At 48.3% G+C, this 264,894-nt stretch overlaps 5 protein-coding genes and 2 long non-coding RNA genes across 10 annotated transcripts; 3 read left to right on the top strand and 4 right to left on the bottom strand.

Annotated features, from left to right (window-relative positions):
• Window positions 1–6,369: 6,369 nt before the first annotated feature.
• On the bottom strand, window positions 6,370–20,108 carry TSR2 (TSR2 ribosome maturation factor). 2 transcript variants are annotated; one of them, XM_055003898.1, is made up of 5 exons: window positions 19,946–20,108; window positions 14,242–14,332; window positions 11,996–12,087; window positions 7,347–7,520; window positions 6,370–6,958 (listed from the first exon to the last, which is right to left on the bottom strand). In XM_055003898.1, the coding sequence occupies exons 1-5, from the start codon at window positions 20,030–20,032 to the stop codon at window positions 6,857–6,859; spliced, it is 546 nt and encodes a 181-aa protein (XP_054859873.1). In that variant the 5' UTR covers window positions 20,033–20,108; the 3' UTR covers window positions 6,370–6,856. The 2 variants fall into 2 exon arrangements, with proteins under 2 accessions (XP_054859873.1, XP_054859874.1); XM_055003899.1 differs by having other exon boundaries at window positions 7,347–7,487.
• Window positions 20,109–21,798: 1,690 nt separating this feature from the next.
• Window positions 21,799–136,649, top strand: WNK3 (WNK lysine deficient protein kinase 3). Its single transcript, XM_055003282.1, has 25 exons — window positions 21,799–21,873; window positions 40,177–40,829; window positions 69,304–69,476; window positions 70,568–70,788; window positions 74,724–74,881; window positions 79,696–79,784; window positions 81,484–81,703; window positions 82,269–82,557; window positions 83,982–84,175; window positions 85,371–85,523; window positions 88,380–90,617; window positions 94,864–94,922; window positions 96,870–97,017; window positions 98,085–98,201; window positions 99,303–99,458; window positions 99,558–99,609; window positions 102,904–103,038; window positions 106,752–107,608; window positions 110,134–110,224; window positions 110,725–110,858; window positions 123,569–124,008; window positions 130,137–130,348; window positions 130,971–131,072; window positions 132,303–132,505; window positions 133,530–136,649. The coding sequence occupies exons 2-25, from the start codon at window positions 40,308–40,310 to the stop codon at window positions 133,857–133,859; spliced, it is 7,293 nt and encodes a 2,430-aa protein (XP_054859257.1). The 5' UTR covers window positions 21,799–21,873; window positions 40,177–40,307; the 3' UTR covers window positions 133,860–136,649.
• Window positions 136,650–150,083: 13,434 nt separating this feature from the next.
• Window positions 150,084–187,667, top strand: FAM120C (family with sequence similarity 120C). Its single transcript, XM_055003120.1, has 16 exons — window positions 150,084–150,703; window positions 161,206–161,452; window positions 163,137–163,219; window positions 164,153–164,281; window positions 166,792–166,894; window positions 167,685–167,770; window positions 168,720–169,036; window positions 169,296–169,581; window positions 174,540–174,711; window positions 175,175–175,424; window positions 178,354–178,468; window positions 179,685–179,894; window positions 181,734–181,935; window positions 183,504–183,642; window positions 185,679–185,736; window positions 187,333–187,667. Exons 1-16 carry the CDS (start codon window positions 150,164–150,166, stop codon window positions 187,618–187,620), a joined length of 3,225 nt encoding a protein of 1,074 aa, XP_054859095.1. The 5' UTR covers window positions 150,084–150,163; the 3' UTR covers window positions 187,621–187,667.
• An 8,025-nt stretch (window positions 187,668–195,692) lies between these two features.
• On the bottom strand, window positions 195,693–200,636 carry LOC129345953 (uncharacterized). The gene is made up of 3 exons (XR_008598658.1): window positions 200,598–200,636; window positions 200,462–200,508; window positions 195,693–196,587 (listed from the first exon to the last, which is right to left on the bottom strand). It is a non-coding gene; the product is annotated as an uncharacterized LOC129345953 (long non-coding RNA).
• Window position 200,637: 1 nt separating this feature from the next.
• Window positions 200,638–202,347, bottom strand: LOC129345956 (uncharacterized). Its single transcript, XR_008598659.1, has 3 exons — window positions 202,273–202,347; window positions 201,870–202,056; window positions 200,638–200,744 (listed from the first exon to the last, which is right to left on the bottom strand). It is a non-coding gene; the product is annotated as an uncharacterized LOC129345956 (long non-coding RNA).
• Window positions 202,348–202,628: 281 nt separating this feature from the next.
• Window positions 202,629–228,432, top strand: PHF8 (PHD finger protein 8). Of its 3 annotated transcripts, none has more exons than XM_055003943.1 (21): window positions 202,629–202,949; window positions 203,422–203,507; window positions 204,652–204,772; window positions 211,243–211,403; window positions 211,693–211,834; window positions 212,686–212,872; window positions 214,034–214,196; window positions 215,018–215,105; window positions 216,220–216,326; window positions 216,414–216,505; window positions 217,000–217,089; window positions 218,367–218,573; window positions 218,777–218,874; window positions 220,129–220,292; window positions 221,666–221,751; window positions 222,183–222,346; window positions 222,772–223,046; window positions 223,705–223,800; window positions 224,874–224,983; window positions 225,556–225,901; window positions 226,821–228,432. In XM_055003943.1, the coding sequence occupies exons 1-21, from the start codon at window positions 202,852–202,854 to the stop codon at window positions 226,907–226,909; spliced, it is 2,970 nt and encodes a 989-aa protein (XP_054859918.1). In that variant the 5' UTR covers window positions 202,629–202,851; the 3' UTR covers window positions 226,910–228,432. The 3 variants fall into 3 exon arrangements, with proteins under 3 accessions (XP_054859918.1, XP_054859917.1, XP_054859916.1); XM_055003942.1 differs by having other exon boundaries at window positions 218,364–218,573; XM_055003941.1 differs by having other exon boundaries at window positions 218,352–218,573.
• A 3,114-nt stretch (window positions 228,433–231,546) lies between these two features.
• On the bottom strand, window positions 231,547–263,585 carry ITIH6 (inter-alpha-trypsin inhibitor heavy chain family member 6). The gene is made up of 14 exons (XM_055003940.1): window positions 263,503–263,585; window positions 259,413–259,523; window positions 256,750–256,997; window positions 252,022–252,191; window positions 250,824–250,940; window positions 248,777–248,948; window positions 246,505–248,286; window positions 246,024–246,050; window positions 243,478–243,515; window positions 243,056–243,058; window positions 242,677–242,713; window positions 242,465–242,578; window positions 241,458–241,838; window positions 231,547–231,782 (listed from the first exon to the last, which is right to left on the bottom strand). Exons 1-14 carry the CDS (start codon window positions 263,583–263,585, stop codon window positions 231,547–231,549), a joined length of 3,519 nt encoding a protein of 1,172 aa, XP_054859915.1.
• Window positions 263,586–264,894: the final 1,309 nt, after the last annotated feature.

Here is a 264,894-nt window from a genome sequence, read left to right as displayed (position 1 = left end):
AAATGGCGCTGATACAGCGCTAAACTACATGAGACAAATTACATGAGGATGCTCAAGTGAAGGGAGATGCAGTGTTAGCTGGGAAGCGTAGTTTGAATTTCACCTCTCCACAGAGCTGGCAAAGATCACTCCTCGGAGGCTGTTAATAATTGACAGAGCCTTCCAGGAGGCAAAAAAGAAATTAACAAACCCTCTGAGGAGTCTCTGTAGGGAGAGGTGAAATTCAAATTAAGCTTCCCAGCTAACACGGCATCTCCCTTCACTTGAGTGTCCTCGTGTAATTCGTCTCGTGGGGTTTAGCTCATAGACGGGGCCTTCGGAGGACAGGACAACGCACAGCATTCCTTCCAGACAGTGTGCTAAGACACTCGGGCTGCATTCTTAAGAACCCAAAAAGATCAGAAGCAGCAAAAAGTGCATTGTGGGTTGGGAAAACCTGGAACCAAATGAATTGCAGCATGACATCGTCTAGAAGCTTCCCCAAAAAGTACTCCAGTTTTGAAAGTCAACGTGGAGGAAAACCTCCATGTGGAAGCAGTCTCCCCCCCCCCCACTGGAAAAACAGATAGGAGGGTGCAGTTTTCTTTCCTCTTCTGCTTCTGTGTTCCTCCTCCCTTGGACCAAGAGCTGTTCTTCCATTCAGTATTGCTTACTTAGCACTTACTGATTATCTGTTTGCCATATTATTTTGGGAGGAGGAAAGGAGATGAAAGATCAACGTGGAAATCATTTTTCCAGTGGACTTGGAAGATGCTGGGGGGGCCCACTCCTGACTATGGGATTTGTCTGACGTGATCCTTCTGGCCCCTAAAGGCTCACCTCATTTTGCATCAGACTTAACGGATGGGCTGTCCTTTGTTTTGGCCTGAAACCTTTCTGTCACCAGAACCAGCTTTAAGTCCCGGCTGGCTGGGAGAGAACGGCGAGTTTGAAACGAAGCGCTCTTGCTACGTCTTCCTCTTGCTACGCCAAGCCTGGCCCCCCTGGGAGAGGCACTCTCCCTTCCCACCCTGAGTATGGGCCACCTCACTGAGTCGCCACGTTCCATCATTCCTGGCCACCTTCATAGCATCGTTTCTGGGCCGTAGCTCCAGAGGCACAATCCAGCCAGAACTTGCCTTGTGCAAGCAAGAATTGGGCTGCACAATTCCACAGGTAGTGTTGGTGCAATGTCCGTTCTGCTGGCTGGTGACTGAGATGCTAAAATATGCAAGAGATGCTCCAATATGCTTCCCTAGCACGCAAAAACGGAAGTTTCCTACAACTTCAGTTAGAACAGGTGTTAAAAGGGGGAGTGTTAGCTATGTGGGTGCCACCTGAGTGAGCTGACGCATACACAGCTGGGTGGTCATTGGCTGCTGGTGACTTGGGGGAAGTATGCACAGCTGGGTACCAGCATGAGGCTAGGAGCTTATTTTTAAATATAGTCAGGACCTTATGTAGCTGCCTGAACGATGGGAGGGCAGTCATGTCAGAGGAATCATCTTCCTAGGTCAGGACCAGCATGCCAACCACCACCGTTCAAACGCACATGGCATCTCACGGGCAAGAGACGAAGGCAGTGGGACGCCCCTGCTCTTTGATCTCAGTAGCTGCCAACATGAGGCTCTGCCCAAGTATGGAATTTAGTGTTACCTGCCTTGATGACAGAAGCCTCCCCCACCAGGAACCTCATCTGGCTTAAAGCAGGTGAACCACATAGCGACAGAGTGCGTGTGCCAGAGAAGCGCCCACGGGATTGTTCCAAGAAGGGAGACGGTTATTCCCAAGGCAGCTAAAACCCGACACCCTTTTCTCAACTGCGATTGCCTTCCCGCCTTGATGCACTTTTGAAAGAGCGGATGATCTCTGAACCCCCTCTGCGTCGTGAGCTGTGTGGTCAAGCGGCTTCCTGTGCCACCTCAGACCCCACTCTTCCCCCCCCCCCGGACTGCTTCAGGGTCCCAGTGGGGTGGGGGCACTTCCCCCTTTCGGCCTGTTGGGGGGAGGTTCCCTGGTGGTGCCTGGAGGGCCACCCCTATGCTTGGTCTCCCCCCCCCCCCCTCCTCCCATGATGTAGAGCTGGTGCATGTTGCTTTTATATTAAAAAGGCCTCCGTATTGAGGGATACACAAAATCTTTCTTACCGAAAATAATATTTTATTGTTCATGTATAGTGGCTGGCCACTACAGAGGTTAGGGCAAGGGTGCTTCTCCTTAAAGAAGCACCCTCTCCCACAACCAAGATTTGTGTATTGTCCATTTTACTTTTTACTTTCATTGTTGTATTTTATTTTCCAATGTCCATTTTTTTAAATACAGGATTTTGTGGGGTTTTTGGGGTTATATTTGTCTCTTTGTTTCAAAAAAGGCAGGAGCACAACTGTCCCTTTCTAGAGATTGGAGCAGGGTGGGGGTGTAGAGGACGGCACACCTTGAAACGGGGCAGGACCACCGGCTACAGCAGCGCTTCGCCTCCAAAGGGCACCTTCAAGCCCCGGAAGGGTAGTGGAGATAGAAAAGGAGGCTTCTGTTTCAGGGGAAATGGGGTCCGGAGGGAGGGAGGGAGGGAGGCCCTCACTCCCCCTTGGCCTGCATCCCAGGAGAGCCTCTGCCGAAGCAGAGAGGAAGAACAAGCAGCGAGGCGCCTGCAGTGTGCTTGCGGAGCCTAAAACGTCCCAGTGGGTCCCCCTTGCTGTTTGGTAAAAGAAACGCCTGCGCTGTGGGGGAAAGATCCAGGCCCCTGTGCACACAACCCCTGCTGCTGCTGCTGCTGTCAGGGCATCCCTTTCTCACTTGTCTTCTTTACCCAAGTCCAGTCACCTTTGTTATCAGGGCGTGACAGAGGAGGGACGCTAGGAGATGGCGCTGCCCTCCACGGCCTGTGGCAAAGCCAGGAATGTTGCCCTCACTGGCCCCGTCTTCCCCTGGGTCAGTCTTGAAGGACGGGCTGAGCAGGCGCCTCCTCCTGAAGGAGGCTGAAGGACTGCTACCCCCCCCCCCCCATGCCTTTCCATCTTTTGCTGCAGTCGTTTTCAAGAAGGTTTGCAAGGCCACCATTTGACGGAGAGGCCTGCAGAGCTCATTTCCGATGCAGGGTCAGCATTTCTTTGGTGCTGAATAGTCCTTTTCCTGATCACCCCCCTCCTCCCCCCAATTCCGAGGCAGTGCTGCTGAGTTCCTGAAGGCCCCCCTCCTATTGCAGTAAAAGAGCGGGTGCCAGAAGCGACTCCCTCCGTGTCCTTGCTGATCGTGTGCAGAGAGCAGCTGGGCCCCCCTGTTCGGCCATGCTGGGCACATCCTGGTGGGAGGCTGGTGGGTCTTAGTGTGTGGGTGTGTGTGTGTGGGTGCCGGTTCTGACCTATGATGTGCCGTTCGGATGGAAGGGCCTGCAGCCTCACGTGTCTGTAAGAGGCTGTGGTGACTGGTTCTCTCTCTAGACAATCCCATTTGGACAGCAGACCACATTTCAACAGAGTTCACTTTGCTTTTAAGGTGGGGTGGGGGAGGTCCTAGCTCATACCTGAACTTCATGGAGAATGAAAGTAACTTGCGAATGAAAGGAACCCAGAACCAAAGTGACCAACTCTGCCTTTTTTTTTTTTTTTTGCAAAATATTCCTCCCCAATGAAACACGGCATGACCAGAAGGGGGGGGTGAAGAAGCCCTCCTTCAGGGATGGGGTTTTTTTTGGGGGGGGGGGGGACTACTAAAACAGCTTTCAAGACAAAGCTGCCTTTAGCCACTCAAAGCCCAAAGGCATGGGGGAGAAATTCCAGATTTCAGAGCTGCAGCCATTTCTGTTCTCCAGAGTCCTGGAGAGAGTTCCTTAAAAGCTCTTCTTGACACAAGGCTGTTTGCATCAGGGGCAATGATGGCTGAAAACCAATGATGGTTTAAAAACCAAGGGTTACAAAAGACAGCATGATTTTAATTGTTCTTGGAAGCACTTCAGGCAATCTTCTCCTCCTCCGGGCTCTTTAAGGCATCTGCTTTAAGACGTCCTGTCTCAACTCTTTTTGGAACTCTTCCCTCTGTGTTACAAATCACACAGAAGCCTTTGGCACCCTGGATCTGAAACACACTTTGATCTGACACTGTTACAGAATCTCAACACTTCCTTCCTTCACGCCAGTGGTGTGCTTTTAGTACTTCAAAAGAATACGGCATGACGATGGTCCACCACTACCAGGTCATCCCCAAGAAACCCCACAATGGGCCAGAGTGTGTGGAACAGGAGAGGAGGAAGGGGGAAGCAGTCACAGGGAGTAGATAAGTTCTCTGGTCGTTGGGTTCTGCAGGACCAGAGGGACCACATGCCTCATTCTGAGGAGCGGCTCCCCAGACAAACGTGGTGACAAAACTTGAGCACAAAAAGATGTTTCACCGACAGAGCTAAATTAATGTCAGTTCTTTCAAAATAAATCTTCTCTCCGCAGAGATGTCTTCCCCTCCTTGGGGCAAGGAGGGGGGCAAACACTATTGGATCCAGTCTGCAAAATTCCTAGGGGTGGAGGAAATGCCACGACTGAACGCAGAAGCTCTTTAAAAGAAATCTTGCAGAATGAGGTCAGTTCCATATAACAGCAGAGTATATATAACCAAACCGTAACAGAAACAACATTGCGGGGAGGTGGGGGGGGAGTGGTAGTTAGAATCTTATGGAATATTACAGGCAAACACACAAATCAGCCCAGAAAAGAAAACGAGGCTGGTCCTTCTCCATCTCGTCCATTGGAATTCTAGACACACACACAGTCTGCCTGTGCCCTCCACACGCGCTAAATAAGAGATCAGTATAAAATGCTAGCTCGAGCGTCTCTCCTTCCCGCATCCCTCCGGAGCACACGACTCGCCCGACAAAGAAAGTCCATCCCCCACCGCCACCCCCACCCCGCCAGGCACACACCTGTCTTTCCCATTCCAAACTCCACTCGCACAGGGAATCCCAGGGCTTTATTAAGCCCCCTCCTCCCCCCCAAACACACCGGCACGCCTGCGCTGATCCCCCAAGGCGACACCTTTTTCGGGGAACCGAGTCCTGTTGATTTCAAAGAAATTCCTTCCCAAGTCCTGGTCCTCTGCATCTTCACATCCATCTTTGATCCAGCCAGACGTACTGGAGTCACATGCACAAAAAGCCGCCCAGACCCCCTTCCTCTTCCTCTCTCTCTCTCACTAATTCCCCCCCACCCACCTCACTCTGGGAGGGGGGAATCCTTCTTGCCTCACCCCCCCTCCTTACCCAAGAGTAGAAGGGGTGGCTGAGTGCCAAGGGGGATGCAGCTCTCCAGCCCTGTGGACTCTTCTCCATCAGCCCCCATGGCAGCGGCCGAGAGGAGGGGGGATGCTCACTGCATCAAGGGAGAAAGGACCCCCCCCTCCTTCCCAAGAAGAACTTCCGGGTAACGGGCAACCTTGTCTGCTAAGCAGGTGAAGAGCAACCCTGGCCCGTCTCCCTTCTGGCTGCGCTGTAGGATTCCCAGGAGGAGCGGCAGGAGGAGCTGCGGCGGCGGCGGCGGCAGAGGCTTGACAGCCAACAAAATCTCAATGAAGGGAACTTCAGCGGGCTCACGCGATGACCCTACAGGGGAGGGGCAGGGATGGAGCACACAGGGACTGGTGGGGCACAAAGGCGCATCACCCGGATGTCGATGGAACACAGATTCGTTCGCATCCTCACCGGTGGAGATTTCCACTCCTCTGGAGTGAAGAGGAGGCGGTCAGCACCATCTGGCATCCCACTTGTGCAGACGCCTGCCATTTCCTTTAGGCGGCACAAAGACCGGACAGGCTTCCCGAGCCCAGACAACTGTGCCTGCTTTCACTTACGCACGCACCCACTTAAGAGATTTACAACAAGCATTTTTAGGACTACAGTACTCACCAAATGAAGTGAGGAAACAAATCAACAGGGCCAGACTAGTACCCAGAAACAGCCTGCTCCAGGACAAACCTAAAGGCACTAACAACAGAACACCACTGGTTGTCACCTATAGCTCCCGGCTCAAACCCATCCAACGTATCATCAGTGAGCTACAACCCATCCTGGAAAATGATACCTCTCTCTCAGAAGCCCTGGGTGGAAGACCTTTCCTTGCCTACAGACAGCCCCTCAACCTGAAACAACTTCTCACTTACAATCATGAATCAGCTAGCAGAGTCACCAGCACAGGTACCAGGCCCTGCAACTGACCCAGATGCCAGCTCTGCCCTTATATTTACCCAGGGAATACAATTACAGGACCCAATGGCATCAACTACACTGTTATACATCTACGTAGCCCCACAGGTACGGCAGTGCCCTGCCTCCTCACATCTTAACTTTGAGGTAAGGCATGTGGACTGGAGGAAAGTAGAGGTGTATGAAACAATAAGTAAAGCTCAGAGTGTAAACACGGGGAAACCTTTATTCTCTTTCCTAATGGGACTTGGAGTGAGCGAGTGAAATGAGTAAATAGCAGGTTTAAGACAGTGAGAATGAATTTGTGATCCAAGCTTGTGGAACTCATTGCCACCAGGCGGTGAAGTGTCAGTCAGGCAACAATTCAGCTAAGCATTAGAGGAGTAGTTGGAGATGCTATGCTGTTGGCCCTTCTCTCTGCTGAGAACTGCGGGCAACAAGGAGCATTAGTGAAAAAGATGCACTGAACAGAGAGAGAGAGCCCCCCCTCCCCACACTCTGTGGCTGAGAGCTTGCTCCTGATGCCTGCAGGGCGGAGCAGCAGAGGGCAGCCATGCGGCACAGCCAACCCAAGGGCCCAATTCCATCCTGCCCCTCCATCGCTCATCTTCTCCGTGACTTCGACACGAGGGACAGGACTCCGCTTGCAGTAGTCCAGGCAAGAACCCTGCCATTGTTGCATTTTCCTCTGGCTCATTTCCTTTTCTTCCTTACCAAAGTCCAACCATCTTCATCATCTGGGCCTGAGACAGGAGGGGGGCTGGGTTGCGGCCCGTTCATGCTGCACTCCATGGCCTGAGGAAAAGCCAAGAACGTCGCACTCACTGGCCGTGTCTTCCCCAGGATCAGCCCTGAAGGATGGGCTGAGCTGGAACCTGCTCATGAGCTCGCCTGAAGAACTGCTGCCGCCGCCCCCGCCCCCCCCCCCCCCGCACGTCTTTCCCTCTCCTCCTGCCCAGCACGGCTGCAGATTCACAAACAGGGACGCCCGGCAGTACTCGATTTCCATGCTCCCACCTGACAAGCATACAGCGTGTACAGGGAAGGCCCTTCACTCCGGGGGTCTGCTGCCCCGAGTGTCCCCCTGGTGCTGCCCCTCCCTCCCACAGAACGCGAGGACTCTTGGCGGTGCTGGGCTTCCCGACGTCCGGCAGCCCCGCCCGGTCTTCCCCGAGAACTTTACCTCTTCCTCCGTCTCCTGCTCCTCCTCACTGCTGCTTCCCTCGGCTGCCAGGGCTTTTGTGGCAGCTGCCCTGGCCTCCTGCTGCTTCTGGGCCAGCCGGGCAATGGCCTCATGCACCGCTGCCGCGTTTCCCTGCCGGCACTGGCGGAAGAACAAGCACAGTTGCTGGCTTACCTACAGAATGAGAAGAGGGATGCGCACAAGGTCACGGGCTGCAGCTCTGCCCCCTTCGGAGCTGGTTAGGAAGCCCCTCTGTCTGTCCCATTAGACTACACCCCAGTCCACAGGCAGGAATTCTTGCTCCTAATGCACCTGTTCTTAGATTCATCGTCATCATCAATAGCAACAAAAGCAAGCTAAGCAAGCAAATCCCGTTTACAGCTGGGACAACAGGTGGCCCCATCGTCCCTACACGAGCACTGCTGAGGGGGGGCCCTGCAGGCTGCTCGGGGGGGGGGGCTCCGTGCTGCTGCGCCATCAGCAACTCCTGGATTCAAATTCACAATTCTTTTCAAATTTCTGCCATCCATACCCTACTGTGTTATTTATTGAATGTCCCAGTTTACATTATGTAATCTGCCTTGAGTCTCCATGAGGAAGGCGGGCTATAAATAACACTAATAAAGAAAGAAAGGAGCCTCCTGAGTTCCCCAGGGAACCAAAACAACAGAAAGACCCCCTTGGTGCAGGGTCCTCTCGCTCTGTTCCGGGAGGGTCTCCTGCCAGCCAGCTGAGCTGCTGAATGCTGAGACTGCCTCTCTCAGGGCTGGGGCTTTGTCCCCTGAGCAGCCTGGGGGGCGTGGCCATCCAGCCCCCCTCCCCTGGACAACCATCTGGTCACTGACACCGGGGGGGGGGGGGAGAGAGAGAGAGAGCACTGCCCTTATTTTAAGGGGGGGATCCCGGAAAGCAACAGCAAACCAAAGAATATGCTGTGAATAACTCACAAGGACGGCAAAATTAAACCATGTATTACAATCAAGAGTTGATACAATTAATTTGAGAGTGCGTGTTTATAATCGATCATTTCCAAAAACACACACAACCATAACACACTGAGAACAAATAGTCCTTCAGGCATCAAAGGAGCATTTGAGAGCATTTATCAATCTTATATCAGAACCAAAGCAGCAATGCAAAGAGGATACAAACAAGAATTTCTGAAGTGCAAAGTGCTAGTGTGGTTAAATTTCTCAAACACAAGCTTCGTATACAACTGCAATATAAAGTCACTAAGTTTGCCCAGAGTTGATATAGTAAGCAATATTCAAATGCAGCAATGTTTTGTTTTTTTTTTTTTACAAAAAAGGTACAATTTAATGATTTTTTTTTTGCAAATACAGTTGCAATTCAATGCAAAGATAGGATGTGTCTTCTGGATTCCTCTGCTTGTGAACTACTATGGGGTAGCCAGCAGAAGTCAGTCCTGTTTCACAAATCTTCCTCATGGTAGTCACAAGCTGAGAACATCGTATTCAATAGATATCATTAAAATTCCGTTATAAAATGCAGTCTCAAGTCAATTCATAATGCTCTCAAATACTCCTTTGATGCCTGAAGGACTATTTGCTCCCTGTGTGTTATGGCTGTGTGTGTTTTTGGAAATGATTGATTATAAACACATACTCTCAAATTAATTGTATCAACTCTTATCGTTATACATGGTTTAGTTTTGCTGTCCTAGTAAGTTATTCGTGGCATATTCTTTGGTTTGCTCATTTTAAGGGGAGGCACCCTTAACACTTGATTCTTCCTAATCAACAGATCTAATTCTCAACATTCTTCTCCATCTGTAGACACTTAAATCCAGAGAGTGGTGCCACGGATAGGCAAGATCTTTTTATACACCTGAGAAAAGCCCCAGGTTGGCTTGAAAATCTGAGACCTTAAAAAATAGGTTTTTTCAAAACTCCAGAAGGATAAAAGGAGCGCCTCTGGATTCATGCAGCAGAAGCCCTCGGTGGTCACTGCTGTACATGGTGTAATGGTGGGTGGAAATAAATAAAACATATTTTTTATATTTAGGTTCTTTTTAGGCTGCTTTTCTCACTGAGAGGTGGATTACACAGTGTGAATCCACCAATCAATATCAAAGACTTTCACTATTCAGGTTTAATTTTGTTTTGTGCCAATAAAGGTATTAACTAACTTTAATGGGTATATAATGCAATTTTGCAAGATTTAAAAAGGAAGATTTAACAGTGCTAAGCCAAGCATAAATAAATTCCATGACTGACATATTAAACAACATAGGAACTACCCAATAGCATACTTACAGCAATGTTAGTGGAGTCTATGGTCCATTAATATTTACAGCGATGGTCGTAAAGTCTGTGGTCCCTCCCTATCCCTTTAGTGATTGATCTCTTTAGAGTACAGCCCTCCCATCACAGCAAAACGCCCTCTTGAACAATTCAGTTTTGCATGGTTTATGGAAAGGCAGGAGAGCGGGAGCTTTCCTAACCTCCTCAGGTTGACTATTCCACAGGGCAGGGGCCACCACAGAGAATGCCCATTCACGGGCAGCTGTTGCGTTTTCCCCATGTGCAGAGTGGCACCTGCAGAAGGCCCTGTTCAGGTGAGAGAACCAGCCGTGGTAGAATACAGGCAGGGGCAGTCCTGTAGATATTCTTCATTCTCTTTGGATGTTTACAACAGTAATACGGAGCCAGAGTGCCTCACAACTGCTCACAGCTGCAATTACTGTGCAATTTCCAAAATTTGGTTTCCTTTAAAAATAATTCTATTCCTTGTGGATGCAAAAAGAACAAGTCTCTGGTGCATAAATTCTGCTTTGTGACTTTCATCTTTCTGGCTGTATAATTTTGGTTTTGCCTACTTCAAGAGCCCCTCCCCAGATCTCTTTTTTTTGGGGGGGGGGAGTCAGCAAATGAATTTTGGGTCACACCGAGGTGTAGCCAGATGGTAAATGGAAAAGGAATGGCCTCAACTCAAACTGGTTAAGCCACTCCCTCACTGAGACCTGCAGCTTATTCCTCAGCAGGGCAGCTGATGGGAACTGGAAGTATCTTGTGGGGTTGCACAGGGCACAGTCTTAACCCCCATGTTATTCAACCTCTATGTAAAGCCTGTAGGAGAACTCATTTGTACCTTTGGATTTGGATGCCATCAATTCGCAGCTGGGACCCAGCTCTATATCCCACTATCATCATCATCATCATCATCATCAATGTCATTTATGGTCTGCCTTTCACACTGAGACTCAAGGTGGATTACAGTGTGAGATCAGTACAGTCAGTATCAAGGACAATTTCATAAACAATGCCATGGGGTAAATAAATGCAAATTTACAAAGACGTAACTGCAAGAATCCAATACAGAGTTGAAGAAATGCTGAAACGGAACATAAGTGATGGTCCCTGCGAGATGCAGTTGAGATCTTGGGTCACTGCTTGACGGCTGTGGTCTCATTACTGAAAGTAAACAAACTGAAACTGAAGCCAGACAAGACAGAAGGGAGGCTGGCTGGGAAGGCAGAGATCCTGAAGGACACTGTGTTCCCCACGTCCGATGGAGTTCATCAGACTCAGTCAAGAGCTTAAGGGTTATATTGGATCCAGTGCTGCTTCTAGAAAAGCAAGTTAAGGCAGCCACAAAAACGCTTTCCACAAACTCAGCCTGACCTTGAGTTGGCCTCCTACCTCGACACGGCCAGTCTGGCCTCCTGGATCCATGCCACGGTAACACTGAGATCTGAATACTGTAATGCAGTGTACACAGGTCTCCATTCTAAGTAAACGCAAAGACTCCACTTGGTGCAGAATGCTGCAGTTGCTTATGCTCGGTTTCAGCATTTCTTCAGCTCTGTATTGGATTTCTGCTCATTTTTAAAGCTTCGCAAATGTTCATGTATACGTTTATTGAAGTGTCTTTGATATGGACTGTACCGACTCACACTGTGTAATCTGCCTTGAGTCTCAGTGAGAAAAGTGGACTATAAGTAACAGAAATAAATGAATTGTAGGTGTGTGCTGGTTTTGTTACAATTTGCTTACAATACAGGAGAGACTGCCAGTTCAGGGTGGGTGGGTTGCTATTTTTCTAGTCTCTTCCAGCAATGTAGTTTTAAGATGTCCAGAGGTCATTAAGAAAGACAAAGCCCATGTGCCCTCTTGCAACGGATGAGGGTTTTTGTCATACATCAGCTCACTCCAGAGTGACTGTATTCACAGATTTGGCAATATGAGCATTCGTTCTGGACCAGCGTGGAACGGAGAAAGGAATAGCTAATGGTGACAACTCATACCCGGATCAAAAGAAAAGTAACAGCAGGGCAGGGGGGAGGAAGGAAAACAACATGCCAGGAAGAAGACTTCTAGCTCAGTGTCTCAAGTCTTCTAGGTGCAGAGAACGTTGTTTAAAAATAGAAGAGCATTCGGTCACGTTAGCTACATCTGCAGGCCAAAGCAATACCAGTGTAACAGAATTGCCTTCTCCTTAGTGGTCTGTGAGAAATAAACTCTAAGAGCGTCACCTTTTTCAAAGAGTATGGCCCAGGAAACATCCCACGACAATGACCTGCAAAGCGGGAAGCACCTCCACGTCCCTCCCTCCAGACAGTCATATACGGGGGAGAGGAAAGGGGCCGTGCAATCCATCCTCACTGCATGGGCCTGTGAAGAAGGTACCTGTCTCAAGCTGCCATCTTCTATCATGGTATCAAATTCATTGTTCATCACCTCGGCAAGGAAACTGTCCACCTCCTCTGGCTCCAGTTCAGCTGCAGAGAGGTTGGATCAAGGGTCAAATACTACAAACCAAGATTTCAATTCTATCAGCATTTCCCTTCCCAGAAAGGAAGGGAAACGGGCTTACAGCTCATGCCCTAACCAGCCAAATTCCAAATACCCTCCTTGTGTGAATGACACAAGCCACATCTGGCTTCCAATTTCCCTGCTGCAATCAGTTAGCATTACTCCCCTGCACACCTGGAAACATAAAACACGAGTCCTCTATCTGGTTTCTGCAAGGATCCATGGATTTAATACTCAGCTTATTAGATGAGAGTTTATGTACTTTAAATTTTCAAAAGTATAATAAAATTACATTCCATTTTCCATTTTACCTCTTATGCTTCAGAATAATTAGAAAAAGTTTCTTTTTCTAGGGAGGTTTACCATGCAACAAGATCCTGATGCAGAAGTATAATGGTCCCCAGTTGCACCAATTAGAACGTGACACAAAATGAAATTAAAGGTCCCTCACGCCACACCACGCAGGGCAGATTCCAGCCAAGGCTGGGGTTCTGACCAGAGACGTGGAATTTCCAGCCGTAGGTAAGTGGGTGGGGGACTTGCTTTCTTCTCAAAAACCTGGTATTTGGGAGAAACACTAGTAAATATATAATATTTACTTATCAAGTCTAAACTATTTTACTGCTTTGACAACATCAAATATCTAATTTCCAACTTAGCTACAAAAGGATCTAGGCAAAGGAGATATTTGGAATTAGAAAAATCTAAAACATATACTAAAAAATTCAGAAAGTTAAAATCCCTGGCAAGCTACAGAAGCATGCGGCTCACTCAAAAGTGAAATGCTGACAGTGATCTCAGAACCGGAAGCCCCGTGGAGAGGAAATGCAGGCGGTCCGCTCCCACACAAGCACCTCAGAGACCCACAGCTTCTGGAATACTAATCATGGACAGGCTCAGTCACATCTCCATAATAAATGCCTTGAAAAAACTGTGTATGTCATAGTGTTAACACAGGAAATATATTTTGCTAAGGCTGTAGAATGCTTCACATAAAAATCTTCAAACTACACTTTCTGAGAGAATAAAACTTTTCATTCCTTTCTGAAGAGAAAATATTTCATAGAAGGATGATTTTTCAGTGTTTTCCAACAAGTCCCCCAAAGAAGCCTTGTTTCTCCTAAATTTTTCTTGACCACCACATTTCTCGCTCAGATCAACAGACCCTATACAATATCCTTTGGTCTGTACAGCCTTCCCATCTCTGACCACCAGCATCGTTCGTTCTCCCATCTGCTGTCTGGGAGGGGAGATACGCTCATATCCCATATGCAAATCGCCTCTGCCCCTGTCAGTCTGGACAGGTAGAGACAATAGAGCATGTTCTTTTATACTGTCAGGATTATCAGGAGATTCGCACAAAGTACATTTCACCAGTTATCGCGGCCCACCCAGGCAGACCAGATCAGTTTTGCTCTGCCCTCCTCTTCACTGATTGCTGCAAAGAAATTGCTGCTAAGGTTGCAAGGTTCTGTGCTCTGGCTAGTGTGATCAGACAGAACACTATTATTTCTTCTAGAAATTTTAATTCAGATTTTAATTATTTAATCCATTTTAGCACACTGCTGTACTTAATTCTTGGAGATGTGTAAATTTTAAAATTAATGCACTTATTACTTGTTGTATCTTACAGTTTATCTAGATACAAATATTTATCTTGGATTGTTCTAATAAGAGCAGTAGCATATTGAACAGTATCAACAGTAGTAGTAAGCCATTACTGAAGGAAGACAGAAACAAGATGGCACAATTTTATGGGCTAAGGCTGCTATAACTATTACAACGTCTATTAGGATATATATATATATATATATATCTCCTTTGTTGGTAAATTATATCCCGAACGATGCTGGACTATAGTTAGTTTTTATTGTAACAGTCAAAGACCAGCACAACATAGAAACAGGAAAGCGCACCACCCCAAATATATGTTTTTGGGCGGGGAGGGGGGGGTGCGCTTTCCTGTTTCTATGTTGTGCTGGTCCTTGACTGTCACAATAAAAACTAACTATAGTCCAGCATCGTTCGGGATATAATTTACCAACAAAGGAGAAACAGTACAAATCCCAACGAGTCTGCAAACTGACTCAGTAGGAGGTTGTTTCATTTAGGTACCTCACCGTTGCTTTGGAAGAACTGCTCCACAGCTCCCACCATCCATTCAGCTTTTTCTTGGCTGCATGCCCCGCCAAAACCATTTTCAACTGCAATCTGCATCAGAAGAAGATAAAACTGAATTCATTAGCAGGAACTGTTCCCAGGGGAAAGCCATCTTGCTGCAGTTTGGATGCACGTCCTGTGGCTTGAAATTAAAACAGAAGTAGTATTTTAAAAGGGGAACAGGCAATCTGGTCAGTCCTCCGTTGCCCTTAAGCGCACAGTCTGGGGTTTGGGTTCTGAGGGGGGGGAATAATTCTTTTACAAACTTAGAACAAATAAATAAAAGATAACTATATACAAGAACTAGAGCAGATTATACACAATGGGGCAATGTTGAACTATCCTGCTGACCAGAACTAAGTATTATACAATGTATGTAACAAAATATAACCTATATATAACTCTATTACACATTATTGTAGGACATTTATAAAATAAAAGGATCAAATGGGTAAGATTTTTCAGGTGGCATGCCTAAAATAGCCACGTAGTCATGCTACATGGAAAATGTCAGAGGTTTACAGTGCAATCCTACAGCGAGTTACTCCAGCCTAAGTTACTCCAACTTCTGAAGTCAATGAACTTAGACTGGAGTAACTTTCCATGGGACTGCACTGTTAAGAGTAGCTACGTGTGGTAGTGTTTGCCACCATCAGAGGAGTGGCTATTAGCTTTTTTGTTCTTTTTGCTATCTCAATATCCAACCATAAATTAAGTAAATCCAGTTTCGGTGTAGCAGGGAAAGAAAATCCTGTGATCTGCTTAATGTGGAAAAGAATATACTACCAAAAATTTTTAATACAATACCAGCAGCAGTGTATATACATTCCTATGTTCCCACATGATTTCTAACAGTAAGGAGAAACTGAGATGCTGACATGGTGTAATCTTTAAATACCATCTAGTAAGTGGTCTTAAAAATTGGGTTCTGATATTTATTGGGTTGACGGTAAAGATATGGGATTTCCAGATTTTTAAAGTCTGAAATAGTAATAGATCCAGAGGAGTTAGCCGTGTTAGTCTGTAGTAGCAAAATCAAAAAGAGTCCAGCAGCACCTTTAAGACGAACCAACTTTATTGTAGCACAAGCTTTCGAGAAACACAGTTCTCTTCGTCAGATGCATCTGATGAAGAGAGCTGTGGTTCTCGAAAGCTTAGGCTACAATAAAGTTGGTTCGTCTTAAAGGTGCTACTGGACTCTTTTTGACTGAAATAGTAATGTAACAATCTGAATTCTACACTTTCACATAAGAAGGAAGCAAGACCTGAGTCTCTACATCCCCATTACTAGGGAATCTCAGACTGCAACTGTTGATCACGTTACCAAGGCATTGCAAAAAAGGAAGAAAACATGCCTTTTAAATGCATTTCCTGATTCTATACTCCCCCCCCCAAAAACCCCTTTTCTCTCAACTGCTTCAAAGGTCAATTAGAAGCCTTTGTTTCTTAAAATACCCTTCCTTCCAGTTGAACAGCAGAATTGGAGTCCAGTGGTACCTTTTCCAACTCACTCAGACTGTGGTAACCAGGTAGGGGCCGTAGTGGCAATTTCATGGAATAGGGAATACAGGAGAATAGGAGTCTGGATAAGGAAACAGCTTTCTTTAACACACACCTTTTCTTCCTGCACCCAGCTCCAGTGTTGAAAAGATGCCTAGAACAGGCCTTACCTAGGAGAAGGGTGTCAGGGCTTGCAGCGGCAGCCGCTGGGCGGGGTACTGGGCAGTCTGCTCCTCATGTCAAAGGGGGGCCAGGGATTCTGCGGGACCCTGCTCTGTGGAAGGAGGGAAGGTATACATCACCCAGACCCCCTTCTCAATCCACTCGCTGGCCCGCTCACCCTCTTTGGTCTCTGCCATCTCCTCCTCGCCTTCACACTTGCTCTGCTCCATTCCAACTCCACTCCATCACTCCTACTCACACCCACCACCTCAGAGCTCTTCCTAGCCACCCTTTATAGGGTTTCCTTTCCCCGCCCCGCCCTTCTTCCAGGCTTGTTCCCTCGCCTGCCTTGACCCAGCTGTGCCTCCCCTCAGGTGTCTCCCTCCCATCACTAATCCCTTCTAGGCTTCCTTGCCTTTCTGGCAGGGTGGGGCTAAATGCGAACCATCCCCAGCTGAGGTTTCCTTGGCCTTGCTCATGAGGAGCTGCCCCAGTAGGCCTCTGAGTTTTCCTGGCCTTGCTCGCGAGGAGCTGCCCCAGTAAGCCTCTGCGCTGCTGAGCTTCCCTGGCCTTGCTCGCAAGGAATTGCCCTGGCCAGCTTCTAGGCCGCCTGCCCATTGATGCTGGACGGGGCTGCCCATCTCCTCCCCCAGAATGCCTGTGGCAGCTCCACCTGGAGGGGCTTGGCTCCTAGCCACTCCTGAGCCAGGCTGCTGTCCTCTAGCCGGGGTGTGGCTCTGGGCTGTAGTGGCTGCTTCTCCTCCTTGGCTGGTAAGGGCTCTGTTTGGGCTGCTGCTGGGCCCCTATTCCCCCTGCCTTGGCCCTTTCCCTCTGGTCTGCTTAGCCCTCTCTCCTCCCCCTGGGGGGTGGGACTAGCTGGTCTCTCCCTGCTCCCTCCAGCCCTCTGAGGCTTTGGCCTTTTGCCCCTTCCCCCTGGAGTAGGCAGGTTCTGGACCTGGTTGCTGGCTGGGGTGGCAGGGCTGTTCCCTCCTGGCAAGTCTGGGGGCCAGGGCTCAGACCCCGGACAAAGGGAAACTTAGAATAAGAAGTAGTTTTAGGTAGGTAGACATGTTAAGTCTACTGTAGAACAGTAGGATTTGAGACTAGTAGCACCTTGGAGACCAACAAGGTTTTCAGGTTATGACCTTTCAATAGTCAGAGCCCTTTTCGTCAGATACAAATAGGAATGGAGATCGCTGAGCCTTTTGTATCCTAGCCAAAAGATGGGTGGAGTATTACAAGAAAAAACATCAGGATGCAAAGGTACAATACAGCTTGTTTAGAAACAGAAATTACCATCTGTAGTGAGCAAAGAATCCTAAGTCTCTATTCAGTCCAGGGAGGTCCATTTTTCTGAATTTGCGAATGAACTCAATTTCAGCAATCTCACAATGTAATCTCCCCTTGAAGGCTCAGAGATTTCCATTCTTATTCATAGATGAAGAAGGGAGCTCTGACTCTTGAAAGCTCATACCCAGAAGATCTTCTGGATTTCTAAGGTACCACTGGACTCCAGTTCTGCTGTTCAACTGGAAGGAAGGGTATTTTAAGAAACACTTGCTTTTGCGGAAGCATTATTGGAGATGAAGGGGAAATGAGGAGTGAATTATTAGAGAGGAACAAATAATCCTGTGGGGTTGCACAGGGCACAGTCTTATCCCCCATGTTATTCAACCTCTATGTAAAGGCTTTTGAAGAACTTATCTGTAGCTACAGAATTGGGGGCCATCAATATGTAGATGACATCCAGCTCTATATCTCACTATCCAAATCATGGCAGGATGCAGTAGAGATCTGGGGCGCCCACCTGACAGCTGTGGTCAAATGGCTGAAAAAAACAAACTGAAAATGAACCCACACAAGATGGAAGTGATGCTAGTTGGGAAAGCAGAGGTCTTGAAGGACACTGCACTCCCCACTTTCGATGGAGTTCATCTGACCCTCGCAGACTCAGTCAAGAGTCCAGGAGTTATACTGGATCCAGCGCTACTACTAGAAAAGCAAGTTAAGACAGCTGCAAAAAATGCTTTCTACAACTTCAGTCTAGCCTGGAAGATGCCCCCCCCTCAACGCACATGGGCAAAATCAACAGCCGCTTGTACACATGCATTCTCTGAGGTGTCCCCTACATTATGGAATGACCTACTTGAAGAGGTCAGGAAATCTTCCTCTCTCCTGGTTTTCTACAAGCTATGCAAAACTGAATTATACAAGAAGGCTTTACTCAGGTAGGTAGGAAGGCTACATTGTAAGGAAGTGGTCACTATGACATCTTGTATGTATGCAAGTGCCCTCCATGTGGGATCACTGTTTATTTGAAACTTGAAAGCACTTGGAATTGTAACTAAAGTGCTTGGAACTGCAAGATGGAACTCTGATGAAGATGGCTTTAAAATGGGAGCAGAGGGCTTCTCTGAGGGACTGAACTGGATTTACTTCTGTGAAATGAGAGTTGTGCATTGGACTTGTTACTGCCTTTGAACTGGATTTACTTCTGTTGTGACTTGTTACTTTTACTGGACTTGTTCAGTATGTGGTATTTCCACAACTGATATGTTACTTTTGAGGAGGGGAACCTTGTGTGTACTGTATTTGTTATTGCTGTTTCACAACTACTGATTTATACAGATTATTAAATTATTGTAACAGCTTGGGATTTGTATGTTGTGCTTTATTTACAGGTCAGGTTGTGGCTGGGCTGCTGTTCTTATCATTAGTTGTTTAATGTGTCAGTCTTAGAATTGCTTGTGCTGTGTTCGGGATTTCTTCAACTCTGTATTGGATTTCTGCTGATTTTTAATCTTTGCAAAATTGCATTTATAAACCCTATTACATTGTTTATTGAAATGTCTTTGAAATTCACTGTACTGACTCATGCTGGGTATTCTGCCTTGAGTCTCAGAAAGAAATGCAGACTATAAATGACAGAAATTTTTAAAAAACAGAGATATGTCCTCTGGTTTTAGTTTAGCAGTGGTGTCACTGTTTAATGTATTGTTATTTCTCCTTAAAAACTGGACGTGCGTCCACGGGACCGTCTCTCTCCATATATTCCCCAGAGGACACTCCGATCAGGGGACAAACAGCTGTTGGTGGTCCCTGGCCCCATGGAGGCCCGCCTAGCCTCGACTACAGCCAGGGCCTTTTCGCTCCTGGCTCCCACCTGGTGGAACGCTCTGTCTGCTGAGATCAGCGCCCGGCAGGACTTGCTATCTTTTCGCCGGGCCTGCAAGACAGAGTTGTTCCACCAGGCATATGGCTGAGGCCGGGCCTCCGCCGGCCGGGAAAAAAGGGGCGTATAACCCCCCCCCCCCCGAAGGCTGTCCACCAACCTGTTTTACATGTGTTGTTTTTAATTAATATGAATTTTTATTGTATTTTAATTGTATTTTTCATATGTTGGTATCTGCCCTGAGCCTGCTTAGGAGGAGGACGGAATACAAATTTGAAATAAATAAAAAAACTGATGCTGGCCTCTGTTTTCGGCACCTGAGAAATGGAGCAATTCGCCCCCCCCCTCCTTCTACGTGCATCATGTGAGCGACCAGGCGCCCAGGCAGGCCGCAGGAGAGGCCGCGGGGAGTCCCGCGAGGAACGGGAACGGCAGCCCCCCCCCCCGCGCCCCCGCCCCCCCCCGGGCGACGAGCGAAGCGCTCCGTGCCCCAACCCGCGGAGGCCCCGGAAGCGCCACGGGCCGGGCCGGGGGCTCCAGCCAGGGCCCGGAAGGCCGCGCGGCCTTAGAAGCCTGCCGGGCGCCTCGGCCTGCGGCTCTCCGAGAGGGCCGAGCGGCGACGGCGGGGGAGACGCGGGCCCTGAGCCCGCCGAACGGGCAGAGCCGCCTCTCGCCCGCCCGCCCGCGCCTCAGGCTTCCCGCCTCCCTCGGCCTGAAAAGGCCCCTCGGCGGCGGTGGGCAGGCCGCCGCCTGGGCCACGGAGGCCGCCCCGGGCGACTGGAGCCCCGGAAGACCTCACGCGGCGGCCGCCCGGCCCCCGCCTCCCGTACCTGCAGGGCCGGCCAGCAGCCCAGCGCGGCCCTCACGCCCCGGCCGAACAGGCCCCGCGCCGCGCCCTCCTCGCTCCGCGTCGCCATCGCGGCCGCCGGCAGCCCAGCGCGGCCCCGTCCAGGCAGGAGGCCGCGGCTCCAGTCCCGCCCGCCCGCGCGCCCCACTCGGCGCCGCCGCACATCGCTCCGGCCTCGCCGCCGCCGCCCCCTCCCGGCCGGGGTCGGAGCCGCAGCCGCAGCCCGCGGAGCTCCTGCGCGCTCCCGCCCTCACTCCCGCCCAGGGCCGCAGGGGGCCCGGCCTGACCCCACAGGTGGGAACGGGGCGCCGGCCCGCCCGCCTGCCTGGCGGGAAGGGGCGGCCGGGCCCGAGCCCCACCGCCGCCCTCAGCCGACCCGCGTCGCGCCTGAGGGGAGCCGGGCAGGGGCCTCCGGCAGGACCGCCTCGGAAGGGCCGGCCGGGCTGAGGAGCGAGGCCGTCGCCCGCCTGCAGGCGGAGCCCCTGGGCCGGGCGGCCTACACGCCGGGGCCGTTGTGGCCTCCGAAGCACGCGCCCCGATCCCGCCCTCCGAGGCCAGCGGTGGGAAAGCCTCGCCCGGGGACCGGGGTGGGGGGTCCCGCTCTGCCGGCCTCGCCCCCTTCTTCGCCGGAAAGAACCGGGCAGCCCCCCGCAAGGCGTCCCCGGGCCGGCCCGCTGCGGAGATGCCCGCCGCCTGGCCGCTCAGAGAGGGCCCTTCTTGGCGCCCCTTCCTTGCCCGGCCTCTGTTTGGGCCCCTCGGGATTCCCCCCCTGCCGCTTGCTCGGCCGGCCCCCAAGTAAGTGCCTTCTCAACGAGGGCTGCCCCCGGTTCCTTTTGGGGCCACCAAAGCGGCGGGAGGGCCGGGCCACCGAATCGCGCCATCTTCTTCGCGGGCTTGTAATGGTTGCCTTGCGCGGAGGGACCCCCCAGGACCCCCCTCAGATGTCTTCACAGCCTTCCCGTTGGCGGGAGGGGGCAAGCGAGGCGTCACCGCCCGTTCCTTCGGCATCACCTGCTGGAGGCGCCTCTTCCACGCTATAGTGGCCGAGGGACCCGCCGTGGGTTTTCAGGGGGTGAAGCTCGTTTCTCTCTTCCCCAGAGTAAGAGGGGTGCCTCTCGGGGATTCGTATGCACAGGAAGCAGATGGGATCTCTGTGTTGTAGTGTTGGAAGCGTAATGGTTGCGGAAACGGGGTGGTGCCTGTATGGCTGTGCTAAAGAAGAGGAGTGGAGAACTGAGGCAGATGTGCTTTGTTTCTGATGAGACTTGGTGCATTTTGAATGCCCCTGCTTGCCTCTAGAGCTACTCAATGTATGTGTGTGCGTGCGCAAGTGAAAGCAGGCACAGTTGTCTGGGCTCGGGAAGCCTGTCCGGTCTTTGTGCCGCCTAAAGGAAATGGCAGGCGTCTGCACAAGTGGGATGCCAGATGGTGCTGACCGCCTCCTCTGCACTCCAGAGGAGTGGAAATCTCCACCGGTGAGGATGCGAACGAATCTCTGTTCCATCGACATCCGGGTGATGCGCCTTTGTGCCCCACCAGTCCCTGTGTGCTCCATCCCTGCCCCTCCCCTGTAGGGTCATCGCGTGAGCCCGCTGAGGTTCCCTTCATTGAGATTTTGTTGGCTGTCAAGCCTCTGCCGCCGCCGCCGCAGCTCCTCCTGCCGCTCCTCCTGGGAATCCTACAGCGCAGCCAGAAGGGAGACGGGCCAGGGTTGCTCTTCACCTGCTTAGCAGACAAGGTTGCCCGTTACCCGGAAGTTCTTCTTGGGAAGGAGGAGGGGGGTCCTTTCTCCCTTGATGCAGTGAGCATCCCCCCTCCTCTCGGCCGCTGCCATGGGGGCTGATGGAGAAGAGTCCACAGGGCAGGAGAGCTGCATCCCCCTTGGCACTCAGCCACCCCTTCTACTCTTGGGTAAGGAGGGGGGGTGAGGCAAGAAGGATTCCCCCCCCCAGAGTGAGGTGGGTGGGGGGGAATTAGTGAGAGAGAGGAAGAGGAAGGGGGTCTGGGCGGCTTTTTGTGCATGTGACTCCAGTACGTCTGGCTGGATCAAAGATGGATGTGAAGATGCAGAGGACCAGGACTTGGGAAGGAATTTCTTTGAAATCAACAGGACTCGGTTCCCCGAAAAAGGTGTCGCCTTGGGGGATCAGCGCAGGCGTGCCGGTGTGTTTGGGGGGAGGAGGGGGCTTAATAAAGCCCTGGGATTCCCTGTGCGAGTGGAGTTTGGAATGGGAAAGACAGGTGTGTGCCTGGCGGGGTGGGGGTGGGGGATGGACTTTCTTTGTCGGGCGAGTCTTGTGCTCCGGAGGGATGCGGGAAGGAGAGACGCTCGAGCTAGCATTTTATACTGATCTCTTATTTAGCGCGTGTGGAGGGCACAGGCAGACTGTGTGTGTGTGTCTAGAATTCCAATGGGCGAGATGGAGAAGGACCAGCCTCGTTTTCTTTTCTGGGCTGATTTGTGTGTTTGCCTGTAATATTCCATAAGATTCTAACTACCACTCCCCCCCCACCTCCCCGCAATGTTGTTTCTGTTACGGTTTGGTTATATATACTCTGCTGTTATATGGAACTGACCTCATTCTGCAAGATTTCTTTTAAAGAGCTTCTGCGTTCAGTCGTGGCATTTCCTCCACCCCTAGGAATTTTGCAGACTGGATCCAACAGTGTTTGCCCCCCTCCTTGCCCCAAGGAGGGGAAGACATCTCTGCGGAGAGAAGATTTATTTTGAAAGAACTGACATTAATTTAGCTCTGTCGGTGAAACATCTTTTTGTGCTCAAGTTTTATCACCACGTTTGTCTGGGGAGCCGCTCCTCAGAATGAGGCATGTGGTCCCTCTGGTCCTGCAGAACCCAACGACCAGAGAACTTATCTACTCCCTGTGACTGCTTCCCCCTTCCTCCTCTCCTGTTCCACACACTCTGGCCCATTGTGGGGTTTCTTGGGGATGACCTGGTAGTGGTGGACCATCGTCATGCCGTGTTCTTTTGAAGTACTAAAAGCACACCACTGGCGTGAAGGAAGGAAGTGTTGAGATTCTGTAACAGTGTCAGATCAAAGTGTGTTTCAGATCCAGGGTGCCAAAGGCTTCTGTGTGATTTGTAACACAGAGGGAAGAGTTCCAAAAAGAGTTGAGACAGGACGTCTTAAAGCAGATGCCTTAAAGAGCCCGGAGGAGGAGAAGATTGCCTGAAGTGCTTCCAAGAACAATTAAAATCATGCTGTCTTTTGTAACCCTTGGTTTTTAAACCATCATTGGTTTTCAGCCATCATTGCCCCTGATGCAAACAGCCTTGTGTCAAGAAGAGCTTTTAAGGAACTCTCTCCAGGACACTGGAGAACAGAAATGGCTGCAGCTCTGAAATCTGGAATTTCTCCCCCATGCCTTTGGGCTTTGAGTGGCTAAAGGCAGCTTTGTCTTGAAAGCTGTTTTAGTAGTCCCCCCCCCCAAAAAAACCCCCATCCCTGAAGGAGGGCTTCTTCACCCCCCTTCTGGTCATGCCGTGTTTCATTGGGGAAGAATATTTTGCAAAAAAAAAAAAAAGGCAGAGTTGGTCACTTTGGTTCTGGGTTCCTTTCATTCGCAAGTTACTTTCATTCTCCATGAAGTTCAGGTAGGAGCTAGGACCTCCCCCACCCCACCTTAAAAGCAAAGTGAACTCTGTTGAAATGTGGTCTGCTGTCCAAATGGGATTGTCTAGAGAGAGAACCAATCTGAAGCTGGTTTCTGGATTATGTATGTGGAAGTGAAGTCCCTGCAATTTGGCATTTTGGATGGCCTCAAGGAGATACAGCATAGGGTGAGATTCCAAGGACCTATCGTGCCATCAGCTATGTGGAAGGACCTCTGGTGGATTTCATCTTCACAAGGAGGGGAAGGAGCACTGGTGTTCCATAAAAGAGAAAAAACAACTTGCTTTTTCATAGCCGTATTCAGTTAGAATAGGAAGAATCTGATGCTGAATCACTGTTGTCAGTGTTTGTGTTGCCTTACATTCTCTGTTTTGTCTTTCTTTGTCCAAAATGGTGTGAGGATGCCAGTTAGAAGAAGAATTTGAATTATTGTTAGGTTGCTATAGGAATGCTCACTTTAAATAAGAATCATGGTGAACATATTAGGCTGTTTTTAGAGATGGGTATGAACCGAAATATGAACCAAAGTTCATCATGAACCAGGCCTGTTCGTGGTTCGTGAACCAGCGGTTCATCAGAGCCCATTTCTGACGAACTGCCATGAATTTTAGGGCGGTTCGTTTGGTTCATTTTTGGTTCGTCACTGCAGACAGCCTGGTGCCAATCAATCAGTTTCCTAGGAAACAGGGGTTGGGCTTTCTTTAGACTTTATGCTGACCCAGAAGTGGTGAAGTGGCCCAGAAGTGACATTTTTACTAACCCAAACGAACTAGTTCGTGAACCGGTGCAGGTTCATGAAAGTTCATGGTTCGTGAAATGTGACGAACCATGAACTGCATGGTTCGTTTTTTTTTCCTGGTTCATGCCCATCTGTAGCTGTTTTGATTTGTACTCTGAACCCAAATACTGCTTTTGACCAAAAGCCAAATTCTTTACAAGAGGTTGGGTGGGTCCGTTACAGATAGCCTGAAGCAATATAGACAATATATTTTGGTAAAGTTAACAGTAATAATTATATCTAATCTAGTATATTATACATTTTAAAAAATTGTTTACAGATGTCTTTCTGTGTCACGGCCAATGAAAACTCTCACAGAAATCTAAGACAGTGAACACAAGTGGATCAGTGTACCATTATGATACCTGGTTGGCTATATACATCTTTGAGAAGCATTGTGTTCTTTAAACCAATAATAAATTTTAGCCTAATAGTTTCCATACCTCTCTTGACATGAGAGGTGGGTATCCTTTGGCAGGATCCGGCAGTTTTGGTCTTCTCTGAGTTCAGGACAGAAGATACTGCGCTTTACTCTTTCAGGCCATTGGAATGACCCATTTAAATTTCACTGTTTGGTTCCCTGGAGCCCCTTCTCTTTGGGGATAGCATGGCCTTCATATACCCTTTTCTTTTGATATTCCTGAACAATATCAAAACAATATGTGAACAGTACTAACTGTTGTTGTTTTGTGTGTCAGTTACAGTTTTGGCTGGGGAATTCATGATTTACGGAGTTAAGGAGATTGTGAACCTCTGGTTTGAGGCAGTTGAATTATAACTTATGTGAATGTAATGGAATGTGAGTCTGTGAATGGGTGAGTGGAAAACAGAATGGTGATATAAGTGGACCCCAAAATATTCTTCCATATCCAGGACATATCTTGTCTTTTGTTGTCTCTACCATGAGTGAAAATAGACAGTAACTTCTGCCACATTCCTTAGTTCCTGGATGCCCAATTGCGATTAATGAACATTCTGTTCCCATCCAGTTTAGTATAAACTCCCCTGTCTCAAACACTATATAACTTCTTGAAATTTATAGGCAAACTTGTTTCCAGTCTTGGGAGTCGCCAGTTACAGTACTTGGTAATGCACTCTTCCCAAAGTAGTAAACCACAAAGTCACAGCTGTTTCATTCTCCTAGAGCGGCACATGTCCATGAGGGCAAGGCACTCCCTTGGTATTTCTGACGAGGGTGTTGCATTGAGGAGGCGCTGACGTTCTGGCAGACAGCGGACGATCCGATTTTCCTGCTAAACTCCTGACTTGTCCAGCTACCTACATGGTTAACACAAGGAAAGACTGGCTTTTTAAATTTGAATGAAAATACTGACATGACATGTTGTACTCTTTATTTATTTATTTATTTATTTATTTATTACATTTACTTTAAAATTGGAATTCAGTTTTGCAATGGGCCTCCTTCAGAAGTGGAATAAAAAAAATTGGTGGGTTCTTTTTATTTTAAGTACATAGCATATATTTATAAAACACTTTATGAAGGTTAAAACTGATCAAATGCATAACTGCAGTAATTCTTACCCTTATAAGTTAGATATTAATATCCCTCAAGAGTAGATGAAAGGCTGTGGTTGAGTGAGTGGGGCTATAAATGAATTCATGGCTGGGACATTTGAACTAGGAAACAAGCTTGCTGATGACGTCTTTGGTTATTGCTACACAACTGCAGCTTTCATTCATGTTGAAATAGTTATTTAAGATGTAGGAAGGTGGTTTGTTCTCCGGTTACCTTCTTGACTTAGCCAGCAATTAGATGTTCAGTAGCTGTTAGCCAAACCTCCATCATGCTTCTCTGTTCATTTGTGTGTGATTGTTTAGTTGTGGAAAGCATCCCACGCTTGTGTGCCAGCTCCTTTTAACTTCATAGACGTGCCGATTGTTAATTAAAATCTATACAGTGCTAGGAGAGTTGAAGCATCTTGGACAGTTGATGATGAGCTTGGTTTCAAATGGAGAGTGCAGAAGGAATCTTTAGAGGCCAACAATAGTTTAATTTGGTTCCTCATTAAGGGCTAGTCTGTGAATGGGACAGTGGCAGGTTTGTTTCCTTATTTCTTTCATGCTTCCGTGAATAGTTCATTGTCCTAAAAAAAAAATTAATAATTCTGAGATTGACTGTTATTATACCTTGTCTGCACCGGCTGGGGTTGTGAGCTAGATATTTAGGAAAATGGACAAGATTTCACCTAAAATGGGCTGATGTATAGACCTGCATTATTTAAAAAATCCATCAGGCTGTTCTGGATCTGAAAATTAAATCCATTGTCCTTCCACAACACATGTAAATCCACTTATGCCTCTTTATACTTAACCTCCAGTACTGATTAACCCTATAATGCATTATTATACAAGGCTGCTGGATAAGATGCTCCACTCCAAATCTAAATGCACAACTGAAGGGACAGTTTGGTTATGCAGTGTTAGGTCAACTAACATAACGTTGAGGTTACGGTGACTTCAGTTATTGCAGTTGTTAGCCCAGCTGACTGGAGTATGTGGGGTGGGGATTCCCTTGCAATCTAGAATATGGTTATCAATTGTATTTTGATTGTTCAGCTAACCTGCTTTTTCTCTCTGAAGATAGTTTCAGGGTGGCGGCGGCTGTGTTGGTCTGCAGTAAAAGAGGAAGATTCAGGTCCAGTAGCGCCTTAAAGCCCAGCCAGATTTTCAGGGTAGAAGCTTTCAAGAATCAGTTACCTGATGGAAAGAGCTTTGACTCTCAAAAGCTTGTACCTTGGAAATTTTGTTGGTCTTTAAGATGTTATTGAACTCAGATCTTGCTCTCCTTTTTTCTTGACTGTCTAGCAAAATTTTATTCTGTATTCAGTCATAACTGTCTTTGTGAATCAGATCTATTCACTATTGTAGTGTTATGTGCTAAGGATAGCTAGCTACTATGCTCTGAAAAAGTTTGTACATTATTTAAACTATTGTGGTAGAAAGTGCTCTCAAGTCATAGCTGATTTACGGTGACCCCTGTTGGCGTTTTCATGGCAAGAGACTATCAGAGGTGGTTTGCCATTGCCTGCCTCTGCAAATCTGGTCTTCCTTGGAGGACTCCCATCCAATTACTAACCGAGGCCAACCCTGCGTAGCTTCTGAGATCTGACCAGATCAGGCCCGCCTGGGCTGTTCAAACTATTAGCTTTATGTAATCTCATCAGTTGTTCCATTCTGTTAAATAGTTGAGATTTTGAGAATGTAACTGGAAGAGGCATCGTGAAGGAAAGCCTGTTTCTGGCCATCAGAAATCTTGCCTGGTGGGAAAAAGTCTTCATCTGAGCCAGGGCCGGAAGCAGTTGGCTGCGCTTAAGGGAGATATCCTGGGTTGGATAGTCTTGTGTGGAGATAGCGTTCGTTTGTTTCTCGTTGAACTTCCTGCAAGAGTGGACTTGCATTGAATGCTCCACAGAGCTTTATCCAGTGCTTGTCTTCTACGAAGATCAGGAGAGATAAGGCACAGCTTCCCTAGGTGACTTACTGTGTTTCTCAATCATTCCTCCAGCTAGGAAGCTTTCTGCTTTTGGTTGATTTTGCTTCAACTCGGGTCTACTATCTTCGGAAGCAGCAATAAACAGCCATGTTTCCTCTTCATAGATAAACAGGATAACGTAGATACTGGAAATTGCCACTATATTCTCTTGCCCTCACCCCCACCCTGGTCTTTGATTTTTCTAAAAGTAGCCATGTCTTTAAGTCTGCCCCCATATGTCATGCATCATTTATTTATAGTTTCCTCTCTGATATATTGATATGTCATGATGGCCAATGCTGGCTAAAATTATTCTAGTTGAGACACAAGTGCTGAGTAAGGTCGGTACCGTGGTCTGTCCTAGCCTGCTCAGAGCAGATCAACCCAGAATTGCCGTGCAGATGTGCCTTTTTTCTGCAGCATGTAGGTTGCAAATTATTACAGACTCTGAGATCTTAGGAGTACACCTGTTTTCTCTCATTTTGCGTACTTACTCAGCTTGTCTTCTCAGTGGGTAATTGCTGAATTGTAAATTTATTTCTTAAAGCCAGATAAAGAGTAAGTGCTTTCCCTTAGTATTTTAAAATCTGTTTTGCTCATTTTAATCTGGTTACATTACGCATGTTCAGTGCTTTACCTGGGGCCTAGGGTCAGGCTGACTAAGACAACCACTACTAAATAAGTAAAAAAAATAATTAGCCCCTTTATTTTCTTAGCCACATAATAGTCATTGTCTTTTGAAGCAATATTATAATGAAGAAATTGAGTTCTTTTTTTTAATCACTGACTTTTTAAACAATGGGGTGTTTGTATTAACAGTGGCTCCTTTGCAGTTAAGCGTCGTCATGTGAATGTCCCAGGCTCAGCTGGCCTCTGGCCCGGAGAGCGAGCTGCGGATGGTATGCCATGTGGCTGCACCTGTTCGCATCTGCTTTTTGTACCATTTCTGCCAATGACCTTGGCAGGAGAGCTGCACCTGTGGATTCCCATTTTTTTCCTCTCTCTTTTTGGTGATGCCAGAGTATTTATTAATAACATAACTTGTTATAGTGTGAGCAAGTCATTAAGATTAATTCTCTTAACATATTTCAATGGAGAATTTGTTTTAGCTGTTTGATCCCATAAAGTGTGCCATGGGCTATTGAAAGAACTTCATAGGCTCGCTTACGGTGTAAGCCTAAGCAGAGTGACTCCAGTTTAAGCCCATTGATTTCAGTGAGTATGGCTAAAAAAGATTTCTTGAGGTATTCTCTAAAACGATGGTGGCCAGAGCTACGCAGGGTTGGCCTTCGTTAGTGATTGGATGGGAGTCCTCCAATGAAGACCAGGGTCGCAGAGGCAGGCAGTGGCAAACCACCTCTGATAGTCTCTTGCCATGAAAGCCCCACCAGGGGTCGTCATGAGTCAGTTATGACTGGGGGGCACCATGCACACACATAGTATGCATGCAGTGTATATGCTGCAGTCCCGAGAACAGGCATACACTCCCTTTCTTTAAAGTCTTGGAGTAATTCTGACTCTAGGCTGTTAAGCTGAGAAGTAGGCAACAGTGCAGTGTTGTGGAAGCAGGTGGAACTGTATGCCTGACTGTATGCCCACAGCAGGACCTCCTGCGATTGTGCCGTAACTCTTGTATTGCTGGTTGTTTGCCTGCCATCTAAAATTTCTTCTTCAAGACTTATTTTAAATGTTTAGATGTCGACTTAAATAAAAAGGCTCCTGTGGCTTATAAAAGTCTTATATTCTAAGTCCCTTTGTTCCACCGCAACAGCTTTGCTCATCTGAACGGGTCTTCTGCAGATATCAGCCTGCAAATGGGCAAAATCAGCTGCTGTCCATACATGGGCATTCTCTGTGGTCCCCCCCCCCCCAGTGGAATAGCCTGCCTGAAGAGGTTAGGAGAGCTCTTGCTCTCTTGGCTTTCTGCAAATTATGCAAAACTAAATTATTCAGGAGGAGTTTTTCACTCAGATAATAGGGCTGCGCTGTAAGAAATGGTTCAGACAGATGCTTTAGGAAAGGGAGAGGGTCTCTAGACTATACTCATGGGTACTGTCTGTTGATAGTTTCCACATCATTTAATATGTCAAATTATGTTTTGTTTCAACAATACTTCATCTCTGTATTTGGAATTATGATTGTTTTCAAATTTCTTCATTCCATAGCCTATTGTATTGTTTACTGAATGTCCCATCAGTTGATCACAGAAATGTAGAAGCATATTGCTGGAAGGGACCACAAGGGTCATCTAGTCCAACTTCTTGCACAGTGCAGGAAATTCACAGCTATCTCCCCCCTTCGCCTTCCTCAATGGCCCCTGCTCTATGCCCAGAGGAAGGCAAAAAACCTCCAGGATAGCTGGTCATTCTAGCCTGGAGGAAAATTCCTTCCTGACCCCAAAGTGGCAATCAGCATTACCCTGGGCATGTAAGAGAGGGCCGTGGGAGGCCTGGCACCGGCTCATCCTTTCATGCTCTTCATACCGCCTAAAATCACATTTGTGTTTTAGCTACAGCATCATCCTGCTGACTCACGTTCAGTGTATGAACTACAAAGACTCCGAGATCCTTTTCACATGCACTGCTGCCAAGACAAGTCTCCCCCATCCTATAATTATGCCTTTGATTTTTCCTACCTAAAGGCAGTACGTTACATTTTTCTCTGTTGAAGTCCATTTTGTTTTCCAACATGTCAAGGTCGCCTCAAGTCTTGATTCTGTCTTCTACTGTATTTGCAACCCCTTCCAATTTAGTATCATCTATCAATTTAATGAGCATCCCATCTGTTCCTTCATCCAAGTCATTTAAAAAGATAATAACAACAACAACATTAGATTTATGTACCGCCCTTCAGGATGACTTAACACCCACTCAGAACAGTTTACAAAGTATGTCATTATTATCCCCACAACAAAACACCCTGTGAGGTGGGTGGGGCTGAGAGAGCTAGAAGCTGTGACTGACCCAAGGTCACCCAGCTAGCTTCAAGTGGAGGAGTGAGGAATCAAACCTGGTCCTCCAGATTAGAGTCCCATACTCTTCACCACTACACCAAACTGGATCTCAGTTTGGTGAACTGGACGTTGAACAATAAAAGTCCAGGGACAGATCCCTGAGGCACTCCACTTCTCGCTTTTCTCCAAGAGGACAATGAGCCATTTACAAGCACTCTTTGGGTGTGATAGATCCAGAGGAGGTAGCCGTGTTAGTCTGTAGTTGCAAAATAGTAAAGAGCCCAGTAGCACCTTTAACCAACTTTATTGTAGCACAAGCTTTTGAGAGCCACAGCTCTCTTTGTCAGATGCATTGTCAGCTGTGATTCTCGAAAGCTGATGATGCATCTGACAAAGAGAGCTGTGGCTCTCGAAAGCTTATACTACAATAAAGTTGGTTAGTCTTAAAGGTGCTACTGGACTCTTTACTATTTTGGGTGTGATCTGTCAACCAGTCACAAATCCACCCAACAGTGGTAGGAGCCAAACTACATTTTACCAACTCGTTGACAAAAATATCATGTGGAACCTTATCAAAAGCCTTACTGAAATCAAGATGAACTATGTCCACAACATTCCCTTGATCCAACAAACTAGTAGCTCTCTCAGAAGAAGGAGGTAAGATTAGTCTGATGTGACTTGTTCTTGAGGAACCCATGCTGTCTCTAAGTAATCACGGCTGTCTTTTCTAAATGCTCAAGGATGGACGGACTGATGATTTGTTCCAAAACCTTTCCACGTAGGGACGTCAAGATGACAGGTTGGTAGTTACCTAACTCCTCCTTTTCCCCCTTCTTGAAAAGGGGGACAACATTTGCCTGCCTCCAGTCTTCTGGCACCTCACCTGTTCTCCAAGAATTCTCAAAGATGATAGGGGCTCTGCAATTATAACAGCAAGTTCCTTTGGTACCCCAGGATGCAAATCATCTGGCCCTGAGGACTTAACTGCATTTAAAGAACTAGGTGTTTATGTACCATCCCATGTACATCCCATCCCTAGGCTGCAGTTTCTTTCTTTTATCATGTGTTCTCTTTTTGCCATGTTGAGCACAGTTCCCCTTGCAAGAGGAAGGCAAAGTAGGAATGGAGCAGTTCTGTCCTTCTGTCCAAGTAGGAAGGCAAAGTAGGAATGGAGCAGTTCTGTCCTTCTGTCCAAGTAGGAAGGCAAAAGTAGGAATGGAGCAGTTCTGTCCAAGCAGGAAGGCGAAGTAGGAATGGAGCAGTTCTGTCCTTCTGTCCAAGCAGGAAGGCGAAGTAGGAATGGAGCAGTTCTGTCCTTCTGTCCAAGCAGGAAGGCGAAGTAGGAATGGAGCAGTTCTGTCCTTCTGTCCAAGCAGGAAGGCGAAGTAGGAATGGAGCAGTTCTGTCCTTCTGTCCAAGCAGGAAGGCGAAGTAGGAATGGAGCAGTTCTGTCCTTCTGTCCAAGCAGGAAGGCGAAGTAGGAATGGAGCAGTTCTGTCCTTCTGTTCAAGCAGGAAGGCGAAGTAGGAATGGAGCAGTTCTGTCCTTCTGTCCAAGCAGGAAGGCGAAGTAGGAATGGAGCAGTTCTGTCCTTCTGTCCAAGCAGGAAGGCGAAGTAGGAATGGAGCAGTTCTGTCCTTCTGTCCAAGCAGGAAGGCGAAGTAGGAATGGAGCAGTTCTGTCCTTCTGTCCAAGCAGGAAGGCGAAGTAGGAATGGAGCAGTTCTGTCCTTCTGTCCAAGCAGGAAGGCGAAGTAGGAATGGAGCAGTTCTGTCCTTCTGTCCAAGCAGGAAGGCAAAATAGGAATGGAGCAGTTCTGTCCTCCCTTTGTCATCTGTTAAAATCTCACTTTCCTCTCCCTGGTCCAAACATACTGAACCCTTTTTTCTTGTATTTAGCATCTCTTGCTAGCCTAAGCTCATATTGAGCTTTAGCCTTTCTAAACTCTACAAGTAGTGATGGGCATGAACCGAAATACGAACCAAAGTTCGTGATGAACCCGGCAGGTTTGTGGTTCGTGAACTGGTGGTTCATCAGAGTCCATTTCTGACAAACCGCCACAAACTTTAGGCTGGTTTGTTTGGCTCGTTTTTTGGTTCATCGCTGCAGAAAACCTGGCGCCGATCAATCAGTTTCCTAGGCAATGGGATGGACTTCCTGCAGACCTTCTGCTGACCCAGAAGTGGCCTTCTGTTGACCCAGAAGTGACGATTTGCTAACCTGGATGTGATGTTTTCATGAACCAAATGAACCGGTTCGTGAACGGGGGCAGGCTCATGGAAATTTGTGGTCTGTGGTTCGTGAAATGTGACGAACCACATGGTGGTTCGTTTTTTCTCCGGTTCATGCCCATCTCTGTCTACAAACACTGGCAATTTGTTCATATTTATCCTTGTTTGTACTGCCCTCCTTCCATTTCTTAATTCTGTTCAGCCACCTCTCCGTGTGTTCCACCATGGCAGCTTCTCTCAACTGAACAGGGCCTTCTGCAGGGCCACCCCACAGACGGGCAAAATCAGCAACTGCCCACACACATGTTTTCTCTGTGGTAACCCCCACCTTATGGAGTGGCCTGCCAGAGGTCAGGAAAACTTCCACTCTCTTGGCTTTCCACACACTATGCAAAACTGAATTATTCAGGAGGGCTTTCTACCCAGATTATAGGGCTGTATCATAAGAAGTAGCTCAGAGAGATGCCTTGGTAGGGGTAGGGACTCTGTTGGGGACTGTCTGCTGATATAGACGTGCCTTCTAGGGAGATTTCTGTGTTGCTAAACTTGCCATGCAAATTAATTGTGCTTTGTTTCAGAAAGATATCAGCGTAAATGGAATCTCCTATGATCACTTGTGTCCTCCTGCCTCTTAGAAAATGTTGTAATCATCTGTTCTTGGAATGCTCCATCCAAGTCCTCTGCCTGTCTTAGTGGTCTGTAGCAGACTCCCATCATAATACCGCTCATTTCTTTCTCCTTTTATTTTTACCCATAGCTCTCAACTGGCCTTCCATATTTAGATTCAAGTATTTCCTCTCAAGTATATATATATCCTTGGCCTATAATGCTGTTCGCTCTCCCTTCCTTGTTGCTCTGTTCCTTTTAAGCAAGTTACACCCTTCAATCCTAATGTTCTAGTTGTATGTCACATCCCGTTAAGTTACATTAATGCCTATTTGGTCATAGTTGCCTTCCTGTGTTAAGACTTCAAGTTCCTCTTGTTTGTTTCCCATACTCTGCATGTTATTATAGAGACATCGGAATCCGTGACTGATGTGCCGCGAGTGCTTCATAATTGTCCTTACCTGCAAATCGGTGGGTCTCAGCACGTAGGCCCCTCCCTGCTCATCGTTCGTGCTCTTATCACCAGTAACTGCTATCGTGCTAGTTTTCGGGTTTTTGTTTCTCTCCCCCACAGGATTTAGTTTAAAGCCCTCCTTACCAGATTTGCGAGGCTCCTGCCAAACACATTTTTCCTACCCTCGTCAGGTGCAAACCCTCTCCCAACAGAATTGCTTCATCCGTGATTTAGTCCATGGTCTAGGAAACCAAACTTTTCCTGATGACGTCATCTGCATAGCCAGTTATTTGTTTCCAGTATTCTGTTTTCTCTCTTCCTAAGCAACAACCCTCAATAGGAAGAAGTGACTAAATCACAGCCTGCGCTCCCAGGTCCTTCCACTTTTACCTAGAGCCTCACAGCCCTTTTTTCAATATGTTCTGGACTGTTCTGGGCAGTATCATTTGCTCCCATGTGGATATGCAAAAAGGGGGGATAACCTGTTGGCTTGATGAGTCTTTGCATGCCTTTCTGTCACATCCTGGATGCATGCAACTGGTGGACAGCATACCTCTCGAGATGACAGGTCTGGTCAGGCACACTTTAGTCTCTGTCCCGCTCAGTACAATCATCACCAGACGTCTCCTGTTTTGGGGCAGAAGCACAAGTCTTGTCATCCACAGGGGCCTGAGAAGCTTCTTTTTTACTCCGAGGAGCTAGTAGTCCAGAGTCAATATCTATGGGAAAGTCCTGGAACTGATTGCTCCAGGACCTGATTTTCGTGCTCCTGTGGGTCACATATTTCCTGTCTTTGATGCTCTTTGTTTTGCTAAGATACCTTCTCCCTCCTGTTGCCCTTTCAAGAGTGCTTCATGAGTTCTTTCTAAGAACTGTTCGCCTTTTCTGATAAGCCAGAGTGTGGATAAATGCGCCTTAAGCCCCTTAGACTTTGCATGTCCCTGTTTCAGCTCCTTCACTAGCCATGTTGCTTCAATCCACGTAGGAAGTGGGCCAGACTTCCCTGCACTCCCCTCCAGCTCTCCTTCCAGACTCCCAGATAAAACTTCCTGCTTGCTCCTCCTGTTTGATCGCTCTAGGTCACGAGCTTCTAGGTGTGTGAGGCTATGTGTACAGTAGTGAAATGCAGACACACACACACCCCGTCCCAACTCGTACGGACTTGGAGTGTGTAATCTGCTTTGTGTCTCAGTGAGAAAGGCAGACTATACATAACAAATTAAAATAAATCCATGGTTTAAACAACATTTTCTTCAGTTTATGAAATTCCTGGCGATTTGGGGGTGGTGCCTGGGGAGGAATGGGTATAATGCCATAGAGTTCACCCTCCAAAGTAGTCATTTTCTCCAGGGGAACGGCTCTTGGTAGTCTGGAGATCAATTGTCATTCTGGGGGGGAATCTCCAGGTTTCATCTGCAGAATGGCACAGTTTCCCTTTTTCTTAGAGGCGTTCCCTAATTGTTCCTAATAGTATCATGGCAGTTCACAATCCTACAAGAGAATTGCACTGCAATCCTGAACAGTATAGAAGTTAATATAATGTAAATGGAGAGAAATTAATACAGGCAAAACTTGAAGGTCACTTATTACAATGCCAGTCATGGAACAACTTAAACCCTATTCATGCATTCTCACATGGAGTTATACTCTTGGCCTTGGTTCGGAATGTGCCATCTTTCTGCCCAGTTTCTCTCCCAGTTTCCTTCTCCTCTGACATGAGTACATGTAAGTTTCCTAAATGGCACATATAGTAGCTCCCCAGGAAAAATGGCACAGGTGCAAAGGTTGAAACCCGCCACCCCCACTCCCAGAATCTGAAAGAGGCCACCAAGTGATAGTCCCGTGTTGCTGGAATTCTCGGCATACCGTCTTCGTAAAGTCCAGTCCCTCTATTTTCAGCTTCTTTTTATAGCCAAAATGTTTGGATCCATTTTTTTTGTGTGTGGAACTTGGAAGGTAAAATGATACAAATAAAAGACCTAACAAGAGCCTTCAAAAAGATATAGCAGTGGCAGCGTGTGGAGAGTAAATGCCCCGATCACAGAGACGTCTGTACAGGTGGTAAAAAGTGATGGACGAGTAAAACATATTAGAAAAGAGCATAATTGTGCTAGAAATGTGGGAGCATGATCTTTACGTGCCTATATAGGGTTGGGGTGTTGTATATATTCAAACTTTTGCCAGGGGGTCGATAATTCGGATGCAGATACTGATAAGTCACAAATTGCTAGTAGATCCCCAATTAATTTTTCTAAATTAAGGTTGGGAAGAGGTGTCATTCATTCTTACCAGGAGTTAATTGCTTCTTTTTAAAAACTAGTTTCTGATCAATGGACACTTGCCATATATGTTTTCTGACAAGTCTACAATGAAGGAGTTTGCCAAATGCCTTTTGAAAATCAAGCAGCGCAGCATCTACTATATCAGTTCTGTTCACATACTCTTATTTCAAAAGTTGATGAGGCAAAACGTTCCTTTGCAAAAGTCATGTTTCTTCCTCCTAGGCAAGGCTTGTTCTGTTTGTTTAATTCCCTTTGTTTTTATGATGCTTTTCACCAGTGTATCTGGACCAGAAGTTAGTTTGATGGATCTGTGACTTCTCGATCCCTTTTTCAAAACTGATGTACTGTTAGCTACTTACCAATGATCCAACGGGCAGGCTGATCAGTTTCAGATTTTTGTTATAAAGGTCGACTGTAACACCTGAGGTTTTTATGATCTCGCAGGTGAATGCCATTCAGCTTCAGTGAGGTGTCAATTTTGAATGTTTCAGTTGCCTCTAAAAAATCATTCTTGAACTTCTTTAGGTCTTTCTGTCCACACTCCCAAGAAAATTGTTAACATGGAGTTCTCTCTCCAGCTCCTCCTTGAAAAGGATGCAAACAATTAATTTAGTTTCTCTGTAATTTCCTGTCTGTTTCCAGCACTCTTATCTATTTGTTGACATCTGATAGGTCTGTGGTGTTTCTTGCTTCTGGTGCATTGAAATATATGCTTTTAGGCCTTTAACAAATTATCAGGTATTTTTTGCTTATGTTATTGCCAATTTATATTTATTTTGCCAAAGTTTGTATTCTTTTAATTTTTTTCTTTATTAGGGCAGGATTTCTATTTTTAAAGGAAGCCCTTTGCTGATATAGTGTCCTTGATATCTCTGTTTAACCACATTGGCATCTTCTTGGATGTGTTTGTGCTCATTCTAGCTATGGCATACATTTTGTTTGCATTTAACGTAACTTACAAGTTCTCTGAAAGTTCTCTCTCTGAAAGGAGCGCCTTCTAACTCTCCCTGCATTTCCTGTTATCTGTCCTCCAGCATTGATATCAAATGACTGGGCCGTTCCTTCATCCTGTTGGTTTTGATCCTTTTCTGGCCACAGTGTCTAATCGTGCTGACATCTTGCGCCAGGTCCTGAGTGCCAGTTAGGCATAAATCAAGGGTCAGCTCCTTTTGTTTCAGTTCCCTGGCTCTGTTCCCAGCATGGTCGTTTATCATACCTAGAAATTCTGTCTTTGTGAAGACCCAAATTTACCTTTTATCTAGTCAGATTTGATGACATTTGTTCCATGATCCTTAACAGGTATACTTAGAGTCAAGCCCCTCCACTGGCCTGGATAGAGGAGGAGAAGGGAAGACCGGCTCCCTCCCTATTAGAACCGTCCACCATCCAGTTTTAAAGTAGCAGATTGACTCCCTCCCAGTTAGCTGATTGCTGCAGTATATCTTAAACTACATACTGTATTTTTGTGCTGTTTGTTGATTTTAACTGTTTTTAAGATGTAAATTACTATAAATTTTTATTTGATGTAATCTGCCCTGGACCTGCTTGTGTGGGGAGGGCAGAATAAAAATCGGAAGTAAGTAAGTAAATAAGTAAATAAATAGTGAGTATATTTAAGACAGCGGCCTAGTGACCTGTTATTTCTAATTTGGTTGCTTTCTTGATTTTGTTCTGCATTTCAAGATTACCACAGGAGCTTTTGTCAAAGTGGAAAAATTATGCCCTCATTACATTTTAAGATCAGTTTTCTCTATCCATAATAAATTTATCTCTTATAAGACTTCTAATTTACTGGCTTTGTGCCTTTTTGGACACATATGGCTGTTCTGATGCACTGCCAAACAATAGTTTGATGCTACATAAACTGACTTTGTGTTTGCATAGTTGCATGCAGGGAGGGCTGAAGGCCCTTCTTTATTCAGGCTGCAGTTACAATCCCAGTAAAGCACTGCACATAAAGGAACTGAAGGTAATATGCAACTTATGTATTATGGTTGCACAGCACATGGGGTGGAGACCCCAGACCCAACCTTTGTATTTCATAATGTGTTGCATCAAAGAGAAACAGGACAGGGGCAGACCATGAATTAATGTTATGCTGTGGGCTTCGTGGTCCCTCCAATGCCACCTACTTTGTTGTTTCTAGAAATAATGTATGGATGTCATTGTGCACAAGATTTTTTATATACAGAGCTGTGGTTCTTGAAAGCTTATGCTACAATATAGGTGGTTAGTCTTAAAAGTGCTACTGGACTCTTTTCTATTATGTGACTCTTAGTTACATGATTCCAGAACAAGTGGGTGATTCTGTATCCACCCCCAAACACCTTGCCTTCACAATTTTGCAGTTCTTCAAGGAAGCATCATCCAGCGGGGGCCGGGACTTTGAACTGTGGCTGGAGGGATGTTCAGAAGTCATACGGGCCAGCTCCCCGTGGGTGTGCTGTGAAAATGGCCTTCCTAGGATCCTTCCCCTTTGCTGCTGCACAGAAGGCTTCCTCAGGGTCGTCTCAGGTTGCTGGTGTGCTCTCTGAAATGGCTCCAGCTTCTTTCCCCACCCTCCACCCTAAAAGTTTTGTTGTAAGATTAAGCAACCTGTGCTAGTTTGGATTGTTTCAGAAACCAATTACAGACACAAAAGTCTTTGATTACTTAGCTAGAAAGAGAAGTGGAGGATGTTGGCTGAGTAGATGTGCCTGCGTGGCAACAACGTGCCTACCAGATTTGTAAATAAACCCGATACATAACTGTTAGTGTCTTTGGGGATTTGAACAGAGTCCATTAACTCAGCCATTCACTTGAAGTTTTGTTGTTGCGGCGTGCTGGCAAGTAAATGCATTTCCATTGGGCACTGAACTTTTCTTTTTTACGGTTGAAAGCTCTCTTTGGAAAAAAAAGCCGTCCTTTAACCACATACAAAATCCCAAGCACTAGGCTCCATAATATAATGTTCTAGCCGGAAATACCAGTTTATCTGGACTTAATAATTAAGCATCCACAATACACATTGAGAATATAAAAATAAATTGCTTCTTTCATTGAATTTATAAGGAATAATTGTAGCCAAGGAAGGCTAAAGCAGAGTGGAGTCTAGGGACAAGCTGTTAATTTGCTTCTGGTTTTGCCTGCAGTATTCGGATTTTGGGTAAAGAAGGTTGGGGGTTAGGGTTGAAAGGGTTTTCTGTTCAGTAAGCAGCGTGACCTCGGTTTGTAGATCATCTTGTCCTGTTTTTACTTTGTGGTTTTGAATGGAGGAAATCTTTTAAAAATATTTTTATACAGTTCTGGGCATGATGAATTTATAATCTCAGCTGAGGTTTGTAAATATGTCAGCAAAATGGGAATCTTGCTTTTACTTAGATGTAGGCAATGCTGTAATACGAATCATACATTGAGAGATGCAAAGGCTGTGTGAAAACTTTAGCATTCAGCTTTGGCAGTGCCTGAATTAACTTGCAATTGTTGCGTGTAAAGGGTCGGGAGGGGGAGAGAAATATCTAGGTCAGCAAGTTCTGTTCATTTGTCAAGCTGTCAAAGGCATTGTATAAAGTGCTATAACATGATGAGATACCAAAATATTGGAGCCAATATTATACAACATATAATTTATATTGAATGTAACTCTTACAAAGTTTAGCAATGAGGTTTAAACAAAAAAGCTACATTTGAGTTACCGGGATTAAGTAAAGCTAGACTAGTTAATGGAAGCTGAATTTTTGTGTGGCTGCTTTGCATTTTACCTTCTAATATAATCCTGTTTTCCTCCTTTCCTCTTGTTACAGGTTGCTATGGGAAACTTATGATAATCTGAGAGGAAGTAAGCCCCAGTAACATTGCAGCTACTCATGATGTGCCTGAAGTGAAGAGTATGGGGAACACTTAACATATCCGAGTGCCAAGGTTCTGCTGTGTCATGGCTACGGACTCTGGTGAATCAGCCAGCACAGAGGAACCGGAGAAACCCAATGGAGTTCCTTTGGAATGTAGGGACCTCTCTGTTGACGGCACTTTGACCATGGAGGCTAGGACCAAAGAAGGGGTCGACACGTCTGCCTCTGTGGCAGCCACAGAGAGGAAGAGGTTTTTCCGAAAGAGTGTGGAGATCATGGAGGATGAAAAGGTCTTCGAGCCTGCTCCAGCGGATGCACCGGAGCGGTTTACGGTAGGCGGACGGAGAGTCAGCGATCTGGCCGCCAGCACCCTAGTGGCGGGGCAGGAGATCAGAAATGAACATGGCTTGAAGGTGACTTTGGAAGCATCCAAGGAAAGGACCAAGAAGGAAATAGAAGAGGAAGCAGAGATGAAGGCTGTGGCTACCTCACCGGGTGGAAGATTTCTAAAATTTGACATTGAACTGGGGAGAGGAGCTTTCAAAACCGTATTCAAGGGTCTGGACACAGAAACCTGGGTGGAAGTTGCGTGGTGCGAACTGCAGGTCAGTGCAGATGCTTTCCATCAGTCACCTGTACGCGTTCATTTTGTGCGTGCAACTGTATGGTACTTAGAATGTGTGATTTGGTCCAGCATTTGGGAGGCTTACATTAGGAGACGTCTAGGAATCTGGTGGCTGGCGTGACCATGCTGTGGAGCGTAGGCCGTTGCCTCTCAGGTGAGATCAAGCAGCCAATATGAAATATTGAGAAACCTAAAATGCTCTTAAAAGGGCAAGTTAGTAATCCTTGCAGCTGTAGTTTTGAACTTGTGGCATTTCCAGTTATCTGCACAGAAGATAGATGGAGCCTGTCGGGACACAGATACAAGTCTCTCAACCAGTTCTTATACGACTTCTGAAATTGTAGCAGTTTAGATAATTTTTGCCCAGTTCATGGCAAAAAAATGGGAAAACATTTTTAAAAAATAAAATAATCTCAAATCAACACATAATTCAACAAAAATACAGCTTGCACGTTAACTCATGTAGATTGTCATCAGTTTATTCCAGTTGCATATGATAGAATCTCACCCGAGGCATTTGGCATTATTTTATGTAAACTTTTATGATGTAACTCTCTATTGATGGTGTTGGGTAACTACCTTCTCATTCAACAGATATGTGTTGTCTTTGGAAAGGAGTGTAAGAAGTATCAGTTTTCCAAACAGATACTTCTCAGGGCCAGCTTCTTTTTATTTTTATTTATTTATTAAAACACTTCTGCCCCACCTTTCCTCATAGTTCAAGGTGGCTTACAGTAACAGACCAAAAACATTTATAGTTAAAACCAAAATAGAATAACTAACCCTAAATCTCTCCCTCCCCGTCTAAAACATGCCCGCCATTCAACCCCCACCCCCAAGCCCTGGCAAGCAGACAGGCCTGGCAATGTGTCCTGAATATCTCCAAGGAGGGGCTCCCCTCACCTCCTCAGGGAGCCCATTCCACAGAGCAGGCGTCGCAATGGAAAAGGTTTGGGTTCTGGTCGATTCCAGAAAGGCCACCCTAAGAGGTGAGATCACCAACCGCTGGCTGCCTTAAGGCCGTAGTTAGCTCAAAGGGATGTGTGGAAGGGGAAAGTCCTTCAGGTACGTGGGTCCCAGCACCTTGAACTGAGCAAACTGGCAGCCAGTGTAGCTTTTCAGAATGGGCAGCGTGTGTCCCCAGTGTCTGGCCCCTTGACTCGTTTCTGGGCTGGTGATTCCTGGTTTGTTTTCAAGGACAGTCTAACGTAGAGCACGTTGCAGTAATCCAGTTGTGAAGTTGCAGAAGCCTGGATCAGCGTGGCCAGATCGGTTGAGTCTAAGTAATGAGAGAGCAGGTGAACCAGGTGCAGCGGATAGAAAGCGCTCCTGGGCCACCGTGACGATCCGCTTTTTTCAAAAAGCAAGGCAGGGTCCCTGAGCTTTTAACTCCATCCGTCCATCCATCCATTTATGCTATTTATAGTCTGCCTTTCTCACTGAGACTCATGGTGGATTACACAGTGTGATTTAGTACACTCAATTTCAAGGATATTTCAATAAACAACGTAATAGGTAAAACAGGGTCTATAAATGCAAATTTGCAAAGATTTAAAATGAGCAGAAATCCAGTACAGAGTGGAAGAAATGCTGAAACCGACCATAAGCAATTCTAAGACTGACACATTAAACAACACAGAACTACCTGGTGGGATCATACTCAAAGCAACAGACAGCACACAGTAGCACATAGCGGTAAAGCCTGTGGTGCCTATGCCTCTACTGATACATCCCTCTGAGACCACTTCCTTACAGTGCAGTCCTCGTGTCTGAGTAAAAAGCCCTCGATTGTGGAAAGCCAGGAGGGTTTTGGAGAGTCTGTGGAGACAGGGGGTTAGATCCAGTCTAAATTTTCCATCAGTAGAATGAAACTGCCTCCCCTCTTCCTCTGCAGTCCACTGATCTCCGTGAAATCCCGCTCTTAGGGGGGAGGCAGTGTTTCCCAAACTTTTTTTCCATGGAGGAACCCCTAACTTAATATTTCAGATCCTGAGGAGCCTTACCTCTGTTTATAGGACCGAAGAAGCTGGTGTCAGGAACACAATTCAGTTACCGCTAAATTATTCAAAATCAAAAAGAGTCCAGTAGCACCTTTAAGACTAACCAATTTTATTATAGCATAAGCTTTCGAGAATCAAGTTCTCTTCATCAGATGCCTGATCAAAACTGGTTTTGATCAGGCATCTGATGAAGAGAACTTGATTCTCGAAAGCTTATGCTATAATAAAATTGGTTAGTCTTAAAGGTGCTACTGGACTCTTTTTGATTTTGCTACTACAGACTAACACAGCTAACTCCTCTGGATCGCTAAATTATTGTTATTTGTATTGCACTGCTCTGTAACCATAAAACAAATGCAGACACCCCCTATCCAGGCTGACAAAATGCCGTGGAGACAGACAGACAGGCCAGTGCGAGGTGGCTCCAGAACCACACTCAGAGTCAACGCTGCGACTTCAGGGAGAGTGCTTGCTTACTGGGGAACCAGCCGGCGGGCAAACCCGCGAATCTGTCCTTAGTTCCCCATGTGAGGAGCAGACCGTCTGGGCCAGGTGTGTACGGTGCAGTGGGAGTCTGTGGAAGCGAAAGGCTTCTCTGGCTGCCCCGGGCTTCTCTCAGTGCTCCCCCTCATGCAAGAGGCCGTACTTTGGACCGAACCTTTGAGGGGAGGCCCCCTTTCAGGTCTGGAGAGTCTGACCTAAGTTTTAACTTTTACAGTCTCAGGAACAGACAATTCTCCGAGACATTTTTGCAAAGTTTTTGCTGACATAACAGCACGAGTATGCTCTGACATGATGGCCCCTCCCTTGAGACGGCTGGTCTGGCCACCTGGATCCACGCCACGATAGCAATAAGACTAGATTACAGTCATGCCCTCTACGTAGATCTTCCTTTGAAATCAACAGAAGGACTCCAGTTGGTGCAGAACACTGCAGCTTGATTATCGTCAAGAACTTGGTGCTGCATTCCCTTTTTCTCCCATTCTGCAGACGCTCCACCGGCTTCCCATCAGTCACTAGGCCCGATTCAAGGTATTGGTTGTCACATACATGTGTACAGGACCACCACTCTCCCCGTGCCCCATCGTGGCAGCTTCGCTCATCTGAACAGAGTGGCAGCTCATCTGCAGCCACTCTGCAGACGGACAAAATTGGCTGCTGCCCCATACATTCACGTTTTCTGTGCTGCCCCCCACCTTATGGAATGGCTTGCCTGAAGAGGTCAGGGAAGCTCCCACAGTCCTGGCTTTTTGCGCACTATGCAGAACTGAATTAGGTAGTTGTGAATTCCCTGCGGACTAGAAGTGCCTTCCAACCCTATGATTCCTATGGTTCTGTTCAGGAGGGCTTTCTTATACAGGTGATAGGACTACTATTAGGAAATGGTTCAGAGAGATGCATTGGAAAGGAGTAAGGATTGCCGACTATACTGCTGTGTACTGTCTGTTGCTGTAGGTGTGCTTCTGCTGAATAGCTGCTCTCTGTCACGTAATATGCATTTTTTTTTTTTGTTTTCAGCATTGTTTTCAGCTCTGTATGAAATTTCTGCTTCTTTTCAAAGTTCTGCTATCCATACCCCATTGTACTGTTTATTGAATGTCTCAGCTGCTGATCATGTTGACCTACAGAATGTAATCCGCCTTGAGTCTCAGTGGGAAAGGTAGACTATAAATAGCATAAACAATTAAGATTATTTGGTATCTTCTGTTGCTCCATAGTAGAGTCTTATTGGCCCTTTAACACTATTTAAACGAATACTAGTTCCCTTAAGTTAGATTTAAGCCCCATTTTCCTAACTTTCTCTAGGGGGATTTCTCCCCTCCCCCCCATGCATAGTCCTGCTTTAAGAACAGATCAGCAGTAATAGTGAATAGCAAGGAGGTAAATGCAATGGAAAGACACATTCAGGGAGAGAGAGTACCATTTTTCAGAGCAAGCTCGGTCATTACTTATGTTTTCTTTGTCACGGAAAATTGAATTGAGCAGCTATGATTTAAAAAAACAGTGTGTAGTTGTTTCTTCCCTCTATACTCATCAGTGGGTGGCGGAATAACTACTGTAGACTTAATAATTGGTTTAATCTCCTCCACAGCTAGTTCAGCCTAAGCTTGTCAGAGTTTTCTGTGCCGTGCATCTGAACAGCTCCTCTGCATTGATGGCTGAGTTGAAAGCCAATCTGTACCATTGCCTTGTCAATTACAATGGCTGTGGATCTCACCGCAATCTATATCTTTTCCCGCAGCACTGTACCGAAAACATTAGAAGTGTTGCTTATCAAGATTGTTGGGTTGGCGGTCTTAGAATCTGATGATACTGGGGTGAGCAGTTGAATGTGTGGCTGAGACCTGTTTGGGGTCTGTTTGGAAGTTGGCTGCGTAGGAAGCATAGCAATGTTGTTTAGGGCTGCATGCTTAGAGTACACGAAAAGCCTCCCCCGCCGTATCTGCTGTTTAATTACTGCAGCAAAGGAATTTCTGAGAAGCTGCAAGTGTCATACTTGAAATATCAGTGCTAGCATTGAACATGAAACTCATGCTGGGGGCAGCAGATCCCATGAAGGGCCCGCCCTCTGTGAAGAATGCTCCCCGCCCCGCCCCCCGCATCCCTTACCCAGATTGCTTCAGGGTGGGGCATCATCTGGTTCCATTCCTGCTTCGTGGTCATTACTATGCAGAATGAACTGGGAATATATCCTCTGTGTTCTCCTAAGTAACAATGGATGGCAGTGCTACCTGGTCTTTGCAAATGCATAGGAGATGATCAAAAGTGCAGTCTGAGAGATGCCACATACGCTCCAGTCAAATCTTTATTACACGTAGCCATTCTAGAGCTAGGTGTATAGTAGTGCTGGAGACAATGTATAATCAGGATTTGCATTAATAGCTCATTGCATTTTATTTTCAGCATCTATTTTAAGTCTGTATGACAGTTTATCCCAGAAATGCTCCATGCTAGTTCTTCTTTCCCTGCAGATAAGGAAGTAATTAAGTCAAATATGCATCAGAGCCCCGACAGAATTAAACAATGGACTGTATATGATTGCCAGACCAGGCTCCTGTCAGGTCAGAGGAAGAGAAGGGGAGGCAGGATCCTGGTAGTGAGACACGGTTTGCTGAGGGAAGGGCATGAAACGAGTCCCTTGAATGTTCAGACTAAAGATCAAGGCAGAATTTGAAGCTATTGGAGGAGCTTAAGGCTGCAGTCCTAAGCACACTTTCGTCTGGAGTAAACACCATTAAATAACCACAAGTTTCTATAAAAGCCAGCAAAGAAGGCTCTTCGGCTGCATTCCTAAGGACACTTTCTTGGGAGCAAGCCCCGTTGAATAACATGGGACTTGTTTCTGAGTAGGTTGCCTGCTTAGGATTGCTCCCTTCAACACCAATAGGCCAGAGCAAGTTGTGAGATCTTGGGAGCAACCCTACATACCTCTACTCAGAAGTAACTCAGAGGTTTTGCTCCGTGGGTAGAGGACAGTATATGATGCACAAACCCAGTCCCAGCCTGATGTCCCTCAACCTCAGGGTGGATGAAAATCAATTATTTTTAAAATGTCGAATCTTCAAATTTTATCCGGAAGAGCCTTTACAAAAATTGTTTTAAAATGATATCTGACTTTAATGCAAACATATAATTTAAAATAATTTATGCCTCTTTTTACAAACTTTTGAAAAGCTACATTTCTGTTAAAAAAAGAATTGTGGGGGAAACATACAAAGCACAAGGGAACAGTGGAAAGGAGTAGCGTGTTCCAGTGTTGCTTTCAACCAGCACCTGTAGGCAAAAACTAGTCAGGGTTGCAAGTTTGGGGTCATGATATTTTAGCTAAATATAGTGAAAATACAGTATGCGGTGACTGGATATCATTTTCTCAAGTAGTAAAACTATTAAGTTAAATATTTAAGAAATTTCTGCTGTATCTTCAGAGGCTGAATCAAAGCTGTATTCAGCTTTAAATCAGTATTTTTTCATAGCTGGTTTATCAAGTATTTGAATAATAATACATAGAAAGGGTTGATTTAAGTCACTAATATAAATTGACCTCCATATTTAAATCAGATCATCCTGCTGAGACTCCATGGTCAGGAGGACTTGTTCTGTGGACTCGTCCTGGTAATGACTCAGTTTGAAAAAGATTCTTTGACAGGTAGTGATTTCCTGAGTTGCTCCCTCCTAGAAAGCAGTTTCATACTGTCTGCAAGAGAAAAGCCGGTGAGGACCCACCCTTACACTCCACATCAGTCTATCAAGTGGGAGGGCAGGCAGTTGCCCTTCAGTGGGTAGAATGAGATGGGGGGGGGGGTAACATTCCATCAAAGACATATGAAGAGGAAATCTGCTGCAAGTCATAAAAGAATTGTTACCTTCCTTAACAACAGGCAATGATGCTTCCTTAATTGATCCAAAATTTGGGTAAAGTTGACCCAGTGGAGTAAGGAAAAATTTGGTAAAACTTGATTTTAGTCTTTCACAAAGCCATATGTCTTCCTCAATGATAATCTCAATTGACCTGTGATGTTTCCTGCCTCCCCTTGTAATCTTTTTTTTTTTTTTTTTGGTAAATTGCAGAGTATACGCAAGGGTGTTAGAGTCATTTTTATATCCAATTACTCTGAAATGGAAATTGAAATTAGCATTTAGAGTGAAACTGACAAATTTATGGCCGTTTCCACACGGCTCCCCGCTGCTCGTAACAACCCGGAAGATAGCGAAAAAACCATGGAAGATCGCGTTTTCTTGTGCGAGATTTGTGCGACATCACATGACGTCGCGCAAATCTCGCACGAGAAAACGCGATCTTCTGCATTTTTTGCGCAATCTTCCGGGTTGTTACGAGCAGCAGGGAGCCATGTGGAAATGGCTTATATTTTCTTCCAGATTTATTTGCTGCTCTTCCATTCATTTATTGCCAAAGGGAAATACCCGGTCTGCTTTTTTCCATCTTCTGCAGTTCAGGAGGCTGCCGACCTGCTGACTCAGGGCAGTGACCAGGCAAAAAGTATTGTTAAACAAAGGGTGAGGGACATAGAGTGCCAACGAGATTTAGCTCAATCTCATTTTATAGCCCCTAGGGAATCTAGATATGTTATGGGTATGGCCAGATATCTCACTCATTTGGATGTCCCATCTTATAGAAGAGCTTTCACCCTGGCCCGATGTGAAGTTATTCCTTCAATGGTCATTGAAATATAGAAAGATCCCATTGCTCCATTGGTGAAGTGGAATCACTTATTCATATGTTCTTTTGCTGTCTTTTCCATCAGGTCTATAGGGACAAGTTTATTTCCCCACTCTTAGACACACCAATTGCAGAGGCAAATAAGGCCTGCCTGGAGAAACTCCTAATTGATGAAAATCCAACTGTCTCCACGCAAATAGTGAAATTCTGTCTCTAATTGGTTAAAGTCCATAATAAAAAGAATAGTCATCCATAGTCTCCTGCTTTTTTTACGATTTTAACTACTTTAATGTCAGTGTTTTAAATATTAGCATTCCTGCGGTTCCCAGAGAACTATATACATTTTAAGATAAGATGCTAAATGCTAAATATATTCTTTATGTCCTTTACATTTTTACGCTGGATTTAATTATTTTATTGATTGATAAGGATAAGAATGTATTGTCATTGTTATGGTCTCTGGCCGCAAATAAATTCATAAATTCAAGGTCAGGCGGCTTGCTCCCTATCTCTTGACCCATGACCTGGAAACAGTGATCCATGCAACAATCATCTCCAGATTGGATTACTGTAACTCGCTCTACGCAGGGCTTCCCTTGAGTCTGACCCGGAAATTACAGCGGGTCCAGAACGCTGCTGCCCGTGTCCTGATGGGTGTGCCTTTCAGGACACATGTAATTCCAGTGCTGTAGCAGCTACACTGGCTTCCCATGGAGTTCCGGATCAGGTTCAAGGTTTTGGTATTAACCTATAAAGCCCTAAATGGACTGGGACCAGCATACCCGAGGGACCGTCTCTTTCCATATACTCCCCGGAGGGTGCTGAGATCAGCTGGTAAGCACCTACTGGTGGTCCCTGGCCCCAGGGAGGCTCAATTGGCCTCAACCAGGGCCAGGGCCTTTTCAGTCCTGGCCCCAACCTGGTGGAACTCTCTGTCTGAGGACACCCAGGCCCACCAAGATCTTGTCTCCTTCAGGCGAGCCTGTAAGATGGAGATGTTCCACCAGGCGTATGGTTGAGGCCATCAGGGTTTCCACCAAATGAGCCTCTCTCCCGGTCTCCTCTATGTCTGTAGGGGGTATTGACCATCTTACCCCCCCCCCCCCATGTATGAGCAACCATGCATGGTTAAGCCGTACCTCCACCTTCGTCAGATGTTATATGGTTTTTATACGGCGAGCAGGTGTTTTATTAGAAGGTGTGTTAATTGATTGTAATTTTATCTTGTATATTTTCTGTTGTGACCCGCCCCGAGCCCGCTTGCGGGGAGGGCAGGATATAAATATTATAATAATAGTAATAGTAATAGTAATAGTAATAGTAATAATTTACAGTGGGTTTCATGTTTAAAGCAACCCCCAAGGTGTTTAAAAATGGCTATGACTTCAAGTTCTAAGTGGATTAGTAGTTCTTTTTTTGCACTATCGTAATGTACCAAGAGGGTGAATTGCAACTTTAATAACTTGTTTACTACTAATATGCCATATGTTCTAAAGATTAAATACACAGCTCAAACAAAATTTAGAACATAGTGGATGAGTATAGGGGTTAATTCTGATTTGAATGGGAACAAGACATTTTTGTTGATCACAGATGTGTCCCATATTGTCCATAAGTGCTGTCCGTAAGGGTATCATGCGTTATTCATCGTCATGTCTTCTGTGCAGTCTCACATGGGAACAGCACATGTGCAGGCCAGCCACAGATGTATCAAAGCTCCAAAAGGCGCAAGACGCTCACCTGGCCTTTTCACACGCTTTTGGAGTGCGGGCAGCTATAAAAGGCGGGGCAAGTGGATCCTTCCTTCAGTTCTTCTTTAGCTTATGATGAAGAAGGACATGCTTCGAGCTCCTCTTCAATCCGAGCAAGAAGATAAAAAATGAGAAGAAAATGACTTCAAAAGGCACTTTCCAAGATGGCCCAATTAGATGGACACAATAAATGTATAATGTGCAAACAGTTCATGTGAACGCCAGGCATGAAAGGGCATCACGCCTAAAAGCGGCACTGTGGGATTCAGCCATCCATGGCGTATCCAGCTCTGAGGTCTCAAAGGCCACTAATAAAGGACTGCAGTGCCCAGAACAGGGCCTCCTCTGTACCTCCATTTTGGCTAAAAGTACTGACAATAAGAACTAGTCAGTTCCTTCTTCTTTGGCTCCAAGCGCCAACAATATGAACAAATCAGTTCATAAAGATTCCAGCCCATCTTGATCTTCATCTGAACCACCGTCGAAAAAGGCCAAGCTGAAGTTGAGGCATACTGAAAAGCACCCGACTCCGAAGCTGCAGAAGAAGAAGTGGTCTTCAGCTTTGGCACCTTCTGCCTCTGCAGCATGCAGCCCGCCTGTGGTTCTGAGAACCCCCTCACTGACCCCAAGATGTCGGTTGGCCTCGATTCCTGCTGTTCTTGAAGGCGAGATTCTAGATCTTTCAGATCTTAGAGTCCCGTTATCTCCGTTACCACGTTCCCCAATGTGACCTGCACAGAAGGAGGCTGCTTCCTCGGCTCTAACTTACACCGAGAGTTGTCTAGAGATCATCAGAAGTCATAGACGTCCCTGGGTTCCATATCCTTATGAGTCTCCTTACCATTATTACGCCTATGGCATGGAAGGGTCTCTGAGTCTTTACCCGCTGCCTCACTACATCACTGCATGATGATTACTACCAGGGCTCATTTTGAGGGGGAACGCGCAGGAACGCAGTTCTGGTAGTTCTCCAAAAAGGTCACATGTCAGGTGGCCCCGCTCACCTGATTTTTGGCCATTTTGGGCCTGTTCCGGCCTGTATTGGGGCCAAAACGGCCCAATTCAGGCCCCAAATGGCCAGGATCAGGCCCAAAACAGCCAGGATTGGTCCTGAAATGGCCAGGATTGGGCCTCTGATGGGTGGTGGATCACTCTCCCACTCAGCAGCAGCCCAATCCTAACCATTTTGGGCCCCTTTTCGACCATTTTCAGCCCCTTTTTGCCATTCTGGGCCCAATTTTGGCCCGGAATGGCCAGGATTGGGTCCAAAACAGCCAGGATAGGTGATGTCAGGGGGGTGGGGCATATGCAGATCAGTTATGCCAATGACACACTTCCGGTGATGGCAAGGAGTGTGGCATATGCAAATGAGTTGTGCTAATGAGTTATGCTAATGAGTTCCTGCAGCTCTTTTTCTACAAAATGACCCCTGATTACTACTATCCAGAACCTGACTCGTCAGTCGCAAAGACGAGACCACCCTTGGTTCCTCCAACAGTTCCTGAAGACACCGAGTCTACAGAGCTGATGCTTGATCCACCTGACGGCGGTTCTGACTTGGTATCTGAGCCATCATCTCTTGAGTGTATCACAGAGGATTCTACTGTCTTTCCCACTAAGGACTTTGCCTTTACTCTGAACAACTAGTCAGAATGGCAAGGACGTTGGAGATCATGGAGACTTGTTCAGCTCTGACTTCGTTGGATCCAGTCTTTAAAGATCTCCACTCTGAGGCAACGGGCCTGATGGCTTTCCCAATTATGCAGGAAATGATAAATGTCATGAAAGACGTTTGGTCAACCCTGCATCCGCCCCGATGACTTCAAAGAAGTTAGATAATCTATATAGAACCAAGCAAAATGGGGCTGATTTTCTGTTCAATCACCCTCCTGCTACTTCCATTGTTACAGAGACTCTACAAAGCAAGGACCTTCCATGAGGTGCGGGTCATTCTGCCCCCCACAGTTAAAGAAAACAGAAAGCTTGATATTCTAGAGAGAAAGGTTTATGCCTCTTCGGCCCTAAATTTCTGTATTGGCAATTATGAAGCTATTATGGCCAGGTACCAACTGTTCCTGTGGGACAAGATCGGCCCTTACTTAAGTCTCATCCCTGATGAGAAGCAACGCCTCACAAAAATACTCCAAGATGAGGCCCTTCGGCTCTCAAAACAACAAATTCTCACTGTGAGACACATTGGGGCTTGCTCCGCACGAGCTGTGACATGAGCCATTGTGATTCAGAGGCATGCGAGGCTTAGAACCACCGCTTTAGCTCCACACCATTGGTTAAGGGTCGAAGTTCTACCCTTCGAGGGAAATGATCTTTCTCATCTACCACTGACAATGCACTTAAGAAAATAAAGGATGATAAGATGACTGCTAAGTCCCTGAGCATTACCCCAGTTGTTCATACAGGCACTGGTTCCCTCCTAGACCCTATCTTTATTACAACCCCTGATACAATCGGTTTCCGTCTCAACCCAACCAACATCTACCACGGCACCAGCAGCATGCTGCGTCCATGTTTCCTTCCAATTAGCCCAGATGGAGGTTAATCCCTAGATTTCGAATCTATTCCTCTGAACGTTCCTCCCCAGTCGACCCCCCCCCCCCCCACACACACCTCAAACACTTTGGTGAAGGAAGTGCAGAGCCTACTACTGAAACAGGCCATAGAGACGGTTCCATCCTCTGGTTCCGATGAGATTTATTCCCACTATTTTATGGTAGACAAAAAGTCAGGGGGCTCTTGCCCCATCTTAGATCTATGTTTTGTAAATATGTTTCTGGTTCTGAAAAAGTTTAGGATTGTTACAACTCTTTTTCTTTTTCAGCTAGATTTTTCCTTTACCTCTGGGTAGTTCGCTGCCACCAGGAATTATATTCCAAAATAGTTAATTTAAATTTCCCCTTTAATAACGTGCCCAAGGATCAGGATCCTTCATGGGACTATGTGGCCCTGATGTTAGGAATGGGATTATAGGAATAACATATACGCTGGGACGGAAAGAAACCAAAATAAACATTTATTTTTACAAAAAGCGTATCCGTTTCATACTAGTACTTAAGCTTGATGGTTTCAAAGATAGTTCTCAGTTCTTAAAGTTTTTTTTACATAGGCTCAGTGACCCAGATATACATTAACTTTCTCTCAGGCGCACACACAGTTTGCCTGCTTTAGACAGAATGAATATTCTCTCACATCCACACACAGTTCAGGCTTCCACACAGGTTTGCCTGATGAACTAGAATACAGATCCTCTCAGGCTTCCACACAGGTTGCCTGCTTTGCCCAGACTGAATATTCTCTCTCTGCTTAGTAACTAAAAACAGCAGTTGACTCCACCCACACACTCGATCATCAACCAGTCATCTCACTCACTCATCCCTCTCTTTGACCCTCACTCTTAATCTGTAGCACACCAAACATTTAAAGACAGACACACACACACACTTAAAATCATCACAAGGATGTTATCATTAAAAGATGTTTTACATCTTGGAAAAACACTGTTGGTTACTTACTTTGGATCTGAAGCACGTATATTGCCACGTCCCAATACATGTTTCTTACAGAAAATACATTCGGTTCCAATTGTAAGGATGCCAGGCAACTCTCAAGAGACTTCACTTCATGCGTAAAAGTTCTTTATTGATAAGGTGCCAATATCATACATACACTTACACCATCCTTGCTAGGACTGGTGGCTACAGACAAGTATCACGCAGAAACAGGTTCCCCAAGGCTGCTCCTAATTCCTCCCCTCCTTCTCCTAACAGTCCTCTAGCTCTGCATTCAGGAAAACGGGCTGAGTGATTCATGGACTGCTCAAGGCCAAGCAGGCTCCCAGGCTTGGGAGAAATTACAACAGGAACAAACACCTCCCGTTCCCAGTTTCCCACCCCGGGTTCAAATAACAGCTGGCAGCGGGCAAGAAATGCTGGGAATTCCTCCACATCGCCCTCAAAACTGTCAGGAAGCTTCACTGGGCATTTAGCAGGCGGCAGTGCAGCAGGGGCAGCAAGTAGGGTGGCAATCTGCTGCTGCAAAGTCACCAGTGCTTGAGTCAATTGCAGTACCTGATCCTGCAGCAGAGCCAGGCTCCCCAGGGTGGGCATCGCCGTGTCCATGCTGGGAAGTTTTGTGGTGGAAGCAATCTGTCATGGGCTGGGCCCGCCCAAGCTGGGAGTCCAGGTACTAGCACAAAGCCAAGGGGTGTTCAAAAGTCACAAGCCAGGTCCAGTCCGTAGTCAGGGCACAAGGTTAATGCCAGGGTTGCCTCCAGGATCCAAAAAGCCAAGCCAAGTCCAGTCCGTAAGTCAGAGCACGAGGGTATCAAGTCAAGGTGCAGGCAAGAGCAAGACACAAGGTACCAGGGAGTGGTTGCAGGTAGTTGACACGTTGCTTCCACGCCTGGCAGTTGCTCCTGACTGGCTTTTATAGCCAGGCGTGATTTTCAGCCAGCTGCTGGGGCTCCATCCTGATGCTACTCATCATCACTCTCCAGCAGCTGGCGTTGGCTCAGGAGACGAGCACTGCGCCGTCTCTCCTGCAGTTCCAGTCTCTGGTGCTGCCTGCGGCTCTCTCTAGGTGTGGGTGAGCCTGGGGGGGTGGAAGCCCCTGGCTGGGCTTCCCCTGTGGTGCTGGCAGTCCCTGACTGAGCCTCCCCTGTGGAAGTTCCTGGCTGAGCTTCCCCTGTGGTATTGGGGCTAGAGGGTGCTGGTGTCTCAGCTGCTAGCTGTGAGCCTTGATCAGCCAGCAGCTGCTGCTCATGATTGCTGGCTTCTGCTGAGTCAGGGCTAGGGCTGGCTACACAGAACTCTTCTTCTCCTGAGGAGTCCTGGCTGGCTACACGAGGCTCCTCTCCTCCAGAGGAGACCTCACTCTCAGACTGGGCTATGACAGTTAGACTCCATACAAGCTCAGATTTTTCCCACCAAGGAATGTATAACTCAGTTCCGAGTTACTCTGAACAAGGTGCACTCTTTCAGACACAAAAGCGCAAGGAAATCCAAAAGCTATTAGGTTTTATGGCCTCTCTGACACTGATAGTGACCGGCTCCAGCTGTTGCAGAATTGGTTTGTCAGGGTATTTCGTCCACACTATTAGAGCCCATACAAGTGGTTCTTGGTTCTGCGGATTATTCATAAAACCATGTCATGGTGGAACGATGAACGGAACCTAATGGTAGGGGACCCTGTTTGGTTCCAGCCCTGTTCCCCTCTCCATCTACACAGACACTTCCCTGTCTGGGTGGGGGGCTTACTCTGGAGACAATCATGCCAATGGCCTTTGGTCTCAACATGAGTCAAAGTTTCACATCAACCTTCTAGAACGAGGGGTTATCTGATTTGCCCTAAAAGCCTTCCTCCACCTGGTCAGGGGCAAGAATGTTCAGATAGGCATGGACAACACAAGTGCCATGTCTTATCTGAACAAACAGGGCGGCACGGTTTCTCTGTCCCTCTCTTGGGTATCCGCCCTGCTTTGGGAATGGCCCATCCAACATCAGGTTTCCCTCACAGCCATCCACATCGCTGGGGAGGACAACACTTAGGCAGATGCTTTGAGTCGCCCCAAGGATCTCAGTTACGAATGGTCCATCCATATGGATTTCCTTCAACCCTTGTTCTGAAACCGGGTGTTTCCAACAATAGACCTCTTTGCTACCGCACTCAACAAGAGGTGTCCCCAATACTGCTCTTGCGCAGGCAAAGGGAAATCCTCCCTAGGAGACGCTTTCCAAATATCCTGGTCAGGCAGTCTGCTGTACGCCTTCCCTCCTCTCCCTCTCATGATTTTTAACACTCAGCAAAATAACGAGAGAGAAGATATTGGCGATTGTAATTGCCCCTTATTGGCCAAGACAGGCTTGCTTCTCCACCCTGTCCAGAATGTCACAGTGAAGGACAAATGGGTTTCCACTGTCACCAACCCTTCTTCAGGACAGCGTGATTCTTTATCATGACATAGACACTCTTAAGCTGACAGCTTGGCTAGTGTCCCCTCTAGACTGCAGTTCTCTTCCCTAGTCAGAAACATAATTTTACAGAGTAGAAAGCCTTCTACCTGAAGGTCATACTCTGGGAAGTGGAAACGGTTCTCCCTTTGGGCCGTTGAACAGTGCCTAGCCCCATCTTCGACTCCCTTGCCATCTGTCTTAGATCCTTAATGGATTGGGACCTGCATATCTTCAGGATCCCCCTCTCCCTCTGTGTTCCCCGGAGGGCATTACACTCTGCAGATCAACATCTGTTGGTGGCCCCTGGCCCCAAGGATGTTGCCGTGCTGCCGGGCTTGTAAAACAGAGATGTTCCGTCAGGCCTAGGAGCGTGGTTGAGGAACTGGCGAACCACCCTGCCGGCCCCTGGCCTGTTTTGCTTTGTTCTGCTCCACTTTTTAATGAAATCTGTTGATTTTATTTCTATGATTTTAATTGTTATTTATTGTATTTTAAATTGTGGTTTTTATGATTTTACCTGCCCTGAGCCCGCTTGTGGGGAGGGTGGGATATAAATCCAACAAAATAAATAAATAAATAAACAAATCAGACTAAATTGTGTGATCATGCGTCTAGCATTCCTGTCTGAATGAACACTAGCGGAATGAAATAAGGTGCAGATGGTTTTGTGCCTAAAAATTAACTGCCTGAAGTAGTTCAACTTCTTGTCACTTAAGAGTAGTTGTGTTGGTTTTATAAAAAGAGAATTAAAAATGGGAACCGTTATTCCTTTAATTAAATTAATTAAATTAATTAAAGGAATAATTGGAACAGGATGCATGCCTTTAAGTTACCCAGAAATCTTCTTCAAAAGGAATTTAAATTCATTAAAGATACGGCTAGTTGCAGCTTAGTTATCAGGCTAGTTATCTTGCTTAGTTCCTTCTCTCAGCGCCCCCCCCCCCCCCTGTGATTCAAATGGATTCAAAGCTTGGATTTAGTTAGGAGCAGTTCCAATAAAACCATGAAAGGCCAATTCATTCTGTTACTACATCTAAATATTTCATCACAGGGAATGAGACAATTTATTCTAAAAAAGGGGATGACTCCGGACTATCCCAATAAGCTTCTTCTGCTTTTCAGCAGCTGTATTTATGATCCCTTCTTCATTGTTTCTGGTGCTCTTGGCTGGGGGTGGGGGATAAGCTAGGAACTGTTTATCCTTCAGCCCTCCAGTAATAACCCAGCTATCAGTTCATCTAAATGCCACTCAGGTTATTGTTTATTTTGGCTTATTAAAGGGTAAGAGATTATGTGAGGAGATCATCTTTTTAAAAGGTGGTCTGCAGAAAGGAAACAGAGAAACTGAACTAGTCATGGAAACTGGCTTCAAGAGGTAATTGATTAGCACTTACGCAAACAAAGAATTGTTGTCAGTGTTCAAGAGTTGGAAAGTTTTGGATTTGCTACTGTGGTTTGCAAACAGTTGATTGACTTTGGAACAACCTGTACAGCACCTGAAACCTCTGCAAAAGGAAAGATTATCTGCTCTTAAGTGTTACATCAGCTGGTTAAAGCAATAGCTGCATTTCAAACACAGTATTACCAGACAAAAGAATTAATGTGTAGCTGCCTCTTTAAAGACTGTTGAGGGTAGAGATGCTTTGATTTACGGGGGATCCTGTTAGCCTATCGGGGGCTGAAAATAACCTTTTAAAAATTTTGCTGTGTTTGCTCATTATAAACCACCAAAATGTTTGATGAAGTCAGTTTGCTCTTCAGTGTAGTAGAGAGGGTGGGCTTGTTGACATAACAAAACAGAAGTCCAGTGGCAACTTAAAAACTAACATTTATTGCAGCTTGAGATTTTGTGAGTCCGAACTCGCTTCTTCAAAAATAATTTTGGCAGTATTTATAAGAAAAGTCATGGGATGGGGGGCAGAGTTGGAGCAGAGAGGGGCTTGGTGTGATTCCCTGTGCAAGGGATTAGAACAGATTGGATTATTGCATGTAATGGATTATGAAAGAGGTGTCAGGCTCTAGCCTATCATGGGGTAGAAATAAAGTGTAGTATCGACATATTTTATCAAAGCAGCAGTCTGAAGCATAAGAAAAATTAACTAATGTAAAAGGGTTACAGTATGATACAATATGTTAACAAGAGCCAATTAAAATATCTTAAAAAGTGCGTCCTATTGAGCTAAGTAAGGAAATTCAAGTCTGTTTAGGCCTGGCTAAAAGATTGTGTTTTTATTTTTTGAGGAGGGTCTAATTCAGCCCTTCCATGTTGTATATTCTCTGCGAAGGGATTGCAAGAGACGGGGAGAACCTTTGACTTTAACATCTGTCCAGAAAGATTAAAATGTTCCTCCCCTGGTTTCTAAATGCTGTAATATCTAGTGTCAGATCTGTGTTCTCTCGCATAGGGACCATCCCATTTGTCCAAATGGGTACAGTAGAAAGGCATGTGATGGCAGCAGTTAAATTGGATGATGTGCCAGTGGATGAACCCAGGAAGGTGTAGCTGATGTTATTAGGTAGGTCCTGCGATAGTATTGCCTGAGTTTATACTCAAATGCGAGTCTAGGGCCGTTTCCACACTACTCGCCTTCAATCGGAACACCACGGAATGCTGCGAAAAAAATGCGGAAGATAGCGTTTTCTCGTGCGAGTTTCGGAGATATGTCTTCAAAATGGGTCATGGGGTCATCTTACATTCTCATACAAGTTATTAGTGTGTCCAATAATAATTTGTGTGTGTGCGTAACATTTTTAAGGTGGTTGTTTTGCATTCAGCGTTGTCTTCCTTCCAAGTAACTATGGTATATGGGGACAAAGTTGGTATCTATGTCTCTTACAGGGTTTGGTTCCTGGGTTTGTGTCCCTGTTTTGTGGTCCATAGTTTTTGATTGGAAATTGTTTAAAGTTGGGGAGCAGTCTGTAAGTGAGGGAAGGCCACCCAAGGCCAGTAGAAGAGAAAGATCCTTATCCAGAAGAGGCTGTGGGTCATTGATATGTTGAAGTGGTTCGAGCTGTAGGGCTGTAGTTGACAACCTGTGGTGCTCTGTTACCTTTTTCGGGGTTGTCTTATAGCAGGCTGGCTCTGGGTAGTACTCTCTTCCTTTACTTTACTGAGAATGTGCTGTAATCCTAAAAATGCTTTTTTGTAAACCTTGCCAGTGAGAGTCCCTGTCTGAGAGATCAGAACAAATGAAGTGCTTGGTTATAGACTATGGATTCCTTTAATATGTTCCTAGACCAGATTACAAAACTTTCAAAGAGATGGGACATAGGGCCATGGAAGATTTCAGTTTCCTTGATACCTGTTGGAAGTCAGACTCTTCTAAAAATGAAAGGTCTAATAAACAGCATCAACAGCAAATAACTGGTAGTGGAGACCCTAGGTAATAGCTTTGGAATTTAAAAGGTTGACATATTGGAATTTAAGATCTTGGGGAAGGGGAAGCAGAAGATAATCAGACATATGCACTGAATTTTAGAAAAATTAATTTCAACAAGCTCAAAGATATCTTTAAGAAATGGGAAAAGGAGACTGCCAGTAACTACCACCCAGTCAGCTTTACATCTATACTTGGAAAGGTTTTGGAATAAATTAGCCAGTCTAGCCTTGAGCATTTAGAAAAGAAGGCTGTGATTACCAGAAACCAGCATGGATTCCTCAAAAGTAAGTCCTGTAAGATTAATCTTAGCTCTTTTTTTGACAGAGTTACTACTTCTTTGGATCAGGGGAGTACACTGGACACAGTTTATCTTGATTTCAGTAAGGATTTTGATAGGGTTCCACATATTCTTGTTGACAAGTTGGTAAAACGTGGTATGCATTCTACTACTGTTAGGTGGATTTGTGACTGGTCGACATGTCACACTGTTAGTGGTCAGACTTGCCCTCGCAATATTAAGGCTTATGAATATGTCTATACCATAAGCCCCTTCTCTGCATTGTGTTTCAGGCACAAAATACTGCCCAAGCAGGCAGAAATATGGAAGCCAGATCCTGGTCGGGAGATGCAACGTGCTAGCATGTGAGGTGTCAGGCGAGGCCAGCTCTCAGGCCCCATGCCCCAGAGATGTGCAGAGATCCTAACACGATAGGGTCTTTCTGGAGTTCCTGAATTAATCACCACCGCAGTACACCCTACCAATCTTCCCTTATCCGCCCTCCTATTATCTGGCTACTCAGGGCTCTGATAGCCTTATCCATAATTGTGGGTTGTCAATCATCATCAATAACTTTGTTCCACCTGGGAAGACTTTATCAAACCTTCCCAGTTCATTGTCTCACCCTGGAGACCTCTTCTCAGTCCTTTGTCCCACCTGGGGACAACCATTAAGTCGTTGTTTTGGGGCAGAATATGCTATCTTGCCCCAAGGCATGTTCCACAGTGTAACTGGACTACCCCTCCGCCATAGTTGTGTGCATGCGCTCGGATCCAGCATCCAACCCCGGACCTCCATCCTAGCTCTTCCACCTTGACTTGCTGGTCACTCATCGCTCTCCCTCCCGGACACCCTCTTCTAGGTAACTATCACCCAATCCCTCCAACTCTGTCCAGTTTTCACCACTGCTTTCTAGTTAGCTCTGAGTGTGTATTGTGTGTGTTGTGTGTCGTTGATCTTTATTATTTTCAATACCCTCCCCCTTTTTGATTGAAACATCCGTCTGTTCATTGAAAGAGTTCTCTAGTCAGGACAATCCTCATATACACAGGTGGAGATCCCAAAGTTACTCGCCTCTTGCTGTCTCTCCTTGCATGCTGTTTCCCCCAACTTGCAAGGAGACCTCCTCATTGGGTAACAACATCAAAGGAGTGCTTGTAAATTGCTCTTCATCCTCTTGGAGAGGAGCGACAAGTGGAGGGCCTCGGGAATCTGTCAGGCCTTGGTTGTTCAACATCTTTTTAAATCACTTGGATGAAGAAATAGAGCAGATGCTCATTAAATTTGCAGACGATACTAAATTCAGAGGGGTAACTAATACAATAGGAGATAGAATCAAGATGCAGGATGATCTTGACATGCTGGAAAACTGGGCTAAACCTGACAAGATGAATTTTAACCGAGGTAAATGCAGAGTTCTGCATTTAGGTAGGAAAAATCAAAGGCATAATTATAGGATGGGGGGGACTTGTTTTGTCCATACTACATGTGAAAAGCTGGGGGGGGGGTCTTAGTAGACCATACAGTGAACACATGTCAGCAACGTGATGCATCAGCCAAAAAGGAAAATGCAAATTTGGGCTGCACCAACAGAACTATAGTGTCTAGATCACGCAAAGCGATTGTATCACTTTGCTCTGTTCTTGAGTACTGTGTACAGTTTTGTCCACTGCAATTTAAGAAGGAAGTTGAGAAGCTGGAATGTATCCAAAGGAGAACTACAAAGTTGGTGAGGGGTCTGGAGACCAATGAGGAAAGGTTGAGGGGGTTGGGTATGTTTAGCATGGAGACAACTGAGAGGTGATATGATCGCCAACTTCACATATTTGAAGGCCTGTCACATAGAGAGGATGGAGCGGAATTATTTTCTGTTGCCTTAGAGGGCCAGACCAGAATCATCGGGTTAAAATTAAACCCAAAGTGTTTTTGGCTAAACAGGTAGAAGAATTTCCTGACAATTAGAACTTCCTTGGAAGGTAGTGGTCCCTCCTCCTTTGAAGGTTTTTGAGCAGAAACTAGGTGGCCATCTGTCAGCAGTGCTGACTCTGTGACGACAGGAAGAGGGAGATTGGACAGAGCAAACCAAGAGTAATGCCGATAGCCATTTTGGTGTCAGGAAGGAAACTTCCTCCGGTCCAGATTGGCCATGGATCTTGCAGGGGTTTCGCCTTCCTCTGGGCATAGAGCAGTAGTCACTGGGGAGCGGGGAGGGTAGCTGTGAGTTTCCTGCATTTTGCGGGGGGGGGGGGTGGACTAAATGACCCCTGGGGTCCGTTCCTACTCTTTGTTTCAATAGAAGTTGGAAGCAGGCAAGTATCTCTGGTGATGGAGGGTTTTCAGTATAAGGTGGTGGTGCTTGTGTGTTTGTTGCCTAGTTTCATAGTGGTGTGTCCAAGAAACGTTCCTGTAGCATGGTGATGTTAACATAAGCCAAAATCTAACCGGCGGAGGGGGGGCGGGATGTCATCTGGTAAGACAAGTTCACATCTGAAAGGACACTGGATTGAGTTCCAGTTTCTATAGAAATCCCACGTTGGCGTGTATAGTGTGCTTTAATTATTCACGTACCTCAGAGAGCAATTGCAATCCTACTCAGAATCCTACTCAAGTCTAATCAATGGGAGCAACTCACAGTAAAGTGTTCTTCGGATAGCAGAGTCAGTTTTTCCCATCTATAAGAGATGGAGAAAAATATTCCGCAATACTTTCATGAAGTTAATATTAATATAACGGAGTTTTGGAAGAGTGTGCCATTATTTATCCAGCATTATTATTTTCGTGATACCTAGATGCCTCTGCTGGGTTGGCACACTTTTGTTTCAGCTGCTACTTTAATACAAATGGCAGCCCTTATTCCCAAGAGCTCATGTTCTTACATAAATGGAAGGTCGACTGGTTTTCTTGAATAACCTTGACAATATGAAGACAGTTGCCGGCATCTAAACTTGAGAAACTAGCTGAGGGTTGAAAACCCTTAATGTGAGAATGGCGGCTGCCAGTCTCAGAAAGGTTTTATATGAACTATACTGAAATAGTTTGTTGTTGCAGTTGTAACTTGCTAAGTTGCTATCTGTTTCTTTAATTTTAAACAACACAGTATAGAACGGTCTTAAAATCTATTATGTCTTTTAGGAAGCACATGAATTAGTATATTATGTTGTTCAGTGAAGCAGAAGAATTTCCTGTTCTAGTACCAGTTTAGTTCATAGTTTGCTTTCTTGTTGAAATAGTTAACCATGCAGGATGGGGTGGGGTAGGAATAAACCTATTTGATCATCATCAGTCTTTATTGTGTTAGCAAAAAGCTATAGCAAAAATACAAGAAAAATTAAATGTCCATCAAGATAAAATTTAAAATACAATGCAGAAGGATTAAAATACAGAATCAACATATAAATATCTAATAATAAAACATCATACAATCCAAAGACTAATGACCCAGAGTAGAGCAATTACTGGTCAACCCGTTCAAACTTAACAGCTTGCTGGTTATACATTGAGAGCAATGCTTGGTTAACGGGGTTGTGTTTGTCACATGATACTCTCCAACACAGGCAGGCCTTTCTGCAACTAAGAATGTTATAATTTCACCAAGAAGCTGTTCAGCGTTAAAAAAAATCAACTACAATACTGAATTTATCTTGTTTGCTATGTGGGTGCTTCTGGAGCAGCTACAAAAATAACCTGTGGGTGAGCTCCAAGGGAAATATACTCTCTCAGGGTCTGGGATAACCAGCAGGTGCTGCTGTGCTGAGCGGAATTGCTGCATGGGCTCGATACTCGGAGCAGGGCTGCATGTTACACATTTTTACTAATATTCTCTCTGTTTTCTCTTGGTGTTGAAGCCAGTAGATGACCACCACAAAGGTTGCAGAATACATGTGATATGCTCCCTGTAGCCCTACCCTGACAACAATTCGAAACTGCACCAACTGCAGTTCCGAATCACCTTTGAGGGTGATCCTACATAGAATCTACGACAGCAGTCTCCCAACAGAGGGAACACGTGTATGCCAAATGTAGTTCTAAAAAGCACTTTTGACCACCGTGGACGCCTCTTTCACCAATAAGTGCTACATCTAATAAGACTACCAAAAACACTTCATGGCGTCTGTCGAAGAAAGCTGGGCGACTGGTGAGCTGCCATAGTGTTGTAGCTTGCATGAAAAGCAAAGCTCGGTTAAAGCAAATTAATCTGTTTGAACTAGGCATTTGTACGGTTTGGAAGCAGAACTCAAGGGGAGTGTAGGATTCAGCATTTGGTAACATGATGTCAGGGTAGATTGCATGCCCCAGTTGTTAGGGTGCTCAGTGTTCCGCTCCTGAACGCTGCCCAACACTCATTAACACCAGTGGAAAATAAATCAGCTTCAGACTAAATTGCTCATTTCATAAACCTGGGCAAATATAAATGCCTTTTTGCTGCAACCAAAACCTCCTCTGTGTGTAAGAAAGAGAGAGAGAAATTAAAAGCTTTTTTTTCTGGCACTGCATGTTTCTTGGGGTCAGTTTTTTGTATGTCCAATTTGGTTGTTTTAAATAAACCAATAACAAAAAACAGTTATTCCACCATCTATTGTATTTTATCCATTCAGAAGAAACAATAAAATGGTTGCAGCTTGCTACAGCACTCATCATCATTAGTTTTGCTAATTGCCTCTTGCTGATCACTTAGATATATCTGATAGATTTTGTATACACATGCAGAATTGAGTTGTTCAGAAATCCTTGATTTGTCTTTTCAGTTAAAATGCTTGAGTTCAGTGATTGTTCAAAGCCTCATAAATGGGAATAGGGGCAGGCTTTACTTTTCTTTGGACTGTCCAAGGATCTATACTTTGATTATTACTGTTTCCCTTCCCCTCTTCTTTTCTTGGCTTTGTTGCATGTCTGTGCTGCCAAAATTGCGCTAGCTGAGCATCAATGCCAAAGAATTAAAGGGGGGTGCCAATTTAAACTCACTTAGCTGCCATCATACAAAGAACATGGACACAGTAAAGATGAGCCATTTTGTGGTGCACTGTGTTTAAACAATCAATAGATTGCGTGTCTTTCATGTGCCTGCCCCATGCTTAAGCATCTGGCTTAGTTTTAAGGTAAGTGTGATGTTTTGGTGACGGGAAGAAGGAAATAACTTGCCCATGTGTAACTGTTATCTTAATATTCATGACTTTTTTGATTCAATACTTTCAGTAAACTATAGAGGCAGAAGTAGGTCAAGATTTAGCCTAGGGCATATCTTACACTTTTACGCTCATGAACACAGAATCCTCTGTTGGGCTAGTGTTTGTTTGTAATTGCAAAGTTTGTCCTTGGAGATTATAGATCACTGGAAGCTTGCTTGTACTGGTTTAAAGTGTTTTTACTCTGAATGCTCTTAGGGCTGTGGGCCCTCAGGTTGCCAGAGCCACTTTCCACCCCTTCGTTGTCCTGCTAGCCCTTCCCCATGAGCTCCTCAGAAATGGAGCTGTAGAGTTGCATCACCCAGGCCACTGCATACTCCTAGGAGGGCTCCTGGTTTGCTCTGTCTCTCTCTCTCTTCGCTGTCTGTCACAGCTCCTTCCTTCTTCTCTTCGGTCCATCTCTGGAGACTCCCTTATATGCCTCTCCCTCAGCTCCAGCCCCACCCCCCATTCCCACTCCCAGCAAGGGATCCCGGTGCCACTACTGGCGGGCAATCTCCAGGCTGGAGACTTTGAGCTACCTGGTGGTCACCTGCCACGTGCAGGCACCCTGGGAGCACATGTGGTGCACACGCTTCCTGCAGATGCAACAACATTACTTCCAGAAGTGATGTCATTGCACCAGCTGTCAGAGTGCTCCCACGCTTTGGAGGGGCCGGTTTTGGCCCCCCAAAAATCAACCCTGCGCAAAGCATGGGAGCATTCCATGGGGTCAGCGCGGTGATGTCACTTCCAGGAGTGCGCATTTGAGGAAGATTGTCCTGGTAAGTACCGGGTCTCCCCTCCCTCCTGCTAGGAAGGTATAGAGACCTGGCAACCCTACCCCCAGGGTGTGGGCGAATCCCAGGGCTAGGGGCTGGAGCAACACAAGGAGGGGGCTCCAGCTTTGCTAGGAACGGCTCCTGGCTCTACCCTCCGCCCTGTCGGCCAGGGCTTCTGATTGGGCTGGTGAGGAGGCCTGGCCCTGGTCAGAGGCTGACTCGGGGATGGTCCCAGAGCAGCCTCCCGGGTGCAACTCCCAACCTGAGCTGAAGAGAATGATGTTGTCTGTCTGTGCCAACACTTTATCAGCTAGCTGCTGGAAGATTGCTGCCACCCCATATAGGCTCAAGAAAGAGCCCTTGTGGGTGGCGACGGCTGTCTTCTCCCAATCCTCAGAGAGCATAGGCACCTGCCAATAGATCTTGATTAGATTTCATGCCTACAAGTAATGGGCCATTCTGCACCTCTGCTCAAGCACCTCTGCCTGAGGCATGGGATCAAACTATGTGAGTTTATTAACCGTTTGATAATCTACAGAGAATCTAATGTCCCATATGGTTTAGGCACCATAACAATAGATATATGCTACGCACTATAGGATGGCTCAGTTATGTCAAGGTGAAGCGTGTCCTCCACAGGCCACAGCCTCCCACCTCTTCTGAGGGAAGGGTCTCCAGGCAGCTAATGCCACCTGCCCTGTGGGGAAGGTGTGGCATGGGCCAAGATTGAGGTTCCTCCAGGGCATCAGGAGAACATTCCCGGTACCTCCTGGGACAAGTCTCTTAGCTGTTCTGCCTGAGCAGGGGACCAGTCCTTGCCCGGCTCCAGACTGGCCGTCACCTTCTCTACTGGCCCCCATAGCAGTTCTCCTTCGCTCATCTTCAGCGGTTCATCTCACTTGCATTGTGGGGTGGCCTGTTTTTACCACTTTTTCAGGTTGTTTATATGGAGGTGCTTCTGGTGCTGATGGTCTGGTCCACACTGTACCTCATAGGACATCTGTCCTAAGACCTGAGAGATGTTAAAATGACCTTGCCCGGGGGGTGTGTGTGTCTCCCTTCCCATGCCCATAACCTTGCAGCTGACAAGGACCCAACCTCCTTTGTGCAGCTGCCAGACCCCTCGTTTGTACTGTGCCTTTTGTTAGCCTTGGGCTGCCTGGAGGTTTCGCCTTCCCCTTCCCAGGCTTGTTCTTGCAGCACACACATACATCAGGTGGGAAAAAGATAAAAGACTCTATGTGGCTCTGGGTAAAAATGTTAAGGGCTGGGAGCGCAGGGAAGTCATGATTTAGGAAGGGAAAGAAGGATACTGCAAATAAACGGCTGGCTATGTCGATGGTGTCCTCAGGAAAGGTTTGGGTTTTTTGGACCATGGTTTACGCTTTTGAGTTGAAGCTCTTCTGTTGAGAGAGAGTTTGCACCTCACGAGGGTAGGAAAAATATGTTTGCTGAGAGACTTGCAAACCTGATAAGGAGGGCTTTAAACTAAATTCTACGCACGCGAGAGAGAGAAATTCAAAGCCTATAACTGGAGACAAGAACACTAAGCTTTGCGGGGAGTGGCGCATATGCTATGAAACATTAACTCGCAGGTAAGTACAGAAACAAAAATCTCAGGGCATATAACTCAAGGATCCCGATCTCTCTACACTAATGCGCAGAGTATGGGAAACAAAGAAGGCAACGATGACATAATAGGCATTACTGAAACTTAGTGGAATGACACTCACTATTAGAATACTAGGATTGAGGGATACAACTTGTTTAGAAGAGCTAGACAAATAAGGAAGGGGGAAGAGTAGCATTATATGTAAAGGAGGTATATACTTGTGAGGAAATACATGTATCTGAGCATGGAAGTCCAGTTGAGAGTCTCCGGGTAAAAATAAAACGAGTAAGAAATAATAATGTTATTATGGTGGAGGACTTGGATGTGACACTTCTAGTACAAATTACAAAGTTCTCAAAAAGATGGGACACAGTGGTCCTGGGAGATTTCAGTTACCCAGATACCTGTTGGAAGTCTAACTCTCCTAAAAATGAAAGGTCAAATAATTTCCTGATTTGTTGTGCTTATAACTTCATTTTTCAGAAAGGGGAAATAAAGGGCTCTGCTATCTTGGACTTGATTCTCAGCAATAGGGAACAACTGGTTAAAGAAGTGGAAGTACTGGGCACCCTGCGTAGCAGTGACCATGTAATTTCAGAATTTGTGGTCTTGGGGGAGTCAGACATATAGGTTGGACTTCAGGAAAGCAAACTTTAACAAATTGAAAATTATGCTAGGTAGAATCCCATGGTCAGAAATACTTAAGGCGAAGGGAGTTCAAGAGGGGTGGGAGTTTCTTAAAGGCGAAATATTGAAGGCACAATCATAAATCAGAAGGAAAAACGGGAGGAGCCTAAAGAAGTCAAGGTGGCTCCATAAACAGCTTTCTAATGAATTGAGAAATAAAAAAGTCTCATTCAGGAAATGGAAGGCCTTATAACCAAGGATGAATATCAACAAATAACCAATGCTTGTAGGGACAGTGTTAGAAAAGCACTGGTTAGCAAGAGAGGCTAAAAACAAACAAACAAAAGGTTCTTTGCTTATGTTCAGAGTAAGAAAAAGAGCTAGGACATGGTAGGCCCATTGCAGGGACAGGGAAGTGAAATTGTAACAGGCGATGAAGAGAGGGCAGAAGTGCTCAATTCCTACTTTTCCTCAGTCTTCTCCTGAGAGGGAGATGGTGCTCAACATGACAATAACAGAACACACGATGCAGAAAGGGAGTTACAACCTAGGATCGGCATAGGGGTGGTACCTAAACACCTAGTTTCTTTAAATGAAACTAAGTCCTCGGGGTCAGATAAATTACATCCAAGGATACTATAAGAACTCACGGATGTAATGTCTGAGCCTCTGTCCATTATTTTTGAGCATTTTTGGAGAGCTGGCGAGGTGCCAGAAGATTGGAGGCAGGCAAATGTTGTCCCCGTCTTCAAGAAGGGGGAAAAGGAGGATCCAGGTAACTTCCGACCCATGAGTTTGATGTCAATACCTGGAAAAGTTTTAGAACACATCACCAGTCAGTTCGTGAGCATTTAGAAAGGATGGCTGTGATTACTAAGAGCCAGCATGGGTTTCTCAGGAACAAATCATGTCGGACTAACCTTATCTCTTTTTTTGAGAATGTCACTACATTGCTGGATCAGGGGAATGCTGTCGACATAGTTTATCTCGATTTTGATAAGGTTCCACATAATGTCCTTATTGACAAGTTCGGATCCTGTTACTGTTAGGTGGATCTGTAATTGGATGATAGATCGCATCAAGATCATTCTGTATCCCCTGATTAACAAGCACACTTTGGGTGCATCCTCTTGGAGAAGAGTGACACGTGGAGTGCCTCAGGGATTGGTCCTGGGACCTTAGTTCTTGTGGCCCCTTTTTACTTGCCCAGGGAAATGCTGATCGCTACTTTGGGGTCAGGAAGCAGTTTTCCCGAGGCCAGTTTGGCGAGGGATCCTGCAGGGGTTTTGTCATCTTCGGGGCATTAAGCAGAAGTTACTGGGTGTGTGTGTGGGGGGGGGAGTAGTTGTGAATTTTTTGCATTGTCCAGGGGGTTGGACTAGATCCCTTCCAATCCTATGATTCTGTGAACTCAAGAGTGGGAAGCTGCCGTTAAAAGACAATTACATTTTTCTCCAGGCCTTTTGGCAACCCTACATGGGGCTTAAGATCCAACTTAACATGACACTCCTCCTGACTTTTCAGACAGTGGCTTTGTAAACCCTTTTTGTTTTTTTTGCGGATCATACCTCTGTCCATTATTTACACCACTGATCTGTGGTTACAGATCAAGCAACGTCCCAACTTGCTCAGCCTTCTAGGTGCAGTTAGCATCATCATAGCTAAACGGCTGTTTGTCCTAGGCAGTGTAATAAATGCATTTTTTCCTATCATTTCAGGACAGGAAGCTGACAAAAGCAGAACAGCAGAGATTTAAAGAAGAAGCTGAGATGCTTAAGGGGCTGCAGCACCCTAACATTGTCCGATTTTATGATTCCTGGGAATCCACAGTTAAAGGAAAGAAGTGCATCGTATTGGTAACTGAGCTGATGACATCTGGCACTCTGAAAACGTGTGTGTCCCTGACCTTTTCGGTGCAAGCTTGGGTCCTGTGCCCACTTTCTGTTACAATTAGATTACAAACAAGCTGCAGTTAGTCTACTTCAAGGATTCCAAGCAGGCCAGACTTCCTAAGAAGGGCTGGCTGGGGGTGGGGGGAATGTGCTTGTTTTTCTGTCTTGGGGCTAAGAGAGCACAGCTAAGTCAGTAGAAATTGTGTGAAAGTACACGATGAAGGTGTAGCATGCATGGAATATAAACAGGGGAGATGGAAAGCCTGCTGTGTAATTTTGGCCTGATTTCCTCTAGCCCCACCTTAGGTTCTGAACTGCTAGGGGAACGGCTCTTTAGCCTTTCCTGAAAACCCTTAAACATCTTGGTTGCCATCTTCTACATTTTTGGATGCTTATTCAGTTTGCTCGTATGTTAGATGCCTTAGTATATAATGTCTACCAGATCGCCCTTATCCATACGCTTGTTAATCCTCTCAAAGAACTCCATAAGGCTGGACTTCCCTTTGCAGAAGCCAATCAGATCCTCCCTTCGCGGGCTTCGTTCCTCTCTATCCGTGATCGCCCACATGGTGCCAGCGGACGCCTGGCTGCCCACCGTTGTGCTTCCTGGCACTTCCTTCCTTCCTCCTCAAAACAGAGAGCTAAGCCTAAGATCAGGGGGAACTTCAGAAGAGTTCAGGAGACATCACGTTTATATCTGTAGGGGACGCTCATTCAGACGCAGCTGCCTCAGTCATAAAACGACCCTTGACTTGGGACCTCCCAACATTTTGTGACTGAGCCAGGCCCTAAGGCAGCCATTTTGTGGTGCTGCCCATTACCAGTACATTTATTACGTTACATCAGTTTGCCTCTGTTTTGTTTAAACATTGTTTCAGTTTTGTATCAGACTTCTATTTGTTCTTCAAAATTCTGCTATCTATGCCTTATTTGTATTGTCTGTTGAATGTCCCAACTGTTGGTCATATTGAATAACACTGTGTTATCCACCTTGAGTCTCAGTGAGAAAGGCAGGCTATAAATAACGTAAATAAATGAAAAGTAAAATAAAGATGCCTCCTGACCATCTGCAGTTCTCTTGTCCTCGTAGGTACTTAAAGCGTTTCAAAGTCATGAAGCCCAAAGTCTTAAGGAGCTGGTGCCGCCAGATCTTAAAAGGGCTGCAGTTCCTGCACACCAGGACCCCTCCCATCATCCACCGGGATCTGAAATGTGACAACATTTTCATCACAGGCCCCACTGGCTCAGTGAAGATTGGGGACCTAGGACTGGCCACCTTAATGCGCACGTCCTTCGCTAAGAGTGTCATTGGTGAATATTGTGTGTTTGCTTAGTCCATTGGAGAATCTCTTGGGGCAAGTGTGTAACCCGATTCTGCAGTTGCTTTCACAAAAACTGTTCAAGCGAAGTCCTCTGAAGGTAGATTACCTGGAGAGAAAATGTCCTGCCGCCTTGATAGAGTCTTGCCAGGTGATAGAATTTACCTCCATGTCATGAAAAGCTTCACTTGCCCATTTCCAGACCTTAAGCCTCTATTAAAGAGGCGGGACATGAGAGAAAATTACATTTATAAAACTGACTGCATATTTCCTTTATGGCGACCACATATGGGACATGTTTAGAGTATTGTGGAATGTGCTGCAGTATCCCTTGCATTCACCACTTCTTGTATGCTTTAAAGAATTTCTTTGCTTAGGAGGTCTGCTGCCGCTTAGGAGTTTGAGTTGCCAAGTTCAGACCTATCAGTAGGCCTGTTCCCGTTTTGTTTATATAAATAGGCAAGCGGATGAACAGTTTCTTCAACCACATTATTTCTTTTCTAAGAGGCCCACGTGTGAGCTCTGAACTTAAGTCTTCGTTCTGCACTTGGGTTATGTTTCTCCATGTGTGAATAGTAGAAGCAGCCTCAAATCTGAGCTGTCAGAAGTGGGTCCTAAGCTGCCATGATGTGGCTATTTCTCTGGGTAGAGTCACAGCTAGTTTTGCGGGGTTGCAGCAGCCCTTTGCTTTGATTTCATAAATTGTCCTGGTTGAATGGTGAATACAGGTCCAGTTTAATTTGATCCAATAGCACAGGTACTACTATTACTATTAATTATTTCCAAAAGAGTCCCAACAGCTTCTTATTCTTCTGGAGGAAAAATATTTAATTATAGCTAAAATCTCTGAATAGAAATTATTGAAACAAGTATTTGTTTGGTAGGAGTGGCTTCCACAGCTCCAAACTGCCAAGTGCTTACAGTTGGTTTTCAAATGTAATCTTTCAGTTTTGGTTACTAAGAAGCTCTAAAAACGTGCAACTTTTCATTACAGCTTTCTAGAATTATCTTTGTTTTTATGAACTTAAATAGCATTGTTTCTATTTAGATGTCATATTTATTCATCTATTATATGCTGTCAAGCTGCTTCCAATTTATGGCAACCCTATGAATGAGTGAGCCAAGGAAAAGAAAACCTTCAACCATTTCTTCATTGTCAACCTCTTAAAAGTTATGTAATTCCTTGGCAGTCATTACTTTTGTCTTCTTGATATTCAGCTGTAATCCTGACTTCTACTTGTACTCCTACTGACTTCATCAGGAGTCATTTCAGATCTTCACTATTTTCTGCCAGTAATGTAGTGACATCTGCATATCTCAAATTGTTGAAGTTCCTTCCCCCAGTTTTCACTCCACCTTTATCTAAATCTGATCCAGCTTTCCTGATGATATTCTGCATATAGATTGATCAGATTGGAATTTATTACATAGACGTGTGGCGTTTTAGAGGGACCTCTTTAAAGTTTCTTCACCCCATTCCTCTGTACTGAAAAATTAACTTTGACTAGAAAAGTTGTATAATACGTACCTAAAAACTTTCCAGTGATGACAACTCCAAAGTCTCTCTAGTATTCTCCTCTAGTATCCAAATGACCTGACCACCAAGTGTCCTTCTTGTTCATTTGAATTCATTTCTGCCATCCTTTCTCTTCTCCTCAAGGTGTAACTTGTTATAGTCCTGATATGTTTTCCTCTGTGAGGTAAAAAGTAGCTGGGGTGGGGGACAAGGGGAAAGCAGCACCTGGAAATAGTTAACCTCTCCCTTCCAGTGTCACAACAAACCCAGTCTGATGCACATGCTGTGGCTGGCATTTGCTATTTTTTAAAAAAATCAGAGGGGTCCCACCATGGGTCTCCAGCTATCACGTTCAGTGTGGCTCTTTTTGGCCACATGCAACAACTGAGGGATTCAAACTGGATTCCGAAAAGGAAGAGGCACTGGAGATCACATCGCAAACCTAAATGGTAAACGGAGAAAATCAACCTGTGTTGTATAGACTACAGCAAAGCTTCTGACTGTGTGGATCATAAAAAGCTAAGGATGGTGTTCAGAGAAATGGGAGTGCCACGACATCTGACTGTGTTGATGCGCAACTGTACTCTGGACAAGAGGCTACTGTCAGGACAGAATATGGGGGAACAGAATGGTTTCCAGTTGGCAAGGGTGTCAGACAAGGATGCATATTATCTCCCTACCTGTTCAAACTGTATGTAGGACGTATCATAAGGAAATTTGGATTAGATTTAGAAGACGGTGGAGTGAAAATCGGTGGAAGGAACATTAACAATTCGATATATGCAGGTGGTACCACTTTACTGGCAGAAATCAATAAAGACTTCAAACGACTATGGTTAAAGAAGAAAGTGCCAAAGCAAGATTACAGCTGAACATCAAGAAGATAAAAGTAATGACTACAGAGGAATTAGAAAATTTTAAGGTTGGCAGTGAAGAAATTGAAATTGTTCCAAGATTTTCCCTTCCTTGGCTCAATCATCAACCAAAAGGGAGTCTGCGCCCAGAAGGAGATTGAGTCTTGGTAGAGCAGCTGTGAGGGAACTCGAAAAGATCCTTAAAGATAAGAATGTCTCTCTGGGGACCAAGAACAAGATAACCCTCACTATTGTATTCCCCATTACTATGTATGGGTATGAAAGATGAACACTAAAGGAAGCCGACAGGAAGAAAATTGATTCATCTGAAATGTGGTGCTGGAGGAGAGTTTTTTGGATACCACGAATAGCCTAAAAGACCAATAAGTGTATCTGTTGCAAGAATTTAGTTACATGGGATGAATCAGCCGTGAACCTAGTCTCACAATATCCCACCCCCATTTCCCAAGTGGTTCTTGAAACACAACATGTTTTTTTTCCCCCTACTGATTCAACGTGACATATGTCTGTATCCTAGGACTGGTGACTTCAAGTAATTACAACTGCACACAAGCAAGTTGCTACACTAAGCAACATTAAAAAACACTGTGTCATACCAGAGTTCTAGATAGAGATGCAAAATGCTTGATTAAACTATTGACTTTCATTCATTTGGCTTACGAGTTTTAAGTTAACTTCACTTTTGTTAGGGGAAGCTTAAGTCAATTAGAGAGTGTTCCTTTGAAACCACAAGGCATATCTGTGCTACAGTTTATGCGCATCTAACTCTGTGGGGAGACTTAAACAGATTTAATAGTTACTTTGTCTCCCAAGGAAACCCCCGAGAACTGTAGTAATTAGGGGCAGGGGGCGAGGTACCTCTGCAGAAAATTCTCAGCATGCTCATCAAACTACAGTTTCAAGGATTTCAGGTGGGTTTCCATGATGGTTAAAGCCAATCTAAATTTATAGCGTAGAGATGGCCTACACGGGATTTCTGGTTATGTGCTCGGGGAAGAGGAGCAAGCAGCATAAGGCAGTTTAGAAGAAAGGAGTGAGAGATGGAGTACCTAAGCTGGGTAGCTGTGACGAATTTTGTGGCCCTATTTTAGCTGCTTTTGTTTTATTTGTTTATTTACTTCATTTATACCCCACCTTTCTCCCCAGTGGAAACCCAAAGTGGTTTGCATCATTCTCCTCTCCTCTATTTTATCCTCACAACAACAGTATTATGAGGTGGGTCAGGCTGAACGCGTGTGTGACGGGGCCAAGGTCACCCAGAGAGCTTCCGTGGCAGAGTGGGGGTTCAAACTGGGTTCTCTCAGATCCTCATCTGACACTCTTAGCCATCATATCGTGCTGGCTCTGTATGCAGTAAGATGAAACGAGTAAATGTCTACTCTTCCTTGGAAGTAATTGGATTTAGGGATGACCGGACATGCAAGATTTGAGTAGATGATACAGCATTGGAAGAAGCAGTTCCTGAGAAATCCTGGTTAAACTGCTGTCGTAACCTAAACACACAGGGAAAATATTGCCATTTTGTTTTGTTTGCAGGAACTCCTGAATTCATGGCTCCCGAAATGTACGAAGAACATTATGACGAGTCTGTAGACGTCTATGCGTTTGGAATGTGCATGCTGGAGATGGCGACCTCCGAGTACCCTTACTCTGAATGCCAAAATGCAGCTCAAATCTACCGAAAAGTAACCAGTGTAAGCATAAATATTCTCATTTGGCAAACTCACACATTTGCATCTTAAAATTGTTCAGCCTATTTATTAGATGGGATGCAGGTCTTGTTGTTCATAAAGCAGCTGCTAAACTTAGTCTGGGCACGTTATCCAAATATTGCTGACTTCTTCCAAAATACCTCATCTTTTGAGATGTCACTTGAGCTGAAAATGGTTATAGGGCTGTTTGGTGTACAGATAGCTTAATTGGTAATATCCTGCAAGCTAAGCTTGTGATGTTGAAGATCTGGAACCCAGATCAGAAGATAAAGGTTCCTGGAACAAACCACAGTTCTGTCCCGCTCCATTTGGTTTAGTTGCCGCCTGTCTCAGAAGCATCCCAGTTGCTTTTCTGTAGCCACGTTAGGGCCAAAGAAGGACCAGCCTATAGCCTGCTGTTTACGGCCCAGCTGACACAGGCTCTTTCATAGTTAGGTTGGCAGCTCAGTTCATTCATTGAGTCTGCTCCTGCTTTCTCAATCGCTAAAGAGGGTAGATTAGAGACTGAGCAATGATCAGTCAGAGGATGTTGAGATACCTCGGACAATTGGTATGGTCATGAACTAGCTGACGCAAAATGGTTGCAGAGAAATAATATTTCTTTGCTGCTATCATCAACCATAGCTTCATAGGTCTCCCAGTGGGCTCTATAGCATGTTCTGTCAGATCCTCTAGCATCTTCCCGGATGTCCTCCAGCCCTCTTTAGGTCTCCCAGCTCTGTGGTAAACCATGGGGCTGGCTTCTGCCCTGAGAGTGGTGGGAGAGGTGGATGAGGAGTACGGTTGCCAGCTCCAGGTTGGGAAATTCCTGGATATTTTGGGGGGGTGGCGCCTGGGGAGGGCTGGGTTTGGACCTCAGCATGGTATAATGTCCTAGAGTCCACCCTCCAAAGCAGCCATTTTCTCCAGGGGAACTGCTCTCTGTGGCCTGGTTGGAATTCCGGGCGATCTCCCTCCACCACCTGGAGGTTGACAACCCTGATGAGGAGCGATCTTGTCAGTGGCTTCCGGAAGCTTGATTTGAGTCCAGTGGCATCTTAGAGACCCACAGCATTTTCAGAGTGTGGAATTTTGAGAGCCAGAGCTGCTTCAAGAAGCTTCACATTCCAAGCTCCCACCACTGACTCAATAGAGCTTGTGTTTGAAATCCTAAAATCCCCCAGAGCATTTTGGAATCCAGAAGGAACCATGAGTCTCTGTTGGTAGACCGCTTTAACCCCCCCCAACCCAACCCCCCCCCCCCGTTTTTGTGTGGTATTGGGGCCGTATTCACACATACTTTCAGTAGATAATGATCTGGCCATTGTTCAGGCTGCATCTTCCATCCCAAAAGAAAACTTCCCCTCAGAGGCTCAGTGCAAAAAGATGACGTCTAAGGTTGTGGCCTCTTCCATGAATGGGGCCAGTCACGATTTGGGAGAGGCCCAGAAAAGCTAAAGAAGCTGTAAAAGCCTGGCTAGCACTGGCGAGGAGGAGCATTCGGCACGGATGTTGAAACCCCACAAAGCAATCCGTCTGGGTGTCTCCAGTGCCACATCTAAGAGCACCTTTGCTGACTTGGAAATGTTTGTATTACCTATTGGTAAAAGTATATAATAAAAAATATATAAGGAATACACACTCCAAATAAAATGGAATGATGTTCAGTGTGGATTAGATGTCTCCTACGCTTTTGAAGGAATTTGGTGGCTCTCCCCCCTCCCCTTTCCTTGTGTCCTTTGAACAACCTCTTTTTGAGAGTTGGGGGGGGGTGCTCGTGAGCATTTACAAAGGAGGAGGATTGGGCAGCCCTCTTGCGCAAACATCACACACCTTGGAGCCAAAACTTTTCAGCCCTGTACATGAGTACCATATGAAGTCCGGAATATTTTTAAGAAGGGGTGTTTATGATTTAGTAGAAAGGCTTACCAGTGGTGTGAGTTCTCCCCTGTCTTAGATGAGATTACCCTCCCCTTGAAAAGTCAGGCTCGCAGCTTAGGAGTGTTGCTTAACACAGCGGTCACCTGAGAAAGCAAGGTGGCTGCGAGGGTTCAGAGTGCGCCTGCCCAGCTAGGGTTGGTGTGTCGGCTGTGCCCATTCCTGGCTCTGTCAGATCTGACCACACTGATCCAGGCCTTCGTTTCATCTCAGCTGGACTTCTGCAGTGCGTGCTGCCCTTGAAGATGGTTCAGAAGCTGCCGCTAGACGGCTGGTAGGGGCCAGCTCTCAGGGAGACGTGACCCCTGCATGCCCACAATTCTCCTGGCTCCCAGTCTGCTCCTGAGCGCCATTCAAGCTGTTGGCTTTGCCCTTTAAAGCCCTCGGTGGCTTAGGACCGAGGCCTCCGAAGGGGACTGTCTGTCCCCATATATATATATATCCCTGCCCAGGAGTTCAGATCGCAGGGTGGAGCCCTTCTGACCGTCCCATCAACCAAAGAAGCTTCTTTGGTTGAGGGATACACAGGGGGAGGCGTTTCTGTCATGAATGGAGCAGTCTTCCCAGGGAGGTGCGCCTTTCCGTCTTCAGGAGGCAGCTGAAGACTTACTTGGGACAGCTTTTGCTTAACCATTTTAATGTGTTTTAATTGTATTTTTAACCTGTGTTTCTAATAGTTGTTTGTCATGTTTATGTTGGTTTATATTTTATATTGTAAGCTGCCTTGAGCTCTTTTTGGTGTAGGTAAAGGTAAAGGTAGTCCCCTGTGCAAGCACCGAGTCATTACTGACCCATGGCGGGGGGGGGGCACATCGCATCACGACATTCTCTTAGCAGACTTTTTGTTACAGGGTGGTATGCCTCATCGCCTCCCCCAGTCATCTACACTGGTGTAAAGGCGTGATAAAGGTGATGTGATTGGCGTAAAGGTGGCTAATAAAGGTTTTAAATAAATAAATAAAAACTCTTAGGAGGAAAGCACAGTATAAATACTATTTGTATCTCCCTTTACTTCATTTATACCCCACCTTCCTTCCCAGTGCAGCTCAAGATTGCTTACGTTGTTCTCTCCTCCGTTTTATCCTCACCACGACGGCTCTGGCAGGTAGGCGAGGCTGAGGTCACTCAGCACGCTTCCCTGGCAGAGCGGGATTTGAACCCGGGTCTCCCAGAGCCTAGACTCACACACCAACCGCTGTGCCATGCTGACTCTTATTGAAGTTGAAATGTTGAAAGCATGTCGTAGATGCTGTTTCAGTAATCTTTGCAACAGTCCTGTAAGGGAAGGCTGATAATATCCAGGGTAGGGGATAGGGGCAGGTACAGAGAGAGAATGGTTTTTGGGGAACCAGCCCACTGAGCTCCTCACTTGAGCTATACTTTCCAAGAGTAGAGGATAGATATGGCTAAGGTGCTTTACAGGAGCTGAGGACTGCGGTTCTCATCTTTATGGCGAAAAATATTTTAGTATATTATCTGTTCGATCCTAAGCCCATGTCTTTTCTGCAAGAGGTTTTTTCAATAGTTCTGGCCCTGCACAGCTTTGGTCTCCTCTGAGTTCTGCGGACGCAGTCAAAATGCTTCAGTCCAGTCCCCGAATTGCTTTCCAGACTTCTTTGTGTTCTGCTCCATGAAGGGCTGCGCCAACGGCAGAACTGAACTTTCCTGGGCTTTTCAGCAGTTTCTCTCCCAGTGCACATACCTGGTTTTTTTTTCTTTTCAACCAAGTTAGAAGACAGCTTTTTTGAAGCGCTGGATATTTTCCCTGGTGTCAGACCTGGCTCTGCTCTTTGCCTTTCACTCTGCCCTTTATCCCACTATGTCCTGATTTGTTGAACAGCAATGGGTAACTACACTCTTCCCCCCTTTCTTCCCCCTCCACTGTCAACCCTCATTTTTTCATTGTTTGATTGATATGCGTTGTGTCAACTCTCAACCCAAGATTGTGTGGAAGTATGTTTTATTTCCTATTTTTTAAGTCCAGGTTGTTTTTTCTCTTTTTCGTTTTTTTTAAAACAACCACGTTACACCATTTTTCAAAAAAATAAATCCTGTTTAAAATTTTAAACTTTTCCTTCAGAACACCTCAGCCAATCAAAACTTTTGTAGCTCAAAGGGGGTACGGTAGAGGTTCACCACAACCCCGGCCCCCCCCCCGCCCAATGTCCAAACATTGCAGTGCAGGCACAAAACGGGGGGGGGGGGGGGGGAAAGGGCACACTGATGGAACTGCTGGCATTTGTCTTCCCCCAGAAAGCTCACAGCAGAAACAGGCATATTTTTAAGTGCAGAAATAAAAACCTCTTGTGTTCAATGTCTTGTCGAAGGAGTCAAACTTGTGTTTGACTCCCTCAGGTGCAAAATGATGGGATCCGAAAGCGAATCTGATTCTTGAGGGCTAAATACTCGGGAAGACCTGCTGTAAGTGTGCAATGCAGAAAAGACCAGAGTTATACCTTTATAAGAAAAAGAAATAACTGCTTTTCTTTACTAGATTAATTTTTATGCACAGTCAAGAAATGTTCTTATGTATGTTTGTGAATAGGCAAAGCTAAAGGAAAAGAATAGTCAAATGGATTAGAATAGATATTGTCCCCTTTTCCAAATATTACATAAAGTCTGGACATTCATCATGATCTTATTTAGAGAATAGCTGGGATTTTTTTTTTTTAAAAGCTACAGTTTGCACAACAGTTGTGTTATAACCAAGCAGAGTTGCTTCCAACTAACTGTTCAGGATCAGGTTTTATGCAGCTAAGCTAGTTCGACTTCTTGGAAGGGCCTTTTAAATTGGGAGTTTTCCATAATTCGGTCCAGCTGTAGCAGGGAAAAGTCCTGCTGTGCATTCCCTACTAACAACTGCATCTCTTTTCTCCTAGGGCATTAAACCTGCTAGTTTTAACAAGGTGACTGACCCAGAGGTGAAAGAGATCATTGAAGGTTGCATTCGGCAAAACAAGTCTGCAAGGTGGGTAGGCCCATTTTATGCTCCCTGCTGCTTTGTGCGCCTTAAATTAAGAGGCAGCCTTTGAGAGTCTTGGCAGGGCTTTGCCAGTGCCAGCAACAAAGCATTCCTGACTAAGCACAGCACTTCTGAGCACCTGCTTAAGTCCCTTCGAAGTCAAAGGAAATTACGCTCGTGCACTGTAAATCACATGGCTAAACTGGGATTTGTCTGGCTTGTTTCCAAAATATTAAGAGAGAGGAGTCGTATCTGGAGGAAAGAAGGCGGCCCGGTGTGTCAGTATAAGAGGACACGCCAGTGCTCAGAATTTAAGCTGTGATGCGCATTTGAATGGATGGATGGGTTCGGATACCAGAACGCTTGTCCTTGTCTCATCAAGATCTGGCGGTTCAAAACAGAGAGGAAGGATTTCTTGGTTACGAATCTGCATTCCTTACTTTGCACTAGTAGTCTGTCCAAAGGGTATAGTATTAGAGAGGAAGTTACTGTATGATAATCAAGTAGAGTTGCACCCCCCTCCCCCCCCAAAAAAAATCTGGGAAATCCAGATTGGATTTCAGGGATCCCCCCAAAATCTATGATCCTTGAAATCCAAGAAAGATTCTCTGATCCAGTTGGGCAAGATTAGAGAATCCCAGGTTTATCCTGCCATTATGCCTTATGGGGAAAACTATTTGGGGGCTATCTGGGGGGGGGGCATTTTTCAAATAAGCTTCACTAGCCTGCTGTTGACTGTCCACTAAAGAGCCCCCAGGAAGCCCCGCCAGTCTCGGTTGTTTCCTGTGGCGGGAAAGATTCCAAACTGGCTCTCGGGCAGAGACCCAAAGGACAAGGCAGTCACCAGCTAAAGGCACGCTCCCCGAGGCAAGAGGAGGCCCGGCAGAGCCACACTGTGATCCCCTCAAAACCAAAGTGCCCCGTGAACAAGTTGCCGCCATTGTTTCCTATTATGGGAAGATTTCCAAGCTAGCTGGAAAGATTCCAGAGGCACACTCCCCAATGCTAGCTCAACCCAGAGAAAGCCCAGCAGAACCAAACTGAAGCGAGAGACTGGAATCCCCCCAGAACCAGTGAAGCAAGGGGTCCAACATCAAACCAGAGAATCACGTCAAAACAAAGAATTTCGCCCACACCAAACAGTAGCAAGGGACACTGTTGCAGCGTAACCCAACTGAACTAGCGTTACTCCCAGAAACCAGGCAAACAAGGGGAGCTCCTGCATGGACTGGCCATTCGTTCCCCCCTCCCTGCCTCACTCCCCCTCCCTTTTGGGAAAAATAGGGGAGAAGACAGGGAAACAGCCAGCCAAGAGGCTGAAGCCACATTTCCCAGATTTACTTGGGTTAACCGGATTTATCCAGAGGTTTTGGTCCAGGGCCTGGATCAGATTTGGGATTCTCTAATTTCATCTGGAAAAGCTAGATTTACCTTGTTCCCAGACCCAGATTGCGTACCCCTGGTTACTGAAGCTGGAAATGTTGGTCCTCTTTTCAGTTTTAACCTGTAGCAAAATCTAAGGGAAAGGGGGGGGGGGTTGGCCTTAGTGTTAAAAATGCAAAGGTCTGCTTTGTTCCCCTGAAGGAGTGCTGAATTGAGACCACATTGCCTGAATTGTTAAATAATGATGAGCCCACCAATTGTCTGTCTGCCTCTGCTGTGCGAATCAGAAGACTCTCTGTTATTTCCTATATTTTATTGTCAGATTGTCTATTAGAGATCTCTTGAACCATGCCTTTTTTGCTGAGGACACTGGGCTTAGGGTGGAGCTGGCAGAGGAGGATGATGGGTTGGATTCCTCCTTGGCTTTGCGACTGTGGGTGGAAGATCCCAAGAAGCTGAAAGGCAAGCACAAAGACAATGAAGCGATTGAGTTCAGTTTCAACCTGGAAACAGACGTCCCAGAGGAAGTAGCTTGTGAAATGGTAGGTTCCTTTCTTCTGCTGCTGCCTCGTGTCTGGCTCAGAGCTTCATCTGTGTCATTTTATGTTTTCCCTTTTATGATCTCTCTTATTGTCTGTTGTGGTATCATACTCTTCTTTTCTGGTCACCATAGTGTCTAAATATATATATCATTGTGTGAAACTTTATCCCCTACACCCTGTGCTTTCTTTACAAGTAAAAATATTTTTGAAGCCTGAAAAGAAAATAACTCGGGAGAATTCACTGAAACTTTCTTCCTGAGAAAGCTAGCAGCTAGCTTCTTGTTGGCAAACAAGTGTTATATCTACAAATAAGACTTGTGGATGCTGGGAGCATTCAACATTTCACCTCCTCCCTGTAGTCTGAAGATGTGGCCCGGTCCTGCGTAGGAACTCAGGGCGTGAGACTTCTAGCTGCGTTTCTTCATCACCTCAGATCCAAAAGGGAGAGACCCCTGTTGAGAGTGACTCGCAAATCCAGAAGAATGTCTGTAAGCACAGACGGGTAGCAGTTTGGAAGAGCAGAAGTGGTTTTCAGTGGAGTTGTGCTTTTTCTCTTGCTGTCCAGGTGAAGTCAGGATTCTTCCATGAAAGTGATTCTAAAGCTGTTGCTAAATCCATCAGAGATCGGGTCACCCTGGCCAAGAAGATACGGGAGCGGAGGCAGGTGGGCTACTTAGAGGAAAGGAAGGATTTCCAGGGCAAGCTGCCCAGTGGTCTGCCGCTGCTCCAGCCACCGGGCTCATCGTTCACCTCTCTTTGCCAGCCGAGCAAGACGGAATGTGAAGAAACGGAGGTGGATCAGCATGTTCGGCAGCTGACCCTTCAGCAAATGCGGCAGAGCTCCTCTCTCATAGGTAAGGGGACCGATCAGGGCCTGTCCCCCGAAACCGTCCTGAGCGAAGGCTATAAAGAGTAACTCTGAGCATCGTTGCGTGCGGCCAGATGGGTTACTCCAGTGGGTGTTTTGGCTTATGGCTCAATTATTTGCTTGTTTAGTGGGAGGTAATTGGCATGTACGCTGTGGTTTATTTCTGTGGCAGTTGCCCCGGCTTACTTGGTAGCTCTTAGCATATTCATTCTGGGGTGCTATAAGTCATTTTAATCCTTCCTGGAATAATTTATTTTGTGGTAAAGTTCTCTGATCTTATATATGTGAACATATGTGAAAGTCTCCACCCCCATTCATCTTTAAGTGAGATCCCTGGCTTGTGAAAACATTTTTAATGATTGTTTAAAACAAAAGGCCAAGCAGAGAAAAAAAGAGAAGTCCCTTCCCTCAAACAAACTTTAAATGAAAGCAAGAGCAAAAGGAAATAAAAATAACATTTGAATTGGTAGATTTGCATAACAGTAAGGAAGGAGGAGTTGTGAAGGGGAGAGGCTGATTGGATGCAGTCTTAGGAGGAGAACCTGTGGGGATTCATGCGCGTGCATAATACAGCTGTGGCCGCAGGAACAAGTGTACCTCTTATCAGAGAGTAAACATGTAGAATTCTGTCCACTTGCATGAATTCGTGGAGGGCATATCATCTGAGTTGGCTCTAAGTCTCCAGATCTGGGATCCCACCGTCCCACAGTAGCAAGAAACAGAGTGCTTGGGTGAGGATTTAGCCCACTCTGAAGAGCATGTGTGACGTAGTGAAGTGTTGGCTTTGCTGTCAGAGCAACTGATTTTAGGGAAAAGACCCTTACTGCTTGATCGCCCAGCTTGTGTGCCTGAACTAACATGAAATGCAAGCTTGGCATACCTAGGCGCACACAGGGTTCTGTGGTTCTGATACAGTCTGTGCAATTATTCCATTTCTCTTCATAACCTTCTTGCAGGGTACATTAGACTAGAAGAGTACTAACTCCTTAAACTTGATGGGCTGTATAGGCGTTTCAACCCAGGCACAAACTCCAGGGCTCTTCCATCTATTCTGTACTGATTCCTAACAGAAGCTAAAGACTGATAATCCAAAAAGCGAATTCCGGCGATCGGGGGCTTCTGCCTCTGGGGCTTCTGCACGAAGTATACTGGTGCTGACGGAAAGAGACGCAATCATCAAAATGTTGGACCTTTCCTCTCTGCTCTCACTGAGAAAGCAGGCTTCCATATTGTTGCACTGTTTCCGGTCCGAGTTGTGCAGGGCATGTTCCTTGAAAGCCTGTGTTGCGCTTTGCACACCCCAAGTGTTTATGTGCATGAGGAGGTGGAGGGGAGGAGGAGGGGAAACGCTTCTTGCCTCACCTGCTAGAGCTAACGCCCTCTGTTTTCCTGCCTTCCGTGCTGATACAGCTGACAGCTCATCTGAGAGAGGAGTGGTGTCCCTTACACTGTCCGATGCCTCCAGCCAACATAGCCTGGCTTTCTCCTCCGAACAGATGGCGGGCGCCCAACCAGCCTCCAATCCCTCCCAAATCGAAAACAGTGTACAAGGACAAATCTACACATCCCAGCAACTGGTGGGGCATTATCAGCCAATGCCAGGGGTAAGGGGCCCGTAGCTTTTAAAAGTATGAAGCCTGGTAATATGGCCATATTGGTATTTCAGTGTAGATTATTATGACTGTACTGATCCAAGCAGAAATAATGAAAAAGCCATTTTAATCAGGATGTGTGTGTTTAGGTATTATGTTGGAAATATAATAATAATAATAATAATAATAATAATAATAATAATAATAATAATAATAATAATAGATTTGTATACTGCCCTTCAGGACAACTTAACACTCACTCAGAGCGATTTACAAAGTATGTCATTATAATCCCCACAACAAAACACCCTGTGAGGTGGATGGGGCTGAGAGAGCTCTGATAGAGCTGTGACTGACCCAAGGTCACACCCAGCTGGCTTCAAGTGGAGGAGTGGGGAAGCAAACCCGGTTCTCCAAATTAGAGTCCTGCTGCTCTTAACCACTAAACTGGCAGTAAACTTTTTAAGATAGTACTAGTTATAAAAGTAGCCTAACTATAAAAGTAGCTGGAGGGTAATACTTGTGCCTATGGTCACTGGGAGGGCCCAAACTTCAACACAGATTTTAACTCGGTTGTTATCAGTTGTGTGCCAGCATGTTTGGGTGGACCATGTTGGCTTATGCTGTTTATCATCAACTAACAGTTTGATTTTGTTCTTTTCTTAAAACCTAAACATTTTAAAGAGCCTAGGGACTGCTTAGCATAGCGGCAAAGAGAATGAACGGGCAAGTTCTCTGCTTTGAATGTCCCCTCAGGTGAGGGTCGGCCTGCAGCAAGTGATTCTGTCCTAGTCTCAGACTACTCTTCCCCTCCGCAATTGTCAATATAGGGATGGCACTAGCCTGTCTTGCAAGCTTTTGGAAGGATAACAAGATAGTGGGAATGAAGTGCTTTAAAGTACTATGCAAGTGTTACTAAAAGACTTTTGATCTAGGGTTCATTTGACTGCCTTAGAGTAAGCATGGGTGGGAATGTGCGGTAGATGTCCTGAAACACTTCCGTGCACCCTGTTGAATTGTTGGGTTCTTCACTAAGTAATGCTTTTAACAGGGCTTACGAGCCTATCTTTGATTAGTTCTTCTCTGCCCTAGGGAAGGTGTCTCCTCTCGGGAGGAGGTGAACAGGGCAGGTGATCGTGGGAGGGCGGGAGCGCAGCACCATCTTCTTGTTTCTCTGAGAACAATTTGTTAACTGTCCTTCATGCAGATGCAACAGCCGCCAACGAATGTGCCCCACCCCCAGGCTTTGCCACTCGCCCAGGCTCCGTCTTCAGCTCTGCCTGCCCACAGCTTGGCACCACCTGCAGCTTGCCAAGCACAGGTTTCCCCTGCTGCAGTTCAGCCGCTCGCACCACGGATGGTAAGGAGCTTCAGTGACGGTCCTTTTGCAGTGGCTGAAAGCCGCTCTGCAAGGGTCTGAACTATTAAGCCATGCTCCTACAAAGACCATTTCATAGGAAATCCTTTTTGCAGTCCAGCTAAACTTTTAAAAAGTTCTCCTAGACCTGTGCTCCGAGGGAGATAAGCAGGTGAGCAGGTGAGCAGAGTATACTGAACAGACCTTCACAGCAACAGTTCTGCACCGTAAATTCTCCAGTGGCTCGCAGGTGGGGCAGCTCCCACACACTGCAAGTGTAGTCCTGCTAAAAGGCAGCACAAGAAAGGGCTGAAGCTATCCAAACCATCCCAGGTTCCAGTTTTGCTTCTGCTGGAGTTCTGCCAGGCCCGGTTGTTCTTAGGCTAGAGCTATTTGCCTTCCCTAACCCTAACTTTAGTAGGTAGCTGCTAGGAGGCATAGAAGGCCAGGAGGGAGGGCGTGATCCCAGAGGAGGCACGTGCACCCCTTCCTCATGCTTGCTTTCCTGTGCTTCACCCCTGCCCCCCCCCCAGCTGACAGGAAAGTAAAAAAAATTTCATTTACATTATTTATAGTCCACCTTTCCCACTGAGACACAGGGTGGATTCCATCGGCTGGAATGTTCAATAAACAGTGCTATACAGTAAGGACAGCAGAAATCTGAAAACCAGCAGAAATCCAGTACAGAGCTGGAAAACAATGCAGAATCAGGACATAAGCAGACTGATGTATTGAACAGCCTGGAACTATCCAGTAGGAGCATACTTGCACCAAGAGAGAGTAGTATAGTCTACAGTCTCTGTCCCTCTGCCAACACATCTATCTGAGCCATTTCCTCACAGCACAGCCCTCCAACCTGTGTCAAAAAAGCCCTCCTAAATAATTCAGTTGTCGTAAACTTTACTGTTGGCCACGTCTGCTACCCTTGGTCCCACTGTTGCGTGGCTGCCATCCGATGCCACTTTCCCTTAGGGAGGGCTCCTACATGGGACCGCCTTGTCACCCCTAACTGCGATTTGGCCCCCAAGGGTTCAGACAACAACTGTAGGAGAGAGATTTTTCTAACTTCCCAAAGTTAAACAAATCTACAACAAGGCTTGTCGCTGGAAAAAAAATATACAGAGTTACAAAAGAATGACATTATCAGAGTCATCCAGCCAGGCTTCGTTTGGACATGCCAGTTCACTCTTCCTCTCCACCACGGAATCGTGGAGTGCGCAACAGCGTCATTTGTGTCCTCTCTGGTCAGCTGGTACGTTGCTCCCAGCCCTGAGTCCAAGCAGGTAAGGCGGGATAGAAAGGATTTAAATAAAAAAGGATGGCTTAGAATGCAAATATGTAAAGTGGGAGTTAAACTGATAAACTCGCCACATACGTTCCTGAGGACGGAGCAGAGGTTGAGAAGGACAGTGAGCCCAGCTGTACTTCATGGTATGTCTCACAAACTCACCCCTCCTCCCACTATCACACTTCCCTAACCCCTTCAGCACTCCAGTGCCTTCAGCTTTCCTGGAAGATCGGCTACATCCACCACAAAAAAGCAGTCAGAAATTCCCTCCCTCCCCCACACACGCCCCAAAAGCCTTATAAAGGCAAAACTGTGCAAACAACCACCAAAGAAGCCAGACTAACAGGCACTGCTTAAAATATATAAGGGGTGGGCAAGTCGGAGGCCTCAAAGTGGACAGTGGAGCCCTCCCCCCCCCATCATCGTCCTGCAGTGCCACCTGAAGGTGACCCTCAGTGTCTTGTGGTATGGAGCACAAATGACGCCTGGAAGTCCCTTGCCATCTCCCTGTCCTGGGCCACCTCTAGTCACAGCCTGGCAGAGTGAACCCAAGTGAGGAGGGCAGTTCCAAGAAAATGGGGGGGGGGGCGGGAAGGTGGCAAAAGCTCACCACCCTCCCTTATTGGTGTCCAGGGGATCTTCAGGGCTGGGCCATTTGCCAGTCAAGAGCCTGCTATTGGTGGCTGTCTGTCGTGAGAAACTGTTGGTAAGATGGCAGCCTGAAAGTTCAGAAGAGTTGAGATTCTTCCCGATGCCCCTGCCCTGTTGGATGCTCTGCGACATCCCAACGGTCCGTACTTTACGCCAGTAACTCTGGAGGAAAGAAGAAGTGTCACTTACTGGGAATGTTGCTTTTCAAACATTCTGCGATGGACAAGTCTACCCACATGTCTCCCCCTCTCCAAACAGAAGGAAGGGTTTAGAATGCAAATATGGTGGGAACTGGGGGATTGGCTTTGGGAGAGCCAATATGGCTACGTAGCCAGTCTAGTTCCAGTGGAATGTTACTGTTTCCTATCAAGTTGTTCTCTAGCTGTCACTGATGATTTATGGATTTTTAGTATTCGCTCCGTACTGAAAAGGACATGTATTATGTGGTTTTCGATGCTCAATCTGCTCAATCTGGATAGCTCTAGAAAAGCTTCTCCTCTAGCAAAAGGGCTCTGATACTTGCCAAGAGTCAGCATCGTCCCTCTCTTTGGAGCTCCTTTGACTGAAAATTCACAGTGTAGCTATTTTTCTGTCTGCTGCATTAGTGCGACCTTTCCTTCATTCTGCTTAGTCCCCAGCAAAGAGAAATGCCGGTGGTCCAGCTCTTGGGATCCTGCTGAACAAATGTCTGGTTGCTCCCAGATAGAATATATGGATACGGCAATTGTGTTGTGCTGCTAAGGTTGTTGGTCAGGAAACATCCGCTGAACACTTTCTTGCTTTGTTTAGCTTATGGGATCTTTATGAGGTGGAACTTTTTTTAGGGGGGGGGATTCTTTGTAGGGGGTGAGACTGAAATTCCTTAAAATAAGATCTTGTTGCAAAGATTGTGTGTTTTAACCTGACTGTTTTCTCTTCAGCTTCCAGATTCACAAGCACCCTATAGCGTAGAGGGACAGACTTTGGATGGATCTGTCATGGGAGTCCCTCAGCAGATCTTGGCCGTAGCCTCCCCGCAGACGATGAACCAGCATGTGCCCGCCAACAAGCAGCGGGACTCTGCTGCTCAGGCGGCTACTGCCCAGGCTTCAGCTGCTGTGGGGTCAGTGGAACTGGAGCCCCTGTCCACCAGCTTCGTGCCCGTTGGTCACTCACCTGCGCTACAGGGGAAACCCTCAGTTCAGTTTATCAACAATATTCAGAATTTGGCCCAGGGCCCCCCTAATGCCTCGGCTGCGCAGCCCGTTCCACTAGGAGTCGCATCCGTGCAACAGCCTCAGCAAGTTCACCAGCAGGCAGCATCTGCCCAGCAGCCCCAGCAAGTTCCTGAACAGCGAGCATCCGCCCAGCAGGCTGCCCAGCAGGGGACACCCGCACAAGTTCCGCAGCAAGTGACACCTACGCAGCAGGTTCTCCAGCAGATTCCTCTGCAGCTGGCCTCCATGCAGTCACTGGTGTCTACACCGCAGCCCCAGCAAGTGGCCTCCATGCAGCAGCCTCTGCAAGTCCCGCAGCCGGGGGTGCCCCTACAGCCGCCTCAACACGTTCCCCAGCAAGTGCCATCCATGAATAAAGTTCCAGTCATGCCGCAGTCCCAGCAGATTCCCCAGCATGTGGCCTCCCTGCAGCAGAACCAGCAGGTGGCATCGATTCAACCGCTTCCGCAGGTGGCAGTCCTGCAGCAGCCTGCACAAGTGGCCAAGCCAGTTAATTCCCTGCAGCCGCCGCAGCAGATGGCTTCCATTCAGCAGACCCAGCAAGTGGTGTCAGCAGCACATCAGATCTCTACCCTGCCACAGCCTCAGCAAATGGTACCAGTGCAGCAACACCAGCCATATCAAGAGATGTCCGTAGATGCTTTGGTGCAGGCATCTCTGGTCCAGCCAGAGCAGCAGGCTCTCCCAGTCCATCAGCCAGCAGGTCAGCATGCTTGTGCAGCGCAGCAGATGTTGTACCACCTTCCTATGCAGCAACAGAAACAGGAGCAGTTTGTTTTTCATGCAAGTTCTACAGAGCAATTGCCAGCTGCTGTTCAGCAGGGCACGGAAATGCAGCCACAGGCGGAGTGCTCAGGTTCAGCTCTGGAACAGGTGGCGCATCCAGTGCAAAACCAGTACCAGCTGCAGGCCCAAGATCAACGAATATATCCAGTCCAGTCCCCGTATCAGCTTCGGCCTTCTGAGCAGCCGAGGCACCAAGCGCAGCCAAATAACCAGCTGCAAGCCTCTGAACCTGTAGCATGTCAGGTGCATGCTGCTTACGCAACGCAGGGTCCAGAGCAGCCTCCCTGCCCGGAACAATTTGTTTTTGGAGTTCCCGGGGCCTATCCAGGGCAGCCCTTGGACCAGCCAACGTATCCAATGCAGCCTTTCTATCCTGGGCAGGCAGCTTACATAACTCAGCCAATGCCATATCCTGCTCAGCCTCCAGAGATCCAGCGACCTCCCTCAGCAGTTCACACTGCAGAGCAGCCGAGTTTTGGTGCGCACTCTCCTGAGCAACCAGCATACAGGATGCAGGATGGTAGCACCAGCTGCATGGAACAACAGATCTGCTTGGCACAGCCCATAGAAATCCATGCTTATTCCGAGCAACAGCCATCTGAGCTGCCTACCTATGTGGTCCAGCAAGATCCTATCATAGGGAACCAACAGCTGCAGCTCACTCATATAGTACCTAGGCTTGCTGAAGGGCAACAGTCAGGATTGCAAGCCCCTACCCCCCTTTCCCAGTCATCTTTCATACCACACATCCAGCCCCAGCCTCCTCACCAGGAGTTCTGCCAACATTCTGCCCCTCAACTGCAGGCTTCTGGCTTGGCTCAGCCACTCAAAAGCACAGCCCCACAGTCTGTCCCAAGCCCTTTACAGGCTCTGTCCCCTGTGCCTGAGCAGCCAGAAGAACCTTATGCAATGCAGCCGCCCTCTGAACTGCCAGCGTTCTTGCACAGCACGCCTCTCCCCCCGCAGCCTCAAGCACTTCATCCCACGGACGACAACCAGCCCTCGACCCGCCTTCCACAGCAGCCGGTCTGTCAGGCAGAGTCGGTGGCCCGGCAGCAGGTCTCTTCCAAGGGTTCTGTGGCAGCACCCTGGAACTCGACAGTGTCCCATAGCGCGTTGACACAGTCACAGGATCCAGGACAAGTTGCCCCACAGGTATGTCTGTTACTGTGAATACAATCTGCTTTCGAGCATTTCCCCCCCGCCCCCCCCACCCCCACCCCCGAAAGGCGAACGAGAGATCCAGAACAAAATGGCAGGGTGATTTTTTTTAATGGTGAAAGTTCCATTTTTAGCTACTGTAAGCACAGCTCTCCCTGAACCTGGGGGAATTCACCCCGGTGTCTACTAGCACATCCAGTTTACGCACTAAATCTTGACTGAATTGCTTTCAGTCCCCAAAATATATTATTTGCATATTGTTTGCTGAACAATCCGAAGTTTTCTCCCTTTCCCTTTACCCATTTTTTTTTAAAAAACAGCATTTATCTTGGATCATCTCACTTAGGAATGTAAAAAAAGGGTGACTGAACAACTGGATTCGTGGTGCTTCCAAGATGACAGACCCCAAACAAAACATGCTTTCTAAGACAAGCAACCTGAAACTCATGTTCACATTGCAAATTTTAATTGTGGCTGGAAAAAAATGTGCTGGAGATAGTGATAGGAAACAGGGCCTCCTCACTTGCTCTAGAGTCGTCCCAGCTGAGCTCGTTTACTGTGCAGATACAACCTAACATACTGTTTCTACACCAGCTCCAAACTTGCAGTTTCATGCCAGTCTCTGTATCCATCGGGCTGCCAATTGTGCACTTAATTTCTGTGTTATCTACCTCAATCTAAACGGAAAGGAATTGGATTTCCAAGTTTCTGTCACATAATGAGAAAGATAACCTGAGAGTACAAAGGTGAGCATTAGGGCTGTGTCACGTCACAATGTGTTTATTGTCCCAAAGGCCATCTCCTTCTTGAGCAGTTTGTTTTGTATACTAGTTTTGAAGAGCAATTGCCAGCTGCCATTCAGCAGGCAGGGCACGGATCCTTGTTTATCCAAATGTATGAGTTATTCAAAGTTTTGTAGTTTGGTGTAGTGGATAAGAGCGCAGGACTCTAATCTTGAGAAACGGGTTTGATTCCCCACTCCTCTGCTTGAAGCCAGCTGGGTTACCTTGGGCGAGTCACAGCTCTCTCAGAGCTCTCTCAGCCCCACCCACCTCACAGGGTCTTTTGTTGTGGGGATAACAATAACATATTCCGTAAAACGCTCTGAGTGGGTGTTAAGTCATCCTGAAGGGCGGTATATAAACCGAATATTATTACGTTATTAATGTCTTCTAGTTTTTCCAAAGCCAGCCCCTACCCCGCAGCAGAGTCTCCAGGTTTCTGACATAATTGCATTTTGGGGCTAGATGTATTTCTGCAGTGAGCCACATTCACACATTATAAAATCCTTGTGTCCGCCACATGGCTGGTGTGGTCCTGTGCTTGGAAATTAATCCACAGGCACACACGTGCCTGGTTCAGATCGGGTCTGTCATTTTCTAACCTGAAACGGCCCTAGGGAGCTGTTATTGGCCCCATTGAGGAAACGTACGTGTAGCCACTAATACACGTCAGCTCCCCTGCCCAGGGCAAGCAGTGGCTGCCTGGGGCTGCTTCAGGTTGGGAAGTGGTATGGATGGAAGGCTTGATTCCCCTTGCCTTGTGTGCCATGATCCCAGTTTGGTTTGGGTCTACGTATGCATCTGGGGGTGGAGGTCGGAGCACAAGAGTCTGGGCAGGGCCTGTAGTAGTAGACACGTGGGGGACACACAGACTTCATAACATGTGAACTGACCTCTAGTGATCTTCTGCTCATTCAGTTCTATAAATAGTTACAGATTCAGGATTCTGCAGTTACAGATTTTTTGCCCTTTTAAACTCCTCATGTAGTTTCTCTAGGGTAGGATGCACATGTTATGTAAAATAATTAGTAAGCCCTTTAAAATCTTGAATCGTAGATTGGAATATAGGCTCTGAGTCACTGTGGCTTGGCTTTGTGTTCAGTACGCAGTTGTTGGAGTTAGATTTTCAAAGCAATTCCATCTAAAGTAAAAACAAGGACCCTTGGGGAGGCTGCACAAGAAATAAAGTCCTGCTTGTTCCCGTTTTGTGATGTAATGCTTGCTAACCAGATCAAGTGTTTCTAATCTGTTCCACATGGTATTTGTGACAAAGATAAACTGACAGGCATAGCTTTCCCTGAGAACTAAATGCAAGACTGAATATGAACAATTGAAAAATTGTTTAAAATCTAACTGCTGGGCCTGAAAGGTGGCTCGCCCAGTGCCTCCTTTCTTTGGCTCTCTGCCTCCACGAATCTGGTTTTAGTCCTAGTGCCAAACAAGCACGACTTCATTCCGCTGTCCTGACTCTGAACCAGAATCTTTCAGTGCCCAGTACTTCTGTTTCTTCCCCAGTTCCTTATTTCCAACACTTCTGTATAGCTTTTGCTGCCTCCTGCTACCCCCCACCCCCATTAGCTCATCTATGACCTCAGTTGCATCTGTTCCCTATCTGACGTTTCTTCTTTCTCTTTTATTGACTGTCCCCTCAAATTCTTTCCATTACTGACTCTATTCCCTTCCATTGGCTGTCTGGGCTCCTAATATCTTAGTTTAACAGTTCTCCTGGGATCACTTCTAATTCAGACTACTTACCATGTCAGTTAATTCCATCTGTTCATACAGCATAATCTTTCATTCCAGCCAAACTGTTCTCTCTCTGCTTTAGAGGAGACTAGCTGTGAACATTCCATGCTTCCTGTTCTGTTGAATACTAATAAGAATTCTAAACCATCACATCAGATGAGACAGAAGTAGTCAGACTTTAGCTACAGGTTGCAGCATTGAAGTTCTAGGCCATATTAATCTTAGAATTTGTGTCCCTTCTGTTTCCTCCCTCACACTCTTTCCTAGAGCCAAGCTACAAGTGACGCCTGACACAGGTTGGACACTTGTCAGCTTCCCTCAAGTTTTGATGGGAAATGTAGGCGTCCTGGTTTTACAGCTTGGCTCTCCATTACAGCTGCAAGAACAGGATGCCTACATTTCCCATCAAAACTTGAGGGAAGCTGACAAGTGTCCAACCTGTGTCAGGCGTCACTTGTAGCTTGGCTCTCTAGAGACGGTAATGGCCTTCATTTATAGTAGGATTTGAGTCCAGTGGCACCTTGCAGAGCAACAAGATTTTCAGGGCATAAACTTTTGAGAGTCAAAGCTCCCTTCTTCAGATACCTCAGATATACCCTGAAAGTGCTCTTGGTCTCGACTCAAATGCTGCTGTTGTGCTTCAGACCAACACAGCTACCTGTCTGAAACAGCCTTCGTTTATGTACCAAATAGGTGAATGTGATGCTGGGAATTCGAATAACCAATTTAGGTCACAGACACCTGACTAGTAAGAGAGCTTTCTTATTAGTGGCTGTGGCTGTGGGTAATGAGAGAGGCCTGCGTGGCCATTCTTTAAGATCACAAACGTTTTTCTTCTGACTCTGCTGTGCTGAGCATTTTTCCTCTTTTGAGAAGTTTAATTGTGATCTAGAATGCCAAGAATATACTAGATAGCCACATCCAGTTTGTAGATGGAGAAGCAGTATTTTATGATCCACCAAAGGTCTCATTCGTCTATTCATTGGAAGTCACCAGTTACATTTGTGGTTGGTTGTTGTGGATTTTCCAGGCTGTATCGCCGTGGTCTTGGCATTGTAGTTCCTGACGTTTCGCCAGCAGCTGTGACTGGCATCTTCAGACGTGTAGCACCGAAAGAAAGGGATCTCTCAGTGTCAAACTGTGGTGGTTTGGGGAACTAATAAGCTAGGTGCTGGGTTTCTAGGATGATTGATTCTGTTGCCTAAAAATAAAGTTTTTTAAAAAAATATATATGTTGTGGATAAACTGGATTTAGCCTCATAAAAGTGTCTCATCCTTTCAGTGGTAGTGGCAAAGCCATGCTTTTCAGAGATACCATTCAGAGATACCATTTCTTAAATTGTGGTATAACTTGTCCCAGTATTTTACTTAAATTTCTTTTAATCTCTCCCATAATTATGAATAGTAGGTGTATCAGTTAGGTAAGATGTCTGTCATTACCTTTATATGGATACCAAATACCATCACAGTAACAAATGCAAAATTGGGTTACAGTCTCCAGAGTAAGCTCTTACGCTCGCTCGTCTCTAGGGTGTCTTGTGGATGTTATTAGGAAGCCAGACCGAAGCCTTGATCCGCCCAGACTGAGCAGGCGGAGTCTGATGGTTTTGTTTGAAGCACATGAATCACTTGCATTCTGGTGACTGTGTACATGCTCCGCGTGCAGGTGCCAATGACGATGTATTAATTTTGGCATATTTTGCACCCTTTAGGCTTCCATTTCAGCACCAGAACAACAGCTGGCTGCTCAGAAGCAAGACTCTGTTCAAGGGTGAGTCTGTCCAGATACATTTCTTTGGACTCAGTTTTAAAGCAGCATTTTTTAGAAAGTGGAGGAGCATCCCCAGAGTCTCTCTGCAGTGAAGAGCCATTCAAGGCCTGCAAGGAAGAGAAACCGGACGTGTTCAGGCCGGAGGGGGTCGTGATGGGGATGCCGGTTCACAAGCAGGTGCAAAGAAGGATGAGAACCCGTCCATTCTCAAAACTGCGAAGAGCATCAATTAAATTGGGGGGAGAAAAGGTTGCAGAAAATAGCAGCAAGTTAACACCACGTGTGGCTTCTCTTTGCTAGCAGAGTCAGGAGTTAGCAACCATTATCAAGGTGTTCCTCCTGTCCCTCATTCTGCCAGCTCTACACATCAGCCCGGTGGAGTTTCTGCCCTTTATCCCTAACTGTGTGTCCTCTTTTGTCTGTACTTCTTTGTTTTGTATAGATCTCTTCAAAAGACAGAGTTTTCTTAAACCTACTAGGGAAGCAAAACGCGTCTCAAATCTGTGTAGGACTCAAGGGCTGTGCCGGGCATGACCATGGGAGTCATGTGAATGGATCTCCCAGTGCTTTTTAAAAATCCGCTTATTAAATGCACAGGAGCTACGGTGCAGTGAGGGTGTGTGTTTAGGCCTCCTCCGTGCTGTTTTCTTGACCAAAAGTGGCCTCAGGAAGGGACTGTGTTCCCTGTCGGGGAAACGCCCGCTCCCAGCATCCCTGTCCAGTAGCACCTTGAAGACCGACTAGATTCCCAGGGTCAGAGCTTTCAAGAGTCTGAGCTCCCATCTGGAAATCTAGCTGTTCTTTAAGGTGCTACTAGACCTGAACCGTGCTCTTCGACTGCAGACCAACATGGCTACCCACCGGAAACAGTTCCCCTGTGTTTACCAGCAGGGACGATAGCAGCTCTCCAGAGCGGTTTCGGGTTTGGGGAATGGCACCTGGGAGGGAAAAAGTTTAATCCCTCCCCCTGCCCCACAGCCCTCGCTTGAATTGGGTTCTACTCGCCTAATAATTGAATTTAAGGATCTCTGGCAGCTGTGCTCATGGAACTCCCAGAGTCACGTCTAGTGTATCCCTGAGAAAAATACAAAATCCATGTAACAGGAAAATAGAATTTCATCTTACTCCCCTTTTGAAGTTACATAATTACTATTGGTTCAGTTTGACAAGATTTTGGACCAGGCCCACAATCTATCTGAGGGTGAAAATCTGTATAGTTTTTCAGGCGACTGATTTTGAGAGTGGTTTTCCTGGAGGTGTGGGACCCTACAGCAGACTCGAGGCTGGCCCCTGCCGATCGCTGGGCCGTGAGAAAACTCTTTGGGTTAGTGAGAGGATGCTGCCGGGCAGTGCTATGGCCTTCTTCTCCGTCTCTGCTGAGGGCTGCAGTGGCAAGCTGTCTTAAGAGAGGAGCGCAAGAGGGGTCTGGTGTAAGCAGTGCAGACTTCTGAGCTATAAGGCTCTGTGTTGCTGAATGAGTCGTGTGGTGTGTTTATTTTTACTTCGTCAAAGTGGAAAGCAGACGGTAGTTTTCAGTGTTCTGAGAGTGGTACTGCTAGAGGTGTTGTTACCTGTCGCGTCAACACTCGTCCCACTGTTTTCTCTGGTAAACAAATGTTGTATGTTTTTGTAGTACTTAAAATTATCCTTCAAACCTGTTTGATGAGGGATGGTAGCAAGACAAAAGAGATGTAGGTGTATCCTGGGGCAACTCTTCTAAGCGTTAGCATCCTCTCCCCAACCTTCATCTGGTTGCTCCTTTGTTGTTCCAAATAGTGAACATTTTGGCTGCCAAAATGTTTAATATTATTAGACTAGCTGATATATGTGGGAGAATCCAAACATCTTTAGAAATTAAAGAATACAAGACTCCTCTCTCAGCCCCCCTCATAAGAGCCCCACATACTCCTCCTGGGTGTGCTCCAGTCCTTTTTTTATCCTCTTTAGCCTAATTCCTGATGCAGCCCCGCCAAAGGAAGGCGCCAACGGAAGTGACCTTCCAAGTGGAAACAGCAAGCAAGACAAGAGCAAGCAAAGGAGGGCTTCCTGTGCCCGAGCCGAGAAGGGAACCAAATTTCAGCTCACGGTGCTCCAGGTTTGTATGTCAGGAGCGAGGGCTGTCCGAGGTTCCAGAGTGGCCTCCCGTGGCAGAGCATCTTGGCTCTGAGGAGAATCCGCCTTGGGAGCTGGTTGCCTGGGCCTTAGTGCCTCACTGGCTTGGCAAACCTGTTGGCATTTCACACGTGGGCATTTGCACGCAACAGTACTTCTCATAATAGCAGGTTAACTTTTGTATGTTGGGCTTCAGACATTAATTGTGTATGTTAAGGAGCTGCTGCTTTGACTCATTACTGTTTGTATTCACAGAAAGTAACAGAGCCAGGGTGTGTGTGTTTCTCATTTTATGTGAAGTCTAGGATGCTAGTGACTGAATTTTTATGGGGAAACTTTTCTTCTAGGTGTACTTTCAGCAGAAATGTATGTTTGTGATTTTTATAACATCATTAGTTCCAAGAAGTAATCTTTCTCTGTAGGATGGGTTTTGAGGCTTGAAAAATGTACCAGTTAAAAAATAAGAATTTTTCACAACTTGGTGTAAATTATTTTTTACACATACTGCTCTTGTTTGTATGTTAATAACCCAGAATTTTTACATTTTGTTGGCAAATCTATTTAGCTTAAATTTGTTCTCACAACTTCACATAAATTGGCATCAGTTGCTGTTTAAATAGTGTGAAGTATAAATGGGACCTAGAATCCGGTCCAAAGATTATTAAAACAATTTATGGGTATTGGAACAAAATGATAGTTGAAGGGCGTGAACCCCCGCGAAAAATGGGCTGTTTCATTTGCTGGCGAATGCCACAGAGCCTGATCGTCCTTGGCCATTGTCATGACTTAGCACACAGTAGAATCTGTGTGTGTGTGTTGTGTGTGAGTGTGTGCGTGTGTGTGAATTTATCTCAACAGTACTGAATCTTTTAAAGTTAAAAGACAGTTGACTGTGGGTGCCTTGCCCCTCTAACTGTTGGACTAGAGGTGTCGTCTTTAAGGAGTTGCTGGCACGCCCATTCAGAAGAAGCGATCCCTCCCTGCTTAGGAAGAGGGACGGTGCTTTATCTCCCTCTCACGGCCTAGCGATGGTGTTCTCTCTTCCATCAGGTTTCAACATCCGGGGACAACACTGCGGAGTGTCAGCTAGAGACTCATAACAACAAGATGGTGACTTTTAAATTTGATGTTGATGGAGATGCTCCAGAAGACATCGCTGATTACATGGCAAGTTTCATGGGCCCTGCTGCCTATATATGGGGTTGCCAAATACAATTACTTCTGTATATGGGATTTCCTGTCTGTGTGGGGTCCTGTATATGGGATTGACAAATACATGTACTTCCAAATGCAGATAGTAGTGCATAGGTTTGCAGTTTGGAGCCAGTTTGGCGTAGTAGTTAAGAACAGCAGGACTCTAATCTGGAGAGCCGGGTTTGATTCCCCACTCCTCCTCCCCTTGAAGCCAGTTGGGTGGCCTTGGGTCAGTCATAGCTCTCTCGGAGCTCTCTCAGCCCCACCCACCTCACAGGGGGATTGTCATGAGGATAATAATGACACACTTTGTAAACCGCTCTGAGTGTGGCATTAAGTTGTCCTGAAGGGCAGTATATAACTCGAATGTTGTTGTTGTTGTTGTTGTTATATTGGTAGCTAGTGAGGATATGGTGTAGTGGGATTGTGTCACATAGGTGTAGATCCTGCAGTCAGTAAGAAGGAGCAGCTTTTCCACACGTGCTTTTGCACTGTTTCGGCAAGGAATGTTTAATCAGAGCCCAGCAAATGGTCTGGGGGCGCCTGATGTGGCAGCATCGCTGAAGCTAAGCAGGCATGGATCTGGTTATCCTCTTGGGCTGAAGACCCTGAGAATTCCATGCAAGAGTGGATTGAAACACAGTAGTAAAAGCGGGACGTACAAAAATAGTAATACGAGTTTAAGATCACCATGTTGCAAATTTCAAGGGTTGGCTATGTGGGAATTTCCTTGCTTTGAAAGCTAAGACTGTGTCTTATGAGGAGGCGATATTTTACATGGAGGGACAGATAATTAGTATCACTTGAAAAAAATGTTCCCCTTTCTAGAACATTTTTCATGGTAAATAGTATTTTCATTACCTTTTATAATAATGATAATTCTTCAAGCAATATTCATGCATGTATTTAATTGATGTGTGTGAGTTTGGTGAATTACATTGCAAATACAGCCATTTTCTTTTTTAAGCTTGATAAAATACTTTTAAAGTGGGAGGAATAGCAATAGTGAGACTTTTGTCTGTGTCATCTCCTAAATTCTGTCACATCCATGTTTGGTTCCCCCACCCACCTTAGGTTGAAGATAACTTTGTACTGGAAAACGAGAAAGAGAAATTTGTGGAGGAACTGAAGGCTATTGTTTGCCAGGCCCAGGACATTGTTCGTAGCCTTCCTGCTGAAGAGAAAGCCTCTGGCATGGATGCGGCTGCTTCCGGCCCAGCCTCTGTCCAAGTAAGTGTGGTTTGCTTAGCAATGCCAAGAGTTCTGGGAAGGTGTGTGCTTGTGTTGGGAAACTCCTGCTTTATATTTATCTATTCATTTTTAATCCAGACAGGATCTTCTGATCAAGTTCAGATAAACCCAGCATCTACTCAAACTGGCAGTAAGTAACTATTCTAAAACATTTAACCCTTAAAGGACACACACACACACACACACACCATCCTCCTCTCCCGAAAGGTAAAAGTGAAGGAACTATTAGACATCCTTGCAAGGGTGCAAACAGGCTCCCTTCTGGTCCGCTGGACTGGCTTTTGTGCTTTAAATCTCTATATAGCAGTTAACTTTTAGAATGGTATTTCTCAATATGTGTTTTTGCTGTGTGTTGTTAACTTCGTGCTGCTGTTCCGATAGTTACAGATCCTAAAAGATTCTAAAAGTTTGTGTGAATGATGGCTAGCTTCAGACGAGGACAATAGCTTTCAACAGGTATGGCCGAGCGGGTTTTGTGTAGGTTAGATTTGAGCAAAAAGATTTTACCTTTGGGAAAATGGAATCGAAACTCTTCTATGGCGATTGTTGGTGACTCCATATTTATCTGGAGGGGGGGGGGTGAAAAAACAAGCTGGCCTTCTTTCCGTATACTCAGAGTGACTTTTTCTGCATAACGGTTACCTAGTTCACCTAGTTTGAGTAGCAGTTTAAGAGAGCAATCCTAAGTGGATCTACTCCCAGGAAAGTGTATACTGTACATGTTGCCATTAGTTTATTTATTTAATTTATTTATTTTATTATATTTCTATCCTGCCTTCCCCGCGAATGGGCTCAGGGCAGATTACATCATTTAAAAACATAATCATAACAATTTTACATAATATATACATAAAAACCCTAAAAACAATTAAAATCTAAGTAATTTCATAATAAATAATTAAGAATCAAGAGGCGGCCACTACAGTATAGCTCTTACATATCTTCGCTTCAATAAAAATAGTTGTGAATGGCACACATTTGTTTAAATCACAGTTGTTTTTGTGTAAGAAGCATGGGCATGATAGTTGAGAAATGGCAGGATCCTCTCTTGCCTCTTCAGTGTTCCTGAGCGGGAGGTAGCATAAGACGGCACCTCTCCTGTGAGCTACTTGTCCTCTCTGCTGTGATGCAGCACCATTCAGTGGCCACTGCTTGTCAAAGGTGGCAGCACCCAGAATTCTTAGCGTAGCAGACACTGATATTGAGCAGTCGTTCTGTTTCTGATTCTGGCTTGTATGAACAAAGTAGAGCCAGTTTTATTTTGGGGGGTTCTGTTTTCTGCTGGTTTGTGATTTCTACCAGCTGTGACACACATTTCCTTTTGTTACTGGGGAATTGGGACACTTGCAAACCTAGGCCCCCAAAGGGCTGCATGACTAGTCCTGTATACTGACATGAGGTCTTTGGGTGTGTTTCTGAAAGAGCAACCTCTCTAATTATCCGGTAAACCAATTTTGGAATGAGGGTATCTTCAAAAGTAGGTTTTGATATCCCATAGGATTCTACTGTTCAAAGAAAATAATTTAAAATTTCCCTAGGCACAACCAAGCCTTAGTTGTGCCTAAAAGTAACTCTCTGGACCCCCCAGCCCCACATTGTCCTGATGGCTACATAGTGGCCAAGTCTATTGCACTGTGAATGGTTGAGGGAGTTATTGCTGTGTATGGTGGAACCACCCACCCACCCACACCGAAAAAGTGGGCATGTGATTGTCCTTAGGAGTACAGTTAACTCTGTATAATAAAACAGAAGTGTACAACTAAGAGCTAAGCTACAAGTGACGCCTGACACAAGTTGGACACTTGTCAGCTTCCCTCAAGTTTTGATGGGAAACGTAGGCATCCTGTTCTTGCAGCTGTAATGGAGAGCCAAGCTGTAAAACCAGGACGCCTACATTCCCCATCAGAACTTGAGGGAAGCTGACCAGTGTCCAACCTGTGTCAGGCGTCACTTGTAGCTTGGCTCCAGATCTGGCTATGACTAGAGAGCCTTCTTGATCTGGAAGGAAACATTGCATGAAAAGAAAATCTGCTGCAACTTGACTAAAGCCCTGTTTTATGGAGCTCCTTTGACTCTTCGTTTGTTGATGGACAACTGAAGTTTTTTGCGCGGACAAAGGGTTCTGCTACTGTGATGTTCCTTCCTGCTTCAGCTGAAATGGTGGCTCAAGAATCCATAGGCTGAGCTGCTGAAGCAGGGACGACCTTTGGTGCGCTAATGCCCACATGCCCAGCCCTGCTCTCAGTGGAAAGAGGGCCGTGGGACAGGGCAGACTCCACAGGGCGAATCAGAGCCAACCGGTGGCCAACGAAGAAGCCTGCCGCTTGGGTTGGCACTACTATCAAGTTCCTCGGAGGCAAGAAAACCCAATGGATCCAGGCCAAGACAGGACGATGCCATTGACAGAACTTCTTGTTCGTTTCATAAATACCCAAGAGCAAAGCAAGTGGGGTCAAGTCATACTGCCAAGGTCTTAAACTTGCTTGGGACACACATGTACACGCACTGGTGGCAGAGAGAGGCATATCTCAGGGAAGCAGCTTTAAATAGCATTTTTCAAAAACAGTCCATCGTTCTTAGCCATCTCCATTGAGTAACATCACAGGTGTTTGTGCGAAGGGAACGTAGCCCCCTCTGTTGTGCTGTGCAGAGTGGCGGAAAAGGAAGCCAATCAGCATAAGTGGGAAAGATCCCTCACTGCTTTAGCCATTGTTTGGAAGAGCTGTTTTTAAAACAGGGCATCTCAGGGGGCAAAGTGAGGAAGGCAGGAAGCGGAAGGGCATCTCCTTTACCGAGCTGCTCCGGGAGAGCCGAGAACAGAGCTTGGTGGATCTTGGCTCCAATGCTGGTCAGGCTTAATCAGGCAATACGTGGAGCTCCCAGCCCTTTTAAAAAGCCACTGATCAGGTGTGCGGGGGGCCGGTTGGAGTCAGGACCACAGCACTAGGTGGGGGGGCGGGGCTTCAGCAGTTGCCTCCTGCACTATTTTCCTTTTCTAAAACGGCCTCAGGAAGCTGCTGTGTACCCCATTTGGAAAACTTGCGTGCAATGATACCTGCCCATGGACGTTTTCCAAATGGGACACACAGCATCCCCCAGCAGCTGTTTTAGATTGCAAAAATGGTGCAGGAGGCAGACGTCTCACGTGCCCTCCCTTCATGCATTGGTCTTAAACACAAGGTAAGTGACTCTCAAAACCTCCCGGAGCTCCTGACGCTGAACTCCTTGTGTCTGGTCAGGTGAGAGTCTAATGTTCAAATGAATGGACAGCATTGCGTGTAAAGTCCTGCTTGGCGCAGCAGCACCGCTCCTCCGTTCGTATTTATGCAGGTCTCGGTTGTTGATGTTGCCCATTTCCCATTCCTGCACGACAGTGGAGTGATCCTCCCTTACGGCTTTTCTCTCTCTCTCTCTCCCCCTCCAGGCGAGTCTGCTCCCCAGTCCTCTCCTGTTGGGCGCTGGAGGTTTTGCATCAACCAGACAATAAGGAACAGAGAGTCCCAGGCTCCCTGCGCTCTTGTACAGTCAACTGCCACTGATCCAGGGTGTCAGACAGCAGGTGAATCTGGGATGGGTCAGAAAGAAAGCTTGAGTCCTTTTTCACTGGTCTCTGCGACAGCTGGTCATCTGAGCAACGGGGAGGCTCTAGTCAGCAGGAGGCTCTGGCTCTTTGTCTTGAATGAGCGCAGATGGCTTCAGCTTGGAAGGTCCAAGTTGAGTTCTGGCATTGTGGTGAAGACCAGAGCCCTCTTTTGGGAAAAGAACCCCTCCTTTCAGGGTGTCTTCTTTCAGGATGTCCTCTCAATCAGGAGTCGGGGCCAGCTGACAAATGACTCCTGTTTCATATTTCCGGCAGATACTCTGTGCCAGAAAAGCTGCGCTTAGCTTTGCTGAGGAGGTTTTCCTTCTGCACTCAATTAGTATGGTTTTGTGTCTTTGCCTCACCTCCTAAATGATTCTTATTTTTTCCTCTGCTAAGTGTTGCATAAAGCTTTTTGGGGGAGGTGTTGTTTGTTACCAGATGCAAGAGCACTCTTTTTTAAAAATGGAAGCTTCATTATCTGGACTATTCCTGCTTAGACCTTGCTAGCAAAAGGGAAGATCTTTGTGGATTGAATATGTATTCCAGGATTTAAAAGACTGGGTTTAAAAGAGAGGCATATTTAAAATATTTATTTAAAGGAATATGACCATCTGCATAATACAAGAAAACACAGCAGCCAAAAATTCTCCTTGCACCCCTTTAACCATTTTCCGTCGTTACTTCACATAGACAGTCTTTACCTAGGAAACTTATCACAGTTCTTCAGCAGTTTCCCATAACAAACAGAAACAGAGGATTCACCATCAGAACCAAAATGTGGTCTGTTGCAGTTAGGAAGGTGGGGGGGGGGGACTTGCTTTGCTGGGAATCCCTGGAAGGCACCCTAGTAATTGGCTGCCACCACTCTGGTGTTTCCTGAGAACATCTAGACTGACCCGCTGAGCAGGGGCCCTTCCAGCTCAGCGCTCGCACAATAACAAAGTAACGTGGGGAAACCCTGGACATTCTTTCTAGCAAACTATGTAGTGCCTGGGTGATCTGGCACATGGCGAAGAGATGCAGAGGAATATCCTAGGGAAAAGTACTGTACTAAGGAAGCCAGAAAATGTCTTTATAGAGACAAAAGAATGTCTTGATAGACAAAAGAGGAAAATGGAGTAGATTCAGGGAGGGTAGGAAAGAAGACAAAATACAAAACACAGGGAAGATCACACTATCACACAGCACACCATCTCTCAAATAAAACAATAGTTGAGCTAACTCAGCTAAGTACACTTTACCTAAGTTGCAGCAGGTTCCTCAGAGCATGTACAGAGTTCCCTTGCAGTACCAAGATAGTGGAGGAGTCCTTAACCCTTGGCCCACTAGTCTCGGGTTCTCCAGGTGGTATGCTGTTCCAAAGTGGGGACCCAGAAAAGCCCAGCCCTCCCAGCTGCTTGTGGGCAACAGAATCTGACAGAAGCCAGCCCCCTTGGTGAGATTGTTTAGCGGGTCTGACCAGTCCCAAGGAAAGCTCCATCTCTGGTGTCAGAGACTATTTCCACCAACCAGAGAATGTATTACAAGGTGGCCCCACCCTATTAATGGCTCTGCATTTCCTTGATGAAAAGGGAATCTGGCCCAAACCAGTTGACCTTTGTCAAAAAAGGACTCAGTTGGCCAAGTAGCCCCAGCGTGGAAGGGAGCGTAAAGCGTTATTCTCACGTAAGCCCCAGGGGCCCCAGACCCCCACTCTGGTGCCGTATGGGACCTTGGGGTTCTGTCACAGAGTTATTGAGGGATGGAAATAAAATAACCTCAAAGTCACTGGGTTCTTCACAAGACAAGGACTGTGAAAGCCAGAAATCATGGCCAGAGGTTGCCGGATTGACGTGTGTCCAACAATGCAAGAGTGATAATTTATACTGTGTTAAAAGGAAACAAATTACATGAATGGGTGTTCCAGATGTTCACTGTTGTTCTAGGATTTAGCACCCCCCACCAATAATTTCATTAAACAACATCAATTTAAAAAATTTAAAGTATGGAAAACAAACTCACCTGTGTAAGCAAATACAGTTTGTGCCAGATGGATTGAAAATCAGTAGAAGCGGCAGAAGGCAACAAAATGCACAAGGGCCGGTTCACTAAGTCGTGCGCATTAATTGTGGTGGCAGAATTAGGCGAAGCTTTCTGTTTACATGTATGTTTGCCGTGGTTTAAGAATTTGTGCGAATGGTGGATTATCTTCAGAGCAGTATAACGATGGTCCCCAACTTGGCGCCTTCTGACACCTTTCCTGGGTGCCCGCCAAGTGCTTTAGAAAGCGGCTGGGGCCGGATGCAGCTCTTGCCCAGCTGAGCTTCTCTTTGGCCACTGGAGATCTCGTTGACTCTGCAATATTTTTTTAAAAAATTGCTTTTGGCAGCAGCTGTTACCACAGCAGAAGAAGCTGCTGTAGCACAGTGGTTAAGTGGATTGGCTGCGAATCAGCACTCAACTGGTTCAGTTCCCACGACTGCCCTGAGCTCAGTAGGTGGCCTTGGGTCAGCCCCTCCTCTCAGCCCCACCTCCCCAGCTGTATTGTGGGGATAATAATAACACTAACTTGTTCGCCGCTCTGGGTGAGGCACTGATCTGTCTAGAAGAGCGGTATATAAGTGCAGTTGTTGTTGTTGTTGTTATTCGAATTATCCAAAACACAACCAACAATAAGCAGAGGTCTAGTATTGTTGTTGTTGTTGTTGTTGTTGTTGTTGTTGTTATTCGGGTTACACGCAACACAATCAATAATAAATAAAGATTGCATGTTATTGATTGGCCTTGCTGAGCTGATACAAGTTTCCACCAGAGACCTAAATATCAGCCAGGCATCAGTGTAATAATATATAACGCCGTCATTTGTGTAATATATAACGCCATCATTTGCAGTTCTGTAGGTGCTATATCAGAAAGCTCCACTTCTGGTGGCCATCTCTTTAAAGGGTGCCCTAGGTGCGGGACATCCCCGGGCCCTCCTCTTCCCCCCATCCTTGGAGCAAAGCCCTGGAGAATGACTGGGCTCAGCCTGTGCGGCCTCCTGCCCCTCCCCCAGCCGCCTCTCAAGGGCCCTCCAATCGGCCTGGGCATGCCTGAGGCTGCTGCAGGGCTCCCTGGCTGCTCTGCCTCTCCATGGTCCTGCCCTGGCTGGGGCTCCTGGGGTGGGTCAGCCTTCAGTGGTCCTGGGAGCTGCCACACTTTGGTGGCTGCCTGTTCCTCTCTCGCCACCTCCTTTAAACGCTCAGAAGGCCACGGGGCGCGGTGGTGAGTCCTGCTGCCGCGGAGACGGCTGCTGCTGTGGCTCCCGGCCATCTTCATGGCCTCCTCCACGTGGCAGCTACAGCTGCAGCTCCACCCAGGTCCAGGATGCCTCCTGGCCACAGCTCCCTCTTGTGCCCAACCCGTTTCAGCACTGCTGTGGCAATGCTGACTTTCCCTGTCTCAAAGGACTCACGCGTCTTGCTAAGGTCTTTCAAAACTATGGCATATGTCAGGCTTGGCTTTCAAATATGCTTCTTAACCTAATGACTTAGGTAGAGTTGGGTTCTGAAAACTGATCTCCGCTCTAGCTGTATGCCAGTTTTAAAAAGTGCAGGCTTTAGAAGGGGTGGTGATAGCAATTGACAAAGATTCTGGCCTTTAAAGGCAGAAGATGGCTTTCCCTGGAACTGTGGTGACAAGCCTTACTGGTTCTTGTCTTGTGTTTGCAGACCTGCAAAAGGAGAGCACGAAGGAGGATCGTCCCCAGGATTGTCCACAGGCTGTGGAAGACGTTAGAAGCCAGCATAGGCTCACCCCACCTTCCAGCTCAAGCGAGCTCATGTGTGACAGTGTAGTGTGTGAACCTCAAGTGCTGGAAATGGAGCAGCTGGTTCTTCCTCGCCACTCAGAAGACAGCGTGGACAACCTGCTTCCTGCCATTGGTGGCGACAATAGCGAGGGTGTTATTCATGCGCCCACTGCCTCCCTGGCATCTCTGGGGACAGAGACCCAAGTTAATGACATTCACTTATCTTTGCGTTTGCCCCAACCAACACCGGATAGTGTTGAGCTGAATTTGTCCACTGAGGCCATCACCTCCACACAACCCCCCAGTCATGTCCTGGCCGCTGAGAAAGCCAATGGCTCTGTGTATGCTGAGCAGGCCTGTTCTTTGGCTCAGAGCCCAGGCCAGGAAGGTGCTTCCTCCCTGTCCGCTCTGGAGCCAGATAGCGAGGGCCCTCCCAAGATGGACTTTGCCGACAACAAGATCAAAAGCCTGGACGAGAAGCTGAGGACACTTCTGTACCAGGAACACAGCTTGTCAGGCACCTCCCCGGAGAGCCAGAAAGACACACCCAGTGCACTGGAGTCTCCCTTCTCCTCTTCTTCTGCTGAAGACACTCTTCCCTACCTGGTGCCTGAAGTCCAGAACCTCGATTCCCCAAGGGAGGCCCAGCAAAGCCCCGCCAAGTCTCCAGACCCCGAGGGTGTGCTCAGTCCATGTTCAGGTCATCCCGAGGGTTTGCCAGTACCGAAGAGGGAGCCCAGTGTTATCACTTCTGCTCCTAATGATCTCTGTATGCATGTGAGTACTGATGGGTGGATTGGGCTGGTCTTGACAATGGTTTGTCTTACGCTGGTGAAATCTAACACATCTGGAAGTCTAATGGATGCAGGCAAGTAATGGGTAAGCGTTCTTTCCAGGTAGATTATTGCAACCCCATGACTTTTTCCACTTTCCACTATTTTCATTGCAGAGGATCTGGAATCTGAGGGCCAACCAGATGGGTGGAGATCATGGACTTCTGTTTTCCTGTAAAAACTAATGAGCACATATACGTGCGGCTTTAATTCGGATCAGACCCATGCAGGAAGGGAAGCAGATGTAACTCTTCAAGCACTGCTTGAAACTAGGCTCCCTGTGTTAATATTAGAAGTTTTAAATGGGAAATAATGTCCTTTTAAAACCTGTTGTTTTTGTTTAGAATGTTACTGGACCAGGAAGCCTGGCTTTAGTTAGCAAAACTTCCTGAGGCGTTTGGAGATAGAAGTGTGTATCAAGGGTTGTGCTTTGGAAGGGTTTAAATCATTTCTCTTGGAACAGACTGAAGGGGCTGCTGTTGAAGACCCGCTATCTCCAGAGCAGGAATTACCTTGTGGCATTCCACAAGGCGCAGTCTTATCCCCCCTGTTATTCAACCTCTATGTAAAGCCTTCAGGAGAACTCATTCATAGCTATGGAATGGGATGCCATCCATGTGCAGGTGACACCCAGCCCAATACCTCACTGCCCAAATCACTGCAGGATGTAGCTGAGATCTTGGGTTGCTGTGGTCAAAAGGCTGAAAGTGAACAACTTGAAACGGAACCCCAGAGATGGAAGTGATGCTCTTTGGGAAGGCAGAGATCCTGAAGGACATTGTGCTGCCTAAGTCTGATGGAGTTCCTTTGACCCTCGCAGACTCAGTTAAGAGCCTAGGGACTATACTAGATCCAGCACTACTGCTAGAGAAGCAAGTTAAGGTAGTCACAAAAAATGCTTACTATAAACTCAGACGAGCCTGGAAGACTGTCCCGTACCTCGACACAGCCAATATGGCCACTGGATTCATGCCATGGTCTTACTGAGATGACTACTGTAAGGCTCTGTACGCAAGTCTCCCCTCTAAGTTAACTCAGAGACTCCAGTTGGTGCAGAATGCTGCAGCTCAGTTATTATCAGGAGCCAGGAGGAGCATGAATATCCTTCCCCTTCTGCAGGCACTCCATTGGCTACCTGTCAGTTACTGGGCTCAATTCAAGGTATTGGCTGTCGCATACCAAACCCTTCATGGCCTTGGTCCGTTGTATCTGAGGGAGCTCCCCTCTCCCTATGTTCCACCATCGCTTATCTGAAAGGGCCTTCTGCAGGTGCCACCTCACACACGGGCAAAGGAAACAGCCACCTGAACACCTGCGTTCTTTGTGGTGGCCCCCATCTTATGGAACGGTCCAGGAAAGCTCCCTCTCTCCTGGCTTTCCACAAACTAAGCAAAACTGAATTATTCAAGAGGGCTTTTTTACTCAGCTAAAAGGGATGTACTGTAAGGAAGTGGTCTCGAGGAAATGCATTATTCCGTCTCTCTCTCTCTCTCTCTCTCTCTCTCTCTCTCTCTCCCCCCCTTCATTCTGCTTCTTAGCTTACTAATAATGCATTAGTAAAGGGGTATGTACTATAGACTTTACTACTGTGTATTGTATGTTGCAGTAAGTATGATCCTACTGGGTAGTTCCTGTGTTGTTTAATATGCCAGTCTTAGAATTGCTTATGCTCTGTTCAGCTTTTCTTCAATTCTATTGGATTTCTGCTGGCTTAAATCTGCGCAGATTTGCATTTATGTTCCCTATTACATTGCTCATTGAAATGTCTCTGAAATTGACTGTACTGACCCACAATGTGTAATCCGCCTTGAGCCTCAGTGAGAAAGGACTATAAATAACATACATAAATAAATAAAATTTGCTTGATGTTTATGCAGGTCACAGAGTTCAGCTATTATTGCTACAGAGTTTGAATAGCTCATCACAGAACTTTTTAGGCATTCATTTTGGGATCAGAGTAGACAGAATTTCTCTGGCTTTGCAGAGGGACACAGTCGCGAAATGATCGTGATCGGGGCGCTCTGCCTCTTCCTTTCAGTTTGTGTTCTACCCTCTGATCTCAATTCCAGAGTCTTAAGAGAAACAGTTAAAACATAAAATGTAAATTAACAATAAAAATGTAAATCTATCCAATTCTGTCCTAACCAGAAAAAGAAAAAATACTTTTCTTTGGCTTGAAAAGAACTGTTCCTTTGGCTCAACTTAATATCCAGCAAAAGGTATTTCACAATTATTGAGCAAGTAGGGATAATAATCTCTCCATTTGCTTGTGAGTGTATTCCCACTTGATAAATGGCTGTCATATCTAAGAATGGGCATTCAGTCAGGCTTAGGGGTGTATATGTGTGTAATGGGATGGGAAAAGGCAGCTTTCATGATATCTAAGGTCAACGCTGTGTGTGTGATATATGCTCTCTTAGTCAAATGTCACTTTTTCCTGCCCTTTCCCCCACCCTTTTATATGTCCAGGAGATGTCCTTGGAGAATTCATTTCCTGAGAACCCAGTGGCCTGTTCTGCTTCAGCATCAAGTGGTGGAGCTGTGCACCTGCATGCAGGAGGTGGATATTTTGGCCTAAGCTTTACTTGCCCTAGTCTCAAAAACCCCATTAGCAAGAAAACCTGGACTCGAAAATTAAAAAGCTGGGCATACAGGCTACGGCAGACCAGCTTTTTCAAGAGAGCAAAAGTCCGGCAAGGTAGTGTGCTTACAGTCAGGGACCTAGACTAGGTAACATCTGTTTTGATTTCCTTTCGTATGTTTCTCCCCTCCCGCCCGCCCCCCACCCCACTGTGGCATTTCCTGCACTGCTCCATAGATACCTTTTCCTGCATCTTGCTCATCTGTGTCACATTTCATTCACTTCCACTTTTTTCCAGTTTGATTAACCAGTTTTTTTCATTCCACATAGAGGTATAGATCTTGAGATACCAAAAATAAAAATCCTACATGTATACTGGAATCGTTTTTTAAAAAGTGTAATGTTGCTTACTAGTCTTCTCACGGTCACTGCTTTACCCGACTGTGTTCCACTTCTTTGTGTTCCCTTCCTTTAAAAAGAATTTGCAGCAGAGGAAATAAAAAGTGAAGTTGCTTCTGACTGGGCTTCTCCTCCTAAACAAGCAACGGTGGAGCATGAAGGAACTGGTCGATCTAAACCTGTGGCTGGGTCATTTCAGCGAGGTCGATTTCAGGTAACTAATCAAATAACTAATCAAGGTAACTAATGAACTTGGTTAAATCCAGAAGACATAATGAGACATTTTATTTTTATCTTGCTTTATTCAAACTGCTATGGACCCTCTGCCATTTAAAACAGCCCAAAATAAGTTGTCATGGAACCTTGAGACTGGAAGGACCTGTTAATGACATTCCTAGTCCAGCCACTGAATATTTGCTCAAGGACAAAAATGTTGCGATATTTCGGAGAGCTGGTTAGATGTCCATGTGTTCTTGAAGGAACTGGCAGAAGCAAGATTCACAGTGCCATCCTAAGTTACAGCCAGCATGGATTGACTATCCTAAACAGGCTTGTTGAAAAACCCATCACCCTGCCCACTGGAAATTCTGGTCCCTGGAAATGCTGTTTATCCCTCCGCCCCGCCCCCGTCTCCTCCTGCCTCCCCTTCTTCAGTGCGGTGCTTTTCAGTGACAACATTCATTCAGTGCTACCGCAACCTCACTTTGTTCTTGTTGTCAACATCAGCCACCCAGTGGCATCGTGGCAAAGTGCTGTTGCTCCTACCTCAGCTGGCAATGCTTCCTGAGTCCCACCACCTCAGCAACTGCAGCTCTTCATCACCCAGCTTCGCCAGGCCCAGGTGGCTTCTGTGGTGCTGCACTAGCTATGGAGACAGGAGGGCATGGGCCGGTCTGGAGTAGAGGCACTAGTGCTAAAGGAGAAAATGCAACTCCTGGTCCTTTGAATGGGCTTCTTGGTTGTAATGCAAAGACTACAGGGACAATCTACTTTTGCGATTAATTCTTTCATGCCTGTGATTGCCAGGTAGGGATTTGATAATGGATTAAATGGTTCTAATTGCCTAGTTTCACCAGATTGCTGACATATGGAAAACACTTGGAAGCTCATTGCATATCCTTAGTTTCTTAATGCAGAAGTACTCATAGATCATTTCTCCCTGTGGAATTCAAAAACTGAGAAAAGGAAGAACTTGTTGGGTCCTGTCAAGGTTCAGTTTGTCTTCTTTCAGAAGAAGTAGTCTGTTCATCTACGGTCTTCCTGTGCAGAGTCCCACATGAGACTGCGCACGCACAGACCTGCCGATTTCGGAGATTTCATATAGCTCAGAGCCACTAGGGGTGCCCTCGCCTCTCATCGCGCATGCGAGGCCGCCGAAAACGGCTCTTAAGAGGTGGGTTGCCTCTTTACTATTTACTCTATCCTGCCTCTTGGGTTTATACTTTTTGAAATTTCCCACCTTAGAGATGTGTTAATTGGCATATTGGAAAACAAAGCACAGCCCTTTTGGCAAATGTGGAAAGGTTGGGAAGTCAAACAGAAGCTGATCCTTGAGAAGCAAATACTCGGAGACAAGTAAATAGCCCATGCAGAAAAGGCCATAGCTAGCAGATGAGGTGGTATTTGTTCCGTTTTTTAAATTGCAGTTGAGTACCGGATAGTGCTATTATTACACTTCTTGGTTTTCAAGGTAGTTGTGGAGGCTGTAGACACATCCAGATGCCATAACACCAACAACAAACTCTTGCTTGTGACATGCACAAACATGCCTTCTTTGCTGTGCTCGCGTGCTTCCTCGCCCTTTCCCCTTCCCCTTGTATACGGAGCACAACTGAAAAGCTTCCTGCTTTTGGAGACCTTCAATCAGACTCCATTTTGCCATGGCATCTGAATGCAGGCCGCTGGGAGTTTGTTTCTTCCCCATAAAATGAAACCATTTCAAGTTTGTCTGCATTCAGACTTTAACACCCCCGTGGTATACAATGAATAACACGAACAAGTATATAAATTAAATTTATAAAGTGCAAAAGTGCAAGGTGCTATGACACAATAAATAAATAACAATTTTATAAATAGTCATTAAATACATCAATAAATAACATTATCATAAATGACGACCAAGATAATACAATTCACAATCAATAATCATACAGTGCATAAAAAGGTAACTTTTTATGTCGAGTGAGAGATAATTCCCCCACGGGTCCATGTCAGTTACCTTTTGATTGCTTTGATTGTATGTAGACTGCAGCTATAGGAACCCCTGAGGAAGCTCTGCGAAACTGGCTACTTGCTAGCAGCCTGTTGGGGCCACCTTGTACTTCCCAGCTTCTTCTCTGGACCTGGGGTGACCTGAAAAAGAAAAAGAAAAGCAACAGAGTTATTACAAAGACTATCTTTATGAATTAATTACTTACGTCAGATCCAGGGTTCAGCTTCTACTGACTGCAGGATGAGAATTTTGTCCTACATGCTTTGTATATGATTATTGATTGTGAATTGTATTATCTTGGTCGTCATTTATTTATTTTTATTTTTTTTTAAGTTTCAAAAAAAATTTTTATTGAAAGTGTAACAAGTAACAAGATCAACAGTAAATGCGTAGAAAAAAGGTGACATCATACATAACAATGTTCAGATACAACAATACATAAACATCAAAACACTAACAGTTGGCAATAATCAAGTGTGCAAATATTATACATAATCAACAGGAGTCTAATACAGTGTTAAGCAAGCTAATTACAACAGCGTCGGGAGAATCATGTACAGGCACATCCATTATGTCGCAGAGTAAATCCATAGTTCAAATTTCGGGGTTTATAATCACGTAGTGAGGTAGCTTAGAGATCAGCCATTCATTCTGAGATAAAAATTCCAGGAAAGGGTACCATTGTGCGTAAAATTGTGTAGGTTTGGAGGGGTTATGCAATGCTCGAATTCTGTCTGTTATCTTTTCCATCATAAGGTGGTCCCACACCACTCTATACCATATGTCAAGAGTGGGAGGGAATCGCGATTTCCACCTGAGTGCAATTGCGGTCTTTGCAGCTGCTAGGAGAGTTCTGACCAATGCCTTCCGCGGATGAGGAATATCTAGATTTCCCCAAAGGTCCAAGAAAACAAGTCCCGGGCTTGGGGGTATCACATAAGTCGTGATACGGGAAATTTCCTGGAGAACCGCCTTCCAGAAAGCAGCAACACTTTTACACTCCCACCAGCAGTGCAGGAACGTACCCTGCTCCCCGCATTTTTTCCAGCAGAGTGGCGATCTGCTGGGATATATTTTCGCCAGCTTTTGGGGAGTGAGGTACCACCTGTGGATAATCTTATAGGTTTGGAGGCGCACATTGGTGACAGGGGAGTTAAGCAATGCAGATATCCAAACATGCTCTCTATCTTCTCGTGTGAGTTCTATCCCACAGTCCTGCTGCCATCTATTGAGCAGCGCTTCAGTGTTTAGTGGTTTGGTATCAAGCAGGATGAGGTATAGTTTTGACAGGAGACCTTTACGGTTAAATGAGTGGGAGTCCAGAAGTGCTTCAAATTTAGTTGTTGGTTTAGTCATTACGCTTTTTATATTCAATTCGTTCAGAAGATATCGCAGTTGCAGGTAGAAAAACCAGGGGACTTCCCTGCCTAGGTTGTTGTTCAAGTCTACTCTGCTTATAATACCATCCTTGGTGGCTATGTCCAACAACCTCAAGTCCCTCAGGTCATCCCAGGAGCGGTTATATTATGCTGGCGAGGCATGCCCTTATGCGATGTGAGCACTGAAAAGCGGGATATGGCCGGAAGAAGGGATCGCTTATGTCTGTCCCAAAGCTTTAGCAGTGCAGCAAGGAACATATTTTGATATATGGAGGAAGGACGCAAACTTGGGGTAGACCAGAAAGTTTCTCGCAATGTTTTTGGCTGGGAAAAGGTGCCCACTATGTTTATCCAATCAGAGTGTCCAGAGGGGAGTAATATCTGGAGGATGTCTGACAATCTGGCTGCATCAGAATAGAGCCCTATATTTGGGTAGTTAAAGCCCCCTGCTGTTTTAGGGGCGCACAAAACTTTGAAGGCAATCCTAGGGCGCTTATTCTGCCACAAGAATCGGTTTAATGTCGCCTGCCATTGGCTCAGAATTTTGCTAGGGATTTCAATCGGAATTGTTCTATACAAAAATGTCAATTTTGGGAGGACGAAGGATTTTATCAAATGGTATCTTTCATACCATGCCAGGTTTTGCTTGTTCCATTTGAGCAGGAGGTGTTTAATTTCTTTCATCTTTTGGACGTGGTTTACCTGGAGTAGCTGGGCTGGGTTGGGAGGGATATTTATGCCCAGATATCGGAGGTGTGATTTGGCCCACTGGTATTCAAATTGCCGTTTTATGTCGCTACACGTCTCCTCTGGGAGATTCACTGATAGGATGGTGGATTTGGCTTGGTTTATCCTCAACCCCGATATACACCCAAAGTGAGCAAGAACAATTGCCAGAGCCTTTAGGGAAACAAGTGGGCACGTAAGAAACAGCAAGATGTCATCAGCGAATAAGCATATTTTGTAAGTACGTTTGTCTATTTCAATGCCTCGAATCCTTTCATTGGTTCTTATCTCCTCTGCTAAGGGCTCTATCGCGAGGGCGAAAAGGATAGGGGAAAGGGGACATCCTTGGCGCGTGCCTCGGTGTAGAGTGAAGGGATCGGATGCTAAGTCATTAAGTTTGATTCTTGCCTTGGGGCCTGCGTATATCGCTTTAATTGTTTGTAGGAAGTTGGGGCCGAATTTCATGTGGGAAAGGAGCACCTGCAGGTACGGGACCTCCAGGGTGTCGAAAGCTTTTTCGACATCCAAGGAGAGGAATGTGGTTTGTAATTTGTTGTGTCTACTGAATGTCAAAATGTTCAATGCCTTATAAATGTTGTCGGAGATGTCCCTATTGGGGATAAAGCCAATCTGATCTGTACAAATATAATTTCCAATGAAAGAATTGAAGCGTCGTGCATATATTGAGGTAAAGATTTTATAATCGACATTCAGCAAAGAAATCGGTCTATACGAACCGGGGTTAGAGGGGTCTTTGCCTTCCTTGGGGATCATGGTGATGACTGCCTCAGCCCAGGTTCCAGGTAAGGTCCCCAATTTATGTACTTCATTACAGGCCAATAACAGGGGCGGGGTTAACACCAAAGCAAATTTTTTATAGAATTCGGCCGGATAGCCATCCGGCCCAGATGCCTTATTGCTCTTTAATTTCTTAATGGATTCCAGCAGTTCTGTGGCAGTGATTGGGGTATCCATTAATCGGCTGTGTTCCTCCGTCAATTTTTTAATGTTCTTATGGTTTGATAGGTAGTTTCTAATTGACACTTTATCTGGCCTGGATGAAGTATATAAATTTGTGTAAAATTTTGTAAATACATTCAATATTTCGGGAGATTTAGTGAACATTTGTCCCTTGTCGTTTTTTATGAGTCTGACGTGCCTATTTATTCTCTTCTCCTTGACCTTCCAGGACAGATAACGTAGGGTCCTAGGAGAGTGGTTCCAATACTTTTGTTTTAAATATAAGATGTTCCTTTGAATTTGGGATGTTTCAAGTGACTCCAGAGCTTTGCGCTCATGGAGCAGCTGTTTATAGGTTTTTTTGCTGCCTCTATCCTTGTGTAAGCGTTCCAATTGGTGGATTTTATCCATTATGAGTTGCTTTTGGAGTTTTTTCTTCTTATTTAGAGTGGCAGAGAGAGCGATCAGTTGTCCCCTTAGTACCGCCTTAAGAGCATCCCACACCGTTTGGGAAGATGTCGTGCCTGTTTGGTTATCTTTGAGATATTGGGCGATATCTCGTTCAATTTGTAGGACATTGTTCTCATTAAGTATGAGGTTTTTCTGAAACGTCCAATGCCTCTCCCTTTCGTAGGGCCTATCTAGGGACAATTTGCACGTTACCCAAGCATGATCTGAATAGCTTATGTCCCCTATGCTGGAGAGTAGCACTCTGTCTCTCAGATCTGGGGACACCAGGATATAGTCGATCCTGGTGTATACGTCGTGGCGTGGGGAGTAGTATGTGTAATCTTTGGCCAGTTTGTTCATCTCCCTCCATATGTCCACTAAGTGGAACCGAGTAAATAGCGTGAGCATCTGTGTGTCACGATTAGGGTTCTTAGGTCTTCTTGGCGCTCGAGGTGCATTGTTGAGGGGAAATGAGGATTTATCTAGGTCATAGTGTGCTACATAATTGAAGTCCCCTCCCACAATTACTGATCCCTCCTGGAATGCTTCCAATTTTCGGAGAATTTCTTCCGTGAACTCCAGTTGCTGCGTGTTGGGCGCATAGACAGATGCCAGTGTAAGCAACTGTCCATTGAAGTGCCCCTTTATAAATAAGAACCTGCCTCTAGGGTCCCGTAGGGTGGCTTTGTGTTCAAATTGGACCCTGTTTGCTAGTAAGATTGCCACCCCGCGGGATTTGGAGGAGCCTTTTGCGTGGAATTGCAATTTTATCCATGGGGCCTTAAGCTCCGCCTCATAGGATGCATGGAGGTGTGTTTCTTGGATCAGGGCTACATCTACATTCAGTTTCGCCAGGCTGGTCAGAACTCTCCTTCTCTTCACCAGGTTGTTTAAACCCCTCACATTTTGCGAGACAATATGGACATGTGGTTGTGAGGCCATTATAGAATGGGTAAAAGTAGAGTACCAGAATTGGCCTTTGAAGTGGAATGTAATAGTATTGCAGAACCAAAAGTGCAAGTATAGAAACCGCTAGCAGGCGTGTAAAGGCTCTTGCTTCAGTAGTTTATAATAGATATGAATGAGATGGCTGAAATGATCTAAGCACCAAAGGAAGGGTCAGTACGCAAGTGCAATAAGATTCAGGTAAATAAATCACTGTCTGATGTTAATTAATTAAGCAATCAAATTTCATCACTTTGAAGGCAATCATGCAACAAATTCATTAGAAAGGAAAGAGAAATCGTATCACAAAACACAAATGCAATGAAATGTATAGCAAGCGTAAGTTAATCTACTATGTTGGTAATTTTCAATAAATAATTAATCGACTTTCGCCCTTACCCTTTCAAAGTATGGTGATAAGCAAGCAGACTGTCAGTGGGTAAAACTGATAGTTGTGATAAGCTTGTAGTCTGCTATGCTACCTCCCCTCTCCGATTATGGATGGATCAAACAGCAATTAATTCCAGGTATATAATAAGCCAATCAAGTAAGTACTAATTAATTAAGATTTCTGTTTATTACCGTATGTAGGAGTAGACCAAATTAATAGATGTACCTCTTAACCCTAAATCACTAAGTTGCTTGTAGTCTGCTATGTTACCTTCTCTCTCTGATTATGGATGGATCAAACTGCAATTAATTCCAAGTGTACAATTTGCTAATCAATCAAGAACCAATTAATTAAGATGTCTGTTTGTTACCTTATGGAGGAGTAGATTGAATTGATGGATGCACCTCTTAGCACTAAATCACTAATTTGCCTAACTACCTTAACAAAGTTATATACAATAAGCACGCAGCACTTTAATATTGTTTTTGGTAAAAGCTTGAAAGTGTAAATATATTCAATTAACTCACTACTTATACTCCTGTCCCCAGATTTGTAATAAATGATTAATTAATTCTTGCCCTTACCTCTGCAAAATGCAGTAAGGAGCAAGCAGATAGTCAGTGGGTAAAACTGCAAGTTGTAATTGTCGTATAGATTGCTTCGTTACCTCCCCCCCCCCTTACTAACGTCGGATCAAGCTGCAATGAGTATATGATATGCCAATCAAGAAGGTATTAATTGATTAAGATTTCTCTTTATTACTTTATGTAGAAGTGGATCAAATCAAGGGGCGCACCTCTTAATATTAAATCACTAACTTGCCTTAACTACCGTAACTAAACTATATACAACGAGCACTCAGCGTCTTGTTACTTATTTTCCAGGAAGAACTTGAAGAGTGTATTTATATAATTATCCCAAGATCTAATATTTCTCTAAAGCAACCGTCTCCAATAGAGAAATAGAAACTAAGGTGCTACACAGTCCTCAGCAGCCTCGCGAGAAATCTCTGCAACGAGGTTGCTGTAAATAAACAGTACGGAGGACTGTTTGTGTAAGGGGCTAATAAAGAAGCAATCCCTTCAATCCCACCCCAACCACCCCTACCCGCGAGTAAATTAAGTAAGATTGGGACGTTCTAACACAACATATTCTGGTCATAAGTCCTACCAGTCAGAGCTTCAAGTGTCCCGGACCGGTATTTTATTATTTTTCTGAGGAGACATGGGCAGTGGTCGTTTTCTTTTCTGAGAGCTGGCCTCCGTCTCCATGGCGACCTCTATGCCTAGCTCACGTAGAAACCGGAGGCCTTCCTCGGGAGCAGAGATCAAGTGTTGTATACCCTTCAACGAGACTCTCAGTGCAGAATACCGGGTCCAGCTGTATTCTATTTGGGCATTTCTGAGTTCCTCAGTTATCTGCCGGAGTTGTCGTCGTCGCTCCAAAATCTCGGCCGGTAGGTCCGTATAGACGCTGATTCGCGCTCCATTGTAGGAGAGGAATTTTCGCGCCCTCGCCACCTCAAGCGTTTTTTTCCTCAGCCTCCAGTCGGCAAAGACGGCCACCACATCTCTAGGTCCGCGCCTCTTATCTGGATTTCTGGGGCCCACTCGATAAGCCTTGAATATAATCAATGCATGGGTTTCCTCCAGCTTTAGCTCCGTCGTCAGCCAGCCCGCCAAAAAAACGGCAAGGTCTGCATCCACGGCCGCATTTTCCTCTATCCCCCTAAATTTCAAATTAGCACCCCGCAGTTGAATCTCCATGTCCAAGATCTTATAGTGGACACGATCTTGTTCTGATTGTAGGGAGTGGACGTCCTCCCTTAAAGCCGCAGTCTGGGTAAGAGCCTGATCCGACTTAGCGACCACGGAGTCCATCACTATCTTAAGATCAGTTAATTGTTGTGATAGTGGTTCCATCAAGTGGGAGATTTTGTTAGAAAAGCTCGATTCAAGGTCTAGCAGTAGGGCTTTCAGTGCTGGGTCATAGGAAACCGTCTGAGTTTTTCGCGCCTCAGCATTTACCATCGCGGCCGCCATGTTTGCACTCGTTCCCTCTATCTCCCCCTCCGTGCCTTCTGCTTGCGAAGCTGGGAAATAGCTCTGCAAATTTTTCACCGCCTTAGAGTTGGGCTTCTTTGAAGTAAGATCTTGCTTACCCTTCATACTAAGTTGTGTAGAACGTTTTTGATGCGCTTATCGGGGTTTAGGGGTGGAATTGAACCGGAGCTCTGGCTTTAGGCGTCCATTCCTCTCGGTGCCGACGCCACGCCCCCTTGGTCGTCATTTATGATAATGTTATTTATTGATGTATTTAATAACTATGTATAACATTGTTATTTATTTATTCTGTCATAGCACCTTGCACTTTTGCACTTTATAAATTTAATTTATATACTTGTTAGTGTTATTTGCTGTATACCACGGGGGTATTCCCTTTGTTGTAGCTGTATTAGACCGTGGTGGCTTCTCCTTTTGGGGGGTTGCATTCAGAACCGGTGTGGTCCAGTGGTTAGGATATAGAGTGGGAGCCCCAAGTCCAAATCTCCAAGTAGTGATGAAACTCACTAGGTGAGCTTAAGGCAATCCTTTCTTTCTCAGCCAATCTCCCTCACAGGGTTGGTGCGAGGATAGAAGAGGAGGATCATGCCTGCTGCCCTGAGCTTCTGGGCGGGGTGAGGCAGGATAAATATTGGGTCGCCAGCTTCTAGAATCAGGCAGCTTTCAGTTGTGCTTTGCACCCGTGGGGCAAAGAAGTGTGCAAGTATAGCAGGCTGTGTTTGTGCCTGTTGTGAACAGAAGCGCCTGCCCTAAACAAAGGCTTGTCGTGACATCCAAATGCAGCAAGCCGCCTCCAGCTGCTTCCCCGTGGTGGAAGGGCGGGGCCGTTGGTTTCTTTTCTCATTTTCTACCCTCTTAACTCAGGGGACCTCCTACCTGCCCACATTTCAGACAGATGTGAAAATGTCCCTTTGTATAGATAATTAACATTCTTGCTTGCAGAATAAATATCAGGAGGCATGATAATAACATTTGATATGTGGGACAATGTCCCCCCCCCCTTTTCCACAAAGGGGTAGTCAGTGGGTGGGATGCAGGGTGTTTGTTTAAACAAAAATGGAGCACTCAGATGAGATTAGCTCATCCCCCTCTCCTTCCTCCCTACGTCCCAGGACTCAGTTGACGGGGACAGCAACGATAGTGTGGTAGGGAGGGAGTGTGCAGCAGAAAGAGGGAAATTCTTCTCTGTTTCCCCCCCTTGGTCCTAGTCTCAGTTTACCCAGCCCTCTGCTCAGCCTCTCCGGGCCTCTTGCCCCTCCTGTTACCAGAATTGCACTTCTATGGGGGAAATTAGCAAGCAGTTCGGCCAGAGCTAGTGCAGATCCTTAACCAATGTATACCAGAGTCAGGCTTCCAGATTACTCAAACAAGAAAGAGGAGGCCAGTATTCAAATAAATTATGTTTACTGAAAGTGTTGCATATGCCTAACATAGCGCTTATACACATCAGCCATACAAGAGCTAAGAAACAAAGATCGGAAAGAGTCAAGAGACAGTTACATTAGCAGGTTCCCACTTGAGATCGATGGGAGGGAGGCAGTACGTTACCTGATCACGGCGAGAAGCAGAGATTCCAGCAGCGAGGATGGGGGAGCGAAGTATAGTGCCCGCACTATACGCGCAGAGGGTCTATCTGGGTATGGAGAGGGTGGGTGCGGCGCGCACACACCTCGTGTCAGGCAGAGCCTGCTTAAATAGCCGAAATGTGTCCTAAAACGGGGGCCCTTCAGGGATGCCTCAGAAATGGTTCTCAGGATGTTTTCACAAAAGATATGATGGGTTAATATCAGGCGTTTGATGGGTCACTTTAGAATCTGATTGTGTGATTGTGACACCCTTGGGGACGGGGGGAAGGGAAGGGAAGGAGTGCCGGATGGGTCGATTGGATTTGTCAGGAAGCCGGATTGCTCTTGATGGGATCGGCCCGGAATGTCGATGCTCGATGGGCGTATTGATCAGCGTCCATTATTCGTCCCGTACACTCAGCACGTTGCTCTCGTCCCGGGGCTTTCGCAAGCAATCTGCAAATCTAGGCAAGGCTTGACCTCGGAACATGGCAGGAGCCTTGCGGCGAGATGGCGGTCTTCGGGAAAACCGTCCGTAGTAACTTCCTGCTGCCTGGGAGCATGGCTCTCCCCTGGTCCGTGTTTGTGGGCTCGCTAGCCTGTTGCTCTGGGTAGGATGGCGGACCCAGGATCGTCTTTGCGGTGGCTCCTCTGTGGGGACTGACCAGGGGGCACCTGGCCCGTCTCACAGAGAGTCCTGCCGGCATGTGTGTTGCGGCTAGCTGCCAGGTCCATGGCCCAAGGAAAGTTCATGCCCAGCATAAGGCATGCAGCGTGCCTTGGGGCAAGAGAGGGAGAGAGTCCGTAATCCAGGGAAGCAGAGGAGAGGCACTGGTGACAGAGTCCATGTGGCAGGAGACAGGCACAAGTCACAGAGTCCATGATTCAGAAGCGGGTGGCTGGCAACACTCCTGATGCATAGGAGGCTCTCTGTTGAATCCTACCTGAAGGTCCGTCTCGTCCAGCATCCTGTCTCCACAATGGCCAGCAGCCCCTTCAGGGAAGCCTTCAGGGAAGCCTTCAGGGCACAGAGGCATTCTCCCTCCACCGCTGTTGCCCTCCAGAGCACCTCATGTTCCAGGGTGTTGGCAGACCTATGAATTTGTTTGAGTTCATCCCTGCAATTTGTGGCATGTCTGTGGGACCTCCTCTCCCTCTATGCTCTGCCGCGACAGCTTTGCTCTTCTGAACAGGGCCCTCTGCGGGTGCTCCCCTGCAGTTAGGCTAAATCAACAGCAGCCTGTGCATGTGCCTTCTCTGTGTTCTGCATTCCTGTGTTTGAATTATGCTTGCTATATTTATAGTATTTACCAGCCCCTTTCCTTTCATTCTGTCTGCTCTTTGCACAGCTGTGTTGCTGCAGGTGAGAGGGTTTCCTGGCAGGTCTTTACAAGGTGCATTTGATGCCCGTGCATTCCAAGCACATCCTTTAAAGAGTCTGTAATTATTGAGCGGCAATTCAGTTGTACTTTTCTTATACTTTTCTTTGTACTTTCTTTTCTCCCCACAAAGATTCCTTTGGGTCCTTTTTTCGGTGCTTGCTGTGATTTTTCCTCCTTTTGTACGGCATTTTTAGGCACAGGGTCAGCTGGCTGCAAGGTGAAGGGCGCTTCTATTGTTTGACTTTGCACATTCATGTCACTGCAGTTCAGGGTCATTTGCTGCGTGGCCTATTGCCAACTGTGTTCTCATTTTTTGAATATGGAAAATAAATATTTGCTTTCCTATTTAGCTATGTAAGTTAATACTTTTGTGTGTTCATTAAGTAGCTTTTTAAAAAAGATGGACACGTAGTTGCTTTCCTATTTGCGAAACTGTGGGGCGAGCCAGTATGTTTTAGTATGCATGTTTTGATTTTTTTTTTTAGCTTGCGTATTTTAAATGATATTGTGTTAAAATTTGTGGCTACCTAGCTTGAGCCTTTAGGGTAAAGTGAGTTAAAAACCTGAATGAACAAAACCGTAAGAATCCCGGCTCTTTGCATTCCCTGCCCTTGCTGTTTAATGCCCACCTCCACTCTCGTTGCAGTCCTGTGTGCCACGAGCCACACAAGTCATGTTGGAGGCACTGAGACCTCCGCACAGAGGGGAAGTGCAGCCCAGTTCCGCCCAGGCTTGCTTGGGCATGTGGTTTAATCTCAGCCTTGGGAATCGGCCTACCGTCAAGACCACCTTTCTGAAAAGATGAATCTGCCAAGTTCAACACGTCCCCTCTTTCTCTGTCCATGCTGCAGGTCATGTCAGTGCCACAGCAGGTGGCTCCTGGTGGCTCCACAGCCGGCCTCTGTGAGGAGCCTGGAGTGGGAGAAGCTGCTCCCCAACAGGGAGACATCGTGGTGGGGGCCACGGGTGAAACAGATGTGCTGTCCACCCCCCCTGAACAGCAGGAGCTGGAGGAGACCTTTGTGCCTGCCGGCAGTGGGCTGCCTGACCCTGAGCCATGGACCAAGGGCTGCTTTGTGCGGAAGCAGCCTAGCTCGGACAGTGAACTTTCTGCCCCGGTGGGCTGGGAGCAAGACCAGCAGGTGCAAGAGGAGCGGGGTGGCACCCACGCCACTGCCAAGAGGAGGCACAGTTCCTTCTTTTACTCCCCATCGTCCCCAATGAGCAGCGATGATGAGTCTGAGGTTGAAGATGAGGACCTGAAGGTGGAGCTGCAGCGTTTGCGGGAGAAGTAAGGGCTTGTCCTCTGAGCGCTAAGAACGGTGTGCTCTAAGCCAGCGGGTGGTTCTCACGCGGAAGGGTTTCCCTTGTGCTCCATGACACTGATAGTCAAAGCTGGATATTTCTGGGTGGGACTGTACACGGTGGTGTCTGTGCCAGGCAGGGACTTCCATAGGGATTCTGGTTCTATTAGGTCATTTATGAGTACTAACAGTTACCTATTATTCACTCTATAGTATTTTAACTGCCTTCACCTGGGTGGCCCAAGCTAACCTGATCTCATCAGGTCTTAGAAGCTAAGCAGGGGCAGCCCAGGATAGTACTTGGATGGGAGACCACCAGGGAAGGCCACAGAGGCAGCCAATGGCAAACTACCTCTGAACATCTCTTGCCTTGAACATCCTATGGGGCCACCCATAAGTTGGCTGTGACTTGATGACAAAAATAAAATAAAGCCCTGACCTTGATGGCCCTGGCTAGCCCGATCTTGTCAGATACTGGAAGCTGAGCAGGACTGGCCCTGATTAGTATTTGGATGGGAGACCATGAAGGAAGCTGAGGGAGGCAATGGCAACTCCTTTGTTTGTCTCTTGCCTTGAAAACCCTACAGGGTAGCCATAAGTTGGCTGGGATCTTTATACATTTTAACTGTGTAAAGGACCTTATGCCCCATGCGTTAAAGCAGCTTGGCTACTGATTGGCATGCACTGCAGAGAATCTAACCCATCAGTTTAAAAAGAACGGCATTCGTTGCTGATTGATTTCCCGGCACAATTCAAAGTGCTGGTTCTGACCCTTAAAGCCCTAAGCAGCCCAGGCCCATAGTATTTGAAGGACCACTTTTCCCCATATCAACCTGTCTTTTAGTTAAGATCCGTATCTCTGAAGTACGTAGGGTTGCCAGGTTCCCTTTCCCTCCTGGCGGGAGAGGGGGGACCTGGCACTTACCTTTGGATGCATGTCCGCGCTCCTGGGGTGGAACGACGACATCACTCCTGGGAGTAACGTTGTCACGCCCTGGGGACGCATCCGGGAGGCCTGTTCCCCTGACTCCCCCCACCCCCGGGGATCTGGCAGCCCTCACTATGGCAGGCCTTCAAAGATGTTTGGTATTTAGTCAACTTTTAGGTACCAAATGAAAACATTTAATTCACCAGGTCTTTCTCTTAGTATGTTGCTATGTATTGAAATTTTCCTTCAGGCAGAAATTATTTTTAACTGCCAATGAATTTACATTTTTTAATACTTTTATATACTGATATATATGTTTTATATACTGTTTTATATATGCTGCTTTTTGTCTGTATCTTTTTATTGATAGTTTTAAATTTTTAATCTGATTTTATTGTTTAAATGATTATTTCATCAGAAGCTACTTCAGACATGGAGCAGTGGCTGATAACCAGCCTGTTTGAAGTAAGACTTCTGATATTCCCTTTTAACTGGGAGTGGCTTGCCTGAGGTCTCCCGAGCCAAAGCTACACATCCTGATTTTTAAGATATGCCTGCACCCCCCACCACCAGCCTCACTTGGACTCACACAGCCTCCCTAAGCTGTGGGGGCACTTGTCTCCAAGTGCTTCAAACCTTGATTCGGCCTTGAATGTGGCATGAGGGGAGATGGGCTTCAGCCTTCCTCCTTGCCATCCTCGGGACATAAAGTGGGCCTGGGGACATGCTTGTTCCCCACTGGCAGCCCCTCCCCCACCTGTGTTCTTGTCCCAAGTCAGGGGCCCAAGCAGTTGGGGAACCAGTCCCTGGCCGCTGATTTTGACTGTCTGAGGCAAAGTCACTTCAGAGGAAACCCAAACACGTCATGTTAAAAATCATAACGTGCATTTGAGCCCCAGATTTCCAGAATGTGGTGGGATTTGAGCAAAGGTCTTCTGATTACAGGCCCACCCACTGAATTACACTGACTGTCCTGCATGGAACTAGCCCTTTTAGTTTCTTGGGCTGTGAGTTTGTTGTATATCCTGCTTGATCCTTTGGTTCAGATGGGCTTAAAATACTTTTTACTTTACATTTGTATCCTCCAAAGAGTTCAGGATAGAATTTATTAAATTATTGCATTGTTATCCTATTCTTCTTCCAAGAACCCCAGGATTCTCTCTTGAGCCCCTCTATACACATAGGTTGAGAGCAATTGGCTCAAGTAGGGGTGTGCACCGGGGAAATATTTGGTTTTCCCACTTCGGGTTATTGGAATTGCTTCAGTATGCTTTGTAATGATTCAGAGCATACTGAAGTGAGACCCCCCACCTCCCTCCTGAGCCCCCTTCCCCCAACCCCACTTACCTTTCCCGAAGGCTGGAGCAGGTGTCTCCGCCGCCGCAGCAGCCAGCAGGGCGACGGGGAAGGCCGCAGCTGATGCCTCCGCCGCCTGCTCCACTGCTTCAGCCGCCATTGCAGCCAGCAGGGCGGTGGGGAAGGCCACAGCCAGCGCCTCTGCTGCCCGCACCGGTGCTTCCGCCGCCACCAGGATTTTCCAGGTTAGTGGGGTATTGGTGGGAGGGAGCCCTTTAAAAAGGGCCTGAAGCTTCCCGAAGCTACTCGAATCACTTCGGGAAGCTTTGATTCGGTATTTCTGAATTGGGACCATCATACTGGCCCCGATTTGGAAATACCGAATCTATGAATCGGGCCCAGTTCGGGTTTTTTTCCAAACCGGGAACCTGAAGTGCACACCCCGAGGCTCAAGGTCACTTAATGAGTTTAATGGCTGATCTAAGAGATGCTATATCTGCATAAAATGCTATGTTAGAACCAAAAAACATAATAAAATTAAAAATCAAGATTTTTTCCCAAGTTGAATTACTTTCTGTTAAAAATCCCAGAAAGTTAAGGTAAGTCAAAGGAGTGAACATCAATAGCAGAAATGCAGGATCGTGACCAATCCTCAAAGGCTTGCCAGAGTGGAAAGGCTCATGAGCTGCCTTCGTTCTTCCCACGCAGAGTGAACCAAGATTGTAGATGGAACTCTTCACGTATCCAATTAGTCATGATAGTATCAAACCAGTTTTAGGAGAAAGTAGATGCTTGGGGGATGATAAAAAAAACACCCTGGTCCAGTTTGCATGCCAAACTGGAGTGAAACCTTCACGTGGAAGCAACTGTAGTTAAAGCCTTCCATCCTCACCCAGTATGCTGGAGGGAGGAGGGCACAGAGGAAGGGAGCACACGCTTGAGCTCGGCAGTTGACAACGTTTATGCTGTCAGGAACCAGGGGTTTTTTTGTCCAATTTTTAAAATTTTATTAATAGAATTAAAAGTCCAATAGAAAGGGCAAAGAAATAAAAGAAAGAAATAGTGAAAGAAGCATGCAGTAAAGAAAAAAAATACAGAAATTAGAAATATAAGAAAACAATAATACATATTTCATTTTCCATTTTTCTCTACAACACATCTTATTTTAGCAAACATCATACTTTATATTTTAATCTCTCCAAAATTTCCTTTTCCACTACTGCCTTCCTTCTATTTATTTTTCCCCAGATTTATCTTCTTAAAAATCAAAGCCACAAATCATCAAATCATTTTTCCTTGTTTCACACAGAAAGTCAATAAAGGGTTTCCAGTTAGCCAAAAAAGTAGACAATGATTTATCTCTGATCAAAGCTGTAAGTTTAGCCATCTCCGCTAACTCCATCATTTTCATAATTCAGTCCTCAACTGAAGGCAATTCTGTACTTTTCCATTTTTGCACATACAAAAGCCTAGCTGCTGTAATCATATATAAAAATAAAATACCGTGCTGATTTTCCAACTGTTTGTCCATTAGTCCCAACAAAAAGGCCTCAGGTTTAAACTGTATAGTAGTCTTCAATATTTTTTGTATTATCATATGAATTTGAGTCCACATTTTTTTAGCTTTATGGCAAGTCCACCAAAGATGATAACATGTTCTTTCTTGTTTCTCACATTTCCAACATTTGTTTGCCGCACCTTTACTCATTTTAGCTAATTTGTCAGGAGACATAAACCACCTATACATCATTTTATAAAAAATTTCTTTAAGTCTAACACTCAAAGTGAATTTAAGCCCCTTTACCCACATATTTTCCCAGTGATCCATCATTATACCCAAAAATTTTAGCCCATTTTACCATACAATTTTTCTTCTTCTGTTTCAGATTTCAGTAAAAGCTTATACATTTTGGAAATAACATGTTCATCATTTGAACAAAGCTCTTTTTCAAAGTCTTTTCATGTTCAAAGCCCCATAGTTTTTTATCTAATTTGAACCTTTCCAAAAGTTAAGCATAGGGAAACCATTGACATTTATAACCTTTAGCTATTAAATCACCCTTGTCTTCAATTTGCAATCTCCCTGTGAGAATTCTAATAAATCTCCATAAGTCAACCATCCCTGTTTGAAAATTATTTCTCTTCTGTAAAATGCTTCCTGGGTTGAAATCCAAAAGGGGTGTCTTCTGTGTTAATCTCAGTTTATGTTTATTCCATATTCTGAGAATGGCTCTCCTAATACAATGATTTTTAAAATCTACATTGACCTTTACTTTGTCATACCACAAATAAGCATGCCATCCAAATCTCAGGTCATGACTAGAGATGGGCACGAACAGGAAAAAAAAAACGAACATGATGTTCGTTGTTCATTGCCATCCACGAACAGGGACTTAGGAACAACCATGAACATGACGCTGTTCACGAACATGTTTGTGGTTGGCTGTTTGTGGGAGCCAGCAGGCTGTCCTCTAGCCATCATCCAAGTTCGGTCAAGATCCCTACTGCACCACTCCCAGAAACCTGACCTGAGCAGGCACCAGGAAAGGTACCAATAATAAATAATAGCTTGCTCCCAGAGCCTGGCGGCAGCCCTGGAACTTGAAGGGCTAGATCCCTACTGCACCACTCCCAGAAACCTTACCTGAGCAGGCAGCAGGAAAGGTTGGCCCAGAACCTGGCAGCAGCCCTGGAACTTGAAGGGGTAGATCTCTATCCCACCACACAAAGAAAATTCAAGCTCCAATGCACTCTCTCTATCAAAATGCCAACAGCAACTGTCTCTCCCTCTCCACTGTCTGTAAAGTCAGAGCTGAGAGCCCCCCTGGTCTTTGCTCGCTTGTTGTAACAAATTTGGAGCGCCACCCTTGAAAGGAAGACCTGCCTATCAAGCTAAATTGGGCTTAGATTGGGGTTTCTAGGGCAACAGCAGGAGTTCACACAGAGTTCAGACAATCTCTGCCTAAGTTGCCAAGGGAATTGATTGCAGGTGCCAGACGGTCTGGCTTGACGAACAGCAAGACAACGGACGAGGCTTGCAACGACCACCTGTTCGTTTAGAATGGGGCCTCATGGACAGCTTGTTCGCGAACAGCAGATTGGGCTGTCCCTGGCTTTTTTTGGTTCATATTGCTGTACGTGCCCATCTCTAGTCATGACCTTAAATGGTACATCTGAAGTTAACACAGGTATTGTCTGGAGGAGGAATAACATTCTAGGTAAAACATTCTAGGTGCCAGTTTTGATTGGTCTGTCATGTCACATTTGAACCACGAAGGAATAGCCCTAGCTGTGTTTTCAAAATACCCTCTTAAATACCTGAAGTGTCCCCTTTCCTTGGCCATTATTTGTAATGGTTAGGGGCTCTTTACAGATGGGGACTGAGCTATTTAAGAGGTCCCCTCTCTTTGCTGTGGTGCAGCATCTCTTTGTACGTATAAAAGCGTTGCTGGGTTGATAGACCAGGGACTGGCAGCCTGGTACTCTGTTCCTGGGCCCATGCCAGGTCCTGTCAATCAGACATGCACAATGAATTCCTGGTTTAAATATACATTCTCTGGAGATGGGGCCAAATCGGATTGGGGCTGTGGCACACAAGGGGAAGGGACTTATGCTTCCCTTCCCCATGCCTCCTTTCCCCTTAACTTGAAGGCCTCACTGCCTGGGGCCATTTTGTGTTGGGAAAACGGTGCAGAGAGAGGAAGGCTTACATGCTGTCTTCCCAAATTAGCCTCCATGTGAGAAAGTGTCAGCTGGGAACTCCCAGCACCTGTCTGCTTGCCAGGACCCGGGGTGGGCTCAAGGATGTACCCAGGAATCGTGCGTTGTGTAGGTAGGCCATAAATCAGGAAATCCTGTTTGCCAGGTTGTGTTTTCTTCTCTCCTTCACAGGCACATTCAGGAGGTAGTAAATCTTCAGGCTCAGCAGAACAGGGAGTTACAGGAATTATATGAACGGCTTCAATCCATCAAAGATAGCAGGTCAGAATCACCTGAAGTCTCCCTGCAACTGTCTTCTCCACGCCGGCCCAGATCTTTCAAAAGCAAGCTGCGCAGCAGGCCCCATTCTCTCTCACATGCTGACAATGGCATTGTTGCTGCGGGTAAGGAAGGAGGGGACTGTTCGTGAGGCTTGTGTCCCTGCGAGAAATAATCCAAGCTAAGACTTTTTATTATTTATTTATTTATTTATCTATTTATTTTGCCTTGCTCTTCTCCCAATGGGAACCCAGAACAACATACCACATTGTTCTCCTTCCTCTGCCGTATCCTCAGATCAGCAACCCTAGGAGGTAGAACAGGCTGCCCGAAGTCACTCAGCAGGCTTCCTTCCATGGCGAAGCCCCAGGGAGGCAGACCTGGTTCTCCCAGGTCCCGGTCCGACACCCTCCTCCCTCCAGCACCGTGCAAGTCCTCCAGGGCAGCAAACGTGACGTTCACTAAAGCCCTGGTGATGAGCCCATTAATAAGCAGTCACTTGCTTTTCTTGTGGCCTTACCACACTCTTGACGTTGTAAGGGTCCGGTGACCTTCCCCGCTGCTTTTGTGCGCTGTGTATTTCCCCCCAGCGTGCTGAGCTCTGCAAAAACGTCTCTCGAGAATAGGTGCTCAGCTCCTCCAGGCAGCCTTGCGAATGATTACACGTGGTCCGATGTCTTCCGGCTTAACTGCCCTGCTGCGTAGCTCTCGCTGGTGCCTGTAATGCTGTGTTTTTCCCTCCCGCAGAATGCTGCTGTGCTACCACTGCTGCTTCTGTGATAGACTATCAGCTGAGCATTCAGGCCCACCTGCTGCACCAGAGCTGCTCCCAAGCAGAGCCTAGCCAAGGTATTTGTGAACTCTCCTCCTGTGTAGAAATATGGGGTGACACGCAAAGCATGGATGTTGTACCTGGTCAGCTGGAAGTGGAAATCCACTTCAGGGATTTCCTTCTCGTTAGGCAGCATTTTTGAGACCAGGTCCTCTCACTATACACTCACGCATCTTCTTTGCTCTGCCCTGAGTTTTCTTTTGCGACATCCATGTCATGTCCTGAAAAACACAGAAGAGAAAAAAAACCCTCTAGTGCTCCATACTTTACTATCTTCCTCTTGAAGGTCCTATTGTCTTGTTTGTAAGAAGGAAGGTCCTAGAAGTCCACTAGTGCATTTTTGTGTTTTACCCGGGCTGGCCTCATGGGGGTCCTCTGCTGAGGCTCACGGCCTGGAAGAGGGGGCCCCCGCTAAACAGACACTTGGCCCACCTGCTGCTCTCAGGCATTGGGGATCACCAGGGGCCTCGGAAGCAATCTCCCGTCTCAGGTTGGAGGGAGCAGAGCTCAGCTCTTCTCTGCTCTTTTTAGTGTTGCTGGTACCACCAGGACTTAACGGAGCATGGAGAGCATGTGCACAGGGGCGTGGCATGTTCACAAGCTGGCTCTCAGCTTGCCTGCCAGGCTTGCTGGGACATAGTGAAGTTTCACTGTGCCTGGGCAAGGGTTAGATACAGAACAATCAGAGGACAGAAGCCTCTCCCAAACTCAGTGGTTTTTTAAAGATGGATCAGAAATAGACTCCTAGTTGATCCCCTAATCAGCTGGCAGTTTCTAGGGCTGAGAAATCGGAAGCCAACTCTCAGCTGATCCCTGTGCTCAGTGGTGAGTCACCTTCTGCTCCTCCGCCCCGGGTCCCCCTGGGCTGCAGCCACACCAGGAGCCACAGAGTTTCCCCAGCAGACGGTGGGTCAGCCGGGAGCCGGCTTCGGACCCGCTGCTGCAATTAGCCTGTTGGTGCTGAACGCCCTGTTGATTAATCAGCTGCCTTTTCAGAAGGAAACTGACAAGTGTTTGAACATCTCTGTATATAAGCTCTTGATATATTCTGAATAGAAATTTGACTTCCTTTGGCACAGAAGTTAAGGAGTGTCCCCCCCCCCGCAGCTCCGCAGCTCTGCAGGTGCTGCTGGGCATTCCTTTTCTGGCCTGCCCAGAGCGGGGAGGGGCCCAGGCAAGGCATGCCGCCCCGGTCCTTCCAGCCACTTCCTGCCTTGAGTGTTAAAAAAAGCATCCCTTCTCTTCAGATCCACTCTGCATCGTCAGCAGCGCTGCGTCTTGTCAGCAGGCCCCAGCCAGCAAGAAAGGGATGTTCACAGATGACTTGCACAAGTTGGTGGATGACTGGAGAAAAGACAAGGTGGGCAACTCCCTGATCAAGCCAAGCCTCAACCAGATGAAGCAGAACAAGCAGCGGCTGGACACCGGCAGCTGGAGCCAAGCAGACGAGGTGAGGGGGTCAGCGTGGAGACAAAGGGCCCCCTTCCCCACGCGGTGACTTCCCGTCCCCCCCTCTTTTGCCTCAAGGGTCCTTGCTCTGAAATACAGCTCATCACGGTATTTTGATGATGACGCTGATACCTGAGCCCCGCTCCACCCCAAGAACTGACTGAGTACAGGAGATGTTTCTTAAGGATTAAAGTCCTGCAGTGATGCATTAACCAGGCCGGAGAGCAGCTCAGCACGCCCTCTCTGGGGCTAGTAACAGGCATAGTCCCCCCTGGCCCAGGGAAAGCTTTAGGCTTGTGGAACTGAGAGGGAGGCCCATAGAAAGGACTCCTGCCCGTAGCAGTTTGGAGAGAAGTGATGTTAAAAACTGACCGCCTCCCATAATGAACACTAACAAGCCTTCGTTTGGATCCAAAGGTGTGTCTGCCCGTTTCCTAGAATTCCTGTAACGTGAAGTGAGTTGAACTGTCATTATTTTGAAAATTTCAGTTTAGTCCCCCCCCCCCCCCCCCCGCCGCCCAAGTCACACTCTTAATTTTTTGCAGCAGCAGCAGCTGTGAGGAGGGCCTCATCCTCTCTGGGCAGGGAGCTCTTCGCTTCCTAAATTTCAATCCTCTCCCGTGCTGTGCCATGGACATTCTACTCCCATGCTGTGTTGTACACTTACATGCGTGCTTGCATTACCATGCATGCAACCATCATCTTGAACAGAAAACATAACTAGAATACTAAAGGGGGGTTAGAAGTCTGATGCAGTAGCACAACCGTCAGATATTCTGCAACCTGCAGCACTATTTGTTGTCCCCAATCACTTAACCACCATGAGATGGAAGCCTCCACAGAAACGAGATTCTCTCCGATCAAAGGAAATAGCAACTCAGGTGGTTAAAAACAAAAACGTAGCAAATTGTACCGAGTTACTGAAGTGTGCAAAAGACAACTCTGGAGTGTGGATTTTTATTTTATTTTTTGCTTCTAGAGTTTTCTCATTTCTCTCTCTTGTGTGTATGTTTGGTTTTTTGAAGGCAACAACATCTACAGTGGGCTACACATCAACGTGGATTTCCACGCTTTCCCAGATCCGTGGGACTGTACCAGCTGCACTGCCCCAAGGACTTCCCCTGTCACCCTTTCCTGGCACGCTGACATCCTATGGAGTGCCCCATGTATGCCAGTACAACACCGTGGCAGGGACAGCTTACCCAGCACAGTGGGTGGGCATTTCTGGCACAGCCCAGCAGCCTGTTGTTGTCCCTGCTCCACAGCTGGGACCGTTTCAGCCAGCGATGAGCATGTCTGCCTTTCCCGCATCACCTGTGCAAAACCCAGCTCCCATCCCCCCAGGCCCTAAATGAAGGCGGGTGGCTAACGGATGATAAATATGGGGACTGTGCCTACAACTCATGAATCCATTCTTCTGCCTTGCATTCTGTGGCCTGGATTTGGGGGTGACTCCCCCAATGCAGCAACATGGGAGTGGTGGGAGACTTGCCTTTGCATTCTCCTCTTTGAATACTTGATTTAATTTTCTTGGGGAGCGAGGATTTTTTTAGGTACTTGAGAGCTTTGACCTGTACATCTCACTGTTCTTGAGATGGACAGCATGCCCACCTGCGGCCTTCCCTTCTGGCCCCTTCCTTCCCTCCATTGCAACTCTTTGGGGGGCTAATCATTACCCTCCTTGAATAGTACACATCCTGGTGTTCAAATTAGTTTATGGAAGGGGAGGGAACAGCAGCGGGGAAGAACAGTGTCTCAGATTTACCTTCATTTTAGGTTCTGCCTGGTTTCATTGGCAGCTCAGATTTTTAGGCCAGCTTGGGGTAAAAAAATGACTCCATGAGTGTGACTAGCTCTTGGGGAGCCCTGCTCCTCCTGGGCGAGAAGCCACCTAGGGCGGGGAGCGGGACAGAGATATGTAGCAAAGTCTGTGGCTGTCCCTGGGCAACTGAATGCAGCCGTTTCATCCGATGGCAGCTAGCTGATCACACGCACACCACATTCAAGGGACGCATTGGCTTTTATACTGGGGTTGTGTTTTTTTCATTAAAAGCTTATTTTGCATTTGGCAAAAAAGAAATCTTTATATGATGAAGACTGTGGGGCGGAGGGCTGGGGAGGGGGGCGGTGCCCAGGGAACTCTTCTCCTGTTCCATCTCTTCTGTTTGCACCTTGTTTGTGATCATACTTGATGCGTCCTTTTGGTGGACTGAAAATTGTGTGTGGAAACAGGGTCATGTGCAGAATTTTTTTTCCGTTTAGTGGACTGCCTTACAGTGAATTAGATGAATAAAGGTTCTTAGAGTAGATGAACAAGGTTGACTCTTGTGGCCTAAAATACTACACGGCTGCTGTGCTTGATCACTGCCAAAATTAAGCAGGCCCTATTTGCGGACAACTTTGGCAAGTTAGATAAGCATGTATGGCAAAAACAAAGTAGCACGGGCAAGGTTTCTTGCCATTTTGTCCCATCCAACCTTAAAAAAGGAAATTGTCAGTTGCAACCATGTAGTGATCCAGAAGTCTGCTGTATAATTTACATGAAACGCCACAATTTTTTGCTGTTGTGTATCCCATACACCCCCAGTCCTATATCTTGCCTGCCTGTGAGTTTTATGCATATGAGATCATCTTGACAAGAGATTCACTTGATTTGATGATATCACAGTGGCTTGATTGAGCTCTAAAGTATGGAAGTTGTCACAGCAATTACCTTTCTGCTGTCTCTTGCTTCTTTATATTGGCATTTCTGCCTCATCGGAACATTTTAAAATGTTGTGTCTCAGTGACTTCTTTCTCCTTCAGATCCCAGAAACTTTTGCTGATGCTTTCCTGTATTTGCCTCTCCCCTTTGTACACTTGGACTGAGAATTGCAAATCTCGAATGTATCTTGAATTCACAGAGTTAAATGTTTATCTCTAGGGTGTTGTAAGAGATTTGTAATTCTGTAGAAAATTGAAGCAAGCTTGCTTGGCTGAGGAATATTTGGAGGAGAATAAGGAAAAGGAGGCGCTTGCCGTGCAATTAAGACAGAGTCTTTGGACTCCCGCCAATTGCATCCCATTTGGAGGAATGGGATTAAACTGTTTTAGACAAAGTACTTTGGTTTAATTGTATGTGGATTGGGCTGTTGGGCTTCCTGTAATACTTTTCCTTTTTGGGATGGGTAATCATGGGAAACAAACCACTTGTTTTAACTAGGCCTCTTAAAATAGCATTCTCAACTTAATCTGTTCTTGGAGCACGTGGGCATTTTGAGGCTCTTTCCCATCCCACTCTATTCCCAGGCAAAAAGAAATGGTTTCCTTGCATCGTGCAGCCTCCTTATTCTGCCTGCAAAGATTTGCCGTGCCTTGTGATAGATAATCTTTAGCATCTTTTCAGATTTTTACTGGAAAGTTTAAAAAAATTGTTTACTCTTCTGAGGTTTGATGTTTAAACAGTGCATTGCTATTCGGCAGTGACGGTATTACGTACTCAAGAGAAAAGATCCAGTTTGAAGGACAGAAGAGAGAACAGTGTTATGTCACTTCCTTTGTAAAAAAAACACACACACACGCCCATCCTCTAGTCTTACTTCTTTTGTTCTTGTTTTCATCTCTTTAAAAATAGACACTTAGATTCAAATATATGTTTTCTAAGTGGAGATGGGGATTGACAAGAAAAATGGACATTTTATGTTGTATGTGAAATCGTTTGCCAAGCTAGATCATTTGAAATTCCTGAAAACACTAGATGTCGGAAAACGTTGAGAGAGATTTCATGTTTTATGAAGCAAACACATGTGCCACAGGTACCCAAAGGTTCAGCAGTGTTCTTGCAGAGGACAGGCAAAGTGTCAATGAAATGTGAGCGTCCTTAAACTCTCTCTAGTGTAGGCCTATCAGGACCCACAGGCCAGCCAAGATGCCCGGGCAGATGTATGCAAGCGCGAAGGATGTTTCATGTAAAGTGTGTGCGTCATGGTGTGGGAGGGGAGGCAATTTAAAGCACAGCAGGGGCAGACAAAAGAGGGGCGCTCAGTCCTTTCCACATAACCCTCGCCCCCACCAAACTGCTTCTCACATCATGTTTTTGTTCTTGTCGGTCTCCAAAACTGGAAGTCATCTCTGCTGTGATAAAACTGCTGAGGAGAAGCGGGGGGGGGGCGCGGGGGGGGAGAGTTGGGTGCCTGCTTTCTTTGTCTGCTCAGGTGGTGCTGCAAATCCCCTCCCCCAGCTTAATTGGGCCCCCTGGTTTCTGCAGGGAGTGTGTGCGTAGCTGGGAAGAGAGACCCTCTTTGCCCTCTTTTCTGTGTTCTGAACCTCGTGCGGTGAGAGGTCTGGCCCGTTCCTCCTGGAACAAGGCTAAAAGGTCTTGAAGAAGCATGGCTTTACCCATTGGCAAGAGGAGCCTCACTTTAATCCAGCATGAGAGTAACGCCGTGCTTGGAACTGTTGTGTCCCTTCCGTACTGTTGTACTCCCGTCAGGCAGGAATGGCATGTTTTGGAGGATGCACAACCACAAAAGCAGCAGCCCTGCATCTCTTCCTTGTAACACTGAGCAATGCAAACCGGGGTGTGTGGGGCGGGGGGCGTGGCATCACTGCCCTCTGGGTTTTGCCACTTCCTTGAGTGGGGAACAAAATGCCGTTGTCTCGCATGTTAGTATTACATGGCATTATAAGGAAAAGAGGAAGGGAAGGAGAGAGGGCTGATGGTCTCGGCAATATTCATACGTCCTCTAGAATATCTAGTTTATAGCCCGGCTTTGTGGCTGCAGGCCTGAGAATAGCTTTGTACGAGAGTTGAAGATAGCATGGTAATAGTCCTTCTTGAGCAGTGATTTATTCTGTCTTGATACGGTGTTTTCCCATTAAATGGTGTTTTGCTGGTTTCACACATTAGAAACATCTGTGAAACCTCAGACCTCATAACTGGGAACAGAGAAAATGAATGTGCCCACCATGAGCAACCGTGGTTTTATTATACTATCTTCCGCTTTCCTGGAGAAAGAACAACTGTGGTCTCCCATCAGTATCATGAAGCCCTTCTACGGCTGAAGCTGTGAGTGACAGACTGATAACAACCCAGAAAAGCTGTGTGTAATACTGGTTTTGAATCTTTGTAGTTAATGTGAAACATGCTCTCCAGGTTTCTTTCCCTCCTTCTTGCTTAAATATTACTTTTCTTTCAGCTATCAGTCCTGACAACAAGGGATTAACATGTGAAGTTGGTTTGGGAACGCGCTTGGCTCTTGGGACTTAAGTTTGTACAATGTGAATAGAATGTATCTTTTTATAATTGGATGCATTTTCCATTATATTCCTGTTGAATCATTTCTCTATATTATAATGAACATTTTATTTTCTTATCTACCTCATTTGTTAGTGCTGTTTTAAATCTAGGCTGTGACCTAAACAAATTGTCCCAAGTGTTTTATTTTCCTGTACAATTTTTATGGTTTGTTTTAAATCTGAGATTGGTATTTTGAGAAACACATCTCCCCCCCCCCCCCACTTCCTTGGCATGAGCCGTTGAAATTCTGTTTACTGTTTTAAAAAGGATGTTTAACTTTCACAAGGAAGACTATGTTTATAGCGACAGATGAGTGAAAAGAACAAATTCACACACTGTTTCTAGTGTTGGCTGCAACTAGTTATGGAAGCTTAACAAAGTGTGTGACCTGCTGCCTCAATACAGTCTTCTGTTTATCAAGTGCAGGGGGAACAAGTTTGAATAGCTTTCTTTGTTCAGGAAGGAATTTTTCCTTCAGATTTGTACTGAATGACTGCTGACAAACTGCTGAAGGTGGTTGCCATCCCAGCAGTGCCAGCCCCGTGCCCGTGGTTGAGGGATTGTGTTCTCCCGGCTTCCACTCTGTGCGCCCCCTTAGGTAACCCCCTCCCGCCTTTCCCTTCGGCCCACTGCAGCCACAGTCAGAACTTGCGTCAGCAGCAAACTTCACCACCGTTGACACACTAGCCAGTTTGCTACGTACCAGGATTTACAACCACCTTCAGATCTCTCAATAGCAAAGTTTTCTTCACGACAACAACTACTCTGTACAAACATACTTTTAACAAGTTTAAAGGGGTTTGGAAGCATTGCATCAGCACAGGCTCAGAGGTGTGTTCAGAGATGGGCCCTTTTGTGCCTGTAAAGCAATGCATTTCTAATTGCTTTTAATTCTGAAACCCAAGAGTTCAGTCATTCTATACACTACATAGAGTTGAAGGGTTGTAAAACAGTGAAGATACATGGCAGAGGTCCAGTTGAACGTCTCTCCTGGAGTGTATTTATTTTTACATAACTCAAAAATGACCTCTGCAGCAACTTAGAGGGTTGAAAAAGTGAAACTGATTCTTCCTGGAATCAGTTTACAAATCTTTGTCATGATTTTCCTGTCTTTCTTCTTTAAAGGCTTTTCTTCTTAGTAAATCTTTCTTATACTTAGATTCTACCCCACATCCAAACAGATAATTGTGAGCAATGTCATAACAAAGTTGGTTCACAGAATTAAAACCAGCTCTTAACAACGTCTTCAGTTATTCATAAAGGCCAGGCACAATTTGTACAATTCATTTCTGCTACCAGCTGGCACAGAGTCTTGGAATAAAACTGCACTGAGCCAGACCTCTGGTACGTGTTGCATTTTTTTCCTGGTCATTTTACATAAATGCCCTATTGAAGTTAATAGAGTTGAGCCAACTTAAATCAATTTAATCTAATAATGATTATAGCATTAATATGTTTGTTAAAATGAGATTTTAGTATCTATTTTGTTCCTCTCTTCAGGTTAGGGCTTCAATTTAGCAAATCCTTGTAAAATGAAAAAGCATAAAATAGCTGCTGAGTGACGGCTTCCCACTTTTTTCCGATGTGGAGGCAACTTCAGTGACGGCAAAGCTGCCTGTATCCTGTGAGGTGTGGTGCTTTGCTGCAGGACAAGTAAACTGGGGAGCTAATGGATGCTGGAGTCTGTGCGCTTGCGACGAGATAAACCTTGGCCTCATTCTTCGTCCTGAAGATGTGCATATTTTTTTCCTTACAGTGAGATTATCCGTGCATAGGAAAATCCAGACACAAAAGCCACATAAATACCTCTTATTAGGACCAACCAAAATAACAACACAGCATTGGTGCGTTTGTGTTCTACCAAACTCTTCATCAGACCAGATGTTAAAAAACAGAGGGAGGGGAGGGGGGGGGTCTTTCAGGCCATAACTGGACTGCCTTTTCCTGCATCCTGGAGCTAATGCCGTGCTGCAGGTTCCAATGGGTGCAGTGAGTATCTGGCTGCACTCCTGGGCTTCTGGGGAAAAGGGGAGCCAAAAAAAACCCCCCTTGCACGCAACTGAAAATGGATGAATGGACGACTTCTGTCTTTGCTCCTTCTTCCCACAAGCCCAAGAGTGCCGCTGGATACTAACCACGGGCGCAGCCCACCTGAGTCTGCAACACAGCAGGCTCCCTCCAGGATGCAGGGAAAGGCAGTTGGATCAGGGCCTGGAAGATCTTTTCTCCTCGTGCTTTTTAATATCCAGCGTGATGAAGAATTCTGGAGAACCCGAAAGCTTGCACGTTGCAACGTCTTATTTTAGTTGGTCTTAATATAAAGTATCACGCAACTTTTGTGTGTGGGTTTCATTATGAATCAGTGTGGCTACCTAGATTTTGTGTGTGCAAAAAAAGGTCCCGTGCAAAGCGCTCGCATGGATGGTCACCAACCCGCAGACCTTCTGTGGAAGCCCCTGCAGGTGTATTGCTTGCTATGCTCCGCCTGACCCCTGGTTTGAGGAGGCTGCTCTGCCAAGCTGTATTTTCTCATTTTCATCTGACTGGAGGGATGGTAGATGCAGAGGAGGAGATGCTTTAACTGTCCCTGCAAATTGCAAGCAACATATAAACAGATGGAAATTTGTGGTTTCACTGCAGACACGGGCAGATATTTTTGTCAATGGCTAGTAGAATGACAACTCAAGAGACCCCTGAGGCTTTGGTCCTCCCTTCAAGGGCCAGAGGTGTAAGTTGCACGACTTGCATTTGAAGGGTTTTGTGTGGCTCGACTCTAGGTTAATCTAGTTAAAGAAACACCCCTCCGTAGAAATCCTGGGAGCCTCTTGGGAAGCGCAGGCGTCTTTCAGATTCATAATACTTCAAAGTAAAGTAAGCAAAAGGTCTCTCGGTTAAAACTTGTGCTTTTCAAGAGGGGTTTTTGCTAGAGATTACTGAGCAGCATGCAGGCCTATTACAACAGCATGGTAAATTCAGGTATATGCTCTGAATAAATGTCTTCTTGGGATTACATATAACTTGGCAACTTCTCTGCTTCGGGAGTAGCCTTTCTGTAATGTGAACTTTACTTCAGCATTTTAGAATTTATTTTAACACCCCTCCCCTTTTGGACATTAAGGCTGCATAAGGATGCTGACAACTGGTCCATTATAACAGGGCTGAGGCATCCCAATCCTGTGCGAGCAGTTTTGGAAAATATCATAGCCCTGAACTTCACGATAGAAATGAATGTCTTTTATCAGCAGTTGTTTCCATTTTTTTAATTATTATTTTTGCAAGCTGTGACTTGACTTCATTTGTAAACAACCATTGACAAATATTTTTTTAAAACCTGTTACAAAGGAAAATAAAGGCTGTGTTGAAAAAATTTAAATTTTGATTGAATTTTACTACAGTTGCTGCTAAAAACAAAGCACGTGATGTAGTCGGATAATTGGTGTTTTTGTGAATCCTTCAGTCAAGGTAAAGATAAAAGTAGTCCCCTCTGCAAGCACCGAGTCATTACTGACCCATAGGGGGACGTCACATCACAATGTTTTCTTGTCAGACTTTTTGTTACAGGGTGGTTTGCCATTGCCTTCCCCAGTCATCTACACTTTACCCCCAGGAAACTGGGTAGTCTTTTGACCAACCTTGGAAGGATGGAAGGCTGAGTCAACCTTGAGCTGGCTACCTGAACCCGGCTTCCGCCAGGATTGATTATGAATCCTTAGAAAGCACAAAACCCTTCCCGGAGAGCTCGGAGTTGCATATCCGTTGCCTGGTCAAAGAGGTTCCAGCTGTGCATTTGGGGAAGAGCAGCCTTGGAGCTGAAACCTCTTGCGGTCATTAGCTGGAGGGGGGCGGGGATTTGGGAGGCCTGGCCAAGATGGTTGGATTTTTAGGGAGGTGGATTTTAGAGCTCTCTCTACTGTTCAAAATTTATTCACTAATCTGGACAAATTCTAAGCATTGTTTTTTTAATGGCAGTAGCTTCTAAACTATTTTGATCCTTTATCTTTAAAAACAAACATTCCCTTGCTGTTTTCTGTGACTTTTTTGACGCCTAACAAGAGTGGAACTTTCCAATGAACTGCAGTGCTGGCAGCAAATAGAACAGTGTGGATTTATATATTCAAAACAGAACCCAGCACAAGTTGCCCTTCATCAGGAGAATCTCCCTGTACCTGGAGGGTGCACACACGGGAGTCAGTGCATCAAGCAAATCCCAACAACCATTTATACATTGTACTAAAAAAGTTACGTCTACAAAATTTTATAATGCAAATTGCTTTGACACTTCCTCCAGTAGAAGTGTGTGCGAGGGAAGGAGGTGCATATCTCTGGGCATTGCCCCTATTACTGAAGAAGGGGACTGAGCCTGTTTCAGAGGTCTCCCCCCACTTAGAAGGGACTCCTGCTTTGCAGACCTGCTCTGCCTGCCTCCCAACAGGGTGGTGGTTATCTTGAGGTCCTGATTGGCCTATGACAATTACCTTCTAGAGAAAGATCCAGATGTAAGCAACATGACAGACACCACAGACCCTCTTCTGCTTCGTCTGGAGAAAGTACCAGTAGTTGTGCTTTAGCCTCAGCATCAAGCCTCTCACCCTGATCGAGGGTGGAAAATAATGGAACAGCCTGCCCACAAGACAACGGCTCAGACCGCCCTAGGCATAGGAGCCACTAGAAGTAGCTTCTGTGGCCTCCAGTAGCGTTGGGACTCCCAAGGGAAGAAACGGCTGCATTGGTCATGAGCTGCAGAGCTGATCCTCAGGATGTTAGCAAAAGTGATTTGTTCGTTGAATCTTTCAGGAGAGGAGACGAGAGAGGGGAAAACAAAACTCCCAAGGTTTAATCCCAAGGGGGTTAAAAGGAATTTTCACTCGGGGTGCAGTCAAAGCCCTGACGATTCTGTTTCCTGAAGCCTGTTGCAGCTGAGGAGGCCAATTCAGCTTGGTCAAAGACAAATTAGTCGGTGAACTTAATGCTCATCCAACTGAGGTGGTGGAATGACTAGAGACGCTGTTCCTAGAGGCTCCCTTTCATCCGCAGCTCTCATTGCTTTGGATGGGGAAGGTGAGCCCTGAGGTGACCGTAACAAGTATGTGGATATCGTCAAATTGCAGGAGGACTCTGCGTCCACAGCACCCACACTCAGGACCTCAGTTTTTGCAAAAGCTTCTTACCTGCAGTTGGAAGAAATGGCCACATATAGCACCGGCCTTCCTAAGCCAGTTGGGACAGTCTGAAGAAAATCTCACAGGAGGCCTTATGGGAGATCCCGCCTTGAATGCCATCCAATTGGATTCCAAAGATGTGAAAAAATCCAGTGGCAGTTAACATTCCATGTGAGCTTCTAGGATCCAGAGCCCCCACATGGGGATGGCCTCTCGTGTAGGAGCCAGGCAGGACATTTGGCTAAGAGGCTGGGGTGCAGACTCAGGTTCCCGAGCAAGCCTGGCGGGTGCTTCTTTTGCAGGCTCCAGGCTCTCTGATGAGCCTCCGGAAGGGGAGCGGGTAGAAATCAAAGAGAAAAACAAGTTCTTTTAACTTTCAAGAAAGGAAGGAAGAAAATCAAACCATGCCACTCTATTTGTGTCTCTGGCAAGTGTGGAGACCAAGACCTTTTAGTAACTTCAAGTCCAGAGGTGGTTAACCACCCCAAACCCCCTCCAGAGGAGAGCTCATCTCCACTACTCACACAGGTAGTCCGTCCCCTGTACCACGCTGTGCAGCTGAGAGGATCCCAGCAGCTTTCATCACCTGGGCCATGATGAAGCTTGAGTCCACTCCGGAGTTCAACGGGAGCCCCAGGAACCGGTTCCAACCTCAAGGGACAGAGTGAAATGCTGCTTTACCACCAAGGCCAATTCAACTTTTTCCAAAGGTAAAGGCCAGAGGCAGTCTGGGGGGGTTATTCAGGGTTTTTTCTTGGTGTTCAGGAATGATTAATATGTCCAGGTGACCCTAGATCTAAAGTGGCTGAACAGGTTTCTGGTAAAGATGCAGTTTGGAATTGGAACTCTAAAGTCAGCGTTGTGTCCGCCCTGCAACACAAGGACCTCCTGGCATCAGAAGAGTTGTCAGAGATTTCCCTACCTCCACGTGCTCAGGAGCCTAGCCAGCCAGATGTTCTTGGGGCTGGCACACAGTAACTAGTGTTTTTTCAAAATTATTTATTCATCTGTATAGTCCACCTTTCTTATTGAGACTCAAGGCAGATTATACAGTGGAAGTCATGATCACCAGCTGCGACATACAGTAAGCCGTGCAATAGGATTTTGATTGCAGAATTTTGAAAACAAGGAGAAATCTAGTACAAGCTAAAACAATGCTGAAATAAAGCTTAAGCGGTTAAACATGACAAGATAAATGGCGCAGAAATTTCCCAGTAGGAGCATACTTACAGCAACAGACAGTAAACAGATAGTCTACACTCCCTATCCGTTTACCAGAGCATCTTTCTGAACCTTTTTTTCCACAGTGCAGTCCTTTTACCTGTGTAAACAAGCCGTTGTGAATAATTCAGTTTTGCAGTTTCAGCAACGGATAGCCATCTTGGTCTGTAGTTGGAAGCTTTGACTCTCAAAAGCTCATACCCTGGAAATCTAGTTGGCTTTTAACATGCTACTGGACCTGGACCTTCAGTTTTGCACCGTTCACGGAAAGCCCGGGGAGTGAGAGCCTGTCAGGAAAGGAACCTAAGCATGAGGAAATGCCTTGTCAGGAGTTAGCTTTGAGAGCTGTCTTATGAGCGAAGTCAGCTTTACATGCTTGAGAGGGGTCTCAGCAGGCAAGCTGCCAGCACCTGCGTGATTGTGGCAGAGCTTGTGTGTCAGCATGCCTTGTCTCCTCTCACAAGTTTCTCGGGGTAGTAATTGTTAAGTGGTGCATTGTCTTGATTGGCTGGATTTGCCTTAAAATGTGGCTGTTTCTAGTTATGGGGCGCAGCTCTTCCTCCTGCTGCTGGACCATTACTTTGATTTGAACCCTGTTGCCGGGAAGGTTCCGTCCACTGCATTATAGTTTCCTTCTTCCACTTTTGCAAGACCAGCTTACCCTGCTGTGGACTCTGTTGGTGAGGCCCGGCTGTGGGATTATTAGTCAGCTAGTTCAAGGGTTTCAGTTATGTTAGCCCTATTCAGTCTTAGTAAGGATTTCTTATTTTATGTATATGCTTGCAAAGCTTGACTGAGTAACGCCAGCTTTTTTGTAACTCTCCTGCATTTCTTAGAATAAAAATACCTTTTACTTTGCCTGCCGCACTGTATACTGCATCACACTAGGCAAACTCACACTCAGAGACAAAGGGGTAACTCCCTGACAGAGCCCCTAACCTCTTCTGGCAGGTCATTCCATAAGATAGGGGCCACAACAGAGGATGCGCTGCTGATTTTGCCTGTAAGCAGGGTGGTATCTGCAGAAGGTCCTGTTCAAAGCTGCCATGGTGGATCATAGAGAGAGAGAGAGGCAGATAGGAGGGACCAAGGCCATGAAAAGTTTTGCAAGTGACAGCCAAACCCTTGAATTCAACCTGACAACTGATGGGCTGCCGATGGAGGAACTACAGTATGGGGGTAATATGCATGCTCTGCCTAGCTCCTGATAATAACTGAGCTACAGCGTTCTGTATCAGCTAGAGTCTCCGAGTTGACTTTGAGGGGAAACCTATGTAGCGCGCATTACAGCATGGATTGGCTGTGTCAGGCTATCTTTTGGGCTAGGCTGCATCTTTGCAGTGTAACTTGTTTCTCCAGCAGCCATGCTGGGTCCGCTATAACCACTAGTCTTTCCTTTTTGGCCTCACTGCTGTCCAAGATCCAGGTGACCTTGAGTCCAAGGAATCCTGTATCCCAGTCCAGATGACTCAGTTGAATCCCATCTGGAGAAAACTTTCAGCTAGCCCCAAGTTATGAATTTTTCATGTGGATAAAGTGACCCTTTGTTAATACCTGAAATTAATTCCTTATTTCACACTACACAGGAAACCGTGCTTCCTCCTTTTTGTCCAGGAGTGGAGCTGGCATGAAATGGGCTTTTGGATACAGGAAATCAGACACATCGTCTGCTTCAGGGGTTAGATTTCTAAGCCTAAACTAGCCAGCCAGCTAAGACAAGCAATAGAAATGGCATCTAAACTCTGGGTATATCTCCCCCTCCCAGGAATAGACACTCGCTCTACCCTAGGGGCAGCCCTGCCTTTCGTGTTTGGGACAACACCCCCAGCCCCCAGGTGAAATGTGTAGGGTGTCCACTTGAGCACTGGTGATGCTCATCCACAGAAGCAGCCTTTGGCAGGAGGGTTCGGCCTCAACAGGACACAGGACTCCGTCCTGAATGCCATCTTAATAGAGTTAAGAATACTGGATCCCCTCTGGTCTATGCTGGAGACAACAGGCACTTCTTACCCAGAATTCCTGCTCTGGGGAGAAGCAGAAGGGCACTCGCCCCCCACTGTCCATATATATGGTCCAGTTCTTCAGGATGTGTGGAAGGTAGGCAGGGCTACCCGGGTTCAGTTCTTCCTCCTTTCCTTTTACCACTGCTTGGTTTTGCACCTCTTTGGTTCAGCAGTCTAACAGTACACAGCTGTTGTAGGGCTGTTTTTGCTCTTCCCAGTTCAGTCTGAAGGAGGAGCCCCTGACAGGGGGCCAGTGGTCTTTCACCAGCTGTCCCAGCTTCCTCCAACGAGAAGGGCAGTCCTGATGGAGATGAAGCAAGAAGAGGAATTCATGGTAAGAAACACCCACCACTGTGAAATAATGTTGCAGTCGGTGCGAGTCCTACCATGTGGGGAAGGGGCTTCTAATTTCTGTTGGCTTCATGGCGCTTAAAACCATTATAGAGGGAAGGAAGTATGGAAATAACGTTAAAAACGTAAATCAGAAAATGCAAATAGTATCCAAGCTAGATCTTGAACATTTAATGGGCTCATTCATTTGTTCAACATGTGCTGAGGACAGAGTTTTAATTTACAGTCAATTTGCAGCCAATCTCAAATCTACCCTTTCTGGGCAAAACGGTTGAGAGAGCAGTAGCTGGCCAACTCCAAGCCTTCTTGGATATCCAACTCTGGTGTTTTGGACCCTTCTCAGTCTGGTTTTAGACCAGGCTATCCAGTTTAAATGAGTTTGTTAAGAGTGCAATCCTAAGTAGAGTTACTCCAGTCTAAGCCCATTAAAGTCAATGGGCTTAGCCTGGTGTAACTCTGCTTAGGATTGCACTGTAAATGTCCTTCGTACCCACAGTGCGCTTGAGCTGCAATATAATCATTGCGTAAGCCCTAGAAGCCTTTTTATCAATGGTAGTTTTGGCAAGTTCGCAATTTGGGATGATTTATCTGGTCAAAGGCCCCCTTAAGATCCATAAAGGCAAGTTGATGAACTCCGCCTAAATGTAGACAAAGGTCATTCTTCATTGTTGCGCCTCCCAGATCTATCTACAACCGTACAGTAGACCACACCATCCTGTTGGGCCATTTGGAGGGAGAAGTAGGTATCGGGGGATGTGCCTTGGAATGGTTTAAATTGTTCCTTATGGGACGGACTCCAAGGGCTGCTATTGGAGACCAGCTGCCCTCAGTGTGGGAATCATCTCCCTCCACAAGGCACAGTCTTGTCCCCCATGTTATTCAACCTCTATGTAAAACTTTTAGGAGAACGCATCTGTAGTTACGGAATTGTATACCATCAATATGCAGATAATACCTTTGATCTCAAAAAAAGGAAGGAGAAAACAAAACAGATGACTAAAATTACAGCCAAAATTCAACATTTGGAACAACAACATAAGAAATCTCTCAAGAAGACAATATTAACTGAAATTAAGTAATTAAGAAATCCATTGAACTTATTTTAAATTGAAGAAATGCAGAAGAAATTAAGTTTCATAAAGCAGAAACATTTTGAACACGCAAACAAACCATGGCCTTTTTCTGGCTTATTGTTTAAGGAAACAATCTGAAAAAAGGAAGAATAGCAGCAGTTAAGAAGTCTGATGGAATTACATACATAGAAAAAGAAATACATCGTTCCACCTTGTGGAATGCGCTGCCTGAGGGGGTCAGGAAAGCCCCCCCCCCTCTCCTGGCTTTCTGCAAACTATGCAAAACTGAATTATTCAGGAGGACTGTCTACTCAGATTATAGGGCTGTGTTGTAAGAAGTAGCTCAGAGAGATGCCTTGGTAGGGACATGGACTGTATGCTGCACTGTTGTGTACTGACTGCTGATGTAGATACACACTTGCTAGGGAATTTCTGTGTTGCTTTAAATGCCTTGTAAATTAGCTATGCTTTGTTTCAGAAAGATTTCATTTCTGGGCTTTATGCTTGTTTTAAAATGTTCTGCTACCATACCATACTGTCTTTTACTGAATGTTTTGTTTGTTGTTCATTATTGTACTTTGCTCAGTGAGTTCTTGATTAGATTGTATTTTCACTTGCACAGTATAATATGCTTTGGATCTGTGAGAAAGTTGGGTAATAAATAAATTACATATATATATTTTAAAGTGGTTACAACTTGTAAGATGTACTGGGTCAGATTTATATCAATGGCCTATCACTTTACTTGTGTGTGTTACGGGCCAAGTCATTTCCAACTTATGGTGACCCTATGAATGAAAGACGTCCCAAACATCCCATCATTTGCAGCCTTGCTGAGATCTTGCCAACTGGAGGACGTGGCTCCTTTCACGGAGTCCATCTGTCTCACGTTGGGTCTTTCTTTTTTCGTACCACCACTTTACAAAGTTAATAAAATATGTGCTTGTCAAATTGCAAGTTAATATGCATGAAATTAATGATCTGATCAGTCGACTGTTTTTCAACTTAAGACCTATAATTTCTTGTTGAAAACAACGCATCCAAAAGTCTCGATGGGTAGCCATGTTGGTCCACATCAGCAAAGTAAAGCAGGCGGCCAGTGGCACCCGATAGACTAACAAATCTTATTCTAGCTCACACTTTCACGAGTTGGATCTTAGTTCCTCCATGAGGCAGGTGGTGGTGGTGACAAGGGGGAAGGAACGTGGTCAAGAGGCCTGTTTAAAAACAGATCCAGTCCAGAGTAATCACTCAAGAGTGACTGAGGAACATTCCGAACTGTTGACATAAAATTAGATCAATCCTTGGAAACTGGATAATGCTATCGTTAATAACACGTTGGATAATGCTATCAATTGTTTGAGGTGGATTTTTTGTTCCGCACACAAAAAAATCCGTTCCAAATGATTTATAAAGAGGATTGGAAGGGCATTATCCAACCTGTGCGGAGTCACTCCCTGTAGAGTTTTTGCTTTCCTCGGTGGAGAGGACATTTGAAATCCTTGTTCAGACGCGGGGAGAGAAGGGAGCGTGAAACTTCTTGATGAAACCTCATGCAGCCATTTTTCATTGGGATCCCCTCCCCTCCCTCTTAAGTCTTGTGAAACAATAGCGACTTGCAGATCAGCAGCAACAGAATATCCTGAACGTTAAATACTGAGAGTTATATCTGTTTGTGCTTTGGCCCAGAGGCGCAAAGGGCGCGCCAGCAGGTGAGGAGGCCAAGGTGGCGGTGCCCATCCGCGGAGGGCATGTCGGGGGCGGAGGGGAGGGAAGCGCCTTGACGGAAAAGGTTCCGCGACCGAATTCTGCAGGGAAACTTCCCGCCGGGCGCCAAGTTCGAATTCTCCCGCAGTCCGGCCAGCCGGCCGCAGCCACTCCGGAGGGCCGGGCCGTTCCCTCGCTCGGATCCCAGCGGCGCCCACGATCCTCGGCGCGCCGGCCAGGCCGGGCCGGGCTGCAGCTCCCCCGCGGCCGCTCCGGAGCCCTCCAGGGGCGGAGGGGGGCAGGGCAGCTCCACCCCCTCAAGATGGTGGCCTGACGGGAACGCCTTCGGGAGCCCTCGCTCTGCCCTCAGAGCCCGGTCCCCGGCTGCGAATGGCCGGCACGGCCGCCTGCCCTGAGGCCAGCGCTGGTCGGGCGGCGCCCGCGCCTTCATGGCGGCCTTCGGGGCTCTCGGGAGCCGCAGTCCCGGCCTAGTCTGCGCGTTCCCTTCCCTAAAGAGCCCTCCTGAGGGAGAAGACTCCAAGTCCCGGAAGGCCATGCGGCGCTCCCGGACTCGAGTCATCGCGACAACTTGAGTCGGCTCGCTCTTCTGGGGGAGTTGTAGTCCCGCTGCTGACTGCGGCCTTCTGACCGCCAGGGAGGCCGGGCCGAGGAAAACTACATTTCCCAAAAGGCCGAGCGCCTGCCGCCGGGAGGGGCGGGCAAGCGGCGGCGGCGAGAGCGACAACATGGCGGCGCGGCGCTCCCGCTGAGCGGCGGCCGGGAGAGGCCGAGCCTCGGGCGGTGGCGGTGGCTGCGGCGGCCCGGCGCCCTTCGCTGCCCTCGCCCGCGGGCCGGCGGCGCCGCGCCATGGGCGTGCAAGGCTTCCAGGAGTTCGTGGAGAAGCGCTGCCCGGGCGCCGTGGTGCCGGTGGACCTGCTGAAGCTGGCGCGGGCCGTGGCGGGGCGCGGGGCCTACTGCGCGGCGCCCGGCCTGGCCCCGCTGGTGGGCGCCGGCCCCTTCGCCCTGGGCCCGCCCGCCGCCTGCCCCTGCCCCTGCCCGGCGCGCCTGCTGGTGGACGCGGACTCGGCCCTGCAGCGCCTCTACGGCGGCTACCAGACGGACTGGGTGTGCGGCGGGCAGTGGAACGCCATGGCGGGCTACCTGGCCGCGCTCTCGCAGGCCTGCCTCTACCAGGGCGGCCTGGAGCTGGCCGTCATCTTCAACGGCGGGCTGGGCAAGGAGCGGCTGCCCGAGTGGGGCCGGCGGGCGCAGGCCGAGCGCCAGACGGCGCAGCTCATCGCCGGCCACGTGGGCCACAAGGGCACCCCGCCGCCCCGCGCCTGGTTCCTGCCGCCCGCCTGCCTGGGCCACTGCGTCCGCCTGGCCATGATCCGCTTCCGCGTCAAGGTGAGGCCCGGGGCGGGGGGCGAGGGGGAGGGAGCCCGGCCGGGGCGCGGCAGGTGGAGTCCCCCGGGAGTCCCGGCGGCCCTGCCCCCGGCCTGTCTGTCTGTCTGTCCGTCCCTGGGGGGCTTCTCGGCCTGCCTCTCGCCCCCAGACTTCCCCGTGTAGCGAAAACAAGACGTGAACTGCGGGGCGCCCGCAGGAGAGGGAGACGCCGCCCTTCTCCCCAGGCGGGCGAGCCCCCCTGACGGAGTCCCTAGCCCTGCCTGGCAGAGACGGGCCGTCAGCCCGGGCAATACTCGAGTGCCTCAGGGGGAGCTTGAAACGAACCCCCCCCCCCCAACCAGCCCAGCCCGCTTCCAAAGCCTTGGCTGCCCCCGGCCCCTCGTCGCCTGCATTCCGAAGGGAGCCGCAGGCTGGCCAGGGGAGGGCCCTTGAGGGAGAAGAGCCCAGTTGCTTTGCCTGCCTCTCCGGTTTGGGGCTCTCTCTGGTGGCTGCCCAGGATCCCGGCCTCAGCCCTTGCTCCCCGGTTTCCTGTCAGATGCCTTCCGGACAGGTGCTTACTGCTCAGTAGGCGCCAGGTCTGGAAGTGATGGAGACCAAGGGAGGAGGCGTTCTTGGGCCAGCTTGTCCTGGGGTGTGTGTGCTGGCCTCATGCAGCATAGCAGCCAAGGGTCAAGAATTCCCCCTTCCAGATCTCACAGTGACCACAAATCCTCACCGTTGCTTCAGGCTCTTCTCTCGGTTGTGTCCTCCCCCGCCATCAAACACAGAACCAGTTGCAGCCCGTAGAAGATTGTGCCGTAATACATTGGCTAGTTTTGAAGGTGCCACACAAGGCTTTCTGCATTTCAGCAACAGTATTATGATGGAATGTGGTAACAGGTGCCTCATGGCTAGTCTCTCTTATTTTGAAGCATGATCACTTGTTTTAAGTAGTTGATTTTTGTCCTACTCTTGCAGAAGGTGCCCTGCGTTCTCCCATGCAAGGGGTTGACCAGGGCCACATCTTCAGCACTCTCTCTCTCTCTCTCTCTCTCTCTCTCTCTCTCTCTCTCTCTCTCTCCTGTCCAAGAATTGTGTGTGTTTGGTGTAGAGCTGGTGCAGAATGGAGGAAGTGTAGATGGAATAAAGGAGGTAAATGCAAGTCTGAAGTCGGTGTACCTTCCCTTTCATGATTTCTAGGCCCCTCTCATTCACTTTTTCCAAGAGAGCATAAACAAGTTTTTCTGAATTGAGAGTAGCAGTGCTGCAGAGCAAATGCAAAACACTTGGTGGTGAACTGTAGCTTGGTATTTGCTGGACTGCAGCGCAGAATATTGTCATTTATGAAAGGCAATGCAAACTAGCCGTAGCCCTGGGGACTAAACAAGTCGCCCAGCCCCTGTGTAGAACTTGGAATAAATTGCTGCCTGTTGTAAAGAAAAGCTATGTTAAGCTTTGAGAAATTTTCTTTGGCTCTAAGAGCCAGCCTAGAATTTTAGGAGCCAGACTCATTTGCAGTCCTCAGAATTTTGTATTTTAATGACCATATTTTCTAATTGTAATGCAACAAAGACTAATGCTAAACTTCACAGTTCCTCATAATTTTATTTAAGGTACGACAAAATTGTTATAGTATATAAATAAATATAGGGGTAACCATGTATGTCATCACTACAACATAAAACCAGCATCTAACCTTAACCTCAATTTCTCATAAATCTGCGGTTGTTTTAAAAGACTCTGTTTACTTGAATATTAAATATTGGAAATATTGGAGCCAGTCTAGCAACAACTGGTTAAGAAATGAATTCATCTACCATCACAGAATGGTGCAAAATTAACATAAACAAACAATGTCCAGGACTCCATGAACATGTATTTTTGTCATACAGGAAAACATATGATGATGTGAAATGTGAAGTTTGTACTCCTCAACAGACAGTACAACAAAATCATTGCTAAAAATAATGAGCACCACAGTGAAATTTCTGGACTCTATAGTGACCTGGTGCCTAGGATTTGTCAAGCCCTTAGCTATGCTGTGATTAGGTCTTCCAAACTCTTGGTCAGGGTCATCACCTTGGGTTCCCATTGCCTGCTTCTGCTGAAAACACATCAACATCCAAAGCATGAACAGTAGTTATAGAAATCTCTGGAAACTCGTTGGTTTAACCATAGACTTTCTGGTGATTCCTAGAGCTACCATCATTGCTTCCAGGTTTTCCCTGAAATGGATGTCTTCATGACTTATGATGCTGCCCCCGTGTCCCTGTCCCCAACCTTCCCGCTGGTTGGCAGTGTAGCTATTATAGGACTGGTTGCAGGGAGAGGATCAAACAGCACATGTATTTTGAATTTCCAGTGTGGTGGTTGATCTTTAAACAGCAGCGGTGTTGAAAGGAAGCCACAGCTTCCAGTTTGCAAGAACTGAGCAAGGCTGTTAATGATAGGATGTTTAGGAGGTAGTTAATTCATACGGTTGCCATAAGCCTGACACGCATGCGCACGCGCGCGCACACACAAGGAATGGAAAGATGTGGAGCAGGGCAGCAGTGCTTGGGAAAGGGGAAGCTAACTCTTCCTCCCTGCACCGTTTTCTGGTTCCCCAACTAACAGTTAACCGCTGCACACTTTTCCAATGACAAATCTTCCCTTCCCTGGTTATCTTTAGACACGTTAGAAAAAAGACAACATGGAGATAGCAGCATTTTGATGAGGAGATACAGGGAGGAGGAGTTAAACTGGACTTTCCATAGCGTGGAGATTCCAGCCCATATCCTTCCCCCCATGGCTGCTTTATGGAGCCTAAAGACCCACCAGGCGTTCCGGAAATTCACAGAATTGAACATTGCTTGAACTAGGGAATGCTAGATTTCGGCTAATGCCTGGCACCTTCCAAGGCCACAGGTAAATTGGCTAGCAAAGATTTGGAGATCCCCTTCGCTGAATAGACAAAGATGACAGCTGACCTGAAGTAAAAATGAAATCCTGCCTTCAAGTCATAGCTGACTTATGGCTATTCTGGTGGGGTTTTCATGGCAAGAGACTATCAGAGGTGATTTACCATTGCCTGCCTCTGCAATCCTGGGCTTTGTTGGTCTCCCACCAGTTACTAACCAAGGTTGACCCTGCTTAGCTTCTGACATCTGACGAGATCAGGCTCTCCTGGGTTATCCAGGTCAGGGCAACCTGAAATAGATGAGCTTCAAATCCAGCCTTATTTAGTAAATGAACTACCCATTTCTCTTTTTTGAGTGTGTGCACAGTGCTATTTTTAGTAGATTGAAAAAAGCAATTTAAAACCTAAATCAGTTTGCAGCTAAATTAAATGTGTTAAAATCTCACTGATTTTAGTTTCAGAATTAAGTGTGTGCTCAGATCCCTTCACTTGCAATCAGTGGGACTTAAAAGCTTTTAAAACGTGCTCCCCTCTTCGAGTCAATAGTCTAGCTGTCCATACTGGGAAGGAGTTAAACCTAAATGTTAAGAAGGGGGTGGTAAATATTTGGATATGTGAACATATTCCTGATAGCCAGAGCTTTTTTTCTGGGAAAAGAGGTGGTGGAACTCAGTGGTGGAACTCAGGACTGCACAATGATGTCGCTGTGGGTAAGCTGGAACAAGGGGGGAATTTTTTCAAAGTTTAAATTGCCCTTGGTAAAAATGGTCACATGGCCAGTGGCCCCACCCCCTGATCTCCAGACAGAGGAGAGTTTAGATTGCCCTCCACGCAGAGGGCAATCTCAACTCCCCTCTGTCTGGAGATCAGGGGGCGGGGCCACCGGCCATGTGACCATTTTCAAGAGGTGCCAGAACTCCGTTCCACCGCGTTCCCCCTGAAAAAAAGCCCTGCTGATAGCACATCCTCACAGCATAAGGACCAATAGAGGAAGAGAATGAGAAGGAATAATGTCCGGGTTGGAAAGAAGAGGCTTTAATTAAATTCCAGCAATATTGTGTCCTAAGATATAGCTGGTTGTAGTTGAAGGTCCATTTGTGGGGGTGGGGGATTGTTCAGCCTAGATAAGCATATGTTTCTATGAAGGGCAATCACATAGAGCAGGGAAGACTGCTCTAAAACATGCTTAATTCCTCTTTATTCTGGTTTTTTTTGTGTTACTCAGCTAAATTTCACTAGGCATGCTCATGTCTTGAGTGTGGTTCTAGGGATCCTGGCCCATATATTTCTGGATGCTGCCTGACTGGAGAGGAGGGGGAATACAATATCCACCTGTGGGACCACTCTGCTTCTCTGACCCGTGCCTCTTGGTTTATTCCCACCTGTAGGGGAGTTGGGGATGGTCTCTGCTAGATCTCGGTCTTTCTCAGGGGCGGTTCCTGCTCTGTGGAAGAGCCTTCCTGAAGTTGTTATGAAGACTTTCCTTTTGTTGAGATTCCATAACTTGTGCAAGATGGACGTAGAGATATGAAGGTCTGGAAAATTGGGGGTGCTCTCCCTGCCCCAGTTTTTTCCACCAAGGACTTTTTTTCCGATTTAAAAAAACTCCTGTGAATATTTCTCTCTTGGGATGAGTGAAATGCTTCTTAAGGCAAGTGTTTTCTCATTCAAAATTTAGAGCATAAAAATGGTCTTCCAGTAGAAAATACTAGGCATTTTGGGGCAGCACCCCTTCCCCCCAAACCCCTCTCATGGTTAGACTTAGACAACATTTTCAAGACCATTTCTGTTTAAATATAAATACTTCTAGCAACAATATAGTTAATTTGCTGAGTATGTGTTATGTGCTGTCAAGTCACCTCCGACCTATGGCAACCCTATGAATGAAAGACCTCCAGAATGCCCTGTCATCAGGAGCCTTGCTCAGTTCTTGCAAACTGGAGGACTTGACCTCCTTTATTGAGTCCAGCCATCTCATTTTGGGCCTTCTCCTTTTCTGGCTGCCTTCCACTTTTCCTAATGTTATTCTCTTTTCCACTGAGTCTTGTCTTCTCATGTGAGCAAAGTATGATAGCTTCAGTCACTTATTTGTCTTTTTGGTCATCCATGGTATCTGTAAAACTGTCCTCCAGCATCATATTTCAAATAAATCAATTTTCTTCCCGTCAGCTTTCTTCACCATTCAACTTTCACATCCATACATAGTAATGGGGAATACCATAGTTTGGATTATCTTGATCTTGGTTCCTAGAGAGACATCTTTATCTTTAAGGAACTTCTCTAGCTCCCTCACAGCTGCTCTTCCAAGTCTCAATCTTCTGATTTCTTCATTGCAGTCTCCCTTTTGGTTGATGATTGAGCCAAGGAATAGAAAATCTTGTACAATTTCAATTTCCTCATTCTCAGCTTTAAAATTGTGTAATTCCTCAGTAGTCATTACTTTTGTCTTCTTGATGTTCAGCTGTAATCTTGCTTTGGCGCTTTCTCTTTTAACCTTTATCAGTAGTCGTTTCACATCTTTGCTATTTTCTGCCAGTAACGTGGTGTTATCTGCATATCTCAAATTGTTAATGTTCCTTCTTTCCTTATGATATGTTCTCCATATAGGTTGGACAGATAGGAAGATAATATACATCCTCCTCTGACCTCTTTGCCAACTGGAAACCATTCTGTTCTCCTGTATTCTGTCCTGACACACAGGTTTCGTATCAAAACAATCAGATGTCATGGCACGTCCATTTCTTTGATCACCATCCATAGCTTTTTATGATCCACTCAGTCAGAAGTTTTGCAGTAGTTTATAAGCACCGGCTGTTTTTCTACTGAAATTCCCTGGTATGTTCCATTAGCCATCGTAAATTTGCAGTGTGATCTCTAGTGCCTCTTCCTTTTCTGAATCCAGCTTGAACATCTGACATTTCTCGTTCCATATATGGTAAGAGCCTTTGCTGTAGCATTTCAAGCATCACATTGCTTGCCTGGGAAATTAATGTGATGATCTGATAGTTGCTGCACTCTTTGGTATCCCCTTTTTTCAGAATTGGAATGTAGACTGTTTACAGCCTGTGGGCCATTGTTTCATTTATTTTCATATCTGTTGACGAATTGTGAAGATTTTGATGGACTCAGTTTCTGAAATTTGAAATAGCGCGGTTGGTATCCTGTCTGCTCCAGGGTTTTTTCTTTCTCCCTGTTGGTTTGAGTGCAGCTTTCACTTCACTTTCTAAGATTTCTGGTTCTTCGTCAAAAGATTCTTCTTTGAAGAAATCTGTCATCCTTCTGTCTCTTCTGTATAGTTCTTCAGTGTGTTGCTTCCATCTTTATTTTGTCCTGATCAGACACTGTATTTCCATGTTGGTCTTTTAGCATCCCTATCTGTGGTTTGAATTTTTCTTTGATTTCCTGGATTTTGTGGAACAGATCTCTTGTTTTTCCTTCTGTGTTGTTCTTTTCCGTTTCTTTACACTGGTTTTTATAATAGTTCTCTCTGCACGCAAGTCACTGAAAAGCTGCATTTAGAATTCTGATTCTATTTCTGTCACCTTTTACTTTTGCTTCTTTTCTGTCTTTAACAATTTTTAAGAGTTTCACCTGGCATCCATCTGGGCTTCTTCTTTCTTTTGGCTACAGGAATAGTCTTTACACATTCTTTCTTGATAATATCTCTGGATTCAGTCCACAGTTCTTCTGGTTTACGATCAGTTAAACTCAGTAGTGCAAATCTGTTATTTACATAGTCTTTAAATTGGTCAAGAATGTTATTTAAATTATATTTTGGCACTGTGATTGTTTTAGTGTTTCTCTTTAGCTCTATTCTGATTTTTGATATTAACAATTCATGGTCTATACTTGGGGTGTGCAATTCGGGTTTCCAATTTGGGATAAATACCCAAATTGGACCTGATTTGTAAAGATTTGGGATTTCTGAATCTGGCCCAGCATGCTGGCTGCGATTTGGAAATACCTAATCAAAGCTTCCTGAAGTGATTCGGGAAACTTCGGGGCTTTCAAACCCCACTTGGCTCCAGCTGACCTGAGGATCACTGTAGGCCAGCTGGCATTTAAAGGGCCCTTTCCCTGCCGCGCAAGCGTCAGGGAAAGAGCCCTTTCAGCGCCTCAGATGCCCTGTGGGGGGGAGAGCCCCCAATGGGCCAGCTGGCATTTAAAGGGCCCTTTCCTGGCTTCAGCTGGCCAACATCAGGCGAAGACTGGCGTTCAGTTTCAGGCTGAACGCCTCGTTTCTTCACCCGATGTGATGGCATTGGGTGAAGAAGTGAGGTGTTCAGTTTGAAAATCAATGCCTCGCCGCTGTTATTCACCCATCCCGATGTGATCAGGCGAAGAAGCCCCCGCCGTTCCCTTCGCCCACTGCATTGGGTTCTTACAAGTAGATGTAAGAGCCCTGATGATCTCCGGCCGGGGTTTGTTCTTACAGCTTGGCATGGTAAGAACCTCTGTGTGTGAAAATTCCATTTATTTTGTCGTGCTTGTTATATTCTCCATGAACTTGGCTGACCCGTCTTTTAAAAGTGAACCATCATCTCATCTTATGGAAGCTGCTTTCACGGCTGAAGTATGTATTGCTCCTCCGGCTGCTAACACCACCCTAGTAAATACCTTCACCCTCCCTGCCCCCCCCCCTTTTTTGAGGCATGGTAATCCTTAAAAATGGACAAAAATTAAGCTAAAATATAGCAGATTTGACTCGGCTCCCCCCCTTAAATGACTAAAGGGTTAATATTCCTTGAAACGACAGTAATAAGACCAGATCCCTTTTATTTATTTTATTTATGTCATTTATAGTTCCCCTTTCTCACTGAGACTCAAGGCGGATTACACAGTATGAGATCAGTACAATCAGTATCAAGGACATTTCCACAAACAGTGCCATAGGGTAAACAGACACAAGTTTAAAAGATATAGCATTAGCAGGAATCCAATATAGAGTTGGAAAAAATACTGGAAAAGAACATAATTAATTCCAGGACTGTCATTAGACAACATGGAGCACAGGTGGTATATAGAAGTACATATTTAAAGCAACAAATAAAATGTAAGACAATGTACTGATGAAGTCTACGGTCCCTAACTCATTAGCAAAGCATCTGAGACCTCATTCCTACAATACAGCACTCCCATTTGAGTAAAAAGCCTTTTTGAATAGTTCTGTTTTGCATTGCTTGTGGAAAGCCAGGAGAATGGGGGCTCTTTTAAAAGAACATCATTATTTTCTGCTATGAATGTCATAGTGACAGTGTTTGAAGCACAAGATGAATTTTAAACTGGGTTCAGTTCATTGGCAGCATCCTATTCCTACTATATAAAAGGCTAAGTGTATTCAAGACAACTCACTTGCTACCCTAGTGTGTCTCCGGAGGGCGCTGCTGTGGAGGGAAGCCCAGATGAGGCAGCCAGACCTCCAGAGGGCATGCAGTGGCGGGACGCCCAGGCCAGGATCAGAAGCAGAGCAGGTGGCAAGGCCCACGCCCCACCCACCCACCCACCTTCACCAGCTAGGATTAGGAGCAAAGCTGGTGGCAGTGCCCATCCACCATCTTCACCTAGCTGCCTCCTGCCTTCACCCAGCTGGGATCTGGAGTGGAGCAGGTGGCAATGCCCGCCCCTCGCCTTTACCTACCTGGGATCAGGAGCGGAGCAGGTGGCATACCCACCCTCCACGTCACACAGCTGGGATCAAGAGTGGAGTAGGTGGTAATGCCTGACCCCCGCCTTCAGCCAGCTGGGATCAAGAGCAGAGCAGGGGGCAATGCCTGCCCCCCGCCCTTCACCCAGCTGGGATTAGGAGCGGTGGAGATGACAAGGCCTGCCTCCTGCCTTCCCCCAGCTGGGATCAGGAGCAGAGCACGTGTCATACCCACCCTCCTCATCACCTAGCTGGGATCAGAAGTGGAGTAGGTGGCAATTGCCCCCCCCCGCCTTCACCCAGCTGGGATCAGGAGCAGACCAGGTGACAATGCCTGCCCCCCACCTTCACCCAGCTGGGATCAGGAGCAGAGCAGGTGGCATACCCGCCCTCCTCGTCACCCAGCTGGGATCAGAAGTGGAGTAGGTGGCAATGCCCCCCCCCTGCCTTCACCCAGCTGGGATCAGGAGCAGACCAGGTGACAATGCCTGCCCCCCACCTTCACCCAGCTGGGATCAGGAGCAGAGCAGGTGTCATACCCACCCTCCTCATCACCTAGCTGGGATCAGAAGTGGAGTAGGTGGCAATTGCCCCCCCTGCCTTCACCCAGCTGGGATCAGGAGCAGACCAGGTGACAATGCCTGCCCCCCACCTTCACCCAGCTGGGATCAGGAGCAGAGCAGGTGGCATACCCGCCCTCCTCGTCACCCAGCTGGGATCAGAAGTGGAGTAGGTGGCAATTGCCCCCCCCCCTGCCTTCACCCAGCTGGGATCAGGAGCAGACCAGGTGACAATGCCTGCCCCCCACCTTCACCCAGCTGGGATCAGGAGCAGAGCAGGTGGCATACCCGCCCTCCTCGTCACCCAGCTGGGATCAGAAGTGGAGTAGGTGGCAATGCCCCCCCCCGCCTTCACCCAGCTGGGATCAGGAGCAGACCAGGTGGCAATGCCGACCCTCTGCCTTCACCCAGCTTGTATCAAGAGTGGAGCAGGTGACAATGCCTGCTGCCCATCACCCCACTGGGATTAGGTGCAGAGGAGGTGCCCATGCCTGTCCCCTCTGCCTTCATCTGACCAGGATCAATGACAGAGGAGGAGGGAATGCCCAACTGCCTGCCCTCCCCTTTCTAGAGCCCGTTGAATTTTTTTCCACAATGGGCTTTTTTGCTAGTAAAATAATAATAAAAGATTTTTTCAAATGATAAAAGTTTTAAAAAGAAAGAAGGGGTGTGAGTAGGTGAAAAAATAGATATCCAAACGAGATACTCAGCAGAACAACAAAGTTGTTTTGAAACCTATAATTTGTCAGAGAATCCAGAATGGGCCTTTATATACCTTAAAATCCTGATTTGGAAGATTATAAGCAGATATACTTTCTCTTATTGCCCATGAGTTTAGTCCTGTCTGTGTTTTTTCCAGTTTTGTCATTATTTGAGGATTTTTCAGGCTTTCCATAAAATTGCTGTTTGGTTATTTAGAAGAATACCTAAAGACGTGTGTGAGATCATTTATATTATACATATATATATATATATGTACTATATTAGTTATATGTTACATGTAGGTCCTTTGAAAAGCTACAGTAGTTGGACTGGCTGCTCTGCCACTTGGCTTTGCCTGTTCAGACACGTTAGCTGAAAACCCGGGTGTGGCTTGTGTTGCTTCTGAACCCCTACAGGAGGCCTAGTGAGAATGCCGCCTTTCCTTGTTGCTTGACTGTGGCCAAGGGAGCAAGAAGCACCCTCGGACTCGGGCATTTCTCCCCCCCCTCCTCCTCCTCCATTAACTCTCCCCCGTTAAATCTGACTCTGCAACAGACCCTGTTTATTGCTCTGCCCATGTAGTGTGTTGGGCCTCTAACCGTGGCTGGTTTAGCCGGGGCTTGGAAACCAGCATTGAGACAAAATGAAGCTGTAAGTGGGGGCAGAGAGCCCTGGCCCTGGCCCGTCTTTTTACCGGCTGCCTCCCTCTTCTTTGCAGGTATTCCAGAGCCTGGAGGACCATCACCAGGAAGTGGTCACCTTCTTCCGAGAGAACGGCTTCCATGGGCTGATTGCCCATGACTCAGAGTATGCCCTGTGCAATATCCCCTCCTATTACAGCTCCCACGCCCTCAAGCTGAGCTGGAATGGCAAGAACCTCACTACGAACCAGTTCCTCATGCAAGAGGTGGCCAAGCAGCTGGGACTGAAGCTGTGCAGCTTCCCCATCTTTGCTGCTCTGCTAGGTAAGTGGGAACAGGGTGCTAGGCTCAGCCATGATGCCCAGCCCTGGGTTCGTGTTAGGTGTGCGAGTGCTAGTCTTTTGCATCCTGTGATCCCCTTGCCCCGTCTGCTGCCAACCGTGAATCACAGGAGAGAATGTACCCAGGAAGGACCCGTGGGCAGAAGCGATCCAAGAGCTGGTCTTGTGCCAGGTGACAATGGCGGCTGCTTTTGCAAGATCACCGCAAAACTTCCCAGTCCAGAAGCCCCGTGAGCCCAGATCCACAGCCTGCACAGTAGCAGCACGGTCTCTCTACTTTGCTTCATAAGCTAAATCGCTTCAAACCCTTCCATGCTTGGTGCAGCTCAAAAATATTTGTTTAAATTAAAAAATAAAAGTAAATGCAGTTATTAGATGGGGGAGGGAGAGAAAGAGGTTGAAGAAAAGAAGGTGATGATGGAAGAAAAATGTCCAGAGAGCAAAGGAAGTTTGCTATTGGGTGCTAGCGAGAGGAGTCCCGTGAAGATGTGCCGTTTGGCAGAGACTACAAAGTTGCTGGATTCTGTGGGGTGAACATCCAGGAGGAGAGGGACGCACCCTCCAAGGCAGAGGCCCGGTGGGCTTAGTGAGGGAATGGCTTAAAATTCAGTTCCAGGCAGGATACCTTGGCCCAGGTGGGGAGGAATCTGGCAGCCCCACCTGGGCAGCACTCGCTGCATTTGACCTACGGAACCCCCGGCCCCAGGAAGTTCTCATGGAGATCCTTAGGAAACCCCCCCCCCCCCCCCAAGTCTAGAATGTGCCGGGAGTTTGTGGGTCATCTCTTGATCAACCAGCTGCTCCAGGGAGAAGCTGAACAGGGACCAGATCATCAGAGAGGTCACTCTTCCACTGCAGCCTTCCCACATGCAGTGTTAAAAGCTTAATTGACTTTCACCAAAAAGGAAGGTGACACTCACTCAAGTGTATAAATAAATATAGATTATAAATATAGATTATAAACATTATAAATAAAGAGCCAGTTGGTGCAGTGGATAAGAGCGGCAGGGCTCTAATCTGGAGAGCCGGGTTTGATTCCACACTCCTCCGCTTGAAGCCAGCCGGGTGACCGTGGGTCAGTCACAGCTCTCTCGGAGCTCTCTCAGCCCCACCCACCTCACAGGGGGATTGTTGTTGTGGGGATAATAATAACATACTTTGTAAACCACTCTGAGCGGACATTAAGTTTTCCTGAAGGGCGGTATATAAATCAAAGATGATGATGATGCACATAATGTCCGGAATTTCAGTACTGCAACATGGACTCTCCGTTTGGAAAGTTCTGGGTTTTGGGGTACGTGAAGGAGACAGGTATAACCCTAGGGAAAGCGTCCTGTGCTGCTGCCACAACCTGTACTGCTGTTAATTTGGGGTTTTTAATCTTTAACCTTTTAACTCCTTGTTTTATTGCTGCTGCTTTCTGCTGTCTGATTTTTCTTAAGACAGTTTCATAGTTTTTGTTGCTTCTTAACGTTTTAATATTGTGTTTTTTTTTTTTAAATATGAATGCATGCGGTCTTGGGTTTACTTATACAGAAAGGTGGGATTGGAATGAATGTAATAAATCTGAACTCTGTGCTCTAGCAGCTGTGTGTCGGTGCGAGGGGGTCCTGTGTCTCCCTTGTGCTTCATCAGCCGGTCCCTTACCTTGCCCTTCTTGCTCCCAGGGAACCACATCCTTCCCGATGAGGATCTGGCTGCCTTTCACTGGAGCCTGCTCGGACCAGACCACCCCTTGGCTTCACTCAAGGTAACGCGTGCATCCCCTTGTCCTCTCTGGGGGCTGGCGAGGCCCGGAGTGCTGGCTTGAAGGGACTCTAAAGAGGTGGATTCCTGTCCTGAGGAAAAGAGACCTTGGGGTGATTGGGAACCAACGGGCCAGGCTTTTTGTCCCCAACACTTGGGAGTGGGAAGTGAGACGGTGCCCTGAAATTCCATGGCCAGAGTGGGCTCTGGTGTAAAGAGATGGTCGTCCTGGCAGTGGAAACTCCATTCTTGGTTCCACAAAGATGGGGCAGGGGCCTGATTTGACCAGAGTCCTAGTTAGGAGCCAGACCCTCGAACTTCCGAGTTCCATCGAGGGTTGGGGTATAGGATGCGTTTGGAAATGGAACAAGGAGGAACAAGGTCTGAGGACTCTGGGTGTCTCATGTTGGAAGAGGGAGAGAGTTTTTTAACCTCAGTATTTGCGTGGTTTGAGGACTTCTGGGGGTTTTTTATGGTGTATAACTACCAAGGGAGAAGGTAAGTGAACCTCTGGCAAAGGTTAGCAAGTGAGGGTGCCACAAGAACAGAACAGCAGTTTTGTAGACACCCACCGAACGTCAAAAGCGGGAGCACTTAGAGAATAATATTTCCTGCTGACCTTAGTCGAGGGGCAGTTTTGGAAGGTGTACACCAGCCAATGTATATGCTGCAAGAAGGAGATTTTGCGTCTTCGTGTGTGTATTCGTTATGTGCCAGGAAACCCCAGCTGATTATGGTTTTCCTGCTTGTATCCACCATGTATCTCCACAAACTTGGGAGAAGCACGTCACCCTTCTGTACTTCCTGTGTTCACCACCGTGAATGCCCGTTGACGTAGTGCTCATGGTAAACATCTGCGCTCAAGATACGGACGAGTTGCTGCTGCTTTTCGCCTCCATGTAGGGCTTTGCTTAAGTGCCATGGTGCCTTCTTCCAGGTGCGCGCCCACCAGCTGGTCCTGCCCCCATGTGATGTGGTCATCAAGGCTGTGTCCGAGTACGTGGGCTCCATCAAAAATCCCTCTAACCTGGAGGTGATTGGGAGAGATGTCTTCAAACACTCCCAGGTGAGATGTAGTCAGTGGCACGGAGTGAGATTTCCATTTCTCCCCGGAACCTGCACTGTGAGGTTGGAAGGGCCTGAACATTAGGCCTGGCGCAGAATGCCTGGGCCAGTGGAGAGGAGCGAGTTGCTGGATCCAGAGGGGTGGGGGAGAGGTTTGTGGTGACTAGCGGAGCAGGGAGGAGCACCTGAGGGCCCTGGCTGCCATTTCGCTGCTGCCGCCTGGTGATGGAAGTTGGCTACCTGTTGGTTCGTGGCATCTCTAAGCGCAAGCCCAATATGTTGTGACTCTTGTGTGCCTATCAGGTGATTGACTAGGGAATAGATGTGGTCGGCCACCCATTATTTCAACATCTAACATTTCATCATTTCATCATCAACATTTCATCATTTCAACAACAAGAACATCTTATAGGACGTTTATGAAAGCCTATGAGGTGGCAGTGAAAGCAGCAAAGAGGGATTTCTTTGCTGCTTCCATTGCGTCCGCTAGCTCACGCCCGGCTCAATTATTTCAAACAGTTCGGTCCTTGGTCTCCCTCTCTCAGGGAGACCACCAAATTCTTAATTCAACTATTGGCTGCGAGGCTTTTGCGAGCTATTTTGCGGGTAAAATCTTGTCCCTTCGCCGTGGCCTGCCACCCACTGTTGATACAGTAAGGGAACTGGAGACCCCTTGGCCGTCTTCTGGGTCCGTATTAGACCATTTCAGGCTGCTCTCTCAGGACGATGTTGACAGGATCCTGCAGGGGATGAGGCCAACCACCTGTCCTCTGGACCCCTGCCCATCCTGGCTGGTGAAGGCCAGCTCGGAGGGGCTACGGGACCATTTGGAGGCCATTGTTAACATCTCCCTGAGCTCTGGGGTTTTTCCAGGAGGCGGTAGTGCAGCCCCTCCTGAAAAAACCATCTCTGGACCCCACCGACCCGTCCAGTTACCGCCCAGTGTCGAACCTCCCGTTCCTGGGCAAGGTGATTGAGCGGGCGGTGGCGGTACAACTGCAGGAATTCCTGAATGATGCTCTAGTCCTGGACCCATTCCAGTCTGGCTTCCGTCCTGGCCATGGGACGGAGACAGCCTTGGTTGCCCTCACAGACGACCTTCGCAGGCATCTGGATCGAGGCGGGTCAGCGCTGCTTGTGTTACTTGATCTCACAGCAGCGTTTGACACGGTTGACTATGATTTGTTGGCCAGCCGCCTTGCTGACGTGGGGATTAGGGGGACAGTCTTACAGTGGCTGGTCTCCTTTCTCCAGGGTCGGGGACAGAGGGTGGCGCTCGGGGGAGATCTATCGGCCCGTCACCCTTTGGTGTGCGGGGTTCCCCAAGGGGCGATACTCTCCCCAATGTTATTTAACATCTATATGCGCCCCCTCGCCCAGTTGGTGCGGAGGTTTGGGCTGGGTTGTCATCAATACGCGGATGACACCCAACTTTTTCTGTTGATGGACGGCCGGCCAGACACGGCCCCAGACAATCTGGCCAGAGCTTTGGAGGCTGTGACGGCATGGTTGAAACAGAGCAGGCTGAAATTGAACCCAGTGAAGACGGAGGTCCTGCAGCTGGGACGGGGGCTGCCAGATGTTGGGATCCAGCTCCCTGCCCTGGATGGGACACCACTGGCAACTTTGCCAGTGGTAAAGAGTCTGGGTGTGTTCCTGGATGCCTCCCTATCGATGGAGGCCCAGGTCACGGCGGTTGCCAAGTCTGCATTTTTCCATCTTCGTCAGATCAGGCAACTTGCCCCCTACCTGATGCCCCAGGACCTGGCTACAGTGATCCATGCAACGGTCACCTCCAGGCTAGATTACTGTAACTCACTCTACGCTGGGCTACCCCTGGGCCTGATCCGGAAACTACAACTGGTCCAGAATGCGGCGGCACGGGTCCTGACTGGTATACCTTACCAGTCACACATCACACCTGTCCTGCGCCAGCTGCACTGGCTTCCGGTTGAATTCCGAATCAGGTTCAAAGTGTTGGTTCTTACCTTTAAAGCCCTGAGTGGGTTGGGACCGGCATATCTTCGGGACCGCCTCTCCCTGTACGTTCCCCGGAGATCGCTCCGATCAGCGAATAAATATTTACTTGTGGTCCCCGGCCCTAAGGAAGCCCGCCTTGCTTCAACCAGGGCCAGGGCCTTTTCAGTCCTGGCCCCAGCCTGGTGGAACGCTCTGTCAATGGAAACCCGGGCCCAGCGGGACATATTATCGTTCCGCCGGGCCTGTAAGACAGAGCTGTTCCGCCAGGCATTTGGTGATTGAAGGGGGCGGTGCCATGTCGGCCTCCCACCTTTGGGGTGGGGAAGGTTCTCCCCACCACTGCACCTTGTTAATTTGTTTTATTATTTGTATATTGATTTTAGTTTTTGTTTTTATCAATTTTAACTGTTCACCGCCCAGAGCCCCTGGGATGGGCGGTATATAAATTGAATAAATAAATAAATAAATAAAATAATGTCTTTACTGGCTGCGATCTTTTCTTCACCCTTGTCATTTCCATCCTTTCCTTAGTCTAGAACCGAAGATAAAATTGAACGTTTCAAGAAGGCTGTAGAATACTATTCAGTGGCCACGAAGGCCCCCCCTGCGCCAGTGGGCCAGTCCCCGTATGTCCGTGAGTATCCAGGAGATGCAGGTTAACTTCACCTCTCTCTCAACCGTGTTTTCTCCTGCTGTCCAAGAAGGTGAGGCCCTGCCTGAGATCCTACAGTGCCCTCAGCAGGGAGAGGCCAAATCTGGACTAACATCGAGAGTTGCCACTTCCTAGCCCAAAGGGGGCTTTGGTTGCTTTAATAGCTACGTGCCTAGAAGAGGTTTGGTGGGGGCGGCTTCTCCTGATGCAGTGCTGTAAAAAGACAGAGGCTCCGCTTGTTGAATTTCTCCTTGCCGTGATTTATTAAAGGCAAAGGAGTACCTTGCTGGGCTCAGTGCTGGGAATCTTGTTGAATTAGCTTAATAGCACCCCCCCCCCCAGTGCATCAATGTGCTTTGAGATGTTACAAAGTACAAGTGTGTACTCAAGGTCTCGTAGTAGTTAAGGTATATAACTAGTTTGTGTTAAGGAATCCACAGTGTGCTCTCTTGCCTTGAGAGCGTGGACCATAGCTAGCTAGATCAGATCTCCTCATCCAGCATGCCTCACAAGAGTCCCACCAGCCAGCAGCGTGAAGGTCGGCAGGGACCGGCCAGTGGAGTGTGGCCTGCCCATCCTTGCCCCAAGGGAACTGCTTCCTCTGCCGTCAGTATTTGCAGGGGGTTCTGCTTTTTAGCTGCTACCGTCGCTCCTTCCGCAAATCCCAGACTGGACTATACGGGAACTCTCTTACCTCTTAACACCCCCAGCAAGGTTGTGCTGGAATAACACAATGCCCTGTGTATAATGAGATGCCAATTCTGTGCTTCAGTCCCAGGCTTTGGGCCCAACCACTTCGGAGGGCCAGCACCAATGAATCGCAATCCAGTGGTACCTCTTACTTCAGGGAAGGCCATGGTAAGTAGCCAGGCTGTCTTCAGGCGGATTAATTTGATGTTTCGATACTGCTGCATTTATTGTGGATATGTTGGAAATTACACCTTGTTGCTTGTTGAGGGACTGTCACGGACCCAAACCCCAGATCCTACAAGGAGCTGTTCTCTATGTGAAGCAGAGTGAAGTGGTGCACCGGAGTGGCTGGATGCCACTTGAGGCTGCTGGGGAGGAGAGGGCTGGCCTGTGCAGCGCCCCCCCAAGTATGAAGCATGGAACGAGCAGCTTTTTCTCTGGCTTGCTGGTGTGCTGCCTGCTTGGAGACGTATATGGGGGAGCAGTCAGCAGTGTGTCCCTTTCCAACCGCCTGTGGCCTGAAGTGGGACAGCCTACAAGTTCAGCCCCATTGTTTGCTGCCTCCTGCGTAACATGCTGATGGCCTGAACGAAAGCCAAATTTCATGCATGTAGCATGGGCTGTAGACATTGTGCAAACAGCACCTTGTAGCATTTGGCCCTATTTGGGAGATGTGTACGAGATTACATAGGAATGGTCTTTATTTCTCCTGCTGCCCCCAGCCAAGATGTCTGGCAAAGAATATGATTTGACTGAAGCAATGCACAAAGGATTATCATTTGAGTTTTACGTATTCCACAGTCCTAAGGTATTGGGTACTGCAGGCTAGTTTTCTGGATCCCGTTGTCAAGGATTGGTGTAGCACATAAACACGTGGCACTGCACTGTACTGAATCAGGCCCATTAGTCCCCCTGTTGTCTACTTTGACTGAGCTCAGGCCCAGTCAGAGTCTTCTGCAGCTCTGCCTGTATTCTTTTTGAAGGGATGAACAAAGGGATCTTCTAAAATCAGACATAATCTTCCCCTCTCAGCTGGGGCCTCTCCATCTGGGCCTAGTCCTGAGCAGTTGTCATGACCACAGTATCCATCCCTGCTTCTCTCTGCTTCTGTCTTCAGTTTGCACCCCAGATGGGGCCAAAGATGCAGTACCAGCCGCCTGCCCCACACAGCGGCATTGGCACGTCCTCGTCTTTTCTTCCTGGGCCTGGCTCCAATTTTCTCTTCTCTGCACATGGCCTGACAGATGCAGCCCCCTTCCACGAGGATCCCGCCCTGAAGGGGGGCCATATAAACAACTGGCCTGTGCCTTATGACTGCTGTCCTCCCAAGTTCTCTAACCACCACCTGAGCTCCAAACCTTCTCCGTCGTCTGGGCCAGGGTCTTCGCCCTCTTCCTCCTCAGATGGAGAAGAGCACAACGGAGCCGGCTCCAAGTGAGTGAGGCTCAGAAGGGTTTCTGAAATACGTAGGGCCGGCTGGGGGGTGGCAGGGGTATCTAACCCGTAGGGAGGGAGCAGGGGGCAAGGCCCAGGGGTCGTTTTTCTCAGCTTAGAGTGGTCGTAATTGGCTGCAACGTCTAGAGTGGGCCCAAGGCAGTTTTATGGGGGAGAGGAGAGAGAAGCCAAAGGGTTCTTTGCAAGTCCTCCAATATTTGGAACGACTTTGGTGTGCTTTTTCCTTCTGTTTCTCCAGCCATGTGTCTGAAGCAGTGCCTCGCAAGTCTGGCTGGGAGGATCCCGGGGGTGAGAGGACCCTGAGCCAGGCGTGGGGGCAGCCCCCTGGCAGTTCTGGCAACTCAGAGAGGAACCTCAGTGGGCCCGAGGCCCACATCCCCTCCTTGCTATCCATGGCGACCCGCAACCACTTGGACATCACCACCCCGCCCCTGCCCCCTGCCGCCCCTGAGGTGCTGCGTGTGGCTGAGCACAGGCACCGCCGGGGGCTCATGTACCCTTTCATCTACCATGTCCTAACTAAGGTGAGCGGGGGCGCGGGGGGGGGGGGGCGTGTTCTGGAATTCCTTTGGGGGCTTAGAAAGCAGGAGTTGTGGGTTCTCATTTGAGGAGAGGAAGACAGCCTGATGCTTGGTTGCTCCTCCTCCCGTGATCCCTGGAGGCAGGATACTTGCTCATTTCTTTCCCATTCCTTTCCCTCCTTTCCACATTTCTTTTCCTGCCTCCTTGCAAGCGCAGGAGTCTGCTGGAGCTCTGGCTGCCTTTTTTCTGTCTCCAGAGCTCCTTAGGTCATCTTTTCTTTCCTAGCGTGCCTTCATTGTGTGTATTTTTATTTCTATGTCTACATTTGTGGAAAAAAGAAAGAAATCTCTTGGTCTTTGTCTGCTCTGCTCTACCTCTGTTGTAGTGACTCTGCCAGAACCCCCTCAGCTAGGACATTTACATTTCAGACAGCTGATTGGAGCCATTATGCCTAAAACCGGCCTCAGCAAAAGCAAAGAAGCAGATTAGCTGCTAAGAGCAGCAGTCTGAAACTGGAAGTACTCCTGCTGGCTGCAGTTTGGGTAGGAAAACTGTACCTCTCTGCTGCAGCCCGGGACCCCTGCAGGCCAGCTTCAAGTTACCAGGAGACCCCCTTGGCCTACTAAAGCAGCACAAGAGAGTCTATGCTCCCTGTATCCCTGGGATGCTTCTTGAAGATGCTTCCAGCTGGGGGAGGGGGGGGCTGCATCCCTGATTCTGAGCACTCTCAGTCAGAGCTGAACTACAAGAGACGAACTACACGAGGAAGGGCACGTGAAGGGAGTCGCAATGTTAGCCGGGAAGCTGAGTTTTAAAAGAGATGGGAAGGCTTTGTCAATTTCCCCTCCCTATAGAGCCAGAGAAATCACTGCTCAGAGGGTTTATTCTTTGCCTCCTAGAAGGGGAGGTGAAACTGACAGAGCCTTCCAGAGGCAAAGAGGAAATTAGTAAACCCTCTGAGGAGTTATCTTTGCTGGCTCTGTAGAGAGGGGAAATTGACAAAGCCTTCTCATCTCTTTTAAAACTCAGCTTCCCAGCTAACACTGCGACCCCCTTCAAATGAGCATCCTCACGTAATTCGTCTCTTGAAGGTTAGCGCTCAGACTCGAAAGGAGAACATTTGGAGGAAGGCCCGCCTCAGCAGGGCCCCTCAGTCTCATAGCTGTTTTCTCACGATAAGTTGTCAACTTTACAGGACTGTAAAAATTCTGCAACTCTCCACCCCCAAAGGGGACCTAGAGCCAGATGTGGATGAGGATGATGAAGATGGGGTTCGATACATCCCAACACAGAGGGGTTCGATACATCCCAAACCACGGGCTCTACCCTCCCTTTCCTCACCTCTTCACGAAAGGGGCCCAGGAGGAGCAGTTCCACATTGGGCATGCCAAGAAACTATATTCCTTCTCTCCCAAGGTCTCTCACCCCTTCAGAATTCCTGTGGTGGACCCTCCAGTGGCCACCCTGGTCTCAGGCGTGGCCTTACCTAAAAGCAGGGGGGGGGGAGCTCCTTAAAGGGTTCCACCGATAGAAAAAGTGAGGTGGCCCCACACAGAGCTCATCCAGCCATGGCCTACTTCTTTTGAGCTGCTGCAGCCTCCTCGCTCATGGCTACAGTCTCCATATTGTGGCTTCACAAACTTCTGAGGGAAACCCCCGATTTGTTAAGGAAGGTTACTGGTTACCTTTTCAGGCTAGAGAGAGCCACAGTGTCATTGCTGAAGCCAGCTTGGACTCCATGAAGTTTTGCCTCAAAGACTATTCCCTCTGCTGTAGTGGCGAGAAGGCTAGAAAACTGGGCAGTGGATGTCACATCCAAGGCTAATGTAGCAACGTGGTCTTCCCTAGTGGGCAAGCTGTTGAGCAATACCTTGGTAAATATGTTCATAGATATCAAGGATAAAAAGAAGGCCCTGCTCTTTTCAGTCAAGAAAGAGAATAGACAGCAGAAGGGGTTCAACCCCCAGTCCTTTCATAACTACAGGAGTGTCCCCAGATTTCTTTGAGAGCCAGTTTGGTGTAGTGGTTAAGAGCGTGGGACTCTGATCTGGAGAACTGGGTTTGATTCTCCACTCTTCCTCTTGAAGCCAGCTGGGTGACCTTGGGTCAGTCACAGCTTCTAGGAGCTCTGTCAGCCCCACTCACCTCACAGGGTGTTTGTTGTTGTAGGGATAATAATGACATACTTTGTAAACTGCTCTGAGTGTGTGTTAAGTCATCCTGAAGGGCGGTATATAAATTGAATGCTGTTGTTGTTCAAATTATCCGAAACAATCAACAATAAGCAGAGGTCACATGTTATTGATTGGCTTTGCTAAGCTGATACAAGTGTCCACTGGAAACCTAAATATCAACCAGATATTGGCGTGATATGTACGCTGCTGCTATTATCTATCGATTTATTTATTTATTTATTATATTAGATTTTTAGTCCGCCCTCCCCACCAAGCAGGTTCAGGGCAGAGCACAACTTTTAAATTTACATAAACACATAAAAGCAGATAAAAACATTACAATAAAATTTAAAACACTACATACAATAAAAACTTCTCCTATGGCAATGGAAGAGTTACTTCATTTCAGACATGGCCCATATATCATCATCACCATCATCATTCTAGAAGATCAACCTGATCCAAGCCAAAATCTTCCTCCGGGTCCAACTCTCAGGCCACTCAAGGCCAAAACTCAGACAGCTGGGGCAACAAACCTCACCCACAGTGCCCCTGACACCAAGTCTCCACCAGTGGGAGGCAGACTGCAACTCTTCTGGCGGAACTGAACTGCGTCAGTGTCTGATACCTGAGTACAACACGCCATCAGGCAGGATTACACCATCGAGTTTGTCTACCCCCCACCCAATTGCTTCATATAACCCCTTGTTCTAGTGATCCAGCAAAATTAAGTGACACTCAAGAGGCCATCTGTCATCTAGACATTGCAGCCATAGAGCCTGTTCCCTTGTATCAAAGCCATTCAGACATCTATCTTTTTTACTGTTCCCAAAGAGAATGTGGCTTGGACATAAAACTCCTTAACAAATTTGCTGCATACAAAAAAATAAAAATGGAGACATTAAAACCAATTGCAGAGGCAAATGTACCAGGGGACTTCATAGTGCAATTTGGGTTCGGTAAAAAATACTGAATTTTACCCAATGTAGTACAATTCGGTGTTACCGCACCCAATTCAATATTGCTGATGCAATTCGGCAATATCGAACGGAAGTTTACAGAATTTAATAGGTAACATTCGGTAAACTTCAGGAGCCGCAACAGCAGCGTTTCTTGTTGTCAGCAGGAATCACTGCTTCCCGCCTGTTTACTTCCAGCCACCGATTCTCCATTATTCCCTATGGGGAAAACTATGGGAGCCATTCAGGGGAATGTGAGTGGCATTTTGCAAAGAAAATGTACAGAATTTTCAGGGGACATGCTATTGACTGTCCTCTAAAGACCCCCCAAGTTTCAGGGAGATTGGACTCTGGGGGCATTTTATCCCTCCCCTCCCCCCAATAAAAAGGTTCTCCCAGCCACCCCATTTGTTTGTATTGTGGGAAGAAAGTGACTCCCACTGCAGAAACACATGGATCATGGCTTCCAGGGCCACAGGCACACTCTTAATTACAATCTACACAATATACAGCCCAGTAGAATGAAAATGATGCCCCCCCCCCGCCCAAACTCAGCACCTCCCAAGCGGGCTGAATTCAGTCCACATGATACTCATTGTCCGTCTTCTGTGCAGCCCCACATGGGACTGTGCACATGCAGGCCTGCCGATCAGTAGGTTTTTTTTTAAAGTTCAAAGTCTGCTATGGGGCGCTTGCCTCTCCGGTGTGCATGTATGGCTTTTCCCACCAAAAGCGGCACTTGGAGGCAGCGTCCCCTACCCTCCAGTTCCTTCTTCGCCACTGTCCCATGTGTGCCTGCACAGAAGACATCAATAATCAGCCGTTATGATGTAGCTCTTTTCCTCCTCCCACTGGGAGAAGTTGCAGAGCTGAAGAGTGCAGCAAATGTGGCCATTGCTTTGAGGTCAGTGTTCCTGGCCCAGCTTCTGGGATCCACGATTGCAGCTACTGGCACCCTCTCACAGGCCTGGTTCTTACTCCCTCGCCAGCAGTCAGTTGCCCTCAAGTGCCGCTTGAGATTAAGAGTTTTCTGCCGCTGTCGAGTTCTCTTCATCGATGGACCATCTCTTCGTGCCGGATCGCGACAGACGCAAGCCTCTTCAGCTGGGCCAGACCAAGAAATGTACTCGGTTTCTGAACAGGCCACGAGCATCAATTTCCGGCAACTCAGGAAGATTTTCCTGGCACTAAAATTCTTTCTGAAAACATCCCGATGCCTCCATGTTTGTGTCCGAACAAACAACACAGCAGCCAAGGCTCATCTCAGTCTTCAGGGAGACACATCTGCCTTGTACACCTTTACAAAACGGTCTCTTACGCATTGGCCGATGCGGCTTTTGGGCAGCGCGTCCTTCCAAGAGGTGATGTAAGAGGATCAAAGACAGAGGGTTGCCCACCCGCCCAAGTGTCGGGACATCCTCCTCTCCTCAAACGAGAAAGGACCTTTGGACTTCCTGTGAAGGTTTCTTCTGCTTGAGGGTTGATAAGCTGTCTTGTCTTACATGTCTTAACTGTTGTTTTTTTTGCCACTGTTACAGTTTATTGTTAAATGCTTTTTTTCTACTGAAAAGAGGTTGGCCCTTTTTTGGCCTTGCTCTTTACCTGTGTTAATCTTCAGATTAAATTCTGTTGAGGCCAGCAAGCAATAGCACACTTGGTGGCTTTTGGTGGGCAGCGAACGGAGGGGCCCTCCCTCTCCTCAGAGGCAGGAAAGGAATGATCTAATACCCTGCCTCCAGGGATCATGGGAGAAGGAGTGCCCAAGCATCAGGGTGTCCTCTTCTGCCTCACGGTAAGTCCAAAGTTCCTTCCTCTGCTCCCCTCCAGGGTGAGATCAAGATCCCTGTCTGCATTGAAGATGAGTGCAACAGCGAACTACCCCCTGCGGCTGTCCTTTTCCGGGCAGCACGGCAGTATGTCTACGGTGTCCTTTTCAGCGTGGCAGAGACACAGCGGCGGATGGAGCGCCTCGCCATGCGCAAGCGCATCCCTGTAGAAAGTAGGTGTCCTCTTTGTCGTTAAGCACAGGCATGCTTAAAGCTTCAGTACTGTGTTCCTCCGAATCACAAGGCAGCCCACCTTAAGGAGCCTGAGCAGTTGCAGGAGTGTTTATGTGCAGCATTTTAGTTTACCTTATGCAAAAAACAGGCTCCCAGCAGAGGAGGAGTACGTGGCCTTCCTCAAGCCCCTTGCTAGACCAGAGGCAAGGCCGTGCGTGGAAGTGTGAGTGGGGCAGGACATGCTGCACAGGCTGGAGTGCCCTTCAGGTTTAGCAAGCTTGCCAGAAGCCAGATAGATTGGCTGCCTGATGCTGAAGTCCACCATTCCGGGGCGGGGGCGTGGGGGTGGGCGGGGGCGTGGGGGCGGGCCCCCCCCCTTCCAGGCCTGCTGCTGCTGCTGCTGCTGCACGCGAGTGAGTTTGTCTTGATGGGCGAGACGAGGCTCTCTGCTTCCCGGCGCAGCTCCTCCTGTCATCATCAAGGAGTGGTCGGCATACAAGGGCAAATCTCCCCAGACCCCGGAGCTGGTCTCGGCCCTCGCCTTTCGGGAGTGGACCTGTCCCAACCTCAAGAAGCTGTGGCTTGGCAAAGCTGTGGAGGACAAGAACCGGCGCATGAGAGCCTTCCTGGCCTGCATGAAATCGGACACGCCTGGCATGCTCAACCCGGCCCACGTCCCCACGCACCTGCTGCTGATGTGCTGCGTCCTGCGGTGAGCGGGCCGGACCCGGAAGAGAGCGGGAGAGCTGGAGGGCGGGCGTGGAGGGGTGGAGGCCGGGCGCAGGCAGGGGCGGGCGGCCTGAGTGTCAGAAGCCACCCGGAAAGCAGGCGGAGCCCTGGGAGCCTGGCTGGGGTGGACTGGGGGGGGGGTGCTCTGAGCTTAAGATTTCAGCAGTGCGAGAGAGGAGATGGTCGTGCTGGAGACCGTGAATTTGGGGGAAACAACCAGTTTGTTGGTGATATTTGTAGTCGGCCTTTCTCATTGAGACTGGAAGGCAGATCACAGAGTGTAAGTCAGCGCAGTAGACAGGACGGGACACGCAGTGAGCAACGTAACAGCACTAGGATTGCAGGAATCTGAAACAGCATAAGTATTACCATGACACGTTATACAATGCAGAAATTATATAGTAGGATAATACATACAGCAACAGGTAATAAACACATGTTGCAATCAGTCCCTTTCCCTTTATTAAAGCATCTTCTGGAACCGTTCTGTTAAAATGTAGCCCTTTTACCTGTGTCAAAAAGCCTTCCTGAAGAGTTCAGCCTTCCGTAGTTTGCAGCCTGCCAGGAGAGAGAGAGCCTTCCTAACCTCATCAGAGAGGCCATTCCCCAGGGTGGAGCCACAGTGGAGAACACTTGGAGGGCTGAAGGTTTGGGTTCGGAGCTCTAGGTATAGAAGGGCCCTCTGAACGGGACCTGGTGCAGTTTCCAGTCCTCAGGCAGGCCCTTCCTTGTAGCTGTCGCTTTCATCCACACGACACGTGGAACCCTGTTCCTCTCTCCCTGCTCTCCAGCCCCATCGTCCAGACCAGACCAGACCAGGCCAGTGGGCTCTCTCGTGTGTCCCTTAAAGAACAGCTTAGTAAAGCAATACCAGTGGGGACTGCATGATGCCCCAAAGGAAGCTATCCCAAACAGGTCCGAAGTAGTGTTTGTGAACGGATCACAGTGTTTGTCAAGCTGCAGTTCTCCCTTGGGGAGTAATTCATGCACACGGGCAGGCCTGTTCTCTGCGCATGGAACTCGAAAAAGAATGCTTTTGATTTGTCTCGGGGTTGATTCCTTGAAGGCCCAATTTATCTCTGCTTGCCTGTCTAAACTTAGATAAAGTACTTACACACACACAAAGACAGACAGACCGCGGGGGATGAAAAACCCTGAGGCGCATGGGTACCAAAAAGGCTGTTCTTGCAGATAAACCAGGCAAGACTTAACTGGGGATGGAATCTCAGATGCGTGGATGTGTTTATTTACTAGGTTTACATCTTTCTCTTCTGGAGGAGTAGAAAAGAGCAAGAGCCCAATAGTACCAATAAGACTAACACGATGTGTGGTAGGGTAGGAGCTCACTTCTTTTCTACTGCTACAGATAGACTCGCTTGGCTACCCATCTTGGTCTGTCTTCTGGAGGACTTCCAGAGAGATGTTAAAACATAGAAGTTCAACAAAATAGATAAAGCCTATTAAAAAATCATTTGGAGAAACTTCCTTATTCGCTGTTTTGAGTTAATGGGTATGGACAGTGGCCAGTTGCAAGCCCACCATCCTTTCAAGCCCACCCCACGGCCACCGGGAGCAGTTACTGATCCCATGAGAAAGCTGGCGGTCTGTGCTGGTGGGTGTCCTCACACCCGTTACCAGTGCTCCACTTTCCTAGGTGCTGGGGCCAGTAACCTGTATCCTGGCTGCCACTCCTGATTTAGTCAACCTGAAGTGTTTTGCTTCTTTGCTTCGACCTCAAATGTGGAGGAACGAGGGCCCCATGCAGAGCCTGTGGGGCCACAGAGAGTGCTGGATTAAAAAGGGGGTAGGAGAAACCATACCTAGCCAGAGTATTAACTGTCACCTGTGGGGTGATGTGGAGGTGGTGATTTCAAAGGTACGTAGCTACCAGGAGCAACGCAGAGAGACAGAATTATCCCTGCCAAAAAGCAAGCAACTAATCAAATGTCAAAAAAAAAACCCAGCTTGATTGTGAGGGGCAGTTCCCCCCCCCCCCCAGCAAACCAGTCTGCAGGATGTCAGCAGAGAGTCTGGCGGCTTGTGGAAAGGCCTTTGGTGGAGAGCGTGCTGGGCTGGGGCCGTGGTTCAGTGGTGTAGCGTGCAGTTTGTGTGTGGAAGGTCACAGGCTTGGTCTCTGGCCGGTCCAGTGAGAGCGGGTCCGTCGGGAGACACGTTTCCTGACACCTGGCAAGAGTTTTTAGAAAGTGGGCGGGACCAGGTGGGGCTTTTGCCCAGCAAGGCCTCTGATTGACCATTGGAGATTTGATTGGCCGTGCAGATTTTTTAAAATGAGCTTTGGCATCAGCTGCCACCACAGCATAAGTATCTTCACTGTGTGACTGAAAGTAAGCTGTGGCAGCCATTTTGTGGCTCTGCCCACCACAAGATGCCAGAATTCCACAGGGCTGCTCCGCAGGCTCAAAATGGTTGGGGACTGCAGGAGTTAGAGGATCTCCAGCCAGCTGGTATCCAGTGCTTGAGGGCCAGGGGGGGGGGGGCAATTCCTGCTAAGGCTAGAAATCTCGGCTGGAGGGACGGATGGCCTGACGCCACTCAAAGGCAGCTTCATTCCTAGCCTTTGGGGCAGGAACTGAACCGGCCGTGTCTGGCCCAAGCCAGTCTATCCCCCCCAAAATTTAAGCTGGCTTCAGCCTCAAAATGGACTGAGAATGCGTTTTCATACCTGCCTGCTTGGAATCTCCTAGCAAAGCTTAAGTGTTCCTTACCTGAAGAATCCAGGGCGGAATTCCTGCTTGAGGCCTCTGCCCATCCCAAGGTGGAGCAGAAGAAGGGAACAGAAGGAGGTTTCTGGGCTCATTTTTGCAGACGCACACGCACACGCACCCCGCTGCTTGGCTCTCCTTTCTTACCTGTGTGTGGTGGGGTGACTTTCTCTCTTTCTTTTTTATTAGTTACATGATTCAGTGGCCTGGTGGTCGGATTCTGCACAGACATGAGTTGGATGCCTTCTTGGCTCAGGCTGTGTCTGCTCAACTATATGAGCCAGATCAGCTTCAGGAACTGAAGGTAACGGGCAAGGGGCCGGACCTGATCCCTGCAGCATTTCTGTGCCAATTGGCTCAGGGGGAGGCGGCAGGAAGTTCCCCAGATCAGAGCTTAGGGGGCTGAGGAACAGAAGTTGGTGGGTGGCATGGTTCTCTGAGAGCTGAATTCCTCCTGCATGGAGCAGCTTGCAGCTACAGGCGGACTCTTCCCTTGGTCATGCACCCCGGCTGCCCGTTCACCCTTCTCTTATGACCACACCACTTGTAAAAAGGAGAGGGAGGGAGAGATCCAGGTATGCAAAACCTCCAGTATTGGACTTGGACTAAAATGCTTACAAACAGCAGGTGAGGTGGTAAGCCATTGCCTGCGCTGTGCAGGGGGAGGCGCCGAAGCCTGAAAGTTTCTCTGTATGGAAAACTGCCACCCCCCCCCCACCCCCCGTGGCTCCTTAGGCCTGTTGCTTTCCCCCTTCCAGGCCTCCTCTTGGAACTCGTACTGCACAGAGGGTTCATTTGCCTTTTGTCTGGGAGGACTTCGTTTGCCCTAAAATGCATTTAAGCTCAAGGTGGTTCACAAAGTAAAATGTGATAAAACCATAAAAACAGCATTAAAGCATTGGCATTAAAAGCTCAGCCAGGTATAAAAAAGGGCATAAAACCCTTTAGCACGTAAAAACATACTTAAGTGAGGGAGGGCACAAACCTATGCCCTTAGGCATCTTCTTTGGCAGTTGATGTACTTTTGCTGCACTGAATGTCCCAGATGTAAGATTGCCACCGTGAGGTTTTTATTTTATTTGTTATTATTTAACTTCTGTATCACCTCTCCACCATATTTATTGCTTGAGGCGGTTTATGACAATAAATATACAATACAATATTAAAATAATATAAATACAAACATTAAAACTGATAATACAATATTAAAATATAAATGAAAACATTAAAAACCAATAATACAATAAGAATACAAACATCAAAACCCATCCATCTCAAAGGACAACGCCATCACTATATCCTACTCAGTCCCATTGTCCAAAATTGAGCTCTGTTAAGTGCAAAACACATCAGTGTGAATGCACAAATGACCACTTGAAGAACAGCAGTTACAGGTAAGCAGCTTTTTTTCCACACAAGCAGTTCTGGGTCTGTTGAGTTCGGAGGGGCTGGTGGCCAGGGATGGACTTGGCTGCTGGCATGACCTCCTTGAAGGCCAAAGTCTGTTGCCTCTCTTGCAGATTGAGAAATTGGATGTTCGGGGGGTTCAGTTGGCCGCGCTCTTTATGAGTGGAGTGGACACAGCTCTCTTTGCCAACGATGCTTGTGGCCAGCCCGTGCCCTGGGAACACTGCTGCCCGTGGATCTATTTTGATGGGAAGCTGTTCCAGAGTAAGCTGATCAAGGCCACGCGGGAGAAGGTGCCTCTCCTAGACCTCTGTGACGGACAGGTAAAGACGTGGATAGGCATTGGGCATTTGCCCTCATTTATGGCTTTCTTCAATTGGTGAAACCAACTGGTGCCATAATTTAACCAGCCATTCCTGTGCCTTTGGGAAACAAAAGAGAGGCTCCCCCAGTAACCGAGGTCAGAAGCGGGAAGTGAACTAGCCACAACCGGAGGTGTAGGGATTACTTACTCCCCAGTAGAATAACACACAACTTCTCCAAATGTGGAATTTATAAATATTTCAAAATAGCGCTTAAGGTATATGTGCAAAGGGACTAAGTGCATATATAAATAGCTATGACAAATACGCTCAAAATCCATACAATCTCAGGGGGCCTGGGAGAACGTCCACACGCCCCCAGCACAACTGGAGGGGGGGGGGCTATTTAAACCACTCGTTTCATAAAAAACTTTCTCAAGGGCATCAAACTTAGGTCTGAATTAGGACCAGTATCTCTCTGTTTCTGTAATAATAAGAATCTTCTTAATAACATGCCTCAGTCTCTCATCTCTTGTATAAAGTAATACAGTTTCAAGCTTACCATATCCTTAAGTACAAATTTCCAAACTTCAAACGGCAACACACCAAAGGAAACGGCTGTGCGCTTCACCTCGCATTATGAGCTCCGTGGCATCACCTGTGGCGGCAGAATTAAAGCCAAAGAAGAACTTACACGCTTTACAAGGAACCCGTATTATTGAGAAGATTTTTTACGCCCACACACCCACAGCCAGGCCCCCGTTGGGCTGGGGGGGGGGGGGCTGCGTGTGGACATTCTCCTGGGCCCCCTGAGTCTGTGGTCCCATCTGGAAAAGAAGAGGCATCAGTGGTATGATAAGCATCACACTCTGAAGTCCAATTTTCAGCTACTTACCTTTGTCTTGTGGATGGCTATAGGAGAAGTTCCTCCACGGCCCGCCTACAAGAAAAAGGAGAACAAGTGTTATCACATCATTGGGCTCGATTACAGTATTATTCTGATAGACGGCTGGGGGTTCTTGTAGGAAGGAAATGCGTTTTGTGTGCTGCTGCTGTCTAAATGAAGTTGTGCATGATTGTTATTGGCGGAATGTTACTAGATCTCTGTATGGATTTGGGGAGTATTTATCATAGCTATTTGTAGATGCACTTAGTCTCTTTGCATGTATGCCTTAAGCTATTTTGAAATATTCATAAATTCTATATTTGAGGAAGTTGAGTATAGAGTTACCCTGTTGGGGAGTAGGTAATCCTTACACCTCCGGTTGTGGCTAGTTCACTTCCCGCTTCATTCCTGTGCCTGGAACAGACTCTCACTTCTGTCAAGGTGGCCTCCTGTTGGCCGGTCGAGGGCCTCTAAGGTCCACCTAACCCGTCTCATGGATGAGCAGGAATTTGAACCTCCATTTTGCTAGTCCAGCACTGCAGCTGCCACACTACACGGACTTCAGACATGTTTGCTTTTCTCCCCGCCCTGCTGTTCCACTATGTCACTGGGAAGGCTGACTTTTCCTTGTTAAATGAGAGGGTTATATGATGAAAAAATGTACCAAGGGGTAATCTGGTTAAGATTCCTTGGGTGGCTGAGATTTTGATTACTGATATTTTTAATGTCACCTCTGGAAGTAGGTTAATAACACCGTACTGGGGAAATGCTGTAGATTATTTAAAAAATGAACGTGTCTCGTTTTTATGGTCTTCTGTTAACTGGCTTAAGAATTCTACTAATTTTGTGAATGTCTTGATCTTACCATTTTGTCCACATGCAAATAAAGAAAACAATTTCTGAAGCCCCCCCCCCCCTTCCCTATCAAATGGTAACTCTGTCGCCTCTTCCTCTCTGCCCGTCTTTGTCCACAGCCTGAGCAAGTATCCAAAGTGGAGAAGATGAGGCAGAGCATCCTGGAAGGCATCAACCTCAACCGCCAAGCCCCGCCCCCCCTCCTCCCACCCCCACCCTTTGCGTCCTCCATGGCCCCTCCCTTTTACCCCATGCCTCTCTACCCACGCACGATTGGCTCTGTTCAGACACCGGCCCCTGGGAGGATGAGAGGCTTCACAGGTGAGCAAGGATGCACCTCACATCCTCCGCTGCATGCAAGCCCCCCCCCCCCCCCCGCCCCCCGGAAGCAGGCTCTTGGCTTCGTAGAGGCTCATTCGTATTCTGTGGCAGCAAGAGATCCGTTCCCTTCTCTTCTCGAATGGGAAAGATTTGGCCAGACTCTCAGCTGTGTGTAAAGCTTTAGGGAGGAGGAATTTCCCACCACCTAAAATGTATTGAATATGTGCAATGCAGGTTGTTTTGTCTCACAGTCAGTTAAGATGTGGAAGTGAAACCTGACTGGATTCTGCTCCATGAGACTGCGGAGCCAGACGTTCAGAGTTGGGATGCTACGGCTTTGGAGTCACTTCCCCAAGAAGGACTGCTGGGCCCTGGCTCTAGGCCTAGATCCAGTGTCTGGGTAGGCACAAGGGCTTCTCCTTGGCGCCGCCTCCGGCAGCAGCCCTCAGGCCGAGGTGCATCTCCTCAGCAGAAGTCCTGCTGCCTGCGGAAATAACTGCACTTGGTTCGGCACTTCTACAGCAGATTAAACTAGTCCGAAGACAGACTCAGTCTTAGGACTAGTTTACGAACAGAGCAGATAAGATGGTGAAATGGTTCTGGAACTACGCTGCTTCAGGCAGACTGGTGCTTAATTTGAACACTCCTGCATGTAGAAAATTTGGGTTGAAGGTAGGAGTTCCAGCCCAGACACTCATCTCCCCCCCCCCCCACACACACACAAGTTCCGCCATCAGATTTCCCCATCTGCAGCCTGAATGAGTCCAGTCCACACACACTGCTGCCCCCTCATAGACGCTTCATATGAGCTATGCCTTGGGCCACTGTTTCTGAACTTTGAATCCACGAATGCCCACCAGCAGGCGATATTATCATTGAATGCTGTCTAAAATTAGATCATAGAAGTAGCACTCCAGGCGAGTCAACTGTATGTAGGTGTGTTTGTGACATTTTTTGCTGTAGTTTGTCTGTGTTCCCTGTTACACGTTCTAATTGTGACGACCTTGGTCCCGCACGTGTGTGTAATGTGCATTTGGGACACAGGTCTCAGGCATGCTCTCAATGAGCCCCTTGGGCCTGATGCCCACAGCCGGCTCCTTAATGTTCGGGCTGGTGTCCTGCTTGTTGTGTGCCACCCTTAAGAGCAGCGGGTGGGAATCTGAGGTGCTCTCTTCAGAGCTCCACTGTTTGTCAGAAGTCGCTGCGAGTGGGGAGAAGAGGCTACCTAAAATCCTGAAGGCCCCCCTAATTTTTGAATCAGCCCTTCCAAGGATGAAATCATAGGGCCCTGGAGAACAATTATTGTCTTAGGAGTGACCTCTGCAGCGTTTCCAGTAGGACGGCCTGTTCTCATCTATCGTGCAGATTTGTCCCCAGGCGTGTGCTAAGAAAAGACTGTGTACACACAAACGTGCATGCATTCACATGCACACGTGTATTCTCTCCCTCCCCTTTTCCCTGGGTGAGATTTGGGGCTGTAATGTTTGGCCATTTGAATGGCCCGGCGAAGCACCGTCTTTCCTGTGGCTCCTCTGCTTCATCCCTGACTGGATGTTCTGTTCCCCTAGGGCTCCACCCCATCCCGCCACAAGGAGGCAAACTGGAGATTGCGGGCATGGTGGTGGGCCAGTGGGCTGGAAGCAAACCATCCCGGGGCCAAGGCTCCTTTGGCATGCAAGTGGTGTCAGTGGGAGGTCCAGGGAAAAGGTAAGTACTGCTGGAGCCCGAACGGCTGCTGTCTGGGAGTGATTTCTCCCTCCTTTTGAGATGCTGCCATGGCTGAATGATGGTGCTGGTGGGGGTGTGGCTTCTGTTCCAACATGTGGAAAGTGAGACAAGTTTAAAGCAGTTAGGAAAGGAATTTCATTTTGGATTGTCTCATAGGGTTTTCACAGTAAGGAATTATCAGAAGCGATTTACCATTGCTTTCTGCACAGTACTAACCAGGGTTAGCTGAAGTGACACTGCTGTTGTCTGTGAAAGATCCTCCGCCAGTGTCGCCTTCCACTATTGCTGCTGCCCAGTAGCTAGCCTTCAGGAACCATAGCCATTGGAACAGTCAGTTCTCTTCTGCTGATGTGGCCATTGATTCCTGAAGGGGGTGGATGCATCTTAATCTGGTGTCTCACCTTTGACCATGCTGGCTTGAGTGACTCTACTGGGAGTTGAGGCTCTTGACCGAGTCTGCGCTCCTGATAGTATTGCTCACTGACACACTCAAGCCCCCTCACCACGTTAAGGTGTATATCTAAGCAGGGATGTGTATCCATGAGGGGGAAACTCTGGAAACACTCAGTCTGCATTCTAGTTTCCAAAGAAGGGTATGCCAAAGAGTGCAGCAACTATTCGAAGCTACTGTCAGGACAGAATATGGGAAAACAGAATGGTTTCCAGTTGGCAAAGGTGTGAGTCAAGGATGCATATTATCTCCCCACCTCTTTAACCTCTATGCAGAGTATATCATAAGGAAAGCTGGATTAGATTTAGAAGAAGGTGGAGTGAAAATTGGTGGAAGGAACATTAACAATTTGCGATATGCAGGTGACCACAATACTGGCAGAAAATAGTGAAGACTTGAAACAAGTACTTTGATGTAAGCCCCACTCACTCCCCCACTGTGAGGCAGATTTTCCCTCCAAAACAGTCGATTGCTGGGCAGCCTCTGGTAGTGTGTCTCTGGATATAATCTTAAATCCCTTTTGTCCCACACTTTAAAACATACATATATCCCAGCCCAAATATTTGGAATGGGAGAAGCAAAAGCCCACATTTTTTAAAAATTAAATGGCACTAGAGGCTAAGTAAAGTTCAAAAGGAAACAGCAGGTTTATTAAAAAGGCAGGATTGGTAAATAGGTAGGCAGGGAAAGTAAAGCTGAGGTAAATTTTGATTGTAGAACAGAATTCTTCACAAGCATTAGGCACAATAATCTTAAAGCTTAGTTCCAGTAGTTACAGTTTTTAAAAGTGGGAGGTTGGTAGTTTCAGACTTAGGTTACTTCATGGATTTCAGTTTACAGCTTAAGTGTTCTGACTTCAGTACAGCACTCTTTTTTCCTTTACACCAGAATTAGGGTTCTCCTCAGAGCCAAAACCTCCTTTTTAGACACTGGACAGGAATTATTCTTCACCAAAAAACATAATCTTGATCACTTGGCTGAAGGGGAGTCTCCTTTTTCTGGCCACTTCCTCTGCCAGCAACATACTCGAGTTCTAATTTGTTTGTGTAAATCAGTGCTGGGTTTCACACTTAAGTACTTTAACAAAAGTCTTCTTTAAACCTAAAGCTGTCCCAGTTAGGGCAAACTTCTCCTTTTTTCCTCACACAGAGGGTTAATATTCTGACCCTCCTTGTCAGACTCCAAACTCCTCCAGCAATTTTGTCAGCACCAATTGTTACCTTCTCACTGAGGCTGTCGTACTTTGGTCACATCATGAGAAGACAAGATTCTCTGGAAAAGTCAATAATGCTAGGAAAAGTGGAAGGCAGTAGGAAAAGGGGAAGACCTACAATGAAGAACAATCAAAGACGCCACCTCCTCCAGTTTGCAGGATCTGAGCAAGTCTTTAATGATAGGATGTTTTGGAGGTCTTTCATTCATAGGGTCGCCATAGGTCAGAGGCAGCTTGACTGCACGTAACACATACACACACAGAAAAGGAATGGTTTTGTTATAATTTTGCTGACTTCCTTTCTTCCTTGTATAAATGAACTTGGGCTTTTAACACTTTTTTTTTTTGCAGCCGGGGCCGTGAGAGCTCTGGGAAGATTTCCAAAGGAAACAAGAAAGTAAGTCAACAAGTATGTGTCTCGGTCTTTTTGTCCCTTGCTGTTTGACTGTGCAGTGCCTTGAGCCCCTTTCCTGAGCCAGGCAGCCCCCCTGGGTCAAGTGCTTGATTGCTCTGTATCTCTGCCACCTTGACAGTGGCTTTCAAAGAAAGCTGCATCCTTTGACATTGCAGAAACAGATGGAGCTGACCAAGGTATTGCTCCTAGAAGTCTTTTCTTGCCTCTGGGAAGGAACTTTAGATAGTGGGAATAGTGATTCCAAATTTTCTTCTTATAATGTAGGCTTTTTCACAATGCATTGCTGTCAATAAAGTGGGGATATTTTAGTCCCTTTTAAGAACAAAGGTTTGAGTGAGGGGTCCTAATCGGGACCAAACAGCCAGTGTGGAAACGCGCGCACCTGCCTCTCGAGTATTTGATCCATCCCTGGGCAGCTGTTTTAATGCTATAGGTGCTGGCAGATTACTAAATCATGTAGTAAAGTATGCCCGTTACATTCTGCAGCCACTTGGTTAGCTAGCCATCAGTTCCTGGACTCAGTTCAAAGCCATTCATGGCCTTGGTCCTTCATCTGCGTGCTCCACCATGTCATCTTTGCTCATTTGGAGAGGGCCTTCTCCAGGTACCACCCTGTCAGTGGGCAAAATCAACACCTGGCCCCTAATTTGTGGAGTGGCCTGCTTGATGAGGTGAGGAGGGCTCCTGCTCTCCTGGTTTTCTGTAGACTATGCAAAACTGGATTATTCAGGAGGGCTTTTTGAGGACTGTACTATGTTGAAATGGTTCAGAGTAATACTTTGGAAAAGTTACAGGGATGGCAGACAGTGCTGTTATCTACTGACTGTTGCTGTCACCTATTGGGATGTTTCAGTTTATGGGATGTTTCAGCCGTAGTTCATATTGACTTACACTATGTGATCCACCTTGAGTCTCACTGGGAAAGGCAGACTATAAGTGACATACATAAATAAATAAAAAGAGTTCTGCGCTTGGCTGTGGAACAAACGCCTCCTTACGTCCTGGATCCAGAGGAGTGAGCCCCGTTAGTCTGTAGAAGCAAAATCGGAAAGAGTCCAGTAGCACCTTTAAGACTAACCAAGTTTACTGTAGCATAAGCTTTCAAGAATCATAGTTCGCATCTGACGAAGAGAACTGTGGTTCTCGAAAGCTTATGCTACAGTAAAGTTGGTTAGTCTTAAAGGTGCTACTGGACTCTTTTCAATTTTCCTTACATCTTGGTAACAGCAGGATTTCAATCCAGTGGCACCGTAGAGACCAACAGAGTGTAAGTTTTCAAGCATCAGAGCTGCCTTCTAAGGGGCCACCGGCCTCCGATCCTGCTGTTCCACTGCAGACCAGTACAGCTGCCCACGTATACATCCTGGTACGATGATGCAGGGGATCCAGTAGTGCCGTGGTGTCAGACCTCATCCTAGGCGGTGGCTTGGACATCTGTATGGGATCTGTGCTCATGCTAAACCAGATTCAGCTTTATAGAAGCAGCACCCCCCTGTCCCTGCTCATGAAGTATCTGCATCTCTTTGATAGTTAATATTTTGGGAGCAGAGTGGTCCAGTGTTTCTGAGGTTGCCATCTTGTGCCTGACAGGGCTCTACTGACGGAGCTGCCAAGGTGCCAGAGTACAACAGCGGCGGCGGCGGCGGCACCAGCAGCAGCCAACCCCAGTCCCAGGTGAACGGGAATGGGGGCACCACCACTGCTGTGGGCGAGGACCCAGGGGTTGGAGCATGCCCCTCAGCCACCTCACCTTGTGCCTTAGCCGGAGACGCGGACTCGTGCAATAACAATAGCCCGTTCTTCGGCACGCTGAGCGGGGACCCTGAACCGTGCCCAGGAAACAAGCCCCCCTTCCCAGCTCTGCAGAAAGAGGAGTGAATTGAAGCTGCTGTGGGTCCAGTTGGGTTGGCGGCAAGAAGGGCGGGGCGGGGGGGGGCGGGGAAGAAGGGCGGGGTCGCCAGTGGGGGCGGGCAGAAGGCACGAGACTGGCACAGGGTGTCGAGAAGGCAGGCATTATGGCCAGGTGTCGTCGAGGAGAGTGGATTTAACTGGGGGAGGGAGAGGGGAAGTACTTCCTTGGGTAGCGGGCCCTGCAGCATTCGAAGGGGCCGTGTGGTGGCGGCTGATCTCTCTTGGAGAATAGCAAGTGTTCTCGCGGTACGCGGCAAGGGTGGGAAACCACTTGGGAGCTTGGATCTCGCGCTCGGCTACCGCGTCCTTTTTCTTTCCCTCCTTCCTTCTTGCGCACCCTGCCCTTGGATTGGCTCTTGGGCCGGTTGGATCCGCAAGAGCAGCCTTTTTTCCTTCTTTTTTAAGTTCAGTTGAATTTTTTTAATTTTATAGGGGGGGGGGAGTCTTTTTAGGGGACAAGAATTCTGGATTTGGGAAAGGGTGTTATTTTTTAAAGGAGAAAAAAAAGCCGGCAAGGTTTTATTTAAAAATGGGGCAGATTTTTCCTGCCTTCCTTGTTAATTTCTTGCCAGCTCTTCCCACCATCAGGCCCCAGAGTCGCGTTGCTTTTGGAGATGGTTGGGGAGAAATGGGAGACGTTTTTAGAGAGAGCGAGAGAGCAGAGAAGCTATTGTAATATACACCATGTGTGTAGTGATCAGCTTGTGCTTTTTATTATATATGAAGAGAGAAAGAGATTATATTTATATATAACGTGAATAGAGCTATATATAAATATGAACGCAGCAGACCCGAAAGGGGTGAAAATGTCCCTAGGAGGAAGACTTGCGTTCCAAAGCGCTCTGCGTTTAGAGAATTACAGGCCCGCCTCACTAGCCCACCAGTTGGCCTCATTGAGAACTGGTGGAGCGGATGAGGCAGGCTGCCAGATATCAGACAGAACACTTTTTATCCTTAAAACAGACGAGCACTTACTGTTACAACTCCGGGACTGTGAGCGAATAGAAAAGGTTGGTGTCTCTAAAAGGAGAGTGGGTAGGTGACCGTCCTGTCGGGAAGTGGGAGGGAGACCCAAGTCCTTTAAATCCTACCCGGAACCACAACTGCTGGGATTCTGGTTGTTCAAGGAGTCACTGAGGGTGTTCGGACCAAGGGTTCGCCTCTGGGCGTGGCTGTGTGTACGCGACACATGCAGAACACAATCCTGCTGTCCAGTGCAGAATTTGGCGTTCTACGGAGTTCTGTAGACTGTCCCTTTAGTGGGAAATGACCGCTGTCTTTGTAGCACTCACAATTATGTAAATGTGTTTCAAGGGTTAATGATAATTTATGGGGGAAGCTAATCAGGGCATAACTGATCCCAGCAACTGGCAATTGGGCTTATCTTCCGTGGGCTGTGCTGAAGCCAGAGTAACTGGGCCAGTCTTCTACTCTTCAGAGGTGGGACAGAGTAAGATTTCTTCAGCAGGGTTAATCTTCTCTGGCCGTCTCTTCTTCCATGCAGATTCCCCCTCTCTTCTGTCCCTGCTTCGCTAACCTTCCCTTTCCAGTTCCTGGGGCAGAGGAAAAAAAACGTTTGAACATAAAGCGTTTAGCTTCTGCAAGGAAGCCTCAAAGAAAAACCCTCTTTGTCCAGTGAGCTGAAGAATGCAGGAGAAATCCCTGAATGCCGCTTTGCTCACCTTTCATTCGTGTCCCACTCTGGCCTGGTCTGCATATGCAGCCATATTGGGTGGTAGTATGGGCAGTACCATTTTAACCTGCAGGTGAGAAAACTCGTATTTTTAATACTTTCCATGTGAGAAGCACATTAAAAATGAGTGCATCAGTGAGAGAGATTCTAGCTTAACCGTTCACATTTGATACACTTTTCCACTTACAAGGAATGATCACTGGACAAACTCTGAAAAATGGGATCCTTCTCTTGCACTCTCTAATGGTACAATCCATTCTACTACCTCAGTACTTGGTACCTCCTTTCAGTGGCACCTCTAGGCCAGGCTTCCTGCTTGCCAAGTTTGGGCAACAATCATCTCAGCTCTGAGTGTGAAGGAAATGTCTTTCTTGTCTCCTGGGACTCCATGAAAGGCACCCAGAAAGGTGGGGAGAAGTTTCACACTCCCGTTTGGCGCCTTCCACGCACACCTCCTCTGTGGAGAGCTGCCTAGCAAGGCATTGCCCCTCCCTGGGCTGACCTTCCTTTGAGGCTGTGGGAGGAGGTGGACTCTTGCCCTGCATTTCTTTGGAGATGCAAATCTCTGTAAGTATGAGCAGGAGGCAGAAATTAAAATCATGCATTAAAGGTGTCTGTTGCAGGTTTTTCTGGAAACCTCTCTAACTTCGGAGATGTAATGTTGGAGAATGCAGAATTTACATTTTATTTGTTACATCCTCTGTCACTTAAACATACTCCAGGCTGGGTTCAACTTGGTGATGCAGAAGCACCTACTTTATCTCCAGGATGTACTGCGGAAGGGGCCAAGCGTAAGTCAGTCTAACATAAGCCTTCCTGTATCTCAGAAAGGAAATTACTTAACCTCTTCCCTGTAAAGTTGGGGCTCTCTGTGCAAACTGGGAAGAGGATGGAAATCAGGAGAATGGATTCAACTCCCTGGTTGTACTGGGATGAATCAGCCACTTGAACTGGACAGTATTTACCAGGGAGAGAAAAACGATTTTCTGCTCTGGACCAATAGTGCAAATTTCCAAGCAACTTTACCATTGCCAGTTCGGAGGCTAACCTCTGAACTAGAAAGACTCCTTATCTACCTGGGCCAGTCCATTGCACAGATCTCCCAGTACAGAGCTATAGCAGCACAGTATCAAGGCAGCTCGGGGTGGCCAATTTGTGCGGCGTATTCTTTTTCTTCTACCATATTTCCTGTGTTCGGAGAAGTAGAATCCTTTGCAATTGGGTCAGATTTTTTCTTCCCTTAGCAATACAATTGGACAAGATACTGAGTGTAAAAAGGTGGAGTTGTCTGTTAGACTGCAGGTGCTGGCAGTTCTCAGGTACAGATTAACTGGGAATTGTTAAAACAATCTAGTTTACTAGAGTTGTGTATGTTTGCTGCAGTAATGCAGGAGAGTGAAATAAGGGGCTGGCTGCAGGATTCAGCTTCCGGAGAACTTCACCTTTCTTCTGCCTTTAAAAAAAAAAACAGCAAGTCTCTAGTCCTCATGGTTGCAGTGACCTGCTTGGAATTGTGTGGGCCATGCCTCTTGTAGTCTCAGAAGGCAGAGCGCTCTGCGACTCGCAGAATATCAAGGCCACAATAAATTAGGTAAAATAGTAAATCTTATAAAACACATTATGCAACATTTATACAATTTAAACAAAAGTGCAATGTTTGCACAATTTATCCTGTTAGCAGAATTTCATTTTTGTTGCAGAATATTGATAATTTGAGTCACTAACACACACACAGCTTTACCTTCTAAACTAGGGGGGAAAGCTTAAAACTCATTTGATAAGCATCCCACGTAGTTTCTTCCCTTTGAACTTGTAGCATGGCTTTGTCCAGAATTACTTAGTTTTGCCAAAGCTGGCAGGCACCCTGCCTCTTTTCGTCCAGATTTTGGGGGGGGGGGGATAATCCAAGGCATTTTTAATTTGAAGCCCAATTTTGCACCAGCGCCAAAGAGGTGGGTGGGAATGGCGGGCTCTGTTTTTCCTGTCCCCCTCTCTTTAAAAAAACAAACATTTTTTTGAACTTTGCATATGTTTTATTTAATCACAGTAGTATAACACTCCGTATTCTTGTGAGTAGATAGAATATTGTTAGCACTTCAGCTGACTTGACTGAATGTAAAAGAATATTTCCGCGCTCCGTAACGTAAGAGCCAAGCTGAGGCACAACTTGTGAGGACACAAGAACGGGGCCAGTGGCCTCAAAAGGATTAACAATCAGATTCCTGTGCTGAGGAAGAGGAGGCACCCTTTGACCCTCCCCGGGCACAGATCTTCTAGGCCAGACTTGAGCCAGACCTTTTGGTGGTGAAGTTGGAGGATTCTGTCCTCTTCAGTAGGAGTGAAGTTTTGTTGCTGGGCAAAGTGGAGAAAACCATCTTTCCTCTGGAAAGCGTGTGGTGTGATGAATCGAGGCATTTGAGACAGCTAATAATTGCTTATTGAAATATTGCTTGTTCTAATTGTCTAGCAGCTTTGATACTACCATTTACCTTGTGGGGGGAAAGGCATGAATCCCCTTTGCTCACCCCGCCCCCCCCCCCCCCCCCGCTCCTGACCAAATGGTTCCTTCTATATTTGCATCACCTGCAGCGCCCTTAAATCTGAGACAGACAGACAAGGCGATCTTGTTTGCGGAGTCAGGAAGCACAATTCCACGTTGGGAGGCCTGTCAGCCGCCTGTGCCACGCTTCGGGGTTTTGAGTGGAAATTCCAAAGCTCAGGTTCTCTTGTGAATCCAGAAGTCCATGGCCCTTTGAGTGTGGAAGTGGAGGTCCCTGTTGCAGGGACAGCTCAGAAAGAACTGCCTTGCCAGTTTCGGCTTGGATCCCTCCGAACATCTCGACGGATGGGAGCACATCTCCCCCCCCCCCCCCGCCCGCAGCCCAGAATGCCTCCCAGTGTGCTGCTCCAAGCAGCCCTTCAGAACAGGCTGAGAGGGGAGTTGGAGGTCAGGTGTGCAAAAACGGTGCTGATGGATCTGCGCCCCTCCCCCCATACATAGAAATGATCAGCAGGATCCGATCCCTGAACTCTGCCACAAACTTTGCTCCAAGCTTTCAGATTCTAGAAATGCATTTCTTGTCAAAAGTACTGTTCTGTTGGCTTTTTACCTTTCTTGTTGCGTCGTATAGAAGGTTGTGGTGATGTTGGTCACTGCTAGGATTGCCAACTCTGACTTGGGAAATTCCTGGAGGTTTGGGAGGGGGCCCGTGGAGGGCAGGGGCCTCAGCATGGGGCAGTGCCAGAGGGCCCACCCTCCAAAGCACCCACTGCCTCCAGGGTTAGTGACTTCTGCAGCCTGGAGATCAGTTATAATTCCAGTTCCCCGGGCTCCCCCAGCAGTGGCAGCCCTAGTCGTAACCTGCAGAAGCGCCAGGGTAGCGGCGTGCCCAGCGTGACCTTTCCGGAGCACCTTCCCCGTAGGCTCTTCCTCTGGTTTGCAACCAGTCTGTGACACTCAGAGGAGTTCTGCCTCAGCTGGTGGTGTGGCAGAGGATGGCTGACGTGAGAGAACGAGCCCCGCTTCAGACGTGCAAGCTCCTTGCACCCTAGGAAGGGGGGGCATCATCACTATTATCTGTGAGATGAAATGATGGCTAAGCACGGTGGTAGTGGTGCACACACACCAGACCGCCTGCACTCCACGCGGTCCTGAAGTCAACGGAGGAATGGTGTTCCCCTTCCCGTTGCTGAATGGTGTTTTTAGCTCACGCTGAGGGAGTTCGCCCTCAGCTGACGCTTTCTTAGGTACACACAACACTTTAGGCTCCTCCAGTGGTACCAACTGGCAACCTTTCCTTTAAGATCCCTGGGCCTGCAGCTCACATTGTGAGCTCTCGATCCCTCCAGAGTAAGATCTGTTCACCCAGAAAAGGGATCAGCTTTATGATGAATTACTGCTGCTCTGTTAACTTTTGACACTCTCCGATGCTCCCCCTCGCCTGATCGGCCACGCGCTGGACCTTGAAGGGCAACAAGGAAGCCTTTTCTCTCACAGCAAAATACGGTCCTGAGTCCAAACCCATTTCGCCCTGGACCCACGAGGGCTCCTTTCATTGTTTCAAGCGGGGACAAACCCACTTTTAACTTTCCTGGCTCCAGGTCCCGACACCCCAAGCGTATTTCTTGAACTAACCTTCATTAGTAAAGTCGTCGGCCTGAATTTTTGGCATGCTGTTTTCACAGTGTTGCTGACTGCAGGGCCTTTTAAAGCCAACCTAGTGGCCATTGTTACTTCTTTGAAGAGGTCCATCCCATCCTGAGACAGTAACGCAGGGTCTATCTAGCCCCCAGTTCCCTCGCTGTGCCTACTGCTCAGTTTAGCCGGAAAGATGTTTTGAGAAACACAACATCCAAATATACTTGCAAAGACTTCCAGAGCCTTTTCGGGGGCTGCTTTTTAACCATTTTCTGGTGTGACTTAGAATTCCACTTCTCTCTCCGATTCAGAAGGAAGCATAAACCTATGGCTCCCTTGTGGAGGAGGTTGCAGATAAACATTAGGACGGGGACTTGAATACTTGTGGACAGGAATGGAGTGTATCCCACTCCACAGGCATTAGCTGTGTATATACGAGAGCCTGTGAAAAGGACACAGGGCCACAGAGTAGCCAATTGGGGCAAAGAACCATCATTCTCCCCTCCCGCCTCATCACTCAGTTTAATTACTTGGGTGTAAGCACCACTGAGACTAATGGTACTTGTAGCCAAGGAAGCGTGGTTAGGTCTGGGCTGCAAGAATTCTAAGCAAACAACATTCTTTTTTATTATTATTCCTTACTCTAGTTAGCAGAATGTTTACTGCTGAGGTTAAATCATTATAGTAGCTCATGTATCTGACGTGTGTTTTGGTAAATATGCATGTTCATTTTTTTCATATTTTTGCCCTGTCCCCAATTTTTTAAAAAAAACCTGGTTTGTGCTGATTTTTTTTAAAAAAATCTGCTTTTAATGTTTTTAAAAACCTGTTCAAAACAATCTGTTAGGAAATTTTCCATCTTTAATTGTTAGTTATTGCTCATTGCTTAAAGTCAGATACTGTTGCTCATTTTCTAGTTATTTTTAAGATTTAGATTTTTTCCCCTCTACAATTTTGGAAGACCAGCCACCCCCTTCCCTTCTCTTCCCACATGCAGCTTACCTGTCTATAATATTACATGCTCAGATGGGATGTACACTTTTCTGATTATAACCATTGCTCTTGTATTTTGGTAGATGCTTTATTGATAGTAACTAAATGCCTGTAAGATTTTCAAAGTAAAATTTCCAATCTCAATTGTTATTTTAAGCCAATCTTTCCCTTTACACACCTCCCTTAACTGACCTTGAAGTTGCATTTTTATCATCTATCTATATCTCTATATATACCCCCATGCCCCCTTTAAAATGTTTAGCCTAAGATTTTAGCTTTAAAGGAAATCTTTTGCCGAACAGAGTAAATCTGATTTTTCTTGTTAGTGAGTCCTTGTCAACTGCGAGTTCACGCATCGGTTCACAAGGGAAGATGGAGATCCATTCAGTGTTCCCTCCCCGCTTCCGTTTTCAAATGGTTTTTCTTTTTATGCTATTAACACCTGTTCTTAGTGGATGGATAAATGTTACCTTTACTACCCCCTCCCCAACTTTGGTAATCAAATTCCCATCTCCTGCACCCCAACACAAACTCCATAGGTTGTTGGTTTTTTTAATCAGTGTAAGTTTAGACAGGTTGCTCTAAATCAGGGGAAATTCGCAGGAGGTTTGCAATAAGAAAGCTAGGGTGTCTTTTGGGAATGTTTTTTGCTGGTGGATTCTGGGTGCGGTGTTCATTTGTTGATGGAGAGAGACTTACAGTGCTTAATAAAGTCTATTCTTTTAGTAAAAAAAACCCCCATGTTTCTTTTACATTGAGTGCAGTAACGGTTCTAGCTCTGGAAACAAGACAGCCCTGCCATTTTGGGCTGTCTGCTTGCTGTGTAGAAGCAGCACAAGGTCTAAAGCTTTGTAAGAAAACAGGATTGTCCATACCTGTAACGATTGTTCATCAAGTTCTTCTGTGCAAGCACACATTGGAATTGTGTATGTGCAGGCCTGCTGATGGAGAAACTGTCTTTAGCTTCTCCTCAATCATGCAGAGACCCTTCCCACCTAAACGGGCAGGTGACCGGAGGAGGGACGACCCCCCCCCTTTCCCTCAGTTCTCCTGAGTCGCCATGAACCCAACTAGATAGTACCAGAGAGTTCACAGCGGGGCAGGAACTCAATGAACAAGTTACAGGTACGTACAACCCCGTTTCCATTGTCGTTCTTCTGTGCAGTCCCACATTGGGAGATGACCAAGCTACACACAATAAAGAAGGGGTGTGAATCTCTCCAACACAATTTTATTACATTAACATTAAAGCATCACTGCAATAAGCAAGTGAAATAGAAAACAAACACTTGTAAGTTGTACAATAGCAACAGTAAAAACATACACACACACACAACCTCAGTGGTATGATAAATCCATCATAGTATTTGACGCCGAATGTCATCTCGTACACTTCTGTGCAAACAAAGAGTGCAACACAGCTGTGCTGCTGCCGCCACATCTTGCGTGGTGTCAACGAACACAGCATAGTGTTGATTAAACATATCAGAGGAAGACCAAGTTGCTGCCCTACAAATGTCGGCAACGGGGACCCCTCTTTAAAAAGCAGAAGGGGATGCCCGAGACCAGGCCGAGTGGGTTTTCACTCACAGTGGGCACGGAACCTCGGCTTGCTGACACTCTGTTAGGGTTGCAGACACGATCCACCTGGACGTTGTTTAAGCAGGGGCTCCTCTTCCTTTATTCTCTTCACCAAAGCATATAAATAAGTGCGTGCCATCCCAGAACCCTTTTGTCCTATCCAGATAGAAGGAGAGCGCCCTCTTCAGATCTAGAGAACGGAGTGCCCTCTCAGCTTCTGACTGAGGGTTTGGGTGAAACACAGAGTAGTCGCCACCTCTGGGGTGCACCACCAGGCAAACGCGTAGTCAAGATACACGTCCTTCAGAGACCACTCGTGATTGGCACTCGCCTTCCTGCACAGCGCATCTGCCGTGGAATGGTCTGATCCAGCAATGTGAAGGGCTTGCAGGGAGACCCTGTTGGCAACTGCCCAGCCCCCAGTGGCAGTAGCCTCCGCACCAAGAGCTGTTGAGGCTGCACCTCCCTGCTTTCTTACACCACTGTAGTCTTGTCTGCCTGGATCTGGGCTTCTTGCCTTGCAGAAGAGCTGCAAAAGAGAGAAGGTGAATTCCAATACATTAATGTGCAGACACTGCTCTTTGGTTGGTCATGTGTCTTGAATTTATTATTTTTTCACATTTCTATTCCGCCCTCCCTGCAAGCGGGCTCAGGGTGGATCACAACCCATTAAAATACAATCAAATTCATTTCCATAAAACATTTAAAAACATCATTAAAATAAAACATTTCTAATTATGCAGTCAGCCTTACAAACTAAAACAGGATGGAGGACAGCCTTTGCAGAGAGGGTTAGATTTTATACACCCCTTGTTTCAGGCCGGCAGAGGCCCAGATCTCAGCCATGTGCCTGGCGGAGCAGCTCTGTCTTAAAGGCCCGGCAAAAAGATAGTAGGTCTTGCCGGGTCCTGGTCTCAGTAGACAACAGCGTTCCACCCGGTGGGAGCCAGGAACGAGAAGGCCCTGGCTCTGGTCAAGGCTAAGCGGGCCTCCTTGGGGCCAGGGGCCACCAACAGCTGTTTATCCCAATTGGAGTGTCCTCTGGGGAGTATATGGGGAGAGATGGTCCCTCAGATACGCCGGTCCCAGTCCGCAGAGGGCCTTATAGGTCAGTACCAAGACCTTGAATGTGATCCGGTACTCCACAGGTAACCAATGCAGCTCACGTAATAGACTCTGAACTGCAATGGGCACCCCAACCCAGAGTGGAGGCATCAGTTGTTACAATTACATCATAGTATTTGGTACCAAAAAGAACACCTCTGAATAGACTGGTGTCTACTGACCACCAGTATAGAGATTTTATTACCTGCCGTGGTATAGAGAACCTATGGTTAGGTGAATGTAGTGATGCCCTTACAAACCAATTCTGCAGCACCCTCACAGGCAGGCAAGCAAAAGGCACTACTGTAGAGGTGGCCGCCATGTAGCCTAGCAGCCTTTGTATTCTCCATACAGCTTGAAATCGTTTTTTGGAAAACGTGGCCACAGGAGATTGAATGGTTCGTGCTCTATCAGGCAGCAGAGTGGCTCTGCCTGTGGTGGTATCTAGAATGCCCCCAATACAGGGAGTTACCCTAGACAGTTCAAGTTGAGATGTTGTAAAATTAATCACTAGACCCAAGTGTGCCCACGTCTGAAGCAGAAGTGTAACCCCTTGGACCAGTTTTTTCCAGGATGGTACAGAGATAAGCCAATCATCTAAATATGGGGAAATGGAACAACCCTGTCCTCTAAGGTTGGCAACCAAAGGTTCCATACACTTGGTGAATGCCCTAGGTGCAGCAGATAGGCCAAAAGTTAAGACTGAAGTACTCTGTTAAGGTATTTAAAACAGAGGTATTTCCTGTGATCCTTTCTAATTGCCACATGGAATTATGCATCCTTCTGGTCTAGGCTGGCAAACCAATCCTTAAGGTTTAAAAAGAGAAGTACTGCGGAAAGGGTAACCATTTTGAACTTTGATACTCCACAAAAGGTGCATCACCACAGTCTAACACGAGTTTGCCAGCTGTACAAGGTGCAGCAGAAGAGACATCAGGGTCTAATGCCTGAGCCATCCTAGACATCTGATCAGAGTACACGTGCACTTCCTCATACGGGGAACCCAATGACGGTGCCCCGTTTTCGTCGGGCCACGGATCCGACGTCTGGGATCTGACCTCAGAAGCACCCAACGAGGATCCTCCTCCTCCTCCTCCTCCTCCTCTTCGGAATCATATCACTGTTGCAGTTGAGCAGGCGACGGAGGTGGAAGCCACACTCTCCCAGAAGAAGCCATTGATGGCCTCAGATTCAGAGCACCGAAACTGCGCGGCTCTCCGGACCAACGGCAATGGTATGGGGGAGGAATACAGCAGGCAAGATGATGCTGGCAATGGTACAGCTGTCTCAGTTCTGATGGACAGTGTGTCTGGGATCTGTATTCACTCCTATGGCTTGGTGAGGGGGGACATACCCTTCGTGTCAAAGACTGGATCCATGCTGCCAGTTCCGAAACCGGAGCCACCTCATGGAAATCAGTCGGTTCAAAGTTGGACTTAGCTGCCCAGGATGCTGGATCCTCCCCCGAGGTCGGTGGCTCCAGCTCTCGCAGTTCTCCTTCCAACAGCAACCTGTCTGGGGAGTGAAGGTGAGCGATGGAGTCTGTGGATTCTCTAGAATCGCTTGCTCCTGCTGGGGGTCTCGTGCGGTTGGGTTCCAATCAGCCTTGGAACCAGAATGGGGGAAGTGCTTTGATTCCTTTGACTTTTTTGCTGGCCGTCCCAATGAAGATCTCAGCTCCACGGTAGGGCGGCGTAGTCTGTTGTTTGGAAGCCATCGGATCTGACCTCAGAACTGACCAAGAGGAAGTCATGGATCCAGCCCTGGAACACTGATAGAGTAACTGAGAGCTTGTTGCTTTTCTGATCCAACACTGTTTGGCGCTTAGTGGTCACATTTTTGCCTGCCGCACAGCCTGCGCCTGAGAAGACTCTCCCACCGAACAGCTTTGAGCTCTCTCATTCCGAGCCTTTGAGGTGAATCGCTAACAAACAGGGCAGGCTCCAACCTTAGGCCCCTCACCCAGACACAGATCACGCTGGTGAGAGTGTGTCATTTTCATCACACATTGGGAGCAGTTTTTAAATACAGCCTTCTGCACCATAGTGGAGAAGCCCACAAACTGAACCATAAACTTGACTGGAACAGCTCAAGAAGTCCAAATTACCCAGAATTAAATCAGTAGGCAGAGATGAGGTCAAGAAACGGTCCAAGTTCCAAGATCAGAAGAATCCAATCAGAAGAAAAAGTACACAAGACGAATGAGCTCAGAAGCATAGTTCCTCTCTTCGTGGTGGCAGAGAGAGAAACAAGGGGAAGGGGGGGTTGCTCCTCCAGTAGGTCACACGCACATTTAGGCGGGAAAATGGATTTCTACGTCACCAAGGAGAAGCTCCTTAGAAGCTAAAGAAAGTATCTCCATAGGCAGGCCTGTGCATGTGCAGTCCCAATGTGGCACAATGATGAACCTCTAGTTTCATTAAAAACAGGTGAAACCAAAACATTCATTGGGGTGGGCCAGAGGAGGGGTGGACCAAGGCAGAGACAACCAAGGATCTACTCAAATGTGCCACCTCCTTCATGGACTTGGGAGCACTGCTGCCTCTTGCTTAGACGTAGGGCGGCCCAACCAAGTTGCCAAGCCCCAAGTGCTAGCAGAACAGGCAATTCAGCAAGCCGGATTTCCGGGCTGACTCAGGCCTGCTGCTCCTCCTCTCTGCCATAACCTGTGCGACCATTTAGGCATCTGTTAAAAACGCAGGGCTCTTTGCCGTTTCTAAACCTTGCAGCTGAATTCTGCCAGAGAGTTCAGTGTGGCTCACAGGCAAGCACCAGAATTTCCATTATGTTCTGGTTAGCCAAAGCAGGCTCCAACCACGTCCCACTCCCTTCCTTCTCTCTCAGGTAAGAATAATAAAAATGCTCCAGTCACACTTCATCAAAACACATACAAAGACCTGCCAGGGCTTCCCAATTCAGCTCGGTTTAATATTATGGCTGAAATGTGAATTAACAGTAAACCCTGTTTGCTTATTCATACTCAGTTACTTAGACTCTGAAGCAGGGGTTCCCAACCTCTGGAGGCCTGTTGGCACATCTTGATAGAGGGTGGTTGGCACAAGCAAAAAAGGGCTGCAAAAAGAGGTGGAGCCAATCAAAAAAGGGCTGCCGGAAGAGGCAGAGGCCAGACTACAGGATAGAAATATTGTCATGGTGCTAACCTTGCGTATACAATGAATTCCGAAGTATGAAGGTAAGAAGGTTCCCTCCTCCAAGAAAAATGTATATTAACATGTTCAATTTTGAGTGTGTATATAAGCAAGTACTTCTTGCATGGATTTAGTCTGATATGTGCTTACCTGTTGTACAGTCCACTTTATAAAGGCCAGGGTTTTCATTTACACAACTGAAATTACAGAATGAGTATGTTGTGAAAAGCCTTTGTGAGCAAAAGGGAACAGCTGAAAACTGTTTTTAATAAGCACGTATACATACTCAAAGAGCCCCGTGGTGCAGAGTGGTAAGCGGCAGCACTGCTCATGACCTGAGTTTGATCCCGGCGGAAGCCGGGTTCAGGTAGCCGGCTCAAGGTTGACTCAGCCTTCCATCCTTCCGAGGTGGGTAGAACGAGTACCCAGTTTCCTGGGGGTAAAGTGTAGATGACTGGGGAAGGCAATGGCAAACCTCCCCGTAAAAAGTCTGCCAAGAAAATGTAGTGATGCGACGTGTCCCCCCCCCCCCCCATGGGTCAGTAATGACTCGGTGCTTGCACAGGGGGCTACCTTTACATACTCAAAGTATGCTTAACAAGAGTGTTAGGGGTTATTTTTTTCTAAAATAAACCAAGTTCTTGTTTCAAATTTGTAGTAATGAAGAGCTTCTGCTACACCTTTCCTAAGTTAACCCCTGGAGTGCTGCTACTCAGGAGGAAACAGCTCTGGCTAGCTTGTGAGGAGGCCTCACTCCGTCCCCCCCCCCCCCCAAGCTGGCCAGCCGCCTTTCTTCCAGAGTGCCGCTCCCAGGTTTTTCTGTACTGGCACCTGGGGCCCATGTTCCCCTCCCTGGCTGCAGCAGGGATCATCTGGGGGGGGGGCGCTTCCTTCAGGCAAGCAAGAGCCGTCTACTGCAGCAGCAGCAGCAGCAGAGAAGAGCCGGAGCCCCGTCGCTCGTAGAAGGCCAACAAAATGTGCGGCAGGGCGGGAGCTTTCGTGCGTCTCAACTCATTTCTTCAGAAGCTTCGGCTCGGGGAAGCTCCTGTCCTGCCACACAGATCGTTGGTCTTCTACGAGCGACGGGACTCGGGGGCTCCTGGCCGCTGCTGCTGCTGACAAACCCAGCCGCCTCCCGTGATCGGTCTACCGCCGGCATTCAAGCAGCGGCAGCGGCTCGGGCTCCCTCCAGCCAAGCCTCCGTGTCCCGGAAGGAGCGCCCGCGCGGCCGTGACCCCCGCTCCAGAGGCGGAGGGGGCGCCCGGGCCGAGCACTCTCTCGGCGCCCAGCCTCTCGCAAGGGGCGGGGAGCAACGGGGAGCACGGCGGGAGACGACGGACCAACCCGGCCTCCAGCAGGGGGCGGGCGAGAGCGCCGAGGCCGTGGCTGCCGGGCACCGGGACTGCCGGCTCGCCGGGCCGCTGGCCAAGACGGGGAGGGGGGAAACCGCCGCCGCCGCCCCCCCAACACGCAGGGGTCGTCAGTGTTTACCGAACACGTGAACGCGGCCCTCTCGCTGGGAGGGGGCAACTCTGCCCCTAACGCCTCTGTCGTGTACCTGTTTTATTGGCAGTCCGCCTTTCCTGCTTAAGCTCAGGACGGGTCACCCCCAAAAATTAAAATCCAAGGAGCCCTACGAACAACCACTGGGCGAACACCACACCGCAGCGCCACAAACGGGAGTTTTTTTCCGGGAACGAAGGTGGCGGGACTCGGGGCCGCCCAAGGGCCTCACTCTGGGTCGGCTGCAACAAGGGGGACGTTGCCGAAAGGTTAAACCGCCCTCCGCGAAAAGGGCCACAAGGCCGGCGGCCCCGCCGAGCAGCGGGGAAGGCCCCCCCGACTCCCCCCGGCCTGAGGAGGAGGGGGCGGGGGGGGCCGGCCACGTGACCCTCTTCGAGCGGCGCCGGGAGGCCGCCCCGCCGCGCTCCCGCTGGAGAAAAGTCCCGCGGGCAACTCACGCGATCGAAGCAGGGCGAGAAATGCAACCACTGGAGCCCGGGAAGGGCGCGGCCGCGCAGGCGGAGGGGGGGGGGGGGACGGGACCGCGCAAAACCGAGCAACAGAGGCGGCGCGCCTTCCCGGCGCTTCGTCCCCGGCCATCCCCGGCCGCGTTTCCGCGCAGGAGCCGCCTGGCCACGCGCAGAGGGAGGGGGGCGGGCGGGCGAGGGGGCGGAGCCTCCTCCAAGATGGCCGCCCGCGCGGCCCCGCCCCCGCCTGCCTTTTGAACCAACTTTATTGGGAGGCCGGAGGGAGCGGGCCGGGCCTGGACGAGGCCTCCGACGCCGACGCCGCCACCGCGCAGGCCGCGCTCGCCCGCCCGCAGGACGCCGCCGCAGCCCCGGCCCCGGCCGCCCTCTCGCCCCGCCCGACCGCAGGCCGCGCCGGAGGGGGAGCGGGGCTGCCTGGGGCGCCTCTGGTTCGGCCTCGGGGGCTCCGGCGGCTGAAGGGCCGGGCCGGGCCGGGCCGGGCGTGCTTGGGCGCAGCTGCTCGGCGCGGCCCCCGATGCGGCCCGGCGCCTGAGGGGCTGGGCCTCCGCCATGGCCTCGGTGCCCGTGTACTGCCTCTGCCGCCTGCCCTACGACGTCACCCGCTTCATGATCGAGTGCGACGTGTGCCAGGACTGGTTCCACGGCAGGTGGGCCGGGCGAGGGGGCCGCCGGGCGAGGGGGGCGCTGCGACCGGGCCCCAGGCCGCCCGCGTTTCCAGGCCGCGCCCGGAGCGCAGATCCGCGCCAGCGCCTCGCGGCGGCTCCCGGGCACGCGCCGCGCGGGCACCCACCCCCCCACCGCCTCCTGGGGCACGAAGGCCTGGCGAGCGGCCTTGGCGGGGGCGCCCGGGCGGCGGCGGCGGGGCCCGTGAGCGCGCGGGGCGGCCTGAGGGCGGCGGGGGGCCCTCCGAGGCCGCGATGCACGCGGGCAGGGCCGGAGGGCGGCGTGGTGCGGCCCAAGCCGCGGGGCCCGGCCGAGACGGCGGGGGAGGGGGGGGGGTCCCGAGGCCCGGAGGGGCCCTGGAAGGGGCCGCGCTCAGGCAGCGGCGGGGGCCTCTCACTCGCCCCCCCCCCCGCGCCACTTGCTCGCTCGCTCCCTTCCTTGCTTCCTTCCTTCCAGTTGCGTCGGGGTGGAAGAGGATGCCGCGGCCGACATCGACTTGTACCACTGCCCCAACTGCCAGCTGCTTCACGGGCCGCCTGTCAGTAAGTTCGCAGCCCTGCGCTGGCCCGCTGGTCCGTCTCCGGGGCATGAGCTGGTCCGGTGCTCCCGGGGCGTGAGCCGGAGGAGAGCGGCTGCTCGCGCCGCCAGAGGTGCCGGGACCCAGGGCAGGGGTTAGGCGACGCCCCGGAGGAGTTTTGCATTTTGTGTCTAGCCCACGCAGCTGCTGGGAGACCCTCCCTGCCTCCCTCCCGCCGAAGCCCAGCCCAGCCCAGCTACCTCCTGAGGGGCCGGTGGCAGAAAGGGCGGGGCGGGGGGGGGGGAGGCTTTTCATTTTCACGCTGCCATTGCCAGTATTGTTTTATTCCTGATTGGTTAATTAAGGGCTGTAGTTTATAGACGGTTTATGTTTATATTTGTTAACTGCCCTGAGTGTTCCTGGTAGACGTTGTTGCAACCCACCCGGAGCCTACCTGTGCGGGGAGGGGGGGCTATAAACTGAATGAATGAATTGCAGGCTGGTCTGGCAGGGAAGGGAGCCTATGTCCTTAGCCCCTGGAAGCCTTCCTCCGTAATTTCCTCTGGCTTCTGTGATTTTGACAGTATTGAAGTACAGCTTTGCAGCCCTGGGGCCCGGGAACAATTTTTGGGACACTGAACTCTGCACCCGGCAGCAGATTCTGTGGGGGTTTTGCCCCCCAAACTGGCTTACATGCAGGGGTGCTAAAAGCCCTCCAACGCAGCAATGGTCAAATGTCCACTATTAGCAAACCTTTCCTTTTAACATTTCTGGGGACGAGAGAATTCTGGCAGCGACTACAGGGGTGTTAAAGATCTGCACCTGCTGGCATTCTTGCATCTGTGCAACTGTCAAAGAGAGTAGAGAAACTGTAATGGTGGAAGGGCCGGTTGTCCCTGATGGACACCCCCCCCCCCCCCCCAGTTTCTGTTGGAAGCCCCAAGGATTGCTTTCCCGAATGGCCTTGGGCCGGGGCTGGAGGGGTGGACCGGGCACCCTTTCCACCCCTGAACTCTGGCCCTGAGTCCTTGGCATGGGCCCACTTAGGCATTGGTTCCATTGCCAGGAAACGCCTCCCGGTTGACACCAGAGACTTCCTTCTTGGGTTGGTTCCTTGCGTTGTGGCTCTGCTCAGGAGGCCTCTTCTCTTCTCCCTCCCTCTCGCTCAGTGAAACGGCGCCGGGGGAGCCAGAAACAGCTAGACTCCGCTGCCAGCAAAGAAGTGGGCAAGACAGTGAAGACTGGCAGCATGCAGTTCATTCAGGAACTTCGCAGCAGGACATTTCCCAGGTGGGCCTGTGACTCATGTTCTTCTGGCTGGGGGTCTGCCTGTCGTATGAAGATTTTGTTCCTTCACGAGGTGCTTTTACCCAGATTTGCCTGCTCAGTCAAGCAGGAGGTAAGAACCCTGGCGAAGGCACTGTGAAGATGTTGTGGGATTTCACACTGTGTTTCTCCTTGTTGCTTTCTGGAGTAAATTCCTCTTTCCTCTTTATAAGAGTGGATATGGTCAGTGATTGGCACCCAATTATGGCAAAGCAGATTTGATTATCCTTAATATCAGCGAACAGTGGGGCTGACCTGCTACATTCCCCCCTCCGCCCCACTTTCAAACTAACATTTTTTTAAATAATAAAATAATGAAGTTCTTTACTAATTTGGGGTGGGGGTCAAATAGACCCCAAAGGGAAAAAATGTTTAAACCTTTAGAAGTTTCATTTCAGCATCTGAACTGTAAATCCCCCCCCCCCCCGCCCCCAAAATCTATACTAAATTTAGTATTGCTATTTTGGCAGTTAATGAACAGAGCAACAGGCGAGGAGGAAGTGCGTGTTCCGTTCCGTGTGCCAATTTCAGTTTCGCTTCCGGCTCCGGTTGGGCCGGGAGTCGTTGCTGTGCTCTGCTTGTGGAGTGTGTGTTTTTCTTTTAATTTCTTTTATCACATATTTAAGTGATTTGATTAAATAGGTTTAATGTGCTTGCGTTCCCTGTCAGAACGTTAAAGCTTCAACGGGAGAGTTTTGTTTTGTTTTGTTACTCGTTTCTGCTGTTAGGAAGGAACTGATAAAAAGCCAAGTGACCTCAATGTTTTGACTCGCTGACTTTTTAATATACTCCCTCCGTCAAGGCTAGGCTGTTGAATGGTTCATTTTATGACTTGGTTTGAAGGGTTTCTTTTTTATGCTTTTAAATTTCAAGGCACTGGTTTTAAGTCTTTGTTCGCAGTTGTTTTTATTGTTGATTTCAGAGCCAATCTGTTGGGGTGTGGATTTTAGCAGGTTGTTAAAAAATCTAGTCAGGATAACTATGTTATATTGTGTGGGACATTGTTCTCAAGAGGATTTTAATAGAATTATAGAAGCAAAGGGTTTTAGAAAGTTACAGAGAAGGAGTTCCCCCCCTCCTTTCTTGTGGGGGCTTACTTAGTTTTAATTGGTGCTGTTTTATATAGAAAATTAAAATTAAAAGAACAGACAAATACTCCTATTATTGAGGCCCTTTGATTTAATTATCTGTAGCTAAACTAACATATTAACTATAACAAACTCTTTTCACTGCTGAGATGGGAATTAAACTTAGGCATGCATCTGAAGAGGGAAAACAACATCCTACAAAGCAATATAAACTAGATCATAGAATCATAGAATTGGAAGGTACCTCTGGGGTCATCTAGTCCAACCCCCTTCACAATGCAGGAAATTCACAACTCCCCCACCCCACCCACCCCGACTGCCTTAGTGACTTTTGCCCCATGCCCAGAAGATGGCAAAACACCATCAGGATCCCTAGCCAAACTGGCCTGGGGAAAATTGCTACCTGACCCCAAGGTGGCGATTGGCATTACCCTGGGCATGTAAGAAGGCCACAAAAACTAAAGACTGGGTCCATTAGAGGGTAGTGAGAGCCTGTCATAGAGAATTTAGATTAGAACACACCTTAATTAATTTGAAGATGGCTAAGGAAGGTTTGAAACAACTAGTAATTAATAAAAAAGGGCAGCTTTGATATAAAAATAGCAAACGTTGATACCTGCTACCCATGACGGGAAACGGCAAGATGTTTTGCTGTATAATCAATAGCAGTTGTAAGAATATTTCCTTTATTCCTTTCTGTATCCCTCCAGCTATACGGTTCACCAGCTACACCTCTCTGTGTTCTAGCGACAGTGTTGGATATACTGAATGTGAAAATCTGATTGAGATTGGAGAACTTTGAGTTTTGGCCAGTAGTATCAGTTAAGAGCATAAAACATTTAATAAAGAATAGGAAATTGGGAAAGGTCACAGGTATGGATGGAATTCCCATAGATTTATTACAGTTAAATCCAAAATGGTGGGCTGAGGTGTGTGTGTGTGTGCGCGCGTGCGCGTGCGCGTTATGTGCCATCAAGTCGTTTCCGACCTATGGCGACCCTCTGTATGAAAGACCTCCAACTCTCTCTAACAGACCTGGGCTGAGATACTGGCCCCTTTATTCTCTATGATAAATAATGCAGGATGTATACTCCCTATTTGGAAGAAGGCTGTATTGGTACCTGTTTTAAGAATAAAGAGAATAGGCAGGATCCACAGAATTATCACCCCGCTGCTTTCTTCCCATTATTGGAAAGCTGTTTGCAGCTTTTCTAAGTCTAAAACTGAAAGAATGGATGTAAGAATCTGAAATCTTGAGGGAGGAATAAAGCGGGTTTTGCCGAGGTTGTTTGGGGATTGATCACGGCTTGACTTTATCGCTCTTAATAGAGAAATATACTTCATCTGTAAACAGCCATCGTTAGGCAGCTTTTATGGATCTGTGCTTTTGACAGCATTTCTAGAACCAGGCTGTGTCAGAAATGGAATGACACTACGATTAGTGGGCACCTTTTATGGCTGTTGGTTAGATTATACCATGACACTCGTATAAGAGTCGATGTGGAAGGCCAGACTACAGAGTCTATTTCAACTTCTCAAGGTGTTCAACAAGGTTCACTTTTGTCTCCTTATTTATTTGATCTGTATATTAACAGTATTGCTAAAGCTGTGCCAGAATCTACATATCATTCACCTATTCCTGACCGACAAGACCTACCAATTTTACTTTATTCTGCTGATGCAGTGCTGTTACCTTGTACGGCTGTCGGTCTGAAACATCTGTTGGCCAGTTTTGATTCCTGTTGTGCAGATGATTAACTATAAATAATGCGAAAAAATCTCTGAAAGAGTTGTTTTTTCAACTGGTGGTTGACCAAAGGAAAAAGAATGGAGAATGGCAAATAGGAATATTGAACAAGTAACTACATTTAGATATTTAAGATTGTTGTTCTCTCAAGAGATATCTTAGATGGCACAGAATTGTCTGCTGCTGCCCCAGAAGGTCAGACCAGAACCAACGGCTTGAAATTCAATCAGAGTTTTCAGCTAAATGTTAGGAAGAATTTCCTGACAATTAGAGCTGTCCCTCAATGGAACAGGCTACCTCGGGAGGTGGTGGGCTGTCCTTCTTTGGAGGTTTTCAAGCAGAGGCTCGATGGCCATCAGACAGCAGTGCTGATTCTGTGAACCTGGGCAGATTATGATAGGGAGGGCAGGAAGGGCTGCATCAGTGCTTAGTTCTCGTGGCCCCTTCTTACACGCCCAGGGTAAGGCCGATCGCCACCTTGGGGTGAGGAAGCAATTTTCCCCAGGCCAGTTTGGCCAGGGATCCTGGAGGGTGCTTTGCCACCTTCTGGGCATGGAGTAAGGATCATTGGGGGTGTGCGGGGGGGGGAGGTATTTGTGAATTTCCTGCATTGTGCAGGGGGTTGGACTAGATGACCGTAGAGTTCCCTTCCAACCCTATGATTCTATCTCTCAGAAGTTATAGTTGTAGTTGAATGCCCTGTCATGTTTTTTTTCATACAATGGGAGGAAAATATTATCTGGCAGCTATTAGAACCTTTTCAGGAAAAATTAATCAAATTATTCTTTATGGTTCAAGAGTTTGGATTGAAGGTATTTTAGAAGATTCTTTTCTTTTAAAATTTTTGAGGAAAATAACTCAATTGCCAAAATGTGTATCAGGGATAACTATCCAGCAAGAATTTGCGATTTCTTCATTAGATTCAGCTGCCTAGTTAGATGCATTGAGATTTAGAATTAAGATTCTTTTCAGTTATAGATCTAGGCTCCTTATTAGGTTAAGAGAAGATTCTTCCCAGAGTAGCCGGAGGAGATTGGTTGACCAAAGATCAGAACACTTAGGTTTTCCTTTGGCCTTTCTGTTATCTATGGAGAACAATCAAGTAGTGCTGGCTCAGGTTAAGAAGCAATTATTAGAGCTGGATTTTAGAAGCACAAATTTGCAAGCTAGAAGGTGTGTTCTGTTATGGATTAGAACCTCTGGTAATTTCCCCACCATATTTAAAGTCTTTGACTACTTCTAGATGTTGTAATATCTTCTTGGCTGTTATATCTCCTGAATTAAAAGGCTGACTTACAAGAATTCCTTTTTGCAGAATGTTGGTGCTTTGGTAATACGAGAAAGACGGGCCCTCTGCTTCACTGGGTGTCCTTGAACATCCTTTATTTAGTGAAGACACAGAGAGATGCATAATCCTGCTCTTAGTGAAGGATGAAATTACAATTAACAATCAGTGTTTTCCTTTCTTCTGCACAATAGTGATCTGTATATTACCAAGTCTGTGGCTTCTTATCTCCTAGTAATTCAGCACAAAATAAAAACTGAAAGTCTTTTATAAATAGGGTGGATTTATAGGGGAAATAATTGGGCGGGGAGAATAAGTGTGGTTGGGCTTAAGGCTATAGCCAAAAAAGCAATACCATTAAAGGACAGAAATGAAAGAGTTTCACTTTCAGTATCGTTAGCAGTAGAAACAGGCTAACATTCCACACTCTTCCAGCTTGCTCAGTGCAATGTGTAAAAAATAGTACAAGTGGAGGAAGCCCATAGGGCAAATTATTTCATGCAAATTGAATGTTAGGGGGTGGGTGGGGGAGAGAGATGAAAACAAGTGGTTGTCCATTTTCCCTCCTTTTCAGGGTAAATTCCCCTTTCCTATTTAAAAAATCCAAAGTCCTTTCCCTTGACTGTATTAAAGGACAGAAGGAATTTTGAAATGCCAGAAGCATTTGGTTGGGTGAAGGTCTGCCGAAGGAGGTGAAGGGGTGAGGCTTCCAATAAAGAAGATCCGAGATGCTTTGGGCCGAGTGGGGCAGCCAGTCATCTGTGCCAGCTCAGCATTGGCACGGCTTGCGAGTGTCTTGCAGTGGAGTGGGAATTCTCGCAGCGGGACACGGCGGCTGGGCTCCCTGCTTGGCTGGCGCAAGGCGGGTGGCCTTCTGGGTCTTCTGGCATTCCTTCCCAGGATCCATCACTCTCCAGCATAATGCCAAGGAACGGGGGGCCCCAAGAGCAGGCTGCCTTTGGAAGGAGGAGGGCAGTGGATACTCACATGGGCACGCTGGGCCGTCCTTAAGACCAGGCAGAAAACCGGGGGCTTCTTCTCATCGTTGAGAACTTCACCTCCTTGTTGAGAATTTTCATTGGAGAGAGAAAAAGAGGGGGGGGGCTCAAGATAAGCTGGAAAGAAAACAAACAGTGGACCCCCCTTTCCCAGTAGGTGGCAAACCTGTGCTAGAACATACAGATATATTTTGTGTAATGATACGCATTATGCAAAATACGAAGAGATCCAGAAAATATGCAGCAGTTCCCTGCAGCTTACTAATTCCCACAAGACCATTTCATACCATTAAGGAGCTGGACTCCGTGGGATTTCCCCACGTGTTGTTGGGGCATCGATTTGGTTCTGAATAGGTGCTGGAGGCTCAAGAAAGAAGGTTAGTCTGAAAGGACTTCTTAGGCAGTTCCATCGAGAGCGTGTGCATTCATCGTGAGCAGGATTTCTTCCTCGAATGGTAGTTTGGGACAGTTCACAACTACGGTGTGCCCTTCCTGAGGAAGCATCTGAAGAACCGTCTGCCTTCCCCTGTGTCCCTGCCCGTCAAACTTGCTCTTCTGATCGCTGCCTTTTGGCCATTCTCCCCCCCCCCCCCCCCCGGTGTCTCTTTAGCGGCTCTCTGAAAAATTAAAAGGGTGGTGCTGTCCAGGGTAGCGTTGAGAAAACATTGAAAGGCTGTCTTGGTTGCGAGGGCCGTTTGGAATGTGGCAGGTTCTTTTTATGGGTTGTGTGTTGTGTCTTTATTTGGATGAACTATAAGCTGTGTTGAGTTGCAAGGCAGGATATAAATAGTTTAGTAAATAATGGTTAAGGCATAGACTAGAACAGTTTTTTAAAAAAAAGCATCGTGTTGAGCTGTGCAAAAAGATGGCGCATGTGCCACGGAGATGAACCCTTCCTCCCGAACAGCTTGATGTAGTCGTGCTCACAAAATATTTCTGTGAGATGTGTTCCTTCGTTACACACACAGGCTTGCTGTTGTCTTCTGGCTGTCTCTTTGGGGAGTCCCCATAAGGCAGCTCGCACACCTGCTCCCCCCCCCTCACAAGATGCTTCTTAGAGATTCCCCAAAGGGGTTGCTGATCTGCGGCTGCGAATGTCAGAGAAAAAAGAAGTGCACACGCACCCCCCCCCCCCGCCCACCCTTTACAGCGCACAGCAAGCAATTACGAAGACGCCGTCTTCGTATGCCCGAGAATTGTATCGGCCAGATTTATCCCTAGCGAGCGTTGTGAGAGATGTGCCTGAGAGGCCTGTCTTTTTCCGTGGCCTGAGGGCAAGCTGGGGGCCTTCTCACGACCCTTTCCTGCTGGTCTAGTGCGGATGAGGTTATCCTGAAGCCGAGCGGAGCCCAGCTGACGGTGGAGTTCCTGGAGGAGAACAGCTTCAGCGTGCCCATACTAGTCCTGAAGAAGGAGGGGCTGGGCATGACTCTCCCACCGGCATCCTTCACTGTGCGTGACGTGGAACATTACGTGGGTGAGTGCCTGGGAAGCGGGCTGGCTGGACGCTGCTGGAGTGGCGAGCGAAGCTTGGGTTGGGCGGCTTAGCTGCTGCCGCTGGTATTCCTTAGGGATGCGCACTAAAAAAAGTATTTTCAGATTCAGGTATTGGAAAGGCCATAAGTACGCTGCAGATTACTTGTAGCTATGGGCACACTTCATGGGGGGCAGCAAGGAATTGGGCCACAGTCCCTCCTTGGAAGCCAAGAGTGGGGACACACACACCCCTTTCCCAGTTGAGGATGCATTTTGTTCTCTTTCAACAGGGGCTGACAAGGAGATTGATGTCATCGATGTGACACGTCAGGCAGACCTCAAGATGCGCTTGGGAGACTTTGTCACCTATTATTGCAGCGGCCACAAGGAGAAAGTTCTTAACGTCATCAGTCTGGAGTTCTCTGAAACAAGGCAAGGAAGGGCTCTCCGAGAAAGCATCCCCCTGTTCACCCTCCCTTTGGCTGCCCTCAGAGGGGTATAGCGAAGTCTAAGGGCTTTGCGTCTTTCCTTGGCCTCAGAACAGTTTGCTGTTTTCAGCTGGGGAATTTTCTTCCAATCTTACCCTAAGCAGAGAGATTGGAGGGGAGGGGGGCATAATTTTCTTTCCAAGGGATCTGAACAGACCAATTTCTCTCGTTCTTTTCCTTAGCCCTTTCCCAGATCTTGCGCTTCCTTGTAGCCCTCCGCTTGCCTTCCCTCTGAATCTGTTGAGGCAAAAGAGGAGCGAGCGGTTTGATAAAATTAGGCACAGCGTGAAATGATTGGATAGAGAGAGAAATACTCTCTTACCCAAAGCATTCAGACTCAGGTTTGTCAGTGGCTATTTAGCCCTGATAGCTAAAAGCCGAACCTTTGTGTCCAGCGTACCTCTGACTGCCAAAGGACTCAAAGATGTCCTCCTGCGCCCCAAGAAGCAGGTGTCCAGCTTGACTTCTCTGGCACCTGAACACCTGTTCCGACAGACCCCCCCGATCTGCTGGCGCGCAGCATTTCTTACCCACTGCTGATCCCTGCCCGGCTCCCAAGCAAAGTGATTTACAGTTCTGCCTCCTCCCCACAAGATCCCCGCTGGGACATATGTCATGCCCCGTTGCCCATGGGGGAAACGGAGGCCAAGGGTGAGTTATGCGCTCAAAGTCCAGCAGAGTTCTTGGGTGCATGAAGGCTTTACTCCAGGTTTATATGCTGACCCAAATTGGCTTTCCACAGGCATGCAACCCTCACTCTTGGAAGGTGAGCAAATCTCTTGATCTTCCCTCCAGGCTTTCAAACTTGGTGGAAACCCCCAAGATTGTGCGTAAGCTGTCTTGGGTGGAGAACCTGTGGCCAGGAGAGTCGGTGTTTGAACGCCCTAATGTGCAGAAGTATTGCCTGATGGGGGTCCAAGACAGCTACACTGACTTCCACATTGACTTTGGGGGAACCTCTGTCTGGTACCATGTGCTGCGGGTAAGAGCATGGCAGAAGGGAGGAGGGAGAAGAAAGTGGGTGACAAGGAAGGCCACAGCCCACACGGTTGCTCGTTGTGAGGTTCAGTTCTGTCTGATGCTGAGCTGGGGCACTTCGGTTATTGGGCAGGGGTGTCAGTCCGTGAATGCTGTATAGATGCTTCCCTGCAAATATAAAGCGAGCATATCTGAGAGAAGGCTTTGAGAGCATTTGGCTGACTGATGGAAACAAAACCGTTGGTTTTAAGAGCTGGGTGGCTGACAGAGCCATATGTGCGCACTGCAATGCGGTGCAAGAACTGGGAGAAAACAATGTGATGATAAGTGCAGTACTCAGCTTGTGGAGAATCCCGGCTTTGATTAAAAGGAAATTTCTAGCTCTTATCGTTGCATAGATAGGACTGGAAGTGCAGAGGTGGTGCCTGCTTGAAGCTGAAACGCTAAAGGAGTCACTGAATGAGATCTCTGAGGGATGTGTAGTTTGTTGCCCCTCCCCAGGACTCAGTACAGCCCGGGGCTTTAGACTAAATTAGGCAACAAGATGTGGCGTTATGCAGATGTCTTGATTTTGCATCCATTACACAGGGCATCAAATTCCCCTCTTCTTGGGACAGAATTTGGGTTATTTTAGACTGGATTGTGGGCGCTCTCTGTGTTTAAAAACAATCTCGAAGGCATCTGCAGGGTGCTACAACCAGCTCATTGGTAGAACAAGCTGCCCCAGAATGGCAGTGAGGTCTTCCCTTTGATACCCAGTAGAAAGAGGGGGCAGAAAGGACTGTATCACTCTAGACTACAGTGGAGGGAGAGCATTTCTCAAAGTTCCCCTGGGTTTATACGTGGGAGAACCATCACCACATGCGGAGAACTGAGCCTGAACCTTTCTGCCTGATAGGCTCGATTTTTATTTGCAGGGAGTTCTTCCATGGGGAGTCGTAAAAATGTGACTTCCCAGCCCCCATCCAGCGCATTGTCCCCCGTCGGGATCCAGCCCGGCATGCGTAGAGCAGGCTCGAGTCTCTCAAGGAAGCTGGGCTGCCTCTCGTGGAGTAGCTTTACGTTGAGAGCTGCCTGCCGGTAGAGGTCGGCTAGGCGGGGAGCAGGCAGTCGGGTGTGCCTCTGCCGTCTGCACATCCCTTCCACCACCGTCCCTTCCCCGCAGGGAGAAAAGATCTTCTACCTGGTGCGCCCCTCAGCTGCCAACTTGACACTCTTCGAGGCGTGGAGCAGCTCATCCAACCAGAATGAAATGTTCTTTGGGGACCAAGTGGACAAATGCTACCGCTGTCCTGTCCGCCAGGGCCAGACCCTCTTTATACCCACAGGTATTGCACTGCCCCCCCCCCCCCCGCCCACTGCCAGGGAGTCGAACTGAATCCCTTTCACCCCCACCACCCTCCCCCCAACTGGAGGGGCGCCTTTAGCCTTCTTCCCCTCCCTGGTTGCCACGCCATCCTTTCCGTCATGTTCCATCTTGGAATACTCTCGCTGCCGTGGCGTACGCCAATAAGGAGACGGCAGTGAGGAGAGGACGTCGTCAGCTGGGGAATGCAGGTGCGGATCTCTTGCCTGTGTTGGGCCAGACACACTGTCTTAGCCTAACCTACCTCACAGGGTTGTTGTGAGGGGAAAATGGAGGAGGGGAGGGCCACCTACGCCCCTGGCTGTGGGATGGGGGGAGATTCAAGGGGGACCTCCCATCTTTATCTACTGTTTGGAGGGTGTTCAAAGCCGCAAAGGCTAAATTTGCCTGGATTTGTCCCCCTTTCCTGCCTGAGCCACTGCAGGCCACCTTTGCCTTCAGCTTTTCAATCCAGGAATGGCTACTCTCCCACCCCTTCACATATACACACAACTTCTGGTAAGCCCCGGGTGCCCCTGTGAGACCATTGCCAAGTCCTGCACCAGGAAGTCTGAGAACAAGCGCTGCACAGTGGCTCGAGTGTTAGACTAGGATCTGGGAGACCTAAGTTCAAACTGCCCGTCCTGCCCTGGGAGCTCGCTGGGCCCACTTGGTCCGGGCCGATCCTCTCAGTCTAGCCTACCTCATAGGATGGTTGTGAGGATAAACTGTGGAGGAGAGGAGAATGACTTAAGTCCTCGTTGGCGAGGAAAGGTTTTAAAAAGCTCTGAATGTGCCCCTCAGGTTGGATCCATGCGGTGCTGACCCCCGTTGACTGCCTTGCCTTTGGGGGCAACTTCCTCCACAGCCTCAACATTGAGATGCAGCTCAAGTGAGTTCGACCGGGAGTGGAGCAGAATCCGCAGGACAGAGCAAGAGGCTCAGAAATGGGCCTCTGGCTGTCTGTGGGTGGTCTTAAGGGGCTGGGTCGGCGCTCGGGTTTCTTTGAGAGGGCAGCCTGTGGTTTGGGGCGCAGAATTCAGCTTCTTGAGAAGTTTAAGATTCTCGCCTGCAGGGCTGTAAAGGTACCCTTGGAAAGTGTGTAGACCCTTTTGCCTGGCGACATCCCAAAAACAGAGGAGTTGGGGGGGACGGTTTTCATGGGCCAAACTGGCCAGAGGTGGGGGGCTTCAGCAGCCTCTTCCTAATAATTAGTAGAAGCAGAACACCAATCATGCAAACTTGCTTAATTTACGGAATTCAGCAGGGTTGCGGTGTGTGGGATCGCCAGGTACTTTCTCGGCCCGCCACCTATTTCTGTCTCGCCTTCCACTAGCAGTGACCAAACTGATTTTGTTACGGCCTGGCTTGCGAGTGGTCAGCGAGGCAATGTTTTCCTCAGTCCCCTCACAAGTCACTAGCCCACTTTTTGGCAAAGGTAGCCCAGGATACCTGCTCTGTTCCTGCCGAGGGCTGCCGGTCTCCCAGTGGGGGTGGGGGGATCCCGCGCTCCCAACCTCTCTCCTATCCCACCACTCACCTGGCTGGTGGGGGGTGGGGAAGGCCCAGGGAATGGGGCCAGGAGGCGGACAGCCAGCGCACAACAGGCGTGCTCCCTGCGAGTGCCAGATCCACGGAGAGGGTAAGAAGACCTGGCAGCCCTATTCCTGCCTCTGCTCCAGCCCCTGAGCCCTAGGTGTCTGCCCCACAGGCACGTCCACGGTCGTCTTAGCCACCAGGCAAAGCCCTGCTCCTCAGCTGCCCTCTTTCTGCCTGGCTCCTCCACTCTCCCTCCTCCTCACTCTCCACAGCCTCTCACTGGCTGATGCTGCCATTTGCAGACACCCCCCCCCCCATAGGCTGGGATTAGCTGTGTGGCCCGGTGGGCACAGGGAGAGGCACAATTCAGGGGGCGACCAGGCTCAGAAGTCTGCATTTCCCTTAAAATGCCAAACGTGCACAGCCCTGGCTTGGGTCTCGGCAGCCTTTCCTCTCCGCCTCCCCAGGGCCTACGAGATTGAAAAGCGACTCAGCACGGCTGACCTCTTCAAGTTTCCCAACTTCGAAACCATCTGCTGGTACGTCGGCAAACACCTTCTGGACATCTTCCGAGGTGGGTTTTGTGTCTGCCCGTCCTCGGCGCCTGTTGCTGAGTGGGAGAGTTGCCCCCGCTGACGCTCCCTGTGCCCCTCCCCCACAGGCCTTCGGGAAAACCGCAGACACCCGGCTGCTTACTTGGTTCATGGCGCCAAAGCCCTGAACGCAGCCTTCCGCTCCTGGACCAAGAAAGAGGTAAAGCGTGGGAGAAAAGGGCCTTGGATCTGGGTGGTCTTCCAAGTGCTGCTCTGTGGCAGATCGTAGGACACAGCACAGATACTGCCCTGCCGGTAGCAGCAAAGGGGGCACCAGAGACCCTGAGCTCACTGAAATGGGAAACAAAACCCATGGCTGGTCTGTCCCTTGCCACTTCAGGTTTCAGGCAGGGGCTCAGAAGCTTCTCCCAACAAAGAACCTCCCTGCGATACAGCAAGCAAAAAAGCCAGGAAGACGGTAAAGGATAGCATGGCCTGGTGATTAGTATCAGACTAGAATATGGGAGACCGCATGCTGAGCCCCCATCTGCTGCCTGACACTGGGCCGCCTGGGTGCAGCAGGGGTGCTGCTTCAGTGGGAACGAGGCCAGGGCTCCAGGTACCTGCTGGGAGAAGGGGGATCCTAGAGGTGTCTCCAGTGCAGTCCAGCCCTCCTTCAGCGGCGTCTCAGCAACCCAGTTTTGTTCTTACCAGGCCTTGGCTGAGCATGAGGAAGAAATTCCTGGCACTATGCGTCCAGCACAGCTCATCAAAGATCTGGCCAAGGAAATCAGACTTGTGGAGGTGAGTGTGCAAAGTGTGTGTGGCCAGTCCTGAGGCCTTCTGCTGTGTAGTTGTGTTGTCTTTAAAGGCCGCAGCACTAACGGGGTGGCTCCTTGGGGGAGGACCAGATCAGTAAGTTGGGAGGAGTTTCTCAAAGCTTTGTCGGCGGAGCCCTCCTCAAATCGAGAAAAGAATTGCCCAGCCCTTCTCAAGCGCAAGAGCCCATCCGGACACGCCAGATGGCACGGTTTATGGCTAGTGCCCGCTGGGTTCGCTGCCAGTTCTGTCGCCTGCAGGCATGGTGCTTTGTGATGTCCGGGTGGACATTGCAAGGAATATTGTCCCCTGCCAGACTTCTGCTTACAAGCTGATCTACTTGTGAGTAGTTCTGCCAACTTAATGCTTGAAATAGTAGACCCAAGTGGTTATGAGTGAGCCAGTAAGAAAGCTGATGTGAGGCAGTGCCACAGCTTCCTTCTTGGACCCGCCAGCAGGCATGTCTGCCCATGAGACAAGCCAAGGCACTTCCTTTCTTCGTTGTGCTGGGAGGGCTGGCACACTTCCTTGCAAGTGATTCCTGGGCATCGCTTGATATGTGTGTGGGCAGCCAGCACTGGCATAACGGGAGTGATCTGGGAAGACCCGGTTTCACTTGGGCCATCAGTGCGATATCCTTGAAGCAGGCTTTTCTAGGGGATTTGCAGGGGCTCGTTGGCAGTAGTCCCAGAGGTGGCTAGACTGAATCACTGGTGTGCCCAGAGCAGTTGCGGCAGAGACTATAGCCTGGCTGTTTATACCACACCATAGAACAAATCTCCTGGCACCCCACCAATATGCAGAGGGCCCGCAGGCTTCGTCTCTGTGTCTTTGGGGAATGCCAGACAGCTTTTGCATGGAACACTCTGCTGGAATGTTTAATTTTGGTCCTTCAGCTTTGGGCAACAACTTGTCCTCTGATGCCTGAATTTTCCTCTTAAAGAGTCTCCCAGAGCTAGGAAAGGCCTTTGGCATCAGAGGACTGAACTAGAAGAGCCTGTGGCCTAACTGAGTAGTGGGCAGCATCAGAAGCTCCTATGGCAGGAAGTGGGTGTGGGGTCTGGAGCCTTTCTGAGCCAAGGCAGCTGCTCTAGGGAGGCTGATAGGAAAGTGGGCCTTGTCCTGGGAGGATGGGGCAGCCGAGTCCCCAGGGGCAAAGGCTGCTGCTGCTGCTGCCGCCGCCGCCGCCGCCCCCAGTGATGTTTGCAGCTGCAAGTTCAGGGGCCCGGGGGCTGATGCTGTTCCAGGATATATTCCAGCAGAACCTTGGGAAGACGGGCACCCCGTTTGGCCTGCAGAGGGGCACGCAGCCTGGCGTCGCTGCCAGAAAGGGGGACCAGAGCCCCAAGGACCTGGGCAGGAAAGGCAGCCGGCGAGACGTAGCCTCAGTCAAAGCCCTGGAACTGGAGTTGCTGGACGAATACACGCAGCAGGCCCTGAAGGGCGTGGGGAGCCGCTGCCACGAGGAGGTGAGGCACCCTTGTTGGCTGTACAAACGCTGCTGTCCGGGGCATACCCTGCAGACAGCAGAGGGGGCGAGAGAGGCTGGGGGGCTGTGTCCTCGTGACGGAGAGCCAGAGCTTGGGGCAGCACCTGGCATCCCTCTTCCGATCTCTTTGGGCTTCCCTTTCCTGGCTCCCTGGAGTAACGGCTCCCTCGCTTTCCTTTGCAGCTTGATTTGCCGAGTTCTAGCCTGGAAGATACAGACGGAGAACCTGACCTGACAGAGGAGGAGCTGTCGGTGGTGGTGGCCAACGGCCGGAGCACCAGGTAGGTGTCTGCGCACGTCTCCTGCCATACGTGAGAGGACAGCAGGGTGAAATGGAGAGCAGAGCTGTGCTTTTCTGCATTGCGCTTCAGCGGGGACAAGCAGCTGGAGTCCCGAGGGGCCAGTCTAGCCCCTCCAGAACACCCCCCTCGCCAACATGCATCCCCTCCCAAGCTGAGACACAGGCCGAGGGCTCTGGGCTTGTCCTGGATGGCCCGAGAGTCTTCTGTGCTCCCCTGTGCTGGCCGGACTCGGCTTGCTGGTAGTGTGCAGCTTCAGAGAGAGGCTCGGGGGCAGGGAGCGTGAGGGATAAAGAGGTGCCCCGAGGGGGGCACATCTAAGCGCTCGGCGCTTGGGGCCCCGCTGAAACCTTGCCCGTGTGGGGGGGAGGGGGGGCTGTTGCTGTGCAGCGGAGCCTCTGCTTGGCGTGCGGAAGGCCCCAGGCTCACTTCCGGGCCCCTCCAGTTGGAAGGCGGCCGGTGACGTGGAGGAGCTCTGCCTGAGACTCGGGACAGGCCCTGCTGCTCTGCGTAGACCAGACTGGCTTGGATGGGGATGGCGGGGCTATTTCAGGAGAAGGCGGCTGAAGAGGGCCCCCCTGAGCCCAGGCGCCACCCTCCTCTGGTGTTTCCGCGGAGAGGGCTGGGCTGGGCTGGGCTGGGCTGGGCTGGGCTGGGCTGGGAGAACGTCCTTTGCCCCATCAGCGTGGCTGGGCTGCAGGAGGTGGCGGACATGACATTCGTGAACATTTCCTAGTCAGAAGTCATTCTTCTCTCTTTTCCGTGCTCTTTTGGGGGTCACTCTGAAAAGCAATACATGTTTGGCCTCTTCAGAAAGTGCCTTGAATGGCCTTCTCCTTCCTGACTGGCCGGGGTCATCGGTGGGACCCGCTCAAGAGGTGCTTTTCTCAGAGAGGCATGTTTGCAATCAGTTGCGTCAGCAAGCGGCCAACTAGGGAGCTTTGCGATGCCTTCATGTTTGTTATATGATCCCTGCTTGGCAGGGATGACGTCATGAAAAAGTCGTCACTAACGAGCAGCCGAGCAACAGCTCTAAGGAGGCGCGGAAACCGGCCGGTGTCCCTGGCGGGTGGGCTGCCTGTTCCGCGTGCGCGGCTTTTGCTCCCAGACGGGCGAGCCTTCAGTGCGCTCCTGTGGCATCTGCGTTCGAGCCCTTTTCCAGGCCCTGGATCTCCGTGGGGGTGCACTGAGTGGACTGGGTCCAACCCATGAGGTGTTTGGATCTTCTCCTGGCAGGAAAACCAAGGCTTGCGAGCATCCCCGGGGCCGCAAAGGAGCGCAAGCCCCACCCAGCCCTTCCGATGCCGAGGCTCCTGATGCTGACTCTGAAGAGGACCTGCAGATTGACGAGACGCCGCGCAGCGAAAGGCGGAACCTGGTGCTGCGCAAGAGACTGCCCAGTATGTGGCCCTCCTCTTGCTGGACTCGACTCCTTGCCCCGGCCCTTGTCTCCAGCTGCTGTAGCTTAGCTGGGTTGGGCCAACACATCTGTGTGTCCCCCCCCCCCTTTAAAATCCTTGTTGTTTGTCTGTCAGGTCAATTCTGTTCCTTCTTCAAAACTTAACTTTTTGGCAAAGCTTCTCCTGGATCACTAAAGCCAGAGCGTGGAAGGCCTTAGTAACTCAAAACTGTCACTCTGTGTAAATTACACATGCTGTAAAATGTGATATTCCTTTTATTTGGGATAATTCTGCTTCTGCTACTTACGCTGGAGGGGTAAGGCAGAGAAGGTCTCCTACTGACTCAGCCATCCCTCTGGTTTTGAGAGTTCACCAGGCACTGTCCACTCACATTCAAGTATACTTTCACAATCATAAGGACTAGAAACTTGGGTTTTTAAAATGAAATCATCCATATTTAGGAAGCTAAATTAAGCCTAATGCCACTTTCTTTACTATTTCATCCCTCCCACATAAAGTGAGCTGGGAGAGCCAGTTTGGTGTAGTGGTTAAGAGCGCGGGACTCTAATCTGGAGAGCCGGGTTTGATTCCCCACTCCTCCGCTTGAAGCCAGCTGGGTGATCTTGAGTTAGTCACAGCTCTTCCAGACCTCTCTCAGTCCCATCCACCTCACAGGGTGATTGTGGTGAGGATAATAACAACACACTTTGTAAACCTCTCTGAGTGGGTGTTAAGTTGTCCTGAAGGGTGGTATATAAATTGAATGTTATTATTGAGACCCAATTTGGTGTAGTGGACAAGAGCAGGAAGACTCTAATCTGGAGAGCCGGGTTTGATGCCCCGCTCCTCCGCTGGAAGCCAGCTGGGTGACCTTGGCTCAGTCACAGCTCTCTTAGGGCTCTCTCAGCCCCACCCACCTCACAAGGTGGTTATTGTTGTGGGGATAATAATATAACATGCTTTGTAAACTGCTTTGAGTGGGTGTTCAGTTGTCCTGAAGGGCAGTATATAAATCAAACATTATATCATCATCATTTTGTTTTTTGCTGTCTAGTGCTGATGAACCCTTTGGTGTCTCTGCTTTCCCAGTTCTGCCCTCTTTTGTCTCTGCTGTTCTGGGGCTGCGTGCTCTCTCTCCCCCCACCTGTGGCTGTGACTAGCTAACCCTTCCAGGCCTCTGCATCCGAGGCAAGCCCCTGGCCAGTCGGGCTGCCCACGGACTGCCTGCTGCTTGCACAGTCTGAGCTTGGCTCCGGTTTTGTTGTTGCACTGCAGTACAAGAGGCCTCTTCTCGCAGACCGTGCCTAGCACACACTCGCTCCTAAGCAGCCGACATCTAAATCAGTTCCTTCTCTCTTTTTTTGGAATTCAAGAATTTCCCCGGAAGCTGCCACGAGCCAAACCCTGTTCTGACCCGAACCGAGTGCGAGAGCCAGGGGAAGTGGAGTTTGACATTGAGGTCAGTCAGGGGTTGCAGGGAACACACAGGGGCTGGGGGAGGGGGGTAGCGTCTGCAGAGCTTGACTGGCGCACAAGCCCATCTGGATGCTTGGAAGCCTGGAGCGGGCCACGTTCTGAGACTGGGGAACGGGAGCCCCAAGAAGTTCCCTGCGTGGTTAATCCTGAGTCGTCCCCTCTCCCCCTCCGCCTCCCCCTCCTGCACGGAGACAGAGCGGACTTCCCGGGTGCTTCCCTTTCCTTCCCCCCCTTGGGCATCCATCTGACTGCCCAAGCCCCTCTTGCTGTTCAGGAGGAGGAAGCTGCAGTTAGAGTGCTCTTTGCATCGCTGGGCTCGGGGGGGGGGCAAGAGTTGGCAGTGCCAGCCACTGCCCAGCTGCAGAGGAGCTGCCCTGCCTGTCCAGGCAACGTCCAAATGCTCTCCTTTCTCAGGAGGACTACACAACGGAGGAGGAGGAGGAGGAGGAGGAGGAAGAGGAGGTGGCAGCTTCTGGCGACGAGCAGCTGGAGGGCAGCAGCAGCAGCACCACCGGCGGGATCCTGGACCTGCTCAAAGCCAGCCGGCAGGTGGGCGGGGCAGGCTACGATGAGCTCAGGTGAGGGCCTACGGGGGGGGGGCACTCCCGGCTGTCCGGCCAGAGCCTTTCAGTGGGCTGGGCATGCACAGGAGGGGCCGCAGAAGCACTGGGGAAGCTCTCTCCACCTTTGAGGAAACCCATTCTGTCGGGTCAGAGGTGCACGATGCATTCTTTGCTCCGTTTGCACGAGTGCGAAACCTTCACCCCCAGGAGCCCTTCTTCAGCCACACTGGAAGAAGTTGGAGGAAGGCTCCTTAGGCCGGAGGAACCAAGGTCAGGCACGTCCTCCACGGTCTGGCTTTAGCTGTTTTCGATAAGGAGTCCTGGCCTCTGGGGGCGGGGGGGCGGGGGGGGAGGTGTCGTCCATGGGGCAAGGGAAGGAGCTTGGCAGGTGGTGCCACGTGCCCCCCACGCCCTTTCTGACCTTGTGCTGTCCCTCCCAGCGGTGCCCCGGCCTCTCCCAGCACTCAGGAAGCCATCCAGGGCATGCTGTGCATGGCCAACCTCCAGTCCTCATCGTCTTCGCCAGGCGCCTCTGCTTTGCAGGCCTGGCTGGCCGCTGGGCACGAGCGCAGCTGCGCAGGGGCCTCGGGGGCTCAGCGCTTGGGGAAGCGGCCCATCAAGCGCCCGGCCCACCACAGCACCGAGAGCGAGGAGGAGGAGGCCAGCCTGGACGAGCAGGAGAGCTTGGGCGCCTGCTTCAAGGACTCCGATTACAGTAAGGACTGTTCCTCCTGGGTGTGAATTGAGATGGGGAGGGAAAGAGTTCAGCCACCTACTGAGCTGGGGCCGCTTCTGCCCCTCTTGATGGCAGCGGGGAGCAGGTGACCCGAAAGCCCAGTGCCTGCCTGCCTGCCTGCCTGCCGCCCGGCTGTCGATCGCCCTGGCACAGACCCCAAGGGCCCTGCAAGGGATTTGGAGGCTTGCAAGCCTTCAGGGCTGCAGGGAAAGGAGGTCTTTCAGCCTGGGCGGGGAGGGGCTGCTTTGCGGGCGCTTCCCAGCGATCCTGCCTTCTTCCCTAACTTGTCTGGCCCTTAACCATGTGTCAGTAGCTTTCATGTCTCTAGCCCCTCCAGGCCAGGGTGGTTGATGAGCCTGGGTGGCAGCCGCCTTCGCTTGAAGCTCTCCACTGCGGCGGCACTTTTGTGGGCTGGAGGGCAGAGATGGATCGATGCAAGAGTGGGATTGGGCTAGACCGCCCGTCCTGGTTTCCAGGCAGTTGATAGGGAAGACGTAGGGGCTGAGAATGCTAGAGTGACTCCTGACCCTCCTAGAGGGTTTTTTTTTTGTCTGACTGTTAAACTGTGCGCCAGATTCTGCTATCAGAATATGAGATGAAGCAATCTACATGCAGTTTCCTTTCTGTCTCGCTGTAGTTTATCCATCCTTGGAATCTGATGAAGATGACCCTGCCCTGAAGTCACTACCAAAGAAAAAGAAATGCACAGACGATGCTCCATGGAGTCCCAAGGGTAACTGAGTGGTCCTCTGGCATCAGCATTGGGAATGTTACACAGTTTTGCCCAAGAGCACCTGAAAGGCCAACAAGACCGTCGGTCCCTTTGTCAAAGCATGGCCCTTGAGAGCTTCTACCCTGGAAATCCGATTGGTCTCCAAGGGGCCTCTGGACTCAGATCTTGCTCTGTTACCCCAGACCAACACGACTACCCACCCGAAACTAGCTTCATGCAGTGCACTGTTTTTGTATGAGCAAATATCTCTCTCCCCCGCCCCTCTCCCTCACCCTCACAATTTAATTTCTTGAGGTTTTCAGGTTTAATTGTGTTTGTTTGTTTAGAGCAAGTTTCTAGCCCTTATGGCTACAGAGATGTGCTTGAGAGTGTGTGGGCAGAATGCCTGGTTCAGACCTTAGGAGCCAGTGAAGTTTCCGAACAAGAAAGATGCCCAGTGTTTATCCGTGGCGCTCTCCACGATGAGTAGCAGAATACATTATGCTAGACAGGCAGATCATTTTGTTTGCGTAACACGCCCCCTTGAGGCAGGAGGAACACACTCGCCCCTTCCCCTAGCATCCCCACCCTGTCTTCTGTGGTAATGCAGCCCAGGCTGTGCGCCTGGTCAGGGGAGGCAGGAATCTCTCTCGTGCATTTGAATCGGGGCTGGTGGGGGGCGTTGTCCTTGTTTCATGTTGTTCAGTGAGCCAAAATGCATTCCAATAATTGCTCTGGGATAAACATTGATCCAGACAGGGAAGAAATGCCTTATACACAGAGAAAATCTTGGATTTGGAAAAAGTGGACACAGCCTGTGGGGCCACTGTCTACTTTCTGCTCCCCTTGGGCTTGCCTTGGTGGGTAGAGGGGTGCTTATATGGGTCAGGGGTGGTGCGGCCTTGCCAGAGGCAGCTTGAGTAGAGTGTCTTCTAGTCTCCCTGCCTGATGCATCCCTCTCCTCCTTGGAAGCCGCCTCTAGGAGACGTATTTCTTTTGGCACGGAGGGGACCAGGCAGGGGCATTCTTCTTTTCTGAGCTGCCAGGAAGCCAGAGAACCACTGATACTCTCTCATATCTTCCCCTCTTTGCAGCCCGGGTCACGCCAAGCTTGCCGAAGCAAGACCGCCCCATACGTGAGGGCACCAGAGTCGCTTCCGTCGAGACGGGGTTAGCAGCGGCAGCAGCCAAACTGGCTCAGCAGGTAACGAGGGGGCTTGTTCGCGAGGAGGGGGATGCTGGATATGAGCTCCGCCCTGCTGGGCCTGCAGGGGAGCAGCCGTCCGCCTTGGCTTGGCCTTACCCTCTTTGTGGAGCAGGCTGTGGCGCGGTTTAGGGGATAGGCCTGTGCATCAGAAGCCAGTTGGGGTCGCTCTTAACTTTATGCTCACATTCATGAGTCACAGACAGACATTTTTTGGCAGCAAACATCCATTTGAGAATAACGAAAAAAGCACGTAGAATCGTATAAGCAAATACCAAAGCAAGTCAACGTTCACAGTGACAGGCCTTGCTGAATTCCTGGCAACGCCGTGCCATCGTGGAATACGTGCTGCTTCTAACCTCACGTACATTTAAGGACATCTGCACACCTTAAATGTGCGTGGCACTAGGTGGCACTCTAGAGATGTGTCCCTTTTTCGAGTGGACCTGCCACACTGCAGGCGCACTCTGGTGTTAAGCGGGACCTCTCCCCTGCCCTGTGAAGGGCCTCTGGGGAGATGCCCTCTTCGTTCTACATCTGCCCCCTCCCGTCACTGCCCTCTCCACATGAAGGAGCACCAGAAGCTTCAGCGAAGGAAGCCTGTTGTGAAAAGGAAGCCCCCGTCTCCCAAGGCATCCAGCCCGGAAGCGGAGCCGGAGCTCATGGAAGAAGAAGTGGAACCGGACCTTCCGCCACAGCCACAGCCGGACCCTGCAGTGCCTGTGGTGTCCACCCCTCCGACGCCGGAACCCAAGCAGGAGCAGTTTGCTGGCAGCCTCGTGGATCATGAGTACACCGCCCGCCCCAGTGTCTTTGGAATGGCCCAGGTGAACCGGGGCTCCACTCCCATGGCACCGGGTGTCTTCCTGTCCCAGCGGCGCCCTTCGGCTGGCTTGCCAGGTGCCCAAGCAGCACAGGGTAAGCGAGTGTGCCTGGTCTGGCAGAGAGGGCTCTGGCATCGTTCTAGAAATACCAGGTCTACCGGAGGAACCATTTTGCCCCGAGGAGTGGGAAAGGTTGGGGGTTTGTGCCAGAATCTCCTCTGGCTGGCCTCCTCTATGCACACATTGCCTTGAGGCTGTTTTGAAGAACAGGAGGCCTGCTAGTGCACTAGCTAGAGTGGTTCAGTGTCTTGCAGTTCAGCCCTAAGCAGAGTTGCTCTTCTAAGCGCCTTGGTGTGGTTCTGCTTAGGGTGGCAGCGCCAGAGACTGGCCTGTGAACCCAAGTTCAGGTGGTCCTCCTGCCACGATTTGCTAGTCTGCCTTGAACAAGCCGCTCCCTCAGTGCCCATCCTCCCCATCACGTAAGGGTCACCCGTTCTCCAGGACAGTCTGTCAGGGTCGCGAAGGTCTAACGTACGTGAAACATTTTAAAGCACTCTGCAGTACTCCCTGGGAATCCCAACTAGTAGCGTTGCCTGAATCTTCCACGGCAGAAGTGAGCTGAGATACCAGTCGCGAGGGAAGCAGCTGGCAGCCCGGTAGCCATTCCTCTTTCCTCCAGTAGTGCAGGAGCCTCAAGTCCTCCAGAGCGTCACCTCTGTTGGACGGCATTCAAGGGCCACAGAGAGAGAGAGAGAAGTGGTGATTCTTTTAGTGATGTTCAAGGTGGCCATTCCTGCGATCCAAGGGGCGGCAGCTGTCCCTGGGGGGTAGTTCAAGTGCTGCAGAGGGGGGTGGGAGAGACGGGGAGTTCGGCCCCCCTCGTGGCCACAGTCCTTCAGAAAGGATGGAGGTTGCATTGCAACGTGGCGGTTCAGTGGCTAGGCTAGCTCAGCTTCCCAGTAGGTTGTGCTCCTGCCGAGCTCACCCCTTTCCCCCTTTCCCCCTTTCTCCAGGGAAGCGCCCTAAGAAGGGCTTAGCGACGGCCAAGCAGCGACTCGGCCGCATCCTGAAGATACACCGCAATGGCAAGCTGCTGCTGTGAATGTTGTCCACGGGTCAGCGCCAGACCTCAGTCCCCTGAGGAGGAGTGGGGGGCACAGAGGTGCGTCTGGAGGCACTGCATTGATGTCCTCAAAGCTGCCAGGACAATTGGGGGGGTATGTGGACCCCCCGCCCTGCATGGATCAGAGCCAGGACGGAGCTGCCCCTGCCACTGGAAACATTGGACTAGGTTGGCAGCTGCTCTGACATCAGGCTGGACTGTGGTGGCTTTCCCTGGAGGGGCCAGCTGTGCAGCCGGCCGAGGGCTTCCCCTGGCCCACGGACTCTCGATCCCTACCTCGACCCACTGCACTTCCTCTCACTCTGGGGCTGATGCCTCTGGAGGGTTCTCTTTTCCCTTTGCCAAATCACAGGAGGAGGCGTTGATTGGCCTCTTGTTCCCCAAAACTGCTTCACCGCCTTTTGCGTTCTAGCTGTTGCACACAGATCCTGGTGGGGGGTGGGGTGGTCTCTTCCATCGCTTTCCCAGCAGGAAGCAACCACTCGATGCCTTCGCTGAAACAGGCACCCATTCTTCCTTGTCTGTCCCCTGGAGTCTGCCCCCATGGCAAACCGCCCCTGTTCCACAAGCCTTGGGGGGGCCTTGAGCTCTGTGCCCTATAATGTGAGAAGGGTGGGCACCCGCTGGCTGAGCAGACTCCACGGAGGCAGGACTCGCACACCCCTCCCCTGAAAATACACTGGCATTCATTCTCCATGTGCTGTTTTGGGGGCAGGGGAAGGCAGGCTGCTCAGAGGTGCCCCTGTGTTGACTTCCAGGACCTTCCGTCGGGCCAAGTGGGGCAGGGCAAGACCAGCGGTCGCGTCACCCACTCAGTCTGGACTGCACCGCTTCAGAGTGCACACAGGGAGCGGCTGAGTCAAATGGTTGAATGTCGGCCAGTCCAGTAAACATTGTTGAACATTTAAAACCAGAATGTCGGGGAGAAGGCTAGTTTAGTTCTGCCCCTTGGCCTGATAGTCGTGTATCAGTAGGGGCACGTGTGTGTTGTTTTGAATCTGAGGAGCATTCAGTCTTGCTGTCAGAACTGGCACAGTCCGGAATGAAACCTCTCTGGCTGCTGTCCCTGGGACTCTCTTGCCTGGTGTTGGTCCAGCCGGCATCCTGCGGGGACATGCTGGGGGCCAGCAAACCTCAGCTGCCGCTCCTGCTGCAAATGTCTTCTGTTGTTAATTTCTCCTCACTGAGCTGTTTTTATATTTTTGCCGGAGAGCAGTCTCTCCCCTCTTCCGCACCTCTTCTTCCCAGCAGCAGCTGGGAAAGACGTGGCAGAAAAGGGCCCCCCCCCCTCCCCTCCCAAGGACTTCAAGGCCTTTCGACCCAGCCGCACGGCTCAGTTTCTATTGCTATATCCCGTATTTTTATGCCGGGCTCCAGCAGGCTTTGTGTAAATGTTTGAATTCTATTTTTTAGGCATCTCTGTAGAAATGTGTGTTTAAAAAAAAAGAGGCTGAGACTTTTTTTATATATTCGGGGTTAGAATAAAAACCTTTGTTGGTTTAGTACGGCTCACGTGTGGGGTCACTTTTCTGATTCTGTTCTCGGAATTAAAGCATTTAGTTGGCAGCAGGAGAATTCAGAGTTTGTACCCAATTTGCTCACGATGGGGAATGCTCCGAGTGTGTTCTGCCAGCACTCCCTTTCCACGATGCTTGCGGATGCCAGGTACGTGCACGGTTCACAGCTTCACTGTTTCGAAACCAGGGCTGAACTTGTACCTCACCATGTTTGTAAACAGCAAGCTCCAAAAGATGATCACTCCTGCAACTAAAATGTTTTTCAGGGGAGCCGCCCCCCGCCCCCCAAATCACTGGTCATAAACTTTAATCTTCAAACAGTCAAACTGTTGGTGCCACCTTCCTAATGCTACGTGGCAGTAGCAGCGAATGGTCTGCTTGCTTTAGTTTGTTTCCAAGGCACCGCCTGTGTGTCATGCGCTCCATGGTGCATGTGGAGTGCACAGCCCAGTAACAGCCAGGAAGAAACCATTTAGTGGTTCAGTATATTCCAAAGGGATGAGCAGTGCATGATGCCTGTCAGCCTGCCTCTGCAGCCGCTGCCTACTGGAAGGCTCTTTGTCTCTTTGCTAGGAGGAAACTTGAAGCCGCACCTGGCCTAGCTTGGCCTGCTCAAGGAGGTGCTGCCCTTTTCTTTTCAGGACTGTTTCATTTTGGCTGCAGCTGAAAGCTAACTGTGTGTTGGGCTTTGTTGTGTTATAAAAACAAGGCCAGTTCTGTGAGAAGGGATTTAGAGGAGCAGTTTTTAATTTGGGGGGCATCGGGGTTCTCCAAAAGCACAGCAGGAATTCCCCAGTAAGGCAGTCATGAGGGGCTGTTTGCCCCTACCCCATGATCAGTCTTTCCTCAGTAATAACACCTGGGATGATGATAACACTCAGGAGTAGAGATGGGCATGAACCGCCAGACAAACTAAAGTTTGTCACGAACCAGGTCGGTTCATGCTTTACGAACCAGCAGTTTGTGGAAGCCTGTTTTCCACAGACTTCCATGAACTGGTCTGCTGGTTCGTTTGGTTCGTGTTAAACCCCAATACCCCTTTCCGTGCCACTGGTAAGCGGCAGGGAAAGGGGCTTTTCCACCCCCAGACTAGCTGTTTGTCGGGGTTCTTCCCGACAAGCAGCTGATTCAAGCTTGGGGGATAAAATACCCCTTTCCGTGCTGCTGCGAAGCGGCAGGGAAAGGGGCATTCCCACTCCTGGATCAGCTGTTTGTCGAGGAGATCCCCGACAAGCAGCTGATCCAAGCCTGTGGGGGTGAAATGCCCCTTTCCCTGCTGCTTCGCAGCAGCACGGAAAGGGGCATTTAAACCCCACAAACTGGTTCGTGAACTGGGGCAAGTTTGTGGTTCATGAAACAGGACAAACCAGGAACCGCACAGTTCTTTTTTCCCCAGTTTGTGCCCACCTCTACTCAGGAGTGCCATGGGGCTTAATAATAACACCCCACATGCTCACACCTGTGAGGATGTGGGGTGGATTCTAGAGCCAACTTTTGAGCTGTTCACGGTGACAGAAGCCTGGGATAATTTGCCATGAAATGAGCTTGTGACTGCGAATCATTGGCAATACCCAAGGGGCAACGGTAACACAAGTTGCAAGTTTAGATGTAGACCTCAACAGCAATTTATATTTTATTAAAAATTGTAAAGTACAGTTGCAAAAACAAAGGGAAGAGAACATCCAAACCAGAACTCGGGTTTCTCCTGCAAAAGGGGAAGGGGCTCCCTGCCTGCCCACCCTTGCTGCAGGATTTAGGGTCACCCAGACTGCAGAAGAACACAGTAGATAAAAGGTGCAATGCGACTAGCGTCATTAAGAGTCAACAGCCCTGCCGCTGTGGGAAGGAGAAGCCCAAGGACCTGGAGAGACCCCTGCCTGTCCTCCGCTGGGCTTGTGCCGTGGTCTGTTCGGAGTACATTTCTGTGGGCTCTATTCAGAAATACGTGGTCTCTTATGGGGGGCAGAGTTTGCCATCCTGTGCACAGATGTGCTTCATGCCATTTAAACCACTGGCATGTGCTTTCCCGGTTCCTCCTATCAGGATCCTCAGGGCTTGGTCCTTTTAAGTGAAAATCTGTAGTTGGAGGAAGTTGTATGATGGTGGTGATTCTATGTTTGCTGGAGTGCTGTCTGGTGACCCTCCCCCCAGTTCAACTGGTGTGTCATAGAGCCTGCTAGGGGCTCCGCAGGGGGTCATTTGGGGGGGACATGGGGCTTTAAGGAATAGCAGGCACTGAATCGGTATTACCTAGCAAGGGTGCTGATCGGTTCCCTGTATTTATTTAGTCTGTTAGAGTGACTACAAAATCAACAGACAATTAGAGGGGTAGGGATGTACCTTGCGTCTCTGCATTAGGAGTGACTGAACAGGCTAATCACACAACCAGTGCAGAACTGACCACTTTCAGAGGAGGCTGGCTGTTGTGCATCTTAATGAGTTACTGTTCCGGGTTGGCTTCCATGCAGAACAGCGAAGCAAACACATGGATCAGATCTAATTCAGAATTCTTATCCACTATAGAAGTAAATATTCTCAACTATAAGAATAAAATGTGTCTCCAGTCTTAATTCAGAAATAAAGCACACCTTAGGATCAGAAATTTGGGGGAAATAGGCATCAGGTCTTAGATTTGCATTTTGTAACCAGAGCCATTAAATCGATTCCTATCTGCTCTGTCTTAAAAAAAAAGAATCTGCATATATTTTGTTCTGTTAGGGTTACATCTCTTGCTGAAGCTCTAATGAAACATGTGCAAACCCTGTAGCCTTAATATTACAGCCCATATCTGACCAGAAAGAGGGAGACATTGAAAACAAATGAAGTGTCTTTTACCCCACTCTTTCCCTGGTAAAACAATGGAGAGATGGTTCATTCTACATGCACTGTGGTTGGAGAAAAGTTAAAACGTCTTCAGTGGCTCCCCGGTCCCTGTTCCCTATAGTCTACCTCAAAGGGGGATTGTGACGCCCCCCCTCCCTCTACATCCCCACAGCAAAGGCGTGGGTGGAGGGAAGCCAAGGGGCCAGCGCTGGGATTCGGTAGCTCCCTGGGATGGCTGTTGCAGACCATGAGACTGAGCGAGGCAAGGACAGCAGCTCACAATTCCAGCAAGTGGGAGGCCAGGTAGGAGCTGTAGGGGGCTCCCAGCAGACCCTCCACATCCTTACGCTTCACCAGCCAGCAGGGGGTCTCGTGTGCCCTCCGGGAGGAATCCTTCAGTACCTTGGTGACTTCGGCCACTGGTACCTTGTGAGCGCCCCTCCAGAGCCAGGCTTCTTCCTTCCCCTGAACAGGGTCTGGGGAAAGCCTGAAGTCACCATACTGGAACTGGCCTGTGGAAGAACAAATGGATACGGAAAGGTAGGTGTGTTGAAACACTAAATCTAATATGGCTCTTCCCAAGCACACAGCAGCCTTCCAACACAGACATAGAAACAGAGAGCTGGACTAGATGACCCCCAAGGGCCATCTAGTTCAGTCCCCTGCACAATGCAGGAAATTCACAGCTTCCCCCACCACCACCACTCAGCTCCCCTCCAGTGACTCCTGCTGTATGCCCAGAAGGAGGCAAAAAATCCCTCCAGGATCCCCGGCCAATCTGACCTGGAGGCAAATTCTTTCCTGACCCCAAAGCGGCGATCAGCATCACCCTGGGCATGTAAGACAGGGCCACGAGAGCCTCGGACCAGCTCCATCCCAGGCTGTGCGTTTCCTGATCGGCGTATGTTCATATTGAATCATCAATGCTGTCAGGTGGCCATCTAGTCTCTTCTTAAATACCTCCCAAGAAAGGAGAACTCGCCACCTCCTGAGGAAGCCTTTTCCACTGAGGGACTGCTCTAACTCTCACGAAGTTCTTCCTAATGCGTAGCTGAAAAGTCTTTTGGTTTAATTTAACCTGTTGTTTCTGGTCCTACCCTCTGGGGCAACAGAAAACAGCTCCACTGCATCCTCTTCATGACAGCCCTTCAAATACTTGAAGAGAGCTATCGTGTCACTTCTAAGCTGCCTCTTCTCCAGGCTAAACACACACAGTTCCTTCAACCTTTCGTCATCATATTTGGTCTCCAGACCCCTTGCTGTCTCTGTTCCCCTCCTTTGGACGCATTCCAGTTTATCAACATCCTTCTTAAACTCTGGTGCCCAAGTAGGGTCTAACCAGAGCAGAGTAAAGAGATCTGGACACTCCTGTTGATACAGCCTAAAATCACATTGGCCGCCAGACTACTGAAACATGTTCACAGTATGATCAACTAAGACCCCCTAGATCCTTTCTGCACATACTACTGCCAAGACAAGTCTCCCCCGTCCTATAATTATGCCTTTGGTTTCTCCTACCTAAATGCAGAACTTTACATTTATCTCTGTTGAAATTCAATGTGTTAATTTTAGCCCAGTTTCCCAGCTTGTCAAGATCGCCTTGAACCTGTCTTCTGTCTTCTACTGTATTTGTAACCCCTCCCAATTTAGCATCATCTACGAATTAAATGAGCATCCCCTCTATTCCTTCATCCGGTGTTCACTCCATTTGCTGCTGCTCTCCAAGAGGATGAGCAATCTTTGGGTGCAATCTGTTAACCAGTTACAAATAGTAGGAGGATCGAAACCACATTTTCCTATCTCGTCAACAAGTGGAACTTCCATCAAAAACAAAAAGAGTCCAGTAGCACCTTTAAGACTAACCAATTTTATTTTATTGTAGCATAAGCTTTCGAGAATCAAGTTCTCTTCATCAGGCATCTGATGAAGAGAACTTGATTCTCGAAAGCTTATGCTACAATAAAATAAAATTGGTTAGTCTTAAAGGTGCTACTGGACTCTTTTTGATTTTGCTACTACAGACTAACACGGCTAACTCCTCTGGATCTACCTTCATCAAAAACCTTACTGAAATCAAGATAAACTATGTCCACAGCATTCCCTTGATTCCACAAAATAGTAACACTCTCGAAAAAGGAGATAAGGTTAGTCTGATATGACTTGTTCTTGAGGAACCCATGCTATCTCTTAGTAATCATAGCTGTCTCTTCTAAATTGTCAAAGACAGGCTGATTTGTTCCCAAACCTGTCCAGGTATGCGGATGAGGCCGTAGTTACCTGGATCCTCCTTTTCCCCCTTAAAGATGGAGACGACATGGGCACACTTCACCTATTCTAAAAGATGATAGACAGAGGCTCCACAATTACACCGGCAAGTTCCTTTAGAACCCTAAGGGGCAATTCATCTGGCCCCGAGGATTTCATTTAAAGAAGCCGGGTGTTTATGTTATGCCTTCATCATGTTCTCTTTTTGCCAGGCTGAGCAAAGTTTCCCTTGCAAGAGAAGACAGAAACACAGCAGGAATTGAGCAGTTCTGCCCTCTCTCACCTGTTAAAATTTCATTTTCCTCTCCTCTCAGTGGCCTATCACTTCCTTATTCTTTTTCTTGCTCCAAACTTAACCAAAGAATCCTTTTTTTGTTGTGTTTAGCATCTCTCACTAGCCTAAGTTCATATCACACTGTAGCATTTCTAACATTCTTTCCACAAGGACCGGCGATTTGTTTATATTCATCCTTGGTTATATGGCCCTCTTTCCATTTCTTAAATGTGTCTTTCTAAATTTTCAGATCTTTAGAAAGTTGTTTAAGGAGCCACCCTGGCTTCTTTAGATGCCTCCCATTTTTCCTTCTCATTGGAACAGTTTGTGCCTTTAATATTTCACTTTTTAGAAAGTCCCACCCATCTCGAACTCCTTTCAGTATTTCTGACCATGGGATTCTATCTAGCATTAGATTTTCTAAAATCCAACCTGTAGGTCTGACTACATTAAGCTTTTCCCTTACCCAAGATCTTAAATTCCAAATTTACACCGTCACTACTACCCTCTAATTTCACTTCATCAATCAGTTTATTCCCTGTTAGTGAACATCAGGTCCGTCTCCACCTTCTGGAAGATGAAGTCAACAAGACCAGTCAGGAATTTATTAGACCTTACCTTTTTAGCAGAGTTTCATTTCCAGCAGATAGCAGAGCGAAATCTGTCCTGTCTCTTGGAAAATTTTATAATGTGTTCTAGGAATGTTTCATCCTAGTCCTCTGCCTGGCCTGGTGGTCTATAGCCGAGCCCCCACCACAATATCACTATTATTTCTTTCTCCTTTTATTTTTACCCAGAGGCTCTCAGCTGACCATCCATGCTCAAATCCATGCATTTCCTCACAAATATATACATCTTTGATACATAATGCTATTCTCTGGTGGTTCTAGCAGTGGGGCAGTCCTTATTTCTGGGGATATAGCGCCTCCTCTCCAAAGGCAGGGCCGGCCAGCTGGTTTTGATCCCAAAGGGGAAGGGCTTATCCCAGGGATCACCAGTCTTTCTGGACCTACCTGCCGAGCAGGACATCTTTGGCGTGCTCTACAGAGTGCAGAGATCCCAGATGAACAGCATTGAGCTCGCGCAGAAGGGAAGGGCTCTACTGCCCCCTCCCCACCCCCGTATCACTTTGGAGCGATGGAGAGCAATAGAGCTGATGGTCCTAGGTACTCCTAGGTTTCACAGTAGGGTTCTCAGGTGCCCGCCAGTGGTGGGCAAACTCCCGGGGGTTTGCCCCCGTGCCTGCTGAGGTTGCCTGCCACCAGTAGGTACCCCAGGTACTCATGCCATGGCTGCTTCTGGAAGTGACATTGCACCAGCCATGAGAAGTGCTCCTGCACTTCGTTTTGGGGCAATTTGGGCTGCAAATGGGCAGAATCGGCCCCACATGGAGCACAGGAGTGGTCCTGCGGCCCCTACGATGGCATCACTTCAGGGAGTGACATCATCGCGCAGGCGCCAGAAAAACATCCACACTGCTGGCACAAGGAGAGTGTACCCTGTTTCATGGCCGCAACTGTGGACTCCTGCTGAGGCCCCCCATCTTCTGACTGGGAGGACCCCCAGCCCCCCGGACAACTGGCAGGTGCAGTTTTGAGTCCGTGGTAGCCTGTCACAGAGCCCAACACTCTTGGCAGCTCCCTCAGGCTTGGAAGGAGCAGGCCCTGCAGCTGCAGAGGAGCTGCTCCTATCCCGGCAGCCCTGACTGAACCGCGGTAAGCCTGATCCAGTGGGGAATGGAGGCTGCGAAAGGAAGGAGGGAGGGGGGGCGGAAGTAGCAGAAGCCTCGGAGCCGACTCACCCCAAATATAAGGTAGCCCTTTTATTTCTCCTCCTTTCAACCGTGTTTTCTGAGGTGTGCTTTTTATTTTCTCTCGGTGGAAAAATTCTGTTGGCAGGAATGTCAGTGGACAGGCCCCACCTGTCTCCCAGGCCTCCGAGAGCACAATCTGCAGCCTAGATTTGCCAAACTCCCGAGCTCCTCATGGGCCTTTCAACAGGCTACTGAAAGGGAGAAGGTCCCGGGTCTGGTCCTGTCAGGTGAGGACTCAAGGCGGGGGGGTGGGGGCTACTGTAACATAGTGGTGAAGTGGCTGGGCTGCAAATCAGCCCTCTGCTGGTTCCAATAACTCCATAATTGCCATGAGCTCAGTAGGTGGTGCTGGGCAAGCCACTCCTCTCAGCCTCAGCGCCACAGCAGTATTGGGGGGATGATGACGATACTAACGTTGTTCACAGCTCCGATTGGCACTCTTCTGCCTGGGAGAGCACAGTTGGTGGTGGTATAACAAACCTCCTGGAAAGGCTCAGACCAGAAATAAGAAGGAATTCAAAGAGGTATTGAAGCAACACAGAGAAGCAGCTTAGCGACTGGACCTTCAAATGGACAAGAGGGGCAACCCAGTGGAGGGGGGGTCTGACCCCAAGAAAGGAAAAAGTGACAGGATTTCTTTTCCCCCCTCCCAGACCAAAGAGGAGGCAAGTGCCACAGAGAGCACAGTGCTCTGTTAAGCCTCCAACCCGAGGACTCTGAGCTGTCTAAGAGCCAAGCTACAAGTGACGCCTGACACAGGTTGGACACTGGTCAGCTTCCCTCAAGTTCTGATGGGGAATGTAGGCGTCCTGGTTTTACAGCTTGGCTCTCCATTACAGCTGCAAGACCAGGATGCCTGCATTTCCCATCAAAACTTGAGGGAAGCTGACAAGTGTCCAACCCGTGTCAGGCGTCACTTGTAGCTTGGCTCTTATTTTTCCTCAGCCAAGGAGGAACTATTAGAAGAGGGGCGATTCTCTAGTACAGCATAGTCACTCCAATGCAAACAAGGCTTTTTCCCCGAGAGCCATTCTGGGATCTGATGCTTATTGGGATTTCTGATTTTATTGTATCAATGTTTTATCTTTTGTATCTATATGTATTATTGTAACCCGCCCTGAGCCCGTTTGCAAGGAGGGCGGGCTAGAAATGGAAAAAATAATAATAATAAATAATACTAGACTGCTCCTTAAAGTGCTGAGGGTCCTAGAGATTTCCCATAAGGGAAGAAGGAACCAGGTCTCGAATTCCCACAGGGGTTGGAGAGGACCCCCCCCCCAAATCAGGAACAGCTCCTTCAAGGTTTCCCCTCCCAACAGCCTTTTATGCCTTGGTAAAGGCTGAGTGGGACGCTCTAGCAAAGCCCAAAGCTAACCATGCTATTTCTTCTTCTAAGTCTTATATGCTGGTTCCAGAGGCTACTAAGAGGATCAAACTGTCATTGGTGAATGATCCCGTGACCAGCCTGGTGATTAATCCCATGCTGCCCATTGACATGGACAGTTTGCCCGCGGATTCCTCTGTCAAGCAGCTCAGATTAGCTCCACACAGAAATGTGACGCTTCCGCTACAACTCTGTCAGCAGCTTCGCTCTTTGCTAGAGATGCATTCTCTTGGGTTTTCAGACCTGGCTGCAGTGAGCAGCAATGTCCTCAAAGCGCTTCAGGATGGAACCAAGAAAATAGCCCTGGCAACAGCCTTTGCGATGCTCTCCTATAGTCAACAAGAACCATGGGTTTCAGCGTGGCAGCCAGTGCAACATTGGGCTTAGGAGCTGGGATGTGGACCTTTCGGCCCAAGCCAAAGTAACTGCGGTCCCCTTCAAAGGCATCAACTTGCTTGGAGAAACTCTGGGCAAACACCTGGTGGAGGATAAAGAAAAGAAGAAAGTCCTTCCCTCAAAAAAAGGGGGGAGGGAAGGGAATTAAAAAAAGAGGTTTCAGCCATTTGGAGAGTCCAAGAATCCTTCCGACATGGGATGCACCAGATCATTCAAGGGAAGACGGGAGACCAAACGTCGAGAGGAGGTGAGTCCTCCCTTCCTCAACAAGTCCAGTCAGAATACTCGGGGGCCGAAGAAGGGAACCTGAGCATGACTAAGGCAGCAGCCCCAACTGGAACTGGAGGGCACTCACAGTGCCTTGCAAACCTTTGGCAACAGAGAGTAAGTGACAGGTGGGAGCTCGATACAATGACCCATGGGTATTTACTGGAATTCAACTCTGTGCCACCTGGGCTTTTCCTCCAGATCCAAAAGAATTGGTCAAATAAAACAGACGCATCAGAACAAGGAAGTTCAGAATGGAAATGCTCAAATCTGTCATGACTGTCATTCAGAAGGGAGATTCTCTGGCTTCCATCAGTCTCTCGGAGGCACTTCCAATATTGGGCTCTGCCTTTTGGCCTGAAAGTGGCACTCAGCCTGTTCACCAGAGTCCTCGTAGCCCTGATAGCACATCTGAGACTGCAGAGAGTGGCTCCTTTTTCCATATCTGGGCGACATCTTGATCATGGCTCCATCCCTGCTACAGGGGGTGGAAGCAGTGAAACTGATGATAGCCTGCCTGCAGGTTCATGGATTTGTAGTCAACGAGGCAGTTTTCCTTCCGACCCAGTAAATATTGCACCTGGGGGTAGTGGTAGACATGGCTTAAGGCAGAATCTTTCTGTCACAAGGAAGGCAACAAAGATTTGGATGACGGCAACAGAGGTCTTAAGCAACCAGGAGGTGGAAGTGATGCTCCTGGCTCAGCTGCTGAGCATGAGGGTGTCCTATTAGGATGTCCTCCAGTGGGCAAAGTTCTAGGCCCACGCACTCCAGAAATTCCTGTTACCATACCAAGAAGCGATAACATACAAGAGGTCCAAGATAGTTTCGTTGCCAGCAAACCTCAAACAGGAGATCAATGGGTGGCTGGACCCTGTCCGATTCTATGATGGCAACCCAGACAGGGAACCAAAGAGAATGGTAATGGCCACGGACCGAGTCTGTGGGACTGGGGAACCCACACCTAGGCAAGAATGACATAGGGCACCTGGTCGAAGGAGAGATGATCAACAGTATACACCTTTTGGAGCTCGGAGCCATCATGAGTCTAGTGGAATTCCAGGATCTTCTCACAAGTCACCATGTAGTAATATAGACGGATAATATGATGGCTAAGGAATATGTGAAAAGGCAAGGAGGCTCCAGATTCAAGTTACTACATGAAGAAGCATGACACTGCCTTGATGTGCATAGAGCCGTGAGCTTCTACTTGAACAGGACGAAACAATCTCACAAGTCATGGACGTTATTTGTGTCTTTCAGGAGGTCTTCCTTGGGACAGAGAGTGTCCATTGTCACGCTAAGTAGGTGGATCAGGGGCAGGGCTGGCTTGCCCATTGAGGCCAGGTAAGCGGTTGCCTCAGGGCACAGGGTGCCGGAGGAGGCGCTGGGGGTGGCAGTGCGCACCACAGAGCTGCAGCCTCCCAGCCCTCCTGCCCCGCACTGCTGCCGCCGCCATCACACACCCCTGGCCGGGCGAAGCAGCCACGGGCAGGCGTCTGGGGTGGCGCAGGGCAACCAGCAGGCAGCTGGGAGGCCACCCATACGCCGTCCCAGCTGCCCGCCGCAGCAATCGGGCCGGCTCATGCGCACACCCGTGATGATGTCACACGTGATGTCATCACACACAGGCTGATGTGTGCGCATGCACCCAGCCAGCCGGCTGGCCAGCTGTGGGCACCAGAAACCCTGGCGCTGCTCCTGATCAGGGGATACACAATTCTCAGTGGTTCAGGAGTGGGGCAGTCCTTACTTTTGGGAAATAGCTCCTCCTCTCCGAAGGCAGGGTCAGTCAGCTGATTTTGACCCCAGAGGGGAGGGACTTGTCCCAGTCTGCTCGCCAGTCTGCTCCCAAGCCTTGACTCCCCAAAACGATACCAAGAGAGAAAACAACTCCCCTCGACTTTTTTTGATAGTCGGATCCCTCCCCTGACACCAGCGAAAAGAAGACTACCACCCTAACTGAACAGCCAATCCTAGAAGCTGCCCCGAAGAAACTTGAGTGGGTAGGAGAAAGGAGGCTTCACCGTAAGTGAAAACACATCTTCCATTCCTCCCCCCTTCCTTGTTGTTGGTATATTCCTTTTAAACAACTTGTTAAACATGCTAAGCTCAGTCCTAATATTCCAGTTGCGAGTCTTATCTCACCAAGTTTCAGTAACACCTATTTGGTCATAGTCCCCTTCCTGTGTTAAGACTTCAGGTTCCTCTTGTTTGTTTCCCATACTCTGCATGTTATTATAGAGACATCGGAATCCATAGCTGATGTGCCCCGAGTGCTTCATAATTGTCCTTACCTGCAAATCGGTGGGTCTCGGCACATAGGCCCCTCCCTGCTCATCGTTCATGCTCTTATCACCAGTAACTGCTACTGTGCTAGTTTTCGGGTTTTTGTTTCTCTCCCCCACAGGATTTAGTTTAAAGCCCTCCTTACCAGATTTGCGAGGCTCCTGCCAAACTAGGGTTGCCAGCTCCAAGTTGGGAAATTCCTGGAGATCTGGTGGATGAAACCTGGAGAAAGTGGGGTTTGGGAAGGACTTTGGCATGGCATAATTCCATACAGCCCACCCCCAAAAGTAGCCATTTTCTCCAGGTGAACTGATCTCTGTGGCCTGGAGACCAGTTGTAATTCCGGGAGATCTCCAGCCACTACCTGGAGGCTGGCAACCCTATGCCAAACATTTTTCCTACTCTCATGAGGAGCAAGCCATGTCCAAACACGGCTCTTTCCCACTAGCTTGGCTTGCATCCTGCTTGCCTTGGTACCAGTGTGACACAAACACACACACACACACTTTTCTCCAGCAAATAAATCTGGGCGTTCTCTGCGGGCCTGAATGGGTGTGGGCAAGTTCTGTTGAGTTCTGTTGCGCTGCTGCTTGGGCACAGGGAGAGATTTTCGAAGGAAGGTGTGACTTGAAGCAAGGGCTAAGGATTCATTCTTGAGGAGACTCGAGAACCAATTGCAAAAAATAAAAAAAATGGGCAATTGTAATAGTTTTTATTATGGCTATAATTTACCTTGCATAATAGAAGTGTGAGCCATTTCATCGACGGAAACTCACAGTGTACTCTCTGTTTTAAGTGCTTTGTGCTGTTGCTGTGCCTGGCCAGTTCAGAGACCTATGAAATTGTTTGTAAGAATAACCATTTGCTATGAGGCACGTGATTGACCGATAAAAGGTGTCCCTGAGTCAGTGTAGTGTAGTGTAGTGACTTGTATCTTGGGAAAGCCCTGGTTCAAATCCCCAGCCTTCCATGGAAGCTTCTTGCTTGCCCTCACGCACTCTGAGCCTAGCCTTCTGCACAGAGTTGTGTGGTGGTAGAGAGTGCCCTCAAGTCACAGCTGACTTATGGCAACCCCTGGTGGGGTTTTCATGGCCAGAGCCTAACAGAGGTGGTTTGCCACTGCCTGTCTCTGCCACCCTGGTCTTAGTTGGAGGTCTCCCATCCACTGACTAACTAAGGCTGACCCTGCTTATCTCCTGAGGTCTGATGAGATCAGGCCCACGTGGACTTACCTAGGCCAGGGCTCACAGGGTTGTACTGAGGATAAAATGGAGAACGATGTAAGCTGCTTTGGTCCCCATCAGGGAGCAATGTAGCCGTTAAAATGAAATAACAAATGAATTAAAAACTCACCTGTCCCCTAAATATGGGGATGCTGAATCAGCCCTCGTGACTCCTGCCACAGAGCACTGGATTAAACAGCGCGCAGGAGGTGTGGTGCGAGAGAGCCCGTCCCGGTGCCACCCCCAGCCCCCATGCTCAGAGCAGGAGTGGCTCACCTAACAGGCCGCGGGTGGCAGCGGAGAGCCCAGAGCCATCCACCACGTAGAAGCCCAGGTGGTCCCGCTGCAGGGCAGTGGGGTGGCTGTAGCAGTGCAGCAGGACCACGAACTCCACCCCCTGGCCAATCCACACCGTGACATTGGCCTCGGGCCACACGGAGATCGCCAGGCGGGGCTTGCGCAGGACAGCCCTGCGGGTGAACGGCAACACCAGCGTGTCCTCTCCCTGCAGTGTCACGCCCATCCGTGTCACGTTGACCACGTAGCCTGCCCGTGGATGGTCTATCGCCATGCTGATGGCATCAAGGTAGGTGCGAGGATGTTCCTCATGGCCCGGCCTTAATGGAGCACCCATTAGGTGGCCGTTGACAGTCAGCCCTGCGGGGAGGGGAAAGAGAACGGCAGTTGGCAGCGAAAGAGCAGTCCTCCCTTTCCCCCCACTTTCACCTGGAGAATGGGTCTAAGAACCACAGCCTCAGTCATGTCTCCTGAACGCTTAACCTGCTGCAGTAGGTCACACAAACACCCTTTGCATATTCTGTCTGGAGATAAGCAGGGTCATCAATACCAAGTGCCCCAAATAATATTTTCTTGTCTAGCTGTGAGAAGAGGAGGGGGCACAATGGGGGGAGGGATTAGAGTGTTTTCTTTATCTCTTTGTTTGTACATCAGTTTTTTTCAGTTGCTCCAACTTTTTTTCAGAGAGAAACACACATTATAGTGCTCAGAGCTACTGTGTCCATGGATTCATTTTTTAACTAACACTCATGCCCTTTGCAAATGAAAGGCACTCTGCACATGCTTGGAAGCACCTGTCTAACTGTTCCTTTTTAACAACGAGCACCTTATGTGGGATTCATACTTCATGCATGCTCACAATCTACTGGCCTGAGATGCCAGGATTTGGGAAGGCAAAACCGAGCAAGCCCAAACCCTTTGGGGTCTCTGGGACAGCTGTGACTCAGGGGCAGGCCCTGCTGTCGCCAGGGCTCTGTGCTGCTTACCTGTCTGTGGGTCGCTCACCAGGTTCAGGAGGTCCCCTGGGCCTCCATCTAGCGTAAAGCACAAGTTCCCTAGGGAGTGCGGTAACCTTACTACAAAGTGTGGGTCTCCGTCCACTGCAACCCAAAATTAAAAAAAAAAATCAAAGGTATAGGCGAAGCAGAAACTCATAATCCTGTAGGAATTACTGTGGCTTGAAATGGGAGGTACTCACCCCAGGAGGAGAACGTGAAGAAGCCACCGTTAGAGGACTGTTTCCGTGGGTCTGGAGTAAGGGAGAGGCCATGTTAGCTGTGCCAGAGCTGAAGCGGCCGTCCCAGTCTAATTAAACACCCAAGTACCTCCCCCCCGCCGCCCCGCTCTCAACAAAAATGTACCTGCCCCGGGGGGGTGGGGGGTCAGCCAGAGTGCCGCTTTGCTTAACCGGTTTCATCAGAACTAATCTCAGCAGCAGCCTTGGTACACTAAGAGCCAAGCTACAAGTGACGCCTGACACAGGTTGGACACTGGTCAGCTTCCCTCAAGTTTTGATGGGAAATGTAGGCGTCCTGGTTTTACAGCTTGGCTCTCCATTACAGCTGCAAGACCAGGACGCCCTACATTTCCCATCAAAACTTGAGGGAAGCTGACAAGTGTCCAACCTGTGTCAGGCGTCACTTGTAGTTTGGCTCTTACAGACTACAGGGAAAAGCCTGCTAGGACAGCCCAGCCAACCTGAAAGCAAGCTCAGGAGGATGTGAGGATGGTGCACAGTCATCTACTTTCCTGCTTAGTACTGCTGGCCTTTGCTTTAAAACATACTGACGTCCCTCTCTCCCGGTGAGGCCAGGGGAGGGACTGGGTAGCCATGGAACCCGTGTGGAGCCAGCCTGGTTCCGAGTGGAATCTCTCAGATCCCGAGGCAAAATCTGGAGCGTGCCGGCTGCTCAGACCCAGATATAGCCCAAGAGAACACGGCATTCCCATTCAGGCCAGTGGTTGTCAACCCCATTCCTTTGTTTGGGGCACCCGTCACACAAAGAGTGCCTGAATCGCTGTCACCTTCTAAGTAATCTGCAAAGGGAAATGTGTTTCTAGTGGAGCTTTCTTGGGAGGCAAAGCTTCACTGACTCTTTGACCACTTTCCAAATGGCCTGTGCCTCAATGAGCCCCTTCAGCTCTCATTGTTAGCAGGATCAGTCCTTTCGAAACCCAAGAGAGAGCTGAATTGTTGGTGGGTTTTGCTCCCTCCTTTGTCCTGCAATGAGAAACGGCCATTGACACCCCCAGCCAGTGTCACAGCGCGGCCTGTCTGGAGAACTGACTGAGTGTGCCTATTATGTATTGATTGGAACACACACACACACACACACACACACACACACACACACACACACACACACACACACACACACACCCCTCCACAGCCACGCTCCAAGTCTTGACCCATTTCAGGGGGGGGAGGCATGTTGCTCTGCAGTAGCACAGCGGGAACCGGAGTCCAGCGATGCCTTAGAGACCAACGCAGTTTTCAGGGAGTAAGGCTTTGAGAGACAGAGCTCCCTTCGTAAAATACCTGAAGAAAGGGAGCTTTGACGCTTGAAACCTCATACCCTGAAAATCTTGTTGCTCTCTGAGGCACCACGGAACGCAAATCCTGCAGGTTCTGAACGCTAGAATGAACAACATAAACCACTTTGGGTCCCTGTCGGGGAGTATAAATGAAGTACATTTTAAAAATAAATACAAAGAAGTCCCGATTTCAGACTTTCTTGAAGTGTCATTTGGGCTGTGTACTGAATTTCATTTTTCTGTATGACCTGGAAATAACCATTGGCAGGAATATGTTAAAACGTCTCATTTCTAACAGTGTCATGAAACATGCATATGTACTAAATTTTATTTTTCTAAAAAAGTGGTTTGAGATACATTGTGTATTGGGGAGCGGCCCCCATCTCTCGATGCTTCTAGCAGTTAGAGCATGTTGGTTTATACATGGGCCAGATTTAAGGTCTCTAAACATACCCTATCAGTTTTGGTATCCCCGTGAATAAGTGAACCAGTTAAGATTCATGCACTTTAAAATCATTTTTAATGCTACAAGTTGCTTTGATGAAGCCTTACCTCAACATTAACCCCAGTTCCTCAGGCCAGAGCAGAGCATAATAATAACAGCAACAACAAAAACAACATTCGATTTCTATACCTCCCTTCAGGGCAACTTAATGCCCACTCAGAGAGGTTTACAAAGTGTGTTATCCCCACAACAACAATCACCCTGTGAGGTGGGTGGGGCTGAGAGAGCTCTGAGAGAGCTGTGACTGACCCAAGGTCCCCCAGCTGGCTTCAAGTGGAGGAGGAGTGGGGAATCAGACCCGGCTCTCCAGCTTTGTGTCCTGCTGCTCTTTAACCACTACACCAAACTGGCTCTCAAAGGATGAAGTTTGAGGACTCCTTAAAACTGTATCAGCCCTAGTGCATTTCTATCCCTCCCTCCCTCCCATGATCTCAGGACAGGGTATGTAGTTTTCCCTTCCCTGCTTCCAAACAACCCTTTGAGGTAGTTGAGGCTGAGAGAATGACTGCTCCAAGACCACCTGCTCAACCAGACAGCAAAGTCGGGCTTTGAGCCTGGGGCTCTGACTAAACTCCATGCCACACTGGTTCCAAAAAAACAGAAGATGATGGCTTGACTGCACATGCCATCAAGTTCCAAACCATGTACAATGCTCCCAGCAAGGGGCTTATGAGGCTCCTCTCTCACTGGCGCCCCCAGCTGGTGGACTGCCATCCTGCTTGCTCTCCCAGCAGGGGTCCCCCGACCTCAGCTGGGCAGGGGGGGGGGTTGCACCCCCTTGTTCCCTCTCCTGCCCGGGGAGTGACAGCACACTCCAGCTGCCTTTCCCTGCCATTCTCCCTCGGCCTTCACAGGAACTTGCCTTTAAAGGCCTCCCATTGTCCCCCCCCCCGCAATCGCTACCCAGCCTCCCTGAGGGGCCCTTCTCCCAGCCTATCCGATGGGAGGGCTGGGTAGGCGCTGCAGTCTTCTGGCCCCACTTGCTCCATCCCCGCCCAGGGCGCGGCGTTTCCTCTGCTCTCTGCCTGGCTCGCCCCTGCTGCTTCTGGGGCCTCTCCCCTGGTTCCCTGGCAGCTTGGGGCCTGTGCTGCCGGCAATCCCCTGGGGGCCTGGCTGAGGTGGAGCTGCCTGGGCAACTGCAGGAGAAGGGCGAGTCTGCTGGGTGGCTGCAGGCTGCTCCCCAGGGCTGTGCCTGGCCTAAGGGCAAGTCAGGCCTAGGGGTCTGTGAGGGGCACCTGTAGCTGAGGGACTGCCGGGGGCGGCGCTGCAGGGCCCGGGGACGGTGGGAGGGGGTGGCCAGGAGGTGGACGACGTCGCCAGACACAGGCGAGTGAGAAGCAGAGGCCGTTCCCCCCCCCCCCCCGCCTTCCTCTGCAGGGTCTTCCTTGGTGGTCCCTCATGTGCGTGCCAAACCTGCTTAGCTTTTGAGATTTGACAAAGCTGGGCTGTACCACGTGTCCTGCCCTCCCCAATGACCCCCCAAGTCCAGCAACGCACGTAGTTACCTGAATAGTCTTCATAATCCGTGCGGTCTAAGGGGGAGACAAGTAGAGTTGAGAACTTGAATTACCGGGGGGGGGGGCTTAGGTAAGAATGTGTCCTAGCAGGGAAAGGGTTCGAAAGGAGCCCCCAATAGCTGGGAGGAAACTGGCAATATAGGAAGTTAGGGGGCAGGGAGGAGGGAATGCATCTTGGGGGGGAGGGGAGGGGGAGGGGGAGCTGCCCTGGCAAGAAAGAGGGGGACTTGGCTGAGTTCCTTGCCGGACGGCCACCATCCCGGAGTGACAGACGGTTGGCCAGGTGGAGGCCCACCAGCCTCTAAGCAGCCGGATGCCAGTCGATCCTCCCTGCTGTAGTCCCAGATCATGCATAACTAGCGGTCGGGTGGAAGTGGCAGGTGTGTGATCTGGGAGGAGGTGGAGCTCTTGGGGTGGGTGCCCCCCCCCCAAAAAACCTGTGAAGCCAGCTCTACTCCCTGGCACCTACCTGGCTGCTGCTCAGCTGTCACAAAACTGTAGATCGCAGGGGGGTTCAGCGACTCCTCAAATTCCACACCCAGCTCAGTGGTTGAGAGCAACTCAGACTCTCCGGGCAAGAGGAGGAGGTCGATCTCTGAGGCAGGCGTCATGCTGGGAACCCTACCAGGTAACTCTGTTCCCTGAGGCAGCAGGGACGTAACTCCAGGGGTTGCGCTGCCAGGTAGAGAGCTATTCTGTGGAGGCTTCTCAGTGCCCGATTTCATGACTGTCCCACCCTTGGGTGTCGGCCTACTCCAAGGGGTGTTCACTGTCTCCGTCCTGGAGGTACTTCCCTGCCCGTGCGTGTGCGGCTGGTGCTCGGTGGCTAGCCGTGGCGTGGCCTCATGCAGCTCCCAGCCACTAGAGTTCTTCCCAAGAACCTTTGCAGTGCCAGGTGGGTGCAGAGTATGCGTGAGGGCTGGGCTGGTGCCCCCTCCCAGGACTCTGGTAACGGCTGTTCCTCTCGTCTCCTGAACCAAGTGAGGCTGAACTGTGATCCTGAGTCTCCCAGCTCTGGTGGGACTAGGTTTGGAGGGTCTGATGGGTGATCTGGTGGCCCTGGTGGAGGCCGTGGGTCTCAGTGGCTTGGTGGGACCGCGGGTTACAGCAGGAGCCAGAGACGCGGCAGGAACGCCTGGGCCCGGGGAGACTTTAGCTGCTTTAGTGTGGCTAGCAGTCGGTAGTGGGGGTGCCTGGCTGGTAGTGATGGTGGCCGTGGCAGCAACGGGCAGAGATGTGGGTCGGACGGCTTTGACGAGTCCAGTCGCTGTCACTGAGACCAGGGCAGTGGGCCCTGTCCCTGGCGCTGGTGTGCCCTTGGGTGCTTTCATGACCACGGGAGCACTGGTCGTGCCACGTCCAGAGGACGTTTTAGCCACTTTGGAGGGCCACGGCAATGCAGACGTTCCCGGTGCTTGCGTGGCTTTAAGTGGTCTGGTCACTCGGGGAGGGACAGTTGATTTAGCAGGCTGCCCTTTATTGTCCTCCTCTTCTGGCCGCACCACTATCAGGGAGGTTACAGGTGTGACAAAGTTGTACTTCAGGGACAGGTTGGTTGCCTTCTCAGTCAGCAGGCGCCGGGCTGCAGTATCGTTGGCTCGGAAGCGAGCCTGAAGCAGGTCCTGGATAGTGAAGTAGGCCCAGAGCCTCTGCACAAAGTGACCGATCTGACCGGCATCCCTAAGGCAGCCGAAGGGAGCGGCTTCGGAGGTGTTGGCTGAGATATCGTTTTCCAAGGTCAGGGGCCCCTCTTGGCCATGCCCCGTAGTGCGCACCCGCAGTTCTGGCACCCCCGACTTCACCCGCCCAGCCACAACCAGCTCAGATCCCTGGAAGTAGTTGGGGAAGAGGTTCCGGGTGAGGTCTTGGGCCACCCCATCCAGGTAGGCCAGCTCCACGTCATACAGCAGAGGGCTGGCGATCTCGTCGTAGAAGCCCTTGAGCTGCAAAGCCGCATCGGCATCCTCATAGATACGCCGGGCCACCCCCCTGTTCTCTAGTGACAGGCGCCTCAGCAGTCCATAATCGGCATCATCCCCAAAGGCCAGGCCAAAGAGAGAGACCGTGCCTCTCAAGGCCTGCTGAGCACTGGAGAGAATGCGGCTGCTGGCCGTCACCCCTGAGGTGGGTTCGCCGTCTGTCAAGAAGATGATCAGTGGGATTCTCTGTTCCCTAATTCCCTTCCCTGCCTTGGCGGAGCTGTGGTTGAAGACAGAGGCAGCTGCAAGCAAAGCTGCGTTGATGTCGGTCCCTAGGAAAGAGGGACGCAGGGGAAGTCAAGAAGCAGGACTCCTGGCTCCCCTGGGGAAAGGAGTGGTGTCTAAGAGCCAAACTACAAGTGACGCCTGACACAGGTTGAACACTTGTCAGCTTCCCTCAAGTTTTGATGGGAAATGCAGGCATCCTGGTCTCGCAGCTTCGCTCTCTGACTGCTGCCCAATGGACTTTTCAACGGTCACTTGTCCAACATTCCGCCAAGCTGCCTACATTTCCCATCAAAACTTGAGGGAAGCTGACAAAGGTCCAACCTGTGTCAGGCGTCACTTGTAGCTTGGCTCTAACAGAACATGCAGAGCCAGGCAGCGATTCCTGGGTCTCCTCTGCAAGGGCAATCCTTGGGTTCTGGCAGCTGCTGATTAGTCGCTTTCACCTATTCTGGTTTTCAGCACTTTCAGGGAGAACGGGAACTCCAGAGCAGCCAGTGGCTGATTCTAGATCTCTCCACCCCGACTAGTACTTACATCCATCGGCTTCCATCTTGCTGATGTAGTTCTTGGCCCTCTGAATGTTCTGAGAGGTCACTGGGATGGACTGGCCGGGCTTCCAGACACTCACTGTGTCAGAGAAAGTGATGATGTTGAAGTGGTCGTCTTGGTGGAGGTCGCTTAGTATGACATGCATGGCCTTCTTGGTCTGGGGACAGTCAGCAAGAGGTTGGGGCGGGGGGGAGACCTGGTTTACTCAAAATTGCTCAAAGAGCCATGACTTAAAATAACAACAATAACAACAACAACATTCGATTTATATACTGCCCTTCAGGAGGACTTAACACCCACTCAGAGCGATTTACAAAGTATGTTGTTATTATTTCCACAACAAACACCCTGTGAGGTGGGTGGGGCTGAGAGAGCTCCAGAGAAAGAGAAATCTTTCTTAAATAATGTTAGAAAGGAAAATGATCATAGTATACTGCAAGAGTTCCAGGTCACAACGGGACTGGGAGGCAGATAATGCAGTCCCGCTGTTCCTTCCCCAATGGTATCCAGAAAAGTTTGCTAAAGGCCGGCAATACATTTTTTCTTCAGTCCTTCAAGAGTGTAAAGATCTGCCAAGTAACTGTCAAGAGACTTCACTGCATGAATTGAGGAACTTTATTGATAAGCTGCCAGCGTCAGGATCTTACTCCTTTCTTGCCAGGAATGAAATTCCTCTACAAGCACAAATCATATACAGGATTCTAAGTGCAGGCGAATTCTAAATTCCACCCCCCCTAAGGTAACGATCAGCTAAATTCATTAGAAGCATCTAGGCGGGAGAAAGCAGAGATGACGTATGAGGTCATGAGCAGGGCTTTTTTTTCAGCTGGAACCTGGTGGAATGGAGTTCTGGCACCTCTTGAAAATGGTCACATGGCCGGTGGCCCCGCCCCCTGATCTCCAGACAGAGGGGAGTTGAGATTGCCCACCGTGCCACTGAGTGGCACGGAGGGCGATCTAAACTCCCCTTTGTCTGGAGATCAGGGGGCGGGGCCACCGGCCATGTGACCATTTTCACCAAGGGCAATTTAAACTTTAAAAAACTCCCCCCTTGTTCCAGCTGCACCAAAGTGACGTCATCGTGTGGTCCTGAGTTCCACCACCTCTTTTCCCAGAAAAAAAGCCCTGGTCGTGTCTGTGCAAGCATATCTTCCCAAGCTGGGAAGAGAGGAAGTTAGCAATAACAGCAGGAGCAGCCCCTCCCTTGCATACGTTCACGTCCCAGGCAAAAACTGATGCGGTCTTTAGCTATACCCCTCGCATTAGAGATCAAGCAACAGTCAGGTCCTGGTGGGTATGACAGGTGATGCTATTTTTTTTCTTCTTAAATGCCAGTTTTTCCCTGCAAAACTGGGGCTTTTTCAGGTTTGTAGAAAGATCTGTCTTGTCTGATCATGGCTCCAGTCCCTGGATTTAAGTATCCACAGATGTGGCCATGTTGAGAATTAGACAGTAAATCGTATAAGACCACTTAAAGCTTCTTGGCCAGTTTTCAGCAATAAGACGATTCTACTGTCTCCTGTGGTTTTTGCTTTCTCCTTGCCCTGTCGAAGCCCAGCTCACACACTCACCTTCCTTCACGGACCCGCCCCCCCCCCCCCCGTGCCTCCCGGGTACTTATAATAATAGGTCGAAAATGAACAAGGAGGACATGAGTTCCTCTGCTCGGCAGCTACAGAAATAAAACATCCTTTGCATTCAAAGGGTTCAGAACCCTCTCGAACCTTCCATTCTTGCCTGTGTGACTGCCCAAGAGACGGTAGCAAAGAATTTCTAGCCCCGATGGATACTGTAAAATAGTACTTAACTTTCCTGATGACATTCACAGTCTGCTTATATACTGACATGAAAACACCCTGGATCTCGAAAATGGCCAAGTTCAATCTTTGCCTATAACTCCTGGAAAGGATGCGAAGACATAGGAGAAGATGGGGAAAAGATCGACTCAGGTGCCTTTTGACACCCAAGTCTGGCTACACAGATGGGACGTGTGAGCACCGCACTCACCCCGTCTCTGCTCAGTAACGCTCACCTGCTTCATCTTTGTGCCATACATGGAGCCGCTCACGTCAATCACGAACACCACATCCTTCTGAACCGGGGGCAACCCCCTTGGGGCAAAGTAGTGCACGAAGTAGCCGTTGTAGATCTGAAAAAGAGGGGGAAAGAGCCAGACAGTTCCAATAATGAGGACGGATAAATCACTGAAGCGGAAAAAGAGGCTGCTAGAATGTCCTGCGTGGGCCACGGATATTTGATTGTTTTTTAGGTGGTTACCACCTGCCTTCCTTGACTGTGGAGTCGCTTGTCTCCTAACACACCCACTCTTGTCATTTTCCCACTCTAAATATGGCCCAGGGAGACGCTGCTTGCCTTGTTGGGGAAGCAACTGTGTCTTGATGGAGGTCCTACAGAAACAGCTAAGGAACTGCTTTAGGTTGGGAAAACTTGACACGGGGGACAGGCTTAAGCTCCTCTCCCCTTTTACCACAGTTGGAACCAGTCCTCCCTGGCCCACCAGGGGCTCCAGTGTGTTCACTGGAGCATCGCATGCTGTGGAGCCCTCCTTGCCACTGGATCCTCTGCCTGCACTTTGACGGGCTTCCCTCTCTCCTGGCTCTCCCTTCACCCCAAGAGCTGCCTGGCCACGGCCCGCTTGCAGGGCTGTGGGGGGTGCTGTGATTCTGCAGGAGTGCAAAGAGGGAGGGGTGCCATTGCTCCGTTTCCTAACACTCTCAGCTTTAGAGAAAAGTGCTATTCCTTATGGGTGTGGAGGCACGTTTTAAATAGAGGGGCAGGAAGTGTTGGAATCTCAGCATTCTGGGGCATTGGAAGACTCGTATTGGTTCTGCATAACTCTGCGTTTTCCATCACTAGCAAACCTGAAACCAAGAATGCAGAACTACTAACAAGGCAGAATGCTTTAAAACCATGCAAATCCAATATATTGGTGTCATTTATGCGGGTCACTGAATCAAGGTTTTATTGGCACAGAATTCATTTAACTCTTGGAGCATGAAGGGCACACAGGGCCCAGCTCGCCTGCGGACTTCCAGAGGTGTTCGACGGGCCAGTGCTGAACTGCTTCTTTCATCGAATCCAAAAGGGCCATTTGGATGTTCTTCCTAAGCCCCCCGCCTCTGACTGGGTCATCCTGCCTCACCCTTTCAGAGGCCCTTTGTGCCCCAGATAGTCCTCCTTGGTTCTGGCTACGCAGACTCATCCTTTACCTGTACATCACCTGCGACATCTGGCATGGTCACATCATACTGAACTACAAAGTCAGCCACAATTCCTAAGTTGGAGTATTTGGCCTGCTCTTGGGGTGTTGGGGCGAAGATGATCCATGCGCAGTGTGTTCCTTTCTCCACCCGGGTGGACGGTGGCATTTCAGAATCCCCTGCCAAGGAAACATAAATTGATCAGTTAGGCTAGAGGGCAGGTGCTGCCAGCCCCCTGCTTTTTCATCCACACCCCCTACTCCAAGCCTGAATTCTGTACTACAGGGGAGACACTGTGAGCAAGCTTCAGGCTGTGAGAGGCAGGCATAGAACATGGAGAGCAATCGCTATATCTTATCTCAGGATGAATCTTGCAGTAATAATACTGCCGGCAAAAGTAATAATCTTGCAGCAGTAGCAACTTTTGAAGAAAAAATATTTTTGCAAGAGAAACTGGGAAAGGCAAGGTGCAAAGCAGAAGTAATGAACTCAAGCCCCACCAGGTTGGAAAAGCCCCTCTCCCTGAATGATCTGGCACCTGGTATGCAATCACTGATCATTAACATAATCTGGGCATTAAATGCTCTGTAACAGTTGAGGATCCCTGATTCAGATCCTCCCATTGTTCCCAAAATTGCCGCTCCTGGTGTGGCTCTGCGCCATACCTCCACTTCTGTAGTGCTTTTTTCTGGACCAAGCCCTGTTGTTCTGAAAGGACGGTCTACCACGAACTCTGCCTCGCTCGACTTGCTTCCTCAGCCAGACGTTGTTATTTCCCTAAGGTGTTCTCTGTGCGGTTTTTTGTGTACGTCCTTAATCAGAACTGCCTATACCTTTATGATTGGTTGTGCAGGCACAGCTGATGATTCTTTGACAGGGTCAATAAGAGTTTAATAGCAAGTTTGATAGTTTTAGTAGTAGGAGTGTTTAGTGTGGAGGCCTAGCCAAATAGGACAAGGAATTCCCTGCTCCTGGTCCTTCCTGTATCTCTCTCTCTCTCTCTCTCTCTCTCTCTCTGCTGGCTCTAAGAAGAGTAAAGGCCCCCTCTCTCACTCCGTAGTAAGTACCCCATTCATCTAATTATTTCCCTACAAACCAGGTTATCCCAAACCGTATTCAGAAATTAGCCCTTTTGGATAACATTGACTCTGCGAGGCCAGAGAACTAAGAAATCCCGATTCATCCGAATGCAGCAGCTCCCACCCAGCAAGTGAATGTGTGCTCAGTTGTAACCCTGAAAGCAGCCCTGAGGCAGGAGCCGAGGTTTTGGCCACTGCCATGGCTTCTCGGGCCATCTGCAGTCTGGGAGTGCAGAGAAAAAGAGGCCAGTTAGGGTTGCCAGGTCCCGTAACCCTCCCAGGGCAGCGGGACCCAACACTCACCTGTCGCACATCCTCACGTGCGTGCACTCCCGGCAAAGCGCAACTACAGCCAGTTTGGGGTAGTGGTTAAGAGCGGTAGGACTCTTAATCTGGAGAACCGGGTTTGATTCCCCACTCCTCCACCTGAAGCCAGCTGGGTGACCTTGGGCCAGTCACAGCTCTCTCAGAGCTCTCTCAGCCCCACCCACCTCACAGGGTGATTGTTTGTTACTGGGATAATAATGACATACTTTGTAAACCGCTCTGAGTGGGTGTTAAGTTGTCCTGAAGGGCGGTATATAAATCAAATGTTATTATTTATTATTATTATCACTTCCAGGACTCCCTTGATGACAGTCCTATTTTTCGGCTTCCTGCTGGGAGTCATCAAAATTTAGGCCATGTTTAAAGACTAGAGTTTGCTGGGCAACAGTTGACCTTCTGGCACCACCAAGGACAGACGGTCCTTCTGCTGCTCTCGCTTACTTCTCTTCCGTCCTGATCAACATTTCCCCATGTTTACACCTGAAGCTTAGAGGTAAGTCCTGCTCCAACGTGAAATACCTCTAGCTGGCATTTTCTGGGTGGTGCCATTTGCCTGTGTTTTGTTTTAATATCGGCTAGTATTTACTCAGGATAAGTTGTCCCCCCAATATTCATCAGTGAGAGGCGGCTGAATTGCAACTGATAACGAAGCTCAAGACAATGCATCCACCTGGACTTAATCGAGATGTAGACCTCCTGTCTCATCATCAATGCTAATTTCTTCACACCCACTAAAGGTAAAGGTCGTCCCCTGCGCAAGCACCGAGTCATTACTGACCCATGGGGGGGACGTTGCATCACGATGTTTTCTTGGCAGACTTTTTGTTGCAGGGTGGCTTCCCCAGTCATCTACATTTTACCCCCAGGAAACTGGGCACTCATTTTACCGACCTCGGAAGGATGGGAGGCTGAGTCAACCTTGAGCTGGCTACTTGAACCCAGCTTCCGCCAGGATCGAACTCAGGCTGTGAGCAGAGCTTGGGCTGCAGTACTGCCGCTTATCACTCTGTGCCACGGAGCTCCTCTCCACTATCCCTCTATTCAATCTATTCACTACCTTACTCTATTCAATCACGCCTGCCATTTTCATTCACCAGCTATTATCATTTGTCTTCTGTAATCACTCCACTCTCCAAGATATAAGGACAGATGGACTCACATTCTAGCTGTATCTGAAGAAGTGAGCTGTGGCTCACAAAAGCTCATACCCTGCCACAAATTTTGTTAGACTTATAGATGCTACTGAACTCTTTTCTACTGCTACATACAAACATGGCTACCCATCTTGATCTAGCCCCCCAATATTGTATCCGAACCCTCAATAAATCCCATATTTTGCTACACCTTTTTTGTTGTCCTTTTTCTACTGAATTATGCTTCCACAGTCTCTGTATCGAAAGCTTATGCTACAATAAAATTGGTTAGTCTTGAAGGTGCTACTGGACTCTTTTTGATTTCACAAAACCAAAAGTAACTGTGAAAAACTTACTAAGTTACATTGAACAAATAAAAAAAATTACCTCCATATGACTCTGAATTAGAAATGAAGTGCCGACGCATTTAATGTCCAACTCTATGGAAGTGTATATAAAGTGAATTTAAATAACCAGCACTTATTAATCAACTGTCCAGAATATATATGTCTGGCGCTGAGCTCCCCGCCTGGCCTAGACTGGGTGCAACACCCGCCTGCCCCCCCCCCGCAGCCACCAACGCAATGGCTAATGCCATGTCTGCACTCGCCGCTCTGGTGGGTGCTTCTGAAACCCACCTACAGGGAGGAGGACGGGTGGACCGCGGCAAGCCACCCGGGGTCTAACCCCTGGAAAAGGCTGGCTGCAGCCGCAGACACCGCCCGTGAGCCCCGGCCAAAGTCCTTGCAGGAGGAGAGGCCACGGCCAGCAATGGGCAGACCCAGGCAGCCAGAGCAATGGCTCTGCAGGTGGCCGCCGAAACCTGGGCCTGCCTCGGCACAGAGCCACACCCCCAGATGGTGTCACGGAGCCAGACGTGGCCTGCACCCAACCGGAAGACGGCAGAATAGCCGCAAGTGACTCAGCGGGCTGTGCTAGGGCCCTGCCCAGTGCATGGACAAGTGACCACAGAGGGAGGCGGGAAGGAGGCAGAATGAGGGGGCGATAGCCACACCTGGCTCAGATGTTAAGCATTGCCCAGGTGGGTGAGAAACAGGGCAGGAGTGGTGATGGGAAGGAAAGGATAAAAAGGGAGCTGAGAACCCTAGTTGGGGAGGAGAAGAGTGGGGTATCTGCTCAGGCGGGATAAGGCTGTAGGGGCTCCCATACCCCGGCACTGTCACCTTCAGTCTGAGGCCTAAAGGGGGGATGCTCCCCAACACTGGCTCAAGGCCCGTCGGGCTGACCGGGCGGCCCAGAAGAGGCAGCAGAAGGCAAGAGGGGAACTCAGAAGTGGCCGCACCATGGTGGAAGGGCACCCCCTGGGAACGGGCATGGCGGCGCACGACCAAGTGGTGGAGAATGCAGGCACGGGTTCCACTGTGAAGAAGCCCCGGGCGCACCTACCCATGCCCATGTGGGCTGGGCTAGCTCCCGCCCGCTCCGGTAACCCCCAGTACTGCAGAAACTCACGGCACCGACCTCTCCTCCCCCGAGACATCATAACTTTTCAAATACAGACTTGATACTGTTTCAGGTGGGTAGCCATGTAGAAGAGCAAGATTCGAGTCCGGCAGCACCTTAAAGGCCAACTGGATCCCCAGGGGGTGAGCTTGCGAGAGTCGGAGCTCCCTTTGTGAGACTTGAGATGAGAGCCAGTTCACTCATTAAGAGAAGCCAAGGGGTGCCTCCGCGTGGGGGACCAAGCCCCTAACTGTGGCTTCTGCTGGGTGGCTCCGTTCACCCTTTCATCATGAATCTCACCGAGGGCCTTACTAAAGCCTGGAACTAAAGCTTTTAGGAGACGAGTATCTCAGCTGAAAGCCCGATCGGCAGAAAACCATGCCGGGGTACATTTGTTGGGGGGCGAGGCCCAGTCAAAGGGCTCTAGCATATTCCTAGTCCTGGGTAAGCCAATGGTGAGATTCTACCTTAGCCCAGAGAAAGTTCTTCCCATTTAAGGAGACTTCCTCCAACTGATGGGGCTCTTCCTCCCACAGAAGACCCCCGTCAGCTGTAAGAAAGCTTAGTGGCATACTAGGTCCACGTGTGGGACTCATGCAGACCAAAACTGAAGCAGCAAACTCTGGCTGGTGCTTCAAGGAGCATGGTTCCACGGAATTTGCTTTGTGATGCTCAATCCCGGTCCCACAGATCTGGCAGTCCCACCCTAGGAACATACGATGAGGAGTCTGTACCTCGGAGAGTGTTGGTCAGCAGTCTGCTTGAGCGGAGTGGCAAGATGTGCACGTAGTCGATGCCAGTGCGCTCCGAGATGCTCACTTCCACGCTGAGGTTCCTTACCACCTGCTGGGGCCGGATGCTGATGGCATGCTGGTACCTGCCCAGGTGCCGCTGCAGCAGCTGCTCGTAGGTTAGTTCAAAGGCTACCTTGCCCCCTGCCTCCACGTTGGCAGACACCCGGAATTTTTCTGTTTCTCGATCTCTAGAAAATATCACAATAGCTAGTTAGCAAGTATTTTATTTCTTTATTTTAATTTAATATTATTTTGATTTATAATCAACCTCTCTCATCAGGACTCCAAGGCGGTTTACAGGTATGATTCAGTTGAACAGGAAGCCAGTTACAAAATATGACAACTTTTGAATGATAACAGTATTTGATTCTAACAGCAAAGATTCCCAGTAAAACAAAACTTTCTGGATAATCAGCAAGCGGATTACAAAATCCCATAATAATGTCTGAGTCTAACTGCAAAGATTCCTAGAAAAAACTGAAAAGCCCTGCCCCCCCAAAATGAAGTTTGCAGGAGCACATACCATACACCCCCACATTCGGGGGGCTCTGCCCGCCAAGTGGAACTATGCTGGGTCCTCCCCCAAAGCCCAGTTCTAGTGCTAACTGCTCCAAAGTGGGCTGCCCCAGGACAAATGCACAGGCAGAAAGGGGGGGGTTGGCACCCCAAAACAATTTTTGGATCACTCTGAATCACACAACCCCACACTCCAGAGAGTGTCGCCTACAAGAAGATACGCACTGGTGCCAATTCAAAGGATGGTTCTGGAGCAAAGAGCTCCTATTTGGGCTGCTTCTGAGAAGCTTGTATTGGGAAGAGATGTGAATAAGAAACTGGAAGGGCTACATGCTTTCTGCACCCCAAAACCAGGCTTACTCCACCACAGCTACACCCCCACAGCCAGGGGACTCTGCCCTCTAGGTGTGCCCACACAACATCCTGCTTCAAACCCGTTTTTGTGCTAACTTCTCCAAATAATAAAGGAACCGTGAATAAGGACCTGGAACGGCTCGATGACTTTTGTACCCTAAAATAAGCCTGGATAGATTTCAAGGGAAGATCTATGTGCCGCGCATTACAGTAGTCACGTTTCAATGTTACCATGGAATGGATCCAGGTAGCCAGATTCGCTGAGTCAAGGTATACCCTGCCTTTCTCCCCAGTGAGGTCCCAAAGCAGCTTACTTTGTTCACCTGTTCTCTGTTGTATATTCACAACAACCCTGTGAGGCGGGTCAGGCTGAGCGTGCGTGCCTGGCCTGAGGTCACCCAGCAAGAACTGGGCTTTGGAACAGGAAGCAGCAGAGGTCCTAACAGTATTTGTGGCACCCCAAAATAATCTGTGAAGCACCCGGATTCACAGATTCCATTGCCCTACATTTAAACTTTGGACCAGCACCTTCCTCAGCTTAATATGAACCTTACTTGCTGCCTCCAAGAAGTTTGCATGGAAGGAAAAGGTGTGAATAAGAAACAAGAATGGCACTATGTCCTCTGCATCCCCAAATAAACATCTTTTATTCAAATGCGTATGTAAGAAATATCCTGATGTTCTTTTCCCCCCCTCACAAAGTCAAAAGAAGACAGCAACTCATCCATGTCTTCTGTCTAGCCTCTTGAAGTTAGCAGAGCTGGGCCGTTTCCAGACGGCTTACCTGCCTCCGGAACGTCACGCCATGTTGCGGGGAAAACGCGAAATATCGCGTTTTCTCACGTGAGTTTTGCGCAACGTTGCGCAAAACTCGCGCGAGAGAACGCGATATTTCACGTTTTCCCCGCAACATGGCGCGACGTTCCGGAGGCAGGTAAGCCGTCTGGAAACGGCCCTGTCCTGGTAATTAAAAGCCCAAACAACCATTTTGCCACTAATATATGGATTACTACACTATAGATCAAAGCAGGTATGGCGAAAGGGCTCCGTAGAATTTGTTCAAAGTTTTCAGCTCCTGACCCACTTCCAGGAATTTATCTGGCACTTCCAGCTAAAACATCATAGAATTGATTACGTTCTGTTTCAGTATTTTTTCTACTCTGTATTGGATTCTTGCCAATACTATGTCTTTTTAAACTTGTATCTATTTACCTTATGGCATTGTTTGTGGAAATGTCCTTAATACTGATTGCACTGATCTCATACTGTGTAATCCACCTTGAGTCTCAGTGAGCAAGGCAGACTATAAATGACATGAAAAAATAAAAATACTAGTGATCAAAATATAATATTAACACTTTTAAAAATGAAAAGGACTTAGTAGTTTTCAAGATACAGTTTTTTTCAAAAAGCAATAAATAAGGTTATCATAAGTTAGGAGTTGTGGGGGGTATGATTCAGGGTGACCCAAAGATGGTTTGGGGAGAAACCCCACCCCACCCCCACCCCCGGCTTCCTGCCTGTGCATTTCTCCTGGCGGCAGCCCACTTTGGAGCAGTTAGCGCAAGAAGCACTCCCAAAGTTGTTAATTACTAATCTCTATTCCCCCCCCCCCCCCGTCAAAGTAGAGATGTGTGGTTAAGCCTCTTTCATGGGTTCTCAGACAGTGCACTTCCCACACGAGGGCTGCTTTCTCTGGAGGAGAACAAACGGGACCTGTAAGGGGCTCTTACTTGGTGCTGATGTGGGCGGCTGTCTTGCCCTGCCGGCGGGCTTCATCGTACATCTTCTTGGCCTGGTGTCTTTCCTTCACCTCAGCCACATAGATCTTCTCATTAATGGTTCTGGGACACAGAGAGGAGAGAAGAAATATGTCCTGTCCCCAAAGCCTCCTGCAGTCCCTGCTCTGAACTATTATCAAGTTATTGCTGACTGTACATTGTGCGCGAGGATATTAATTTATCCATTAACTTATGCCATTAGGAACGGCCTGTGTCCACATGATATTGCACTGAACCTTCTTTAGAACATTGAACAGGGAAATCAGTATCTGTTTCGTAAAAGGAAGCATCTTTATGGTAAAAGGAAAGCATTGTTACAATTGAGACCCACCTAACTAGCCAGTTGTTACTTGTTTGGTTCAGTCTGCTCTAAATCTCATTCTGTTTCCTGACTGGCGAAGAATGACGGCCAATCTTCTTACCTGGGGACGCGGATCACCAGAGCTGAATTCTGGCATTTCTTTTCAGCGCCAGAGATCAGCTTTGGACTCCCAGAGCGAAGGATATCACTCTGTCATCATTTCTGAAGACGGGGCAAAGAGTCGAGGAGATGTTCGCAATAAGGTACAAAGGCCGACTCTTGAATATAACAAGGATTCGTTTTTTAAAAAAAAAATCTGCGCATTTCAAGAACAGTTTTTGTGGTCACATTTTTAAACTCACAGACAACACAGATCTAGGTGCTTCGAGAATAGCAGTATGTGTTGGGACCTCTAGAGTGGGGATAACGTGATCCCTGCACCCCCCCCCCCACACCTTGGCCTCCCTAAATGGCGCTTCTCTAAGAATAGACGAATAAAAGTGGTGACGGAGGAGCTTCCAACTCAGGGGCACGTGATGCAGGTCGGTGCTTTGGCACGTATGGCTCTCTCCTAACTGGGCTGCGTCCCCACCTCCTCCTTCAACATCAGTCTCAAGCCAGGGACATTTAACCAGGAGATTCCCTGACCCAGGGTGGGATAACTATTATGAATTAACAGATCCCCCCCCCACACACACACCTTAATTTATTTTCTCCATTTATACCCCGCCTTTATTCTCCCGCCTTTCTCCCCAAAGCATCTTACATGATTCTCCCCGCCTCTATTTTATCCTCACAAGGACCCTGTAAGGTAGGCTAGGCTGAGACCCCCATGGCTACCCAGAGACCAAAGCTTCTATGGCAGACTAGAGCTTTGAACCCAGGTCTCCCATCTCCTGGACCGGCACTGGCAGCTCAGGGCAGAAGACTGAAATCAGCACCGCCTCCACGCAAGGCTCTCTGTCCTCCCCGGGGGCCTCTGGATTCCTTGCAACTGCAAGCCCTGCAGGCCTTTGACAGGGCACCAGAGCGCAGCAGAGCATTTGAAATCCGTTCGGTCATCACATCTGTGCCTGGCTCTGTGCAGCTCCTGCCACCCATGGCACGGCTCGACACGCCTTGCTGAATGCTAGCCAGAGAACCCCCGTCCAGGCTTTGCTCAGCACCCTGTGGGTGTACAGCCTGGCATCAGTAGGTCAGGATGTATTTCAGCTGTCCTTGCTGAACCACGTTGCTGCGGGACGCAGCGACGGAGGTGTTTTGCACATGGGGACAGGCTTGGGCAGTTTCCCCCACGGCTGCCGTCGTTGCAGTTGGTGGAGTCAACAGAATCCCAGCGGTGTGGGACATGGTTAAAGAAGATCCTATTGCCCTGAAAAAGAGACAATGGAGATCTGCCCCCTTGCCGATCAGGATCACGCAGTGCTTTTTCTTTCAGGGAGGGGTTAGGGACACACCTCAGAGATAGCCCCCCTCCCTCATATGTTAGGGCAGTAAAGGAAAATAAACGTTCCCCAGAAGCATTAACAAGCCCAGCCTGTCTTCCAGGACCTCGGAGCAGGTGAGCCCAGAGGAGTCAAAGCCAACATCAGGCGGCCTCCAAGGCCAAGTTTTCTTTGGCTGCAGGGACAATCCCCGGCCTTGTCCCCAAGGACGCTGCCCACTCAGGAAAACTTCCTCTTCTCTGCCCTCGAGACTGCATGAGGAGGGGGAGCTCAGCAACAAGACTCCTGACTGTGCTGGATCAGAAAGGGCAATGGCAAGGGGGGGGGCTTGCAAAACACACGCCAGTCTCCTCCGGGCCTGGTTGGGCTTCCCTGCTTCTCACGCTCTGCAAATGGCATCTCAAGCCAACACTTGCAGTCCCTGTGTGTGGGGTCAAGCGGGTTGCCAACATTTGGAGCCGCTGCTGTTTCCAGTAGTTTGAACAGCAGTTTAACCTACAGGCATTAGTAGAGCCAGAAAAAAGAGTCGCCTTCAAGACTAACTGGCGTTCTGGGGGGTGAGCTTTTGAGGACGGGACCTGCTTCGTCCTAGTATGAGTTGTGCCCTCAGCTTGCAGAAAGGATCAACTATAGATCAAAAGGCAATGAGACAGTAGACGGACATCTGTGCAAAGCTCAAGATAAGCACAGTGCCCAGCCACAGGAATGGGTGAGAATTGCCCAGATTTGAAGATGTCCTTTCCACTGTGAGGAGAACCCTAAGCCAGAGGCTCATATGAGCAGGGCTTTTTTTCTGGGGAAAGAGGTGGTGGAACTCGGTGGGCTGCCCTCGGAGAAAATGGTCACATGGCCGGTGGCCCCACCTCCTGATCTCCAGACAGAGGGGAGTTGAGATTGCTCACTGAGCGGCACGGAGGGCAATCGCAACTCCCCTCTGTCTGGAGATCAGGGGGCGGGGCCACCAGTCATGTGACCATTTTCAAGAGGTTCTGGAACTCCATTCCCCCGTGTTCCTGCTGAAAAAAAGCTCTACATATGAGTAAGGGGAGGCAGAAGGAGTATTTTCTTCCTTGTGCTCAGGCTATTTCAGGGGAGAATTGGGACTGAGTTGGAAAGGCAGTCACTTTTACATTCATGCAGGTCTAGAAGACATGTGCTTGACCATGACTTGCTAAGCTGTACTGTGACAGGAAACCAATTATTACAGCCAGGGCTTCCACAGTAGCGTCTCCCTCTGAAGGTATTTAGTTGAACAATAATATATATACCTGCCATCTAAGGTCACACTAAAGTAGGTTCTAGTGCAAAAAAGCTCACGCCATAATATTGATTTTAGTTCTTGTTTTTATCGATTTTAACTGTTCACCGCCCAGAGCCCCGGGGATGGGCGGTATATAAATTGATAAAATAAATAAATAAAATAAATACTAAATCTGCTCCTCTTGAAGGTGCCAGTGTTGCACCACCACCACTTCTCGGAGGCAGTAGCCGATAACAAAACTTAGCTCCATGCTGTTAAAAAAAACAGCTGCGAATTCCTGCTGATCAAATGGACGGGAAAGAGCACAGGAGCAGATCGCCCCCCCCTCAGACCTCAACGGCGGACCACTGTAACGGGGGTGGGGTGGGGTGGGGGGGTGTCACTCAGGTTTCACAAACCTCTTAGTGAACGAGCCTCAAAGATTTCATCCTTAAGCTCTTCCTCCTTCTCTCCCTCACTGGTTTTGCACTCCAGTCCTAACTGTCATGGCTGCCCTCAAGGGACGGTGAGAATTGTGATCTTGTGTGAATTGCAAATGAACCCTTTGCTCTCCCTTCACTGAACTAAAATATACAGGATTCCCCAGAGAGCAAGGCACAGGGCTTTTTTTCAGGGGGAACGCGGGGGAATGGAGTTCCAGAATCTCTTGAAAATGGTCACATGGCTGGTGGCCCCACCCCCTGATCTCCAGACAGAGGGGAGTTGAGATGGTGCTGAGCGGCGCGGAGGGCAATCTCAGCTCCCCTCTGTCCGGAGGTCAGGGGGCAGGGCCACCAGCCATGTGACCATTTTCTCTGAGGGCAACCCACTGAGTTCCACCACCTCTTTCCCCAGAAAAAAAGCCCTGGCAAGGCATGTCCCTGTGGTGTGGATGGAGAGAGCAGCAAAGAGGCAATTTTTTCCTATTGATTGGGATCAGTGGGAGAGAGTCGGAACATCAGTTCCCAGTGGGACCAGGCCCGCATTTCGGGACATACGGCTGGGCCTCCCTCCCCGGAGAAGGCTGCCGCCTGTCTTTTTGTAGCCCAGACTCACAAGGTAAAGTTGGAGATGAAGGCTGAACTTGGCAGGTCCAGGTCAAAGACCGCTTCCTTGGCCTTGGAGTGAGGGTTGCTCATGAATGTCCACACTCGAGTGGAAGCGTAACGGGAGACAATCACTGAGCGCACCAAGAAGCTTGAAATTGTGAGCTGAGGAGAGAAACCACAAAGGTCATCAAAGCAGGGTGTGGATCCCCAGTGCTGAAGAAGGGCCCCTCTGACAAGCCTGGTGAGTAGGGTTGCCAGGCCTAGGCTGGGAAATGCCTGGAGATTTGGGGGGTTGAGCCTAGAGAGGGTGAGGTTTGGGGAGGGGAGGGGCCTAATGCCATAGAGTCCGTCCTCCAAAGCAGTTTAAACAAACCCAAGTTTAAACAAACTTGGGCTGGAGGTTAGGAGACACACTGTTGAATTACTGGAAAGCCAGTTTGGTGTAGTGGTTAAGAGCGCGAGACTAATCTGGAGAACCTGGTTTGATTCCCCGCTTCTCCACTTGAAACCAGCTGGGTGGCCTTGGGTCAGTCACAGCTTCTCAGAGCTCTCTCAGCCCCACCCACCTCACAGGGTGATTGTTGTTGTGAGAATAACAATAACACACTTTGTAAACCACTCTGAGTGGATGTTAAGTTGTCCTGAAGGGTGAAGTCTCTTGAGAGTTGCCTGGCATCCTTACAAAGGGGACCTGACAGCCCTCATGCCGTGCCAAACATACAGTCTTCCGATTTTTGAAGGAAAATGTTTATTTTATTTCTGAAATGACATAACTAGACCATACCATGGTAAAGGTCTTCAGTTTGAGCCAGGCCCACCCGTTACCTTTCCCCTGTGCTTGGGCCCTAATGGGACAGAAGCCCACGGATCCTGATTTTCAGGGCAGCATTGGACAATATTAGCAATAAAGTGGGTGAGAGAGGAAAATAGTTTCCCTTCTTTACGATTTAGGAAATGATTCATAATATGGAAATTTTTATTATGGAATGTAGTGTCTCTTACATATTTATTATTTGTAAGCTGATCTGAGAGCCTATTTACTGTTTGATGGTTGTTGTGGATTTTCTGGGCTATTTACTGTTTGTTTTCCCAGCTTAACATCCAAAGGGACAAAATGGGAGCCTGAACAACTTGGGGATCTCATATCGGCAAGATGTGCGCCTCCCCATTTTGGAAATGGCTCTGGAACTGCAAAACATAGACCCACAATTTCGTCTCTCGCTGTCACAGCCAACACTGTTCTCAGACACCTCCTATGCTTCATACTCACATGGCCACCTGTTAGCCATATCTTCCCAGATTCAGGTCCTAATCTCTCTTCCCCTCTCTCAGGTAAATGTCATAGTCAGCTGGCCACAAAACACAATGTCAGCTCCTAGGTCCTCTTAAAGCGGCTGGA

Source organism: Eublepharis macularius, chromosome 19 (genome assembly GCF_028583425.1).
Source record: "Eublepharis macularius isolate TG4126 chromosome 19, MPM_Emac_v1.0, whole genome shotgun sequence".
Taxonomy (NCBI): Eukaryota; Metazoa; Chordata; class Lepidosauria; order Squamata; family Eublepharidae; genus Eublepharis; species Eublepharis macularius.
This window is presented reverse-complemented; position numbering and strand designations above follow the sequence as displayed.

What these genes read in the sequence shown, in the direction of transcription:
- TSR2 (XM_055003898.1), bottom strand. Translation starts at nt 20,032, where the DNA reads ATGGCGACGCGGAGCGAGGAGGGCGCGGCGCGGGGCCTGTTCGGCCGG. An exon ending in GCTGCTGGCCGGCCCTGCAG is followed by an intron (nt 14,333 to 19,945) that starts GTACGGGAGGCG and finishes CTTCTGATGCAG; the next exon opens with ATTGCAGTTGAAAATGGTTT. An exon ending in AAGATGGCAGCTTGAGACAG is followed by an intron (nt 7,521 to 11,995) that starts GTACCTTCTTCA and finishes CTCATTCTGTAG; the next exon opens with GTAAGCCAGCAACTGTGCTT.
- WNK3 (XM_055003282.1), top strand. Translation starts at nt 40,308, where the DNA reads ATGGCTACGGACTCTGGTGAATCAGCCAGCACAGAGGAACCGGAGAAA. An exon ending in AAGACATCGCTGATTACATG is followed by an intron (nt 98,202 to 99,302) that starts GCAAGTTTCATG and finishes CACCCACCTTAG; the next exon opens with GTTGAAGATAACTTTGTACT. An exon ending in GCTGGAGCCAAGCAGACGAG is followed by an intron (nt 132,506 to 133,529) that starts GTGAGGGGGTCA and finishes GGTTTTTTGAAG; the next exon opens with GCAACAACATCTACAGTGGG.
- FAM120C (XM_055003120.1), top strand. Translation starts at nt 150,164, where the DNA reads ATGGGCGTGCAAGGCTTCCAGGAGTTCGTGGAGAAGCGCTGCCCGGGC. An exon ending in ATCAGCTTCAGGAACTGAAG is followed by an intron (nt 178,469 to 179,684) that starts GTAACGGGCAAG and finishes CCTCTCTTGCAG; the next exon opens with ATTGAGAAATTGGATGTTCG. An exon ending in GAGGATGAGAGGCTTCACAG is followed by an intron (nt 181,936 to 183,503) that starts GTGAGCAAGGAT and finishes CTGTTCCCCTAG; the next exon opens with GGCTCCACCCCATCCCGCCA.
- PHF8 (XM_055003941.1), top strand. Translation starts at nt 202,852, where the DNA reads ATGGCCTCGGTGCCCGTGTACTGCCTCTGCCGCCTGCCCTACGACGTC. An exon ending in GCAGGCTACGATGAGCTCAG is followed by an intron (nt 222,347 to 222,771) that starts GTGAGGGCCTAC and finishes TGTCCCTCCCAG; the next exon opens with CGGTGCCCCGGCCTCTCCCA. An exon ending in CAGCCAAACTGGCTCAGCAG is followed by an intron (nt 224,984 to 225,555) that starts GTAACGAGGGGG and finishes CTCCACATGAAG; the next exon opens with GAGCACCAGAAGCTTCAGCG.
- ITIH6 (XM_055003940.1), bottom strand. Translation starts at nt 263,585, where the DNA reads ATGAGCAACCCTCACTCCAAGGCCAAGGAAGCGGTCTTTGACCTGGAC. An exon ending in GCTGACCAACACTCTCCGAG is followed by an intron (nt 252,192 to 256,749) that starts GTACAGACTCCT and finishes TTTCCTTGGCAG; the next exon opens with GGGATTCTGAAATGCCACCG. An exon ending in CTTCACGTTCTCCTCCTGGG is followed by an intron (nt 242,579 to 242,676) that starts GTGAGTACCTCC and finishes TTTGGGTTGCAG; the next exon opens with TGGACGGAGACCCACACTTT.